The sequence below is a fragment of the Heptranchias perlo genome, chromosome 10 (genome assembly GCF_035084215.1).
Source record: "Heptranchias perlo isolate sHepPer1 chromosome 10, sHepPer1.hap1, whole genome shotgun sequence".
Lineage (NCBI taxonomy): Eukaryota > Metazoa > Chordata > Chondrichthyes > Hexanchiformes > Hexanchidae > Heptranchias > Heptranchias perlo.
In genome coordinates this window covers 31,889,742-32,096,538 of record NC_090334.1, presented here as the reverse complement: position 1 = coordinate 32,096,538, position 206,797 = coordinate 31,889,742, and the positions used below count along the sequence as shown (strand labels likewise).

Sequence of the window (206,797 nt, the reverse complement as noted above, 5' to 3'; positions counted from 1 at the left end):
ATAGGGTTGTAGAAGCTGGCGGATTTGGCAATGAGAGAGGCAAGTACACTGGTGATGGCTGGTGCACTGTAACCACATGCTGACCACATGGAGATGATTGCATAGGGGGACCAAGCCACAATGAAGGCTGTACAGATTACAAAGGACACCTGTAAAACAGGGCACAGCAATTGTTATAACAGTGGCCAAAACAGAGGATCATATTCCTATCTCAGTTTCTAAACCTTGTCGCTGCGGTGTGCACCACTTAATTCATTGGATTAACAGAGAGATGTTACCTAAATTGAATGGCGACTCGCAGTGTAAGTTGCTTTGTTATACTTTATATTTGACAGATAAATAAAATTGATAGTATTGATGATTTATCTTCAAATGTTTCATTTGTATTTACAGTTATCTGGCTCTTGGTTGGCTTTATTGTTAGGGGCTGTTCTGATCTGAAAGATTATCAATGTAAGAAATTTTAATGTAAAGCTCCTTCCCCGGTTCCTGTCAAACCACAATGCTTGATCTAAATATCAGAGTAACATGAAAGCTTTCGGACAAGTCAGACATTTAGTTAAATTTGCTTTTTAAAAAACAATTTATCATTCTTTGCACTGTTTCATATCTTTCCTGAATTGGTTGCAATCTTTTATCTCAAGATTTTCACTGTCAATGTACTGTAAGGAAACAAGTGGTTCCCACCACTATCTTTAATGATATTGGCAATGGTAGTGTTTGCAGATCAGACTATCCAAATTAAAGTTAGTGTGGTTCTGATGGATGGGGGGATCTTAACCTGGGAGAAAACATAGGGATAACAGTCAGAAAAATTAAATTACAAAACAAAAGTGGGCTTCTTTAACATGGATATGGGAAAAATAAAATTGGAAAGGCATTTCATATTTAAACAGAAATAATACAAGGAGCTAGATTCTGAGACAGAGCTGTCATTGTTTTTTAGTTACTATGATGGACTGGATTCTGCAATCTTCAATAATCAATGATTGAAATAATGAATGAACACTGATACTGGTGCTGAAATGTCTGCTCTTGAAGTAGTTTTGTGGCATAAAATGTCTCTACACTATAGGTTGGGAGATCCAGGCTGGAATCCCAGATTCAGCTGACATTTGCACTCAGTTCTCCACCAGACATTGATTGCTATGTCTTAGTCAAATTGCAAGAGGCAGCACTGAGCAGAGGAGACATATCTGGTTGACGGACAAATCAGCATAGATACCACTTCAGCTGCGCTCTCTAGATGGTTGAATGGTATCATAGTCTATGGTGTGTGACTAAAGTTATAAAGTGGAGAAAAATGCATTAAAATAAGGTTGTTGTCCACCAACGCCTCAGTGAGCAAAGACAGTGCATACAGATGAGAAGGTCCCAAATTTGATTCCAGGTCTGTGCTGAGTTGGCTGGTTTCAGCTGGGGCAAGGATTAGGGCACCAGGACACCTCAACACCCCTGGCCTGGGGTTTCCACTCCTGATTGCCCTTCAGTGACTCTTGCTGGAAAGTTCATATATGTCAACATTGGTCAAGGGTGAGATCAAGCTCAGCTATGATGCTCTCTGCCAACTCTGAGGTACTGGACAGCTGCTAATGAGTACGAATCTATACTCCAGCACAAATCAGTGTCTTCAGGAGAAAAGGGAAGAAATTAGCAATAAAAATAAAGTTCTTTTTCTATTAATGACTGGATTCTGCAAGAAAGTTTTTTGCTCCTATTAGGATCCAACATTTGAGTAACAAAAAATCAACTAGTCAAATGCAAATACCTTACCTTCAGTGATTCAAACCTTTGCCTCGGAGACCTGAACCAATTGCAAAAAACTAAGGCTTGGACTAGGAGTCAGTTTTATGGCATTTGAACTGTATCTGAGCCAATGTGATCTTTGGATGCCCAGTTCCAACTACAATTTCCTGCAAAGAAGCCATCGCTATTGAGGAGCTGTGTGTAAGCAGATGAAAACAGCAGCATTTTGTATATTGCACTGCATTTCAAGCTTGAATTCATCTTAAACTTGGACATGATAGCAAATGTGGTTTAACTCATAGACTTTGTTGTGTCTAGATTTAAAAAAAAATTAAAACATTTTCCAAACTGGCTTCTAAGGCAAATTTCATCCAGAATTATTAATTTCAAAATACATTTAAGATGTTGGGGGAGGGGGGAAGAAACAATGCACGGTTGATATATTATAATATTATTGCAAACATACAAAACTGGTACCACGCTATAGAAAGCAAGAAAGTCCCAGGTTCTTTTTGGCGTTGCTAGTTTTCTCACTTTCCCTTTCATCTGTGGAGGAGATTGATTCCTTGATGGAGTTTGGTTTAGTGGGTGCCAGTTAGCCTTTGGTACCTCACCCAATGGTCATTGTTGTTACCCTTTGGTACCTCACCCAATGGTCATTGTTCAGTTTCCCTTTGGTACCTCACCCAGTGGTCATTGTTCAGTTACTCTTTGGTACCTCACCCAGTGGTCATTGTTCAGTTTCCCTTTGGTACCTCACCCAGTGGTCATTGTTCAGTTACTCTTTGGTACCTCACCCAGTGGTAATTGTTCAGTTACCCTTCGGTACCTCACCCAGTGGTCATTGTTCAGTTACCCTTTGGTACCTCACCCAGTGGTCATTGTTCAGTGAATGTCAGCAGACTGCTCAAAGGTGGGGACATCACATTCAATCCTGATCATATGTATATTTGTCAGAAGTACACACGCACACGACCAGCAATCAGGAGCGGGAATCTTTCGGAACCAAAAACATGAAGGCCAATAGCAGCAACCACAGTGCAATCCTGGCTAAGATCAGCTAACTCATCACAGAAGAGTCATTGAATCAGGGTCCTTTCTGGTCTGCACAGCTCAGCTACTCACTGTATAAATTCACTGAGTCATTGGGTGATCCAGGTTTGAATCAACATCCATGCTGATTTCGAGGTGGCAATAGAGGTATTTACAATTGGCCTTAATGCCGCTGGACTGGGAAAGGAAATGAAATCAGCTAGGATTTTTGACCTAATCACGAGCTGGAAAATGTATATGTGTGACTATAATCTATTGGTAGCTTTTTTTGTCCTGATTACTCATGTTTGAGTATTAATGTTTTCATTACTGTTAATGTCACTCGAAATTAGCTGGTTGTTATTGTGATTTCCAAATTTTAGTTAAGTCATATACATGGCTGTGTATCCATTTTCACCTCATAGCCAAGCAACAATCTGATCTCCCATTGTTCAGTTTGTACCCTGGTAATTTTAACGCTAATATTCCATTATCCAGCTCTTACACCAGTTATATATACATCTCTAATCACTTGTTTTCATGACAGGAGTTCCAGTTCTTACCAGTGTTATTTCTCGTTCCACATGGTGTTGTCGTTTACTGATCTCTCCTCTTCTGGTACACTTGTGACTGGTTCTAATCGTTTTTATTATGGACACATATGAGAAAACAATGACTGAAACAGGGAGGAAGAAACAGTAGAGAAATACACCAATAACATAGGATTTGTAGGCAATAGAGAAGGTTGCCTGGATCCAGTCAATCTCACAAGTGCCGTACATGCGATCTGTAACAGTTGAAATGTACATAAGCAATACAGATAGAGGGTAGTGAATTTTTACTGCATAAATAGAAATCATTTGTCAGCAATATTAATAATTTCATTTTATTCACTTATGAAATTAAATTCAGTTATTGAAAGATCTCACTTTATAACAGAAATGACTCTTGAACATTCAGGAATGGTAGCTCAACATTCCTGGTTACAGCATTTTCAGACGAAATAGAGAGGGGGATAAAAAAGGGGGGGGGTCGCAATATTGGTTAAAGAAGTGAGGAGCTGAGAGGAGGGATGATATGGTAGAAGGATCATCGAATGAGGCCATATGGAATGAACTGAAGAACAAAAAAGGGGCAATCACACTGCTGGAAGTGTACTATAGACCCCCAGTCAGGGAGATAGAAGATCAAATATGTAGGCAAATTTCTGAGAAGTGCAAAAACAATAGGGCAGTAATAGGGGATTTCAACTACCCTAATATTAACTGGGATACAAACAGTGCAAAAGATATAGAGGAAGTAGAATTCTTAAATTGCATTCAGGAGAACTTTTTTAGCTAGTACGTAGCAAGCTCAACAAGAGAGGGGGCAGTTTTGGATTTAGTTTTAGGGAATGAAGCTGGGCAGGTGGAAGGAGTATCAGTGGGAGAGCATTTTGGTGGTAGTGATCATAATTCAGTTAGATTTAGTGTAGTTATGGAAAAGGACAAAGATAGACCAGGAGTACAAGTTCTCAATTGGGGAAAGGCCAATTTTACTAAGCTGAGATGTGATCTAGCAAAAGTGGACTGGAAACAACTACTTCAAGGCAAATCAGTGCCAGAGCAGTGGGAGGCATTTAAGGAGGAGATAGTAAGGGTCCAGAGCAAATATGTTCCCATAAAAAAGGGTGGGACACCCAAATCTAGAGCCCCCTAGATGTCAAGAAGCATACAGGGTAGGATAAGGCAAAAAAGGGAAGTTTATGTCGGATACCGAGAGCTCAATACTGCAGAAAGCCTAGAGGAGTATAGAAAGTGCAGGGGTGAAATTAAAAAGGAAATTAGGAAAGCAAAGAGAGGGCATGAAAAAATATTGGCAAGTAAAATCAAGGAAAACCCAAAGATGTTTTATAAATACATAAAGAGCAAGAGGGTAACTAAGGAAAGAGTAGGGCCTATTAGAGACCAAAAAGGTAACCTGTGTGTGGAGGTGGAAGATGTGGGTATGGTTCTTAATGAATATTTTGCATCTGTCTTCATAAAAGAGGGGGATGATGCAGTCATTGTAGTTAAGGAGGAGGGGTATGAAATATTGGATGGGATAAACATAGTGAGAGAGGAAATATTAAGGGGTTTAGCATCTTTGAAAGTAGATAAATTGCCAGGCCTGGATGAAATGTATCCTAGGCTGTTAAGAGAAGCAAGAGAGGAAATAACGGAGGCTCTGACCATCATTTTCCAATCCTCTCTGGCTACAGCCATGGTGTCGGAGGACTGGAGAACTGACAACATTGTATCGTTTAAAAAGGGAGAAAGGGAAAGACTGAGTCAGCCTAACCTCAGTGGTGGGCAAATTATTGGAAAAAATTCTGATGTACGGTATTAATCGTCATTTAGAAAGGCACGGATTAATGAAGGACAGTCAGCATAGATTTGTTAAGGGAAGGTCGTGTCTGACGAACTTGATTGAATTTTTTGAGTAGGTAACAAGGTTGATGAGGGTAGTGCATTTGATGTAATCTACATGGATTTTAGGAAGGCTTTTGACAAGGTCAAAAAAGTAAAAGCCCATGGGATCCAAGGGAATATGGCAAGTTGGATCCAAAATTGACTCAGTGGCAGGAAGCAAAGGGTAATGGTCGACGAGTGTTTTTGTGACTGGAAGGCTGTTTCCAGTGGGGTTCCACAGGGCTCAGTACTCGGTCCCTTGCTTTTTGTGGTATATATCAATGATTTAGATTTAAATGTAAGGGAGATGACTAAGAAGTTTGCAGATGATACAAAAATTGGCTGTGCGGTTGATAATGAGGAGGAAAGCTGCAGACTGCAGGAAGATATCAATGGACTGGTCAGGTGAGCAGAGAAGTGGCAAATGGAATTCAATTCGGAGAAGTGTGAGGTAATGCATTTGGGAAGGGCAAACAAGGTAAGGGAATACACAATAAATGGTAGTATACTGAGAAGTGTAGAGGAATAGAGGGACCTTGGAGTGCATGTCCACAGATCCCTGAAGGTTGCAGGACAGGTAGATAAGGTGGTTAAAAAGGCAGAAGGAATACTTTTCTTTATTAGCCGAGGCATAGACTATAAGAGCAGGGAGGTTATGCTGGAACTGTTTAAAACACATGGTTAGGCCACAGCTGGAGTGCTGTGTGCAGTTCTGGTCAACACATTACAGGAAGGATGTGATTTCACTAGAGAGGGTACAGAGGAGATTTACGAGGATGTTGCCAGGACTGAAGAATTTTAGCTATGAGGAAAGATTGGAAAGGATGGGGTTGTTTTCTTTGGAACAGAGGAGACTGAGGGGAGAATTAATTGAGGTGTATAAAATTATAAGGGGCCTAGATAGAGTGGATAGGAAGGACCTATTTCCCTTAGCAGAGAGGTCAATAACCAGGGGGCATAGATTTAAAGTAACTGGTAGAAGGATTAGAGGGGAGCTGAGGAGAAATTTTTTCACCCAGCGGGTTTTTTTTGTATTCTTTCATGGGATGTGGGCGTCGCTGGCAAGGCCAGCATTTATTGCCCATCCCTAATTGCCGTTGAGAAGATGGTGGTGAGCCGCCTTCTTGAACCGCTGCAGTCCATGTGGTGAAAGTTCTCCCACAGTGCTGTTAGGAAGGGAGTTACAGGATTTTGACCCAGCAATGATGAAGGAACGGCGATATATTTCCAAGTCGGGATGGTGTGTGACTTGGAGGGGAACGTGCAGGTGGTATTATTCCCATGTGCCTGCTGCCCTTGTCCTTCTGGGTGGTAGAGGTCGCAGGTTTGGGAGGTCCTGTCGAAGAAGCCTTGGCGAGTTGCTGCAGTGCATCCTGTGGATGGTACACACTGCAGCCACAGTGGTGAAGGGAGTGAATGTTTAGGGTGTTGGATGGAGTGCCAGTCAAGCGGGCTGCTTTGTCCTGGATGGTGTTGAGCTTCTTGAGTGTTGTTGGAGCTGCACTCATCCAGGCAAGTGGAGAGTATTCCAACACACTCCTGACTTGTGCCTTGTAGATGGTGGAAAGGCTTTGGGGAGTCAGGAGGTGAGTCACTCGCCGTAGAATACCTGACCTGCTCTTGTAGCCACAGTATTTATGTGGCTGGTCCAGTTAAGTTTCTGGTCAATGGTGACCCCCAGGATGTTGATGGTGGGGGATTCGGCGATGGTAATGCCGTTGAATGTCAAGGGGCGGTGGTTAGACTCTCTCTTGTTGGAGATGGTCATTGCCTAGCACTTGTCTGGCACGAATGTTACTTGCCACTTATCAGCCCAAGCCTGGATGTTGTCCTTGTCTTGCTGCATGCGGGCTCGGACTGCTTCATTATTTGAGGGATTGCGAATGGAACTGAACACTGTGCAATCATCAACGAACATCCCCAATTCTGACCTTATGATGGAGGGAAGGTCATTGATGAAGCAGCTGAAGATGGTTGGGCCTAAGAAACTGCCCTGAGGAACTCCTGCAGCAATGTCCTGGGGCTGAGATAATTGGCCTCCAACAACCACTACCATCTTCCTTTGTGCTAGGTATGACTCCAGCCACTGGAGAGTTTTCCCCCTGATTCCCATTGACTTCAATTTTACTAGGGCTCCTTGGTGCCACACTCAGTCAAATGCTGCCTTGATGTCAAGGGCAGTTACTCTCACCTCACCTCTGGAATTCAGCTCTTTTGTCCATGTTTGGACCAAGGCTGTAATGAGGTCTGGAGCCGAGTGGTCCTGGTGGAACCCAAACTGAGCATCGGTGAGCAGGTTATTGGTAAGTGCCACTTGATAGCACTGTCGATGACACCTTCCATCACTTTGCTAATGATTGAGAGTAGACTGATGGGGCGGTAATTGGCCGGATTGGATTTGTCCTGCTTTTTGTGGACAGGACATACCTGGGCAATTTTCCACATTGTCGGGTAGATGCCAATGTTGTAGCTGTACTGGGTGGTAGGGGTCTGGAACTCACTGCCTGAAAGGGTGGTAGAGGCAGAAACACTCATCACATTTAAAAACTACTTGGATATGCACTTGAAGTGCCGTAACCTACAAGGTTACAGACCAAGAGCTGGAAAGTGGGTTTAGGCTGTATTGCTCTTTTTCGACTGGCGCAGACACGATGGGCTGAACGGCCTCCTTCTGCGTCGTAAATTTCTATGATTCTATGATTCTATTGTAGGATTGTTGAGTGTTCTTTATTACTAACCGAACAAGTTCCCAATACGTGTGTGAGATTTTCCTTGTGTAATACGGAAAGGTTATCAAAAGCTCGGATACAGTGGACGAGCTCATGCTTTAGAGGCATTCGAATTGTTAAAATACAGACATTAACAGTTTAAATACACATTATTTCACTCTGTTGTGTACAATTAGTAAGATCTTCCCTCTTTTACTCTGCTAGAGAGGCAGAGGGAATATTGAAGTGGGCCAGATGGCTTGGAGGAGAATAAGCAATTGGGTGAGATAGCAATACGGGAGGGGAACATTTTAGGGACTGAGGGAGAGGGGGATGTTAAGAAGTAAAGGGGAGGGTTTTTAAAATATATTTGTTCCTGGAATGTGGTAAATGCTGGCAAGGCTGCATTTATTGCCCATGCTCTGAGGTGGTAGTGATGGTGGGCTATCTCCTTGAATCACTGCAGTGCTTGTAGTGATGGTGCTCCCAGAATGGTGTTAGATAAGAATTCTACGATTTAGTCCCAACAATGATGAAGGAACGGCAATATATGCCCAATGCAGTATGGTGTGTGACTTAGAGGGGAACTTCGAGGTAATGGTTTTCCCATAACATTATTGTTCTTGGTGGTAGATGTTGCAAGGGAGGGAAGTGTTGTTGAAGTAAGATTGGTAAATAGCTGCAGTGCGTTCTGTAGATCATAAATACTGCAGCCATAGTGCACTAGTGGTGGTGGAAGAGTTAGGGGTGTAAGGGCCAAAGGTGGATGTTAGGGAGGCAGAGGAGAATGTTAGGAGGTGTGGGGTAGAAAGAATATTGTGGGGTTTAGGGGATAAAGCGTCATGTTATGGAGGCACAGGCAGATGTTAGAGAGGTGGGGGGGGGCAAAGGGAAATGTTGGGGGAAGAGGTGATGAAAGGTGATGTTGGGAGAAGTAGCAATGGGGGAGAAAGAATGAAGTTGAGGGGGATGGTGAAGGGAATAGGATGCAACGGGAGAGTGATGGAGAGGGAAAATTACATGGGTGGGATGGGAGGGGATTACAGAGGAGACAAGAGGGGATAGAGGGACATGGGGCTCAGGAAGCAGACACAGAGCAAGGTGGTGAGAGCTCCGCCATCTTCACGTTGCTTTCCGGTACTACTGTAAAATGTGACTTGTTCCCTTGAGCAGATCCCTTCACAGTCACGCCATCCACCAGCTCACAACCAAAATAAAAGAGAAATAGACAGAAGCAGAAGATGACACAGAGACCAACAGAACAGACAGAAAGAAGCAGAAGGTGACATACACTTAAGCACATATATGCAAAGGTGCCCACATGAAGACAACAAGGACAGGTAAAAGAGGGGTTTTATGTTCTGACTTCTCATGAGCAACACCATGGGAGATCCACAAATATCGAAAGAAAGAAAGATTTGCATTTCTCTAGCACCTTTCACAACCTCAGGACACCTCAAAGCACTTTACTGCCAATGAAGTACGTTTGAAGTGCAGCCACTGTTGTAATATAGGAAAGGCAGCAGCCAATTTGTACACAGTAAGGACCCACAAACAGCAATTAGATAATGATCAGATAGTCTGTTTTTTTTTAGCGATGTTGGTTGAGGGATAAATATTGAACAGGACACCAGGGAGAACTCCCTTCCTCTTCTTCAAATAATGCCAAAGGATCTTTTACGTCCACCGGAGAGGACAGACGGGGCCTTGGGGTTTAACGTCTCATCCGAAAGATGGCACCTCTGACAGTGCAGAACTCCCACAGTACTGTACTGGAGTGTCAGCCTGGAATATATGCTCAAGTCGTTGGAGGACTTGAACCCACAACCTTCTGACTCAAAGGCAAGATGGCTACCATTGAGCCACGGCTGATATAAATTTTAATGGAAACTGTCTATGTAAACGTGTCAGGTTTAGTTACACCCTCTTTCCAGTGGTGGCGCTGTACCATCTCCGTTTTGGATCTCTTAGCTCCTTGTAATAGTATCACAATAGGTACAGGAGGAGGCCATTCGGCCCATCATGCCTGTGCCGGCTCTTTGAAAGCTATCCAATTAGTCCCATTCCCCTGCTTTTTCCCCATAGCTCTGTAAATGTTTTCCCTTCAAGTATTTATCCAATTCCCTTTTGAAAGTTACTCGTGAATCTGCTTCCACCATCCTTTCAGGCAGTACATTCCAGATCATTACAACTCACAGCAAAAAAAATGTTTCCTCATGTCGCCTCTGGCTCTTTCGCCGATCACCTTAAATCTGTGTCCTCTCATTTCCGACCCTTCTGCCACTGGAAAGAGTTTCTCCTTATTTACTCTATCAAAACCATTCATGGTTTTGAACACCTCTATCCAAATCTCTCCTTAACCTTCTCTGTTCTAAGGAGAACAACCCCAGCTTCTCCAGTCTCTCCACGTAACTGGAGTCCCTCATCTCTGGTACCATTCTAGTAAATCTCTTCTGCACCCTCTGTAAGGCCTTAACATCTTTTCTAAAGTGTGGTGCCCAGAATTGAACACAATACTCCAGCTGAGGCCTCACCAGTGTTTTATAAAGGTTTAGCTTAACTTCCTTGCTTTTGTACTCTATGCCTCTATTTATAAAGCCCAGGATCCCATTTGCTTTTTTAAAATCCTCCTCAACTTGTCCTGTCACCTTCAACATTTTTTTCCATACACCCCCAGGTCTCTCAGTTCCTGCACTCCCTTTAAAATTGTACCATTTAGTTTATATTGCCTCTTCTCATTCTTCCTACTAGTGTATCACTTCACACTTCTCTGCATTAAATTTCATCTATGATGTGTCTGCCCATTTCACCAGTCTATGTCCTACTGCAGTCTGTTACTATCCTTCAAATTGTTTACTACATTTCCAAGTTTTGTGTCATCTGCAAACTTTGAAATTATATCCTCTATACCCAAGTCCAGGTCATTAACATATATCAAAAAGAGCAGTGGTCCTAGTACAGACCCCTAGGGAACACCACTGTATACTTCCCTCCAGTCTGAAAAACAACCGTTCATCACCACTCTCTTTCTGTCTCTTTGCCAATTTTGTATCCATGCTGACACTGTCTCTTAAATCCAATGGGCTTTAATTTTGTTAACAAGTCTATTATGTGGCACTTTATCAAGTGCCTTTTGACAGTCCACATACACAATATCAACTGCACTAACCTCATCAACCCTCTCCGTTACTTCATCAGAGAACTCAATCAAGTTAGTCAAACACGATTTTCCTTTAACAAATCCATGCTGACTCTCAGTTGTTAGCCCATATCTTTCCAAGTGCCGGATTATTGTTTCTAAAAGTTCCCCCACCACCGACGTTAGGCTGACTGGCTTGTAATTGCTGAGTTTATCACTTTCCCCTTTTTTGAACAGGGGTGTAACATTTGCAATCCTCCAGTCCTCTGGCACATCCCCATATCTAAGGAGGATTGGAAGATCTGAAATTTCCACCCTTACTTCCCTCAGTAACCTCGGATGCATCCCATCTGGACTGGGTGACTGTTCTGCTTTGAGTACTGCCAATCTTTTAAGTACCTCCTCTTAATCTATTTTTATCCTATCCACTATCGCTACTACCTCCTCCTTTACTGCTACAACGGCAGCATCCGCTTCTCTAGTGAAGACCGATGCAAAGTATTCATTTAGTACCTCAGCCATACCCTCTGCCTCCACAAGAAAATCTCCTTTTTTGTCCCTAATTGGTTCCACCCTTCCTTTGACTACCCTTTTACTATTTATATGTTTATAAAAAGACTTTTGGGTTCCCTTTTACATTAGCCGCTAATCTATTCTCACCCTTTCTTTGCTCCTCTTATTTCCTTTCTTAGATCTCCTTTGTACTTTCTGTATTCAGCTTGGTTCTCTACTTTCTTTTTTATTCGTTCATGGGATGTGGGCGTCGCTGGCGAGGCCGGCATTTATTGCCCATCCCTAATTGCCCGTGAGAAGGTGGTGGTGAGCCGCTTTCTTGAACCGCTGCAGTCCGTATGGTGAAGGTTCTCCCACAGTGCTGTTAGAACGGGAGGTCCAGGATTTTGACCCAGCGACGATGAAGGAATGGTGTTATATTTCCAAGTCAGGATGGTGTGTGACTTGGAGGGGAACGTGCAGGTGATGTTGTTCCCATGTACCTGCTGCTCTTGTCCTTCTAGGTGGTAGAGGTCGTGGGTTTGGGAGGTGCTGTCGAAGAAGCCTTGGCGAGTTGCTGCAGTGCATCCTGTGGATGGTACACACTGCAGCCACTGTGCGCCGGTGGTGAAGGGAGTGAATGTTTCGGGTGGTGGATGGGGTGCCAATCAAGTGGGCTGCTTTGTCCTGGATGGAGTCGAGCTTCTTGAGTGTTGTTGGAGCTGCACTCTTCCAGGCAAGTGGAGAGTATTCCATCACACTCCTGACTTGTGCCTTGTAGATGGTGGAAAGGCTTTGGGGAGTCAGGAGGTGAGTCACTCGCCGCAGAATACCCAGCCTCTGACCTGCTCTTGTAGCCACAGTATTTATATGGCTGGTCCAGTTAAGTTTCTGGTCAATGGTGACCCCCAGGATGTTGATGGTGGGGGATTCAGCAATGGTAATGCCATTGAATGTCAAGGGGAGGTGGTTAGACTCTCTCTTGTTGGAGATGGTCATTGCCTGGCACTTGTCTGGCGCGAATGTTACTTGCCACTTATGAGCCCAAGCCTACTGTATTATAAACCTTACATTTGTCATAAGCCTCCTTTTTCTGTTTCATTTTAATCTCTATATCTTTACTCATCCAGGGAACTCTAGCTTTGGATGCCCTTCCTTTCCCCCTCGTAGGAATGTGTCTACTCTGTACCCAAACCATCTCCTCCTTGAAGGCCTCCCATTGTTCAATTACTGTTTTGCCTAACAGTTTCTGATTCCAACCTACCTGGGCAAGATACCCTTTTAACTCACTGAAATTAGCCCTCCTCCAGTTAAATATTTTCACATTTGATTGTTTCTTGTCCTTTTCCATAACTATTCTAAACCTAATGATAATTATGATCACTGTTCCCCAAATGCACCCCCACTGAAACATGCTCCATTTGCCCCACTTCATTCTCCAGAACTAGATCCAGGACTGCTTCTCTCCTCATTGGGCTGGAAACACTCTGTTCAAGAAAGTTCTCTTGTACACATATTGGGAATTCCTTCCCCTCTTTGCCCTTTGCACTGTTCCTGTCCCAGTCTATATTGGGATAATTGAAGTCCCCCATTATCACTACTCTATAGTTCTTGCATATTTCTGTAATTTGCCTGCTAATTTGCTCCTCTATCTCCTTCCCAGTATTTAGTATACACCCACTAGTGAATAGCTCCTCTATTGTTCCTTAATTCTAACCAACTAGATTTTGTCTTTGACCCCTCAACTACATCATCCCTTTCCAGTATTGTAATAGTTTCTTTGATCAATACTGCCACCCCTCCTTAACATGGAATGCAGAAAAATTCCAACAACTCGACTCCTGTTTCCCAAACTGGCATAAGTTTTGCTGTTTAGCTATAAATAATGATATAAAATTGAAATATTACATTACAATAATGACAGAATGCATGACTTTAAAAATGAATTATTCCAATTACATATATAGACTTTGCTTGTGGTATTCTTGCTGTTTTCAATCTTGGACTATGAAACCCACCTAGATTATGAAAACAATAATGACATCAGAATGGTGTCAGGTCTACTTTTTTTTCTTATTTCATAACAAGGGATGGTTGGACTGAATAAAGTACAGGTGTTGTCACTCATTTCACAAGACTAATCTGGAATTAACAGCAGGAAGCTCAGGGGAAACACATTACAGGAAATTTCAGGCATGCAGCCCTCGAGTTTCCGATTATTTGAACAGAAAGTCTCAGGCTGTGTGCCTGCGATTTCCCACCATGTGCTCCCTGACGAGGCACAGGATCATGGAATTGGCTCTCACAACTACACTTAAATGTGCTGGGGAAAGGATTTTTTTTGATGCTGGAAATATTATGAAAATTACAAACATTAATCCTTCCTATTACGTTAATCTGGCTTTTATACATTATAGATCCATGATTGGTGTATTATAGTAAAATAATAGCTGGCCCCAAATGATGGACAAGCTGCAGACTTTTAATATTTTATTCTGGAATCTATAGTAAACTGAAAGCAGAAACCAAGGGATTTGAAGAAGTGAAATTCTAGTCTAGAATCCAAGGCAGTTTAGTACCGACAAGCAAAACTGTTCTGTGTGACTGATTGCAGTGGATTTAGAACATCAGTTACACAACAGTAATTTGATCATTAGTGTTTTATCCTCTGTTAGCCTGGGCTTGTGTTCGATTTCCATTTTCTTTGGATCCCAGCAGTTCCTACTGTGCAAGGCAGAGAAAACCAGGCAGCGCAGTAGTGTTTATCTGGCAACATCAACCAATCCCCCCTACATGCTTGCTGCTAGAATTTGCTAGAATCAGATGACGGTTTGGCATCGGCAATCAGTTAGTTGGACAATGTCTGTTTGTACTGCAGGATAACCTCGGATGTCAAAAAGACAAGCACAACTGGAAAGAAAGGAAGAGCAAAGGGAATCAAAATTGTGATATGAGTAATTCTGGACTGGCACTCCCAATGGGAAGCCGCAATGAAAGGGGGTGTAGGTCAAAGGCAGGACTACAACAGTGTAAACCTGATTCTCCAATCCAGCTCCCTGGCCCTGCAAGTGCAGCTCCCTCTGGGAGCAGGGAATCATGGAATTTTTGTCATAGAAAAAACAGGAGAAATGTAAGAGGTTTTAAAGGTTACATTTTAAAATGAGATTCGTGCTCAACAAAGTAGAAAACAGAAGCAGAAAAACAGCAAAATGGGACAACATAAAAGAAAATGTTTAAATGCATGTCAGTCTCAGCACCTCTATATACGAGGAATAGCACAATCAGTACTAATGCTGGTTTGAAATTTGCTGTCATGGACAACTGCAATATTATTCTTCATTTTTGATTATTGAATATTGCAATAAGAAGCTACGTACAAGTACAGACTCCTCTTTTTGTTGTAATGAAGAAATACAAAATCTGAGTCTCACTGTATTTAAATTTAGCATCAAATCATCACTTCAGTTTACAACAGTTTAATTCAACAAATTCATTGTAATGAAAGTCCTTTGGACCATCTAAGAGTTGTAAGGACAGGTGCAGTGGGAAATTAATTCCTGCATTTTGCTATATTCTTCAGTTCTTTGTAGGCCAGTATTTTATGCCTGTCACTCTGTGAGGTTTGACTAAAATCATTTTGGTATTTTCTTTTATTTTCACGCTCATCAAAGTGAGAAAGCAGTGCTGGGGAATGGGACAATTTTTCTTTTCTGCACCAAATAGCTGCCTAAAGGAATGCCAAGTCATAGCAGGGTTTAGATCCAGCTCAGGGAGCTCACTAAACCAGACGGACTATGGCTCAGATTTTATAATGCAGCTCAGTCATGCTGATAGTCCTATTTGAGTGTCTTATGCTGCAGCAGGGTGTGGCACTGTGCAAATGCTCAGATGAAGCAACAATCTATCTTCCAGCACATGTTGGTGACGTGGCCATATCCTACAGTAGCACAATAAAGAATTAGCAGAGCACAGGGGTCATTCCAACAAAAACTTGCATTTAATATAACGCCTTTACTATAGAAAAATGTCCCAAAGCACTTCACAGAAAAGTAATCAAAATAAAGACAGAAAAATATCAAATAATCATAATTGTTTTACAGTACTTATTTTTTTTAAACTGGTCATTTAGGTCTTGTGCCATTAATTGTACCCAATATATTCCTTTTCAGAATCCTCTGAGGCAAGTTTGTTCCTTTGGAGGTAAACATGTTTTTAAAATCCATTTTTTGTGTGAGTATGCGATGGCTGCAAAGAGTTAAACACTAAGATGAAGCAAAATTCAGTGCAATTTGTCACAAACATCAGCAAAACCACTCCCTGCTAGAAAATGGCCATTCTTAGAGGTTCCTTGGAGCAAACTTCGCAATTAATGCTGAATTGTGGACAGTTTGGTGCAGTTGACTTACATCAAGTAGGAACTATATTCAGGCTAACTACATTGAATTCAATCCTTACAGCAGTAAGAGAGATTGAGAGAGGTAAGCAGAGAAAGAGGGAGTGGTGCTTTTGACCCCTATTGGACTGGATGCTAACTGAAGTGTAAGAAGTAAAAAAGACTGTTCAAATGCACTTAATCCCATGTAGCTGTACAATCACTTAGATTAATTTAACCAACTCACTGCTTCAACTTCCATTTGTCACTGATTACCATTGATGAAACTGTACTATTAGCCTGCCCTTCTCTGCTCTATGCACTTTACTTCTGGGGCATTGAAACTGACTCATGATTATCACATGATGATTCTGCAGCTTCTTTTACTTATCTAAACAGCTGTCCACTAACTTATTCAACATGAGCCAATTATTGATACAGTTTCCGATATTATTTTCTTGCCCTTATTATGACTGGTTTCTATTTCCCTTTCTACTCATATATCATCTGCCTAACTCAACAGGTGAACGGTCTGTCTTTGCTAAAAACTCTAGCAATCTTAGCTTCATCTCTTGCATACCTTGTGCTTGCAACGAGATTTTCAAAGTCAAATGTTGGCCAAAATCCAGGCTTCTGAACTGGATGCAGTCATCGATGGGCTGGTCCCACAGATTAATCAGACTTTTTTGGGACCATCCCTTGAGTAAGAACATCAGGCAACAATTCAATGTGGTGCACCACTGCAATCCCAACAAGTCTAATCTGGTATCCTTTTGGATGTAGAAATCATATTTGACCAGATGGAGTGCATATTCCTCCTTACAACACTCGAGAGAATGGCCTTTGGTGACACATTTGGAAAATGGGTTAAAATCCTGTACTCACCCATGGGCCCACAGTGTTGAGCACTGGCCTTTATTCCCCTGCATTCCACTCCATCAACAGACCAGCAGCCAAGGATGTCCTCTATCTGACCTCCTCTTGATCCTGGCCATAGAACTTTTGGTGACATGCATCAGAGTGAACCCAGGCATCCATAGAGTTTCGACCAGGAGGGACTGAACACAAAATATCCCTGTACATTGACAAAGTACTGCTATATGTAACCAACCTAATCACCTCAGTACTCAGAATCTTTCAAAGCACCAGAACATTTAGGATTCTCCAGTTATAAACTCAACTGCTCTAAAACAAAGAGTATTCGCAGGACATCACCATACAAATATTGAAGTCCAATCCTTCATGTGATCATGGCCCAGCTTGGTGTCCAATTCACAGCAGAGCATGCTATCCTGTACAAAAAGAGCCACAGTGCTGTTAGGAAGGGAGTTCCAGGATTTTGACCCAGCGACGATATAACTGGATTTTCAGAATAAGAAAGAAAAACACCAACAAACCTAATTGCTTATATCCCTGTGGGTTATTCTTTCAAGATTGGGTTCAAATGGGGTACGATCTCACATATTTGCCTTGTGGACTAGTATTAGGTTATCTTAACATAGCATAGTACTATGCCACTACCCTCACCTGTGTAACTGCCCCACCCTAGAAGAGGAGCTGCAGACCAGAAAAGAGCCGTCAGCCACACAACAGACAAGGCCAGTATAATATTGGGTTTGTCAACTCTGTGAGCTGCGGAGAGACAGGAAAACAATATCTCATCAGACAGGTCTGCAATAGTGAAACCTTGGTAAGCAGTTCAATTCTGGGACAATAGATTACATTTCTAGGTAATACTGCTGCTTTAAATTCATAGCAGTTAAAATGTTGAATGTTCTTGTTCTTAAAACAAGAATTCCTTGAAATGCTTTGTTTCAATCCTATATGATATTCCAATTACTTCAATGTACTGCCAACTAGAATTCACTCGTAACTTTTACTAAGTAACACTTATAGGAGTTTGCTCTCAAGCATCTTATTTTGCTGCGTTCCAATCCAAATACTACAACAGACATCTAGTTATTAAGGTTATAGTGTGGAGTAACTGTTTAGCAGAGGCGCTGGTGGTTTACCTTGGTGCGGCTTGCAGCCTTTGATGTACCTGATGATGCTGATGGCTGTCAAAGTGTTAATGCTGCCCAGACCAAACAGCAGAGTCAAAATCCCATCCACCTAAAAGACACAGAAACTTGTCAGTCCGCAACACACAATCCAAACACTTCCAGGAAATTTTGCAGCCACTAAATCCCAAAGTAACAGTTTGACAAATGCCAAAACTCTAAGTCAATTTCACAAATGAATACTTCATTCAAGCTTGCTTTCCATGATGCAAAATCTATGGCAGTGTAAACCATTTAAAATGGCCATGTAAAGCAACATGAGTACTTTTTCAATATGTCTACAGGCCATGTTTAACAAATCAAATAATTGCTGTAGAAGTGTGCCAATACATGAACAAGTTTGTCACGGGCGAAAATGTACTTTTATTCCTTTTAGTTTTCATTTAAATATAGGGCTGTAAAATTCCCAGCTCTAACAGCACTACTATTGTTCTGCAGTTTAGCAACGCAATGTGTATAAGCTATTTACTGGGTTGTTACATAGACCTACAGTGTTTCTAAACAAACTGTAGCAGCGGGTGACTACTCAATGAGCAAAAAATAATTAGTAATCTTTTTATTACAAAATCTAAAAGATGCTCAGATTTTAACTCTTGTCAAAACAATCCTCTTTCTGCTATCACTGGAATCTTTCTATTCTTTTTTGATGGTAGTGTCATCTCTAGCTGCCAATTAGGATGGACTTTAAATTCTCATTTCATGTAACATGCACACGAGGGACCTCTTGGTCTTTTCATAATTGGAAGCAAACGGGGGCGATTTTCAACATCTTTGCACTGGAAAAATAGACACAAGGCCTTTGAGTTTTGGGTGGGGATCTCGCTCACCCAATGTCTGCCATAAGGGCGCACCGTCCAAAACTGGGGGATGTCTAATACATATATGGAAATGAGGGTCTTGTAACTGCTTCAGGACCCTACTGCCAGTTTCAACTTCTTCAGCACTGGCTTCACCCATTCTAAAAGCTGCCCACAGATTTTGGATGGGAACTGTTGAGAGGGGCATGCTGCAAAAATTGTGGCAAGTTATTTTTTGGAGCTGGGAGAGAATTTCTGCACAGAGGCTTCTGCACAAACTTTCTTCTGGCAACGTTGGGTGTGCTGCTCGATCTCCCATTGTGGCTGGAGGACCAGGAGGTGGACGAGCAGCATGCAAGAGTGGAGAGACCTGCAGATGCAGGAAGAAGAGGGTGAATGAGGGTAGTCGTAGGAGGCCTTACAGGACATGGATTTACAGGACAAGAACATTGTACTTCCAGTTCATTGAGGAGCAGTGTGTCCGTTGACTCCACTTCACCAGGAAGCCTGTTACAAGCCATGTTACCTGCAATTGGAGCCCAGCACCAGGTCACACACTTCATTGCCTGTGCCTCTGAATGTGAATGTGGCCCTGAATTTCTACACTCAGGGTCATTCAAGGCTGCAGCGGATTATATAAGCAATCTTAGTCAATGTGCGGTGCTTGCCTGCATCAAGCAGGTCATGGATCCCCTCGTCACCAAAGCAAACAACTTCATCTCCTTCCCTATGGAGGTAGCAAAGCGGAATTAAAGGCCTACCCCAGGTGCAGAACATAATTGACTGTTCTCACATAGTCTTCTGTGCTTCATATCAAGACCCTGGCGAATACATGAACAGGAAGGCCTTACACTTGTTGAATGTGCATCACTGAGGTTTGTGTCTGATTTTCTGGTAGTTGTCATGATGCCGTCATCCTGCACTGGTCCTCAATTCCCCCTTTCTTCCACCCAGAGCACTGCGTGACAGGTTGGCTGCGAGGAGACAAGGGGTATTCCCTGAACGTGTGGCTCATGACACACATTAGGAACGCTATCACAGATGCTGAGGAGCAATACAATCAGAGTCACACCTCTACCAGAGCTCTGACTGAGCAAACCATCAGTATCCTGAAACAGAGGTTCCACTGCTTGGATCGGCCTAGAGGCGTCCTGCAATATAGCCCTGATTTTGTCACCAGATTTGCTGTAGTCTGCTGAAAGCTCCATAAGTTTTCTCTGCAAAGGGGGCAATCTTTGGAGCCACCTGTGGAGGATGGTGTGGAGGCACAGGAGCAGACAGAACAGCAGGGCCACCAATCTTGTCAGCTGTCAGGGCTTTACACCGGCAGATCATCGAGGGACACTTTGGGTCAATCATCCATCCTCCCCAAATCAACAGTCCCTCCAATCATCAGACCCAGTCCGTCCACCCACCAGATAAACGCCATCAACTTAAACACCAGCACGAGTATTTCTTTCACATCACATGACACCGTCAACAAATAGCAATCCAAAGAAACTCTGCACAAGAATTCGGTCAAAAAGAGTGAGCTTAAATTATCAGCAAACAGATACAAAAAGTAATAGTCACCCCGGTGCAAATCCCTGGTCCCTGTCTTAGGTGATCTTTTATCTAGTCTTGTGCTCCTATAAGGTGCTTCTCTGGTGGCTAAAACATGGGAGGTGGAAGGATGCTGCGCATCCAATGAGGGCACTTGAGTTGGTCGTTGTACGCGATCTCAAGGAGCTCGGGCCTGACTGCAGACTGCAGTATCTGGGCTATGGCCGGAGCAGTCTGGCCCAGCTGAATTTCTGACACCTGCATAGGCATTGGTTGAGGGGATGGCAGGGGAGCAGGCGAGCTGTAATCCTGAGAGTGGACAGCATGCGCCTCTCCTATGGCACCACGTCCACTCGCATGGGGCTGCGTCTCAGCACTCCCACTGCTCTGTGCAAGAAGAGTGTAGGAGTGATGTGACTGTTTGGAAGCCCCTATACATGGTTTCCTTCAAATTTAGAAAACTGGAGAAGATGGTGCAACCCAGAGCCTGAATGACATCGAAGCTATCAGAGCTGTCGTCACAGGCTCAATAACTGAGGGCCCTGCTGCATTGTGCCTAGAGCTAACCACATGCTCTATGGTTGACTGCAGTGCTTCGATGGCATGCGCAAGGACCCCACACAAGTTGGAGGTGAACGCTCCGCACTGCCTGATATCGTGTGCATGCTCGCTGGCAGGCAGTCCAATGCATTGAACAGTTGCTGGTGCACCGACATGAGCCTTCTTTTATACACTGGGCTCTGGAATTCTTCATCAGTGCCCTCGACAGCAGGGCTAGGATGCAAGCTCACTCTGTGGAGAGCTAGTTCCTGGGCCATCCCCATAGCTTTGCTCCAATGCTTGGTGAGTCTCCTAGTGCAGGCCTCCCTAATGATTCACTAAAGTACATGGGATGCCGATTCATGAGCCTTGCTTGCAAGATAAGAGTGAGTGATAGTGCATCTTCCAGAGGACTGTTCTCCTCTTCCTCTGCTCTGGTTGGGCCAGGGACCTGTGATGGACCTGGAAAAGGGAGAGAGGGTCAAGGGTTAGCAATTAATGGCAAGGGTAAGCAGTAGCAGATGAGTGGTAGCTCAATGCAGCACCACACTGTCATGCAGTGCATGAGGGAGAGAGTTCAGTGAGAAGAGGAAAGGGGGGTAGGATGGTCAGGCACCCTGCGGGGCATGCCCTCCCCCCTCTCCACCTGCCACACTTCTGGCCCACCCTCTGCCCACTACATCAATGGCAGATCTGTCCATTGACATCAGCATGCCGGCCATCCTCCTGTTCTCATCTGCTCCCTTTTATTGTGATGTGGAGATGCCGGTGATGGACTGGGGTTGACAATTGTAAACAATTTTACAACACCAAGTTATAGTCCAGCAATTTTATTTTAAATTCACAAGCTTTCGGAGGCTTCCTCCTTCGTCAGGTGAACGATGTGAAAATGAAATCCTCGAAATGAAATCGCATTTATAATTCACAGAACAATGCTTGGTGATTACAGACAGTTTTTTCAACTGCTCGTTGCCAAGGCAATCAGTGTGTAGACAGACAGGTGTTACCTGCCAGGTCTCAGAATATACAAATCACCAAAAAAAACAACAAACAAAAAAAACAGAGATAGAGAGGTAGAAACATAGAAAAGACAGCAACTGACCCGTTATATTAAAAACAGATAACATTTGTTCGCTGGTGGGGTAACGTGTAGCGTGACATGAACCCAAGATCCCGGTTGAGGCCGTCCTCATGGGTGCGGAACTTGGCTATCAATTTCTGCTCGACGATTTTGCGTTGTCGTGTGTCTCGAAGGCCGCCTTGGAGTACGCTTACCCGAAGGTCGGTGGATGAATGTCCATGACTGCTGAAGTGTTCCCCGACTGGGAGGGAACCCTCCTGTTTGGCGATTGTTGCGCGGTGTCCGTTCATCCGTTGTCGCAGCGTCTGCATGGTCTCGCCAATGTACCATGCTCTGGGGCATCCTTTCCTGCAACGTATGAGGTAGACAACGTTGGCCGAGTCACAGGAGTATGAACCATGCACCTGGTGGGTGGTGTCCTCTCGTGTGATGGTGGTATCTGTGTCGATGATCTGGCACGTCTTGCAGAGGTTACCGTGGCAGGGTTGTGTGGTGTCGTGGACGCTGTTCTCTTGAAAGCTAGGTAATTTGCTGCGAACGATGGTCTGTTTGAGGTTGGGTGGCTGTTTAAAGGCGAGTAGTGGAGGTGTGGGGATGGCCATAGCGAGGTGTTTGTCCTCATTGATGACATGTTGAAGGCTGCGGAGAACATGGCGTAGTTTCTCCGCTCCGGGGAAGTACTGGACGACAAAGGGTACTCTGTTGGTTGCGTCCCGTGTTAGTCTCCTGAGGAGGTCTATGCGATTTTATGCTGTGGCCCGTCGGAACTGTCGATCGATGAGTCGAGCGTCATATCCCGTTCTTACTAGGGCGTCTTTCAACGTCTGTAGGTGTCCATCGCGTTCCTCCTCGTCTGAGCAGACCCTGTGTATTCGCAGGGCCTGTCCATAGGGGATGGCCTCTTTGACGTGGTTAGGGTGGAAGCTGGAAAAGTGGAGCATTGTGAGATTGTCCGTGGGCTTGCGGTAGAGTGAGGTGCTGAGGTGCCCGTCTTTGATGGAGATTCGTGTGTCCAAGAAAGAAACTGATTCTGAGGAGTAGTCCATGGTGAGCTTGATGGTGGGATGGAACTTGTTGATGTTATCGTGTAGTCTCTTTAGTGATTCCTTGCCGTGGGTCCATAGAAAGAAAATGTCGTCGATTTTTCTGGTGTATAGTGTTGGTTGGAGGTCTTGTGCAGTGAAGAAGTCCTGCTCGAACTTGTGCATGAAAATGTTGGCGTATTGGGGTGCGAATTTGGTCCCCATGGCTGTTCCGTGTGTTTGGGTAAAGAACTGGTTATCGAAGGTGAAGACATTGTGATCCAGGATGAAGCGGATGAGTTGTAGGATGGCGTCCGGAGATTGGCTGTTGTTGGTGTTGAGTATTGATGCTGTCGCAGCGATGCCGTCATCGTGGGGGATACTGGTGTATAGTGCCGAGACGTCCATCGTGGTGAGAAGTGTTCCTGGTTCAACTGGTCCGTGGGTACTGAGTTTTTGTAGGAAGTCTGTAGTGTCGCGACAGAAGCTGGGGGTTCCCTGTACGATGGGTTTCCCTTTTATTGTGTGCAAGCTCGTCCTGCAAAAAGAAAGGGAATGTGTTAGTGCATGGCTTGTCGAAGGGTTGTGAGGATGTGCGTATCAAGGTAGAGTCATGCAGATGGGGAGTCATTGTGAGGACAGTAGCAGGTGCAGAGTGTGCAAATAGCAGCAGAAGGAGATGCAGTGCGGTGTGCTGCTGTGATTGGAGGAGTGTGGAGGGAAGCAGGGGAGGGTTGTCTTGTGAGTGCTGGAGCTACAGGTGGTGCAGGGCTAAGCAGAAAGTAAGAGAGATGTGAGTAGGAGTCTTATCTTAGCAGCTCTGGTCAAATCATTGATTTTTTTTCTGGCACTGCTGCCGGGTCCTCGGCATGATGTTATGCGTATTGGCTGCTTGGCCGCTGTTGCCGGGCTATTTGCCTTGGCACCCTTCTCCTGTCAAAATGAAACAGGGCCTCCTTTCTCTTGCTGGCCCCCTCTACAAGGCCCTCCAAGGGGCCCTTGCTGTATTCATTGTGGCTATCTTCTCCAAGTTTAAACTCACAAATATGCAGAACAGGAAAAGTGCACCTCTCCTTCAAGAGGTACAGGCTGTCTTTCAATGGATCACTCCCACCCAAATTCATATGGAAATGAGGCACAAAACTGAACATGGTTGGTGCCTCTCGCCCATCTCATCGAGCGGGCACTGTGGATGCCATGCTCACTTCGCGGCTGCTTTGGGCGTAAGTTGGAAGTTACCCCCATTGAGTTTCCAACAGGAGCCATCGAGTTGCTCTTCATTGTAAAATTCAGTTGTTTAATGGATTCTCAATGGTTGAACATTGATTATAGTCCCTGAAATTTTAAGGCTAAGTATTTTATTAGCTGGTCCTCAAAGGTGCTTAAATATCTCCAGTCATTTATCTTCTGTCATTTTTAGTGTGTGCCCATTCTCATGGTGGGTTGGAGTCTTTGTTGTATTGTTTCAATACACCACAGCACATTAGCATTGAAGAGTTAGCCAGAGGATCCACTTATAACTGATACAAAACTTGGCAACATAGTAAATAGTGAGCAGGATAGTAGCAGACTTCAGGAGGACATAGACTGGTGAAATGGGCAGACACATGGCAGATGCAATTTAAAGTGATAATGATGCACTTTGGGAAGAACAACATGGAGAGACAGTATAATCCAAATGGTACCATTTTGAGGGGGTGCAAGAGCCGAGGGACCAGAGGGTGCATATTCACAAATCTTTGAAGATGGCAGGGCAATTGATAAGGTGGTTAAGAAAGCGTATGGGATACTTGGCTTTGTAAATAGGGGCTTTGAACACAAAAACAAGGAAATCATACTAAGCCTTTACAAATCGCTGGCTAGGCCTCAGCTGGAGTATTGCGTACAATTCTGGGCACTACACTTTAGGAAGGCCTTGGAGAGGCTACAGAGGAGGTTTACCAGGATGATACCAAGGATGAGGGATTTCAGTTATGTGGAGAGATTGGAGAAGCTGGGATTGTTCTCCTTAGAGCAGGAAGTTTAAGGGGAGACCTAATAAGAGGTATTCAAAATTATGAGGGGTTTTGATAGAGCAAGTAGGGAGAAACTGTGTCATCTGGCAAGTGGGTCGTTAACCAGAGGTCACAGATTTAAAATAATTGACAAACGAACTAGAAGGGAAATGAGGAGAAATTTTTTCACACAGAGGGTTGTTAAGATCTAGAAAGCATTACCTGAAAGGGTGGTGGAAGCAGATTCTACAGGAACTTTCAAAAGGCAATTGGACATGTACTTGAAGAGGGCTAATTTGCAGGGTTATGGGGAAAAAGCTGGGGCGTGGGACTAAATTGACAAGCTTTTTCAAAGAGCCAGCACAGGCACGAAGGGCCGAATGGCCTACTTTTGACTTGTAAGATTCTATGATTCTATGATGCTTTGTTGAGCAGAAAACAGTGAGAAAAGTGTTCCTCTCTAGTCATTGAGCTACCAAAGTGATGGAAGAAAAACATGCTGCAAATACACAATAGGTCAACCAGCATCTTAAAAAGATAAGATAGGTTAATGTTTTGGGTATTGTTCCTTCATCACAAAACTTTACTCTGTCTTTTCTCTTTCGAGATGCTGATTGGCCTGCTGAATACTTCAGCGTCTTGGGGTTTCATTTCAGATTCCCAACACTTGCAGTTATTTCTTTTTATCCCTGCCAAAGCAATAGAGTTTAGATTATCATTGAAATTAAAATGAAGTTCAGTTTTTCAAATGTTCTCACATTCCTTGGGTTATATTTAGAAATACCCAACCATCCTTTCAAGGTTCTTAAATATTTTTAAGTTTTCTTGACTTATCTAGCCCATCATTCCCCCTTTAAGATTCTGTGTCCCGCAAATGTAGTTTCCAAATCACTTTTCAACACACCATATCACATACAATTTGCAGAAATGCAATTTTCCATATATTACATATATTTTCTCCTCTCCCCCCACCCCTCAGTCTGCTATAATCAGCTAAGTAGTTCTACTCTATTCACTTTCCACCCTTTAGATTAAAGCTAAACCTGACTGGTATATTTATACATTTAGGATTTGTGTGCTCTATCTTGATTTCTCCAAAAGCCTTCTACATGTCTCTTGGACATGGGTAAATTTCAATTTCTAACAATTTTTACCACATTTCAAGACAGACCCTACACATTTGATGCCTAGGATGTGGTCAATATTTACTTCTTGTGAAGGCATTTCCCTGGCAATTCACTCAAAACTGCAATCCGGTACCTTCTGGTACAGCCCTATTTACATAGCAACACATTAAGGGTGTCTTAGTAATAATGACATTAACAAAACAATCCATTAAGGAACGAGGTTACACATTCCACAATCTTTCAAATGAAGAAAGGCGGTTGTGACTTATGAGTAGCTGACAAGCGATGCTTGTGGCTGCAGATGGACCACTCTCTAATATATCGGGAATCAGACTGGTCTTGCTCTCTCTTTGCTTCTTGGCTATCTTTCCTGCACTTAGCTCCATCAGCGTCTCAATAACTTTCTCTCTTTTTGTAGCTGTACAGGTGGTAAGTAGAAGAACTGCTGTGTTATTTAAGCGATTGTACAACATTGTAAGGCTATATGGTTGTAAACTGCACTTGATTGTACGTGGCACAAGAAGACTTTAGTTGTATGGGTAAGGTCAACTCTGGTGCGTGAGGCAGAGTACAGATTGTGCTGTTTTACTTGTTGCTTAATTATGTTGTAACAAGTTTCTTTTCGCTCCATATTCAAAAAAAGGGCCATCAACAATTGATGGGAATTGCAATGATAAGACATATGTTTTAAAAACTGTTCCTCTGTTTTGATTAAGTACCTAGAACTGCATGTAAATAAATATCATGATTTTAAATGAAAGACTATGTTTTTCTATTTCCCTGTATTTTGAAGTACATTAAATGTAGCTGTACTATGGATATACTAAACTGTACTCCAAACCCAAAGTTTGCCCACCATCTTTGCAAGCAGGTGACTGACTTAATCTGGGACTTGAGCTATAATAGCTTATGAAAAGTACAAGTGCTATCTATTGACTGGTGGGAATCATCCAAGTTCTGCTCTCACTGATGCAGTAAATGTTTGGCTGAACTCTGATAGTCTAGTTGTGGAGTATGTATAGTTTTCAATGTGCATTCAAATGTGCCAGGTGTGCCTCCTTATAATATGCTTTAATAGGTTCTTCCACCTATTGTGCCATTTTTTTAAATTTAATGATTCCTGTATTTGTGTAAGCACAAAATGATTGTTGCATTTGCATTGGGGGAATAAAGAAACAAACTTACATCACTCTATATTTATCTCCAAGAATTTAAATTATTAACTCACTTCACAAGTCCATATGGACGTGATGACAAACCCATCATCTTTGAAAACATTGAAAATTTCAATTATGCCCCGTGAATAGCCAAAAATTGAAATGCTGGCATCCGATACAGCAAGATTAAAAGTAAGAAAATCTTGGGGCTCGAGGGCTAGTCTTTGTTTGTACATGGTGAAGATGACAATCCCATTCCCAATCCAGGACAGCCAGCCTGAAACAAAACCAGGGAATGATTAAACGTAATTTATTTAAATCTATGATCTAATACATTGCTTTTCCAAGAGAAAAAGAGGCTTAAATCTTTGTGTGTCAGATGTAATTACTTTCCTCACCAGGTTGTCATTTTTCATTTGTAAAAAGAACTTGCAATTTTACAGTAGACAGTTCACTCCATAAACAGGGCATTGTATCTGTGCCAAAACAACTAGAAATGACAGCAGCAATTAGATTCAGAGTCCTGCAGCACCTCAATGTATCCCAAATAAATTGTTCTAGGACATTATTAAATAAGACACATATTTACAAGTTTATAGAGTTTTTTTAAAAGAATTTGTACAATTCAACATTTGCAGAAGATGGTTCATTGGAGAAAAAAGAAAAAAGGCGTCTTAATATTGAAATACGAACTGCTTGTTTACATTAGTATTACTAACATTCCCTGCTTTGTCTGAATCTTTTCCTGATTGAAATCTTTTCTCAATTTTTGGTGTGTAAGTGATGGAAAAATGACAAGAATAAGATGGAACCAAGACTATAAAATAAACAGCAGCAATCTACAAATTCACTCATGTAGGTTTAAAAAAACTAACATAACCATTTCTAAATAGCACCAGTGGACCTCAATGAATTTAATTGTTCAGTTTTAATAATGTATTATTTTGTAAACCTCTTGTATATTAAATATACTTGTACAGGTTGCCCCAGTTAAACTTGAAAACTTGTTTACAACAAATTCCTGCCAAAAGGAAGTTAGCAGACACTGGACCTTACAATATAGTAAAGGAGACAAAGATATAATGCAGATCAACATAGTACAGTATTTAACAGTTCATATTTTTTAGACATCATTGATAAATGACAGCAGTATGATTTTTTTTAAAGGATAAGATGGATCACCCTTGATGTTGACCACACATTGACTAAGAGCAAACTGTGTGGTATCAGGCCTCTTTACATGAAAGAACCTTGGCCATGGTTGCTTCAGCTAAAGGGGACCATATACATCAAATCTATGTTACCTCTGTACAGTCGCTCTTACTGACTACAATGCTACTCTTTCATCATGCTTACCTTTGCCCTACACTGCTTAACTCTATAATACAAATACAAGATCTTTTCAAGTATCTACCTTTTAATACAAGAGGTTTCAAATACCTTATGGGCAGATTGTTAATTACACTTTAATAATAATTAATTGAGAGTTGAACAGAAGTCTGCTTGAATTGCACCGTATCATTTCAATGTATTTTTGCATCAGTAAGGTTTCTGTAAACTGGTGTTTAATTGCTACATTTAAAAGTATGCCTATCAATCTAATAGAAGTTGAAAAAGGTTTGGTTCACAAAACAAAATGAGACTAGCAATTGATATTACAATGTTATTCAAAAAACAAATCGAAAACAGCCAAGTTTCCTTTAACAAAAACATTACCAAAAATGACCATGTGGTGGCACTCTAAGTGATCTCAATTTGTTTTACAAAAAAATGGATTTGGTATTTTGTTCTGTTTTTACTCCTGTAAGATTCCTATTGTTGTTAACTGTTGACACCCTTTGGATGGTAACATGTTCTGAGTTCCAGACTTCTCGGCAACTATTGTCAAAGTCTGCGTGATTGCTAGAAGAAGGAACCCCTTTTTAAAATAAGATGACCCCTGTGAATGAAGCATATTTTGTGTAAAAGTTGGTATATAACAGAATTGAGAGGGTACAACTATCAGGAAAGATTGAGCAAGGTAGGGCTCTTTTCTCTGGAAAAGAGACTGAGGAGACCTGATAGAAGTCTTTAAAATTATGAAAGGGTTCGACAGGATGGATGTGGAGAAATTGTTTCCACTTGTGGGTGATTCCAAAACAAGGGGGCATAAATATAAGATAGCCACTAACAGATCAAACAAAGAATATATCAAGAATTTTTTTTACAGAGAGTGGTGAGAATGCGGAACTCGCTGCCACAAGGAGCATTTGAAGCAGATAGCCTTGATGCATTTAAGGGGAGTCCTGTTTCTGTGCTGTAAATTCTATGTAATTCTCCCACCTGAAATAGGCAGGCGATTTGGGCGTTCAGCGGTAGTGCCCTTTCAAAATGGCATCATCCGCACCACCATCGTTAACGGGGCAATAAGGCTACTGACCCCATTTTGATGCCATTACCATCATGTATGAAAACATATTTAGCCACATACTATGTCAATTAATTCTCAATATTATGAAAGATTATAGCGATACGTAAAGACCGAGGTGATTGAGAAAGTTTCCTGTACCACTGGGGCTGGGAAGAGGAAGAGACTTTGTGAAGGACAGCAGCCAAAGTTAAATAATGGAGATGGAGAAAGATCCTGGAACTTTGCTTATTTACCATTGGTGACTGAGAAGCATTTGTGCTGAACTTACCATCAAGAGGTTAAATGAGGTGGAATAAAGTTTACATTAGTGTAGGTTGTACATGGTTGTGGAAGAAGAGGCTTGATGGCATAAAAAGTCTTTCTCATTCATGCTTTCTTATATTTTAGGTTTTCCATTCTTTTGTCTAATTTACTTCATAACTTTGAAAATGGTCCACAGTATTTGTTTTATTAAAAAGACTGCAGCGTCTGTCGAAGTGCAGTGGAAAAACCTTTGGATCCTGGTTATACACTTATGGACACAACTGCACAATTCACTAAAACTGAAGAACACAAGTGAGGGTGAACCTTCTCAGGAGTATGCATGAACATTTTGAGAATGTTGCAGGGCTGGGGAGGGGAACTGATCTTGATCTGTTGTCAGTGTCCAGAGACAGGTACTCAATTATGACACAAGGACGGTTTGGTATAGCCTCCTACCACTGAAAAATGGCATTTCTATGAGAGCTCCCCCAGACAATTACTGACAATGCTATTGTCTCTATCTGGACTTATACACAGAAGACACTTACCAGATCAATGTGACAAGCAGAAAAGGCTCACAGAGTTTATTGAGAAGAGCCATTCTCTCAACGTGTCCATCATGCAACCTTCTTCCTGCTATGGAAGTGTGCCTTACAATGCTTTGCTGCCTCAGTATCTCAAGAGCAGCAATCATCTAAAACAACGATAAGTATTCTATAAGTTGTGCATAAATACCATGTGACTTCAACAGCTGTTTGATGTTTGTTCCTTCATTACAAACTTACCATGGAAACATCAGCTTTTAACATTTTTATACATTCTGTATTGTGACTTGGACTAATGAATGCTCCTTTTTTCTTGGGCATGGTTCTATGGCTGCCTACTGCCCTTTGGTACCTCATCCAAATGGTTGCTCTTTATGTGTCTAGACTGAGAGAGTGGGCATGTTATCTAACTGGGAGCAGAGCATCACAGCCAAGCCAGATCCTGTCCTCATCTGATGTATACACATATGTACTTTTTAGCAGCACTGACTGATGATCTGGAATAGGAACTCTGACTGATTTTCCCCCTCCCTAGTCCAGTGGCATTAAGGCCAACTGTAGCCAACGTAGTTGAGATCAAGTAATTCAGTCCAGGGGTTGAATCCATAACCTTCTTGGTCTATACCAGTTCCATATTGGACAGTTAACATACTAACAGCCATTGGGGAGCCATAAATACTAATGGAACTTTCCTTATGACAATTTTAGAGATATACTAAGTTGAAATAGTAAGGAGTATAATGTGAGGAGTAAGGAATAGAAACCCTATCATAGAACTTATTATTTTTATCCAAATAGAAAGCTTAAAGGAAATATCTAACAAGATACCCGTACTGTTTAAACTATTGACTAGAGAGCTAAGACGCTAACTTTCAATAAAATTAAATGGTGTGCAATTGTTTATGGCCCATCTTAAACATGACCTATACTATGTGGTTGCATTGCTTTGTGGATGAAGCTATCCAACCATTGCCAGCAATAGGTGTATTCTTTTGTGTGAAAAGCCACAAGTTCAAATAAAACAAATTCAAACAGGATATGTACACTGAATGAATGACTCGTCTGTGTTTGCACTTTCTTTCAGTAGACTTTTATTTGTTTGAAAATCTGGTATTTTGAAATGCTGGAGTACAAGAAGCTCTTTTTCATGTATTCCCCTCAGCCGATCAAGAGTGGAAGAATGCCAGGAGTATGATAAGACTGCATTTGAAATTTACTTGGGATGCCAACAAAACAGCCCAAATCTTAGTGGACATCATTCTTAGGTAAACATAGGCACCACAAAAATAAATACCTTTCAAAAATGTGTTTTGTGTCTGCTTTTCAGGGAAAGCAGGTACTGCAGACTACTAGCCCTCAATGAAACCAGCTATCTAAAGCTTCCTGCTCATGATGAATTTATTTTTTGCTATATTCTGTGTAAGCTGTTTAGCAGTTAAAACCTCTGAGAGTTGGAGTGAAGCCTTGGGTTAAATCAACATTAAACTAATATCTAAGTGCTATTACTCTTAAATGTTTTTGTACTTCCTTCCCCCAATTTCTCCCCTCCTCTCTTGAGGATGCTGCTGGCTCATGCTGCAATGCATTTCCATGCATGCTAGAATCCTTCCAAAGTGTTGGCAGACTATTTGACTCTGGAAGGCCAGTCTTGCCCTCATCTCAAATGTATATAAGCGCACTTTTTAGCACTGGCCTCTGGATAATGATTAGGGGCATTGTGGCCAAATTGTTGCTCCATTGTAGCCCCAACTAAGGTCAGCTAAATCAATGAAGACTAGGGATTAAACTTTGGACTCAATCCTTTTATTTGCAACCTAATTCATCCTCTATTTTGCCCTTGAGTGTTTCAAAACTATTTTCTTATTAAAACTAAGGATCTTCGAAGATTTCCACTGATTTTGCAATAAAAAACAAATCTTTTTTTTTAGATCCAATGGCTCATGATCCTACTGTTTTTTTAAAAACAGATACCTTATTTCCTAACAGACAAAAAGATGCAACACCACTGAAAAATGGAATTTTCCACTTTCATCACCAAACGATGATCATCAAACACTTCAAGACTCAGTTTTGATGAGTCAGTGCTATTTCTGCTTTAGCACAATGCCTCTCAACCCACCCTTGGGTACACCATGCAACTTTTGCTTCCCCCATACTTTCAGAAATTTGAATTGGGTGCTTAATACACAGCAATTGTAAGTTATGAGCATGTTTCAATCATCTTTAGCAGAGGAGTGTTAAGGCTAGGATTAATGTTTGAAAAGGACAGAATGCTTTATGCAAGATTTGCTGGTGGTAGAATCACTAATAATACAATTCTTGTGCTAATAATTTCCAAAATGCTAGGTGAATGTATGGATATATATATATATATATCCTGCTCATTTCAATAAAAAGTAGAATGATCCTGCCACTCCACTAGAGGCTACATGTTCATGAGTACAGGCTAAGGGAACTAAAGCTGCATGTTTTTGCCTCCAGCATGTCCTCCGAGCACTTAGGAAAGGCTCGCTATTCTGTCTGACGCTCACTTTACCATGAAGAATAAGACAGTACATGGAAAAGGCTAATCTGGAATATTACTTTAAATTAAACTGTGTAAGTAGGACAAGGGGATACAGGTTGAAACTAATATAAAGAAACTTTATGACTGATATCATGAAGTTCTTCTTCACGCAGAGAAAGATCAACACTTGGAATAGGCTTCCAGGCAGAGTGGTGGAAGTGAAAACCCTGGAATAATTTAAAAAACGAGACGCAGCAATGGGGGGAGTGAAGTGTTGTTTTGGATTGATGAATTAAGAGGGGCTGAATGGCCTTCCTCATCCATAATTATCTTGTGATCTTAAGAATATTGAAGCCAGGAGGATTGAGGACACATTTTTATTTTCCCTGGTTTTCTCCACTCCTCTCCCGAAGCTCTGTCTTTTAGATGTGACATTAAACTGAGGCCCCATCAGCTCTCTCAGGTGCACGTAAAAGATACCACGGCACTATTTCGAAGAAGAGCAGGGGAATTTATCCCCCAACTAACATCATTAAAACAAATTATCTGGTCATTATCATGTTGCTGTTTGTGGAGCCTTGCTATGCACAAGAGTAACCATAACTTCCTTTTAAAAAACATCAAATAGTTCGAAAGAATTATGGTTCCTTCTACAGGAATAATAAGACTGCAATGTTTTAAAAGTGTTTTATTTAAAAACATCAAACGTTGATGACATTATCAAGAACTGCCTTGAAGGACTTATTCAGCTTGACTGTGTGAGATCTGAAATAACATCCATAGAGAATCAGTAATTAGCTCTGAATATTTCAGCTTCAATTATACAAATTAGTTAAGCTTTCATACACTGTTTAGCTCAGTAATTCCTCCAAGACTGTTCTCCTGATGATGTCTATCTTAAAAAAACACACTCAAGACAGAATTAATGTTATTAAAGCTAACACTTTGATTTTTTCCAACTTGTTCCCCTTTTATTCCCCTCAAGGCATCGACTCACGCTGGAATACAGCTTCATGAACACTGACCCAGCCCCGAAACCTCATCCAAATAGTCATTCTTTATTATGTGTGAGCTTTCACAGTGAGTATTAGCAGGCTGTGCAACTGTGGAAGGCTCCCCAGCTCAGCCTGACTTGTTCTGACAACCACATATGAACTTTTTATATGAACCTGACTGATTTTTATTCTCTCTAGTCTATGGACACTGAAATCAACTGTATTGTTCCCAATTCCAGTCCAATGGAGACCATTTAACTCAGCACAGCGATCTTACTGGTTTGCATGGTTCTGCACTGCATGGTCCAGTTACCAAGTCAACCATCAAGTTGTTGCATTTTACTACAGTCGGGTGCATGTCTCGGTGGTTGCAACTCTAAATAATATGTTTTCACCATCAGGCTTCTCCATCCAGTATGGTTTCTTAACCAAAACTACGCACAGAAAGCTCAACATATCCCAGGTACAAATACAATCTTGCTACTATTTTTTTTACAAAAATACTTTCAGAAATCTCCTTATAAAACAAATCAAATAAATTCTGAGCAGTTGTTGGATAAATTGCTGCCAACAGTCATTAGTCATCTGAAAATTCATTCGGTTCTCAAAGAATCAACTGATCAAAATTTAGTGAAAGCCGGTTGAATGTTTTGGGGTACCAATATTCGTTTGTAAAATTCACGTACTGCAACTCAATCTTTGTAAGTTTCACTTCAGAAAGGCATCAACCTTAAAAATAGATGAAAGGACACTGCGTGATAATGAACATTTTTAATGTTCTGTTTTGTCTCTTATTTGTTTGCATTATAACGTTACATGTGACTAACATCCTGATTATTGCCTCCTCACTGGAACATCCAGCCCATCAGGTCATTTCTGCTGTATCGCATTTTGCCTCTGAATGACAGAAAACCAAAGGCTTGTGTTTACTATTTTTTTGTTCTGGAAAGTGTATTCTGATTATTGCTCCACACATACCAAAATAATCATTATTTAACAAGGGATCTCTCAATGGATGCCTTGTTTTGTAATTGAAATATGAATTAGGTTTTTCTGTTATTGATCCATTTTGTGTCATGTTCTAGCAAAATGCTTTGGCTCTAGAAAAAGTGTACACCCACCTAGAGTCAGTAGATAGATCCCAATGGCCGTTTTTCCATGTTCAGACACTGCTCTTAGCACTGAGCTGTTAGACCACAGCAGGTTGGTGTTCTGGATCACTCTCTCTTCCATTTCACTCCTCACTGATCCTACACAACAGCACAGCCAGAAACGGTGCTGAGGTTATTATACCTGCCGCACACAGCGCCTCGCCGACCCTAGACCTGTCTGTCAATCAGGGAGGGAGGGAGGGAGGCGACTTCAGAGAACGTGACACTGTGGCGACTTTGCTTCTCACAATATTCATTCTCTTCGATTGTCTGTGTGACCATCGCCCCGCAGGGATACGCCGCCCAGCACACCCCAAATTCGCATCAAAAGAGGACAGAAGGGACGGGGCAGCCAGATCCGACCCTGCACATTTGCTGTGCTCGTGTGATAGTCCAACAAAAGTCAACTCTTGCAATTATACTAATCTCATACTTTAGCAGAAATGTTAAACTCGGAACTTTATTGGATAACCTTAAAAATGTTACCCTAAGACAGTGTGGGTGGACGAATCAAAGTGAAGACTGACTGTATTCCTGGAGTTCATATACACGGGCTAACTTCACTTCTTACTTTAAGGTGTAAGATTTCGCTCTGCCAGAAATACTCGCTTCCCAAGGTGTCCACATGGACCGGTCTAAAAGACGCCCACGGGACAAAGATTGGGCAGAGCAGTCAGGGATTCTCTATGAGGGGGCTTATCGGCTGCCAGTTTTTAATAGTCTTTATTTCATTATAACACTGGTTTTAAGTTTTTTTTCAGAAATCGGCTGACCTCAAACTTTGCTCAGAAACCTCTTATTAATACATCTGCAAGCATGGCACATTTAGGACTTGATTCACATACCTTGCCAAACTAATCGACTGACTTCCACAACAGGGTCTTCAAGTTCAATTGGCCATTGCCTTACGTGGGGAAGTCACCAAGTTATGTAAAGCTGCTGCATTTTTAATGAGGACTATACCCAGGCTTTTGACAAGCTAAGACTGACATCCTCCATTAAACAGGACACGATTTCACTCCACTGAGGTTTAGAGGTAGCCGTCACATTTCTGAGTATCTATGAATTCTACACAGACTATAACTGTTTTTCTTCTGCTCATCAGCCTTGAGCATGTAACCCTGCACGGTGTATACATGCTTAGTGTTGACCCCATCCAGGTGCATAACATTACATTCATCTATATTAAATGACATCTGCCAGATGTGGGCCCATTCCCCACCGCATCTAGATGAGCCTGTCATCTATTTTTATAGACCTCATTTAAGGTCCTAACACCCTTTGTATCATCCACAACCTTGCTCAGATGCCTTTATCCAAATCATTGATAAAGATGGTGAAGAGCAACAGTCCTAACACAGATTCCTGTGGGACGCCATTAGTAACCAGTCTCCATACAGAAACACTAACGTTAATAACTACTTTCTTTCTACAAAAATTCAACCAATTCCTTATCCAACTCAAAATCTGCCTGCTAATCCCACTGGACTCAACCTTATTAAGTAGCCTATTGTGTGGCAGTTTGTCAAAGGCTTTTTGAAAATCAAGATATACAATGTTGACCAGGCTACCGACATCCACCAATTTAGTGACTGCCTCGAAACATTCAACCTGATTGTTGTAACATGACTTTCTTTTCCAGAAGCCATGTTGAGACACTCTAATAACCCCTTCCCTGTCAAGGTGGTCATACAGTGTATCTCTAATGATTCCTTCTAGCAACTTGCCTAAAACCGAAGTCCAGCTTACAGGGTCTGTAATTTCCTAGTTCTGACTTCATGCTCTTTTTTTAAATATTGGCACCACATGGGCTTCTCTCCAGTCCATGGGAACAATCCCAGACCTCATTGAGCTGTTAAATGTATGAGCCAGTGGCACATAGAGCACAGCCTTCATTTCTTTGAACACCCTCAGGTGAATGCTGTCAGATCCAGGAGCCTGAATTGTTTTGCGATCCCATTTCTAAACAGGACTACATTCGCAGCCACTTTGAAACTTTCAACGTTTGCATTAACCCTATGATGTATAACTGATAACTCAGCTTCATCTTCTGTAGTGAAGACTAATGCAATGTAGCCATTTAAAACTCTACCATATCTTGGGAATCCACCTGCATCTGCCTGAGGAATCCTTTAATGGCCCTCTGACTCCTCACATTGCTGAAAAAGACCTTGCTATTGCTACCACAAGTATCCATTATCTTCTTCTCCAATGTTCCTTTTGGCTGTTCCAATAGTAGCTTTCGTTGACTTCAGCTGAGATCGCTATCTATTCCTTTTCTCCAAGAAGCCATTTTTTAAGCTTGAAAAAATATTTCTGTTCAAGTCTGATTTGTCTTTGAATATGACCCGTTTGTCAATTTGGCTTTGTTTTGTCACGCGCCCTAATGCTAGGCACACAGACAGCTTCCTTTTATATCAGGATGATTTTGAAGGTATTCCATTTTTCTTTTGTGTTGTTAAAATCTCCACCTAGTAGGACTGCACATTCAATATGCTTCAAGCGGTTTGCCAACTTTGAAAATTTCACCCTCTTACAATCTGGTACCAGCATTAAATTTTCAGCAGCTCTGGATTGCCTCATCAAGTTAAATCTAGTAATATTGTGATCACTGTTGCCCAGGTGTTCCCCCACATGGAGGGTTGTTACAGCATCAGGGTCACCACTAAAAGCTAGGTCCAGTATCTGATTACTCCTAGTTTTCCCATTAACTTATTTATGGAAACAATCATTTATTATACCTACAAATCTTTCAGCTGTCCTACCCTTGAGATTGCTCTACTCTATACGTCGAATGATGGAATCCCCGATGAGGAGAGCGTGCTGACATACCTCCTTATTTGCCATTAGTCTTGGTAGTTGTAGCTTCTTAGTAGTTCTATGTTCCTTTTGGACTGTCGTCCCTTTCCTGGTTGGCAGGATGAGACTTCTTCAGTTCTGATTAGCTGCTGTTTTACTTTGAGCCAATCAACAAAGAGTGACAGGGAAAGTGTGATGGAAAAATTGTAATGTTACAGGAAGTAAGTGTCAAAAACTGGAAGTGTGATCTGATTTAATATGTTAATACGTTTTCCCTCAGAATGACTACAACATAAAATCTTCTATTTGAAAGGTAATAATTCTCAATCAACACACAGGCTCATACAAACCCAACTCCCAGACAGAAAAGACCAGCGTGGATGACATATTTAGCTAATCTGTGTCCAGCTGGGTTCCATTAAGCTGATTGGGGTTGGTAATCATCCTTGTCCCAAAAGTCACTCTGGCATTCAAAACAACGCAAAGACTCAGCACAGATCAGAGTTTTAGCCCTGCCAGGATTTGCAAATATTTTTATCAATGTGTACAAATGAGTTACTTCAATAGCACACTGCAAACTATTACAGGTTATGTGTGTATATCGCTGAAACTGGTCATTTTATCTGTTGGCCTCTTCCCCGCAACCTCTATTGGATAATCTTACATGGACATTCTTTGAATGTATGTGGAACAGCATTCCCCAGACCATAAAACCAAAAGAGATAGGAGCAGGAGTAGGCCATTTGGCCCCTCGAGCCTATTCCGCCATTTAATGAGATCATGGCTGATCTGATTTTTACCTCAACTCCACTTTCCTGCCCTTTCCCCATATCCTTTGACTCCCTTGCTGATCAAAAATTTGTCTAACTCAGCCTTGAATGCATTCAATGACTCAGCCTCCACAGCTTTTTGGGGTAAAGTATTCCAAAGATTCACGACCCTCTGGGAGAAGAAATTCCTCCTCATTTCTGTCTTAAAAGGGGAACCCCTTATTCTGAGACTATCCCCCCTAGTTCTAGATTCCCCCATGAGGGGTAACATCCTCTCAGCATCTACCCTATCGAGTCCTCTCAGAATCTTATATGTTTCAACAAGATCTCCTCTCATTCTTCTAAACTCCAATGAGTATAGACCCAACCTGTTCAATCTTTCCTCATAAGACAACCCTTTCATACCCGGAATCAACCTAGTGAATCTTCTCTGAACTGCCTCCATTGCAAGTATATCCTTCCTTAAATAAGGGCACCAGAACTGTATGCAGTATTCCAGATGTGGTCTCACCAGCACCCTGGACAGTTGTAGCATAACTTCCCTGCTTTTATACTCCATCCCCCTAGAAATAAAGGCCAATATTCCGTTTGCCTTCCGGATTACCTGCTGCACCTGTATGTTGACTTTTTGTGTTTCATGTACGAAGACACCCAGATCCCTCTGTACCGCAGCATTTTGTAGTATTTCTCCATTCAAATAATATTTTGCTTTTTTATTTTTCCTCCCAAAGTGGATGACTTCACATTTTCCCACATTATATTCCATCTGCCAAATTTTTGCCCATTTGCTTAACCTGTTAATACCCCTCAATCAGAAATTGGAAAATAGTCCTTGTATACCCCTTGTATACTGGTAAGCCATTGACCTCTGTGAACCACAGATCTCTGAAAGCTTAAATATTTGGAAAGTTTATAAATGTAGTTTTCAAAAGCTGTGTAACATCGATACATAAGTTTCAAACTATTTGAAATCTTACACACAAACAGTATTGCTATAGTTCAAAGACATTGCATTACAGGAGCACTAGTCTCATCCTTAAGTAGAATATTTAACATCGGTACTGGACAATTTTGTAATTATTGAAATACAAGAGTTAATTTCTCACCACTACTTCTGAAAAATACTACAAAGCGTTAGCCAATGTTTTACAAGGTAGAATGTAAAATCCCATGTCACGGGTAACATTCTGATCGTCCTTAATCCAATGAATTCATTTTCTGAGATTGGCTTACAATTAAATCTACATATGTAGGTATTTTTGTAAATTACTTTTTTTTACTGTTTTTCAAGGTAAGGAATGGAATACTTTCCATTTTGGGCACCTAGTGCCAGCAAAATGAACCCTCCAGGTCCGGTACAGCACAGCTGAATGCAGGGTAAAGCTTTATCTACTCTATCCCAACAACATGCCTCAGTTCAATTTCAGACGAGCATCCTTTACTATGTGAGTGTGAGATTATATCACAACCCATACCATTCACCCTCTTGCTTCTAATGAATCACATTGACAATGTAGTGTCAATTAGTATGAATTAGGAGTCTCTAGGCCTGTGCCTACTAGGCCAGGATTTCTAACTGAAGTGAGGCTCTATGAAAGCTTAGATGGACAAAATTGTAAGAGTCCACACACAAAACAATCAAAGCTACCTATATACAAAAATCCAAACCTCCCCCATCAAAATTGGCAAAGTGCCTGTACCTCACCATTTTGATTTTTACTTTCCAGCCAGGCTTGGTTTGGTCCATTGCCATCTGCTGTCTTCTTTTGCTGGTTTGGTCTGGCCCACTGCTGTCTTCTTTTGCCTGGTTTGGTCTGGCCTACTGCTGTCTTCTTTTGCCTGGTTCGGTCTGGCCATCCGCTGTCTTCTTTTGCCTGGTTCGGTCTGGCCCACTGCTGTCTTCTTTTGCCTGGTTCGGTCTGGCCCACTGCTGTCTTCTTTTGCCTGGTTTGGTCTGGCCCACTGCTGTCTTCTTTTGCCTGGTTTGGTCTGGCCATCCGCTGTCTTCTTTTGCCTGGTTCGGTCTGGCCCACTGCTGTCTTCTTTTGCCTGGTTCGGTCTGGCCCACTGCTGTCATCTTCTGCCTGGTTTGGTCTGGCCCACTGCTGTCTTCTTTTGTCTGGTTTGGTCTGGCCCACTGTTGTCTTCTTTTGCCTGGTTCGGTCTGGCCCACTGCTGTCTTCTTTTGCCAGGTTCGGTCTGGCCCACTGCTGTCTTCTTCTGCCTGGTTCGGTCTGGCCATCCGCTGTCTTCTTTTGCCTGGTTCGGTCTGGCCATCCGCTGTCTTAGAACATAAGAAATAGGAGCAGGAGTAGGCCAATCGGCCCTTCGAGCTTGCTCCGCCATTCAATAAGATCATGGCTGATCTGATCCTAACCTCAAATTAAAATTCATGTCCAATTTCCTGCCCGCTCCCCGTAACCCCTAATTCCCTTTACTTCTAGGAAACTGTCTATTTCTGTTTTAAATTTATTTAATGATCTAGCTTCCACAGCTTCCTGGGGCAGCAAATTCCACAGACCTACTACCCTCTGAGTGAAGAAGTTTCTCCTCATCTCAGTTTTGAAAGAGCAGCCCCTTATTCTAAGATTATGCCCCCTAGTTCTAGTTTCACCCATCCTTGGGAACATCCTTACCGCATCCACCCGATCAAGCCCCTTCACAATCTTATATGTTTCAATAAGATCGCCTCTCATTCTTCTGAACTCCAATGAGTAGAGTCCCAATCTACTCAACCTCTCCTCATATGTCCGCCCCCTCATCCCCGGGATTAACCGAGTGAACCTTCTTTGTACTGCCTCGAGAGCAAGTATGTCTTTTCTTAAGTATGGACACCAAAACTGTATGCAGTATTCCAGGTGCGGTCTCACCAATACCTTATATAACTGCAGCAATACCTCCCTGTTTTTATATTCTATCCCCCTTGCAATAAAAGCCAACATTCCGTTGGCCTTCTTGATCACCTGCTGCACCTGCATACTAACTTTTTGATTTTCTTGCACTAGGACCCCCAGATCCCTTTGTACTTCAGTACTTTCCAGTTTCTCGCCATTAAGATAATAACTTGCTCTCTGATTTTTCCTGCCAAAGTGCATAACCTCACATTCTCCAATATTGTATTGCATCTGCCAAATCTCCGCCCACTCACCCAGCCTGTCTATATCCCCTTATAGGTTTTTTAATGTCCTCCTCACTCTCCACTTTCCCTCCCATCTCTGTATCATCTGCAAACTTTGATATGTTACACTCGGTCCCCTCCTCCAAATCGTTAATATAGATTGTAAAGAGTTGGGGACCCAGCACCCACCCCTGCGGAACACCACTGATTACTGGCTACCAGTCCGAGAATGAACCATTTATCCCAACTCTCTGCTTCCTGTTAGATAACCAATTCTCCACCCATGCCAGAATATTACCCCCAATCCAGTGATTCTTTATCTTGAGCAATAATCTTTTATGTGGCACCTTGTCGAATGCCTTCTGGAAGTCTAAATACACTACGTCCACTGGTTCCCCTTTATCCACCCTGTACGTTATGTCCTCAAAGAACTCAAGCAAATTTGTCAGACATGACTTCCCCTTCGTAAAGCCATGCTGACTTTGTCCTATTAAATTATGTTTATGGAGTTCTGGAGTGGTGGAGTTCTGGAACTCACTGCCCGAGAGGGTGGTAGAGGCAGAAACCCTCAACTCATTTAAAAAATACCTGGATGTGCTACCTGAAGAGCCGTGACCTGCATGGCTCGGACCAAATGCGGGAAAGTGGGATTAGGCTGGGTGGCTCGTTTCTCAGGTGGTGTGGACACGATGTGCTGAATGGCCTACTTCTGTGCCATAAATTTGCTATGATTCTAAAAAAGTCATTTTAAGCATCATTGCTAGAATACCAAAAAACCAACAGTGGTGAAGGAATTCCCCGGAATAAGACCACATAACGGCTCCTGTGCGAGAATTCATGTGAAAAATACGGCTTGTGGTAATCATCATTTATTGTTTAAAACTAATTATGAAGGGACAGGTCACCCACCATTTTTCCCACTTTTCTAAGGTTTGTCATGGAAATAGCATATCTCCACTGAGCTTCAGCATTCCCTTCCACTTCTCCCCCATCCTTGCATTACTCATTGGGACGGATTTTGCTCTAAAAATAACGACGAGCCTAACAACGCTCACCATAATTTCAGTGCAAATTGGAAAGCAACTTCCGGCGACCACACATGCGCAGTTAAATGCGAAAATCGAGAAGTTGCTATAGCTTCACGGGAAGGCGATCTCGCCGGCTGACTCACCGTTGAAATGAATGCAATAGCGTGAAGTTCCTCTACTGCCCTGATGGAAACCAAGTAATCTCACCAGAAAAAGGTATGTCAAGTTTTTAAGCCTAAGCAAACTTTTAACAGCATGGTAAGTCTTAATGACTGCCAAACAACCTCTCTGGCACTGAAAATTAACTTCTATAAGCGTGGAGTCTCATTCCTTCGCATTTTAATTGTTGTTGGACATTTAAAAAAGATTTTTAAAAAAAATTTTCTTTGTTTCTTAATTCATTTTTTTCTTACCCTCTCTTTATTTTGCTTTCTGTAACTGATTTGACATTGAATTCACTAACTTACAATTCCTGGTTCTGACTCTACGCTGCTTATTAACATTTTTCAATCTGATTGCTATGTATCCCATAACCAGCTTGCCCCATTCATACAGGTCCCAGATGCCCAGGAGAGGGTGCTGCTTGAGGATCCAATAAAAGGAACTTGCAGTGCAAAAGCCCATGAAAAGTCTATGGGCAAGTCCAAGTCTAACTAGCAGCAGGCCCCATTTGTTCTTCTTTTGCCTGGTTCGGTCTGGCCATCCGCTGTCTTCTTCTGCCTGGTTCGGTCTGGCCATCCGATGTCTTCTTCTGCCTGGTTCGGTCTGGCCATCCGCTGTCTTCTTCTGCCTGGTTCGGTCTGGCCATCCGCTGTCTTCTTCTGCCTGGTTCGGTCTGGCCATCCGCTGTCTTCTTCTGCCTGGTTCGGTCTGGCCATCCGCTGTCTTCTTCTGCCTGGTTCGGTCTGGTCCACTGCTGTCTTCTGGTCTCTTCCGCTGCCTTTTCCTTAGACACTATTGTCTCCGTGTTTGAAATCTTGGAAATTTCCACCTCAACTCTTTAAACTTCCTGGATCTGGAGGACTGATTTGCTGCAAAAAGGCTGCTGCCTCATTGGTCTAAATCCATCAATCAGGGAACAACCTTTTCTAATTGTCTAGGTCCAGGAATTTTGAAGTGCTGAGGCTGAAAGTCAGCGCCGTGCCCAAGAGGGACTACAGAGCAAGAACTCGAGGTCTGCATTTTAAACTCCCTGGATCAGCAGCACCTTTTGCTCCGAGTTGGCAGAGTTTACATTTTTAAATGAAAACGAATGATTTGGCAGATCTAAGTTGCTGGTTTCAACTTGTGAATCAATCAACTCTATCCTAGGTTTTTGATAGCAATGATGGACACACAGTAGAAGAACAATACCAACTGAAAATAGAAGGTTTGGAATTAGAACTGATGAAAAATTGTTTGCTGAACAGTGAAAATAAGAATATACAATGAAATCCTAAATGCAATGTGACTATTTTTTGTGCATCATAAAAATGTTACATAAACCAAGACCACATAATTGCACACTAACTGAAATGCAGAGTGGAATATTTTATTCAAATTCCTAATGATGTTTTAAAAAGATTGGAAAGGGTAAGCAGCTACTGTGCTTAATGACTATTACTGGTGTATCTTCCTGAGAGATCGCTCACGGTGAGTGAGAAAATATGATGTTTTCTGAGAATAGCAGCATATAGTTGTGTTATCTGATGAAACTGAAAAATACTTTGCTTTAAACTTTTTTTCTCCAAAGGTCTTGTGGGGGAGGGGAGTAGAGAAGGGTTCCAAAATATGAAGTTCTGCATCGCCCTCTCTGTTTTCTATAAAGACCAGCACTTTCTATAATGCGAAAAGCAGGGCCTTTTGCCTCCTTCCCTCAGATCATTAACAATCCCTTAAACTCCTTTGGAAAAAAGACTATTACAAAACAGCAAGTTGTTGAAGGCATAGCTCCCGAACAGCAGTGGACAGTGCCTGTCTCACCACCAAGTGCCCGGTAATGTTTAGTTTAATGCACAGTGGCCTACTCCTATTCCTTTATTCATTCCCAGGCCTGGCTTACATACCACGTCCTTCAGGTGGACGGAAACTAGATTAACTGAATTTTAGGGGGATGGGTAATGAACAGTCAGATTGCCTAAAAGGCCGCCACATTGGCCAGTTATGCTTTTGTTTGGGAATCCTATGTCTTGTGTACCATTGTCGAGGAAGTTCTCTCACGTTGTGGATATGATCAATTGCAAAGCTGCCTTCTAATCAGATTGCCTTCTGCTTGATATCTCCCGTACAAGTTGGAATATTGCATTCAAACGTTCAAATGTTTTGTTTCATTCTCACCTTTCTTTCCAATTTGGTGAGAAATTAATGAATGAAATAATTGACATTTTACGTTCAAAACTAATACTACATTTAAGAACCAACTCTAGTTGTGTTAAAAACTGTCACTGAAGGTAAGTCTTTGGGAAGCTCCTGAGATTGATACTTCAGGTGGGCTCAAAACTCAGCAGTTGTGAGTGGCTATTATTTTTGGAATAAAAATTCTATCAACAGTTACAAGACATAACAAATCGAGAGCTTGAGCCTTATTATTGCTGTTGCTTTTCTATGCCAATGGTCTGAATTAGATGAAGGTACATGGAGGAAAGCATGTCTTTGCAGACTTCTCTAAAAGTTCTCTGACTCTGTACTTGGTGCTGTATTGGGGTGAGATGTGAGAACCCATTCTGAAGAGCTGGACATGTAAAGACTTATTCATGATATATGTATGCACCCAAGACTGAGTGGTATTTCAGATCTACTGCAACCCTAACAAATATGATTGATAGAGTTTTGAACTTAGATTTAGTTTTTTTTAAGGTTTGTGCTCATCAATGTAAAGGATGTCAGCATCAAGTATAGCATTACCAACTGTGTAGTGATATTTCCTTTACTCTGCCCCAATAAAGTTCTCCAGCTCCAACCTCAAAAGAGCATCCTTACTGGGCCATTGTGATTTGTTTTCATTTTCCACACCAGCCATCCTTATGGCCGCGGATTACCAATTTTATACCGATTAGAGCTGATTTAAGGATACTTAAGTAGGTTGAAACTGCCCAACTTCATTTCACTTCGACCCTTACAGCTAATCAGAGAGGAGACTTTCGTCCAAAAGGCTGGACTAGATTTCAACCAGGGCCCAGGGGTTAAAAGTCAATGTGCCCATCATGATGCAGTCTGCTGGATTTCATTTTAAAATTAGGCCATTTATATTACATGCCAGAAAATATTTTAACATCAGCACCTTTTATTACTGCTGCTCTAAAAATTCAGATTTAGGCCACTATTTAAAAAGCTCTAAACTGGAGTCATTAATCTCCGTTTGACAGATGCAATAAAAGTTAAGTTCTCTCTTCCTATTTATTTTCTTGCTAAGACTAAGAATCTTACAGTGTATTAAAAGCAACTGATAAGGTTATAGAGGAGCAAATGGGGTTTAAGTTGCAACCTACCTTGATTGTAATGCTATATCCATCTTTGAGAAAAAAAAGACAAGTATTAGTGAAGGCACACTACATAACTATATATTAGGTAAAAAATGTGCACAAAATCTATGCATTTACGAGCACTCCAATGTGGGTAAAGGCACGGTTCAGTTTAGCACTAAAGCCATATAGGCCAGGTTCTAGGTTGGTGCTGAGACTATGAACGTCTGAGCTGAGTTATTTGATCTCAGCCAGGGGCAGGAGCTGGTGTCCTACATTTGGCCTCAGCACCCCTGGGATAGGGAACTGAAAATAATCAGTCAGAAATCCTAATCCATTGACTCCTGTTGGAAAGTGTACACGTGGATGTCGGTTGGGAACACAAACAAAGTTGATCGTGATGCTCTTCATGATCGACTAGACTCACACATGAAGAATGGCACTTGGGCAACATACCGGATGGCTGCTAGTGTCTGTGGAGCCAATGCCAGCAAGAATGAATGTCTGAGCGGGGAAATCTTGGAAATAAAAACAAGATGTGGATATTGCAATCAACTAATAATTGCAGAATATTTATTGATATTTCAGCCTTTTGCAATGAATAGTTCTATTGTTCCAACTATAATTCAAGTCAATTTTTCATATATTTGCCATGATTCAAATCAATAGCTGGATTCAGCAAAAGCGGCAGAGTTTAGATCTGAATTGCATATATTTGGACTCTGGGTGAACCTTTCTGAAATATGAGCTAATAAGCTGTACCAGTGCCAGTCAGTGTGGGTACTACTACAACTTGCATTTATATAGTGCCTTTAATGTAGTAAAATGTCCCAAGGCACTTCACAGGAGTGATTTTCAAACAAAAATTGACACAAAGCCACATAAGGAGATATTAGGACAGGTGACCAAAAGCTTGGTCAAAGAGGTAGGTTTTAAGGAGCATCTTAAAGGAGGAGAGAGTGGTAAAGAGGCAGAGAGGTTTAGGGAAGGAATTCCAGAGCTTAGGGCCTAGGCAGCTGAAGGTACGGCTGTCAATGGTAGATCTATTAAAATTGGGGATGCGCAAGAGGCAAGAATTGGAGGAGCGCAGAGATCTTGGAGGATTATAGGGCTGGAGGAGGTTACAGAGATAGGGAGTGGAGGGATTTGAAAACAAGGATGAGAATTTTAAAATCGAGGTCTTCCCAGACCGGGAAGCCAACATCGGTCAGCGAGCACAGGGGTGATGGGTGAACGGCACTTGTTGCGAGTCAGGACACGGGCAGCAGAGTTTTAGATGAGCTCAAGTTTATGGAGGGTGGAAGATGGGAAGCCAGTCAGGAGAGCATTAGAACAGTCAAGTCTAGAGGTAACAAAGGCATGGATGTGGGTTTTAGCAGCAGATGAGCTGAAGCAGGGGTAGAGACGGGCAACGTTACGGAGGTGGAAGTAGGCGGTCTTGGTGATGAGTGGTTATGTGCTCAGAAGCTCATCTCAGGGTCCAATAGGACGCCAAGGTTGTGAATGGTCTGGTTCAGCCTCAGACAGTGGCCAAGGAGAGAGATGGAGTCAGTGGCTAGGGAACAGAGTTTGTGGCGGGAACCAAAGACAATGGCTTCAGTCTTCCCAATATATAGTTGGAGGAAATTTTTGCTTATCCAGCACTGGATGTCAGAAAAGCAGTGTGACAAATGAGACAAACACTATCAGGATAGCTGCAACAGTAGGAGTGTTCATACCTTCCAAGTTTGTGGGTTGTCTCATTTTTAGCAACCCATCTGCTGGTACACTTTGTAGAAAATATATTTTACATTATATATTATGTTTAATAGTGCGACCTGCATACTGTACAGAATGTGATCTAGGAACAAAATTGGTTTGGGACAAACTACTAATTAAGTCAGAAAGGAGCTAGAGGAGTTCAAAAAGCTTTATTGTTCAACACTTATCAATTCAACTTTGTGTTTTCTTGACTATACAATTCCTCGAGCAATTTTATCCTAGTGTTCATTCTAGCTGCGGCTAATTGTCACTTGTGGCCACTGCTGTCACTTCACCAAGTCTTCTGTATCTGTATACTTTATGTTCTCTGGGTTCTACTATCTTGTGGAATCTCTGGTATTGGAGTATATGATATAGTTTGGCAGTATCCCATACTAGGCTGTCTTAAAGAGCTGAAATGGCCTAACTGTGGTATGATATTACTTATGGACCTGGATGAGGTTCCCACTTCATAATATCTCTTATACCTGTTTTATTGATAACAACACTCCAGAAATGAGCGAGACTTTTGTAAAACAAAGGGACAATTGAAAAGATATGCACCTTGCACATAAGAAACTAAATACCACTGTTGTCATCACTTAAAATTGAACAGGGAAGAATGCAATCAATACAATATGTGGGTAATATCAATAATGTTTTGTCCAAACTTAAAATGTACAGAACCACTTAAAATCATATAGGCTATTGTCATAAAATATTATACAAGGAATTAGAATGGACGTAATATCCTTTAAGTATTTTGTTAAAACTATAAGGGAGATTTCTGCCTATTGATATATAAACAAATACAATTTTTATGGATACTCTCTTCAGCTTGCCTGCATTTAATGATGATTTGTAAGCCTCTCTTGAATTTTATCCCTTTTCATTTTTGGTGTTATCAGTATGTAAATATTTATCAAATCCAACTTTTAAAGGAAAGATTATCCACCAGCAAGTCCATAATATTTCTGCATTTAAAATATCGCTGGCAAATATGGGTACTTGAAAGGCAGGTTTCTGATTGAAACCATAATTATTTTATTTGACAAAAAGAGTTCAATTCAAGTTTGTAATCACCTAAATGTTTTGTTCTTGTGCAATCTGGGCATGGACTCTAAAAGTAACCAAGGCATTATGTAATGGTGACAATGATGGGTGTGTTTAGGTTTATGGATTGTTGTTAAAATTGTTTGCTTTGTAGATGTTGGAAAGGTCACAGGACTGAACTTATAATGGCAAGGAATTCAGCTAATCAGTGAGCCATGAAATATATATTAATTTCGTCCTTATTTAAACAGTTTGAAAGGAGAATCAATGTCCAATGTTTTTAGTTCACTAACCCGTCTTCCAGCTAGGATTGCTACTAGAAAGGCCGTCTTCCAGAATAAATATATATCAGTACAATGTGGCCGTATGCCCAGATGTAACAGTAGCTTGTTTAATACTAAATTCAGGTTCCCATGGAGAAGCCATAGATCTTATAGAAAATTCAAATAGAGCAAACCTTTCATTAACCTTGATATTAGACAACAAGCCACTGAATTTTATCCATTGCAGACAGGAAATAGTTTTTGGTGCCAGATACGCATTTGCCATTCTGATTTATAGTATTAAATCAAAAGATTTTCCTAAAGTTGATGCAAGGGCATTTATTGGGCAGTAAATGACTCTCATACTATGGCTAAATATGTCATTTTGACTTGTAATGTGCACACCATCAAACATATATAGCAGAATTTAGAAAGAGGCAGCTCTTACTCAGTTAAACATCCCTAAAGACGCAACAACTAGAACTGGTGTGACAATTTGCAAAATATCAAAACTACTTCTGTTTTTTGTTAATCAAGGTCAAGACCCATATTCATCCAGGTTCCTGGAGATTTAACCCAGGAAGTTAACCTTGTGTTATGAATAGTTAGATTTTCAGGAGACCAGCCCTGCTTAATTTTTTTTTCCAGACTAGCTCCTGGGGTATTGTGGAATTAGAAAAGAATATCCAATAGTGATTTTAAGTGCTAGCTTCAAGGCCCACTCCAAGACTCGAGCACACAATCTAGACTGACACTTTAATGCAGCACCGGGAGAGTGCTGCATTGTCGAAGAGTCATTAAATCAATGCCCTGTCTGTCCTCTCAGGTGGATGTAAAAGATTCCATGGCACTATTCGAAGAGCAGGCGAGTTCTCCCCAGTGTCCTGAACAATATTTATCCCTCAACCAACATCACTAAAACAGACCAGTTGGTCATTTATCTCATTGCTGTTAGTGGAACCTTGCAGTGCGCAAATTGGCTACTGCGTTTCCTACATTACAGCAGTGACTACACTTCAAATGTACTTCATTGGCTGTAAAGAGCTGAGATTGTGAATGGCTATAAATGCAAGTTCTTTTTTTATTAAATGGTGAGAAAAAAAAACTCAACAATCAGAAATATGGTCTTTAAATATTACTTTTCAAGTCTTCCCAATCCACTGGATAGCATCCCCCAACTATTGAAAAGTCTTGAACATCTTCAGAATTTCAAGTGCCAGGAAGAAATGATATCTGCACAACTACTAGCTTGTTCAGATCAATATGCTATGGCTAGGTTTTCAGTCTAGACCTTGAATTGCTCATCACTGAGATTAATGAAAGTACTTTTTTGTATTTCCTTATTACGGAAATGCTGAAAGATCAATTTTGTTGCGGCTTAATAAGATTTAGTATTCCTTGAAACCAGAACACCTAAGTGATTTCCAACAGGCACCTTGTAGAAAGGTATGTGCCAATCATAGGTGCAGTGCGAGAGGTGGCCATTCGGCCCATCGTGCCTGTGCTGGCACATAAGATCATAAGAAATAGGAGCAGGAGTAGGCCATACGGCCCCTCGTGCCTGCTCTGCCATTCAATATGATCATGGCTGACCTTCGACCTCAACTCCACTTTCCTGCCCAATCTCCATATCCCTTGATTCCTTTAGAGTCCAAAAATCTATCGATCTCAGTCTTGAATAAACTCAACTCACTTGAAGAAATTCCTCCTCATCTCACTCCTAAATGTCTAACCCTTATCCTGAGATTATGTTCCCTAGTTGTAGACTCTCCAGCCAGGGGGAACAGTCTCTCAGCATCTACCCTGTTTAGCCCTTTTAGAATCTTATATATTTCAATGAGATCACCTCTCATTCTTCTAAACTCCAGAGAGTATAGGCCCATTCTGCTCAATCTTTCCTCATAGGACAACCCTCTCATTCCAGGAATCAATCTAGTGAACCTTTGTTGCACCACCTCGAAGGCAAGTATATCCTTCCTTAGGTAAGGAGACCAAAACTGCACACAGCACTCTAGGTATGGACTCACCAGAGCCCTGTACAATTGCAGCAAGACTCCCTTACTCTTGTACTCCAACCCCCTTGCAATAAAGGCCAATGTACCGTTTGCCTTCCTAATTGCTTGCTGTACCTGCATGTTAACTTTGTGTTTCTTGTACAAGGACACCCAAATCCTCTGAACACCAACATTTAATAGTTTCTCACCATTTAAAAAATATTCTGGTTTTCTATTTTTCCTACCAAAGTGAATAACCTCACATTTCCCCACATTATATTCCATCTGTCACCTCCTTACCCACTCACCTTTGCAGCCCTCTCTCAGCTTACTTTCCCACCTAGCTTTGTATCGTCAGCAAACTTGGATACATTACACTCTGTCCCTTCATCTAAGTCATTAAAATAGATTATAAATAGCTGAGGCCCAAGCACTGATCCTTGCGCCACCTCACTAGTTATAGCCTGCCAACCTGAAAATGACCTGTTTATTCCTACTGTTTTCTGTCCATTAACCAATCCTCAATCCATGCTAATATATTCCCCCAATCCCATGAGTTCTAATCTTGTGCAACAACCTCTTGTGTGGCACCTTATTGAATGCCTTTTGAAAATCCAAATATACTCCATCCACTGGTTCCCCTTTACCTACCCTGCTAGTTACACTCTCAAAAAACTCTAAGAAATTTGTCAAACACAATTTCCCTTTCATAAAGCTGTGTTGATTCTGCCTGATCATATTATGATATTCTAAGTGCCATGTTACTACATCCTTAATAATAGATTCTAGCATTTTCCCCACTAACTGGCCTGTAGTTCCCAGTTTTCTCTCTCCCTCTTTTCTTGAATAGCGAGGTTACATTTTCTACCTTCCAATCCATGGGGACTGTTCTAGAATCTAAGGAATTTTGGAAGATCAAAACCAATGCATCCACTATCTCTGCAGCCAACTCTTTTAGAACCCTAGGATGTAGGCCATCAGGTCCAGGGGATTTGTCAACTTAATTACTTTAAGTTCCTCCCTCTCATTAGACCTTTGGTTCCCCAGTATTTCCAGTATATTTTTGTGTCATCTACTATGAAGACAGATATAAAATATTTGTTTAATGTCTCTGCCATTTCCTTATTCACCATTATAATTTTTCCTGTCTCTGCCTTTAAGGGACCCACGTTTACTTTTGCTAATCTCTTCCTTTTTATATACTTGTAGAAGCTCTTACAATCTGTTTTTATATTTCTTTCTAGTTTACTCTCATATTCAATTTTCTCCCTCTCTATCAATTTCTTGGTTATCATTTGCTGATTTCTAAAACCCTCCCAATCCTCAGGCTTACTACTCGTTTTGGCAGCATTGTAAGCATCTTCTTTTAATCTAATACAATCCTTAACTTCTCTAGTTAGCCATGTTTGGATCAATTTTCCTGTGGAGTTTTTATTCCTCAAGGGTATGTATATTCATTGTGAATTATGAATTATTTCTTTAAATGTTTGCCATTGCTTATCTACAGTCATATCTTTTAATCTTAATTTCCCAATCGATCTTAGACAACTCACCCCTCATACCTACATAATTGGCCTTGTTTAAATTTAAGACCCCGGTTTCGGACTTAACTACATCACTCTCAAACTCAATATGAAATTCTATCATATTATGACCCAGATGATCCTTTATTATAAGATTACTAATTAATCCTGTCACATTACACAATATTAGATCTAAAATAGCCTGTTTCCTAGTTGGTTCCTCAACATATTGTTCTAGAAAACAGTGTCGGATGCATTCCATGAACTCGTCCTCCAAACTATTTTTGCCATTTTGGTTTGCCCAGTCTATATGAAGGTTAAACTCCCCCATGATTATTGCATTGCTCTTGTTACATGTTCCTCTAATTTCCTGATTTATACTCTGTCCAACACTATAACTACTGTTAAAAGGCCTGTAAACTACTCCCACCAGTGTTTTCTGCCCCTTGTTATTTCTTAGCTCCACCCATACTGATTCTAGATCTTGATTTTTCTGAGCTAAGATCCTTTCTCACTACTGTCTTATCTCATCTTTTATCATCAGGGCTACTCCCCCTCCTTTTCCATTTTGCCTATCTTTTCTAAAAGTCAAGTACCCTGGAATATTTAGTTCCCAACCTTGGTCACCCTGCAACCCATTTATCTCTATTTGTAGCATTAATTCATCTATTTTGTTACGAATGCTTCGTGCATTCAGATACAGTGCTTTTAATTTTAACTTATTACTATTTTCCCCCTGATATGACCTAAGTCACTAAGGTCCTATTACCTTTGTTAAACTCCATCCCTTCCTTCACTCTTCAAAAGAGCTATCCAATTAGTCTCATTCCCCTGCTCTTTCCCCATAACCCTGTAAATCTTTTTCCTTCAAGTATTTATCTGACTCCCTTTTGAAAGTTACTATTGAATCTACTTTCACCACCCTTTCAAGCAGTGCACTTCAGCTCATTACAACTCGCTGCGTAAAAAAATGTTTCCTCATGTCACCGCTGGCTCTTTTGCCGATCGTCTTAAATCTGTGCCCTCTGGTTACCGACCCTTCTGCCACTGGAGCTCATTTACTCTATCAAAACCGTCCATGATTTTGAACACCTCCATCAATTCTCCGCTTAACCTTCTCTGTTCTAAGAAGGACAACCCCAGCTTCTCCAATCTTGCCACATAATTGAAGTCCCTCGTCCCTGGTACCATTCTAGTAAAGCTCTTCTGCACCCTCTCTAAGGCCTTCCTAAAATATGGTGCCCAGGATTGGACAATACTCCAGCTGAGGCCTTACCAGTGTATTATAAGGGTGTAGCATGGCTTCCTTTGTACTCTTGCCTCTATTTATAAAGCCCAGGATCCCATAAAATTGTACCATTCAGTTCATATTACCTCTCCTCATTCTTCCTACCAAAATGCATCACTTCACAGCGTTAAATTTCATCTGCCATATGTCTGCCCATTTCACCAGTCTGTCTATGTCCTCCTGAATTCTGTTACTATCCTCCACATTGTTTACTGCATTTCCGAGTTTTGAGTCATCTGCAAACTTTGAAATTATTCCCTCTATACCCAAGTCCAGGTCATTAATATATATCAAAAAGAGCAATGGTCTTAATACTGACCCTTGGGGATCACCACTGTATACTTCTCTCAAGTCTGAAAAACAGCCGTTCACCATTACTCTCTGTGTTCTGTCCCTTAGCCAATTTTGTACTCATGCTGCCACTGTCCTTTTAATCCCATGGGCTTTAATTTTGCTAAAATGTCTATTATGTGGTACTTTATCAAATGCCTTTTGAAAGTCCATATACACATCAACTGCACTACCCTCATCCATCCTCTCAGTTACTTCATAAAAGAATTTAATCAAGTTAGTCCTTTGTTATTATATATTTGGAGAACAGAAAAATGTTGACATTGGCAATTTCTTGAAAAAGACTTCATATTGCTCACTTCCCTGGGAACAAGTCAATCCAGATTTGAAACATCGTTATCTATAAACTGAAGTAGCATTAACAACATCCACTTGCATTTATATAGTGCCTTTTATATACAAAAATGTCAAGGAAGGAGATATTGGAAGGGGTGACTAAAAGCTTGATCAAAGAGGTGGATTTTAAGGAGGGTCTTAAAGGAGGAGAGAGGGGTAGAAAGGTTTAAGAGAGGGAATTCCAGAGTATGAGGCCTGAGCGGCTGAAGGCATGGCCGCCAAAGATGCGGCTTGCACAAAAGCCTGGAGTCAGAAGAATGGATAATTTGGGGGTGGGGTTTATGGGACGACAGGAATGGAGAGATAGGAAGGGACAAAGCCATGAAGGGATTTAAACACAAGAATGGAAATTTAAAATTTGAGGATTTGGGAGACCAAAAGTCAATGTAGGCACCAAGGACAGAAATGATGGATGGGTGGGTCTTGGTGCAGGATAGGATATGGGCAGGAATGTTTTGGATGAGCTGAAGTATACAGAGGGTGGAGGATGGGAAACTTGCCAGGAGAGCATTGGAATAGTTGAATCTGGAGGTGACAAAGCATGGATGAGGGTTTCAGCAAAAGAAGGTTCAGGGTAGGGACTGAGGTGGGCCTAATAGTTTGACATGGTAATTTTACCTGTTAAGGGATTTTATTTCCTGCAGTGCAAGAAAGCACAAATTGCTTTCTTAGCAAGATTATTACCACATGAAACTATTAGGAAATAGCATAACCAATATTCTGCATTTATTAATACATATCCAGTGTGCTCTCCATCACAAAGACTGTCCACTTCCACCTCTGTGACATGCATAACTCTGCTCCTACTACAGCCCATCTGCCGTGAAAATCCCCACCCATGGTTCCATCACCAGTAGACTCGACTGTTCTAATGCTCTCCTGGCAAGCCTCTCAACCTCCACCCTTTGCAAACTTCAGCTGATCCTCTGCTGCTCATATCCCATCATGCACCAAGTCCTGCTTGCCCATCACCTTTGCCCTTGGTGACCGACATTGGTTTCAGGTCCCCTAATGCCACAAATTTAAAATTCTCATGTTTAAATCCCTTCATAGTCATGTTTCTCTCTATCTTTGTAAGCTCTACCAACCCTATAACCAACTCCTCTACCAAACTCTCCATTTGTTTGACTTTGGCCTCTTGAGCAACTCCCTCTCTCTTTGTTCCACCATTGGCAGCCATGCCTTCTGCTGCCTAAGCCCCAAGTTCTGGAATTCCCGCTCTAAGTCCCTGTGCCACTCCACTCTCTTTCTCTCCTGAAAACCCATCTCTCCAATCAAACTTTTGGTCACCCCCCCCTAATATCTCCTTCTTTGGTTCTGCCTCTGTGAAGTGCTTTGGGATATTTTTCTATGTTAAAGACACTATATAAATGCAAGTTGTTGTTGTGCTAATATTGATGCTTCTTCCCAGCTGAGTCCTCTAATTTGAAGACAGCTGCTTCATGACAAATGAGCTGTGGCTCCGGAGAAAAAATAAACTGTTATATTTCCTGAAAAAGAACCCAGTAGAAACAGTTCGATAAAGCATAAATATTAGCAATAGCCAAAAAAAATTACAACTGTGATTTTCACAATTTTGGTAAATTAGAGAAGGTTCCCTGTTTAAGGTTGTGTTTGACTAAATGGTGTGGAGTCATTTTTTTTTATAACTTTCTAAGAAAAAAAACACCTGCATACTTCAATGTCATCTGTTCAGCATAAAATCTAACAACAATCCTGCTTGAATGATTGTTAGGACCTAGTTTGTGGAGATGAAGGTTTTATGTGCCCATGCCTACTGTACATTTACAGAACTGCATCCTTTATATGATTTCTTAGAGAAATATGTTATTGTCTTCTGCACTCTCAGGTGGACCAATTTTTTTAAGCACTTTAGCAGCTTTAGTTTTCAAGATTATTTTTGTATTGTGATGTTTCTGCTCTTTTATAAATCAGGGATGATTCACAGACTTTCTCAGTTTCCTGTTCCTTTATAAGAAACCTTTGAGAAGTTAATGCATTAAAACTACTTGTCTAGATATTGTAGATATGGTTTAAGGTTTAGCTATGACAACTGTAACATGGGAGTCATTATTTCTTAATACTAGTGGCAGTAAAAGTGAAAAATTGGAACATATCTTCAACATTACAACAGTGACTACACTTGGAGAAAAAGTACTTCATTGGCTGTAAAGCGCTTTGGGAAGTCCTGAGGTCACGAAAGGTGCTATATAAATGCACGTCTTTCTTTCTTTCAACTATAAACAATGATCATACTCTTGGCAAAAAGGTAGAGTTGGGAATTCAGAGAACCAATAGCAAAATAATTAGACATGGTCACTGATTCTTGAGACCCAGATGACTCAGCTGTTGAGATCTTCTGAAATTAGAGTCATTTGAAGTAGTACAGTAACAGGCCTATGTTTGTATAGAAGATGGCTTCTTAAAGTTGTAAAAATGACAATAGTTTTTACAATTCAATGAAAGTAGCATAACTCAAAATGAACAACCTTGTTAAGTCAGCAAAATACATTCTGTACTTACCTCATAGATACAGGCTAAACTCGCCACAAAAAGTTAGAGCTTGTCTATTCCAGTCTAAGCACCCTTTTAATGATGTTGTAAGTCTTAATTACTGCCAAACAACCCCTCTAGCACTGAAAATTAACTTTTACAAGTGTGGAGTCTCATTCCTTCAACTTTTAATTGTTGTTGGAGATTTAGAAAAATGTAAATAATTTTTAAAAAATTTTTTCCTTTCTGTCTTTTTTTCCTGTCTCGCTTAATCCAATATTTTTTTCCTTCTCTTTATCTCGCTTTTTGTACTGATTTGACATTGAATTCCCTATTCTAACGTACACTTCCTGGTTCAGGCTCTGCACTGCTCATTAATGATTCTTTACTCTGATTGGTTAAGGAGATACACAGTTGCTTTCCCTGTTCACACAGGTCCCAGTTGCCTTGTAGAGGGTGCTGCGATCTCTAACTTACAGTAACTTCTAGCGCAAAAGCTCATGGAGAATATATGGGCAAAGGCAAGTCTAACGAATGGCAGGTGCCGATCGTTCGCTGCTCACAGTAAATTCTGGCCCACTGAGTTTCTTTGGGTTAAAACTTGACAGAATTATCGTAAAGCCCATCGGACCTGAGAGATAAACTGAAGCAGTACCAGATTCTTCCACTAGGAAGAGCTAATTACATAGCTCACAGAGGGCCATGAAACCAAGAACTATACTGCAGTATTGCAATATTAAGTGGATTCCTGTAAATTACCCGAGTACCTGGATAATTTCATAGCCAAGTATTCAAGGCAAGATTTACACTACTTCTTTCCTGAAATCAATGGATTTTTTTTTTCTGTGTTACATATTTTGGCATTTAGAAAAAACATCCCCACCACCCAGTGGGTGAAAGCATTGTATGATGCGGTCCTGATCCACACAGATCAGGAAAGTTGTAGGCTCATTTGCTGGTCTTCGCAGATTTAGCCGATTTCAGCTGAAGGGGTGGGGCAAGAGTACGGCAATTCTTAGTTAGGGAGAGAGAAAAAAAAAATCAGCCAGTGAGCTGCATTCTAATTTGTTTTTTTATATGTCCTAATTGGAAAGATTTATTGCAAAATAAGAATAGTATATACAACACACTAATGTTAGAGTAAATAACTCAATTTAATACCACAAAGATTTCTATTTTCAGATTTATTTTAACTATTTGTACAGTTACATGATGTACAGGCTGGTGTTAAAAATGACAGAAATTACATTCAAGAATTATCAAATAAATGGAATTACAAGAATTATAATATTACAAGAATGCACATGGAGCAGTGTGTCAATAAAAGGTGGCACGGGGTATTAAAATATGCCGTCTGTATTCTCCCCACCTTGTAATGAAGATGTATTCAGAGAAACAATGGTGTGTCTTAGCTCTGAGATCCAAGTTGCGATAGCTGAAGGACAGAAAAAAGCACCAGTTACATATCAGTGTGGAAGAACATGGCAGGAGTAGCACCAGGCATACCTTAGAATGAGACACCATCCCAATGAAGGTATAACACAGGGCTATCGCCTACTAAACACCAAAAGCAGCAGGCTATAGACAGAGCTGTGGTCCCACAACCAACAGACAACCAAAATTCTGTAGCCCTACCACATCCAGTCGAGAGTGGTGGTGGGAAATCAGGCAACTAATGGGAGGACTGTCTATGGACATCCCCAGCCTCAATCATGGCAGAGCCCAGAACAAGTGCAAGGGACAAGGCTAAAGTGTTTGCAAGCGTCTTAGGCCAAAACTGATTTGTATGGTCCTCTTCAGCCTCCCGAGGACCCCACATGTTATATGCCAGTGTCCAGCCAATTCAGTTCAGTCCATGTGACATTAAGAACTAGACACAGCAAAGGCTATGGGCCCTGATAACATCACAGCTGTAGTGCTGAAGATCTGCACACCAGAACTAGTTAGCCCCCTAGCTATGCTATTCCACTGCAGCTATGACACTGGCATCTGCCTGATAATGTAGAAAAATTTCCCAGCCATGTCCTATCTGTATAAAGCATGACAAATCTAACCCATCCAATTACCACAATATCAGGGACCCCCTCAGTCATAAGTAAAGTGATGGAGTGAGTCATCAATAGTGCCAATTCCAGTTGGAGAGGCAAGGGTAGCTGCCTTTGACATCAAGGTAGCATTTGATCGAGTACAGCACCAAGAAGGCCTGGCAAAACCTGAGATCAATGGGAAAACCCTCCAGTGGTGGGACTCATTCCTGACACAGGAAGATGATCGTACTTGATGATGGCCAATAATCAGAGTCCCAGGACATCTCTGCCTGAGTTCCTCAGGAAGCAACCTTGGCCTAATCATCTCCAGCTGAGGACCTTCATCAATGACCAATCATAAAATTAAGAGTGGGGCTGTTTGCTGATAATTCTACAGCGTTAAGCTCTATTCACAACTTGTCCAATAATGAAGAGGCCCATGTCCGCCTATAGCAGAACCTGCACTACACCCAGGTTTGGGTTGACAAGTGGCAGATAACATTTGTGCGAAGTGCCAAGCAATGACCATCTCCAACAAGAGAAGACCCAACCACCTCCCCTTGACCTTCAACGGCACGTCATCTGAGCAGAAGCTTAACCTCCCAAATCCACGACTTCTACCACCTAGAAGGGCAAGGGAAGCAGGGACATGGGAACACCACCACCTGCACATGCCCCTCCAAGTCACACACCATCCCGACTTGGAAACATAGCACCGTTCCTTCATCGTCGCTGGATCAAAATCCTGGAACTCCCTACCTAACAGCACTGTGGGAGAACCTTCACCACACGACTGCAGCGGTTCAAGAAGGTGGCTCACCACCACCTTCTCAAGGGCAATTAGGGATGGGCAATAAATGCTGGCCTTGCCAGCGACGCACACATCCCAATGAATAAAAAAGGAAGAAATTAATTTAACCGAGTACATTTTATGTAGATACAATACTTCAATACTGATAGCATAAATAATTGACTGACATCTTTCTTTTTTTAAAGTGAACCTTAGAACCAATTATGTTTATATAAACCATGTGACTGTCTACTCTTTTAATCAATACCACATGCTACCACTTACCAAATAAATAAAATACAGTACCTGCTTCAGGAACTGACCAGCATTGAAGAGCTCACTACAGCCATATAACACATGTTTACCTGGTTTATTCTGAATAAAAACAGAAGAAATTAATTTACTCCTGAATATAATACATGGAATTACACCTGAAATGAGGCCATGCACCAAGTATCTCAAAAAACATCTAGCTAAAATTGTTGCTTGAACATGAGGTAAACATAAGATTTCACTAACAATAATACTTTTTCAATTATATTCTTTTGAAAAGCATTCAGAAAAGCCTTACATCTCTGAATATCTTACACACCAATATTGCACAGTCAAAAAATCCTTAATGCACTTTAATAGTCAGTTGCTGATGCCTCATGTGCTAAAACACACAGCTTAACACAATCCACCCTCCAAAATGAACCATAGTTTCCTGCAGACAGTACACTGTGGGTGGAATCTGGGGTCTGACAATGCTGGATTGTATGGGGCAAACTGGTGCTGAGTGCCTATGTGATACTGGAATGGGGGCACAGCAATTCTCTGTCCAGCCGGAGGCCAGCACCACCCGCTCCACTGCTGACAGATTCCATGAATCCCTCTAATATGCAGCCAGAGCCCAGGCACCTCTCTGTACTGCACCCAGATTCCAGGATCATCCACCCAGTGTTGCCATGAGACCATGCATGGTACCACCTATCTGCAAAGTCATGAGTATATAGGCATGAGCATGCCCAGCACATGGTTTCCTAAAAACCAATCAGGCTAGACAATACTTGTAATGATGTTTGGAGGATGTGGAATGAAAATATACACTATTATCTCAGGAATAAAGTTATTCCAATATCAGGAATAGTTTTCCTACAGTAATATTAACACAATAGAATTTTTTAAAAATATGTTTTAAACACTTTAATTCTGTTTGCCCTATTGTCTCTAGTTTCCCCTAATCTCTTTCTATTTGCTGTCCTATTTTAATTTTTAAAAAACTTTCATTTTATGTTTTTCTATCTAATTTCATCTATCCCCTGTATTCTAACCCTTTCTCCCTAAATTATTAATTTTCACATACTTTATCACCTTGCTTCTTCTTCCTTAGCTCCCACCATCCATTTTGGAGATGGGCAAATTTATTTTATGAAAAAGGTTTAAGGGCTATTTTTCTCAGTCAAGTGAAAAACCCAGACATTAAAGATGACATGGTTGCATAATGGAAATGATCAGATTAATCTTTAAATAGTTTTTATGTACCAAAACACAAGAGGCTTGTGAAATGAGAATATTCACGGGTGGACCCTGGATGAGTAAATTATCTTATCGGAGGCCCTGGAAGCGTTTATTAGTAGATTGCCTTTTAGAATATTTCAGATGGCTTCTCAAGACTTTTTCCTTTTAAAAAAAAACAATTTTTGAAACTATGCATCAAGGAACCAAATCAACCCATCACCAAAGACACAAGTTAATCACACGGCGCTCCTCGTACATATGCATCCATCTATGTGCCTCACAGAAGCAGATCAATGACATATCTAATTACAAAGCAACCTACACCAGCCATTACACAGTAATTCTGATAACTATAATTTTCTGAACTAAAGCAGTCTTAAGAGTGATATGAAAACTAATATGCTTATGTGAATGGTTTGTTCTAACAACCTACGTTATAAATGTTTTCTATGGAATGCTGCAATGGTATCAAGGTGTTACTTTTCCCAACCTATTCACAACAGATAATCCTCAGTTTTGTGTGTTCTCCAGCTGTAGTGTCGTAGGTCCTATTTAGTGCCCCTGGATTCCTGAGTTACTTTCAATAATACATCTTATTAAGCAATTTTGAGACAATAAGTATTTTTTTAAAACATTGCAACATTTGTAATTATATATGTACAGGAACAGGAGCAGAGCAGTTCTAAAAATGAATGCAGAGTATAATATATATTAAATAAATGTGCACAAACTATATAGGATGTGTGGTCTGGGTGAATAAGGACTTACCTTCTAAACATTAAAAGAATATTTACTAACAGGGTCAGATGTTGTGGTACAGTTCTGTGCTCTGGAATTTCTAATAAAACTTGAATTATTTGTGAACCTACAAGGATATGACCATAAGTTACATGTAGTTTCTGTACTGAAGCCTGTCACTTTTAATTAAGGTGGAAGAGAGATAGGCATGCCTGCTGGTTCTACATTTTAAAGGACAGTTGTTTGAAACTACTTAGCATTCAATTATTTTATTTATTTATATATATATATATATATATATATATATTATGTATATATAAAAAAGAAGTACTTTTGAAAAATAGCTACAAGATTTTCTGATTGGTGTTTGAAGGTTATTACTGCTTTCAGATATGAAACTGTTTAAGTTTGAAGTTTTGTTATTAAATGATCTCAATTTAAACTAAGTAGCTTCATGTCTGTTTTCAATTATTTTAAATCTACTCTTACATTGAAATAGGACATCAGAAACAGCTGAATACTGTGCCTGAACTCATCGTTATCACAGTATACCCTGATGCTTTAGATTACATTTGAAGGACATGGACAAGCATTACAATGTTTTATTTGTGCGTTATATGTAGGTTCATAAGAACACAAGATAACATGGAAACGGAAAAGATGATTTAGCAGATTGAACTTATTCCTTTCTCAGAACTAGTAGAATATGGCATATTATACATTCCACCCAACCCGTTCAGTCTCAGGGAGATGACTGGCTGCAGGTATAACTTTTCAGTTTGAGTTTCTCTGACCCACTAAAGTAATAGTAAATGTTCAGGATACCAATTAACATTAAAACCTACAGAATTGAATTGAATTCCAAGGACAGCACTTGACCAATGCAGGAACCATTGTTTTCTGTGATCATTTACATCTATACTAGTCCTTATAACCTTATCTCATGTTCTTAACCAGATATTTATGCAGCTTTTTGTTTTAAACAACATATTCTTTCAACATGACATTAACTGTTTTTGTTGCATCTATTACTGCAAAGGAAAACAAATCTTAAAATATTTAACTTTGCTTGAGGCTAGTTAATTTTGTACTGATATCCCCTTGTTCTGCAATAACAGTTTAAATGAAGTCATCTCCCGATATCTACATTAGCCAAGACTCAAACTTTTTAAACACCAGAACTATCTTTCCCCTCTATTTTTCTTGATAATTAAAACTAGTTCAGTTCTGTGGGTCTCCTGTCATAATTTCAATAGCCCTGAATTCATCCTAGACACACTTCTCTGTACTCGCTGCAATGCACTAATCTGCTTTTCGTTTCCCATACCACATATTATTTCATGAACAGAAGGGCAGGCAGATGACCTGTTCCGAGGTTTCTGCCAATGTCGCTGTATAATCAACATCAGGAGAAGCTTAGAGATGTCCCAAGCTAATTTTTTCTCCAAGTTTATTTGGGATGAGGCTGAGTTTATTTGGGAAGAGGCTGAGTTTATTTGGGAAGAGGCCGAGTTTATTTGGGATGAGGCCGAGTTTATTAACTCACTGTCTGCAGAACTGTAAATAGGAATAAAACCCTATTACTCTATAGTGCAGTCCATTCATCCAACTTCTCTACCTAGGTTCATTGCTACTGTTCTTTCTTGCAAATTCAGTTTGTCAGAGTGTTTCGATGTCAGTAGGATATAATGAGCTGGAAATTGCTTTTAAAATGACGGTGAGTCCAACAGCGGTCACCCCTATTAATGGTGAAATCGAAGAGCAAGTTCCGGTGACTGCACATGTGCAGTCGAACGTGGCAATCTGGAACTTGCTCTTCCTGATTTGCCAGTGATGTGAAAGCTTCGAATTAAGGGGACTTCGCCGGCAGCAATCAATGGACTAGCGCCAACTTGCTTTCCTGCCCAGCTAGAAACGAACTAATTGTTAATTGTATGTTTTGTATCAATTAGTGTTAATTGCATTCAGGTGGTGCCTATCAATTGGGGACTCTCTGGTGTCCATTAATATGAGAGCTTGTCTAGGGTGTGGAGCTGACAATACGGATCTCTGTGAATAAAGGCTTGAAGCAACTGAAGACCAGACTCTAGTATTCTATCCTTCACCACCTGGCTATCCAGTTTATAACACTAATCTCGCCACAAAACAGGTACGCTGAGTTTTTTTTTAGGTCCAAACTGAGTATTAACAGCATGGTAAGTATTAATGACCGCTAAGCAACCTCTCTGGCACTGAAAATTAAAATTTTAAAACATGGAGTCTCATTCATTGCGATTTTAATAATTGTTGGACATTTAAAAAAAAATATTTTTTTACTTTTTCTTTTTGTCTCTTATCTGTCATTTAATTCCATATTTCTGACCCTCTCTATTTCACTTTAACTGTTTTTACAATTGATTTTACTGTTGTAGCTTTCACTTCCTGGTTTTGACTCTTTGCAGCTGGTCAAGGATGCTGCAATCTGATTGGTTGAGGGGACAGATCGATCCTTTTTGCTTCTCACACAGGTCCTAGGTTCCTGGGAGTTAACACTGGACTGTTTCCATTCAAGGAAGTTGCCGCACAAAGTTTGTGCATGAGCATAAATGTATTGAGCGGTGAGCGCTGTTCATTCGCTGCTCAGAACAATTTACGGGCCTATTTTAGTTTTGCTCTTATCTTCACAACACTCATATAAGATGAAGTCAAAACTGCTAAGTGCCCTCAATACCTTCAGAAAAACAGAGTCCAGGAAGTTGATAGTGTAAACTGTTGCATCACTAACATGTTTGGGGCAGGGGGAAGGTGAGGGGGCGGAGTGTACTTTCTTTCCTCCTCCAATTTTCTCCTGAAGGCGATGGCTCGTTTGATTGTAGACAAACCAACCTTCACTTGATATGTACACACTTCCTGAAGGGGTTATTGGGATAACTATCAAGAGTAGAAACATGGACCAATTTTTCTCCTCTCTAATCCAGGGACACAAATTATTGTGGATCAGCTGGTTCAGCATGGACCAGAGATTGAACCTGGCAGTTTCTTGGGTCTTGGAATGGCAGTGGGGCTCTCCACTGAGCCATAGGGAGGAACATAAGTGAGAACATAGGATGATGGCTGATAGGGTGTGAAGAAATAGGGTATAAGGAGGCTCGTGTGCAGCATAAACACAGGCAGCGAACAGTTGGGCTGAATGGCCTGTTTACGTGCTGTAAATTCTATGGCACAGGTTACAAAAAGTAGATTTTTAAAAAATAATTCTCATTTTGGGAAGCAAAAAATAAAAAAGTCAATAAGATCCAGTAAGATGGTAAAGATGTCAAGCTTTATAAAAATAATTTGCCAAGTTGGATGTCACAGGTTGCAGGTTTGCATCCATGATCTTCCACTCACTGATTTATCTTGTGTCAGCTGTGCTGTTGAGAGGAGGTGCCAAGCAGAGGCCAAGCATTCCGACAATAGCACAACCAAGAAAAAGGAAGATAAGCACCATACGTTATTAAGAACTGATCTCTAAATTTATAAGTTTTCAGTTACTTGGTCATTCAGACTAAGCTGATCAGTGCCCGTCTATAACCAGGTCTGCTGCGCTGATGCAATACCATGTTGTTGATCTAACCTATTATAGGGTCCCTACTTTTCAACAAAAACTTCAATCTAATCACAGTGAATTTGACAATTCTTCCTGACACCTTCATGCAAAAATGCCAATTTCAATACCAGTTACAAGCAGATCTCTTGAATTTCTTAGTTGAGGTCTGATTACACACAAGCTAAAGCCTTAAGGTTATCTACAAATTCCTGGAGAACATCTCACAGATACAGCCCTCTTAAATTGATGTCAATCACAGCACGTTGTGAAATTTTATAAATTTCTCCAGTTCTGATGAGCTACACCTGAAATGTTAACTTATCCATTCTCTCCACAGATGGTGCCCGAGCTGATGAGTGCTTCCAGCATTTTCTGTGTTTGTGAAATGTTACTGTACCTATCTGTAGTACAACCTTTGACTTTTCACAATGTTACAAAGGTATAATCTTTTCAATAAGCACTCTCCAGCAATCTGTTACTAAACAACCATGGCCAGAATTTTGAAACCCTTTCATCTCCACTTTGCTGGAGAGCTGGCACTGTTGTAGATATGACCACAAAGAGAGCTTGAAGGCAACAGACAACAATTTGATATAACTTAAAACTGATTTGTTGTCACTGATTTAAAAAAAAGTTAGTGAGAATTTGCCACTTAATGTTTAACATCAAATTCACATACAAAATTCCTTTTTATGGTGCCACAAATAAATCAATTTACTTTCTTACGCCAATGGTAGTTTTGTCCTATTCTAATTGAAATAAAACTTTCAATATGTCAATTTGCAGATTCAGAAACTGTAACAGTTATATAAGTTTACAATATAGCTCTTAATGGATACTGTACCCAGTCCCAAGTAGATATGATTGAATTGACAGTATTATACCTTCCAGAAATCTAAGTACGGATGAGGAAGCCTATTTGGCTCCTGTAGCTCATCCATCCATTGACACATACAATTTCCATCACAGCATCTGATGATTCAGTTTTTTGTTGCACTACGCTACGCAGAAGACAGTTCCAGGCATTGATCAAGCGAAAAATTGCTTCAGACATAAGTTCTGAACATTTTTTTAAAAACCAATTTGCACCTAGGTCTTCTTGTCCTGTAGTCATGGTTTAACTTGAACTACTGGTCAGGATTAGCTTTTCATATTATATTTAATATCCTACATACCTTTATAAGGTCTTCTTTTATTCTGCTCCTTTCAAGGCCGAAATGTCTGATTTTCTTTAGCCTTTCCTCATAACGCAATCCTGACAATATGGATCTGCCTTGTTGTCCTCTGCATTGCATCTGTCATATTTTTGTCCATTTGCAAATATCGTCAAGGTTCTTGTATAATTCCCTATCTGCTTTATGAAACTCCATTGTGCCTCCTAGCTTAGTATCATCTGCAAATTTGATCAACTTACATTGTGTTCTGAATCCAGGTCAATTTGTAGATTAGAAACAGAAGGGGCCCCATCACTGAGGTAGTCCACTTAGTACATCTCCCCAGCCTGATATCACTCTTCTAACTAGTACCCACTGATGTCTCTCTTTTAGCCAATTCCTTAAACAGCTTTAAGTTTTAACTAGAAAAACCATTGTCTTTAGCTTGTCTAGCAGCTTTTCATGTGCAACGTTTCACGGGGCTTTCCAATGTTCACTTGGCATGTTAGTTCCTCAAAATAGTCAATGAAGTTGGTCAGGCGTGATCTGCAACTTCTGAAACCATGATGGCGGCCACTGACTAGATTATTTTCATTTAGGTACTCAACTTTGTTTCTAATGATTATTTTGCAAGTTACTAATGTAAGACTAATGGGTCTGTAGGTACCCAGGTTTGTTTTATTATCTTTCTTGAAAATAGATACTATGTTGGCTTGTTTCCAGTCCAGTGAGATCTTCGTTGTACACTGATTCTTTTCTGATGAATCATAGAAAATTTATGGCACAGAAGCAGGCCATTCGGCCCATCGTGTCCACGCTGGCTGAGAAACGAGACTGTCAGTATTTCATCAATTTTGCCCCTAATCTTACTTAGCACCTGTGAATATATTGTGACTATTCCAGTATTAACAAGCATCTTACCTTTGTGTAATCAACAAGGTTCTGATATTCAATATAATTTCCACCTCCAACAACAAAGACAATTGCCTGGAAAATGAACAAACACACTTCATAAACTATCTTTTGGACAACAGGACATTTCTTATTTAAATTTTAGTCTGTTTTGCTCTTTGAAATTTTAAATTGTCTGTTCCAGGTCAAGTAAAAAGGTGAATACAAAAATGGACAAGCTATTACATTTAAGCAATTGAAAATGAGATAATATTGTAACATGTGAATTAGATTTTGAAAGAATGCAACACAAGCATACAAGAATACAAGTCAGCACAGGCATGATGGGCCTCCTTCTGTGCTGTATAATTCTATGAACACAATTAGCAGCAAAAACTTATGTTCACTTGTCTTGTTTTAGTTATATGGATAATAAAACTCAATTATACAACCCCAGATAATTCTGACTGAATGTGGAACTAGATAGGATTAAGTTAATCACCAAGGTATTAGCAATAAAAGGGGCTGTACAATGTTAAATAATGTGCTCTGCTCTAAGAGCTATTAGTCTTAGCAGAAATTACTGCAACATTCTGCATGAGGGGTGTAATATTTTCTCTCTAGCTATTACAATTGAACTTAGTTCTATGAATATTTCACTGGCCGTTTCCGATTTTCATATCATCAGAATTTACTTAGTAAGGAACGGGTTCACTACATTTTAAATTAGAACATAATGGTAGGATGGAAATAGGATATTTATTTTACAATATTATCTAACGAGCCAGCATTCATCTCCTAATGAAGCCTACATTAACTTCTTCCCTCCAATTTTTCCCTTTCCTCTCCTGATTCTTGCTGAGTGCCCTGGTTGTTGGCAGTCTTCAGGTACCTTGCTCAAATGGTCATTCTTCAGGTATGACCGTAGGTAGTGAGTGTCAGCAGGCCGTTTGACCATGTAGACCAAACCAGATCTTGTTTTCACCCAACATTTATGTACATTCCAATGGGACAACTGGATTACAATCAACAGCAGGAACCATGGTGATTTGTTCCCTCCCTAACTCGGAGACATTAAGGCCAGCTGTAGAATTCGAAATGTTCTCCCAGTAGAGATCAGTTAACTCAGCACAGACTGAGACTTGAACCTGGGAGCTTCTGATTTGTCTAGCTTAGTGTTCTACCAAGCAGTGCCTTTACCCTCTAGGCCATCATGGAAGCTTTGGGGTTAACTTGAATGATTAGTTTGTTTTTAAAATAAAAAAGGATAAAATGTATGCTTGATGGGACTACTTTTAAAAAAATTATTCTCAGCCTTCCTTACTTTGACCTTGTTTTGTTTTGTTGCTGTATTGTGATTGCAAGAAAGGTCAGGGAAAACATCATTCTCAAATTAGTTTGCATTCAAATTAAATCAAGTTGATTGAACTGGAAATGAACTCAGAAAACACATTTAATCTCAGTTTGAACCAGTAATCTCAGATCAGACAATCCATGTAAAGGACTACTCAGTAAGCAACTTTAGACCACCTGTTCTATCTGCCAGGTTGTGTAATGCTACTTAAAGGATTTTTCCTCAAACTCAGAGCAAATGCTCTATTTCAGTTCATTTGAAGCAAGCTACAAAGCAGACTTCAAGAAACAAATTAAATACATTGTGTAAAACACCACAGTTATACTTCAGTAAGATCTGATTTTAAAGGGCTAAAACAAAAGCTTTTGCATGCCTGCAAAACAAAGCTGTAACACTATATTTTTACCGTTTTGAATTGCTGAAGCATTCCTGGAGCCCAATATAATGAGGTGTTATTTTTATGACTACAATTATAAAACGTTAGTTTAGAGTTTGGGTTATAAGACAAATGTATATATCTATAAACTTACTTTCATCTGTTTAATCAGGGTACAAAAAAGGACAAGGAATCAACTTTATAAGCTTGTAATAATCTATTCTAAGCTTATTATAGATATCATTTTGTGATTCCCCTGGCACACCAAAACTAAGACATCAGGCAAGCACTTCTAACGAGGTCATACAACAGTCACAAATTTATTTTTTGCAACATATTAACTTTCTTCCATTCCACAATTGTGATTTCCCTGTGACATGTGCCATCACTTGACTGGGAGAGGAGACAGAGAGCTGTTGGAAGATCTTCAAATCACCAAAAGGCCAGGGGTGCAAGAGTGGTCTGGGGTCAATCTCTTTCAGCTCCTATCTGTGTTTGATCTTTGCTCATCACGTTATAATGGCTCAAATGAGATTGGGAACTCAATACACTGGGAATCACTGGCATAACTGCACATCCTACTGCTCCCTGAAACAGCACATTGGAAGTCCAATGTACTGCACTACTGTGATAGCCCAAGGTTTGACTAGTATTCCATAAAAATTACATTTTAATAATCATCTAAAAACTATTTTTAAAACTTCACTCAAGTTAGAGGGGTGCAACTCAAGCCTGCTTGGCCCACAACAGGTCTCATCATCATGTGTCAGATTTGGCTTAACCATGTCAAGCTTTACTGTGACTCGGTCCCCTCAGCCACTTCTCATGGATTGTTTCCTTTCTAAGATTGAGATAATCAGAGCAGTTGACCATGCTATCCTACTCCACAGGATTGCCCGAACAGTCCCAATGCATCGAGTGCATCTCCAACAATGGCCAGTCGGTCCACCCCATTCTGTCATTTTCAGAGTTCCTCAAAGATCTATTCTTGGTCCACTCCTCTTCATCTATACATCATTCCATGATACAGTCACGCATCCATATGTATGTTGACAATCTCTAGCTCTACCTCTGCATCTGCATCATTTCCCTTCACTGCCTGTGTTGTCAGACTGCCTGTCTGACATTAAGTCATGGATGATCCAGAACTTCCAACTGAACATTAGGAATACCAAAGAATTTGTCTTCAACCCCTGCAAAAAACTCTCTTGCCTTGACACTGGACCTATCCTTGCATGCACAACCATAGCACTCTGCTTCACTTAGAGCTGAGCTTCAAATCTGATACCCTATTCATCACTAACACTTGGCAACATTGTGTGCATGTGTTTCCATTTCATTGCGACATCCACAAAACACATGTCCATGCCGTTGTCATCTCTAGAATCCATTTCTATAGTCTTCCTTGCTGGCCTCCCAACCACCATAAACTCCAACTCTGGAATTCCCCCTCTAGTTTTTTTGGACTCGAAGGGAATCAAGGGGTATGGGGATCGGGCGGGAAACTTGTATCTGTGACTAATTTTTCATTCATCTCTAATAATTTTGGCTTGGGTTGATTCAAAAAGTGAGTGAATTTCAAACTTAGTGTTGGATATTGTAAGTTGAGCTCCTTACAGCTCACATGGCTGTCCTGCATACCTCCACTGACCTAATATTACAGGCTGTATATAATCTAGTTCTATGAGATGTTTTTCTTTTTGTGTTCTGAAATGCAATTGATTTCTTTATGTGGAGCTTTGAGCCATCCACAACTCTCCATTTTCATAAGAGTATAAACAATATTGGGGATGGAGGTTAGATACTTCAAGCACAGGTTATGTAAAATTATAACTATAAAAGGCCCTACAATTGAATAAATACTAGAATTCAAAACTGGGACCTCAAAACAAAAAATATTGGAAAGAATTGAATAGGCATTGTGTTTTTAAGCACTGAAGCATGTAAAACCCAACAGGATTGTTGATATATGAACTAAAAGTGATTGAAGTTGTGGTCCACCACTGTGTAACTACAGTACGGAAATTATTTTTTGAGCTTCGGCCCATACTACAAATGATAAAACCTAATTTCCTTCCATAGGTAATTAATTGAATAGAAAGGTGGATTAGCTGAGCTGCTAGAATTATTTTCTCTAATCTGCTTATTCAGATCCTTAAAGTGCAATCTGCAAAGATTGCTTCAGAGAAGCACAGGAAGGGAACAGCTCAATTTATGGCTTCACTGCATATTAAAAATTTGCACTTCCATTCCACATTGGAGAAAGTGCAGTGGGTGGATTTAAAAACTTCGAGCAAATATTTAGACATAGGCCTGGAATTTCCTGGAACTTTTTGGTGTAACAATGGCATAAGAGTGGCATTGTGCCATCCCCCCCCACCCCCGAGGAAATGGGTGTGTATCTGATTTACAATGATTTTACACTATCATTGCTACGCACGAAGTTCCTCTATCGTTTGCGCCACTTCGGAGATACAGCTGCTGAAACACACTGTTCATTTACATAGCTCCATTTCCCCTCATGCAAAAGACTAGCTCACGTGAGTTTCCTGGATTTATGCAAATATTGCACTGGCATAGAATTACACCCAATAATTTAGGCACAATTTAAAAAAAAAATTTTCTTACCGAGACCTGCATGAAACCAAAAGTCTCAGTGTACCCCAAATTTTTCAGACTCCCCCCTCCACCCCCCAACCTGGTGCATTCAGAAGGACTAATCAGCTGGAGTAGCCTTCCCAATGTGCATACCCATGTTTTGTATAATAATGGAAGAGGAAAAGGAGCAGCAGAGGCAAGAGGCTCTGAGAGTGAGGTGCCACGTTAAAGACAGCAGCCCACTCAGCATTAACCCTACTGGTGGCGCTGCGTATGTACTTGTTCTATGCAGGTTTTTAAATTCCGGCGTAGGCAAATGAGCTCTGTAGGAAATTTGGGCATAAGTCCCCGTCAGCAATATTGTTCAGAAACCGGCGCAAATTTCAGCGTAATTTCTGCTTAATTGTGATCCAGTAAAAGCTGCTGATTATAGCTTTTTAAAATCCCAATTTCTTTGAGAACTTTCTACACTAATCAACTTCAAATCCCTCCCTTTATATTTTTTGTTCCTTCCTTAGGTCCCTTCCACTAATCAGTCCTTTCTGCTCAAAATGGAGAGCAGGCAATCTGATGCTAAATATCCCAATATCTCTTTGCAACTAGTTGCAAGAAGGTGCACTAGAGCTACTCTAGGTCAAACTTCTAGATGTCATAGTCACGATTACAAACCCAGCACAAACACAAACTTATCATGCAGTAAATCAATGCACTGCCTTACTACTGCATTATGCTCCTGTGCCACCTCTATCAACTATGGATGTTAGAATAAAACACTAATGGACTGCTGTATTTTGAAACATAAAGGTAGAATGAAATTTTGGCACATAGTGATATCAGGAAAAATTGGCTGCTGTTGTTTTCCATTATGCATATGAACAAATTCCAACTATATTTCCTTGCAGCTACAAAACAGTCGTTTCTTTTCATGAAATTTCTCATTAGATATGACTTCTCACTTGCCGATGGTAGCTTGCCAGTTGCAATTATCCTGATAGTTCTCCAATATCCCCAGTGCTTATGTCAGAACTCATTAAGACAATTTGCAAAGTCAGTCCAGTGTCTCCAAACTATTTGTAAACAATTTTACAACACCAAGTTATAGTCCAGCAATTTTATTTTAAATTCACAAGCTTTCGGAGGCTACCTCCTTCCTCAGGTGAACGATGTGGCTACCTCCTTCACCTGAGGAAGGAGGTAGCCTCCGAAAGCTTGTGAATTTAAAATAAAATTGCTGGACTATAACTTGGTGTTGTAAAATTGTTTACAATTGTCAACCCCAGTCCATCACCGGCATCTCCACATCCAAACTATTTGAGCAACCTACTTACCTCTTGGAATGGATTCTTGTTTCTTGGCACTGAGCTGGAAAATTAGGCAAACAAAATTATTGACAGCAATACAAACTCATCACTAGAAATTGCGTGGAATGAAAACATATTTTACAGGCAAACAAATAGAATACCGTAAAACTGAAATTTCCATCTATATTTTCCTCAGCTCTATTTAATTGATTTGTCTGATGGCATGCTGCTGCAAATTTCAACCCTTTGTAGCGTATTTGAGGTTACAGTTTGATGTGAGAAGTGTTCAAGAATTATGTTTCACCAGTACTTTACAAAAAATGTGATTTATAATAATATGTAACCTAGATCTTTGAACAGACAAGGCTTTTATCTCCATCTCTATGAAACAGCATATTTTTCCAAAGGATAGTTTGTTAAACCCTCATGTTTATGACACATTCAGAGCAAAGTTGCGCTTCCCTGAACCCAAAGTTTTTCTCTCCCTCTCCTGAAGGTGGTAATTCATGCTGGGGTTTGATCTCACTGATGTTAGCAAGTCTTTGGCACCTTTTTGAAATGGCCATTCCTCATATGGAAGTTGAGATGGTGGATGTCTGCAGGAACATCATGGCTGAGTCCCATCCTGTTGTCACTATGTCCACAAAGGCACACACTTTTGTATAGCTTCACTATATAGCGATCAGGAGTGGGAACCATGACTGATTTCTCCATTGTTATCACACAAATCCAAGAGACGTGGAGGCTAACTGTAGTTTCCTCACTGCTGTTTCATCCAAGGTTAAACTTGGAATCTGTCTCAATGGTATGGCTCAGAACTGTACCTTAGGTTCATTTATCCATTGGTTCATTGGGGGAGTTCAGTACTGAAGGGATTTTAATGTACATTAAGAAACAAACTAATCTTGTAATATTTTTGAATTTAATGCTAATCTATTAGCAAGATGGAGATTTACAGGAAGTATTGAACGTACTGCAAAGCAAAATTTTGAATGCTGCAGCAGCCTGGTGACACCACGGCAGGGGGTGAAATGAACAGTGGACGGCACCAAAATTCTAAAATGGTTTGTTGTTAATCAGTCAGACTGTTGGGAGAAGTACATCCCCACAAGTAAAGTGCTTTTTAAAATCCCAATTAACAGGAATTTAAGGATAAATATCAAAGGATATTAAAATTTATCATTGTTGTAACTGCTTTTTAAAATAAGTGCTTGTGACTGGAGTCCTCCTTTGAAATCATTATATGGAAAAAGTAAATATTGCAGAGACATATTAATAAATTGCTAATGAAAGTTACTTGTTTTACATAACCAGCTTTTTTTTTTAAAAACAATAATTATTTTTTCACTTCCATTGTGCAAATTCTCTTGACCTATAACATCCAGCTCATTCTATTAGATTTTGAACATGTTCTCTTTAGATTTAATATACATTTGTTATGTAGTAAATCATATTGAGCTTACCTCTCACTGCCACGAAGCATTTTTGGATCAAAATATCTGTAGTCATCGGTTTCCTATAGAAATTACATTGAGGATTTTAGCCCAGGAGGTAGAATTACACCTTGAAAGGAATAGTGTGGGCGGGAGCAAGCCCGATTAAAAAGAAATTCAGAAAAACTTTGCATTACCTTAAAGTGCAATTATTATTCTTCACCTCCACTGATGAAGAATGCAGTACATTGCACCTTCAAAATCAGACTGGCAATTTGAACTGTTGACATGTTCTTATCTACTTTGCTACAGAGTCATGGAAACTCTACGTTGCAGTTAACTGTTAAGATTTAAATTTTTGACCACCAGCTTCAACTTTGCACAAACCTAAACTTTCCAATATTTAAAGAACAGATTTTCTTCAAAATTAAAAATGAATTGATGCATGATATCAGCATGTAGAAAGAGAATTGATCATATCACTAGCGATAGAAACACAAAAGTTGGTGTTTGGATGTTTAATTCATTCCACAGATGGTAGGACCAGTAACCCATCCTTATCTATATTAGGTGCCAAGAATTGAAGCATTAATCAAAAGCCTGTTCCAATCTGTTGGCTAATTTAAAATATGCTTCACCCAACTAATTGCTAGATATATAGTAAATAAAATTAAACATATAAAATAATCACCATTAGCCAGTTGCTTATGTTTTTAAAAAGAAAGTTAATTTATTATGCTTCCTCCTATTTGGATTCCCCAGAACAAAGCATGACCGCAACCTGCCCAGAGCTCTGATAATGCAGATGCAAGGAAATAGTTCCAATTGTTCCCATCCCCCAGTAAGGCTATGGTGGCTTTTTCTGGGAGGCCAGCCAAGATTTGTAACTCACCATGTGGGAGATTGCAGAAGTGATTGCATTCTAACTCCCATGCAGAATGTGTTGACAGACTAGAGTATGACACTGCATCAGTTTGCACCATTAGGTTCAAAGACCAAAGTGACCAATTTAAATGCTTTGTTCACACTGTGATTTATTAGCACCTCTCTTTCTATTCATGCCCAATTCACACTATTTTCAGCATCAGTAGCAAAGGAGAAAAACATCAAGATGATTAACTACATGTTCTTCTGATGCTCCTTCAATCACCCAACAGTCATGCCTTTATATTACAGTATTTCACCTATTGCCTCAATCCAATATTTAATTGTAAGTCATGGCTCCAATATTTCCTCATATAGTAAGTTCCTGATCTCAGATCAATCATTGGGGCAAAGTATTGAACTTGGTGTTCCCAAAGAAAATGGGAGTGTTAAGCCTAGTGACGAGCTAAGAATGGCATTGACAGTCCCTCTTGATTGGTAAACATGATGTGGAGATTTCAAATAAAAATTTTTGGACTATAACTTGGTGTTGTAAAATTGTTTACAATTGATTGGTAAATGCTGCCTAGAGTAGAGACCTAAGGAGGGAACTAAAGGATAAAAACTCAAAATTACCAATAAAAAAAAATCAGGTTTAAACATAGTTTAAAAAATGAGATTCTGTAAAATGTCTGCTATAACCACATTTGATACTTTATTACTGATATTATTATTCAGCAGGTCTAAAAAAGGCTTGTAATTTTTCAATTCACATAGAATGTGAGGAACAACATACAATGTACAATGGAAGGGGAGAGGCGGGAGGGAGTGAAGGAAAAAGGGAGAGAAGGGGAAATAAGGGAGAGCAGGAAGAAGGGGAGGGAGGTGGGGAGGGAAGGGGAAAAGGGGAGGGAGGTGGGGAGGGAAGGGGAAAAGGGGAGGGAGGTGGGGAGGGAAGGGGAAAAGGGGAGGGAGGTGGGGAGGGAAGGGGAAAAGGGGAGGGAGGTGGAGAGCGAGGGAGGAGGGAAGGGCATGAGAAGGGGAGTGGAAGGAGCAAGAGGAAAGGAGGGATGAGAGGAGGGGAATGGATAGGGAAGAGAGCATGAGGGACAGCAGTGGGGCAAGAGGAGAGACACAGAGGAGGAGAGGAAGGGGAGAAGAGTGGGAGGAGGTAGGAGACAAAAATTAAAGAAAATATGGGGGTTGCAGAAAACAATCTCTGCAGCAGGTGGGGGCAGAGAAGGGAGCAATGGCAAAAGATCTAAATGGTGGGATAGCTGGTGAAACATCTCAGCTGGGGATGCATCTCAATTGGGCCACCACCCTGGAGCATCTCTGCAGGGGGGTGAGGTTGGGGAGTCTGAGGTTCACAATTTACCACAGACATTATGCAGTTCTGTTGCGTACAGCAAGAAATTGCCACAAAGTCATCGATGGTCAGGATGCGGAGATACCTGCAGACTCAATTCACCAATTCCCAGTAGGATGTATTGTTTTGGCAGCTAATATTAAGTGACATTTAACATTGAAAATACCCAGCACAGCACCAGCTACAGGCGTAACAGGTAATGCATGTAATTTAATACATAACTGATGTCCAAGATAAGTCAGTTCGTAGATGATCTGAAGTTTGTTTTCTTCTTCAAATGACATACACTATGTATTTTCAACATTAAAAATAAGATTAACCAACCGAGCAAATTAAAACTCACACTACTGGTTTGGACCTCTTGTTGGAAAAGTCCAGACAGTTTCATTTAACGTGCCTCTGGCCTTTGTACACACTTTTGTGCCAAGACACTAAGGATTTCATAATTAAATATCCGCTTAATTTTCTCTCCCATTCTCCTACACAAAGAAAACCATTGTTCTGCTCATTAATTCTGTTGACTAACTCTTTTGATCCACAAAAAATAAAACATAAAATGCACAATTTAAAAAAATTTTGGAAAGTACTTCAGAGTAAAAACTGAATTTTACAAATCATAAACATGACTTTCCATAATTCCCAGTACTGCATACAGATAAAGTCTTATTGCAAACAGCTGTTTAGTTGAAGTAACTGTTACACCAGGAAATTTCATTTAAGGGTTAAATATTCTAGTCCGCTATGGGCTCATACGAGTAATCTGTACCCATGAGTAGCAATTCTCCAGATATTTTTACTTCATCTGCAATCGTCCAAATAACAGTACTAAATATGCAATTTAAGTGAAGATGTACATGTGGAACTGGGTAGCACAGACCTCCTCAGCCTCTCCATATTGTTGATCATATGAGAATAGACTGGTGACCAACATAAAAGGGAACCCAAAAGTCTTCTATAGGCATGTAAACAGTAAACAGGTTGTAAGAGGAGGGGTGGAGCTGATTAGGGAGCAAAAAGGAGATCTAGTCACGGAGGCAGAGGGCATGGCTGAGGTACTAAATGAGTACTTTGCATCTTTCTTTACCAAGGAAGATGATGCTGCCAGAGTCTCAGTAAAGAAAGATATAGTTGAGATACTGGATGGGCTAAAAATTGATAAAGAGCAGGGACTAGAAAGGCTAGCTGTACTTACAGTAGATAAGTCACCCAGTCCAGATAGGATGCACCCAAGGTTGCTGAGGGAAGGGTGGAAATTGTAGAGGTACTGGCCATAATCTTCCAAACATCCGTAGATACGGGGGTGGTTCCAGAGGACTGGAGAATTGCAAATGTTACTCCCTCATTCAAAAAAGGTTGTAAGAATAAACCCAGCAACTACAGGCCAGTCAGTTTAACCTTGGTGGTGGGGAAACTTTTAGAAATGATAATCCGGGACAGAATTAGCAGTCACTTGGACGAGTGTGGATTGATTAGGGAAAGCCAGCACGGATTTGTTAAAGGCAAATCGTGTTTAACTAACTTGATAGAGTTTTTTGATGAGGTAACAGAGAGGGTAGATGGGGACAATGCAGTTAATGTGGTGTATATGGACTTTCAAAAGGTGTTTGATAAAGTGCCGCATAATAGGCTTGTCATCAAGATTGAAGACTACGGAATAAAAGGGGCAGTAGCAACATGGATACAGAATTGGCTAAGTGACAGGAAACAGAGAATAGTGGTGAACGGTTGTTATTCCAGACTAGAGGGAGGTGTACAGTGGTGTTCCCCAGGGGTCAGTACTAGGACCACTGCTTTTCTTGAAATATATTATTAATGACTTGAACTTGGGTGTACAGGGCACAATTTCAAAATCTGCAGATAACACAAAACTTGGAAGTGTAGTGAACAGTGAGGAGGATAGCGACAGACTTCAAGAGGATACAGACAGGCTGGTGGCATGGGCAGACACGTGGCAGATGAAATTTAACGCAGAAAAATGCGATGTGATACATTTCGATAGGAAGAATGAGGAGAGGCAATATAAACTAAAGGGTACAATTCTAAAAGGGGTACAGGAACAGAGAGATCTGGGAGTATGTGTACGCAAATCGTTGAAGAGGGCAGTGCAGGTTGAGAAAGCGGTTAAAAAAGCATGCGGGATCCTGGGCTTTATAAATAGAGCATAGAGTACAAAGCGTCATGAAAAACACTTTATAAAAAACGCTGGTTCGACCGCAACTAGAGTATTATGTCCAGTTCTGGGCACCACACTTTAGAAAAGATGTGAAGGTCTTAGAGAGGGTACAGAAGAGATTTACTAGAATGATTCCAGGGATGAGGGACTTTAGTTACGTGGATAGACTGGAGAAGCTGGGGTTGTTCTCCTTGGAATAGAGAAGATTGAGAGGAAATTTGATAGAGGTATTCAAAATCATGAAGGGTCTAGACAGAGTAGATAGAGAGAAACTGTTCCCATTGGCAGAACGGTCAAGAGCCAGAGGACATGGATTTAAGGTGACTGGCAAAAGAACCAAAGGTGACATGAGGTAAAACTTTTTTTTAAAAAACACAGCGAGTGGTTAGGGTCTGGAATGCACTGCCTGAGGGGGTGGTGGAGGTAGATTCAATCATGGCCTTCAAAAGGGAACTGGATAAGTACTTGAACGGAAAAAATTTGCAGGGCCACAGGGATAGGGTGAGGAGTGGGACCAGCTGTATTGCTCTTGCATAGAGCCGGCACAGACTGGATGGGCCGAATGGCCTCCTTCCGTGCTGTATCCTTTCTGTGATTCTATGACACCAGTCAACCACGTTATCATGCTCCATTACCTCTCCTCCACTGTTCAGCTCCACGGGATTCCCCTTTGTGTGGTTCTACTCCTCTCTATCCAAACCTAAACAATGCATCTCTAGCAATGGCTTCTCTTCCCACCACAAAAAAACTGAGCATCACCACCTCCAGAATCCCCCAAGCATCTATCCTTGGCATCCTACCTCTTTCTCATCTACATGCTGCCCTCAGTGACACTATCTATAGGCACAGGGTCAGCCTCTACATGTATGCCAATGACACCCCTCTGCTTCTCCAACACTGTTCCTCACTCTACAGCTACCTCTGGACTGTCAGTTTGCCTGCCCAAGATCAAATCCTGGATGAGTTACGACTTCCTCCAAATGAACATTGTGAAAATTTATGGTATTGTTTTTGACTCCTACCACAAGTTCTGTTCCTTTGCCACTGACTCCATACCCCTCCCAGCCACTCGGTCAGGTTGAACCATATGCATATGGTAGATAGTGTTTACTGCAGAAATGTCGTAACACAAGGGAGTTTTGCATTATCCTTTAACCATTATCAATTCCACCTATGTACTTCAGTACAGCAACACTCAATTCTTACAACACACCCCTTGATTGTGTGGATCATCAAACAGTGAAGGCGGTTTCACACAACAAATAGAGGAAATCTGAAACACTTTGCCCCCCTTTGGATGCTGAGTCAACTGAAATTTACCAAACTGAATTCGAATGATTTGGTGTTAGGTAAAGGGTATCAAGGGATATGGATTAAAGGCGGGGAAATGAATTTGAGGTACGGATTAGCCATGATCTAGTAGAATGGTGGAACAAGCTCGAGGGGCTAAATGGCCTACTCTTGTTCCAATGCATCTATGTTCCTCAGTGAAGTACAGATATTGGGGTAATCTCATAATTTAATCTTGTATTTCTGATCTTATAAGGTTAATACTGGCAATTTTACTCACAGGATTGGATTTCATCTCTATTAAGTTGTCCAAGACACGAGTCACTGGTAGATTCTGGAAAGGAGATAATCAGAAATTCATCAGTTATTGGCTATAAAGAATGGCAGTGAAATATTCACACAGGTTCCAGTATCTTTATAAGACTCCTTTGATTAAGCTTATTTCTTAACACTGGTATTTATATTATATGAACCAAGGTATTCTGACATTAAAAAGATTAAGACGAACATGTTAACTAACAATGATCACATTTCTTCAGTGTAGATGTCATCCCATATCAATGGTAGAGTGAATTGGCTGCTGACATCCAACATAACTCCCACTGCCAATCTTCCTGTCAGAAAAAAGAACTAAAGCAAGATAAAAGTCATGTGTCATGAATCTGACAATACGAATAGGGCAAGCGATTTGCTATTCTTTAGATCCAGTCAGAAACCGATTATTCACCATTTCTTGGACTTTTTATGCAAAATTGCATTATTTGCAAAGGAAAAAACTGACACCTAAATTTCTCACTGCAAGTGTATGTCCTGAGTATTAAATAGGGAACAACTCGGGGGGGGGGGGGGGGGGGGGGAAGAGGGAGATGAGGGGAAGAACAAAGTTATTTGAGCAAAATTAAAAAGTCACTTTAAATAAGAACTTGTGCCATTTTAGTTCAGAAAAAAATCCTTAATATGTGCTATTTTTGTTCATCTCAAGTTCTCCCAGAACTTCCACTTCACCTAACATTTCAGTGGCATGGCTGGTATAAAGGCTATGTTATGTGGTTATGGATAGAATTTCTTCCCTCCTCCAAAAAGCCCAGTTAATATGAACAAAAACATGTCAGACAGATGGATATTTACCTCTGATAAAACTAACCTCTGATGCACAGCCATAGATTTGAAGTTAAACCATATTTTTGTACCTGGACTGACTCAGGGTAATGCCAAATAAGGTCTGTCTGCACTGCACTGTTTACATAAGACGCCTCAGAATCAAGTTGAGTAGGATGCCTCACCCCCATAAGGGCAACAATTTATACTACTACGACATCAATAGATAACAAATTTTAACCCTGAAGTTGAATTCATACTGGAATCACTTCAGAATTACATTCCCAATATAACAGAGATTTAGTTAGTATTTCTGATTTATAAATATTGTACAGAAATTCAAATCCATTTGTTAAAGAACTAAATTAGTAGCTTTTCTGACAAGATTTTTAAAAAAGCTGATTAACTGTTTTCCTGCTGAATTTGTAATAAATATTTAACAAATAACGATCAAGGTATAAAATTTAGAACAGAAGGAAAAGTCAAGGATAAGGAAAGGCCACTCAGTCTATCAACTTGTCCCTCCAGTATTTCAACTCACCCAGCCTAGCATTCAACTGCATCTTGAACTCTCCTACAGTCTTCAATTCCACTACCTTATCTGGGAGATTATTTCAAACATGTAACACCCCAAAGCAAATAAGCGTTTTCTAAGATTGGTTTTAAATTTACTTCACATTAAAGTCCTCTTGTCCTACTAGCCTAACTGATCTCAAAGTAATATTCGAGATTCACCTTATCCACAGCATTTAATACTTTATATACTTCATCGAGGTCACCCCTTCTTGCTAGACTTTAGACCAGGAACTTCTCTAATCTTTCTACATAGCTCAATTCATTTATGTTTGCGAGCAGGAACAATAATTAGAATTTATATCGGTGCTGTGGAGGAGCAAAAGGGATTTAGATGTTCATGCACAAAAATCACTAAAAGCTAGTGCAAAGGTACAAAACTAATTGAATGTTAGCCTTTATCTCAAGTGGGTTGAAATTCAAAAGTGAAGGAGTGATGCTTCAGTTGTACAGAGCCTTAGTCAGACTCCATCTGGAATACAGTTTTGGGCTTCAAACCTCAAAGGTAAAAAGTTAAAAACAGTAGATGTCCAAAGGGACTTAGGGGTTCAGGTACATAGATCATTGAAGTGTCATGAACAGGTGCAGAAAATAATCAAGGAGGCTAATGGAATGCTGGCCTTTATATCGAGAGGACGAGAGTACAAGGGGGCAGAAGTTATGCTGCAGCTATACAAAACCCTGGTTAGACCGCACCTGGAGTACTGTGAGCAGTTCTGGGCACCGCACCTTCGAAAGGACATATTGGCCTTGGAGGGAGTGCAGCGTAGGTTTACTAGAATCATACCCGGACTTCAAGGGTTAAGTTACGAGGAGAGATTGCACAAATTGGGGTTGTATTCTCTGGAGTTTCGAAGGTTAAGGGGTGATCTGATCGAAGTTTATAAGATATTAAGGGGAACGGATAGGGTGGATAGAGAGAAACTATTTCCGCTGGTTGGGGATTTTAGGAGTAGGGGGCACAGTCTAAAAATTAGAGCCAGACTTTTCAGGAGCGAGATTAGAAAGCATTTCTACACACAAAGGGTGGTAGAAGTTTGGAACTCTCTTCCGCAAACGGCAATTGATACTAGCTCAATTGCTAAATTTAAATCTGAGATAGATAGCTTTTTGGCAACCAAAGGTATTAAGGGATATGGGCCAAAGGCAGGTATATGGAGTTAGATCACAGATCAGCCATGATCTTATAAAATGGCAGAGCAGGCACGAGGGGCTGAATGGCCTACTCCTGTTCCTATGTAAATACAATTGTAAACAATTTTACAACACCAAGTTATAGTCCAGCAATTTTATTTTAAATTCACAAGCTTTCGGAGACTTCCTCCTTCCTCAGGTAAATGTTCAGGAGCTCCTCGAAGCCTACGCATTTAATAGGCTCCTCGAAGCCTATGCGTAGGCTTCGAGGAGCTCCTGAACATTTACTTGAGGAAGGAGGAAGTCTCCGAAAGCTTGTGAATTTAAAATAAAATTGCTGGACTATAACTTGGTGTTGTAAAATTGTTTACAATTGTCAACCCCAGTCCATCACCGGCATCTCCACATCATGTAAATACAGGCATTGGAGGGGGTACAGTGCAGATTCACCAGAATGATACCAGGGCTTTAAAGGTTAAATTATGAGGACAGGTTGCATAAACTTGGTTTGTACTCCCTTGAGTTTAGATGGTTGAGGGGCAATCTATTTGAGGCCTGAGATTGATAGATTTTTGATAGGTAAGGGTATTGAGGGATATGGATCAAAGGCAGGTAAATGGAGTTGAGGTACAGATCAGCCATGATGTCACTGAAAGACGGAACAGGCTCAAGGGTCTAAATGGCCTATTCCTGTTTCTATGTTCCTATGTATACTCAAATATTACTTACTTACACATCTATTGCATTCTAAAATAAATATTCATTTACTTGAACAATGCTCAAGAATATGCACATTAATTACTGTTCTTTTGTGGTTTCCTTTAATACATTGCACAGCATTAGAGTCACTTTTGAAAAAAAAATATAAATGACTCCAACTTCAATGTTTCTCCTCCCTCACACCACAAAAAATAAAATAAACATTGGATAAGTTGCTAAGTTTAACATGGCTTTAATTCAAACAGATCTAGAAATGCTAAAAGGCTCCTTTGAATGTCACCAAAAAGATCCTATTCGCAAGCCAATTTGATGGAGTTAAATACCAATAAATGCAGACTCTCTTAAAGTCTTCTGTGCTTTAGATGCATGTGAGGTATGACTACAGCAAGAGTTCAAATTGTGTACTTAACCACAAAATTAACCTTCCTATTGCTGACCACCAGTTACAGTTGCTGGATGCTAATAGCATGCCTTTTCATCTTTAAAGCATACATAAATGGGCCACTTTGATCCTTGCAAACTATCCAAAAGTTTATCATTTGGCTGTTGATTCACAAATGGAAGGAGTCAAGTTAAGCAATTAGATTATTTTCAGGTTACATTTATTTACCTGTGGTTTGGAATGGAGCTTTTATTATAGACTGTGCTGTTTGTCCCTTTTATATATTTAAGGCATCGGATTCTGCAGTAAAATGTATGCATAAAAAAGGAAGCTGCTGTATGCATCGCTCACGTGGATTCCCTTATATAACTATCATAAAGAGGTGCTGTAGTAAACTACAAAGATATCAGTGTTTAATGCCTCTTTGGTTTTATACTGCCAGTAGTTATTTCACTAAAATTTTCCACAGACTTGCAGGACTGGCAGAAGACTACATATTTTAAGCCTAGTGAGACCATGTCGGCATTCATAATGCATGAAGTTAACAGTATAATTATATTATTTTACTTTGGGAAAACAACAGGTGCTTTTAATTGAAATCGTATGTTTCTTTTTTTTTGAGTAATTCATTAAATACTTGAGCCCTCTTTAAAATATTCATTGGTAAAATCACTTCTTCCCCCAGATCAGATTTTATGACAGATTAATGCAGAGTTCCCCAAAGCATTTTCCTCTCCATCTATCTATTTTCTCTGCCAAAACAAATTTAACTTTTAATTAATACCAATACAATTTAAAAAAATCAGTTGAACCACCTTAGAATCGTAAATTCTTTTTAGGCATCTTAATTTTTGAAGGAGGGAGCACAACAATTTCATTCTTGCAAATAGTAGCTTATTGATTTTCCCCACCCCGAAGCAAAGGATACAATGCTATTTTACACAGAGAACATAAATTCTATGTAGTAATTTGGCTTAGAGGTGCATTCTTGTACACAGCATGTATAGCTAGCCGAATAGCCACCCACTCCACTTCCTGTAAGACACAATATTCAATGTAATGGCTAAAACATTTTCCCAAGTTTCCAGTGTTCTGAATACAGATCTATCTTTAAGGGACTTGAGGAAGGTATGTACTATTGAAGTGAGTTGCAATTACTCGAAGTGGTCCTGTAAAATGGCCTCCAATTCAGTCTTCCTCAAAATATCCTAAACAGATGACTATTAAGAATTGCACTATGCCACAAACTGTTAGTGCACAGATCTGCACCTATTTTTCTTATGAATCCCTGACCTTGTCTGGAAGATACTAAATGTATCATTCAACCACCGACCTTCGGGTAAGCGTACTCCAAGGCGGCCTTCGAGACACACGACAACGCAAAATCGTCGAGCAGAAATTGATAGCCAAGTTCCGCACCCATGAGGACGGCCTCAACCGGGATCTTGGGTTCATGTCACGCTACACATAACCCCACCAGCGAACAAAAGTTATCTGTTTTTACTATAACGGGTCATTTGCTGTCTTTCTCTTCCGGATGTTTCTATGTTTCTGCCTCTCTCTCTCTCTCTCTCTCTCTTTTTTTTATGGTTGTTTGTATATTCGGTGGCCCTGTAGGTAACACCTCTCTGTCTGAACACTTTGATTGCCTCGGCAACGGGCAGTTGGAAAGACTATCTGTAATCACCAGGTATTGTTCTGTGATTTATAAATGCGAAAGGTTCGAGGATTTCATTTCCACATTCACCTGAGGAAGGAGGAAGCCTCCGAAAGCTTGTGATTTTCAAATAAAATTGTTAGACTATAACTTGGTGTTGTAAAATTGTTTACAATACTAAATGTAGACAGTTTTCATTCTTTCCATTCTACTAATGGTCAGCCCACCACCTGGGTTTAAACAATGTGGGAAGGTTGATTAGGTGTGAGCAATCAAACTAAAATGCCTGAGATACTGCTTGGAAACATCACCAGAAAGTTGCATTAATTGGGATTTGCACCACACCTTCAGGGTTGATGTAAGGTTTTTTTGAGATGTAACTTAATTTTCCTCAACCACCACCAATGCAAGGTGAGCAACCCAAGCCATGACCACTTGGCAAGTTTAAAGGAAAAATGGTAGAAGTATGGGCCTGGTCGAAGAAAACTTTGCTTACACTGCCTTGGTTACTCTTTTAAAAAGCATCCTGGAAAACCACATATGCAGGAAGTGCCGCCAAGTGCTCGAGCTCAGAGCTTCCGAGCTGGCTTCACCACAGGGCACACGGGAAGCTGAGAGTTTTGTGGATAGCACGTTTTAGGAGGTGGTCACCCCGCAGCTACAGAGAGTTCAGGATGAGAGGGAGTGAGTGATCACCAGGCAGACTAGGAGGAACAGGCTGGCAGTCCAGGAATCCCCTGGGAGTGTGGCACTCACAAATCAGTATTCAATGTTGAATACCAGTGAGGGTGATGAGACCTAGGGGGAGTGCAGTCAGAAGCAAATCCATGGTACCATGGGAGACTCAGCTGCACACGGGGGGTACAAGAAAGTGTAGAAATGCATTTGTTATAGGGGATTCAATAGTCAGGGGGTTAAGACAGGTGTTTCTGCAACTGCAAACGTGTGTCCCGAATGGTGTGCTGCTTCCCTGGTGCGAGGGTAAAGGATATCATTGAATGGGTGCAGGACATTCTGCGAGGGGAAGGGGAACAGCCAGAAGGCATGGCCCATGTTGGAACCAATGACATAGGTAGGAAAAGGGTTGAGGTCCATCAGGCAGAGTTTCAGGAGATGGGAAAAAGATTAAAGAACAGGATCTCAAAGGTGGTACTCTCTGGATTACTTCCAGCGCCATGTGCTAGTGAGTGTAAAAACAGGAAGACAGTGCAGGTGAATGCATGGCTGAAGAAGTGGTGCAGGAGGGAGGGTTCCAGATTCCTGGAGCATTGGGACCAATTCTGGGGCAGGAGGGACTTCTACAAGTTGGAGAGGGCTGGGGCCAATGTCCTCATGGGGAAGTTAACTAGTGCTGTGGGGGAGGGTTTAAACTAATTTGGCAGGGGGATGGACACCAGGATGCAGCAGCAAAGAGAAGACACAAGGTGCCTTTAAAACTAGGAGGGACAAATAGCAACAGAAAGAATAGTGTAGAAAGAGCAGGAATTAGATGGAGGAAACAGCAAAGCCGACGAGCATGCTGTTGGAACGCATGTATGTTAATGCGAGGAGTGCTACAAATAAGGTTGATGAGCTACAGGCGCAAGTTGCCACATGGGGTTATGATATAGTGGCTATAACAGAGAACATAGCCTTGAGAATCCCTACGTGGTCAGTTTTCGGTAAAATATTAAAATGCCTACGTGGCAAAGAAGCAGAATGTAAAATGGTTAGAAAGGGTTAATTAGTTAGTAACTGAGATTGGTACAGGTGGCCTAGTTTGCGTAGTCAGCAGGTTTGCATGGTCTTATCAATGTAGAGTCTTTGATGTGATTCAAGGACTGGTCTGAATGTCTCCATGTTTATGGCAGATCAATATAGGTAACGAGCTTAGCCAAAGTTGAAAGACATTCCAGGTTGGGAGATAAGGAACAGAAGGAACAGGGAAGAACATTCCAAGTTGGAAGGTGAGGAAGTATCCCCTTTGATGTCTAACAGCAACATGGTCAGCACATGGATTGTCTACGATTGGCCGGAAATAATGTAACCTCGCATGGCAACCTGTGCCCGGCTTATGATTGGTGTTGACCCTCGTTAAGTATGTTCCAACCCCTATTGATTTGTATAAAAACATGTGGATTTCTGTATGTTTCTTGTTCTTGCTCTGCCAGCATAGAGGGACTCTATCAGGAGTCCAAATCAATGCTGCAGACTAAGAACCCTGCTATTAAAGTTGTGATGAACTTTAAAATGTATTCGACGTCAGTTTTTACTGAACCAGACTGAGGGGAAAGAATCCGGATCGTCAGCCTGACATCAATAGTCAGGAAAATGCTGGAATCTATTATTAAGGATGTGGTAACGGGGCACTTAGAAAATCATAATATGATTAGGAAGAGTCAACATGGTTTAATGAAAGGGAAATAGTGTTTGACAAATCTATTGGAGTTTTTTTTGAGGCTGTAACTAGCAGGATAGATAAAGGGGAACCAGTGGATGTAGTATGTTTGGATTTTCAAAAGGCATTTGATAAGGTGCCACACAAAAGGTTGTTACACAAGATAAGGGCTCATGGGGTTGGGGGTAATATATTACCATGGATAGAGGATTAGTTAACAGACAGAAAACAGAGAGTAAGAATAAACGGGTCATTTTCAGGTTGGCAGGCTGTAACTAGTGGGGTGCCGCATGGATCAGTGCTTGGGTCTCAGCTATTTATAATCTACATTACTGACTTAGATGAAGGGACCGAGTGTAACGTATCCAAGTTTGCTGATGATACAAAGTTAGGTGGGAAAGTAAGTTGTGAGGAGGACACAGAGTCTGCAAAGGGATATAGACAGGTTAAGTGAGTGGGCAAGAAGGTGGCAGATGGAGTATAATGTGGGGAAATGTGAGGTTATTCACTTTGATAGGAAGAATAGAAAAACAGATTTTTTTTAAATGGTGAGAAACTATTAAATGTTGGTGTTCAGAGGGATTTGAGTGTCCTTGTACATGAAACACAGAAAGTTAACATGCAGATACAGCAAGCAATTAGGAAGGCAAATGGTATGTTGGCCTTTATTGCAAGGGGGTTGGAGTACAAGAGTAAGGAAGTCTTGCTGCAATTGTTTAGGGCTTTGGGGAGACCACACCTTGAGTACTGTGTACAGTTTTGGTCTCCTTACCTAAGGAAGGATATACTTGCCTTCGGCAGTGCAACAAAGGCTCACTAGATTGATTCCTGGGATGAGAGGATTGTCCTATGAGGAGAGAATGAGTAGAATGGGCCTATATTCTCTGGAGCTTAGAAGAATGAGAGGTGATCTCATTGAAACATAAAAGATTCTGAGGGGGCTTGACAGGACAGATGCTGAGATGGATCATCCAAAGTTAGAGCTCCTTGGATGACAAAGGAAATAGAGGTTAAAATAAAACAGAAAAAGGTTTATGACAGATGTCAGGTAGAGAATAGAGTCGAAATCCAGGCAGAATACAGAGAGTGCAGGGGGAAACTGAAAAAGGATATAAGAAAGGCAAAGAGAGTACATGAGAAAACTTTAGCAGGTAACATAAAAGGAAACCTAAAAATATTTTATAGACATATAAAAAGTAAAAGGATAGTTAAAGGAACGGTGGGGCTGATTAGGGACAAAAAAGGAAATCTTCTTGTGGAGGCAGAGGGCATGACTGAGGTACTGAATGAGTACTTTGCATCTGCCTTCACAAAAGAGGATGAAGTTAATGCCGCAGTAGAGGAGGGGGAAGTAGAGATATTGGATAGGATAAAGAGAGAAAGGAGATGCTAAATAGGTTGGCACCACTCAAAGTTAACAAGTCATCCTGTCCAGATGCATCCCAGATGACTGAGGACAGCTAGGCGGAGGATAACAGAAGCTCTGATCACAATCTTTCAATCCTCCTTGGATATGGTGGGAGTGGTGCCAGAGGACTGTAGGATTGCAAATGTTACACCCGTTCAAAAAAGGGGAAAGGGATAAACCTGGTAACTAACAGAGGCCACTGACAACGACAAAATTAATTCTCACTTGGAGAAGTATGGGTTAATAAGGGACAGCCAGCACGGATTTGTTAAAGGCAAATCATGTCTGACTAACCTGATTGAGTTCTTTGCTGAAATAGCAAAGAGAGTTGATAAAGGTAGTGCAGTAGATGTTGTATACATGGACTTTCAAAAGGCATCTGATAAAGTACCACATAACAGACTTATTCGGAAAATAGAATCACATGGTATTAAAAGGGATGGCGGAAACTTGGGTACGTAATTGTCTAAGGGATAGGAGGCAGAGAGTAGTGATGAACTGTTGTTTTTCTGACTGCAGAGAAGTATGTGGTGGGGTCCCCCAGGGGTTGGTATTAGGACCAATGCTTTTCTTGTTATACATAAATGACCTTGACTTGGGTATAGGGAGTACAATTTTGAAATCTGCGGATGATACAAAACTTGGCAATGTAGTAAACAGTGAGGAGGATATTAGCAGACTTCAGAATGTGGACAGACTGATGAAATGGGCACACATATGGCAGATGCAATTTAATGTGGCTAAGTGTGAAGTGATGCACTTTGGGAGGAACAACACGGAGAGGCAGTACAATCTAAATGGTATTTCCTCTACATTCAGGAGACCAAACCCAGACTGGGTGATCGCTTTGCTGAACACCTCCGCTCTGTCCGCAAGTGTGACCCTGACCTGCTGGTCGCTTGCCATTTTAATTCCTCTTCCCACTCCTACTCTGACCTCGGCCTCTTGCACTGTTCCAACGAAGCTCAACGTAAGCTCGAGGAACAGCACCTCATCTTTCGATTAGGCACTTTACAACCTTCCGGACTCAACACTGATTTCAATAACTTCAGATCATAACCACTGCTCCCATTTTTTCGGTCAGCTAGTGCTGGTAATGGTTCTGCTGCTGCCATTTGCAGCTACTTCTGACCAATCTTTTGTTTCTCAACCTGTCCCATTACCACCTTCCTTGCCTTGCACCATTACTCCTGCCCTCAACCCTATCAGAGACCTTCCCTTTTGTTCTTTCCTCCCCTCATCCCCTTTCCCTAGCTCTGTACTTGCTCAAAAACTTTAACTCTTTTAACATCTTCCCGTTCTGACGAAAGGTCTTTGACCTGAAACGTTAACTCTGTTTCTTTCTCCACAGATGCTGCTTGACTTGCTGAGCTTCTCCAGCATTTTCTGTTTTTATTTCAGATTTCCAGCATCCACAATATTTTGTTTTTGATAATCTAAATGGTATTCTTTTGAGGGGGGTGCAAGAGCAGAGTGACCTGGGGGTGCATATTTACAAATCTTTGAAGGTGGCAAGGCAAGTTGATAAGGCGGTTAAGAAAGCATATGGGATACTTGGCTTTGTAAATAGGAGCATTGAATACAAAAACAAGGAAGTCACGCTGAACCTTTCCAAAGCACTGGTTAGGCATCAGCTGGAGTATTGTGTACAATTCCGGGCATCACACTTTAGGAAGGATGTCACGTGAGATCAAGAAACTGCCAAGTGCACTGGATACAGCAAAGGCTATGGGCCCCAACAACATCCGGCTGTAGTGTTGAAGACTTGTGCTCCAGAGCTAGCCTCGAGCCAAGCTGTTCCAGTACAGCCACAACACTGGCATCTACCTGACAATGTGGAAAATTGTCCTGGTATGTCCTGTCCACAAAAAGCAGGACAAATCCAATCCGGCCACTTACCGCCCCATCAGTCTACTCTCAATCATCAGCAAAGTGATGGAAGGTGTCGTCGACAGTGCTATCAAGTGGCTCTTAGTCACCAATAACCTGCTCACCGATGCTCAGTTTGGGTTCCGCCAGGACCACTCGGCTCCAGACCTCATTACAGCCTTGGTCCAAACATGGACAAAAGAGCTGAATTCCAGAGGTGAGGTGAGAGTGACTGCCCTTGACATCAAGGCAGCATTTGACCGAGTGAGGCACTAAGGAGCCCTAGTAAAATTGAAGTCAATGGGAATCAGGGGGAAACCCTCCAGTGGCTGGAGTCATATCTAGCACAAAAGGAAGATGGTAACGGTTGTTGGAGGCCAATCATCTCATCCCCAGGACATTGCTGCAGGAGTTCCTCAGGGCAGTGTACTGGGCCCAACAATCTTCAGCTGCTTCATCAATGATCTTACCTCCATCATAAGATCAGAAATGGGGATGTTCGCTGATGATTGCAGTGTTCAGTTCCATTCGCAACCCCTTAGATAATGAAGCAATCCATGCCCGCATGCAGCAAGACCTGGACAACATCCAAGCTTGGGCTGATAAGTGGCAAGTAACATTTGCGCAACACAAGTGCCAGACAATGACTATCTCCAACAAGAGAAAGTCTAACCACCTCCCCATGACATTCAACGGCATTACCATCGCCGAATCCCCCACCACCAACATCCTGGGGGTCACCATTGACCAGAAACTTAACTGGACTAGCCACATAAATACTGTGGCTATAAGAGCAGGTCAGAGGCTGGGTATTCTGCAGCGAGTGACTCACCTCCTGACTCCCCAAAGCCTCTCCACCATCTACAAGGCACAAGTCAGGAGTGTGATGGAATACTCTCCACTTGCTTGGATGAGTGCAGCTCCAACAACAGTCAAGAAGCTTGACACCATCCAGGACAAAGTGACCCACTTGATTGGCACCCCATCCACCACCCTAAACATTCACTCCCTTCACCACCGGCGCACATTGGCTGCAGTGTGTACCATCCACAGGATGCACTGCAGCAACTCGCCAAGGCTTCTTTGACAGCACCTCCCAAACCTACGACCTCTACCACCTAGAAGGACAAGGGCAGCAGGCACATGGGAACACCACCTGCACGTTCCCCAAGTCACACACCATCCTCATTTGGAAATATATCGCCATTCCTTCATCGTCGCTGGGTCTAAATCCTGGAACTCCCTACCTAACAGTACTGTGGGAGAGCCTTCACCACATGGACTGCAGCGGTTCAAGGCAGCTCAACACCACCTTCTCAAGGGCAACTAATGATGGGCAATAAATGCTGGCCTTGCCAGCGATGCCCACATCCCATGAACGAATAAAAAAAGGCTGTGGAGAGGGTAATGGGATGATATCAGGGATGTGGGACTTCAGTTATCTGGAGAGATTGGAGAAGCTGGGGTTGTTCTCCTTCGAGCGGAGAATGTTAATGGGAAACCTAAAAGTGGTATTCAAAGTGGTAAGAGGGGTTTTAATAGAGCAAGTACGGAGAAACTGTTTCCTCTGGCAAGTGGGTCAGTAACTAGAGGTCCTAGATTTAAAATAATTGGCAAAAGAACTAGAGGGGAAATGAGGAGAAATTTTTTCACAGCAGATTGTTAAGATCTAGAACGCATTACCTAAAAGGGTGGTGGAATCAGATTCCATCGGAACTTTCAAAAGGCAACTGGACATGTACTTGAAGAGGACTAATTTGCAGGGTTATGGGGAAAAAGCTGGGGTGTGGGACTAAATTGGACAGCTCTTTCAAAGAGCCGGCACAGGCACGATGGGCGAAATGGTCTCCTTCTGTGCCATGAGATTCTATGATAATCAACTGCCAGGTCCAAAAAAAATGTCAGGATTATACCGGCCAATCATGAAAATAGCATTTTTTTTAGGAAAAGGCCATTACACTCAATAATCCTGTCTCTCATTCATTAAACTCACATAACCATCTTCTTGCTATATCCCTCTGCAGAAAACAGATCTAATTTTCTATTGAACTTATTTATATTTCTACTTCAGTAGCCTTTCCTGATAACTTACTCTGCAACAGTAATTTGGGGCAGACTTGATGGACCAGCTAGTCTTCTCCTTCCTGTCAAGGACCGGAATTTCCTTGATCCCATTTACACCAAAATTAATGCCAGTTCTTGCACTGATCTTGGCCAAATTTCCTGTGGAGCTCATCTGCTTACACTGGAATGTAAAAACCTGAGTAAAACATGCATGAATGCAGCACCACCAACAGAGGTAATAGTGAGTGGGCTGCCGTCTTCTGCCATGGTGCATCACACTCAGTCTCTTGCCCCTTCTTTTTCTATTATTATGCAGAACAGCGATATGCCCATTCCAGCTGCTTAGTCCTTCTGAACGCGTGTGTGTGTGGGGGGGGGGGGGGGGAGAGAAAGAGGGGGAAGGGGGTCATTGAGACTGACAGCACTTTGGTTAAGAATTTTTTTTAAAAAATTTGCACAGAAAATAGCTATCAAACTCCAGAAATCTCAATTTACAGCAATATCAAGTGACTTCAGAACATACTGTGCCTAAATATTTGGGTGTAAATCTACACCAGCACATTAATGATGTAAAGGCAGGAAACCATAGTGAGCTGGTCTTTTGCACGGTCATCGAGCTAAGTAAATAGGCGGCAGAAGATTTTGGCGGGCATATCTCGAAAGCGATGCGAACAATTGAGAAAATTCAAGCATACCGGTTTCAGTGTAAATCAGTTATGTGCTACGCCGCTTTTATACCCTGGTTATGCTGAAAATTTCCAGGAAACTTTTGGCCCTTTGTGCAAAAAAATTCCATCTGACTTCTCTTTTTACTCATACCGTCCTAATTTTTAAACTTGGTTGCGGGAAAAATGGACATGAATTTGTGAGGTGACAACACGTTCAAGGACTTGAGAGGGAAGGAAGATTGGAGATAGAGTGATAGTTTGCAAGGACAGAGGAGTCAAGGGTGGGTTTTTTGAGGAGGAGGGTGATGACGGCTGATTTGAAAGGGAAAAGGACAGTAACGGGGGCGAGGGAACAGTTTATCAGATCAGCTAGAATGGGGTTAGGAAGGGAAGTTGGGTGGTCTGCTGTTTAGCAGGAAGAGAGTCAAGGAAGCAGAATGTGGGTCTCATGTACAAGATAAGCTAAGAGAGTGCATGAGGGGGTAGTAGAGAAACTAGAGATAGGAGACAAAAATATGCATTAAATAAAAGAAGAGCATTTCCTTAGTGGAGGAGCTATCAAAAATATTTTTGTTCTGCATTCCTGTGAACTGTTTCCAGCAGCCGGACACTGATTAGGATCATATTTACACAGATGTGAACAATCTAGTTTTTCTACCAGTAAAATATTTAATATATATTGTAACTATCAAATGGATTTACAAGTAAATGAAATGCTTTCTGTTAGGAAATTTAACTTTGTTGCAGTTGTGAAAATGTACATATGAACAAAATGGCAGCCTTGGAAAAAAAACCAATGCATTTTGTTTTGGAACATTAGTATGCAAGTATAGTTACAAAGCTGAAAATTCAAAATTAGTTCTATGCTTTCAAGTTGAGCCAAATGTAGAGTAACGATGTCACAGTCATTTTTTGTGGTTTCTTGTTTTTTGTACAGCTGTTTATTAACTCAATTTTGATAGGTAATGCTCCATTAATTTTTTAAGTCTGCTCGGACCGAAGGGTTTAAATGGCATATTTCAGTAGTCTGATAATTCTAGTATAACAAATATCTGAAATGTGTCACTAGATGATGTTCTTTCCAAGAAAAAACACCCTACCCATAATCTTAATAATTCTTCATTCACAATGTATACAGTAAGGTTCTGTCTAACAAAGAAATTGGCCATAGAATTTGCAAACTAAAGATTGCAATTTCTCTCAGTAATATCTGCAGGGAAAATGTGCATGCATTATCTACTAAAATCAGAATAAATTAAACGCCAATCTTGATAAAGTAGAGGTAATCGAGCTGCTCTGAATGTTCAGCCAGCTTCGTTGAACCTTTAACAGCTAATGTATTTATTGCAGACTCTTTTATCTTAACACACTCCATAATTAGGGTTAGAATTTCAAAAACCATGAAACCACTAGATTCCTCTACTAAAATAGAGGAAGCACTCTTGTGGAACATCCACCCCATTTCTAAAGTTTTCTAGATTCTAATTCGGGACACTTAGAGCTTATATTCTGAACAAGGTTAGTGTTTGCACACAAGTGTTAAAATGACTTGCCCTCTGTCGAATAATGTAGATATTCACTAAAAGTTGGCTCCACAAAATAAAGCTTCAATACATTAGCAATTATCTTTGCATAACTTTTGTAAATGTGACAAAATATATAAAATTGTAGCTTTTTCTGTAACAGAAAGAGCACTTAATGAAAACCCCTAGAAAATTCTGCATGGATTTCACTTAAAATCATATTTTTTTTTGTGACTTATGGTAATTTGTTTTTCTGCTTTAATGATGCATTACAAAACATGAGCCAATTAGAGGAAAACAAGGTTTCCTGCTCTGAAAATCACATTTCAAATCAAGACTAGTCATAGCTGACCACAATCAGCTCCTGTGCTTCATTCAATGTTTATAGCAAGCTTGGTCTAATCATAGTAGGTAGGGCTTTCCAACTCCCCAAATTGTACAAGATAAACTAATGTTTTTCTTGCTACTTATATTCACTATTTAGTGAAGTTTCCATAGCATTTCAGAAACAATTGCAAAAATTTATTCTAATTTATAAATCTATTCTTGCAAAGTCACTGTGTTTTGATATTAATTCCAAAATCTGGAATTAGAACTGAAAATGGCTGTTAATTGTCTTTTATTGGGAACATTCCTGGAATGCTAGATTATAATAGTCTACCCGGATCATGCTTTTGGCCCAGATATCAACTTCCAAGTGTGCCTGATGCAGGAATCTGCCAGTTGATAGCAATTAATTTTGTCCATTCCCAGCTTCAATTCTAGGTGGAGAGCTTTCAAGTAGCAAAACATTTCACTCCAAGAGATGGAAAAATAAACTTTCCCTGTTTTGTCCCACAGCAAGCACAGTTTCCACAGGTGAATCACAAAATATTGGCTGCAGTTATGGCGAGGTCAGTGGCCTGGACAGGCCTATCCTTTAGGCTCTTGTATGGATGGTTTGCAAGAGGCACAACACATGAAAGGTTAAGGGTCAGAGGAGGGAGGGGCTGAGACAAAAAGAATGCTCACCTTTCACACTTATAATTTCACTTTCATCCTACCAAACTAGAAATAGATATATTTATCAATGCGTTTTTTAACTATCAGAATAAAAACTGATAAAGCTTCCAGTGTGGTGCAGATCTTTTTTTTAAAATCTGATTTGAAATGTGGTCTTCTGAACAGAAAACCTTGGTGTTTTCCTCTAATTAGCTCATGTTTTGTAATGCACCATTAAAGCAGAAAAACAAATGACCATAAGTCACCTAGAAAAATGATTTTAAGCATGTAAATAATGTGCTCCCAAAGCAATGAAGGTAGATAAATAAATATGTACCCCTCATATACTGCAGTTACATAAATAAATAAATGTATGCATGTTGGTTGATCTGTGCGCATAATGTGCTAGTTATATAAATAAATCTGTACATCGAAACTGATTTTGCAATTTGTTATACTACAATTAAAAAGAACTTGAATTTATATAGCACTTTTCACACCCCAGGACGTCTAAGAGTTTTAAGGGCAATTCATTTTTTGAAGTATAGTCACTTGTTATACAGGCAAACAACAACTAGTTTGCACACAAGGTCCAACAAACAGCAATTAGATGAATGATCAGTGATATGTTCTGGTGGTGTTGGTTGAGGGTTGAATGCTGACCAGCTTAATGAGATTCAAATAGAATACAGGAGTGTGAATAGTATACAACTTTTATAAATATACAATTTACTTAAAATGAGAAACATGTAATTGCATAAATACATGGAACTATTTTAAACTAAATTAGATCTCTTATGGTCGACCTCATGAGCAGTTTGTGACCTGGACTGTAAATTTTTTAAAAAGTCAAATCATTCATTCATGGGATGTGGGCGTCGCTGGCAAGGCCAATATTTATTGCCCAGCCCTAATTGCCTTGAGAAGGTGGTGGTGAGCCGCCTTCTTGAACCGCTGCAGTCCGTGTGGTGAAGGTACTCCCACAATACTGTTAGGACGGGAGTTCCAGGATTTTGACCCAGCGACAATGAAGGAACGGCGATATATTTCCAAGTCAGGATGGTGTGTGACTTGGAGGGAAACGTGCAGGTGGTGTTGTTCCCATGTGCCTGCAGCTCTTGTCCTTCCAGGTGATAGAGATCGCGGGTTTGGGAGGTGCTGTCGAAGAAGCCTTGGCGAGTTGCTGCAGTGCATCTTGTAGATGGTACACACTGCAGCCACGGTGTACTGGTGGTGAAGGGAGTGAATGTTTATGGTGGTGGATGGGGTGCCAATCAAGCGGGTTGCTTTGTCCTGGATGGTGTCGAGCTTCCTGAGTGTTGTTGAAGCTGCACTCATCCAGGCAAGTGGAGAGTATTCCATCACACTCCTGACTTGTGCCTTGTAGATGGTGAAAAGAATTTGGGGAGTCAGGAGTTGAGTCACTCGCTGCAGAATACCCAGCCTCTGACCTGCTCTTGTAATCACAGTATTTATGTGGCTGGTCCAGTTAAGTTTCTGGTCAATGGTGATCCCCAGGATGTTAATGATGGGGGCTTCGGTGATGGTAATGCCAATGAGTGTCAAGGGGAGGTAGTTAGACTCTCTCTTGTTGGAGATGGTCATTGCCTGGCACTTGTGTGGCACAAATGTTACTTGTCATTTATCAGCCCAAGCCTGGATGTTGTCCAGGTCTCGCTGCATGGGAGCATGGACTGCTTCATTATCCGAGGAATTGCAAATGGAACTGAACACTGTGCAGTCAACAGCAAACATCCCCACTTCTGACCTTATGATGGAGGGAAGGTCATTGATGAAGCAGCTGAAGATGGTTGGGCCTAGGACACTGCTCTGAGGAACTCCTGCAGCAATGTCCTGAGGCTGAGATGATTGGCCTCCAACAACCACTACCATCTTCCTTTGTGCTAGGTATGACTCCTGCCACTGGAGAGTTTTCCCCGATTCCCATTGACTTCAATTTTACTAGATTGATGCCACACTCTGTCAAATGTTGCCTTGATGTCAAGGGCAGTCACTCTCATCTCACCTCTGGAATTCAGCTCTTTTGTCCACGTTTGGACCAAGGCTGTAATGAGGTCTGGAGCCGAGTGGACCTGGCGGAACCCAAACTGAGCATCAGTTAGCAGGTTATTGATGAGTAAGTGCGGCTTGATAGCACTGTCGATGGCACCTTCCATCACTTTGCTGATGATTGAGAGTAGACTAATGGGGCGGTAATTGGCCGGATTGGATTTGTCCTGCTTTTTGTAGACAGGCATACCTGGGCAATTTTCCACATTGTGGGGTAGATGCCAGTGTTGTAGCTGTACTGGAACAGCTTGGTTAGTGGCGCAGCTAGTTCTGGAGCACAAGTCTTCAGCACTACAGCTGGATGTTGTCAGGGCTCATAGCCTTTGCTGTATCCAGTGCACTCAGCTGTTCCTTGATATCACGTGGAGGGAATCAAATTGGCTTAAGACTGGCTTCTGTGATGGTGGGGATCTCGGGAGGCGGCCGAGATGGATCATCCACTCGGCACTGCTGGCTGAAGATGGTTGCAAACACTTCAGCCTTGTCATTTGCACTCATGTGGCTGGACTCTGCCATCATTGAGGATGGGGATGTTCACGGAGCCTCCTTCTCCCGTTAGTTGTTTGATTGTCCACCACCATTCATGGCAGGGTGCCAGAGCCTTGATCTGCTCTGTTGGTTGTGGAATCGCTTAGCTGTGTCTATAGCATGTTGCTTCCGCTGTTTAGCATGCATGTAGTCCTGTGTTGTAGCTTCACCAGGTTGGCATCTCATTTTTAGGTACGCCTGGTGCTGCTCCTGGCATGCTCTTCTACACTCCTCATTGAACCAGGGTTGATCCCCTGGCTGGTTGGTAATGGTAGAGTGAGGGATATGCTGGGCCATGAGGTTACAGATTACGGTGGAGTACAATTCTGCTGTAGCCTAAAAGGGACAGTGTTCGCTTATCACTATTACGTAGCAAATTTACTGATCCAAATATCATGAGTAATGCAAAGTAAAAATATTACATATTTTGCTGATACTGAAATTGTAGATTTGGAAGTAGTGAGAGCCAATTGCTCGTTTTTCTGCTGGTTACTTGTTCAATGTTGGTACTCTTTTGCTGCTTCTGATTTGTTCATTTTAGTGAAATATTTGATTGAAAACATCAATTAAATGGATATTTGTGCAGTTTACAATATTTTTGCACTTTGGAGAGCAAAACTTTTGAGGTGTGATGCCATTGAAAGATGTGGTACAATGGACAGGCTAAATGTGAGACTTAATCATACAGATATATTTCTTGATTGTTCTATTCCAGTTCAAGTAATACAATAATGCCAATATATCTACACTGGATGAAATTGAACACAATTGAAATGTTATTTATATTAATTCGGCTTTTAATATCATAAAGGAGAAATCCTCACATTAACCAAACCAAGGAGAAAGTTTTTGTTATAAAGCTAGATATACTATACCACATTTCCAGAAGCATCAGTGCACAAACATTGAGAGACAGCAGGCCACATTCCTAAAATTAGTATTCAGGTGCATCGATGAACTGTATTAGAAGTCGGTCCAGATGCACAAACTATGCATCACTGTCATTTCACTTGAGGAGCAAAGCTGAACAAGTGCAAGGCAGTACAGTACAAACAGTCCCCCACATATCAAGACATATTAAGATAATTGAGATCTTTGTATTGCTTTACTTTAATTTTACGTGAAGTGTTCATTACTAACAAGAAGGGTGTAAAGTTGAAGTTATTTTAAGTAATGGCAATACTACAGCAGGTCAGAGGCTGGGTATTCTGCAGAGAATGGATCTCCCCGACTCCCAAAACCTCTCCACTATCGTCAAGGCACAAGACAGGAGTGTGATAGAATACTCTCCATTTGCCTGGATGAATACAGCTCCAACAACACTTAAGAAGCTCAACACCATCCATTTCAAAGCAGTCCGTTTGATCAGCATCCCATCCACCACCGGCGCACCATGGCTGCAGTGTGTACTATCTACAGGATGCACTGTAGCAACTCGCCAAGGTTTCTTCGACAGCACCTCCCAAACCCATGACCTCTACTACCTAGAAGGGCAAGGGCATGGGAACACCAAGACCTCCAAGTTCCCCTCCATGTCACAAACCATCCTGACTTGGACATATATCACCGTTCCTTCATAGTCGCTGGGTCAAAATTCTGGAAGTCCCTATCTAACAGCACTGTGGGAGAACCTTAATCACACAGACTTCAGCGGTTCAAGAAGGTGGCTCACCACCACCTTCTCAAGGGCAACAAAGGATGGGCAATAAATGCTGGCCTTGCTGGCGACGCCCATATCCCAAGAATGAATAAAAAAAAATAAATATCTTTGGTCTGATGTCAAACAAGTCACAAAGCCCAAAGCAAATTTTAAATTTTTTTAAGTAATTATACTCTTGTCGTTTGAACTGAATTATCATATTTAAATTACTTCTACTTGAAGTGTCAACAATCTATTACTGTTACATTTTAACCAAACTCTACTGGAAAATTAAATTGCACTGCTGCAACAAGTTCTGCCTACTTTTTTTTTGGTATCTCAATTTTCTGCCAAAACCAAACTTGACTCTTCACTGTTATTTAATCTTCCAAAAATTACATTTCTACCCCAGAGAAATATTTTCTGAGGATTGCCCCAATCTTATTTAGAATGACTAAACAACTTCTGGATTTAAAAAAATATACTTGTCGATACATTCATCACCAGGGCCTAAGCTTTCAGTAAATGATTCCTGGTGTCCTCAGTGCAAAGACGGGACTTTGTCTCCACGAGGATTGTGCGGTGGTCACTCCTACCAATACTGTCATAGACAGATGCATCTGCGACAGGTAGATTGGTGAGGACAAGGTCAAGTAGGTTTTCCCCCCATGTTGGTTCGCTCACCACCTGCCGCAGGCTCAGTCTGGCAGCTATATCCTTCAGGACTCGGCCAGCTCGGTCAGTAGTGATGCTACCGAGCCACTTTTGGTGATGGACATTGAAGTCCCCCACCCAGAGTACATTCTGTGCCCTTGCTACCCTCAGTGCTTCCTCCAAGTGGTGCTCAACATGGAGGAGGACTGATTCATCAGCTGAGGAAGGGCGGTAGGTGGTAATCAGCAGGTTTCCTTGCCAATGTTTGACCTGATGCCTTGAGATTTCATGGGGTCCGGAGTCAATGTTGAGGACTCCCAGGGCCACTACCTCCTGACTGTATATCACTGTACCCCCACCTCTGGTGGGTCGGTCCTGCCGGTGGGACAGGACATACCCAGGGATAGTGATGGAAGAGTCTGGGACATTGGCTGAAAGGTATGATTCTGAGAGTATGGCTATGTCAGGCTGTTGCTTGACTAGTCTGTGAGACAGCTCTCCCAATTTTGGCACAAGTCCCCAAATGTTAGTGAGGACTATGCAGGGTTGAACTGGGCTTGGTTTGCCTTTGTCATGTCCGGTGCCTAGTGGTCCGATGTTGGGTGGTCCGTCCGGTTTTATTCTTATTATGACTTTTCGCAGCGAGATTTTACAACTGAGTGGCTTGCTAGGCCATTTCAGAGGGCAATTAAGAATCAACCACATTGCTGTGGGTCTGGAGTCACATATCGGCCAGACCAGGTAAGGACGGCAGGTCTCCTTCCCTAAAGGACATTAGTGAACCAGATGGGTTTTTACGACAATCCGGGAGTTTCATGGCCACCATTACTGATGCTAGTTTTTTTAAAATTCCAGATTTTATTTAATTAATTGAATTTAAATTCCCCAGCTGCCGTGGCAGGATTTGAACTCATGACTCTGGATTATTAGTCCAGGCCTCTGGATTACTAGTCCAGTAACATAAACACTATGCTACCGTCCCCAGTCATAAACTCAACTACTTTAAAACAAAGGGAAGAGGGCATGTTTTTCATGTAGGATGTCTCCAGGGAAGTACAGGAACCACTCTGCACAGTGAGGAGTTAGGTGCCTTGGTGTATGTTGCCACGTTTTGAGATTTCTGACAATGCTGCCATGAGAGGACCATGGAATAATACATGTTAAAAATGCTACTATTGAGCTATACTTGGACAAGCATATCTGACAGCTGGGCTGGGAGATGTGGATTAAGTTTCAGATGGGGTATCTAAACCTGCATACTGAAGTTATTCCATTTAAGTCATGTAGGATGACCCACTGATGTAAGCATGCTCATGTTTCTGCATTATTGCCCAAACACAAGTGGTACAGATTAAAACAGACCAATCAAACTGTTGCGCTGTATGTTCACGTGCTGTGAAATAAAGCAGCTTAATGTTTTGTATCTGGACTCGCCTCAATAACTGTTGGTTAGTCCGCCCACAGAGAGCTTGAAGAAGTACACGTACAAAAGACATGAATATTCCATTCAGGTCACAAGGGGGTACTATTGTTACATCCCTAGGTTATATTATCAGACAAGCAAATAGCCAGTCAACTCCCACAAAAGTAAGACTACTCGAAGGTATCTTTAACAGACCAGAGTTTGTAACAACGTGCAACACCAAAATCATCCCGTTCAAATATAACACCCTTCTCTCCTAAATATATACAGCGACCTAACCAGATGGAATAACCTGTCCATATCAGTCCTGCGTAGGTTGAATAGAATGAAAATGAACATTCTCCCCCACCTCGTCTGCCTATTTCAAATGCTGCATGTCAAAATTCCATGACCTGGACAGTTGCATCACCAAGTTCCACTGGGTGGGCAAGAGGCCATGAATATACAGTTCCTTGTGGCAATGATGCTCCCATGATGGTGCTAGGTAGGGTATATCAGGATTTTGACGCAGCGATAATAAAGGAATGGCGGTATATGTTCAAGTTAGAATGATGTGCAACTTGGACAGAAACTTGAAAGTGATGGTGTTCCCATTACGTTGTTACTCTTGTCCTTCTTGGTGGTAGAGGTTGTAGGGCTGGCAGGTGCTCTCAAAGTAAGCTTGGCAAGTTGTTGCTATACATCCTTTGGATAGTACATAATGTGGCCACTGTACACTGGTGGAAGAGGGTGTAATATTGAATTCAGTGGCAGGGTGCCAATCAAGAGGACTGCTTTGTTCTGGATGGTGTTGAGCTACTTGAGGAAATTTGGCCAAATATTTTCTATACTCAAAGAAAGAGGCAAAGACAAGTATCCCTGAAATGACCATAAAAACCAGATAGGAATACTGCCTTGCAGCACAGTCCGGGCACCTTTGTTGCATGCCAATTGTTTGCTGAGCTGAAGTGACTTCAGTAAATGCATATCCATCTCTGTACTTTATATCAGACTAGTCCACTATCTGCTGAACACTGACTAAAATGGACACCTTTAAGAGCTGTCATTGTTTGCCCAATATTATTCAATTTTTTTGGGTAATTTCTTTATAGGTCAGGCTATTGTGACGCAACAAGCAGGCAACAAGACACAGACTACATCTGCATTCTAAAGCTGGGAGTGCGTCGTGGAGCCCGAGCACATTTTAAATCTAATCAAGTCTGGATTCATTATCTTGTGTTCCAAAATTACTTTGATTCTAGTGTGTAACTGTTTTGCACTTGGAATAATGAACCTAAGATAAATATACTTACCTGTTGCTTTAATACTAAATTCTTCACTCCTTCCATCACAAACTGTGATCCAGTATTCATTACACGTGAAAGCAGGCTGAAAAAAAACAGGGCATTATAATGTGCTCATTCTTTGCCAATCAAAACGTTTCTAGACTATCAAATACATTAGTTATTTGCAGCTTTTCGCAGAACAAAAGAGTACATTGAGATCTTCCACATTTGCAAATGTTATTGATATAATTTTTGTCAGCGTAGGAAAATTCTGAAACGTCCTAGTTTTTTTTTTCCTGTGAGTGATCAGCACAAAACAAAAGATCTGCTGTAATACAGGAGCTGCTTTCAATTATACAAACAAAAGTTATTTCTATAGAGCTCTCAGCGGTACAAACATTCCAACCACTGATATTTGTCTTGTTGCTTCACAGCTTGAAAGGCAGTCAGTCAGTGTGATGAGTTAAGTCTTCTGCTGCGTTGTATTGAAAGTAATATAACTTTACACTTCTATTGCACAAAAAACTACTCTTAAAATATACTTTTAACTAATGAAATTATTTTGTTAAAGAATTTTTTTTGTGTATCAGGTGAATTCAGTGATAAGACAGCTATTCTTCATACTCCCAATTCAAATACTGAAACAATTTTTGTGTATTGCTACTTGTACAAAATTCATAAGAAATTATGGAACACAAGAGCGTGTGCACTGTTATCATATCATAGTAGGTACAGCAAAGGAGGTGACCATTTGGCCCATTGTGCACATACCGGTTCTATGAACGAGCTATCCGATTAGTCCCATTCCCCTGCTCTTTCCCCCATAGCCTTGTAATTTTTTTCCCTTCAAGTATTTATCAAATTCCTTTTTGAAAGTTACTAGTGAATCTGCTTCCACCACCCTTTCAAGCAGTGCATTCCAGGTGTTTACAACTCGCTGCGTAAAAAAAAATGTTTCCTCATGTCACCTCCGGCTCTTTTGCCGATTACCTTAATTCTGTGTTCTCTGGTTACTGACCCTTCTGCCACAGGAAACAGTTTCTCCTTATTTACTCTATCAAAACCATTCATGATTTTGATCACCTCTATCAAATCTCCCCTTAACCTTCTCTGTTCTAAGGAGAACAACCCCAACTTCTCCAGTCTCTCCACATAACTGAAGTCCCTCATCCCTGGCACCATTCTAGTAAATCTCTTCTGCACCCTCTCTAAGGTCTTGACATCCTCCCTAATGTGTGGTGCCCAGAATTGAACATAATACTCCAACTGAGGCTTAACCAGTGTTTTATAAAAGTTTAGCACAACTTCCTTGCTTTTGTACTCTTGTGCCTCTAGTAATAAAGCCCAGGATCCGATATGCTTTTTTTTTAAAAAACAGCCTTCTCAACTTGTCCTGTCATCTTCAAAGATTTGTGTGTGTGTATCCTCAGGTCTCTCTGTTCCTGCACTCCCTCTAAAATTGTACTATTTAGTTTATATAGCCTCTCCTCATTCTTCCTACCAAAAAGCATCACTTCACACTTATCTGCGTTAAATTTCATCTGCTATGTGTCTGCCATTTCGCCAGTCTGTCTATGTCCTTCTGAAGTCTGTTACTATCCTCCACATTGTTTACCACATTTCCAAGTTTCGTGTCATCTGCAAACTTTGAAATTATTCCCTCTATATTCAAGTCCAGGTCATTAACATATATCAAAAAGAGCTGTGGTTCTAATATTGACCTCTGGGGTACACCACTGCATACTTCCCATCAGTCTGAAAAACAACCGGTCACCACTACTCTCTGCTTTCTGTCCCTTTGCCAATTTTGTATCCATGCTGCCATTGTCCCTTTAATCGCATGGGCTTTAATTTTGCTAACAAGTCTATTATGTGGTACTTTATCAAATGCCTTTTGAAAGTCCATATACACAACATCAACCCTTTCCGTTACTTCATCAAAGAACTCAATCAAGTTAGTCAAACACGATTTTCCTTTAACAAATCCATGCTGACTTTCATTTATTAGCCCATACTTTTCCAAGTGCCAATTAATTTTGTCCTGGATTATTGTCTCAAAGATTCCCTACCACCGACATTAGGTAATTGCTGGGTTTATCCTTCTCATTTTTGGACAGGAATGTAACATTTGCAATCCTCCAGTCCTCCGGCATCATCCCCATATCTAAGGAGGATTGGAAAATAGTGGCCAGAGCCTCTGCAATTTCCACCCTTACGTCCCTCAGTAACCTAGGATGCAACCCATCTGGACCGGGTGACTTTTCTACTTTGAGTACTGCCAATCTTTTAAGCACCTCCTCTTGATCTATTTTTTTCTTATCCAATATCGCTACTACCTCCTCCTTTACTGCTACAATGGCAGCATCCTCTTCTCTAGTGAAGATGGATGCGAAGTATACATTTAGTACCTCAGCCATGCCCTGTGCCTCCACAAGAAGATCTCCTTTTTTGTCCCTAATTGGTTCCATGCTTCCTTTGACTACCCTTTTACTATTTATATGTTTATAAGAGACTTTTGGGCTCCCTTTTGTTAGCCGCTAATCTATTCTCGTACTCTCTCTTTGCCCCTCTTATTCCCTTTTTTAGATCTCGTCTGTACTTTCTGGTTCTCTACTATTTTATAAACCTTACATTCATCATAAGCCTCCTTTTTCTGTTTCATTTTAATCTCTAGATCTTTAGTCATTCAGGGAGCTCTAGTTTTGGACACCCTTCCTTTCCCCTTTGTAGGGATGTGTCCACTCTGTACCTGAACCAACTCCTCCTTGAAGGCTTCCCATTGTTCAATCACTGTTTTGCCTACCAATTTTTGATTCCAATCCACCTGGGCAAGATCCCTTTTTAGCCCTCCTCCAGTTAAGTTTCACATTTGATTGTTCCTTGTCCTTTTCCATAACTATTCTAAACCTAATGGTATTATGATCACTGTTCCCCAAAAGCTCCCCCACTGAAACATGCTCCATCTGCCCCACTTCATTCCCCAGAACTAGATCCAGCACTGTTTCCTTCCTGGTTGGGCTGGAAACACACTGATCCAAAAAGTTCTCTTGCACATATTTCAGGAATTCCTCCCCCTCTTTGCCATTTACACTGTTACTGTCCCTGTCTATATTGAGATAATTGAAGTCCCCCATTATCACTACTCTATAGTTCTTGCATATTTCTGTAATTTGCTTGCAAATGTTCTCTTCTATCTCCTTCCCACTATTTAGCGGCCTGTAGTATACACCCAGTAGCGTACAAGCTCCTCTATTGTTCCTTAATTCTAACCAAATAGATTCTGTTTTTGACCCCTCAACTACATCATCCCTTTCCAGTGGTATAATCGTTTCTTTGATCAATATTGCTACCATCCCCCATCCTTTCTTTCTTTCCTTCCTTCCTTATCTTTCTTGAAAACCTTGTAGCCAGGACTATTAAGTACCCTTTGTTCCATAGTTTATGAATTTTGTACAAGTAGCAATACACATAAAAAAATTGTATTATATAATGTGTGCGTGTTTCTCCCTACATTACAACACTGACTACACTTCAACAGTACTCAATTGGCTAAGAAACACATTGGCATGTCCTGAGGTTGCAAAAGGCGCCATATAAGTGTAAGTTCTTTCTAATATATGTTCTGTTATCAATAGGCAAAAAAGTCACTATTTTGCGAGTTCCTCGCTGTTGCAAAATTGAACACAAAGGCTAGCTCACCATATTGCATGGCACAGAAAAATGATGTCTGTTTGGAGACTTTGTTAATGACCAGCACAAGCCTCATCAGACATACAAAAAAATATTTCAATTGATCCCACACTATTTCAGTGATTTTCTTGTTGAATCCTTACTCATCTGAAACGGGTGCAGCAGCATGTGGGTGGCCTGTAGCTGTTTCTTAAAGGTTGGTATAATTTGTTAACTGCTGATTGGAATGTTAGTTTTTAAAAAAATGTATTGCTTTATTTGCATTTTCATTTGGTGCATTAATTTTTGTTGCTGTTTAGGCCTGATTTGATTTGCATAACTTTTACTTCCTACTCCGTTTCTCTCAACCATTTGCACCACAACTGCTATTACACTTGTAGCAATCAAAATGGGCAGGGTGTGAATTCCCTTACGGGTTCCAATGACACTCCTAGACTTCGAGGTGGAAGAACAGTTCTTGAGGGGACAAGAAAGGCTGGTGTAACTGTACATTGCATGTTATATATGCATTCATTCTTACCCTATGATCGCATTTAATGACTCAGAGGGGTGAAGTTTTGGTGGTAGCGGATCAGCTGACCTTTTATCGTTTCCGTTGACTTCAATGGAAACGAAAATCAGGCGGGGTGTAAAACGGCCAGCCGATCTGCTACCGCCTGGCGGTAAAAGTGAAAATTCACCCCAGAAAGTTCTTCCTATAAATGCAAGAGGGGACTGGTCCTTGGTTTTGTATCTAGGGGCACAGAATATAAAAGCAACGAGGTAATGTTAAACTTGTATAAGTCTTTAGACCACAGCTGGAATGTTGTATGGGCATCTCATTATACGAAAGATATAAAGGCAATGGAATAGGTGCAGTGTAGCTTTACTAGTATGTTCCCAAAGTGAGGGTGACAGTTAAGAAAGAAATGAGAAGTTGGGTCTTTTTTCCAGAGTTGAGAAGGTTGAGAGATGACCAGATAGAGGCCTTCAAGATTATGAAGGGATATGATCAGGTAAGCACTGATAGAGTGTTCCATTGGTCAATGAGATGGCACAAACTCCAGGATTAAAAGGGGAGGTTAGAAAAAAATTCTTTACAGAGGGTGCTTAGAGTGTGGAATTCTTTACCCCACATACTTGTTGAGTGTTCATAAGTGCATTCAGAGTCCACAGAGTCCATAAGTGCCTTCAAAAGAGAATTAGATAGTTTCTTAAAAAAGAAGAAAATTTAAGGAAAGGAGAACTGATGAGAATAGTGGGATTAGACTAGATGGCTCATGGAGAAAAATATTAGTGGCGAATTAATAGGCAAAATGGCCCATTTCTATCCTGTAACATTCTATACGCTGTGCATTTACGCATTGAAATGGACATTTAAAAAAAATTCAGATGAACCTTCTGAACCCACTTTCATACCAAGTAAGACAGGTCTCATACATACATGACCCAAATCAAATCCAACATAGCAAATTACTTGGCACCATATTCACATCCAAGTGTCATCAAATTACTGGTCAGCTCTATTTCCTACTAGATCAAAATAGTTTTCCTGAATAGAATTTTCTACCACCCCATCTTCCCAATCCCATACTCAGATTGTACCAGAATGAATATGTTGTCACACCACATACCTTATTGGTTTTGGTCCACTCCCTCCAAAGTTAGCAGGAGCTAAAGCCATTTTGGTAAATGCTCTGTAAGTAAAGATAAGTTAAATGATTAAAGTGAATCTAGGGATGAGAAAACATTTTTACCCTTAATATCCTCAGAGCTGTAGATCTATGGAATGGAGTTCCTGCTGAAGTAGTTATACTGGTTAACTTCTTTAAAAAGCTGGACAAATATCTCAATAAGCAGCTATTGAAGGCTATGAGGTACAAACACAATTATATACTGTTGTTACAGCCCTGTTGGAACTATGAAATAATTAATCATATGTGCAGTACCCATCTAGTCAGGACTGAAGAACATAGAAAGTTAACTTGCTTACCTCATGGGTGAGGGAGAAACCAAACTTAAAAGCTTGATTAGGGACTTCTCACATTCCTTGTAATTTTTTTTAAAAAACTGTCCATGAACATGAAAAATTTTCTTTTGATTTTTGGGTGAAGCTAGCTAAAAGGAGCTAGATGTATTTTTTCTTGCTGCAGATTAGGTTCTTATACAAAAATGAAAAAACACATCTTTACAAATTCTTAAAAGCCAGATCATCATTCCTTTGCGTTTTCACCCAAATTAGAACTACAGAATGGTAGATTACTTAGAGTAGGTATATATATTTCATTCTTCAACTAATTTTCAACCTCCACATACAGAGGAAATCCCTCCGACTCATGGCTTGCGGGCAGATGGACGACAAGAGGAAAATCACTCTTGGGGACATGGCTCCTTCAAATTTTCAATCAATTCAGGTGATTTATTCTCCCCATTCTGCTGTCTCTCGGCTTCATCCTGAACAGAGCCTTAGTTTTTTTTTGTGTGTGTGTATTTCACACAAGATGCTGCCCTATAACGGAGGGAAAAAAAAGCAATTTTCTTGCTGCTTTTGCAATCCCAGAATGAGTCTTCAGGACTTTCTTGGGTAATCCTGTTCTTTACTACAGTTATTAACATTAGTTTCAGTTTTTGAAGTTTTTAAACTCAAGTGGCGCATGATCAGTAGTGGTCTTTTTTTCCCTTGGAGCCTGAACCTGACCTTGACGACTACTACTGGTGGAGATAGCAGAAGCTCTGACCACAATCTTTCAATCCTCCTTGGATTATGAGAGTGGTGTCAAAGGACTGGAGGATTGCAAGTGTTACATCCTTATTCAAAAAAGGAGAGGGTTAAACTTGGTAACTACAGGCCAATCAGTCTAACATCAGTGGTGGGAAAATTACTGGAGACTACTGTCAAGGATAAAATCAATTCTTACTTGGAGAAGCATGGGTTAAATAAGGGACAGCAGCACGGATTTGTTTAAGGCCAATCGTGTCTGCCTAACCTGAAAGAGTTCTTTGATGAAGTAACAGAGGGTTGATGAAGGTAATGCAGTAGATGTTGTATATATGGACTTTCAAAAGGCATTTGATAAAGTATCACATAAGAGACTTATTCAGAAAATAATAGCACATCGATTAAAGGGACGGTGGTAACTTGGGTACGTAATTTGGTAAGAGATAGGAGGCAGAGAGTAGAAGTGAACGGATGTTTTTCTGACTGGAGGGACATGTGCAATAGGGTCCCCCAGGGATCGATATTAGGACCATTGCTTTTCTTGTTATATATAAATGACCTGGACTTGGGTACAGGGAGTACAATTTCAAAGCTTGCAGATGATATAAAACTTGGCAATGTAGTAGTGAGGAGGATAGTAGCAGACCTCAGAAGGACATAGACAGACTGGTAAAATGGGCAGACACATGGCAGATGCAATTTAATGTGAATAAGTGTGAAGTGATGCACTTTGGGAGGAACAACATGGAGAGGCAGTATAATCTAAATGATACTCTTTTGAGGGGGTGCAAGAGCAGAGGGACCTGGTGGTACATATTCACAAATCTTTGAAGGTGGCAGGGCAAGTTGATAAGGTGGTTAAGAAAGCATATGGGATACTTGGCTTTATAAATAGGAGCATTGAATACAAAAACAAGGATGTCATGCTAAACCTTTACAAATCACTGGTTAGGCCTCAACTGGAGTATTGTGTATATTTCTGGGCAGCACACTTTAGGAAGGATGGCAAGACCTTGGAGAAGGTAGAGGTGGTTTACCAGGATATCATCAGGGATGAGGGGCTTCAATTATGTGGAGAGATTGAAGAAGCTGGGATTGTTCTCCTTAGAGCAGAGAAGATTAAGGCGAGACCTGATAGAGGTATTCAAAATAATGAAGGGTTTTGATAGAGCAAATAGGGAGAAACTGTTTCATCTGGCAAGTGGGTTGGTAACCAGATTTAAAATAATTGGCAAAAGAACTAGAGGGAAAATTAGGAGAATTTTTTTCTCCCAGAGGGTTAAGATCTGGAACGCACAACTTGAAAGGGTGGTGGAAGCAGCTTCCATAGGAACTTTCAAAAGGCAACTGGACATGTACTTGAAGAGGGCTAATTTGCAGGATTATGGGGGAAAAAGCTGGGGCGCGGGACTAAATTGGACAGCTCTTTCAAAGAGCCGGCACAGGCACGACGGGCCGAATGGCTTCCTTCTGCGCTGTATGAGTCTGCGATTCCCCCCAACCCACCACCCCCACCCAACTGAAAGATTCAGTCACTCATTCATTTTCATACCTGGTTTCAAAATAAGTCTCAATTCTGGCAACTTCAATCGGCCATTTTTCTTTTAATATAATGAATAAAAACTGGGTGAGCATACGTTCAAAACTGTAACAAACTTTTAGGACGTGGTTCATGTTTGAGTTTTGCTCTTGTGGTTTATACTCATGCGTGTTCTAGGAAACTGTTGTTCCCTTGATGATAAAACTATTCTCAGTGTTGTTCTTACTTACTTCCACCGTTTGATGTAATTCAAAGGAGCCAGATTGCATCCGGTGTCAGTCAGCGCTTTTTTATATTGTTCTAGATCAACCTGTTGGTATAAATAATTTTATTTAGAAGACAAAAAACATATAATGAACTCTGGAGATCCAAACTGCTTGATGATTTGCTTGGCCTTAGGAAAGAGAAAAGATATTACAGGGAATAAATTCTAAACTTTGCAGTCATGTTATTGCATTGGTTGACAAAAGCTTTATTACATTATGCTACAGAAGAATATCAAAGAGCAAAATGTAATTAAGAACCACAGGGAACACTACAATTTGTCTCAGAATCCCTGGACTATGTAGGAGAAAAGAGACACCCCCAGGGTTCCCACTGCTACAAAGTACTCATACTACCCCCTATGGTGAATAGCCTGCCAACACTCACTGCCTGAGCTTATACATTAAGAATATCTACTTGGGTGAAGCCTTGGAGGGCTGCTGGTGCCTGTGGAACTGTACCTAGCAGGATTCCACCTCTTTTAAGTTCACTTATAAAGTGTCTCCAAGCAAGTAGACACGGTTCGATATACTTTAACTACTGATAGAGAAAAAAATAATCCAAGCGCTATCAGCAATTGAACAAATGAATTAAAATATGCCGATAATGCATCAATACTACAGTCACAAAGATTACATCCATGGGCATATCTTTAGTACCAACATGACTAGTCTGTTGGATTCATACTAACTATACAAGACTCACTCTGATGAAACCTGTAGAATGAATGGAACTATACACACCATAGGGAAAATAACGTGATGGCCAGTGCCGCCCACTACACACCAGTTTTTCATATCATCAGACGCAGAAACCCGAGGCCAACTCCCCGTGTCCAATGCACCTATTGTGGCATACTGTGGTGGGCAGGTGCAGTGTACACTTGGAACCTGTGCACAGACGGTGTACAAAGCTCATTCATGCCTATATTTTTATTTAAACAAAGGGTTCTCCTCACAATGCGATTGTATGGCGGGCTCGGAGCCTATTTAGAACATGTGCTGCTAGAGAGACTTGTTCCCTTCAATTGGGTCCTTGTTGTTGAAAAGTACTTTGCTGCCCCTCTCAGCAAATAATTGTTTCTGTGGGATTTTGGTCTTGCTAGACAAGCATGTTTTTGCTACTTTGTGGAACTGGCTGACAGCTACTTCAAGCTGTACTGCACCTCTTCTTTCAGATTGTTAGCAGAGCTCATTAGACTCCACCAGTAGGTATTCCTTCAGGCATATCACTTCTTTTTCAGGTTCTAGAGGAAAAGGAGCAAAGCAGAACTAACAAATAGATATGCTTACATCTTTGAAACTCCGTTCAGTCTTGTGCTTATGCTGAGACTTGTGCGTACAAGGCCAGCATCTCTTATCTGAACCTGTCTGAAGAAATGTGTCAGCGACGAGCAGGATTTCTGAAGGAAGCAGTCATCGAACTCTGCACTCTGCCGCGGGCAGTTGGATCTGTCTAACCATAGTTTTGGCACTCACAAAGATAGCTATATCTATGCTCAGGGCCTGGATCAATGGATGTTGTGCTGCTTTGGGTCCTCGATTGGCCACATTCTCCATGATAGCCTACATCTTCGCCAAGTGGTCATGCAGCACTGCACAGATGTAGGTTGTGGATGCATCCATGGATGACCCCCCCACCGGCCCGCAAATTGCACAAGCTGTGTGGTACATTCTTAAATGACTGGAAGGTTTGAATCCCTAGGCTCAGCAGCTGAGAGGGGCCTTGAGCTGGCCCTCTTGCATATACGACTTCCTTAACAGTCTTCCTCCTGCAATTCAACCTGAGCTTTCCCCTTTTCACTTGTGCAAGTGTTCCCTCCTGCAACTAGTTAATAGACCACCCACCCGAGAGGATATATTCATGCTGGTGCTTGCCACTATATGAGTGGGTAACAAAGGGTGCTGTGAGGTGCTATGTTGAGGCTGAACAGTAGGCTCGATTGCCTCTTCCTCTTGGGCATGTGAATAATATACTTCGCAGTGCATGCAGTAAGAAAGCCCTTGAAACATAGCTGCGCATTGCAAGAGTTTGTACTATATTACACTGAACCGGTGCCTTTGTGTGAGGGAATAAAGGACTGATGAAGAATGAAAAGGAAAAGATACCAGCCATGTGACTGGGGGAGGCCTCCTACTTCATCCTCTCCCAGTTGCCTCCACATCCATTATCGGGATGGCTTTAGTCTCCCCCTTCTGCCTTAAGCACTGCCCCGTTACATGCAATCTTCTCTGGTAAGCAGATATAAAAGACATTTCTTGTTGGAAAGAAGATTCCAATAGAAGATGAGTCACATTTAAGCACTCAGGATATTATGTAAATTAGGGAACATTCAGAAATAAGGAACTTTGTCGTGGCATAGTGCTGGATACTTGTCTCATTTAAAGGGTCACACAGACCGCAGCGTGATATGGGAACGTGCCATATAATAGAAAGTAATGAGTCTGTCTATACGAGATCAGTAGTTAGTGATGTTTCCTGCATTCTTTGTCCATGATGGTGGATCGTTTAGAGAGAGAAGCAATAAAAAAGCTTGGCAAGAGAACCTATTATGATGTTGCCACGTTTTCCCCATAAGTCTTGGTAACCATGTGAAAATTTCTTCCTCAACTGCTCCCAGGGTCAGCACACAAAAAGATTGCACTGACATATTTCAGCATCTCCATCCATGCTGCTGTAGCTGTACTTTTAATTGCAGGTGACACTCTCCACCAAATCGAGCCATCTTTCACGAGACACCATCCTGCAGAACTCCAAAGCTTAATCACTGAATGGGGCTGTTCTGTCTCAATAATTTTTCATGTGAAAATCCAAGTAATTCTTTAAGGGCACAGAGCAGCACTTTAAAAGCTTCTGGCACAGGAAATCCCACCCCCAACTCCATCACACTCCCAAGCATATCATACACTACACAGCGACAGCAGCGATATGCCAGGACTAAATGCTTGATCCTCCCATGTGTTCTGAACTTCATTATGTCATAGCAAAACACAGCAAATGGAAAAATATATTAGGTTTACTTTTAAAAAAAAGTCTTATTTTCTTTACTGAATCTCAGGAAAATTCCAATGCAAACCAAACAGCTCATGCTGACCACTGCAAAGGAGTTCTTGATTTCTGAAGATTACAAAAGCTTTGGGATACTTTAATACAGCCCAGTTGTAGGAGAGATTTTTGTATTGATCAAACATGATGTTAGCGGTTTATCAATGGAAAAACTGCAGCATTGTAGCACTGACACAATAACTCAGGAGCGAAGTTATCAAGGTGGCAGCACACTGAACTTTGGCAAGCATGAGATACCACCCGGAGAAGGTAGTTTGGACTCTTTGGCTTTGCACTTGTATTGTAGATCTGCACCCCTTTAAGCAGGTGCTGATCTCAAACTGATTACTACAGTACAATAGTGCTAGTAATCAGAGAAGGAAAGGCTGTGAGAATGTTACCTTCTGTGCCAAGTATCCCCCCATCTCTTTGGGCGGGGGAGAACAAATAAGTACTAAATATCTTCATTATAACTGGTTATCCTTAGCCTGAGGACCTATCCCTTGCCAAGCTGCTCTAGTAATGTAGGTTACAAGGACATCCCACATGTTCCTGGAGTGGCTCCACTTACAACATGGACTGGCACTTCAGACCAGTCTATTGGCTATGTCTGCAGTAGTTCCCTGTGTAATATGATTTAAAAGAGGATGATGGAGGTGCCATTGAGTTGGGAGAACCTGGCACAAAAAGAACTACCCGTAACTTTTCTTTCTCCTTTAAAAGTGATTTCCTTCATAAACAATTCATTGAATTTCAAGTTACTTCAGTATATTTGAGATTTAGTGTAATAAAAGACTATTAATTGGTTAATGTATTATAATAGACAAGGTGTTCAAGAAGTCTGAATGATTGTTACATAAATATAGTCATAGAACTTGATTCAGGATTTTGCTATTCATTAATACAAGCTATACTTCAAGAGCAAAAGGACAGACATGTATTATTTGCAAGCATTGTTTTACAAAAGGACAGCAGAGCTTAGAGATTGAAAATGACGGACAAAAAAAATTAACAGATTAGAATTTACAATGAATACAAACAAAATGACAGTGTGAACCGAAACTAAAATCCACACAAATGAATGTTGGAAACAAATGAACGCACTTCAATTTATAAACCAGTTAGGAGGTATACAATTAAGTAGATCCGACTGAACAGAATCCATATGCTTTCAATTTAATTATTTTCCAATAAAAGCACACCACTCAGAGAAATAGTTGGGAGAAGTGATAGGCCAGCACTTGTTAGAATCACAGAATCATAGGATGGTTACAGCACAAAAGGAGGCCATTTAGCCCATCAAGCCCATGCCGGCTCTTTGTAAGAACAATCCAGTTAGACACATTCCCCTGCTCTTTCCCCGTATCCCTGCAAATTTTTTCCCTTCAAGTATTATCCAATTCCTTTTTGGATCTGCTTCCACCACCCTTTCAGGCAGCGCATTCCAGATCATAACTACTCGCTGCGTAAAAAAGTTTTTCCTCATGTCGCCTTTGGTTCTTTTGCCAATTAAATCTGTGTCCTCTGGTTCTCGACCCTTCTGCCAATGGAAACAGTTTCTCTGTAATTACTTTGTCATATATACACACACTGGAACTAATCTACCTGGAAACCTTTATATGCATTACTGTTACAAGGCCTGAATTCAAGATTAAATCCTTTCTGTGGGGTAGTTTATAATTCAATCCTAATTAGCTTTCCAGCAGATCTAAAATTATATAAAATGTATTTGGAGCAAGAAAATTGAACAGAAAAGGGATGAGAAATAAAATGACAAAATTGACAAATGTTAAGGAAAATTAAGTAAAAATAGGGGAAAAGGGATGTCAAAATGCTTTTCTGTATACTTCTGGTTTAATTTCTTATTTTTTCACTCAATAGTTCTCCCTTTCACTGTCATTCAGATTTTTGGTGATACTGTATTTTGATATACCACTTAAATTGACACTGTTCATAAATGTGTAATATTAGTATTAAAATGCAATATCTGACATCAGGCTACCAAAAGGGTAAGCATATTTGGTCCAGTAAAAATTGCAATTGGATTGAAAATCCTGTGAAAATAAAAATGTTGATGCAAGTGTTGGTTATGTGAAATGCAAAAGTTTATTTTATATATTTGCAGTGCACAAACGATGCCTGAATGTACTTCGCCAAATATACTTAACTGTTTTGATGTAGAAGTGTGTTACGTAGCAATTCAATTCATATTAAAATAGAGTAAGAAACTTTACTGTATATCTCACTGCAGTAGCAGATTGATAGCTCTGAGTATATAAGATATAACAAATCACTACAGAAACAGGTTAGTAGTTCATCTAAGAGGTCAAACTAACTGTCTCCTAATCGGCATGCGTGCACCAATAACCTTTTAACTTCATATTTTTGCATTCATATTGACTACCACGATAATTAGCAAGATAACAAAGTAATAACCAGGAACATAGATCATTCTGATGTTCCAGTTTTTTAAAATTAGAGTACGAGAATAGAAATACCTACATTTCAAGGCAAGTATCAAGAGGCAGGTTGAATTTTACAATTAAATTTAAACTGAAATATTTTTGTTATACATTTGAGGAAACAAAATAATTGGACAAAGGAATATTAGAATAACTTGTGCGAGTGAAACTAAGTTGTCTTAAGTTGGGTACAGTTAATTACAGTAGAAATACTGAACAAATGAAGTAGGCTGATTGAATTCCAGGTGGCTATTATAACACTGTGAATTGTGAGCATTCAGAATTTGAAGTTCTATGAAGTTCTGGTGTTACTTCCTCTGTGGAATCTGATTTGATACAACTGCAGACTGGAGGTTGAGTAATTTCTATACTGTGTCCAGCTGCACACATGGATCCTTTTGTTTTGTGTTTTTTATTTTGGAAAACCAAATTCACTTAATCTTATTGTTGATGGTTTTGTTTCCAAATTAAACTGCTAAATACACTCACAAATAATGCTCTAAAATTAAAATGATTGCATCTTTTGGGTGGCTGTGCACATTCTTGACATTAAATGAAGCTAATGTGAAAGAAACGTCGATTGTTGTTTTAATTAAGAATATAAGAAATAGGAGTAGGAGTAGGCCATACGGCCCCTCCAGCCTGCTCTGCCATTCAATCAGATCATGGTTGATCTTCAACTTCAACTCCACTTTCCTGCCCGATCCCTGTATCCCTTGATTCCCCGAGAGTCCAAAAATTGACCTATCTCAGCCTCAAATATTACTCAATGACTCAGCATCAACAGCCCTCTGGGGGAGAGAATTCCAAGATTCACGACCCTCTAAGTGAAGAAATTAAATGGCCGACCCCTTATCCTGCGACTATGCCCTCTGGTTCTAGACTCTCTAGCCAGGGGAAACAACCTCTCAAGCACCCTCAGAATCTTATATGCTTCAATGCGATCACCTCTCATTCTTTTAAACTCCAGAGAGCATAGGCCCATTCTACTCAGTTTTCTTGGCCCAAATGAAATTCTTGTTTAAATATTTTAGGAAGAAGTAATATTACTAAAACTAAGTTATTAAATAATTTGCTTGCATTCATGGACAAATGATTGACAAACATGTGAGTCCATGAACAAAGACCAGGCAGGACACCAATTTTCAAAAGGTGCACAAAGGCTTTTGAGGGGAAAGGTGGTCTTAACCATGACAAAAACTACAGGCTGGTCACTCCATCTCCTTCATCTGCATGTGTGGTTTGGATGGCAGAATTCTACAGAGGAAGCATCAATGGTCCTTCTGTAATCAGTTTTCAGGAGGAACAGTTCAAACAGAAAAAGGTTGATATTGCTGTTAACTGCAAGATGAACCATCTTACACTTATAAGAAGCTCTACTAATGGTCAGGGAAAGAAGAGATAATACTGATCCAAATAAGTTTAAATCACAGGCAACCCTAATACTTGTAAGTTCCAAATTCCCGGTTGGGACTCAAGTGCTAAACTGTTCTGAGTTACCAAGTCACCCTACCTGTTGATCTACATAAGCCTCCAAACAAAATGTACTAATAGCTCTAGTAAGATAGCTACAGCCCCAAATGCATTCTTATGATTTATAGACCAAAACGTAAAAAAGATGGTGGGCAACAAAGGAACAGACTTTCTTAACTCATCATCACTAAATTATTTTATTTGAAAAAATAAGAAACTTTAAAAATATTCAATTCTATCAGTAACATCACAGATAAATCAGTTCAGCTAAATTTCAATAATTTCACACAATTTTCAATGCATCATTTTAGAAACACACAAATAGAAAATTGAACAAAAAAAAACTATGCACTGAACCATCTCCAGCTCAGAACAGAGCTGATCTGCCAATTTAAAAAAAACTGGAATGATTAAACTGCAGATGCTGCTTTCAATTTAAATTATCTGGAACTTTGTCTGACTCAAAATACCTTAATTTAGCAACCATATATCGTACTTAGATATTACAATAAACGTGAACATATTTATTGGCAGAATTGAAGGTAAGGGGGATCAGTGCACACACCAGATATATAAAGTAATTTCTGTACAAAATAATTCAGTTGCTCTGTAATTTGACTTAATTTTGTGGTATTACCTTTATTTCACTGAGGTTTGCCTTTAAATGCCTGTGCATTATGCCATGTCATATTTATATAGCATTTTCAATTATATTACTGGTAGAATCAATGGTAGGTTCAAGGGAATATCTGGAGTACAACTAACTGATGCACTCTAGCACACACTGCAACTCATGAAAATAGATAAAACTGATGAAATTTAAGACTATATTTTAAAAAGAACTGGTACACAGAAAGGCCAAATGTTTTGAGATCCAAGTTTCAGCTTCATTTTTATCCAGTGAAACATGTATTTTGGCCAGTCAATTGATTGAAATGAAAATCAAGATTTTTATTTCAATGAAAAGATATGCAGTATTTTGTTTTTCAAAACAGCTTTGGAATATTGATATTTTTTTTTGTAGGCCTTGGGGTTAGAATTTCAACTCTGGACTAGGAAATCACCTCACAAACCTGAATTACAACGTACTTTTAGAGTTATTGGATAGAAAAATCTGCAACATTAAATGTAGGCAAGTTAAGTCAATGTGAAGTATTGTTATTTCTGGACCAGGGAAAGAGCTCTTGGAGAGATTATATACTTGTTCTCAAAAAGCAAACATATTTTATTATGTTTCAAAATACACAGCAAGTAGTCTCTGGGAAAGCATTTTGCAAGGTGTAGTCCATGGTGCAAATGTCTTTTCTTCCCTCTCCAAATCTATGGCGATGCATTACCTTCCCCTCATCAAAACGGCACTCCTTCAACTCTTAGATTTCCTTTCATTGTTACTCTTCTTGTTACTTGTCTATTTAATTTTTTCTTTGACAAGTAAGCTTCTTTCTGTAAATTTTCTTAAATCTAACTAGTTTCATCCCCTTTTCTGTCACAGCCTTTGTCTCTGAATCCACTTTGCAATCTCCAACTTAATCTTAAACCCTAACTTGCACCTATTTTTCTCTCTTGTTCATTCGCCAGGACAGAGTATGGCGGTATAGGAGGCTTTAACCTTTCTGGCAAAAAATGCATTATGCAGAATAGAATGAGCCACACTGAATGAAGACAAAATTTACATAATATCTCGTCAAGCCAGTTCTGGGCAAAATGTGGCATGGCCATAGCTTTGTCTGCTTCAGACACAAACTTTATAAAACATATTGCATGGCAAGGTTTCATGTGTGCAAAGCAAAATACACAAATAGGTGTAAAACTGATACCACTATTATTTTTAAATATACATTCTATATTAGCTATAGGTGGACATTTTTGGTGTTACATAAATTTGGCATTTTGCACAAACAAAATAGTGTGCAATCTGTTTGGGCCTGATGGAAGAAATGCAGTTAACTTTTGGTTATCCTTCAATGAAATCTAATTTACCAAAGTCAATTGCTAATGATTATAGGTGAATAGTATCTTTCAGGGGAGGTGAAGAAAATGGAGAGAGAAACTTAGTAAGTGACTTTCTTTCATGAATCGTTAACCACGGATGAAAGAAAGTCACTTACTAAGTTTCTGTCTCCATTTTCTCCACCTCTCCTCAAAGTAATGATAAATGCTAGGAGATGATAGCCCATTGGTACTTCACCCAAGTGAGTATTCTTTATGTCTAAACCTAGACAATGTCTGCAGGCTATTTGATCTTTGGGGACATTTTAATCAAACTAATCTTATCCAACACTAATGTGCATGTTCATGAAAGTAGCCATGGAATCATGAAAGGTACAGGAAATCACTTATTGAGCTTGGTGAGAATCCTCAAGATGGTTATTGCAGTTATACTCTGTTTCTCACAGATGCACAGATCCATGGATGACTCTTGGTGTGCCAATTTTCAGAAAAGTATTCCATGCCTGAAATTTGGCTGAACTTAGGCATTTTATTTAAATGTGGTGAAACATCTTATGCCTCCTTACAATGGTAGCACTCTCACCTCTGAGTCAGAAGGTTGTGGGTTCAAGTCCCCCTTCAGGACTTGAACAAATATAAGCTGATATTTCAATGCAGTACTGAGGGAGTGTTGCATTGTCTGAGGCATTGTCTTTCTCATGAGACGTTAAACCAAGGGCCTGTCTCCCTGTTCAGACGGATACGAAGACCTCATAGCAATATTCGAAGAAGTGCAAGGTGGCCAAAACTCATCCCTCAACCAACACCACCAAAAACAGATTAACTAGTTGCTCAACTAATTTACTATTTGTGGAGCCTTGTTTGCACAAATTGGCTGCCACGTTTCCCTACCATACCAACAGTGGCGGCATTTCAAAAGAAATTTATTGGTTGTGAAGCACTTTAGGGTGTCTGAGAATGTGAAAATGTACTAATTAAATGCAAGCTCGCTCTTCTTTCTTAAAATTACCATTAAATCTACTAGACTGAAAACAGTAAAGTTAGCAAGAGTGATGTAGCCATTTACCTGAGGAAGGAGGAAGTCTCCGAAAGCTTGTGAATTTAAAATAAAATTGCTGGACTATAACTTGGTGTTGTAAAATTGTTTACAGATGTAGCCAAAGGCATAGTAGTCACATTTCAAAGTCAAGAAGTGTGCACAAAAAATATTTTGCAAGCTTTTCACATCAGCCTCAAAAGAACGCAGAGAATGTTATACTATTTTCCTACTTTGAATACATTAGATCCTCAATTTTGTGAAAGTGAGTTTTATAAATTAGGGACTTGTCCAAAATATTGATCCTGTTGTTTTTAATTTTTTATCCAGTTATAGAAGAAAAATCAAACAGGCCCATGGTACAACAGTAATCAGTCTTTCTACATTATAATGTCAGCGAATTAAAGTTTTTTCAGTGACTGAATAATCAAGTACAACTCACCTCTGAAGGTGGCTGTGGTGAACTGATGTAGTAAATGATAAACAGCCTCATTTTATCTTCAGGGGTACCGCCTATAAAATGAAATCAAAACATTTTTCACCACAGTAGAACTACAGAAACTGTATTGGGACATTGTCAGAAATTCTTTTATATCGCACATATATGGATTTGCATCAGAAGTAATTGTTAAAATATTAAGTAAAGATTCAAATATTTAGGCAATTTTACTAGCTATTCATCATTTCTAAGTATATTTCTACCTTTCCCTGCAAGTTAATCAATTTTGAAGGTAAAAAATAATTTACTGCATTTCACAATCCCAAAGTAAACTCCCAGAACTATATTAGCAACTGCAGTATTTATTATTTAGTGCTTGAAAGGCACAGAGTGACATGCCATTTGACAGTCTCTTCTGTCCAGTGTCAGCTGGGCGGTGTGGTGGTGCTCTACGTTGTAAACCCAACATGTGCTGTTGTTGAATGGAAGGGTATAGTTGATTCCCTCACTCTATTGACCTCCTAATGTCAGCCATGCTGCTATAGGGAGGCAAAAGGAAGAATTTGATAGGTACATTCTACTCAGCAGCTCTATGCACCTTATGTAGGCACCTAGAGTAGGCTGCTTGCTCACCTTCTCAAAAGATGTGTATGTCCTGGAAGGACTGGGGACAGGGGGACCCCATAAGGGAATAAAATGGGGGGGGGGGGGTGGGGGAGAATAAAAAGGAGTATACCCTATACACACTCTCTCCGGAGTAAAATTTAAAATGTCCTTAATTATGTAACTAAAACATTTTACTGTTAATAATTTGGGAATATTTTCATTATTGAGATACAATATCAATTAAAATGTTACTAGAAATGCAGAGAATGAGTATTTACATCTGATATAAAGATCAGTTTTTAATTTTAAATTTAATCATTACCATCAGGATCAGAGATCATATCCAGTAGGGATTTATCCAGTGTGGACTTGCTCATCAATTTTTCTTCGTATTCAAAATAAACGTCTAGTTTTCGAGCCTATCGGGAAAAATATTAACATTACCATCTTTAGAATTTCTACAAGGCATATTTATTAGCTGGGTGAAAATAATTTCATATCAGATAAACTTAACACAAAAATTAGTTGCAACTTGGGTAATAATAATGCCAGTAGGGGGAGCTTTACAGATTAAGCGCAGAACCAGATGATAACATTTTCTCAAAAAATCGAAGACAGCATATGCATTTAATTAAATGCTTGGACTACAGAAAAAGGAAACATTAGAAAAAAAAAATCAGATGAGGAAACTGGAAGCAAAAGTGTAATATCCATCAAAAAGTTCAAAGCATCGATACATTTAGTATTGATGTGTGAAATGTTTTTATTCCTATCCAAAAGTTTTAGCCTGAAACTTAGTCGTTGCAGAAAATTAAACATCCTGTCTGAACTGAAACCTTCCTCACTTTCACCAGGAGTCTTTCAGACATAACTCAAGTGACATACAAAGTAAACTGCAGTTAGAATCCAACCTCTGTAATGCAACCCTAATTCCTCTACCTAGACATTTCATTTCCTAAACCAGCAAACTCGCTGGTCTCTGCTTGAGTCCGTCAAACTCTATGCAGTTTTGTACTGTGGGCACCAGCTTAATTAGAACTGGATTGTGTCCGTCCATACTCTTTACATTGGATACTTATAGCTGGCAAAGAAAGCAAGCTTTGATTCCATCAGACTGATCTAGATTCAAACAGGCATCAGCAGTGAAAGTACATAGTGTTCCAAACAAACCGCATCAGCCCATTCCTGTAGATTGAGCACTTAAATTTTTTGAGTTAACTGTTCATAGATAGATACCCCATAACATATCTACATACAGAGGGATTCAAATTTGAGCAGTGAAATTCAGAAAGGTGAAAAAGACTCAAACTACTCAGAAACAAAAGGGTAACATCAGAAAATTATAGATGCAAAGGGAAGTAATTGAGATATAGAAATGGTAGTGTCTTGCCAAAAGGCTAGGAATAGATCAACTTACATAAGTAAATAGGTGCTCATCAGGGAATGCAGGGAGATCATTGTGTTTAGCCTGGCCTGTACACAAGTCTTTAAACTATATCAGATGGAGTTGCAATTTTTTTTAGGGTCATGATGTAACAGATTTTCTTACAAACAACATTGTGCTGGACTGACTTGTTACCAAAGGCATCCCAGGACCCAAATGATTAAGAGGAGTTGAAGAAACAGTCAGAATAATTCCTCTCCCCAAGCTTCCTTCCCTCCTTTCCTACATAGTGACTCAGCTGGGCAAGCACTGGCAGCCCTTCGGTACCTCACACAAGGCCATTTGCAATTTGGAGCATGGACAGTGAGTGGCAACACAGTATTTCATTAACAGGTCGGTCCAATCCTCAACAGATAGGCAAACAGGAATACCTTGACGAGAGAAATGGGGTTGTTCTCCTTAGAGCAGAGAAGGTTATGGGGAGATTTGATGGAGGTGTTCAAAATCATGATGAGTTTTGATAGAGCAAATAAGGAGCAACTGTTTCCAGTGGCAGAAGGGTCAGTAACCAGAGGACACAGATTTAAGGTGATTGGCAAAAGAACCAGAGCTGACATGAGAAAAACAATTTTTATGCAGGGAGTTATGACATGAAATGCACTGCCTGAAAGGGTGGTGAAAGCAGATTCAATAATAACTTTCAAAAGGAAATTGGATAAATACTTGAAGGAGAAAAATTTGCAGGGATACGGGGAAAGAGCAGAGGAGTAGGACTAATTGGATAGCTCTTTCAAAGAGCCAGCACAGGCACAATGGGCCGAATGGCCTCCTTCTGTGCTGTATCATTCTATGATTTTGTAAGGATAAACTGGATAGTAATCAGGAGTGGGATCCCATGTTTATTTTCTCCCTCACAAGCCAAGGCATCTGAAGCCAATGGTAATGCTTCCACCATTGTCCTGGTTGAGATCAGCTAAATGCGCACAAACCAGGGATCCAACCTTGCACCCTCCCTGGTCTACGTGGTTCAATATCACACCAATAAGCCGTTGAGAAATCAGAAGAAGCATTTTGGAGTCTGGTTTTATCCCTTTTTCACTTATAGAACTCAAGTTATTTGTTTCAATTTTCTCCTCCTGTTCTTGCCCGCCCGCCCGCTCCCCCCCCCCCCACCTATTAAAAAAAACCTTCCTTTATCTACTCGCTACTTTTCTCAGTGGGAAGGGAGCACCATGCAGCCTATAAAGATTTCATGGACAAGGCAGATTCCTTTCTTTGTTAGATCCATGGAGAGACAACATTTCAACAAAACAGAATAAGAGATCCTTTCCTAGCCAATTTTTCTTTCCATTCACATCATAGTCCAACAGTTTACAAAGCAGGGTCTTCAAAGTAACAATTTATTGTGCTAACTGTTTAGAAGAATATCTTCAGAAATATGGGAAGTTTTGCCCAATATTTCCACACTGCAGGTTTTGATTTAAGTTCCACTGAAATACGTAACTTCAAAAAATCTTCCAGATTTCCAAATATGTTTCCAAACCCTTTGTCAAATTAGCTGTCAAGATCCTAACATGATTTATTTCTTGTTTTCTTTGACACAAAGTTCAGTAAATGGTCCAAGACAATGTGGAAAGCAGGTGCTGTTTGTGCTCCAAAGAGTGCAGTTGCATTAATCACTTTACAGAAATGACCCTGTAGCTCAATCGGGAAATGACTGTACTTTGCTCATATCAGCTGCTGAGTTTTACATAGAATTACATAGAACGTGCAGCGCAGAAACAGGCCATTCCACCCAATAGGTCCATGTCGTTGTTTATGCTCGACACAAGCCTCCTCTCGCTCTCTCTACTTCATCTAACTATCACCATACCCTCCTATTCCTTTCTCCCTCATGTGTTTATCTAGCTTCCCCTTAAATGCATCTATGCCAGTCACCTCAACTACTGGTAGCAAGTTCCACATTCTAACCATTCTCTGGGTAAAGAAGTTTCTCCTGAATTCCCTACTGGATTTATTAATGACTATCTTATATTTATGGCCTCTAGTTCTGGTCTCCCCCGCAAGTGGAAACATCATCTCTACGTCTACCAATCAAACCCTTTCATAATCTTAAAGACTTCGATCAGGTCACCCCTCAGTCTTTTCTTTTCTGAAGAGCCCCAGCCTGCTCAATCTTTCCCGATAGGTATAACCTCTCAGTTCTGGTATCATCCTAGTAAATCTTTTTTGCACCTTCTCCAGTGCCTCTATATCCTTTTTATAATATGGAGACCAGAATTGTTCACAGTACTCCAAGTGTGCTCTAACTACACTTTGCTAGATCTTAGCTTGCCTGTTAGAGTGTCATATGGAATTGACATGTACCATTGAATCAAAGGTCAGAGAAGAAAATGATAGAAACAAAGATTTTAGGTTTCCTTTCAGTGGATTACACAGGATCATGGCAGCAGCTTAGATTGAAGATTAGGCAGGTTGTTCAGTAGACGACAAGAGGGGAAAATAAAGAAATAAATCTAAAAGTATGAAGCTGTTTTAGTCATTCAGGAACCATACACCACTATGAAATAGTTTCAAAACAATTATGCCCAAGTTGATTAAATTTGTGTCTTGTATGACAAGCACAACATGAAAACAAAAATTTCCTTTTTCATTATTACCAGAATTCGAGGAATAACAAAAATTATGATGGCCATAACTAGACCAGCATCTTACAACACATACAATAATTATTTAGTTCATATCATCCAATTATGTATCAATTCTATTAGTTTTTTGTGGCAAAGATAGGGATATCAGCAAGAGAAATGGAGCATTTTCCACTTTTTGCTCCCAGTATCAGCATCAAGCAATCCAGTGTCAGTTACAGAACGAATTAGGTACGGATAAAGCTCCCTGTACTCTGGCCCAACAAAATGCCTTAACCTCAATTCGTTGCACCAATGTGGCATCCCAATTTCAGCCATTTACAGCCTCATGAAGTGAGGCTGACAATTCAGTTCTAAATTATGGGCCATTTGGTACCATAAATTTATACTCAAACAATTTTTTTTAAAGTTAGGAATGCCCAAGTTTATTTCACATACAACTTTGATGGCCATTAGAGAAGGAAGACTTCCATTCCAGTAGTCTGAACTGGATTCCAAACCAGGATCCAGCGTGAAAGGACAATGTTCTAATCCACTCTGGTGGTCAATTCTCCATAGCTCTGTGCTCTCAACTATAGATGTGCTAAGCAGAAACCGTTAAGTTTTTAAGTTGGAAAAGTGTCTAACATCTAAAGGAGTTTTTTTAAAGATTACATCATCTCTTATAGTAAAATAATTACAGAAAATCCACCCTTTCTTTCATTATATTGAAACCTTTCTCCTATTCTGATACAGAGGTCCAGAGATAGTAACCATTCTTGTTATGCAAACTACTGACTGATAAACATTTCAAGCAGGGACAGAATTAGAAATTTCATTATTCTATGTGAAAGGATTTGATGATGAAATTACTATAAAATGAATATTGCAATAAATACCATACCTTAATGTGCTCCAAAACAGCTGTTGCCACATTTGTATGAAGATCAATGAGTCTTTTTTTCTGCAGCAGTTCAGGGAGAGAGCTTTAAGGGAGATAGATATGAAATGATGAGCACATTTTACTTAAAAAAGACAAGCCTTGAATCTTAAAAAGTAGCTCCATAGCAATTCATAAATAATGCGTGTGTGAAATTTCAATCCCTCTTAGTGGAATTTAAACATAGTAGAAATGTTCTTAAGGGAGGTAAGATATGGTTTACATCATTTAAACAAGATATGTTAAGTTCTTATTAAAATACAAACAAAACAAAAAAAGCTGACCATAATCCACTCATGGCTTCGCTGCTCACAAGCTATGTGGTTATGTAGAAATGACAGCTATCATGTATCGCCAGTTGTCTATGAGAATTTATTTATTTCATGATAAGGAATGTACTGAGTTGTTGTAGACTGCAGATGAGGGGAGAGAGAGGGAAAAAGAGGGGAAGAAAAAAAGAAAGCCTTGCATTTATATACCTTATCACGTCTCAAATCGTGTCACACACACACTGAATTACTTTTTGCAGTGCAGTAACTGCTATGTAAACAAATTAATGAAGAGCTGGAATAGGTAATATGCTTAGAGACAAGCTGCAATGAATGTCTTTTTCTAAAATCCAGTATTAGGTATAGTCAACAGGAAGAACCACTACACTCTCAATGAGTGAGAAGCATGCAAGTGGATTACAGTTCCATGCTTTCCCAGAACTGTAACTGAATCATACACCCAGTATACGAACTAACAATTCAGCAATCACTGCTGTGAGACCAAGGAATAAATATAAAACAAGCCTGCTCCTACTAGTAGCTTGAAAGGGATGTTTTCCTGGGAGAATGCAAAATGGCCTGAAATTAAATTGGGTCAGTGACATTTTGTTCTTAGTGGATTGCACTATTTATAAGGTTAAGGGGAAGATGAGAGCTACACAAAGGGTAGAATTTATTTAGAAAGACAGATACAGGTTAATCTCTCTGAGTCAAGATCTAAGTGTAATCTTCAGGTGAAGGGTGGTTGGAGGATTAGAAATAAATACAGCAGGGTGCGCAAGGCATAATTCAGTTCCCATTTTAAAATTATACATCGTCTACTTTTATATAAATGTTGATTTTACATTATTTATAGCTAAATAGCAGAACTAGGCAATTTTGGAAGTAGAATTGGTTGGAGCATAGAAGTTTCTCTGTCGTGTCGGCTGAGGAGTTAGGAAATGCAAAGCTGAGGTGCTACACTTCCTGGTGGGAGGGTATTATTGCAACAAGGCCAGTATACATAAACAATTTCTATAATGAAAATAGACATAGAAATTTACAATGGAAAAGGCTGACAAAAGAAGGACAAACAAAATAAGGTTTTGTAGAGAGTAAGTGTGCGCAGATGTAAGATTTTTAATATATTACAGATATACAGGATAATCAAGTTTCTGGACCATTATGGCTGCTGATTAAGTTTTTTCTGCTCTGCATCCCCCCTATACTGTGGTGATTTTCACTAATATATTGATGTAACCTGGACATTTACATTATTATAATCTTGCAACTGCATTTTTAATATAGTCATTAAAAATTTCAGATATTAATCACTACAATTTATCTACATTCTGCTCCACCAAGAGGTGATGAGATTGCTGCCAAAAATTGTATCACATTCATTTCCAGGTCATTTCTTCACAATTGTGGTAAATAATGGGCTGGATTTCACTGACTTGCCCCTGCACCCTTCAGCTCAAAACATTTTTGCCCACTAAGTTGCTGAAAGTGTGAGCTGGCAACAGCGCAGGGAAACAGCATTTAGGACCTGAGTGAACAGGACAACCCATGGGATTTAAGGATTGGGAAATAAACAGTGGAAGGACTGAGGAAGGTGAATTGAATTCAATGTCAAATCAAGTATAGAAAGAGAAATAAAGAAAGGGAAAGTAAGATTGGATTAAGAGAGGGAGGAAAAAGAGTCAGAAAGGAAAGGTAAAAATTTTTTTTAAAAATGTAAAACAATTCACAACCTGAAGGAATGAGACTGCACACTTATAATAGTTAATTTTCGGTGCTAGAGGGGTTGATTGGCAGTCATTAACACTATCACATCGTTAAAGGGGTACTTATGCTTGTAATCACTAGCCCTAAATATCTGCAGCGGGTTTAATTCATATCTGCCGTGCAAATACAGCAACTTCATGACATTCAATACATGTCAATGGTGAGGCAGACAGCAAAACGGCGTTTTTGTGAAGCTAACGTCGGAGCTGCACAACTCAGACAGCAATTTTTGGATATTTGCATTTAACTGCGTATCTGACCCTCACCTGAAGTTGCTGTACCATTAATGCATGAATAATAGCGAGCACCATTAGCCTCACTGTTATTTTGACAGCAAAATCTGGCCCGTTGTATTTTAAAATTTCTGACTGGCAGGAGAATTAAGCAAACGAAGCCATGAAAAAATATCAAGAATTTTTAATTTGCTTCAAAACTGTCAATAGAAAACTATGCAGAAGAAATGTTTAGAATCATGGAATCAGAATGGTTACAGCACTGAAGGAGGCCATTCAGCCCATCGAGCCAGTGCCAGCTCTTTGTAAAAGCAATCCAGTTAGTGCCATTCCCTTGCTTTTTCCCTGTAGCCCTGCAATTTTTTTTTCCTTCAAGTATTTATCCAATTCCTTTTTGAAAGCCACGATTGAATCTGCTTCCACCACCCTTTCAGGCAGTGCATTCCAGATCATAACTACTCGCTGCATAAAAAAGTGCTTCCTCGTGGTCACCTTTGGTTCTTTTGCCAATCACCTTAAATCTGTGTCCACTGGTTCTCGACCCTTCCACCAATGGGAATAGTTTCTCTTTATTTACTTTATCCAAACCCTTCATGATTTTGAACACTTCTATCACATTTCCTCTTAACCTTCTCTGCTCTCAGGAGAACAACCCCAGCTTCTCCTGTCTATCCATGTAACTGAAGTCCCTCATCCCTGGAATCATTCTAGTAAATCTTTTCTGCACCCTCTCTAAGGCCTTCGCATCCTTCCTAAAGTGCAGTGCCCAGAATTGGACAATACCCCAGCTGTGGCTGAACCTGTGTTTTATAAAGGTTCAACATAACCTCCTTGCTTTTGTACTCTATGTCTCTATTTATAAAACCCAGGATCCTGTATGCTTTCTCAACCTGTCCTGCCACCTTCAAAGATTTGTGCACATATACCCCTTGGTCTCTCTGTTCCTGCACCCCCTTTAGAATTGTACCATTTAGTTTATATTGCCTCTCCTCGTTCTTCCTGCCAAAACGTATCACTTTGCACTTCACTGCATTAAATTTCATCTGCCATATATCCGCCCATTCCACCAGCCTGTCTATGTCCTCTTGAAGTCTATTACTATCCACCTCACTGCTTACCACACTTCCAAGTTTTGTGTCATCTGCAAATTTGGAAACTGTGCCCTGTACATCCAAGTCCAAATCATTAATACATAGGAAAAAAAAGTGGTCCTTGTACTGACTCCTGGAAAACACCACTGTATATCTTTCTCTAGCCACTACTCACTATTTCCTGTCACTTAGCCAATTTTGTATCCATGTTGCCACTGCCCCTTTTATTCCATGGGCTTCAATTTTGCTGACAAGCCTATTATGTGGCACTTTATGAAACGCCTTTTGAAAGTCCATATATACATCACCAACCGCATGGCCCTCATCAACCCTCTCTGTTACCTCTTTAACTTGATTGAGTTTTTTGAACATGATTTGCCTTTAACAAATCCGTGCTGACTTTCCTTTATTAATCCACACTTACTTTTGTCCTGGATTATTGTTTCTAAAAGCTTCCCCACCACTGAGGTTAAACGGACTGGCCGGACTGCTGGGTTTATCCTTACACCCTTTGGTGAACAAGGATGTAGCATTTGCAATTCTCCAGCTTGAAAACATACAATCTAATTATTGCTGCTGTCATCTCAGAGTAATTATGTGTGCCCCATCTACCATTCTTAGAACCAAAGTGTACTACGTAAAAAAATTCATGTTAAACAGCATCCCTCATTGTTCTGCCCACTCGCTTAATCTATTCACATCCTCGTGCAATTTTCTACTCTACTTGTTCATAATTCACAATTCCTTAGTATCATCTACATTCTTGATGTACCCTCTCTATTTCCAATCCAGGTCATATGTAGCCACGATAAAAAGAATGGTCCTAACACTAACTCCTTGTGGGAGGGGATCAGCATTTGTCACTGCCTACTAATTTGAGAAGGCCACTTTTGTATCAACTGTCGACCCTCTACCATCCACCTAATTTCTTATTCATGCCACAAGGTTGTTTCCAATTGTGTACAACTTAATTTTTGCTAGTAATCGGAGAGAAATTTATCAAATATCTTCTGAAAGTCCATGTATGTGACATTGACCAATCCGCTTCTATCTACCACCTCAGTTATTCTAATAAAGAATTTCATAGGACTAGTTAGACATGATCTATCTTCCAAATGATTACTTTTCCAAGTATTCATTTACTCTGGTCCTGATAATAGATAGATTCCAGTAAATTTCTCACTTCTGAATAGAATGTCGTGGATGAGAGTGCCACCCACAAAAAAACTATTTCATTGTGTAAAACTTAACTGATTATTCACTACACTTTTATCATTCTGATTCTAAAGCACATTTACCACACTCCATTCTACAGTCTGTAGCACATCGTACGAACATACATACGAATATACAAATTAAGAGCAGGAATAGGAGTAGGCCATTTGGCCCCATCATTGTTTGATGTGCACAATAAAACCTCAGTCTGCTCATTTATGCCTGAATATGATACTGAATTCAGTTTCTTGCTTTTGGTAGAGTTAGAAATGCAGCATTGAAATATCCATGCAACGCTAAAGAAGAAAGTACATTTGGGGCGGGACGGGGCAGGAGTATGTTTTGTTCAGAAGTGCTCAGCCATTTTACAGAAAAATAATGTAGTTTGTTGATATTTTTGCTAAAAGGAGAATTTTATTGCCAATATGGAGACTCTCAATTTGGGTCTCGCTCCCTGCTTGGTTGCTCTATTGACATGACCGAAGGGGAGTGTCCCCACCGTGCTCCATAGGAAACAGGGCTGCAACTTCGGACTGGCCACAGGATTCCAGGAGAACATGCTAGAGTCTGGTCCAAAATCATGGTCCCCATTATTTCTTATGGAGCTATTCTAAGACCAGAGAAGTTCCAAACATTACACATAACTGGTAAAAATGTATTTTTGCTTAATTTTAGTTTCTTTCATCTATCTTGGAATTGGATCAATGCGGTTAGAGTAGCACATTTAACAATAAACAATCTCCATACTATTTCAAAAAAAAAAATCTTGTCAACAAATAATAACTCTGCATTCACTGGTCTGTATTTTCCAATGTTTTTTTTAAATAAAAGTTAATACCTACCTGACTGCTGATGTAAGTTTGGCAGTATTATCGGAAAGCATGCTGATAGCGCCGTCATCCTCTCCCTCCAGCCCCTATGAAACAAAAGTTACAAACATGGTCAGCATTGAACTTCAGAATCACCTTTACTGGACTCCAGTAGTAATTTAGACCCATTAAAGTAGACAGAAGCTCAGGAAATGCCTTAGGGGACAGCCTCCAATGAGGAACCCTTACAATTAGATTTTTTTTCTGAACATATTTTCAAGAAAAAAAGTACAAGGAACACACCAGTGGAAATATTTGAATTACAGCATTTATTTCTCAAGCTACCTTCTTTATAAGCAAGGTAAAATTGAAATGTGCTGTTCCCCACCCCCCACATCCTTTATCTTAAGCGTACAAAGATAGTATACAAAATCCCTACCCACCACTGAAGACTGAGGTTTTGTGAAACCAGTAGAAGTCTCTCTCTGTCTCCACCCTCCCCCAACAAAAGTATACTAAAGTGCCAATCAAGCTTTAATCCTTAAATTTCCATGGAGGTTCTCATTGCTGTTCCATCTCTTAGTTTGTCAATATTTTTTTTCTAGTTTATCTTTCTTAGTTCCTTTCTCATTCCCTTAAAATTAGCTTTTTTCCAATCTATTATTTTGTTCTTTGTCTTATTTATCTGTTTCTCAATTATCTTAAACGTTATTATGTTGTGATCGCTATTGCCTAGATGTTCCCCTAAGCTTACTTCTCTTATCTGCTCTGATTCATTTCCCATTATTACATCCAGTAGTGATTCCTCTCTGGTTGGGTTTCTTACGTACTAGGTAAGAAAGGTGTCCTCTACACACTAAAAATGCCATTCCCTTTTCCAAATCTTGTCAGTTTATTTGGGGTAGTTGAAATCTCCCATGATTATTATTCTGTCTTTTACTCATTTCATAGATTTGCTTACATTTTTCTTCCTCCATTCCCTTCCACTATTAGGTGGTCTGTAGAATACCTTGATTAGCATGATCTATCCTTCCTTATCCTTTATCTCAATCCATATGGATTATGTTTCTAACGTCCCTTTTTTCTACTGCTATATTATCTCTAATTAGTACAGCTACCCCACCCACTCTTCTTCCTTTCCTATCCTTTCAAAATATGCTATAACCTGCAATATTTAACTGCCAGTCCTGTTCTTTATGTAGCCATGTTTCAGTTATCCCTACTACATCTAGTTCCTAGCTACGAATTATTGCCTCCAGTTCCCCTGTTTTGTTTCGGATGCTGAGCACATTGCTGTAAAGGCAATTCAATTTGTTTTTATTAATCATTTCTCTCACTTTATTTTTAAGCCATTTTATACTTATGTTCTATAACTGTATCTGTTCCCTGGCCGTTTGTTATCCCTCTTCCTTACTTTGTGGATAGGCGTGTTTATACTTAGGGAGATGTCTAGAGTGGCAGTGAATTCAGAGGAAAGCGGGCAAGGTGACCTGAGATAGAAATTGAAAATCACCCAGGACGAAGAGTTGCTTGATTCAGAGGCTGGGGTGGGGTGGGGTGGGAGGGGAGGGGGAGGAAAGGGGAGGAAAGAGAGAAAGCTATCTTGGGGAGAAACTCAGGGTGGAGCTTGAGAGGTCAGTAGACATGATTTTAAAGGAGAGGTGTGAGGGGTATAACAGAGTTAAGTACTCAAAGGAGAAGGTGCCAGAGGAGCAGGGGGAAGAGATCAAAGGTGTGTCTTGCTGATAAGGGGCATGCCACTTAGTGTCAAATCAAAGAAAGAGGCATATAAAGTTGCCAGAAAAAGCAGTAAGCCTGAGGATTGGGAACATTTTAGAATTCAGCAAAGGAGGACCAGGATTGATAAAGAAAGGGAAAATAGAGTGAGAGTAAACTAGAGAGAAACATGAAAATTGACTGTAAAAGCTTCGATAGGAAAGTAAAAAGGAAAAGACTGGCGAACACAAATGTGGGTCCCTTAAAGACAGAGATGGGAGAATTTATAATGGGGATTAAGGAAATGGCAGAGAAATTAAACAAATACTTTGTGTCTGTCTTCACGGAAGACACAAAAAACTTCCCAGAAATACTAGATTATCAAAGGTCTGGCGAGAATGAGGAACTGAAAGAAGTTAGTATTAGTAAAAAAAAAATAGTACTAGAGAAGTTAATGGGACTGAAAGTCGATAAATCCCAAGGACCTGATGATCTACATCCCAGGGTTTTGAAAGAGGTGGCTATAGAGATGGTGGACACATTGGTTGTTATCTTCCAAAATTCTATAGATTCTGGAATGGTTCCTGCAGATTGGAGGGTGGCAAATGTAACACCACTATTTAAGAAAGGAGGGAGAGAGAAAACAGGGAACTACAGACCCGTTAGCCTGACATCAGTAGTCTGGAAAATGCTAGAATCTATTATAAAGGATGTGACAACAGGACATTTAGAAAATAATAATAGGATTTGGCAGAGTCAACATGGATTTATGAAAGGGAAATCATGTTTGACAAACCTATTAGAGTTCTTTGAGGATGTAACTAGAAGAATAGATAAGGGGGAACCAGTGGATGTGATGTATTTGGATTTTCAGAAGGCTTTCGATAAGGTCCCACACAGGAGGTTGGTGAACAAAGTTAGAGCACAAGGAATTGGGGGTAATATACTGGCATGGATTGAGAATTAGTTAACTGACAGAAAACAGAGAGTAGGAATAAACGGGTCTTTTTCAGGTTGGCAGACTGTGACTAGTGGGGTACTGCAGGGATTGGTGCTTGGGCCCCAGCTATTCACAATCTATATCAATGATTTGGATGAGGGGACCAAATGTAATATTTCCAAGTTTGCTGATGACACAAAACTAGGTGGGAATGTGAGTTGTGAGGAGGATACAAAGAGGCTTCAAGGGGATATAGACAGGCTAAGTGAGTGGGCAAGAACATGGCAGATGGAATATAATGTGCAAAAATGTGAAGTTATCCACTTTGGTAGGAAAAACAGAAATGCAGAGTATTTTTTAAAATGGTGAGAGATTGGGAAATGTTGATGTTCAAAGGGACCTGGGTGTCCTTGTACATGAGTCACTGAAAGCTAACATGCAGGTGCAGCAAGCAATTAGGAAGGCAAATGGTATGATGGCCTTTATTACAAGAGGATTTGAGTACAGGAGTAAAGATGTCTTACTGCAATTATATAGGGCCTCGGTGAGACCGCACCTGAAGTATTGTGTACAATTTTGGTCTCCTTACCTAAGAAAGGATATACTTGCCATCGAGGGAGTGCAACGAAGATTCACCAGACTGATTCCTGGGATGGCAGGACTGTCGTATGAGGAGAGATTGAGTAGACTAGGCCTGTATTCTCTAGAGTTTAGAAGAATGAGAGGTGATCTCATTGAAACATTCAAAATTCTTTCAGGGCTCAACAGGGTAGATGCAAGGAGGATGTTTCCCCTGGCTGGGGAGTCTAGAACCAGCAATCACAGTCTCAGAATAAGGGGTAGGCCATTTAGGACAGAGGTGTGGAGAAATTTCTTCCCTCAGAGGGTGGGGAATCTTTGGAATTCTCTACCCCAGAGGGCTGTAGAGGCTCAGTCATTGAGTACGTTCAAAACAGAGATCGACAGATTTCTAGACGGACTGCAGCGGTTCAAGGTGGCTCACCACCACCTTCTCAAGGGCAATTAGGGATGGGCAATAAATGCTGGCCTTGCCAACGATGCCCACATCCCATGAACGAATAAAAAAAACTTAAAGGCATCAAGGGATATGGGGATGGTGCAGGAAAATGGTGGCTAGCCTACTCCTGCTCCTATTTCTTATGTTCTTATCTTAAGTAGATGATTATAGGCTTGAGTCCTGAGGATGCTGGACATTCAAATTGAATGGTAACAGTTGAGCTGAATTTCAGTCTAGTCTTCTGCTGGCTGATTATAGTTTTGCTGTGGTTTGAGGAATTTTCATGCTTGACTGCTTCATTTTCCTAGGTCGTTGAATGAAACAAGTATATTCACCTTGAAAGAACTACCTCCTTACCATGATGCTCTTCAAATGTTTGACCTCATCCTCTTGGGTCCTGTAAGAATCTAGTTCTTGTTGCACTGATTCAGCTACCTCTGGAAACGGACTGCATAACAAGAGATCAGAGATTCATAACAGCCATAGTCAAGAATATATGACAGATATGCAAGTTCACAGTTCAAGTGAAAAGTATGTTGATGAGCTAACAACTGCAATCTCAGGCTTACCATAAGACGGAAGTGTCAAATGCTCCCCAAAAAGGAGGGCAAACTCCAGAAACATTCCCAATGCGACCAAACCCAGGACCATCCCCAGTACCAAAGCACAGGACTTCACCCAAGTGTTACTAGACACCATTCCCCTGGCTATTACTACTAAAACCAGATATTTACCTCCAATTGATGGATCTTGCAACCATCTCATTGTGCACTGTCAGCTTTAAAAATGGTAACAGATAAAAATGGAGTACAAGGAAGATATAGAATCATAAAGTGGTTACAGCTCAGAAGGAGGCCATTCATCCCATGCTGGCTCTTTGTAAGAGCAATCCAGTTAGTCCCATTCCCCCACTCTTTCCCAGTAGCCCTGCAATTTTTTTCCCTTCAAGTATGTATCCAATTCCTTTTTGAAAGCCATGATTGAATCTGCTTCCACCACCCTTTCAGGCAGCACATTCCAAATCATAACTACTTGCTGTGTAAAAAAGTTTTTCCTCGTGGTCACCTTTGGTCTTTTGCCAATCACCTTAGATCTGTATCCTCTGATTCTCAACCCTTCCGTCAATGGGAACGGTTTCTCTTTATTTACTTTATCTAAACCCTTCATGATTTTGAACACTTCTATCAAATCTCCTCTTAACCTTCTCTGTTCTCAGGAGAACAACCCCAGCTTCTCCTGTCTATCCACGTAACTAAAGTCCCTCATCCCTGGAAGCGTTCTAGTAAACCTTTTCTGCACCCTCTCTAAGGCCCTCACATCCTTTCTAAAGTGCAGTGCCCAGAATTAGACACAATACTCCAGTTGTGGCCGAACCAGCGTTTTACAAAGGTTCAGCATAACTTCCATGCATTTGTACTCTATGCCTCTATTTGTAAAGCTCAGGATCCCGTATGCTTTTTTATACTGTATACTATATTACACTTCCAAGTTTTGTATACACTCATTTATAGTTTTCACAGAATAATGAACAGAGTTTTGGCATTGAATCACCAAAGTACTAGTAAAACTCTCAGAATACAGTTTTAAAAAAAAATGAAATTTGACTTGTTCAGCGACTATGAGCAATGCCACAGGAAATCTACTAGTATGAATTTATACATCACATATTTGTATTATACATTATGAGTCACACATATTATGAGTCACACATTATGCAGCATTTAAATATTTCTGCCGGTATTTCCTTATGAAAGCATTAATAAAATAAAATCCCAAAATGCATTACCTGCCTTTGTGTCTTTGCCAAAAATTATCAGCAGCTGTTAAGTCATAGGTTTTTTTGTTTTTTTTCTTTGGTCTAGCCCCTGCAGGAGAATTTTCCAGTCCTGGGGTTTCTTCCAGGTTCACTCTATTCAAATGGAAATCCTGTAAGAAAATACAAAATGTTAGATGATATGCTGACGATACTTATCATTCATTATCTTTGAAGTGATGTAACTGGCAACATTGACATTTCATCCAAGCACCTAATAGCAGAAGTAACAAATAATCCTTTTAAGCAATCAGGATGGCGCAGTACATTTTTTAACTGCAGGAAAGTCTGAAGTCAAGTCCTTGATTTGATGTATAGTTAAGTACCTAAAACAGGAGGCTCTAATGACAGCTTAGTGAGTAAATGCATTTCGTTTGCTGTACAGAGCCATGCAAGTCCAATTTGTTTGTGCTGAGTTTGCTGATCTCAGCCAGGTCATTAGCAGGGATATGTTGATTGTTCTTCTTGTCCCAGGGCTAGAGAGGAGAGAGAGAACTCAGTGGGGATTCTTGTTCCTTATCCATATTCAGTAACCCCTGCTGTAAAATGTTTGCTCAGGGCTGGATCAGAATCAGCAATGATACTCCCCAAAGACAATGAGGCTGCTGAGATATCATTTTGACTGGTAAATAAAGAATAGCTATTTGGGCACGAATGGAACTACACCTCAGCAATTATCTCCTTCTTCAGGAGAGAAGGGAAGAACAAAAAAAAATCTACAATTCAGGAATTGAAACAGGAAAGCAAAATCACTTCTATTTAAACCGGTGAAGGAAAGTCATGGGGAAGTACATTCTATTCAAAGTATTGCTATATTGTCTATCTGGAGGAAAGGGTAATATACATTTGTTACCACCAAAAAAAAAATCAAATTTCTTGCCTCAGAGACCCAACATTTCAGGTCATCTTCTCTCTCAGCTGCTCTGGAGAAGTTACAGGGATGGTGTTCCCATGTCCCAGAGGAACTCCGTTCATTGTGGATGGACAACCTGGGAGCTGATCTGTATCTGGCTGACCCTGAAAAACACTCTGTTGAGTGCTGTCCATACCCTCGGTTTGACAGACCAGTGCAGTGTCAGTGATGTGCCAAGGGATTTTGTGGAATATATAGACAATAAGCTCAATAATGAGCAAGACTCTCCGTCTTTAGAATATGGGTTTAAATCCAGCTCAGACCAATAGTACCAAAAGTGATTTATTCCGCCACAAACTCCCAAGTAAATTCTGCTTCAACAGGCTTAACCAAGTTCCCAGTCAGTAAACATCCATAGCATTAATTGGTAAAATGTGGCTTTGCATCCACAGTATGCTATGCCACCCAAGGGAAGTGCATCTTGTAGCAACTCTCTCACGAAGCCTGGGAACAGATCACCTATTTGCTCACTGAGCCACAGTCAGCTTCTGGTCCAAAGAGGCCTGAATAAGGACAGAGAAGTAGCAGAGATAGCTGCAGGACAATACTCCCTTTACTGTGCCAGAACTATATGCATCATAGGAGGCGGCCATTCGGCCCATCATGCCTGTGCCGGCTCTTTGGAAGAGCTATTCAATTAGTCCCATTCCCCCGCTTTTTCCCCGTAGCCCTGTAAATTTTTCCCTTCACGTATTTATCCAATTTCTTTTTGAAAGTTACTTTTGAATCTGCTTTCACCACCCTTTCAGGCAGTGCATTCCAGATCATTACAACTCGCTGCGTAAAAAAATGTTTCCTCATGCCCCCTCTGGCTCTTTTGCCGATCACCGTAAATCTGTGTCTTCTGGTTGCCAACCCTTCTGCCACTGGAAACAGTTTCTCCTTATTTACTCTAACAAAACCGTTCACGATTTTGAACTCCTCCATCAAATCTCCCCTTAACCTTCTCTGTTCTAAGGACAACAATCCCAGCTTCTCCAGTCTTTCCACATAACTGAAGTCCCTCATCCCTGGTACCTTTATAGTAAATTTCTTCTACCTTTCTAAGGCCTTGACATCCTTCCTAAATGGTGGTGTCCAGAATTGAATACAATACACCAGCTGTGGCCTAAACAGTGTTTTATAAAGGTTAAGCATAACTTCCTTGCTTTTGTACTCTATGCCTCTATTAATAAAGCCAAGGATCCCATATGCTTTTTTAAACAGCCTTCTCAACTTGTCCTGCCACCTTCAAAGGTTTGTGTACATACACTCCCAAAGTCTCTCTGTTCCTGCACTCCCTTTGAAATTGTACATTTAGTTTGTATTGCCTCTCCTTAGTCCTCCTACCAAAACGTATCCCTTCATACTTTTCTGCATTAAATTTCATCTGCCATGGTCTGCCCATTTCACCAGTCTGTCTATGTCCTCCTGAAGTCTGTTACTATCCTCCACACTGTTTACTACATTTCCGAGTTTCGTGTCATCTGCAAACTTTGAAATTATGCCCTCCATAATCAAGTCCAGGTCACTAATATATATCAAAAAGAGCAGTGGGCCTAATATCGACCAAGTCTTAATCCCGGACTCAGGACAGTATTCCTTGCAGCACCCATGCAAATTTTCCTCTTCCCACGTTAGCCATTTTCATTGCTTCTTTGAGCGAGATTGCTAGTTAGTACTGAATTAGGGGCAGTTTTATGTTGTGGCCTCACATCCAAAAGGAATGAAGTTGAGACCGTCCCATCCCATTTCATTTAGTCAGCAGAGAGGAGTCTTATCCCATCAGTCTTGAACCTCAGCTACAGAGCCACTGTGCTAATGTATTATGCCAGTGTAGAGCACATTTTAACAAAATTCAGCTTAAAGTTAAAAAAAATGATGTTTCATCAACGTTCTGGATAAAAAAATTAATATAAATGCGTACTTCTTTGAATGCATGTAACACAGACTTGGAGAGATCTATGGATTTATGCAGAGTAAAGCTCCCTACAATCCCATCATTGGGCATTAATCCGAATCGCAGAAGAAGTCCCTTGCTGGACCTGTGATTACTTCTACATTGTTCATATCAGCTATTATGGCCTTCTCTGATCAAGACTGCCAATTTAGTGCCAAATTAGGGGAATTTTTTTTTTGCTATGGGCCATGCCCACTGGGAACTATGTTCAGATCGATCAAATTCATTATACGCAGGGCATTTACATCTATCAGAAAGGAGACTTTCATTTCATTAGTCAGGGCATGGTAATGTTGTGGTTACTAAACATGGTACTAAACTAGCAACCCAGAGATCATGAGTTAAAAACACACCACGGCAAGATGTGAACTTAAATTTACTAAATCTGGTAATTTGTGGGCTAGCACTAGGAAAAAAATAGACTCGATTATCATAAAAAACCTCTCTGACAAGCCACTTAGTTGTAAAAACAATTACTATAGAAGGCACACCACCACCACCTTCTCAGGACAACTTGGGTACAACAATAAATGTGGCCTTGCCAGTACTACCCACATCCCGAGAACAAATAATAAAAATCAAATTAAAAAATCAGTCTGGCCTGGATTTAGATCCGGATCCCAGAGGCAAAAGAACAGTTACTCGAATTCAGGACAAATCACATTCCCTTAAATAGATTTACCTGCAACACCTGGCTTTCCAGCATTGTGCCAACCGTTGAAACATGCATAAGTATGAACTAAATTGCAGTGTGCAACCCTTCGTCAATATTACAACATACAGTAACTAACAAGTGAAAGTGAAAATGATGCCGAAGCATAACAGCCTTTATTATTAAGGGTGAGACTTTTGAAGCTGGTGTAAAATGTCCAAGGAAAATTGTGACCTCCAGATGTACACATCTGCAAAACCTCAAGTTAACACCAAAACGTAATCAAATTAGCTTCTTTATTTTACCTACATCTTAGGGTGCACTGACAGCATTTAATAAGACAAATGGCTGTGCATTATGGCCAACAGCTACATTTATTATTTTCCAAGGCACAGAATACTCTCTAGATGACAGACTTAAAGAAAATAAGTTGGCAGCATGATTGGGCTAATCCTGTCTTGCTCAATCAATACTTCTCTACTTTTCTTGTCATAATATTTGTAACTTTTCCAAGTTATATAAATTATCCTTTATAGACTGTAGTAGCACTTTTGTACTAAAATGGCAAATTACAATGTGCGGATCTGTGGGGAATATTAATTAATATTCAGCAATAACTAGTTCAAGGAAACCATTTTTATTAGTTATGATAGAAAGCAAATGTGTATTTTAAAACTTAAAACATTTCAGACTCAAAGGACTCAAGAAGGAGAAAATGTTATTAACTTTGGTAAGCTAAATTACTTCAAAATATTATGAATCCCAGAAATAACAAAAATGTATAATTTTTCTTGCATACCATTTTAGTATTCTCAGTTGCACATTTCTCCTTAATTTTGTTTCATTCAAGATGAAGTTCTTAAATGATTTATAATGAAGATTGTAGTACAATCAGCAGGGGCCTAACTATGAAAAGTCCATGAAATTCAGTAATGCATAAATGATAGTCATTAAATTTATGTTGTAGTAAATTTCTTCTTTGCAATCTTTCACAGATTAGGCACTTGTATGATTTTCTGATCGTGTGAGTGGAAATAAAGCTTGTATTTATATATTGTCTTTCAGATCCCAGATGTCCCAAACCATTTCACAGCCAATGAATTAATTTTGAAGTTTACTCACTGGCAAACACAGCACCTAATTTGTGCACAGCAAGGTCCCACAAAGAGTTATGGAGATAAATGACCAGTTAACCTGTTTTGGTGTTGATGATTGAGGGATAAATGCTGGCCAGGATACCAGGAAAATGCCCCTGCTCTTCTTTGAAAAGTGCCAAGGGAATCTTTTATGTCCACCTGAGTAATCAGACTCATTTAACGTCTCACCTAAAAGACAGCAACTTCCATAATGAAGCGCTCCCTCAGCACTGTACTGAAATGTCAGCCAGTGGGGCAGAGATAACTCGTAAAGTGCTGTGGCATAGTTTTTAAAGTTCAGAATTTAAGGAAGACGGTTCGAGTAGTGTGAATAGAGGACGGAAATGCTGATTATTCATTGAAATCACGAGCAGTTGATCACTACAAAAATTTTACAATCATTATGGCATGCACTGTAGTTGGGATGAAACCCTTTGTACGATTTATTACGTTAGGATATTGTTTTATAGTCGCTCAAATGGCTGTTATTTGAAGTGGGACAAACAAATAATCTTTCACAGCACAGTTGCAGTGCATCCTGTTACCTCGTACAAGCCTGCAGACAGTGATTTTTACTTGTTAGCATGTTAACTGAAACAGACCCTGCGTGTGCCAGTACATCCCTATCACAATCCGTAAACAATCACTATTAGAGAAAAAGTAAACTAATGGGTCTTAAAGCTGACAAGTCCCCTGGACCTGATGGCTTGCATCAGAGGGTCTTAAAGGAAGTGGCTACAGAGATAGTGGATGCATTGTTTGTAATCTTCCAGAATTCACTAGATTCTGGAAAGGTCCCAGCGGATTGGAAAACCACAAACGTAACACCCTTATTCAAGAAGGGAGTGAGACTGAGAGCAGGTAACTATACACCAGTTAGCCTAACATCAGTCATTGGGAAAATGCTAGAATCCATTATTAAGGAAGTAGTAGCAGGACATTTGGAGACTCATAATACATTCAAGGAGAGTCAACATGGTTTTATGAAGGGGAAATCGTGTCTGACAAATTTATTAGAGTTCTTTGAGGAAGTAACGAGCAGGGTGGATAAAGGGGAACCAATGGATGCAGTATATTTCGATTTCCAAAAGGCATTCGATAAGGTGCCACATAAAAGATTACTGCACAAGATAAGAGCTTTGGTGTTGGGGGTAATATACTGGCATGGATAGAGGATTGACTAACTAACAGAAAACAAAGAGTCGGGATAAAAGGGTCATTTTCAAAATGGCAATCTGTAACTAGTGGGGTGCCGCAAGCATCAGTGCTGGGGCCTCAACTATTTACAATATATATCAATGACTTGGATGAAGGAGCAGAGTGTCTTGTGGCCAAATTTGATGATGATACAAAGATAGGTGGAAAAGCAAGTTGCGATGAGGACACAAAGTGTCTGCAAAGGGATATTGACAGGTTAAGCGAATGGGCAAAAATTTGGCAGATGGAATAGAACGTGGGAAAATGTGAAGTCATCCACTTTGGGAGGAAAAACAAAAAAGCAAAATATTATTTGAATGGAGAAATACTACAAAATGCTACGGTAGAGGGATCTGGGTGTCCTCGTACACGAAACACAAAAAGTCAACATACAGGTGCAGCAGGTAATCCGGAAGGCAAACGGAATATTGGCCTTTACTTCTAGGGGGATGGAGTACAAAGGCAGGGAAGTTATGCTACAACTGTACAGGGTGCTGGTGAGACCACACCTGGAGTACTGCGTACAGTTCTGGTGCCCTTATTTAAGGAAGGTCATACTTGCATTGGAGGCAGTTCAGAGAAGGTTCACTAGGTTGATTCTGGGTATGGAAGGGTTGTCTTATGAGGAAAGATTGAACAGGTTGGGTCTATACTCATTGGAGCTAAGAATGAGAGGAGACCTTATTGAAACATATAAGATTCTGAGGGGACTTGATAGGGTAGATGCTGAGAGGATGTTACCCCTCATGGGGGAATCTAAAACTAGGGGGGGGGCATGGTCTCAGAATAAGGGGTCACCCGTTTAAGACGAAAATGAGGAGAAATTTCTTCTCCCAGAGGGTGGTGAATCTTTGGAATTCTTTACCCCAAAAAGCTGTGGAGGCTGAGTCATTGAATACATTCAAGGCTGAGTTAGACATATTTTTGATCAGCAAGGGAGTCAAAGGATATGGGGAAAGGGCAGGAAAGTGGAGATGAGGTTAAAAAAAATCAGCCATGATCTCATTGAATGGCGGAGCAGGCTCAAGGGGCCGAATGCCCTACTCCTGCTCCTATCTCTTATGTATCCCCAGAGACACACAAAACTGTCATATAATTATCTTTATAATCCTAACTTGGACCTGCAATTTTATTGATTTAACACTGTTAACTTGTTCACTCCAAATAAAATTAAATATTTCTGTTCACACTAAATTCAACAGAATGGGCTGGATTTTCCTGTGAAAATAACGGCGAGGCCAACAGGGCTCACCGTTATTTCTGTGCATTTAGTACAGCAACTTCCAGTAACTGCACATGCGCAATCAAACTCTGAAATCCAGAAGTTGCTGTACCAAATTCGACCCTCCCCTGTAAACTCCACGAGAATGACATCTCACCGGCTGGCTCGCCATCCAAATGAATGGAACGGCTTGAAGTTCGTGCACTGACCTGATGGAATAAACTAATTTCGCCAAAAAAAGGTACATCAAGTCATTTTAAGCCTAAGCAAACTTTTAGACGTGCCAAGTCTTAATTACTGCCAAACACCCTCTCTGGCACTGAAAATTAACTTTTACAAGTGTGGAGTCTCATTCCTTCAGATTTTAATTGTTGTTGGACATTTATCAAAAACGTAATTTTTAAAAAACTTTTTCTTTATCTCATCTCTGTCTTTTAATTCAGTCTTTCTTACTTTCTCTTTATTTTGCTTTCTGTACCTGATCTGACATTGAATTTACTATTCTAACTTACAGTTCCTGGTTCAGACTCTGCGCTGCTTATTAACATGCTTCAATCTGATTGGTTAAGGGGATACACGGCTGCTTGCCCTGTTCACACAGATCCCAGATACCCGGGAGAGGGTGCCGCATTGAACTGAGGCCCAAGAGAGGAACTTGCCATGCAAAAACCCATGAAAAGTCTATGGGCAAGTGCAAGTCTAACAGAAGGCGGGTACCGTTCGTTAGCCGCTCACAGGAAAATCCGGCCTATTAGAATGAATTATTTAACTGTTTTGCTCAAAGATTGTCAAACCTCATACTATGATGTATTATTCAAAAAATATCAATCCAATTAATGTTGCACAGAAAGAAAATATTACAAACTGAGATACAGTTAGTACATTTGTTGTTAACAAGTGTGTGCTGAATGATTGACAATCATAATACAGAGTGAAGACATAGACCAATCAATGGTAAGGAGGGAAGGATTAAAGTTTGAGAGTCAGGTTGTACTTTTGGTTGTTTCATTTTTTTTGTCCCAGAGTTTGGTGGAAGCGACGCACCTGCAGCGAGAGGGTCTGAGTCAGTCACTCTTGGTAAGGGGGAAGGGCTTGTTCTTGAACCGCAAGCAGCCAGTGCTTGAATCGAAGGAGGAGGACGAGCGCAAGAATGGAGTCTGCTACCTTATGATGTGACTCAGACTAAATTGCAAGCTTTTCTGAGCTGGGTCCACAAACTGCTGGGGATGGTTTAAGTCCCCAGAATAAACAAACATACAGAAGGATAAGTGAATAGTACCAACGGAGGATCAAAAAGTGAATTGCTCACATTCAAGGTGCGCGGCGTTGGCAACTATGATTACTGTTGGAATATAGTAAGGATATAATAACCTGGAATTGGCATACAGAAACTTGCACTGCAATTGGACTTTTGAGTTAATCTTTATCTGTACGCACAACAACCATTTGTACTAATAACACAGATCTATCATACACTTTCTTGGCAACATCTGGTTATTGAGCTTCCTTCAAAGAGGCACAAAATTGGAATATTAGCATGTTCATCCTTCTCATTAATTCTGATTCTCTTGGCCTAGGGAAGAGCAATACAGAAGTTTTGTCATGCAGGTCACACTGAATTTTACAGGCAATGTTTCTAACTGGAAAAATTGAATTCCATTCTAAGTTGGGTTGGATCTGAGATGAATCAAGATGACATCTTAAATATCAGAAATCCCACTTGGAACTTTGATTCAAAATAATCTGACATTTCATTATTGTCATACATTTACATAATGGTGGGAAGGTTCAGAATGTGTCAGTATGAAGACTACCTTTAGCTATTTTTGTTTAACTACTCAACACACAAGTTGTTTTAAAAAACTGAATTGGAAATATTCCACACAGTTATTTCTAATCTTACTGAACTCTTAGTGGAAACTGATCAGCTGCAAGAGAAAGAAACAGACCAGCACCACAGTAGTTGTACGAATTAGATCTTTCATTTTTAGGCAATAGTCCATGGAAATATTTGCTTCATGGCTTGTTGCTTTTGAAAATGTGCAACTTATTAAACCCAAACAAATCACCTGTTGTATCCTACTGCTCAATCACATGCACCACCCTGGATTCATTCAATAAGTATTGGATATAACAAGATTTACACTTTCCCAGTTTCAAAAATTTCTGATCACTCAACTCAAAAACACCATCACTTCAGTTTTGATGTCCTCTGCCATGATTTATCCAAAAAGTCATACCCAATCTCCAATCCACATGTGTGAGGAAAAACAAACATTTTGATTTATGGCCTTGTCAGAAGGTTCTAAAAATAGTGCTGGATCACTTTAGTTAGTGAGGAACCTCTCATCTAAGCCCAAACCACACAGTACTCTACAGCTGTCTACAAGAATGATTAACTTTCCAGTTTCACATATGGTGACTAACAAATGTGCTTTTTTTTTTAAAATATAGATGAACAGCATATGCACTTTGTGCCATTAGCTATTTGGGACTGGATATTTCTTAACATTCCAAACTGCAAAAAGCTACTGCGCTTCAAAGCTGCCACTCAAAAAAGCAACCATTATTCGTCACATCCATTAAGGTAGAAGGTTAGAATGTTTTCAAATAGTTTTACCCTTTCTTTTCTAACACTTGTCAATTTGGCTGATTTCAAAAAAATGAACATAGTGAGTTATTTGCTTGGGGGGGAAAAGTGCAAAGTGGTGTAACATATGTATAAATTTCTTGGCTAAAATAAAAGAGAGCCCATTATACTTGCTGGAATAATAGGAAATCCAGAAAATCACCTTAAAAATGACAGAATTAGTTCTCCCTTTTGTAAGATGGCCACTATATTAAATTGACACGTAAAGTGGCCACTATATTAAATTGGGAAACTTTTAGTAGGCTGACCGTTAATGAGAGTTCTGACTAAGCTGATCAAGTGGGTCTCGATCTTGAGGCCCATTGACCAAAATGATCAAGTGAGATTAGCACACAATTGACCATCTGGTTGCAGCCACGATAATTCAGGACCTAAATGAGGGTAGAAGAGATCGCGGTACTGCAGTAAAGAATGAGTCCTTGGTTTGGTCACCGAGTTGAGGCACCCAGGGCAAGGTAAGCCTGACCAGCACTTGAGTCTGGGTAGCATAAATGAGAACCTTTAAGGTATTTACTCTGTGTATGTTGTGCTAAAATTGTGTTTATCTAACTCGAGTTAGACAAATAGAAGTGTTAACGGTTAATCCGACATTGTATGTACATGTCTGTAATTCCCGGAGACATGAACATTGTAACGTAGGATAAAGGCATGTTACTTTTTGCCTACAGATTTGGCGACCGCGGCAGGACTCTAAGGTTAGACTATTATACAGAATGTCGGGCTTAAGCAGCAAGATGAAGAGGAAGGGGCCCACACCGGGCCATGAGCAAATGTACCAGTATTGTCTGGGAAGGGTAAATGCTAAGGAAGAATGGATGAAATCCATTTTGGTAGCACCTAGTCCGAAGGACCGAGCGCTCGGAAATTTCGGCCCAAAAAGAAAAATCCAAACAGACTTTTGGTCATGGATCGTGAAGTTACAAACAAGCAAGGGGAGAATACCCAACAAGATGGGGAGATCAAACGGTTGAAGGAACAGTTGAATAATCAGGAAGTAGTGGTAGAAAGGTTGATGAAAGAGCTACAAAAGGTGGGGGAGGAGAAGTTACAAATGCAGGAAGACTTTAAGTGTGAAAAGCAGTTTCTACGGTGTTCTCTGATTAATGCGAAGGAAAAATTGCAGAAAAGAACATAGGAAAGAGATGAGTGGAAGCAGAAATGTGAGACGATAGAACAGGGGTGTGAGGATATGAAGGCAGCTTATAGAGTTTTAGAAACATAGAAAACAGGAGCAAGAGTAGGCCATTCAGTCCTTCGGGCCTGCTTCACCATTCAAAAAGATCATGGCTGATCGTCTAACTCAGTACCCTGGTTCCTGCTTTTTCCCCCTATCCCTTGATCCCTTTAGCATTATGAAATATATCTATCTCCTTCTTGAATACATCTAATGACTTGGCCTCCATTGCCTTCTGTGGTAGAGAATTCCACAGGTTCACCACCCTCTGAGTGAAGAAATTTCTCCACGTCTCTGTTCTAAATGGCAGACCCCGTATCCTGAGACTGTGACCCCTGGTTCTGGACTCCCCAGCCATCGGGAACATCCTCCCTGCATCTAGTCTGTCTAGTCCTGTTAAAATTTTATATGTTTCGATGTGATCACCTCTCGTTCTTCTAAACTCTAGTGAATAAAGGCCTAGTCGACCCAATCTCTCCTCATAAGTCAGTCCTGCCAACCCAGGAATCAGTCTGGTAAACCTTCGTTGCACTCCCTCCGTGGCAAGGACATCCTTCCTCCCTCAGATAAGGAGACCAAAACTGCACACAATACTCCAGACTGCAGCAAGACATCCCTGCTCCTATACTCAAATCCTCTTGCAATGAAGGCCAACATACCAGTCGCCTTCCTAACTACTTGCTGCACCTGAATGCTCGCTTTCAGCGACTGGTGTACAAGGACACCCAGGTCTCGTTGCACCACCCCGTTTCCCAATCTATCACCATTCAGATAATAATCTGCCTTTCTGTTTTTACAACCAAAGTGGATAACCTCACATTTATCCACATTATACTGCATCTGCCATGTTCTTGCCCACTCACTCAACTTGTCTAAATCATATTGGAGTCTCTTTGCGGCCTCCTCACAGCTCACATTCCACCCCAGCTTTGTGTCGTCTGCAAACTTGGAGATGTTACATTTAGTTCCCTCATCCAAATTAGAGTCAGTTTTTATGTTCCCTGTTAGTTTACTCTCATTATTTTTCCCCTCAATCAATCTCTGTCCTCCTTTGTTGAATTCTGAATTGCTCCCAATCCTCAGGCTTGTCACTTTTTCTGGCAGTTTTATGTGTCTCCTCTTTGGATCTAATACTATCCCTAATTTCTTTTGTAAGCTACGGTTGAGCCACCTTTCCTGTTTTATTTTTGCACCAGACAGGAATGAATAATTGTTGCAATTCCTGCACGCGTTCTTTAAATATTAACCATTGCCTATCCACCGTCATCCCTTTTAGTAAAGTTCCCCGATGTATCATAGCCAACTTGCACCTCATACTTTCGTAATTTCTTTTATTTAGATTAAGGATCCTGGGCACTTAGTGCCCAACAAGGGCTTGTCTGTCTAATGACCCCGGCCATAGAGCGGATGAGACAGAGATACAAGGACCATTTGATGGGATCCAATGCGCAGAGAGTCACCCTCCTCCATTTAACCTCTGTGGCCCTCAGGCGAGCCCAATGTTGCCGATTGTGCAATGGAAATATACCCACGGACAGAAAGAGGGTGATGAACCAGTACTTACAAGTACCTTTCCGATTCCCCACACTACGGGCCAATTGCAGGAACTTGCTACGAAATTTGCTACGCAATTGCCACCTATCAGACACGGCCAATCGCCTGAAACCACCTTCTTTAATGGCCACGTAATTTGCCGGCATTCATGGCCTGGACGAGGAAGAAAATGGGAAATTGTTATTTACTCTCGATCCGGAGATATATGGGGGGCTGGGACAGAACCTGAAACTAGGTGGAGGGATTACTGCCAGCTTGAAGGTGGCGATCTTGAAAGTTGTTGGCATGTCAGAAGGGAACCCCTTCCTGGAATGTTCCCAGACCCGACAAAGCCAGGGGAACACCCGCAAGCTTTTGGCGATCGACTTTGGCCTTCCGGCTTACGAGGCCAGGGAGGGGTGGCGATGTACCACTAACTACAGGACAGCCCTCTAAACCACTGGCACCGGACATTAATCAGTCAGTGCCTTCCCTCGATCAAAGTCAAGGCACACGATTCGTTTGACCCAGACAATGAGGATAACACCGACTCACCCTCCTCCATAATACCGACAGAGCGCCAGAACCCAAGTCTGGCAAGCTGTTCGGGAATCACGCAGGAGGAGAGACTGATCAGTCTCAGTTTCAGACCCCAAATAAGCAATGGAGACAAGAGGGGAAATCTCCCTCCAAACCGCAGACATGGCTGCTTTATAATTGAAGGAGGAGAGGGCAGTTCGCAAAGGAATGCAGGAAACCACGGCGCCCGCGGGATTCTAAAGACTGGTCCTCAAACAAAGGTAAGCTGCAGGCCACGCGCGCACTGCAGAATCTCAAACCAAGCGATCCCGTACACGCCGCAACTGGAATGACAAGCGGACCCCCAAGGGTCTGCCCCGCAACGATGTGGCCGCGCCCAGACTGAGTGTCTGACCCTGATCACCTCTGACTGGTGGGGTTGCCCCTGGGTGAAATTAAAGGTCGCGGGCAGGGAGGGAGATTATTTGGTGGATACTGGGGCCTCCCGGACAGTTGTCCACGATAGCGACCCTCTTAACTCACCCCACTCATCAGGAGAACTTTATAGTCTCTCCGGATTCACGGGCTAGGAAAGGACTGGGGCGGTATCCAAACCTTTAACAGTTTCAATCGGTCCACTCCAAATGGATTGGGCCTGTATATTAATGAGATGGGAGCATGGGGGCAGTGGGGTACTTAGGTCTGACTGGATGCCTCAACATCAGATGATTATAGATTTGAAAAAATAATTGTGTTTGGGCAGGGGTAGGAGTCTGGATGCTGTCATGGTCATTCCCCCTAAATGGGGACCGATGTGCATGTTACACCCGTCCACTGTGTACGACCTAGAACAGCTGAGTGCCCCTGAGACATTGAAGGGAGTGTTTAAGCAACATCAGGACGCTTTTGCACGTCATAAGAATGACTGTGGGAGAATGATCTGGGGTAGAAGTTTGCATCGCTGGACAGCCAATGTCGAAGCCACAAAAGCTACCCCGCGGTGGCTAATGCCCACCTTGAGCGAACAGTTAATTCCCTGGTTGAACATGGGGTTTTGCGCCCCATCGCCACCGAGGTTAATTCCCCTATCTGGCCGGTGAGGAAACCAGATGACTCATGGCGCATGGCTATAGACTATCGCATTCTAAACCAGCATATCCAACATGCACGTCCAACGAGGCGGACCTTATTGCCAATATTGACCCAGCTGCCATCACTTTTGTCGTCTTGGATATCTCCAATGGGTTTTGGTCAGTTCCCGTTAGAAAGGAAGATCAGTATAAATTTGCTTTTACTTTCAAGGGACAACAGTACAATTGGACCTGTCTCCCACAGGAATTCCACAATCGTCCCTTTATTTTTCATCAGTGTATGGCGCAGGCCCTTGTGGGATTCTCTAAGCCCTCCTCGTTGGTACAATAAGACAACAACTTCCTACTATTCACCGAAGGTGGGGAAGATCATGGGCACCTGCTGGGGGAACCACTCCAGTTACTGCAGCAGGCGGGGTTAAAGGTCGATCCAAAGAAAGCCCAGATTGGACAGTCACAGGTCCAATTCCTGGGTCTTACCATAAAACAAGGTGAAAGGGGCACAGACCGGGCCAAACGGGATGCTGTTCAAGCTCTCCCTATTCCGGAAAATGTCTCTGCCCTCCGATCTCAAAGGTTACTACTGGGAGTTTATTGAGGCCTGTGCATCAACGGCAGTCCCTCTGTACTCCCTTTTAAGGAAAGATCAACAGTGGATCTGGGATCCCAGTTGCCAACGTGCTTTTGAGATCTTAAAGAACCAGGTTCAACTGGCCCTGGCTCTGGGCTCCATCCACCGGAATAGACCCTTTGTTCTCGAGGTAGCTGCCTCAGAATGAGGGCTCAGTGCTGTCCTGATGCAGCCATGCAGGGTAAAGGTCGGCCCGTAGCATATGCGTCGCTGTTACTGAGGTCGAGCTTGCATACTCGGCTTGCGAACACCACCTACTGGTGGTCTTTTGGGCGATCAAGCACTTCACGGTCTTTACAGGGGAGAGTCCCATTCGCTTGCTTACACACCATACCCCCACTAAGTTATTACCGACCAGACGACCGCAGGATGGCACTGTTAGCAGGGTTAGGCTGGCCCGCTGGACATTCCTACTGTCCAGTCCACAGATTACCGTGTAACAGTTAACGGAGCCCAAACTGGCCCAAAATATGGCTTATCCAGGGACCCCACGAGTGCCGCGTGGAACACAGTGGTTCTATCAACGGAGTCATGCTTACCAAGCTATGCCCAGATTGTTGGATGTATTTGTAGAAGGATCCAGTTAGGTCCATGAGGGGATGCGGGATATCGGATGAGGAGCGTAATGTGACGCTCGCCCTTAAATTGCCCACCCATTTTAGTGCACAACAGGCAGAATTGGCGGTGGTGGCATACGTTGTCACCAAATTCCCCACTCCCTTCGTTATATATTCTGATTCCATGTTCACCTGTAAATCTATGACAGAATACAGGAACATTTGGCAACGACGGGGTTTTAAGTCAGTGGACGGCAAACCTTTGTCTACGGCCCCTGTTCTGAGGACCATTTTTAACGCTATCCAACAGTCCACCACTAACTTCATCGTTCGAAAAGTCAAGGCACATAGCAAGGCAGAGCTGCGCTGGGAGGGCAACCAAAAGTCGAACACACTAGCTAAGCAGGGAACGATGGAAGGAGGGCCTCGGGATCAATAACAACCAGGGATGGTTCTAGCAAAGGTAGATGGCTCATCCAACACGAAGGCTTCCCCCTCCCCAGTCGACCTTTCAGTGGTGCAACTTGCGGATCCAGTTCTCAAAAACGTTATCCGGGCTAAACAAAATGATGAGATTCCAGGACCCTACCTTGACACAGTGTTAAGAAAGGGAATGCTCTACCATAATGACCAATGGGTTGAGCTGCACCATCATAGGGAAGAATTTATACAATTGGTCCACAGGGAACCAGGAGCACGTCACCCGAACGTGTCGTGACCACCAAACGAATAGAGGCCGTAGCGTGGTGGCCTAACCTCCAAGATGATGTCCGGAATTTCTGTGATAGATGCTTGGTGTGTGCAGCAAATAACCCCGACCCCCAGAAGAGAAAGGCACCCCTTGGTCACACACAGAGAGTGGAAGGGCAAGCTATACAAATTGATTATATTGGGCCCCTCCCCACTACATCCAGTGGGAATAAGTACTGTCTCGTTGTTGTCGATAATTTCTCTAAATGGGTGGAGGCCTTCCCGTGCAAAGCGCCGACAGCCCACGGCACGGCCAAAATTCAAGTAAAGGAGGTTCTCTCATGGTGGGGAATTCCAAGGATAGTGGAATCTGACCAAGGGAGCCATTTTATGGAGCAAGTAATGGCCAACACACTTAAACTCCTGGGCATACAGGGTAAATGGAATGTGGTATACAATCCCCAGTCTTCAGGGATCATGGAGCGAATGAATAGGGCTTTGAAGGAGAAGCTCCATAAGGAGATTAGTCCTAAACAATGTTGGTACTCATAGCTGTTCGGGCAACCCCCTCGCGGACGACCGGCTATTGACCACACGAGTTAATGACCAGCAGACCAATGCGTACCCCTACTCACCTCCCAGTCCCACAGCTGACAGAAAGGCAGATGGGAGAGGTAGGGAAGGACAAGTTTGTCCAAAATCTCCATCAGTATCTGTAGGAAGTCATGTTGCAGGCGACCAATAACAATCGGGAAAACTCACCGGCAGAATAAACTCTTGCTAGAACCTCATAAACCCCAAGAATGGGATATAGGGGACAGGGTATTGGTGTGTAACTATGCCCGAGTGGGAAGCTTTGAGCCTCTGTACCAGGGCTCGTAAAATATCATTGACAAAGTTAGCCCAAGGGTATACGCAGTACAGCTCCCACAGGGTTAAGTGGTTCCACATTAATCAATCGATGAGGTATTCAGGTGACAATCCGCCACAATCAAAGACCCAGATCTGCCTGACACAGAGGCAGACACACCCTACATTTCCCCCATGGATATGGGAAGAGGATGGGGGCGCGGCACCCGTCGCTCCGACACTGGGCCCAGACCCAGTAGCCCTTCAAGGCACCCCACCATGGCAAGGGGTATGGACCCCACATGGTATGGGGCAAATAAAAAAAGAGAAAGCCACTTCAGTTTTCACCTAATTAACTCACAAACCTCCTGAGGAATGAGCTAATCGGAAGAGTTAACCGTGTGTTCTCTTTTAGGTTGCCATGATGACTCCAAAGATTGGGATGTCCTGCAGAATGGTAATGCTAATGCTGGGATTTGTACTTATGTATTTACACTCCTGGGGTCAGAGTGATCACTGCTCTCCAAACAACTGACGAAAATGAAGAATGCAACTCAAATAGCACCCTATGCAACCACGGACAAGTCTGTTTAAATGCACAGAACCACTATCGATGTGTCTCAGTAAAAAGGGGGATATGAGATGCCCCAGAATTGGAGACCAATCTGTAATGATACTGTGGGATGGATGCAAGGCACGTGTAACATGTTTGTTTCATGCGATGATTGTGTTCACATGCCGGTTGATAACGGTACGTCAGAGATATTTAATATCACAAAAGGGTCAGGTGCGAAACTATGGTGTGTATGTTCGGCTACTCGAGGAGCTGGACATTGTACAGCTGACAGATCGCTCAGCAGACCCCCAGGGAAAGGAACCCATGGGCCGGGGGGGGGGGGGTGGGGGGGACGGACGTCAAGGGAGACTGGCCTTCTTGGACTTCGGCCGACAGCGTCGAGTGGCCAGCCACTGCTTTTACACATAACAGCACCACATGGTGCAGTGATGTAGGGACAGAACTCCAGGGATCACCTTTTGATAATATAGTGTTAAAATAGTAGTGGTACCTGGGAAAAGGACCCATTTTGACACCAATCATACAGGCACTTGCCTGGGTATTTGGCAAGGGCCTAGTAATGGGATGGTGGCATGCCACGCACAACATCTTGATCAATAACGTCGTATGGGAGAATGTGTCCGTGGTTTTTGAGATCTCAGCTCTAAACATTCCGGAACAGTGACGTGAGTAGAGGGATCGACGACTATTCCAGACACTGTCAGATCAAACAATTGAGAACTTTTATAAACACACTGCAGGAAGAGAGCGGGGAGATGAGTGGCCACCGGGAGAGGAAAAATGGGTAGAGGTGCCTGATCAGGAGAGGCAGAATAGCTCCAACAAGGGGAACATAACTGTATCAAAGAGGGGGATGCATAGAAAGAGGGAGCTTATGGAATGGATGGGGATAGGAGGAACCCTGGGAACCGCAGCTGTGAATTCTTGGGACAGAGGATTTTTGGGAGGGGCATCAGGCTACGTGCAAAGCGTTGCACGGCTTGCTGAAAGATATGAATGAGGAACAAAAACGGTCTCTAAGTGAGCACAGCATAACGCTCCAGTCAATTCTTGAGGTCATGACAGCACTCGGAAAAACTCAGGAAAAGGTTAGCGACATTATTTTGGAAAATGAGGAATCAGGTAGTCAAGCCGCAAAGGCGGTAGCGTGCACGGTGTACGGGAATTTCCTCCTGACACAAGTACAGGAGGGACTACAAGATCTAGAAAAGGGGAGGATTCCCTTCTGGGTGTCTGATGACCAACTCTGCAGGTGGGTCTCTCCAACGTACCCTGGAACTGACGCCCCTCCGCTGTGTAAGATCCATAGATATGGGAGGGCGATGGTGGCCCGAGGCCTAGTAGTAATCACACGGATAACAGTCCCGGACTCTTCATTGGGGCAGCCCACCGGTTTCTCAAATTGGAAAAGTCACACGAACGGGAACTATTTACTGTATCCTTGGTGGGAGTATTCGAGGGTGGAGTATATTAAACCGGCCCTAACCTGGATAAGGAGGCGTAACTTGGAAGGCACCTAACACTAAATGTTGCCACCAGATTGGAGGAGCACTAGTTTACTCCTGTGATGTAACCGAACCAGGGGATCCGGGATGCGGATTCACCTTAAACAAGGATGATCCCCGGTCTGTTACATGAGCGTTGAAAAACGGGGCCACCCGAATCATAGGGGGTTATAAGCCCCCAAAGGCACGATCTGTGGAGTAATCAATCGAAAAACATATAAACATGCACGTTCACAATCTCTCACTTCTGCTTCCACCCCACTGAGAAAACCAAAATTGGGGAGGATCAGTACTATTCAACACACTAACATAATTCCACCACCCTCCGAGTAAAAATCAAAGGAATCGCTGCAGCCATTGAGGCAGCGCACACTTCCGGGCACCCAATTCCTCCACTCTCTCTAAATCTGAAGCAAATCTTGCAACACACTGTGACCTCCCAGAAACATCTTGTAACCATGCAACAGAGAGTTAAGGGTAGAGCTGGTTAGATAAATGAGGAATTAGGAGCGGGACCCTGGAATGAGACAGCATACAACCTGTCCCAAAATCCCTGGCTACGTCTAACATCAGTGATATTATTTGTACAGTCTTGTTTTGTCCTTATAATGCTTATGTATTGCTGTTGTGTTCGGTGCCTGGTGAGGAGCCTGCGGGCTACCCAGGTCCGGATGGAAATGGTGCAATTACTATATTTTGAGAGAGAAAATAAATTGTAACCTGAGAGGGGGACTTTATTTGTGCTGCCCAGTTGCCAATGAACATGCCTTCTCTGACTTTCAGTCAGTAAAGGCATGTGAGGGGGGACATGTAAGATGGCCACTATATTAAATTGACACCTAAAATGGCCACTATATTAAATTGGGAAACTGTTGGTAGGCTGACTGTTAACGAGAGGATGGGCCTTGAGAGTTCTGACCAAACTGATCAAGTGAGATTAGCATACAATTGACCATCTGGTTGCAGCCACGATAATTCAGGACATAATTATGAGGGTAGTAGAGATCTCAGTACTGCAGTAAAGTACGAGTCCTTGGTTTGGTCACCAAGTTGAGGCACCCAGGGCAAGGTAAGCCTGACCAGCACTTGAGTAGCATAAATGAGAACCTTTAAGGTATTTACTCTGTGTATGTTGTGCTAAAATTGTGTTTATCTAACTCAAGTTAGACAAATAGAAGTGTCAACGGTTAATCCGGCATTGTATGTATGCGTCTGTAATTCCTGGAGTCATGAACATTCTAACGTAGGATAAAGGCACGTTCCTTTTTGCTACACTTTTCAATTAGGGCCCATAGGTACCAATTCATTGAGGCAATTTTTTTTTTGCAATCAAGAAGTATGCATAAATGCACCTACAATAATGTATGTGAGCTAGACAAATAGTACATTATAGCAAAATCTACAGTACAATTACTTATAAAATTGCTAGCAAGCATTTATACAAAGAGATAATCAGAGGTTTCTACTTTTTTGTGTGCAATGCTGTGCAGCCCAATGCCAAATTTGATAGTTTCATCACATTGGAATCCTGTCTATGCCTCTGGTGTAAATGTTGTTCTTGTAATAAGTTCCATAGGTCATTCAAATCATCCAGCTCATCCATCAGTCACCACCACAGTACTCAGGATATTAAATGGCATCATACCAACTTGGATCATCATATCAATCCTTCAAGTTGGGCTACTAATTATCTGTAAAAATAAGCATGTAAGCCTTCATTCTAAATGTTCAGCAAACAAAAATCCACTTTTAAAATTTGCTCCCACTTCCAACGAATGGAGGAAGCCAGGAGGAAGAGAACAAAATTACAAAGCTTAAACAATTTTATTACTGTAATATTAGTGTTTCAGCACCACAATATGTAGGTTGAAAATTGCAAAAACTTGCTTTGCCCTCGAGACGGATATTTCCCTGGGACTATTGGCAGTTTAAGGGTTAATGTAAAAATGAACACTCAAGATTGTGCAATTCCTTGGTAAAACAAAGTTAATAAGAAACATGTTTCAATTTATGTTTTCTTTCCACTTCTTTTAAAAAAGGTTATTCCAATGTCACGTTCAATTTTCTTATCTGTACTGATCCAATGCAAACAGACAGCAAGAGTATCGTTAGTTACAAAGTTCCAAATGGAATGGATTTGAACAGTAACGTTTTCAGAGTCTGTTGCTCTTTATAATAAAAACTGTCAGTGAATGGAACTTATGATTTTTATCTGCAATAAACTTTGTGAACTAAATCTTATTTTCTCCAACAAAAACAAGTTTAGCTGTGAGCCTTTCCTTATAATTTAATGCTCTAGCTGCTCTTCTCCGACCCACCTCCAATGCGCCAATGCCCTTTTGAAGGCAGGGTACCCAAAATGTATACATAATATTCTAATGTTGTCTCACCTGTAATGAAAATAAGGTAGGAATAACTTGTTTCAACTTGCTGTCAACTTATGCAGATCACTGCTTATTGGCCCCATACCCTTCCAATGGGCATTGATAGCAATGTACAATGATGTACAATGCTCTCGTATTGCACTTTGTTTTTCATTCTGTCCAAAACATGTTAAAAATGGGCACAAAGTACCATCTCAAATATTGTTACTGATTTGTCACTGTCAATACCACTTTTCCAAATCCTGATTTTGTACATATCGTAGTGAGTAAATGGACAATAAAATAAAAACGCATTGATACAAAACAAAATGTTAAAAATCTATTTTTTTAAAACCAGATAGCATCATCCCTGGGAAACAGCATTCCACAAGCAAGGAAAACCATCAAATTCCCAAAACACATAATTTAAGGATCAACCAGGCTGAATGGTTACAGCAATTCTCGCATTCCCCACTGTCCCCTGCTGGGACCCACATCAAGGCCCTCATTTTCCACACGCTGTTGCTATGCTCCCATTTCAATTGGGGAATTATTATTTTCAGCATTACTTTATTCCACACAACTTTTTAAAAATTGTGACACTGCAGTCATTAAGAAAAAGAATCTTGGTATTGTACAACAGAAATCAAGAGATATCCATCTAAGAGTTCAAAAGGCTTCTTTACAACTGTCAGTATCAAAACATAATTTAATCTACTCTGCCAGGTACACATTTATTGTGATTGAAGATCTTTAACTAGAATGTCATTTTAATAGATTTCAAGGCTCATTTCATCCACCAGGGAATAAAGTCACTGAGTGCTAAACATAAAGATGACAAAGAAAGCATTAGGACAGCTACAGCCTACACAAAACTCCCAAAGTATCAAGGATGCAAATAAGGAAGCAAGAGTTTTTGAAATAAAATTGTACAGTACAATTGCAATGGCTTTCTTCAAAGTCAAAACAGATTTTAAGAGCATCATAAAATGTAAACTACATTTGCACACTGTTCCATGGTTTTGTAATAAAATCAGGGCAAATTAAATAGAAATCAACACTACAGAACAGTAATGTTAAACAGTACTATCGCAATCTTCACAGGAACTTCTCAAAGCAGTATTTTGTATCACACAAACTTTAGCAGATTAATTTGGGGAAAAAATGTAACTTATTGCTCTACAAATAACATATACATGTATTATTTCCTGAACAAGTGAAAGAGATAGGAACTAAATATACACCTGAACCACAAGAAAAATAACTCTTCTTCTTTGTATTGTACCATTAGGTGACTTGGCATTATTCATCCCTAAACCTATGCTGGAAGGTATAACACCAGGCAACTCCTTAAGAAGTTGAAGGAGGGAATTAAGGATGTCGCTGGTTCTGCAGCATATAGTGGGTCAGGATTTTGAAACCCAGCTTTCTTTCAGGTTCAGATTGCATGTTCAGATACTGGTAGGAGATCACAGAAAAGCAATTCAAGACAGAGGGGATCACAGTTCTGAAAAAGCCTCTATATTTAACTATGCAATTTAGATTTCTTTTTACAATAATCACTAAAGGCAGCTTCGCAGCTGCACATTAATAATCAACAAATCCACAAATTATAATATTAGGGCCAAAAAGTGTAAACAAATTCAGCCCAACACTTCATCCAAAATTATTACTACAGTGTACTCGATATTCAAAGTTACTTAATTCAAATTACCTGGTAAATCATTTTATTAGCACCAAATTTCCACTTTGCGATGTTATTTATGCTGCTTAATTTGAATTATTGCACAATTCAATTTTTAGCATAAAAACAGCTTTGAGTGGACTGCACTGAATGGAAAAGAATGAAAAGATAGATTTCAGATACATTGCAAAATCTACTTCAAGGAAGTATCATACTTCTTGACATATGAAGCAGAGTGGCCATCTGTAGTAAACCAAGGCTGCACCTTTCAAAATATTTATAAAAATCATTATTGCCAAAACTGTGCTGGAGTCACTTGTCCATTGTTATTTTTGATATTTCTTGGCTGTCGTTGGTATATGCTGGAATTTCTGGCTTGCAAACCAAAAATTATTGACAATATCTCTTTAATTTGAGACACTATACCAGGGGTACACAAAATAAGTATGCCACTCTCCCAGTATTATGAAATGAATACATTTATTTAATTTCTTCTAAAGAATACTGAAGCAACAAAACATGGTTTTATATTACCTTCTGTACTACGACATTTATTTTTAAGATGTAATCCCAAAGAAATTATGACCCATTTTAGAAGCTATCAACACATTCAATAGCAATTTAGTCATGTGCTACTGGACCCATAATGTCCTACCATAAAGTGTGTTTTGGAAGCACTGAAACAATAACAAAATCAAATTCACATGGAGACCCATGCAAACTTCTACCATGCAACCACTTTTGCCAAAGATATTAAATGCATCTCATATGCAAGTGTTGTAACTAGAAAGTTCAAATGCATCTCCTGTCCCAGTAGAAGCAGAAGCTGGACTGCCTTCTGGTGAAAATCAGTTCGAGCAGACCAGGTGTTAAAATGAATATAAATGAACAGTCCAGCAACCAGACTTAATGGAACCTTATTTGAATTTAGCACAAACTATTCTTATGGCTCATACTAGCTAGTGGAGTGAGCAGCGTAAAATTGTGTGTAGGAGTAGCTTTGAAATCAATTCGAACAGTAGAAAAATATGCCACTATGGAAAATGTACAGGTTTTGATACTACTGGAAATTGGACAGGACAAGGTGAGTTGAGCTTAATTCGATGCACACATACAAAGTGGAATCCTTTTATATTCACAAAAAGTACAATGCTTCAATAATTCAAAACTGAACTTTCACTGAAAGTTTACTATCAAATATATATTTCTTCTCCCTTCCCCACCCAATTCTCTGGGTTATTAATCAGCAACACCACAAGTTGGTTTTTAAAAAGACAATTAAGAGACACTACTGAAAAGGGTAGTGATTTGGGGTGGTGGGGGTGAAGTAATGTTCCAAGGAGATTACAATGCAAATGCAGTACCTTTGTTGATAACGCAAAATACTGATTTTTGTGGGGGAAATTTTGTTATCATGGGTCAACAGCCCAGTGCAGAAATTTGTTTGAGGATGGAAGCAACGTGTGTTAAGCAAGAAAAGCATGATCCTTAGGGCTTCATAAATCATTGCCAGAATTTTAAAAGATAGCCTCTTTGGTGAAAATCTAACAAATGCTTTGATCTAACTATTCATTACAAAATGTGGAAACAGTATGTCTATTTCTAAAGAATTGCTAAATCTGGGAGAGAAAGTCATTAATTAAGGTTGCTGAAAAACAAAAGTTTTGAATGAATGAAGTTCCAGTCAACAATCACAGGTGCATGATAAGTTGGATGATATTACCCAGTCCATTTCCAAAAGGAAATGAGTATCTTATGATAGGAAGTCACATATCAAATCTCATAAGGTATCAAAGTTGCAGTGACGTCTTAGTGTTTACAGATACACTATTGAATGGATGTAGTGTTTCCAAGATCCTCATGTTCAAAAGGAACCTTGAATATCATTAAGGATTACAAGGGTGATAAGAATCTCTCGAAGCACAATGCGTTCACTGAAGCGAAACATCAGCTTTTCAAAAAAAAACATTTGGACAGACACGTAGATGGTTCACAGAATGAGAATTTCATAACAAGAGAACAGGAGAAAATAGTTTAGTCGCTGAGCCGACAAGCGAGCTAATGAAATGTTCACAATTTTTTTAAAAATCTAGTGTTTGATTGAAGGATGTCCCTTGTTCAGCTTTCTCTCCTCTCTCGTTGACTCTTGCAGGGGTACAGATTACAGACACTTGCTGACCTCTGGTACTACGTTCAAGGACCCAGTCTTCATGGGTTAGCATAGACATTTATGGAGGTGGGGAGGGGGTGGAGAGAAACAAGAGTGTTCCAGCTGAACCCAATCCTGTTGTTCCCCAACATTCACTAGATAGCAATTGCACACAGGAAGGCTGCCTGATTTCTGCCTCCTTAGCTCTGACACGTTGAAATCAAGTGCAGTGCCCCACTGCAGTAATCAGCTAACTTAGGAAGCACAGACCAGGGATCGGACTTCGGATTTCCCACTCTGTATGGCTCAGTTCCACACTGCAATTACCAACTGAGTTATGAGAGGGCCATGTCTTGAATTTGATGAACAATCACTGAGATCTTATCTATGATTTCTGTAGATGCTGTGATGGGGGATTGCAAGTTTCTTTGGTAGCATTTGCTGAATGGTCTCCCTTATCTGTACTTATTTTGTTAAGAAATATTAGCATGCACAAACATATGTCAAAGAGTCAAGCAGCACAAGTGATGAAGTTTACGTCTGCCTGCCAACAGGGCTATCTTCCAGGATTATTTGGGAAGGAGTTGCATCAGCTGATCAGGCTCAACATCACAGCGTTCAGTTTTAGGAGATGAGGAAAGAGTTGATGCCATTATCAGTTTCTTCTCATTGTCACCCTGCTCTCTGAAGTACCTGCTTTGGCTGCGAACTTAGCTGAAGTTGTTGCTTCATTCCCGAATGGACCACCTGGCATATAATGTGGATGAGAATTCCTGATCTGGCAAAAACTATCACAATATTAGGAATTCCCACATATGGCAGAGAGTCTATGACCAAAATGAGGTGATAGCTTTAGTGATGTAGGAGCCATCAAGGAATTGGGAACCTTGGTGAAGAGTCACTTGGGAGGCAGGAAACACTAGAGAGCCAGGAACCAGAACAGAAGCGCCTAGTGAGGTACAGCAGCAGTGACCATACCTCCCAAGAAGTGCTCATGATCCCAAAGGGTCATGACCCACAGCTTGAAAACCCTTGATGTAGACTGGTAACAGTCCAACATCCAGCCTGCAAGCTGAATTTGGCCCAATTCATGATTTCAAACACCCTTCCAAGTAGCTCCCAATTAAAGGAAGCTCACAAGCAGAAACTGTTGATCTTCTGGATGGGATGAGTAGTCTCTTCATTTGAATTTGTCAGCATAGTAGATTCCCGAGACGACAGCAATGCTACTGGGAGCAGGAAGTGTATGTCAACCCACTACACCACCAGAGTGAGAGCTAGCAGCACTGCCTGTCTGATACTTGTATGTCCTCATGTGTGGGGACATGAGCCCTTTAACATTTGAAGGAAGGGGTTAATTGTGCCCTTTTAAAACAAAGGCATTTGAAAATCTGCAAACGCAGTAACGTAGTAAACTGTGTTCTCGCAAATCCTGTTTTCCCTCAGTGACGCTAATGGCATTGGAGAAGTATGAGTTTCGGGATCGAAGACATTGTACTGCAGATCGATATCTACATTATTAAATAAATAAGCTTGATGGATAATATTGAGCTTAAAGGACTGTCAAGCTTTCAAAACACATAGGTTTTTGGAAACAATCTTTTCAACACAGCAGGGGGGAATGTAAGAGAAGGCAACAAGGACATACACCACAAGCTTCGGATCAGGAAAGCAATGGTAGTGCAAAAAGACATGGGCCTCTCATCCCTATCTGGTAATCTGTTCATAAAACTGGGATTTGTAAAACATCAAGTAGTAACGCATCCAATGTACGGGCAAATGGTATAAGAATGCTTCAGTAGTTTCAAATCCAATCAAAATTGGAGATGTCAGGATCATTAAGGATGTCGATGTATAGAAACGAAAGGGGCTATCTCTACATGAAAGGCTGTAAACAGATAGTAAAGAGGCCTTTTACATTCCATGGTTTGAGCACATGGGCTTTTCTACTTTCAAGGGTCTCCAGTCACATGATCAAAGCCTAAACTATCATTGAGGTATGTTCACGATTAAGGCATAGCAACACGGACAAAATGAATGACGCGCCCCAATCCTGCGTCCTATTGATAAAAATATAAAAGACTTTGACAGTCTCTTCACCACAGAGCAGTCACAAAGAACGCACACTGCAGTTCAACATCACGCAAGAGGAGGACTTTGTGGACTGAAGAGCTGATCAACCTTCAGGTCTCGATGAGCAAAATCCTTGGTTTAAAGGTTGAATATGTATTAATGATTTGCCTGATATGTGGATGAATTGTTATGTCATTACAAAGGGCATCTGAGTCTCATCATCCCAGGATTCTTGCCTACTTAACAGACTGAACCCCCACGGATTAGCTGTCATCCAGGACACTTTCAGACTGCAGTCTCTCCAGCATCCCTTCCTAATGAGTCCCAAATTCAGTGCTCACTGATGCTACTACTTCTTCCAATCCAATTACTCCAAGTCCCGAAGCTGCTGCCAATAATTTGCCAACCTGATACCTGATCCTGCTGCCCATGGTTACAGACACATATGATTGAGAGGCAAAAACAAAAGAGTAAGAAAAGGGGAATAGAGAAAAGTAAAGAGTGGAAGAGGGAAAAAATACAAAGGCACAGACATAACTGAGCAGAAGAGAGAGGCAGATGTCCAGGAGGGGAGGCAGAAAGAGAGACAGACGGGCAGAGATTGAAATGATGTGCTTCAATCACTCCAAAAAGCACAAAATTGATTTTAAACTGGACATAGTGGTTAATTAAGATGAAAACCATGGGTTTAGGGTTTTCATGGAAAAATGGGATAGAATTTTAAGGATATCCCTAAAACACCTGTAAAAATGCTGAATACCAATTAATAAAAACGAAGAGAGGAATTTGACTTTTTTTAAGCCACCATAAACCAGTAATCATGATTCTTCCCAACTCAAAAGCAAATTAATTGTATGTGGCCTACATAATATCCAGCTCACTGCTCCAAAAGGCTAGAAACCCCTGTTTTAGACCATTTAATTCTTTCATTTTCTTTTCTGTTGTCAATTTTTTCCTCTCCCTTCTTCTCCTGTCAATGTATACTCCCTTCTTAGGTTTCAATTCCACAGGTGCCAGTTACCCTCACTATCTTGCCGGGTAGCCATTATTCATGTGTGAGCCTTGCCAGTGAGTGACAGCAAGCTATCTGACCATGGGGAAAGGAGCCAACATAACCAATCTCAAACCTTTCACTACCGAATACCCACACAGGTGAACTTCTAGTTGGGGGTCACTGGATAATAGTCAGGAGTAGGGACCCTGGCCAATCTTTTGTTTCCTAAATCAGGAGGATGCTGTGGTCAAATGTACAGTCTCTACTGCTACCCTGCTTGAGATCAGGAAACTCATCACAGACCATGGGTTGAACGCGAGGCCTTCCTGGCCTTAACATTTCAGGTACTCACTGGATGAACTCCTTCAGTTGCTCGGAGAGCCTGCCAGAGGCTACTTCAATAGGTATAAATAATCACAGTATACATAGCAACTTCCCTGCTAAATATCCAGATCATTCAACACTTAATTAAGTGGGGTAAAAGTAGAAACCGTAAAAGAGACTAGTCAATCTCATTTTCCCTATATTTCAGACTCTAAATATATTTTACTATAATTTAGGGATTTTATGAAACAAATAAAAATACTTGTCACTAATAACTAAGAATTTAAAATCAAAACATTGCACTGTAAAAAAAAAATCTAAATTTTAAGCATACACCTTCTAAACCTACAAATCTTTAGCTCACAAACATAATTACAGATGAGAGGGGTCATTTGGCCCATGTAAATCATTCTTCCTTAGAAATCTAGTCCCCTCCTATTAACTGTCACAGAATGACTCCAGAGTTTTAATCACTGCTACCCTTTTCAAAAGACCATTTCAGGTTCTAATCACAAAGGTGTGCTCCTTGACATCAGTCCTGAACTTGCTTTTTTAAAAAAAAAATCAGTTTGTACTGATGTTCCCTGGTCCTAAAGTCATGGTTTAACTTCAAATAGTATTCTGAATAACTTTTTCCATGAAGTTTTTCTAATCTTTCCTCATAACTTAGCTCTTTTACACTAAGAATTAATCTCATGGCCTTTCTCAGCACTGCTTCCAGGGCTAGGGACAATAAACCAGTTTCTTGGTTTTTTTTTGGTCTCATCTCACTAAAGTGTTAAAATCAGTCTGCCTTTTGTAAGACAGTTAAAATGCACAAGGAGGCAGCGAGAGATTACAGTATCCAGTTCATTTAACATTGGGCTTTATTGTTACAGCCGATGATGGCTTATGATGAGGGATTGGGCAGTAACGGTAAACTCCTCACCGTAAGAGACGCTGATCAGCTTACAGAAGCGGCCGGTGACGCTGCACCTGAGAGAATATCTACAGCAGACCTGAAATTTGTAATATTACCATATCCAGAAATGGCCAGGCCAAGTATTGATCACTGTGTGTGTGTGCAGGAGTGTTTGCTGACTTCAGTCTTGAACTTTCCTTTACATGTATCCCATGCCCTAATGTCATGGTTTTTAAAAAAAATTCGTTCATGGGATGTGGGCATCGCTGGCGAGGCCGGCATTTATTGCCCATCCCTAATTGCCCTTGAGAAGGTGGTGGTGAGCCGCCGCCTTGAACCGCTGCAGTCCGTGTGGTGAAGGTTCTCCCACAGTGCTGTTAGGAAGGGAGTTCCAGAATTTTGACCCAGCGACGATGAAAGAACGGCGATATATTTCCAAGTCGGGATGGTGTGTGACTTGGAGGGGAACGTGCAGGTGGTGTTGTTCCCATGTGCCTGCTGCTCTTGTCCTTCTAGGTGGTAGAGGTCGTGGGTTTGGGAGGTGCTGTCGAAGAAGCCTTGGCGAGTTGCTGCAGTGCATCCTGTGGATGGTACACACTGCAGCCACTGTGTGCCGGTGGTGAAGGGAGTGAATGTTTAGGGTGGTGGATGGGGTGCCAATCAAGCGGGCTGCTTTGTCCTGGATGGTGTAGAGCTTCTTGAGTGTTGTTGGAGCTGCACTCATCGAGGCAAGTGGAGAGTATTCTATCACACTCCTGACTTGTGCCTTGTAGACGGTGGAAAGGCTTTGGGGAGTCAGGAGATGAGGCACTCGCCGCAGAATACCCAGCCTCTGATCTGAATTGTCATCTTCCTTCTTCTTTTGTCCCCTAGTCCAGCCACTCCTATCTACATAGCCTAACAACACTCATAAGGGGAAGTAGATTGTAGGTGCAAACCCATGTCCCAACACAGTGCAAGGTTCCATCCTGCTGCACCTCTTACTCATAATTTAAACTGATCTAAATGGTGGTGAAATGACACGTGTCAAATGATTAGACACATGATCTAACTTAATGCACTGGTGTGATACTATGGAAGTTCACACCACTGATTTCCACACAGTGAATTCCAGATGGCAGCTATCCCATCAACTAAGGACATGCTAGTTGATTCTTCACAAGGGAGAAAGCAGTAAAGTTTGCTACCATGTAACTTATAACTTCCCAAATAGCATGTTGCAGTGAGAGTTTGCTGTTGAAACTACACTGCTCCCATAACTTGGGAAGGTAAAAACAAGTACTTAATAAGAGAGAGAGGAAAGGCGCATCTTAGTATTGGGATTAATCATGACTAGAAACCTGAATAGGCCAGTTTCTCATGATCTGGCCAAGGCGAGCACAATCTGTGAATGTAATCTAGTGTCTCTTTGGCATCTGACCTAGTCCGTAAGGTTTTGGCGGGACCAGCCAGAAACTGGTACTTTCCCAAATTAGGTTCTGATGGCATCATGTCAGTTTGGACTTTATTGGCAAGTCTTACATAGTTGTCAAAATTAAAATTGTCAGATTTTCTTCTGTTTGTACAGTTACTATGGCTATAAATGCATACTGCCAAAACTAAACAGAAAAAAAAGTGTACGTTTTTCTCTTCACTGAAATAAATCAAATATTCCAGATTTAAAAACATCTCAATTGGAGATATTATCTTGTTCAGATCATCAGTGAAATCCAGTGAGAAACCAGATTACACACCTGGGGCATCACAACATACAAAATATCAGAGTGCAACAAAAGACAAAAACGGTTATCAAAAGTTGTGAACTGCAATCTCACTGCATCAGAATTTACGAAGTGTGAATCAGTTATTGTGAAAATGTTTTCCTCTTTGGAATTTAGCATTGTTGAAATATCTGGAACGGCAACTGCGATGAAAACTATATATTTTTTGTTTTGTTTTGATGGTTGTCCCTTTAAATCCAGTCATAATACATAAGCAGTTTAAAGGCTAATGTTAAATTCCACATCCCAACCTAGGTCAACACAAATATCGAGAGGACGCTTCAAACTGATTTCCTTACTATAGGCTCGAGGAGAAGGAGCCAAGCCACATTCAAATAAACACACGATGTACGATTTCGTAGAATCGTAGAATTTTACAGCGCAGGAGGAGGATATTTGGCCCATTGCGCCCCGGCTATCCATTAGACCTATTTTCCTGCTTTTTCTCCACACCCTTTAAAAAAAAATTCAAATGTTTCTCTGCTTCTCTTTCAAAAGAGATTATGGATCTACTTCCACCACTAATTTTGTTACAGGATACCTTGTTCTAACAACCTTCCGCATAAAAAAATCTCCAAATCTCTCCCTTCATACTGCTTGCAGTCGTCTTCACAGTTAATCATACTCCACATTTTTGAGGTGTCCACAAATTTTTGATAATGTGGCCCCTTTGACCAAGTCCAGATCATTTATGTATATTGAGAGAAAAAATTATCCCAACACTGGCCTCTGGGGGACACTATTCCAATCAAAAAAACATCTATTAACCAGTCATCTGTTTTCTGTTCTTCAACCGATTTCCTATTCACGCTGCCAAGTTCCCTTTAACATCATGTGCCCAAATTTTAAACTGTAAACCGCCAATGCAGCACCTTTTAAATACCAAAAACCCAACATCCACCGCATTGTTAATTTATCTATGTCTCTCTAGGTGAGTATTGATCTAGGAACTGTGCCAGTACAGGGTGCTGCAGTTGTGTTACCTACCTTTTATGTCTTGTACCAAGATAGGGTACCATAACTGACTTTGTACTAACTGATGGATTTTGGGGTAGAACCAATGTATCAGATGTAGAAGCATCGGCTGATCCTAACAGCCATTAGCATTGGAAGTGAGAGCTGTGGGGATTTTACATTTTTTTCCTGAACGCTGAGCTTTCAGCAGAGTCGGTGTTCACTGCAGCCTTTGTGGTTGTCAAGTTTAGAGATCAGCCGCAGGCTTTGTGTGGAGGTAGTAGGGGTTGGGCGAGTGAAGCAGGTTCTTTTGGATTACGGCACGGAGTTTGTGAAGGGTATTTCCTACCTTTTCAATTGTTTATCTGGGAGGCATATTGTAGGGGAGCTGTGCGTTTGTTCCTGGCCTGGGTTCAGAACGGCAATTTTGGGGAGAAATAGTCATCTGGGTACAAAAATCTCACTCAAGGCAGTCTGCTTGGCCAAGACATCAGAAGTGGACATACACTTTTAACTGCGGTTGCTGAATAGTGATCAGAAATGGAAACTCTGCCAACTTTCTGCTCCCTACCCCAGGAGTGCTGAGGCCAACTGTGATGCCAATACTTCTCCGCTGGCTGAGATCAGTTAACAGAGGACAAGCTAGACATCAAACTTGGGATCTATCTGACATAACCATCGAAGGAGTTCTAAAATCATTTGAAGAGGTAACTTGAATCTTACTCTATGTCTTGCAAATTACTGGAAATACCAGTGAACCACAACTTTTTCCAAGCACCTTAACTTGTATGTTCAGAGTTAGTGATGTAGTTAGGGAGGATTAGAGATATTAACGCCGCTTGATTTTTCAGGGGAGATAGTGGAAGTAATAATTTAATGTCCTTAAAGTAGAAGGTCAACTAATGGTGTGGGAAATAAGTCCAAAGATAGATTAGTCATACATGAGCTCTGTATGGACTTAGCATGAAGGGCCATGAGGGCTTTTTCTCACGCTAGATTTTCTTGCGCATTAGAGGTCAAAATTGATGAAATTGAGTATCTTCTAATGCTTGTGTCGACTACACTTTGGTCGGTGAGATGGTTAATATAACATTTGGCAGCATTTTCATCGGAGTCAGATGGTTGTGGATTCAAACCACCTTCTAGGACTTGAGTGCATAATATTGGTGGACACTTCATTGCAGCACTATTGGCAATGTCGTCTTTTGGATGAGATGTTAAACTGAGGCCTTATATGTCCTCTTGGGTGGACATAAAAGATACCAAGGCATTATTTGAAGAGCAGTGAAGTTCTCCTGCTGTCCTGGCCAACATCTATCCCTCAATTAATACCAAAAACAGATTAACTGGTCATTTCTCTCATTGCTGTTTGTGGTATTGAGTTGTGCACTTACTTATAAAATAACTGACTACACTTCAAAAGTACTTCATTAGCTGTAAAGCACTTTGGGACGTCCTGAGGACATGAAAGGTGCTACCTAAATGCAAGCTTTTTCCTTCTAATTTCTTAGTTTTATATAAGCGCTTGGTTTGCATTACATAAGAATTTTTAAGAATTGAGAACAACTTTACAGCCAGTGCCAATCCATTTTTGATAGACCATGTCTATGCCTCACCTTCATATGCCTCAATTCCTTTTCTTGAATCATTTATACTTTCCACTTCAATGACCAATGATTTGCAAAACAAGAATACAAACTCTTCTGATTTGCACTGTCTTTGCCAATGCAATCAAGTGCCTTATTGCATTTTCTACTGCAGCCAAGCACTAGTTATCTGCGATAATTTCCAAATGACTTTCCTGATCAGCAAGCTTCAGTGCTGAAACTAAAACAGAAAATGTTCGTTGTGCATCTTTCATTTTTCAGTTCATTCTCTCCATGTCTGCTGACAGACCTGCTGCATGTTTCCAGTATTTGCAATTTTTTTGTTTTTTATTCATGATTCAGGACTGCGCCACTCAACACATAAGCCCTCTTTTTGTTCTATGTTCCCATGCTAATTATTTTACAATTCTTCACATTGAACTGCATCTTCTCCATTAGGGTAGTTATATATTAAAAAAAATCTACATCCTCCTGAATCTTGGTATTGTTTCTCATTATTTGCCCTATATTTGTAAACTTGGAGTTTTACTTACAAAACTGGTGACAAATGAAATGGAGTACTTTGCCCAGTTTTTAAAATACTGCACCCAAGATGTAAGTTATGCATTCATTAAAAAGTAAAGATATTGGCTTAAGATACAAGATGTGTGCAGTAACCCTCCAAAAGGGGGAATCCTTAATGTGATAATATTTTAATACAAAGCTGTTAACTGTCAACATCCCATTAGAACACTTCCTGATTATTCAGATAGGCTGTAAAACATTAGCTCGGTGCCTTGTTAGATTGTCTTGGTACATAGAGTATCATAGAGAATGCTTTAGGTTAAAAAGAAATCTTCAGCAGAAACATTTTTGTAGAACCAAGTTTTAGTTAGTTTGCTTCTGTCCTTGTAAATATTGCATCCAGTCGGTGCACCAGGTAACCAGACTATTATCTGTCCCTTTGAAATAGTTTTATACTGGGTTCTGCAAGGTTGTTCTCAAAAAGGTCCTGGTCTGGTAGTTTGTCTACTTAATCTGGATCCAGACCTCTGGCTTTTGGACTGCCTTCAATATCTTGCAGTTATGGTTTGCTTCACTATCCATGAATAAAACTATTTGATGGTTTAGTCAGTTAAGATTGTGCCCCTTGTGGCCGATATTAAGAGTTTTCTGAAGTGATGCAAGATGTAGTGCAAGTCCTACTTGTTATTCATTACTGATGAGGGACACATTATCCCAGATTACTTCATGTATAAGGTCACATTTCAGTTCATAGGGAGCAAGGGCTTGCCCATAGAAGTGGAGTTTTTTTTTTGCAATGGGCACAAGAAAAGCATCTGGAGTGAGCCTGAATCATAACACATCCTTATCCAAGTCATTACATATATTATCCATTATACATATACAGCGTGACTGTCATACCAACAAGATTTGCTCTGAGGTGTCAGCCTTGGTTCAGTGGGCTGAGTCAAAAGGTCATGGTTTCAAGTCCCATTCCAGAGACTAAAGTACATAATCCAGACTGACACTTAAATGCAGAACTGAGGGAGTACTGCACTGTTGGAGGTGCTGTCTTTTGGATGAGATGCCCTGTCCAGTGGATATAAAAAAAAATCCCATGGCACTATTCGAAAAAGAGCAGGGAGTTCTCCCGGTGTCCTGATCAATATTTATCCCTGAACCAACATCACCAAAAACACAAATGATCTCATTGGAGTTTGTAGGTCCTTACTGCATGCAAATTGGCTGCTGCGTTTCCTACATTACAACAATGACTGCACTTCAAAAGCACTTCATTGGCTGAAAGTGCTTTGGGACGTCCTGAAAGACTCTATATAAATGCAAGTTTTTTTTCTTTAAACACCTCAATGTGCTGCATATAAAAGAGCGAGAAAAATGAGACAATTTTCTAAAATGGTGCAGTCTTCATTTTCAAGTTAGTTTTACGTGATAATTTTCCACTCAATGCTTATTATGTTGCAATACTCTTAGCCAAACCTGGTAGCAAATAGAAATCCAACAAATTTTATGATGGAATTGAGAAATGAGAACTAATTTGTAAGCCTTGTGTTTTAGCCAGCCTACAGTTCCTTATCTCAACAAACATATGCTGGATTGTTTATGTTAGTAGGCAATGGTTATTTTAGAAATGTCAGGTTTTAAGCCACATGCTAATGCTATCTCAACCACCCACTTTGTTTAACCTACTAATTAAAACATTTCACAAGTAAGCTCCAAGATCATTTCTATAATTCAAATATGTACTTTATACAACCGTAAGTAGTACTGCTACCAACAAATTACCTCACAGTCAGTTAAAAATGCCTCAAAGTGTGTCTTTACATACTTACAGTTGTGTAGAAGGAAATAAAATCTCTGTAGCGACATTGCACCATCTACTGGTGAGCGTAGGTTAATACTGAATTAATGTGCATGCATTTGAGAAAATATAGGCCCAGATTTTGCTGGAGCGGAGCATCGCACAGTGTGCCCTGTTGGTTAGACGTGTTCGTGCACATTTAGGTTTTAAAATCTTTTGCCCACAAAGTTGCTGAAAATGCGAGCTGATAACAAGGGCAATAGGGCATCTGGGGCGTTGGTGAACGTGACAAACAGGGTATATCTCCATAACCAATGAGATTAAAGGATTGAGAAATAAATAGGGGAAGGACTGAGAAGGAGGGTGAATTAGAGTGGGTGAATTCAATGTCAAATCAGGTACAGAAAGGGAAATAAGAGGGAAAGAAAGACTGGATTAAGAGAGGAGAAAAAAAAAGGAGACACAAAGGAAAAGCAAGAAAAAAATTAAATAATTTAAAATTTGACATTTTTAAAATCTCCTAAAATATTCCACAACCTAAAGGAATGAGACTCCACACTTAGAATTGTTCACCTTCAGGGTAAGAGAGGTTGATTGGCGGTCATTAACAATTATCATGTTGTACTTACGCTGTTAATGACGACTTAATTTTCTGTGACGAGTTTAACGGGCAATTAATGTGCAAATGCAGCAACTTCATGAAAATCACAGGGAGTTTAAGGGCAAGATGCCGTTTTCACAAAGCTAATGGCGGAGTGATGCAAATCGGCCAGGAACTCGTGGAGATTCGCAATTCACGGGGTATCTCTTCCTCGCCACAAGTTGCTGGCCGATTTACGCATTAATAATAGCGTGCATCGTTCAGACGCCGTTATTTTTCAGCAAAATTTGGACTGTAGTTTATCATTTCAGGTTAAACTTTTGTAATTTTATTGTAACGTAGTTCAGTAACTTTGTATGTAATTGCCATAAAATTAATGATATGATCAGGGTCAAAATAAAGTGTTAGCCATCTTTAAACCACAAAGGACACAGTTGATTTCTTACCAGAACATCATGAACCAGGGCTTGGTATGTCCATGTATGATGTAATGGGGTCGCCAAATCTATATTTCTGTCCACAAGGACTAATAACGGTCTTTGGAAACTGCCAAGAAAAAGCAAACACATGGAGAAAAAACTACGAAGCATACAAATATCATAAAACAAGTAAAGTGAATGTTTTCTAGACTAAAATAAAAAGCAATTCACTTGCCAACAAACTTAAACAAAAAGTCCACAGCATGCCGTAGTATTTCTTTGAGAAGCAGCATTTCTTGTACAATGTTTTCCAAACAAAAATTTTAATCATGGGAGCTTTGAATTACAGATAGTCTATTATAAAATGTAATACAACTTTATATAATTACAGTTTTAGTTATTTCATTTGAATGGAAGAAATCACATTCTAATATTCACATTAATGAACAGCTCACCATTCTAACCTTCAAAATAAAAACAAAGTATAGTTGTCTGAACAACCAGCATGAAAACTTTATAGCACGAAGTTGAAGTTACGAAATGTAGTAGACTGAACTAGAATTTCATAAGAATTGCTAGTTTAATGAACCACTGAAGTTTTTTTGTTCTCCCTCATTTCAAGAATATGACAGCATCTTCAGTTTCATTTACATTAGACCACTTTCTGCTAATCTTTATTAAAAGCACAATTATATTTATCTAATTAAACCAAAATAATTCACTTCACTAACACCAATAACTGCCTTATCACTGCAGAACCAATATTATTAGTCAGCACCCATCAGCTAAGAGTTTCCAAAAGTTTGAGTCACACAGCAATATTATAACTACACTTATTAGGTTTGCAAGAGTAACATCCACATTAGGGCACATGATTTAGCTTTTGATGTCATTTATAATGCTTAGGCTCCCAAACAGTAAACAAACTATATAAATGAGACCTTCACTAAAGAGAAATGGAGGATTGTTGACCTTTCAGTTTGCCTGGGTCAGAATCCAAAGAAACTAGTAGACATTACAATATAATTGCCCCCCAACTCAAAATTTCCGTCAAAAGCTCATTTTCACGTTCAGTGGGCTACCAGTTATACAATAACTTCTACAAGCAAATGCTTTTACATAGCTTGCTTAAACATTGCTCGACTTCAAAGATGCATTTTCTTACAGCCCTGGAGTGATTCCTGAACACAGATGAGTTACAGTATTGTACCTGAATTGCCCTCCACCAAGACTATCTCCAGTGAAGAGACTGTTTCTGGCATCTCGCAGGTTTTCTCGTAGTTTCTTATCCAATTTCTAAGAAAATAAATTGGAGTGATTTTGAATTGCAGAAACATCCATAAATATATAGCAGAAAGTAAGAAAGTCATTGCAAAACTACTCTGACACTCCAACTCAGACAGTACTGACTAGTACAGTTTGTGTATAGAAATAAGGATGTAAACTTCAAATTATACATTGGATCATGTGAAGTATGTAGTTGCACAATAAGCTCCAATATTTGATTTCACAAACAACTTGTTATTACATTGACAAATTGACAGACAAATCGAAACTTCCCACCATAATACCACTCCCTCAATAGTGCACTGGAGTCTCAGTTTAGATTAGTTGGGCTTGAACCCTAACCCTTCAGACTCAGGTGAAAATACTACCAACTGAACCAACATGAAGTTAAGTTGATTTGCTTTACTGACTGATTGGAAACAAGACTTTCTAATACCAGCCGATGTCACTTTTTATAAATGATTGAACCTTTTGGATAGTACATCATGGCTAGCTTTTAAGAACCACCATAAATTTTCTATCATGTAAATTGAAGGAAATTAAAATGCATCCCCTACCATTGCTACCATGTCAGCTGCATTTCCTCGAGGGCATCTTATAATAGGAACAGCACCTAATGTAAAGAATACAATTATACTACAAGATTTAAAAATTGCAAAATTTATTTACTCATTTTTAAATATGAGGCTGACATTTCTTGTTTTCATTATTTTTCTTCCTGTGCTTCACACCGCTCACCATGAACTCAGGCTTTCCCCAATGCCACTCTGAACTGGACAGTAGAAAGTGTACAAGTGCAGTCTAACAGCTCCCTCTGTGGAGAACCACCTTGCCTCTACTTGGCTTCTCTCCACAATGGTGTCCATGAGATTTGAAACTCAATGGATGGAGACTGTGGAGGTGCAATCATACATCACATCCGACCCCTCTGTGACGTAGAACACTGATGTCCCAACTGGGCAACCAAAATTACACTGTCTTTAGAGATACACTTTTGTTGCATTTTGTACATTCAGCACACTCAACTAGTCTCTACTAACCCAGTGAAAGATTTACTTCTCTTCCAGTTTTTGAAATACTAGCTCCTGCATATAATAGTCAACAAAAATGCTAACAATTTTTTTGGTATCTTTCTTATTACCTCGTTTTATAAAGTAATATTTAAGAAATGCATAAAAGCAGGGAATTTTCCTTAAACCATTTGACATGTTACTCCAGTCTTAATAGGGCTCATTGTAACATATGCAGGGTTTACTGCAATGCACTTACCGATCGTAACAAAAAAGCAGAAGAGGCTGTCCACCAGGGTGTCCATAATGATTTCCATTTCGGTATCAGTGATGTCAGGTCTATTGATTGCTGAAACAAGATGTACAGATATACTAAGTAATCTTAAAATAAAAGTTGAAGCATTGCAAAGTTTAAAATATCTGGGGAGGCAGAGGGCAAGAGCAGGAAGGGAAAAGCAGGACAGGGAAGCTGATTGGCAATGGAGGGGGCAACGAGGGATGAGGATTGTGGAGGATCGGGGTACCTGTCTGAAAAGACATGGCGGATGGATGCTGGGTTGCAGAGCCTCAAAATACGCGCTCAGCAGGAGGGAGGAGCCGGCCAAGGATCAAACTGCATGGCCTCTAAAAACACACTTGGTGAGGATGCAGACAGTTCAGGATTCAGACCGGGGGACGGGGGTGGGGGGTGGTTCTTGAGGTGGCAGTTAGAGCTGGGGAGGGTTGCCTTAATGGCCCAGAGGCACAATCTCAGATCATTTATTAATGAAAGTGTAAAAAATAGAAAATGGTCAGAGAAGGTTAAAAGCAAGTTAAAATATACAGATACAATTCTGCAGAACAGAGGTGGAATGAGAGCAGGGAAGGTTCTGGAAGTCCAGCAGCAAGTAGGAGTTGGGGATGGTGCACAGATTGGGCCCCTGATCTTGAAATATTAAGTAATTAGAAACTCGGAAAAAATGATTAAAAATAGATTGGAGTGCAGAAAGGAAAGAGTTAAAAAAAATTAAAGACATGCTCAAAGAGGCCAAACAGGCACCAGGGAGGGTTCTGGAGGTGCAACTTTAGGAGCTGACTGGGCGAGCCATAGCGAGACCCGAGAACGTGTCAATAACTGGACAATGGAGTGCTATTGGTCTGGCTGCTTTGGGAAGTGTTTGATTTTACTCTCAAGCAGAGGCAAGGTCTAATTCTTTCCAGATATATTTAGATTAAAGATTGTTTCAGGAGTACCAAAATGATTTTCTTTCATCATTAATGAATTCTGATAAAGGCCAAGAGATTCCTATTCTGCCATTGCCTTTGTAGTGCAATTGCACGCTGTCACGGCCAACATATAGTACCAGTTACGGGTTATGCAGTTAACGTTATATGACAGATCTTTTAATATTGTAAAGACCTATTACGACACTACCTACAGGCATAAATGAATCGAAATGTTGACACTTTTAAAATGGATTTTGACATAGACAGCACCTGACATAGGAGTTTTCAATGCATTTTGAGCTGGAATGTTGCAACCCATTCATTGTTTTTAATATATAACAGATGTGCATCCTAATAGCAAAAATATCTTCAGTTTTTGGCTAGTTAATTTATTTGGCTACCTGGAAAAGCATCTTACAATACCTTTTTTAGGGATAGATAGCTACAACATTTTTAAATGTAAACCTTCCGCTGACCAACTCCAACACGTCATTGGTTCAGTTTACAGACAAGTTCTGGGTCTGGACCAGCCCATTCTCAAAACTGAAGGAAATAACACCATTTTTCATTTTTTCTACAGCTATATATTACTCCAAGAATGATTTATGTAGCTTGTGAGTTTGTTATTTTGAACTACTAACCAAAACTGGCTTTAGCCTAAATGAGCCACTTTTCCAAAAATACATTTTTGATCATCAATTATAGAAAGAAGAGATTAGAGCTAATACCATGATATGAGATAAGCTCCTTGTTCTGGTTGCACAAGACAAACATGTCATCTTCCAAAGTGATAAAGTTTAGATACTGATCAAATACCTGCAAAAATAAGCAGAACAAAATTGGAAGCAAGATCAGAAAAGGGTTTCAACTCTGCATAATGTAATGTAGATGCAAAATTCCGTAATGAATCACTGGCATCAGCAAAATCAATGTGTTGTAACTGAAACTTTAGATTGCTACATTCACTTTTAATCTGGATGTTTTAGTCACATTATCCCAACAATTCTTAGTCTGGGATTTTGGTTTCAAGATATTTTTAGGTCTTACAACAAAATTGCATTTCCAGTGTAGAGCATAACCAGATTCTGAAACTGCACATTTCCATCTTTGGGCATCACACAACAGAAGATACCGTCAATGTCTTAAATGCATACAAGATAAATGAGTAAAAGTGTATAATTAGAAAAATCTAGGAAATGTACGTTTAATTAATTTTCATTTGGAATGGTATCACATTTAACTTGCAAGAATATTTTTACTTTGAAAAATCATGAGGAGTCTGTTCCAAGCATAAATGTTCTAAACCTACATCACACTATAGCATCTTAATTAGTAGTTTCAACTGCAATGGAACCAAGCCACAAAAGGAACGCTATGCACCAGTACACCTTTTTTAAACCTCTCTTCCCAGCTAACAGATCAAATTCATTTTTAATATACAGTTTAAGCAAAGTACATTATAAAGACTTGTGATGCAACTTCTATTCTTCTCTAGTGCTGGCCATATTTCACTTGCAACTTTATCGCTCGTGTTAGCCCTCTTATCAGATATAAATCATATTCTTTCATCAGTCACTTAATCATATGGTATGAGCTTGACCACAGTACCAACCGTTAAATATTCTCAAGTAATTCTGTTTTAATAAAAGAATGGTGCTGTTTGTTAATTTTTGGCCGCATATTTCATCAAATTGTATGTTCCGTTTAAAACTTTTTTTTCCCATTAACCAAAGCCCTCAGGTGCTAAATTTTAAATGGAATATGCAAAAATCAAATTTCCAGACTCATGAAACAGTCTGATTTCAGTCTTCTACATTCCTTGTGGCATTTCCAGATTGCTTCACTTCAGAACACGTGAACTCCCCCACGCCAAAGCAGATTTCAGAATTTACTTCTCCTTGCTAGGCATCCCATTGTGTGTCAGCATTTAATCAATAGATAGCAGAACTGATCAACAATGGTGCATATAGTTCAGAAAGGAACCATGCTTCTCTACTGATGCCATTTTGATGCAGATACATATCACAAGAGAAAATGAGAAATAAAAAGGAAATGAGTAGCAAGCTTCAAAGCGCAAAAGAAAAATTAAAAAGCAGAAGGAAGGAGATGGCGGGTATTCTACAATTAGAACCCCTTTACAAACATTTGAACAACTATAAAGAACAAAAGTGAAACGAAAAGTAGCATAAAAACACAAAATAGTAAAACTCAATGCTATTACAGGAGCACAATCTGTAAACTGGCAATTAACCCAGTTCCCAGACAGTATGTCCATAAATCTATATTAATTAAGCCATCTTGCACTGATTGAGGTGCATGCTTCCTTTCTTTTTTCTGAGGAAATATCCAACATCTAATCAGGCATTCACATATCACAAAATGATTAGGCAGCCAACATGGTTTTATGAAAGGGAAATAGTGTTTGACAAATCTATTAGAGTTTTTTGAGAATGTAACTAGCAGGGGTAGATAATGGGGAACCAGTGGATGTTGTATACGTGGATTTTCAAAAGGCACTCGATAAGGTGCCACATAAGAGGTTGTTACACAAGGGCTCATGGGTTGGGGGGTAATATATTAGCATGGATAGAGGATTGGTTAATGGACAGAAAACAGAGCAGGGATAATGGGTTATTTTCAGGTTGGCAGGCTGTAACTAGTGGGGTGCCGCAAGGATCGGTGCTTGGGCCTCAGCTATTTACAATCTATATTAATGACTCAGATTAAGGGACCGAGTGTAATGTATCCAAGTTTGCTGTCGATACAAAGTTAGGTGGGAAAGTAAGCTGTGAGGAGGACACAAGGAGACTGCAAAGGATTATAGACAGGTTAAATGAGTGGGCAAGAAGGTGGCAGATGGAGTATAATGTGGGGAAATGTGAGGATATTCACTTTGGTAGGAAGAATAGAAAAACAGATGATTTTTTTTAAATGGTGAGAAACTATTAAATGTTGGTATTCAGAGAGATTTGGGTGGCCTTGTCCACGAAACACAAAGTTAACAGGTGGGTACAGCAAGAAATTAGGAAGGCAAATGGTGTGTTGGCCCTTATTGTAAGGAGGTTGGAGTACAAGAGTAAGGAAGTCATGCTACAATTGTACAGGGCTTTGGTGAGACCACATCCGGAGTACTGTGTACAGTTTTGGTCTCCTTACCTAAGGAAGGATATACTTCCCCTGGAGGCAGTGCAACAAAGTTTCACTAGATTGATTCCTGGGATGAGAGGGTTGTCCTATGAGGAGAAATTGAGAAGAATGGGCCTATATTCTCTGGAGTTGAGAAGAATGAGAGGTGTTCTCATTGAAACGTATAAAATTCTTAGGGGCTTGACAGAGTAGATGTAGAGAGGCTGTTTCCCCTGGCTAGAGAGTCTAGAACTAGGGGGCATAGTCTCAGGATAAGGGGTGGGCGATTTAGGACTGAGATGAGGAGGAATTTCTTCACTCAGAGGTTGGTGAATCTTTGAAATTCTCTACCCAGGGGGCTGTGGACGTTCAGTCATTGAGTACATTCAAGACTGAGATCAATAGATTTTTGGACTCCAGGGGAATCATGGGATATGATGATCGGGCGGGAAAGTGGAGTTGAGAATGAAGATCAGCCATGAAATATTATATGGCGGAGCAGGCTCAAGGCTGTTTGGCCTACTCCTGCTCCTATTTCTTATGTTATTCTTGATGCCATTAGGCGTGCTATCACAGCTTCCTTTGGAAGAGAAGTCACCATCTGTAATAATTATCAGCCTAAGTGAAGTTTGGCCACTTTTGCCCACAGATGTGGGTCTGCAGTTACCAGTGGGTGGGTACCAAGCATCTATGGCAGCCTGGCCTAACTGGTATTCCTCCATATGTCCTCCTCCTCTTCTAAACATTGTAAACAATTTTACAACACCAAGTTATAGTCCAACGATTTTATTTTTAATCCCACAAGCTTTCGGGGGCTTTCCCCTTCCTCAGGCAGTGTCTCCACCGGCATCTCCACATCATCTTCTAAACATATAATAGAGGATACTCGTTGGCACCCATTAGGATGCAAGGAACAAAAGAATAATTTACAATTGGCACAACAGTTAATGAGAACTTAAGTGCCAGTAGGGGTGGGGGCAAAAAAAGAAAAAACATTAACAAATGGCCAAACTACACTTACCTTATTATTGTGTCCATTCCATGATGTCCAGTACACGTACCGCTACCTAGATGCCCATAATTTACGTTTGATATCGTGTGCCAGAACAGTGCCAAATGGGTAGAGTTCCTGGGGGTGTACCTCCCACCCATTTTCCACTCCTGAAAGCCTGTTTTATGTCGCAACAAAGGGCGACAGAGTGGAAAATGTTCTTTGTCCCAGCAAATTAATATTTTTTGTTGCTACAAAGAGCAATCTTACCTTGGCAACTTGGGCTACTGCATTAGTACTCAAAGCTGCATTAGCAATGTCTTCCAGTTTACTTACAAATGCTATATTTCAGCCCACATAAACAGAATATCGTCCACAATGAAATCATACAGTAGAAACAGCTGTGTGTGATATCAAAGTGACTAATTTGCACAAATAGCTTATATAATTAAATTAAAAACCTAAACTGGCTCCATATTAAACATATTTCATCATCTGTTTCAGTTAATATATTTTAATCCTAGTTATACGGCCATTAAATACTCCTAAAAATTGTATTTGCCTGGAGTTAAGTGACCATAAACTGATTCAATTGCCATGGAGACACAACCACATATGTAGTTTATGTGTATAAAAGAAACAGTTCTTATCATTTTGATTGGCAACACATGCTTGGAGCCACTTAAGCAAATTTTAACATATCAGGACAAGAAAAGAGTAACAATGCTGCAAGGATGCACTTAAGACTTACGATTTATAGCTAAACATTTAGCAAACAGCTTCCAAATGGCAGTTTTAAAAAGGCAAATTTAAATACTGACATCATGAAATGAAACATCTCTGGATTAAACTATTATGTATTGTTACTTCTTTAGACCCAGGATAAAAACAAAAGAAATGAAAAGATCAGAATAAAGCATCAGTTCCTGAGCTAATAAGACAATCTTACCTTGGCAACTTGGGCTACTGCATTAGTACTCAAAGCTGCACTAGCAATGTCTTCCAGTTTACTTCTTGAAATTGCTGAGATGAAGTTTAAGTAATAGGACTCATAAAGCTGGTTCCGAAGATCCTTCAAAATATTTAAATTTCATACAATTTAATATCCATGTTCAATCATACTAAGAACTAAACTGAAAAATATACATACAGTATTTATTAAGGTAAAATTCTCAACATCAAATAATGCTTTACATGTCAGATACAAAAAAATGCCACATTTATGATCTAAAAATCTGTTAATTACCTGGCATATCCGGTCAACATTTTCTTCTGTTGGCATTACAAAATATATTGCTGGGACATCTGGAATAGGATCTCGGTCAGAGTGCAATAGCCTGAAAAATTCAATTGCAATTTACAATCAAACTAAATACTGCACTATATATACACTAAATATATAAGTACACATAAATGCATAGTTTCTTAAAATACAAGCACTAATTAAAATTTGATTTTGCACAAAACACATTATAGAAATATATTTTCAAAACAATATTTATGGTTTATTTTCTGACAACTCACTATCATACACGTGACAACAAATATTAAAAAAACTGGCTTTTTACGACAATTGTTCTAGACACTATTGTACTTGTCAAATGTGACAACGGTATGTAGCAACTGTACAGAGTTAGTGTACAGCACTGTGACTCAAAAATTCAATCTCAAGATCAGAAAAATGCCATATGCAGTTTTAATACTGGTGTTGCATCTTGTTGACAAAACTAGAAACTCAAAACAACTTCATTTACAACTATTTTCTGACTGATGTGCATCAATTTAAAGGGAATCTTCTATTATTTTTAACGTTACAATCCTGTGTTCCAAAGCAATTTAAAACTTGAAATGCGAATGACCAAAACCACAGTTTGATATAAACAGATTTTTTATATTCTTAACCTCTAAACACACAGAATTATACAACCATTTTAAAAAGTTTATTTTTAAATTGTTTAGCTGAATGGAATTATTAATTCTGTTAGTTAAACAAATTGGTATAACAACAAGGACATTTCATGCAGTGAAGGTTTATTTAAAAAGTTCCCAAAAAGTAAAAAAAAAGTAATTTATAAAACATATTTTACTCTATTATTGGACCACATGTCCATCATGTTCTATGTTACACTTTAGAAGTTCAAGATTAAATTCATCTTACAGGTGCAAAGTGATGCCCATGTCTCTCAACTCTTTCACAGACAGCAAAGGTGAAATAATGTCCTGACCAAATCGGTCATAAATCAGAATCTGCACAAGGAACAATTATATTAGAAAAAGTAGAATTGTTGCTTATATACAAATTATAGAGTGCTTACACAGTACTTCATTAAAGTTAGCAATCCTTTCCTAAAAGTGTTAAAAGCTTGAAACACAAACAATTGAGAGTTTTTGACCCAGTAGTCAATAAATACACTACAAATACATAATAAAAACCCCCAAACTTAATTTTAATTCTACTAATATAAAGAGTGTATTTTTGCAAACTTAACTAAGTTTAATACGGAAAAGGGGTTTTGGATTTTTAATGAGAACTAATTATTGCACATAATGCAGTTTCCTTTATGCCTCTGTAAAAATCACATTATTTGTAGTAATCAGCAACCTTTTCTCCAACCCAAACACAGATGTGACATTAACAATGATCTGTTGCTTTTGAATAGTTGATTGTCTTGTAACCATCTTAAGCCTTGTATGGCGAGAACATTGTATATTCTGATAGAGATCTATAGTGATGCATGCAATTTTAAAATTACGCAGAAATATAAAAAGTTGTACAAGTATAGTCCATTTTAATTAGAAATGGCGATTATATGCAACATTGCCTTTCACTGCTGATGTTTTGCATCTTCTATTTTTGTCTATCAGACGATGACACGACTGGAGTTTCAAGATGCAACATTTTTTTTAAAATTAGTTTAGAGCATTAGCGGGGAGAGGTTAATTTTTGATTGGAGTACATTTGCTGGCAATCTAGTTACACAGAATATCTCCTCACCTTCCATACTGGTTCTGTGGTGCTATTTTTAACAGGAATGATATTGAAGTTTAACATCCGTTTTAAAGCAGCTGTGAAATAAAGGAAAAAATGCACATTGAATTTTAAATTCCACCACTAAATCTCAAAGAATTTCAATCTCTTACATTTCTACGTTATTTTTAATTGACCTAATGCAGTATTTTGAATGATTTATTACATTACATTTAAAACTCTAATAAGAACATACATGCCAGCGGGAATAATCTGCTGATAATTTCGGTCTAGGCTCACACGTGAAAAGTACGATACCATAGAATATCCGGTGTCTATAGAGCTGTACCCCAGTAAGGACATAACAGCTTCAGGGAAATCAGGAGAAGTGGGAGGGAGTGGAAGGAAATCACAAAACTGCTTTGTGCTCACTGATTTTTCATACTTGCGGCAAAAAACTGATGCATTCCTCACGTAGACAAACATTTTATGCCAGCAATAAAACAATCCTCTGCCCTCATCTAGCACTTTCATAAAAATATATTTTAAAGCATCTATGTAGTTTTTTTTAAATGTAGAGTTGTTGGAGCATGAAATGCTTTGCCACAGGGAATAGCGGAAGCAGAGATCACTGCAACTTTTAAGGAAAAAGTGGATATATGTTTGAAGAGGAAGGTAATACAGGGCTGTAGGGAGAGAAAAGGGCAGTGGGGTAAGTTTTGAATTGTTCTATCAGAGAGCTGGCAGAGAGACAAAAAGGCTGAATGGCCTCCTTCGATGCTGTAAACTTCGATGGCTCTCTGATTCAAAAACAGAGCTCAGGAAGAAAGTACTATTTCAACTTCTGGACCTTGTCCATGTTAAAATAACTATTCAAAGATCACAATTCCTACTTTTCACAATTGCCAGAAGTACTAAACAGAACTGCCTGTTCTGTATTTAGGCTTTATTGCAGATATTTATATTGTGCTCAGCGCCAAAGACCACGCCCATAAAAATGAAAGAACTTGCATTTAAATAGCATCTTTCACAACCTCAGGACATCCCAAAAGATGAAAGAGCAGAATCTGTTTTTGGCAGAGGGAAGAAAATTGGCCAAGACATAGAGAGTGCCCGCTTCGAAGTGAGATGGATCTTTTATTCCCAACTGAACAGATAAAGTCTCAGTTTAACCATTTGAAAGAAGGCAATTCTGACAGTTTTTAAAAAAATTCGTTCATGGGATGTGGGCATCACTGGCGAGGCCAGCATTTATTGCCCATCCCTAATTGCCCTTGAGAAGGTGGTGATGAGCCGCCTTCTTGAACCGCTGCAGTCCGTGTGGTGAAGGTTCTCCCACAGTGCTGTTAGGAAGGGAGTTCCAGGATTTTGACCCAGTGACGATGAAGGAACTACTAGGGCTCCTTGGTGCCACACTCGGTCAAATGCTGCCTTGATGTCAAGGGCAGTCACTCTCTCCTCACCTCTGGAATTCAGCTCTTTTGTCCATGTTTGGACCAAGGCTGTAATGAGGAGCCGAGTGGTCCTGGGGGAACCAAACTGAGCATCGGTGAGCAGGTTATTGGTGAGCAAGTGCCGCTTAATAGCACTGTTGACGACACCTTCCATCACTTTGCTGATGATTGAGAGTAGGCTGATGGGGCAGTAATTGGCCGGATTGGATTTGTCCTGCTTTTTGTGGACAGGACATACCTGGGCAATTTTCCACATTGTCGGGTAGATGCCAGTGTATTAGCTGTACTGAAACAGTTTGGCTAGAGGCACGGCTAGTTCTGGAGCACAAGTCTTCAGCACTACAGCCGGGATGCTGTCGGGGCCCATAGCCTTAGCTGTATCCAGTGCACTCAGCTGTTCCTTGATATCATGTGGAGTGAATCGAATTGGCTGAAGACTGGCTTCTGTGATGGTGGGGATATCGGGAGGAGGCCGAGATGGATCATCCACTCGGCACTTCTGGCTGAAGACGGTTGCAAACATTTCAGCCTTGTCTTCTGCACTCACGTGCTGGACTCCAGTAGTACTTCCTCAGCACAGCACTGAAGTATCAGCCTCGATCATGTGCTCAAGTCCTGGAGTGCAGCTTGAATCCACAATTTTCTAAACCAGAGGCAAAAGTACTGCTATTAAGCCAAGCTGACATACAAGTAAGCATCTTGCTCAATACAAACTAAAGGGTGATTTTGTATATACAATATGTAGCCTGCCCAAGAGGAGGGAAAAAAAATCCCCATTTCTATAATACCATACTAAATTCATACGAGTCCTCTTGTATTATTTTTAACTTGGGATAGCAGAAGAATAAGCATTTTATCAGGCAATGGTTTAAACTATAAATTACAGAACAGGTTTATAAAAGTAGCAGATAAGCATAGGCCAGAATAAATACAGCAGTTTCCACTATTTTTAACAGATCTTCCATCTGACTCTTTGCTGAGGCACAGAAATAGCAAAGGACTCGACTTTGCTAACTACTCATAACACCACACCAGGACCAGCATCTGTACTATAATTCTTATACATGAGGAGTCATAATAGCTTATGTGTTCCATGAACTCTTTCCAGCAGAAGGCTGGGTCAACTGAAATTTTCAAGGCTGAAGTCAAAAGATTTTTGTTAAGCAAAAGTATCAAGGAATATAAAGCAAAGGCAAATAAATGGAGTCAAGGTACAGGTCAGCAATGGTCTAAGTGAATGGTGGAACAGGTTTGAGGGACTGAAATGCTTATTCCTGTTCCTATGAGACCAACTCCACATAAGTTGCAGTAGTGACACAAAAAACATGAATCCTTTCAGCTCCCTTCATTCTCAGAAAATCAGAGGTTGGTTGAAAGATAACCATCATACATGTGAGCAGTGCTATCCAAAAGGAAAGGTTTCCTAAATTACCTAACCATAGCTAAGCAGGTTATTAGAAAGCACTTTGATCAACTAAAATACACTAATTTATTACGGTTACAGAGTCCTCTCGTTCCATTGACCATTTACAAACAAGTAAACAAGGTTGCAATTAGCACATCAAAAATAAAAAGCATCTCATCACATCACAGGCAGTTTATGGATTTCCTGGTGACCTTGTATATCCAGCTAGACTAGCAGTGTCAAATTTCAAGTATCCAGCCCCTCGCATAAATAGTGAAAGAAAATATAGACTATCATTTGAAATGAGATGAGATGCCTGTTTCATTACACAGCCATCAGTATCATCCTTAGGTACTGTAACAAATCAGTACTTGGCTACCAAAGCATTATCTGGCAAGTACCTCTCCTACACTTTCAATTTACCACACTATCATACACACGTAAATCATCCATCTTTGCATCAAAGTATCAAACCACACAATCCCCATTACATAGTATGCTACCTTTAGTTAAGTGACCACCTCCTTACTACCCAACACAGTATTTCTGGTTTTCCACTTCATTTTCCACTTCTGTTGAAGAATAAATAAAGTGGTCAGTTCTGAGTAAACCCAGCAAAGGAGAGTGCACTACCTACCACTACGTCATCATTTAACTACTTTCATCCACAACAACTAGAATATTTTAGTACCCTCTGGTCGAAATGCAAGGTGGTGGAATCCGTTATTACAGTAGTGTCTATAACATCACTACAACCTATGCAGCTCACTGCTCAAACTTCTGTATGATCAACAAATATCTTTTGTAAATGATTTTGTAAATTTTTATTTGGTAACGCAAGATGTGAATAACTCCATTGGGAAGACATAGGGACTTTAGATGATGTATAAAGCACAAGTATTTAGTAGAGGTGTAAACAGTATCGGAATAATCAGAATTATGGAACAATCTTACTCTTAATGACTGCTAACAATCTCATCCTCCGTTGTATAAGGTAGTGAGGATTGTAATACTCAGCCAGTATTGGCTTACGGTACAAAGTAGGGCTGCAGAATGACGGATACAAATGACAAAAAAATTGCCAAACTCCATTGTACCCTGAAGACATGGTCCTCATATGGATCCAGCACTTGTGTCAGTGACCCACACCCACTGACATAAAAAGTCAGACAATGAATATGAAGCAGCTGTTTAATACAGAATATTTGTTCATAACCAGGAACTTAGAGGAAAACAGAGGCTGTGGGAGGCATACTATAAAGGGGCAAATATTTTACAGCAAAACCCCTTAAATATCAGTTAACATTTGTGAAGAGAACAGTAACTATCTGCTCCTTATGGTGATCCTCCCTAAATTTGGACCAATGGCACTAAGTTTTAAAAAAAGCTCAAGAGCATTCTTGCATGCCAAACAGTACAAAATGTTAAGATCACAAATGTCACTAAATCCAAGTTTGATTGTAGTGCTATAGCCAAATACCACAAACTAAACAATCCATGCCAACTAGGTAATATTTTTTCAGTTCAAATAAAGAAAACAGTACTCAGATCATTACCCATGAAGATCTGGTCTGTTTCCCTCAGTTGCACTTAAGCATAAGATTGATAGTTCAGTGTTGTGTTCAAGTCAACTTGTTGAGAATGAGCATTTTTTTCATGAGAAACTAGCACATTAATTTCTCTCTTCCACAGATCAAAGAATTCTTTGTTTTACACCCCACATATATTACAGTACTATCTCCAGGATCTGCATTAGATTAGTGGGATAGTAAAAGAAAAAGTTGGCATTTATATAGCACCTTTCACGACCTCAGGAAATCCCAAAGTGCTTTATAGCAAATGAAGTACTTTTGAAGTGTAGTCACTGTTGTAATGTAGGAAATACAGTAGCCAATTTGTGCACAGCAAGGTCCCACAAACAGCAATGTGATAATGACCAGATAATCTGTTTTTAAGTGATGTTGGTTGAGGGATAAATATTGGCCAGGACACCGGGAGATCTCCCCAGCTCTCCTTCAAATAGTGCCATGGGATCAGGTGGGGGACGTACCTCACCTAAACTTCCTCAGTAAAACTTGTGGTCAGATAATGAAGTTTTACCCAGAACCTCCATAATAATGTTGGCATTATTCTAGAGACAGAAAATAGGAAATAAACAGAAAAAAGGAGAGAATTATAAATTCAAACTTCACAATAAGTAGTGGCTGTTTCCACTCCCTATTGCAGAATTTGATCACTAACAGTTATTTTCCCTTTCAATTACATGATACTAGGGGACTGCTTATTTGGCACAAACTGTAACAACAGTGCTGCAAAATGAACAGGTGATCTAAACATTACTAATAAGATTTTTTTTCTACTACTTTATGAAGTGACATCCATCATTTGATGCACAGCTACTCTAGGTTTCTGAGTTATTTAAATTTAATATGTATAATAATTTTTATTTTTAAGTGGTATAAACACAAATATATCAGGGATAAATCTAATAGGAAGACCAAATATCATAGCATAACTGACATGCATCCCACATAAGAGGACCAAAACACCACAAACATATCAAAAGAAACATAAAACAAAGGAATTTGATCTTTAAACGAATTCATTTTCTCCTACATTCGTGAAAAAGATACATTTTGTGTCTGTAGACAGAACACTGATGTTTTGAACACTGAACAGAATTGTCCCCCAACAATCATGAATTACAGAAGAAAAATTCTGCATCAGTGACATGCCTTAACAAAGTTAGCCAGCTTCTAGCATACAGATAAACTGAAAAAAATACTCCTCACAAACTTAAATATTCAAAGTCTCCATTTGTAAAAAACACACAAATTAATAATCTTTGTTATTTTGTGCACACTAACTTTCTTCCCTTGAATTAGCTTTTAACACAGAATAATGAATACCTAACACTGACTACAAGCAGGTTAACTGCAGATTTCACATGAAGCCAGCTTTTCATGTTCCTGGACATATTGGATTGCTTGGGCTCACCATATAGGAGACAATCAAAGAGGCTCCCTTACAGGTATGTCCCACTCCCATCTAATTTACTTCTATGCGATTCACCCAGACAATACAATGTGCCCAAATGCAGCAATAGGAAAATCTGTTCCGTGACATCACTAGCCACTTCATTTCAAGCATCATCTGAAGCCCATGGTTATCCACAAAACAAAACCATTCGTTTCCACACCATGTGCTGTAGTACAAGTAAACATTAATTACTAGTTTAATAACCATTCAAAGCCTTCTATGTGAGAGTTTAAGACAGTTAAAATATATGCAGTGAAACCTGTCTTTTAAGACTCCTTCAATGAAAGGCTACCTGGAATATGCAACCGCAGTATTCCGACTAAAAAGTCTCTCGCTTCATGCAATGTGCCTCCAATAAGGGGCCACTTGTTTTTAAGAGACAACTTTTCCTTGGTATGACAGGTGGGCCTGAGTGTGTGGTGTGGTGTAGTGTAGGCATGCATATTTGCAAATGTGAATGTAAGACAGAAAGATGGGATTAGGCTTCCACTTTTACAATGGGAACTAAATCAGTCTTATATGCCATATGTTATGGCATGTTCTATATAATTGAAGTGTGGTATTAGTAAACATATTCAACACTTATGAATAAATAATTGGCAATTACCAGGTATAGTATAGATATAAAGTACGGAAACACATTTCACACGGATAAACTACGTGAAGCAATTTTGTTTTTCCCGTTGACACATTCCATGGAAGACGGAAAAATTGAAGAACTGCCTGAAGAACTACTGCCTTCAAATACGACAGAGCAATAAACAAACGATAACAAACGTCCGGGGCTGGGGGAAGGGGACGATATTGCTCATTCAAAAAACATTAAGATGTTTAGCAACGATCAGCAATTCCGCCACCGGTAACTCCACCTATACTACTGGTTTCACATCCAGATAATGAATCCCAAGTCGTGTCACAGCTGAAGGGGCGTCTCTCTCACTCTTAGGCCGGACACAAACCCAGAAGAGTAAGTGGCACCCGGTGAGACTCGGGGCAGGAGCCAGCGGTACACCACCAGTCTATTATTCTCCTCTCATTCTCCCACACATTGACTCTGTAAATGATCTCTCAGTGCGGCCGGGGTTATCAATCGCTCCTCCAGACTGTATAGCGGCCGTTAAAGATTGTTGTTCAGCGGTTACTCACCAATCTGCTTCTCTCTCACGGACGCCGCCATCTTTACTTGGGGTCTCTGTGTGACGCGCCCCAGGATGACGTGGCAGCTGCAGTTCGGAGCCCTTCACAGCACCGTAATGAACCTAATAGCCCGCCCACTAAACGACTTGTACGCAGTACGTGTATTTGTGCACCTGCTGGAATGAAAAGAAGACTGTTACTTATCCAACTGAAATATGAATTAAATTACATACTAACAGTAAGTCACCAGACCGGGATAGTGTACATCCCAGAATACTGGGGAGAGATCATGAAAGTACTACCCATAATTTTCCAAAAATCTTTCCCAACAAGAATTGTGCCAAAGGACTGGAGAATGGCAAATGTTCAAGAAAGGTGAAAACAATAAGCGAAGAAATTATAGGACATTCATACGTACCTCAGTTGTGTGAGTCAATAATATGTGATGAAATTAATGAACATTTAGACATGGATTTGTAAAAGGTAGGTCATGTTTGTCTAATGAATTCTTTGAAGAAATCACAGATAAAGGGAAGGCAGTAGATGTATATGAATTTTCAGGAGGTATTTGATAAGGTGCTAGATACGAGGCTTGGTATTATAGGGAATGTAGCTGCATGGATAAAGAGATATCTAAAAGTCAGAGTACAGAGTGGAAGTGAATGGATGTTCTTCAAATTAGCAAGATACGGTTAGTGGTATAACCCCAGGGATCTGCATTATGATCTCCTTGGTTTTCCAGTTATATCAATAATTTGTACGTAAGCACAATAGTAATATCAAAGTTTCCTGATGATACCAAATTAGAACACATGACCACTGTGGAAAAATGCAGGAGACTGCAAAAGGACATTGTCATTTTAGCAGAGAAGGCAAATAGGTGACAGATAAGAACATAAGAACATAAGAAATTGGAGCAGGAGTAGGCCAATCGGCCCCTCGAGCCTGCTCCGCCATTCAATAAGATCATGGCTGATCTGATCCCAACCACAAATCTAAAGATCACAAGAAGTCGGAGCAGGACCCGGCCACATAGCCCCTGGGCCCTCTCCGCCACCCACAGGGCATTGACCGATCCGAACTCAGCTTCATGTCCAATTTCCTGCCCGCTCCCCATAACCCCTAATTCCCTTTACTTCTAGGAAACTGTCTATTTCTGTTTTAAATTTATCTAATGATGTAGCTTCCACAGCTTCCTGGGGCAGCAAATTCCACAGACCTACCACCCTCTGAGTGAAGAAGTTTCTCCTCATCTCAGTTTTGAAAGAGCAGCCCCTTATTCTAAGATTATGCCCCCTAGTTCTAGTTTCACCCATCTTTGGGAACATCCTTACTGCATCCACCCGATCAAGACCCTTCACAATCTTATATGTTTCAATAAGATCGCCTCTCATTCTTCTGAACTCCAATGAGTAGAGTCCCAATCTACTCAACCTCTCCTCATATGTCCGCCCCCTCATCCCCGGGATTAACCGAGTGAACCTTCTTTGTACTGCCTCGAGAGCAAGTATGTCTTTTCTTAAGTATGGAGACCAAAACTGTATGCAGTATTCCAGGTGCGGTCTCACCAATACCTTATATAACTGCAGCAATACCTCCTTGTTTTTATATTCTATCCCCCTAGCAATAAAAGCCAACATTCCGTTGGCTTTCTTGATCACCTGCTGCACCTGCATACCAACTTTTTGATTTTCTTGCACTAGGACCCCCAGATCCCTTTGTACTGCAGTACTTTCCAGTCTCTCGCCATTAAGAAAATAACTTGCTCTCTGATTTTTCCTGCCAAAGTGCATAACCTCACATTTTCCAATATTATATTGCATCTGCCAAATCTCCGCCCACTCACCCAGCCTGTCTATATCCCCTTGCAGGTTTTTTATGTCCTCCTCACTCTCTACTTTCCCTCCCATCTTTGTATCATCTGCAAATTTTGATATGTTGCACTCGGTCCCCTCCTCCAAATCGTTAATATAGATTGTAAAGAGTTGGGGACCCAGCACCGACCCCTGTGGAACACCACTGGTTACTGGTTGCCAGTCCGAAAATGAACCATTTATCCCAACTCTCTGCTTCCTGTTCGATAACCAATCCTCCACCCATGCCAGAATATTACCCCCAATCCCGTGATTTTTTATCTTAAGTAATAATCTTTTATGTGGCACCTTGTCGAATGCCTTCTGGAAGTCTAAATACACTACGTCCACTGGTTCCCCTTTATCCACCCTATACGTTATATCCTCGAAGAACTCAAGCAAATTTGTCAGACATGACTTCCCCTTCATAAAGCCATGCTGACTTTGTCCTATTAAATTATGCTTATCTAAATGTTCTGTTACTGTCTCCTTAATAATAGACTCCAAAATTTTACCCACCACAGATGTTAAGCTAACTGGCCTATAATTTCCAGCCTTCTGCCTACTACCCTTTTTAAATAACGGTGTTACATTAGCAGTTTTCCAATCTGCCGGGACCTCTCCTGAGTCCAGGGAATTTTGGAAAACTATCACCAAAGCATCCACAATCCCTACTGCCACTTCCCTCAAGACCCTAGGATGGAAGCCATCAGGTCCAGGGGATTTATCCGCCTTGAGTCCCATTATTTTACTGAGTACCATCTCCTGAGTGATTTTAATCGTATTTAGCTCCTCCCCCCCGAGAGTCCCCTGTTTGTCCAGTGTTGGGATATTCTTAGTGTCCTCTACTGTAAAGACTGAAACAAAATATTTGTTCAGCATTTTTGCCATCTCCATGTTTCCCACCATTAATTTCCCGGTCTCATCCTCTAAGGGACCTATGTTTGCCTTAGCCACCCTTTTTCTTTTTATATAACTATAGAAACTCTTGCTATCTGTTTTTATATTTTTTGCTAATTTCTTTTCATAATCTAACTTCCCTTTCTTAATCAATCCTTTAGTTACTTTTTGCTGTCTTTTGAAGAATTCCCAATCTTCTATCCTCCCACTAAGTTTGGCTACCTTATATGTCCTTGTTTTTAGTTGGATACTATCCTTGATTTCTTTACTTAGCCACGGATGGCTGTCATTTCTTTTACACCCTTTTTTCCTCAGTGGAATATATTTATTTTGAAAGTTGTAAAATAACTCCCTAAATGAACACCACTGCTCATGTACCGTCTTACCCTTTAATCTATTTTCCCAGTCCACTTTAATCAATTCCGCTCTCATACCATCATAGTCTCCTTTATTCAAGCTCAGTACGCTTGTTTGAGAATCAACCTTCTCACCCTCTAATTGGATATGGAATTCAACCATGTTGTGGTCGCTCGTTCCAAGGGGATCCTTAACTAGGACATTATTAATTAATCCTGACCTCAATATCCAGAAGGCAAAATGGTGAAAGGAATTATACCGTAAATTGTGATATTCTTAGTGTGGAGGAAGAGAGAGGTCTGGGGGTCAGATACATAGATATTTAAAGGTAAGAGTACAGGTAGGAAAGGTCTTAAAAAGAGGCAAATGGAATTCTGGGTTTTATGCACGGGGCAGTAAATATACAGGCAAGGAAGTGATGTTGAATTTATACAAGATATTGGTTTGGCCTCTGTTGGGAGTATTATGTATAATTTTGGGAATCCTGTTATAAGAAGGATATTGGAACCATGGAAACAAATGAAGATTCACTAGAATGATACCAGGAATGAGAAATCATAATTATGAATTATGAATTAAGAATTGGGATAGAGAAGGTTGGGGGAATCTAGGAACAAAGGAACAGGAGAAGGCCATTCAGCCTCTCCAGCCTGTTCCATCATTCAGTTAGATCATGGCTCTTGACTGCATCTTGACTCCATTTACCTGCCATGGTTCCATATCCCTTGCCTAATGTAAATCTATCAATCTGTTTCGAAATTTTTAATTTACTTCGCCTCAATAGCTCTTTTTGGTGAGGGGGTGGGGGAAGAGTTCCAGATTTCCACTTCCCTTTGTGTGAAGAAGTGCTTCCTGACACCACCCTGAATGGCCGAGCTCTAATTTTAAGGTTATGTCCCCTTGTTCTGCACTCCCCCACCAGAGGAAATAGTTTCTCTCTATCTCCCCTATCAGATCCTTTAATCATCTTAAACACCTCAATTAGATCACCCCTTAATTTTCTATACTCAAGGGACTATAAGGCTAGTCTATGCAACATGTCCTCATGATTTAACCCTTTTATCCCCAGTATCAATTCTGGTGAATCTGCCCTGCACCCTCTTCCTAAGGTGCGGTGCTTAGAACTAAACATCCCCATGACATTTAATGGCATTACCATTGTGGAATCCACCATCAAGATCCTGGGGGTCACCATTGACCAGAAACTCAATTGGACAAGCCACATAAATGCTGTGGCTATTAGAACAAGTCAGAGGCTGAGTATTCTGTGGTGAGTGGCTCACCTCCTGACTCCCCAAAGCCTTTCCACCATCTACAAGGCACAAGTCAGGAGTGTGATGGAATACTCTCCACTTGCCTGGATGGATGCAGCTCCAACAACACTCAAGAAGCTCAACACCATCCAGGACAAAGTAATCTGCTTGATCGGCAGCCTATCCACCCTTAGCGCACCATGATTGAAATGTGTACTCTCTATAGGATGCACTGCAGCAACTTGCTAAGGCTTCTTCGACAGCACCTTCCAAACATGCGACCTCCATCACCTAGAAGGGCAAGGGCAGCAGATGCATGGGAACACCATCACCTCCAAGTTCCCCATCAAGTCACACATCATCCTTTTCAAAAGATACCACATTGTAAACTCATGACTAAGGTCGGAGCATGTGGAGTCAGGGGACTGGTAGCATAATGGATAGCAATCTGGCTACAAAACAGATAACTGAGAGTAGGGGTTAAGGATAGCTACTCAGACAGGCAATAGGTGGGAAGTGGTGTTCCACAGTGATCGGTGCTGGGACCACTGCTGTTCACCATTTACATTAATGATTTGGACTAGGGAATCGGAAGTACAATTTCAAAATTTGTGGATGACACCAAATTGGGGCATGTAGTTAATACAAAGGAAGAATGCGTTAAAATGCAAGAAGACATTAATTGACTTGTCGAATGGGCGTGTAATTGGCAAATGAATTTCAACATAGATAAGTGTGAGGTGGTGCATTTTGGTATGAGGAATAATGAGGCCATATTCTGCATGGATAATCAGACCCTAAATGGGGTAGAGGAACAAAGGGTTCTCGGATTACAGATAAATCACTAGAAGTAGCGACGCAGGTTAATAAGGCCATAAAAAAGGCAATCCAAGCACTGGGGCTCATTTCTAGAGGGATCGAATTGAAAAGCAGAGAAGGTATGTTAAACTTGTATAGAACCTTGTTTAACCTTACACTTAAAGTACTGTGAACAGTTCTGGTCTCCATATTATAAAAAGGATATAGAGGCATTGGAAAAGGTGCAAAAAAGATTCACAAGGATGATACCAAAACTGAAAGGATAAACTTATAAGGAAAGACTCATCAGGCGGGGGCTCTTTTTTCTAGAAAAGAGAAGGCTGAGGGATGACGTGATAGAGATCTTTAAGATAATGAAAGGGTTTGATAGGGTGGACATAGAGAAAATGTTTCCACTTGTGGGGGAGTCCAAAACTAAAGGTCATAAATATAAGATTAGTCACTAATAAATCCAATAGGAAATTCAGGAGAATCTTCTTTACCCAAAGAGTGGTAAGAATATGGAACACACTACCTCAAGAGTAGTTGAGGCAAATAGCATAGATGCATTAAAAGGGAAGCTAGATAAACACATGAGGGAGAAAGGAATAGAATGGTGTGCTGATAGGGTTAGATGAAGTAGGGAGGGAGGAGGCTTGTGTGGCATAGACCAGTTGGGCCGAATGGCCTATTCCTGTGCCTGTTTCTCGACTTGATGGGCATGATTTTTACTTGGAACCAAGAAGAGAGGGGGTGGGTAGATTTTCATGTGAGAAACCCAGAAGTGAAGTGAGCGTGTCGGAATTGTGCGATTGCAACTCAATTGAAGGCAATAAATTTCACTTTCGGGTTTCACACCCGGCAGCCAGCCTGACTGATAGGCTGACTGCCTGTCTGGTGAGAAATCAGTCGGGGAGAGATCAGAGTCCTTGGGGCTTGATGGGGGCAGGAGGCAATTGCCGGTGTGGGGGGCGGGGGAGGGGTGGGAAGGAGGGAGGAGGCAAGAACTCGGTGATCGAGGGGAGGTGGTGAGAACTTGGCGATCGCTGGGGGTGGTGTGGGGGGGGTGGGGAAGTAAGAACTCAGTGATTGTGGGGTGGGGAGGAAGATGAGAACTCAGCGATTGTGATGGGGGGTGGTGGAGGTGTGCACCCATTTAACAATGGAGACCAATAATCACCTATCAACTATAATCCTTTCAAAACTGAAAGATAGGAACAGGAGTAGGCCATTCAGCCCCTCAAGTCTGTTCCGCCATTCAATTAGATCATGGCTGATCTGTATCTTGACTCCATCCATCCATCTTGGTTCTGTAACCCTTAATACCCTTGCCTAACGAAAATCTATCAATTTCAGTTTTGAAATTTTCAATTGACCCAGCATCCACAACCTTTTGAGGAGAGAGAATTCGACATTTCCTTTACCCTTTGTGTGAAAAACTGCTTCCTGATTTCAATCCTGAAAGGCTTAGCTCTAATTTTAAGATTGTGCCCCCTTGTTCTGGATTCTATCACCAGAGGAAATAGCTTTTCTGTATCTATTCTATCAAAATTCTATTATCATTTTAAGCACCTCAATTAGATCACCCCTAAACCTTCTAAACTCACGACAATACAAGCCAAATTTATACAACCTGTCTTCATAATTTAACCCTTTAAGCCCTGGTATCAGTCTGATGAATCTGCGCTGTACCTCCAACAAGGCCAATACAGTATATATGTCCTGAGGTGCAGTTTCCAAAACTGAATGCAGTACTTCAGATGAGGTCTGATCAAAGCGCTGTACAACTGAAGCATAACTTCTTCCTCTTTGTATTCCAGCGCCCTTGAGATAAAGGCCTACATTCCATTAGCCTTTTTGATTACTTTTTGTACTTCTCCACAGTTCTTGCCATTAAGAAAATATTCCAATTTGTCTTTCATGGATCCAAAGTGGATGACCTCACACATCCTCACATTGAACATTACAAAACCCTGGTTAGACTGCACCTGGAGTACTGTGAGCAGTTCTGGGCACCGCACCTTCGGAAGGACATATTGGCCTTGGAGGGAGTGCAGCGTAGGTTTACTAGAATCATACCCGGACTTCAAGGGTTAAGTTACGAGGAGAGATTACACAAATTGGGGTTGTATTCTCCAGAGTTTCGAAGGTTAAGGGGTGATCTGATCGAAGTTTATAAGATATTAAGGGGAAGAGATAGGGTGGATAGAGAGAAACTATTTCCGCTGGTTAGGGATTTTTAGGAGTAGGGGGCACAGTCTAAAAATTAGAGCTAGACCTTTCAGGAGTGAGATTAGAAAACATTTCTACACACAAAAAGTGGTAGAAGTTTGGAACTCTCTTCTGCAAACGGCAATTGATACTAGCTCAATTGCTAAATTTAAATCTGAGATAGATAGCTTTTTGGCAACCAAAGGTATTAAGGGATATGGGCCAAAGGCAGGTCTTTGGAGTTAGATCACAGATCAGCCATGATCTTGCAAATGGCGGAGCAGGCACGAGGGGCTGAATGGCCTACTCCTGCTCCTATGAACTCCATCTGCCAGTTTTGCCCACTCACGTAATCTATCTAATCTAAGTCCCGTCTTCGCACTGAGGACACCATCCAACGTGTTGTGTGGCACTACCACCGTGCTAAATAGGATGGATTCAGAACAGATCTATCAAAACTGGGCATCCATGAGGCGCTGTGGGCCATCAGCAGCAGCAGAATTGTATTCCAGCACAATCTGTAACCTCATGGCCTGGCATATTCCTCATTCTACCATTACCAACAAGCCAGGGGATCAACCCTGGTTCAATGAGGAGTGTAGAAGAGCATGCCAGGAGCAGCACCAGGCGTACCTAAAAATGAGGTGCCAACCTGGTGAAGCTATAACCCAGAACTACATGCATGCTAAACAGCGGAAGCAATATGCTATAGACCGAGCTAAGCGATTCCACAACCAACGGATCAGATCAAAGCTCTGCAGTCCTGCCACATCCAGTTGTGAATAGTGGTGGACAATTAAACAACTAACAGGAGGAGGAGGCTTTGTAAACATCCCCATCCTCAACGATGGAGGAGTCCAGCACGTGAGCGCAAAAGACAAGGCTGAAGCGTTTGCAACCATCTTCAGCCAGAAGTGCCGAGTGGATGATCCATCTCGGCTGCCTCCCGATATCCCCATCACAGAAGCCGGTCTTCAGCCAATTCGATTCACTCCACGTGATATCAAGAAACGACTGAGTGCACTGGACACAGCAAAGTCTATGGGCCCCGACAACATCCCGGCTGTAGTGCTGAAGGCTTGTGCTCCAGAACTAGCTGCGCCTCTAGCCAAGCTGTTCCAGTACAGCTACAACACTGGCATCTACCCGACAACGTGGAAAATTGCCCAGGTATGTCCTGTCCACAAAAAGCAGGAAAAATCCAATCCGGCCAATTACCACCCCACCAGTCTACTCTCGATCATCAGCAAAGTGATGGAAGGTGTCGTCGACAGTGCTATCAAGCGGCACTTACTCATCAATAACCTGCTCACTGATGCTCAGTTTGGGTTCCGCCAGGACCACTCGGCTCCAGACCTCATTACAGCCTTGGTCCAAATATGGACAAAAGAGCTGAATTCCAGAGGTGAGGAGAGAGTGACTGCCCTTGACATCAAGGCAGCATTTGACCGAGTGTGCCACCAAGGAGCCATAGTAAAATTGAAGTCAATGGGAATCAGGGGGAAAACTCTCCAGTGGCTGGAGTCATACCTAGCACAAAGGAAGATGGTAGTGGTTGTTGGTGGCCAATCATCTCAGCCCCAGGGCATTGCTGCAGGAGTTCCTCAAGGCAGTGTCCAAAGCCCAACCATCTTCAGCTGCTTCATCAATGACCTTCCCTCCATCATAAGGTCAGAAATGCGGACGTTCGCTGATGATTGCACAGTGTTCAGTTCCATTCGCAACCCCTCAGATAATGAAGCAGTCTGAGCCCGCATGCAGCAAGACCTGGATAACATCCAGGCTTGGGCTCCTAAGTGGCAAGTAACATTCACGCCAGACAAGTGCCAGGCAATGACCATCTCCAACAAGAGAGAGTCTAACCACCTCCCCTTGACATTCAACGGCATTACCATCGCCGAATACCCCACCATCAACATCCTGGGGGTTACCATTGACCAGAAACTTAACTGGACCAGCCAAATAAATACTGTGGCTACAAGAGCAGGCCAGAGGCTGGGTATTCTGCGGTGAGTGACTCACCTCCTGACTCCCCAAAGCCTTTCCACCATCTTCAAGGCAGAAGTCAGGAGTGTGATGGAATACTCTCCACTTGCCTGGATGAGTGCAACTCTAACAACACTCAAGAAGCTCAACACCATCCAGGACAAAGCAGCCCGCTTGTTTGGCACCCCATCCACCACCTTCACTCCCTTCACCACCGGCGCACAGTGGCTGCAGTGTGTACCATCCACAGGATGCACTGCAGCAACTCGCCAAGGCTTCTTCGACAGCACCTCCCAAACCCACGACCTCTACCACCTAGAAGGACAAGAGCAGCAGGTACATGGGAACAACACCACCTGCACGTTCCCCTCCAAGTCACACACCATCCCGACTTGGAAATATATCGCCGTTCCTTCATTGTCGCTGGGTCAAAATCCTGGATCTCCCTTCCTAACAGCACTGTGGGAGAACCGTCACCAGATGGACTGCAGCGGTTCAAGGCGGCGGCTCACCACCACCTTCTCAAGGGCAATTAGGGATGGACAATAAATGCCGGCCTCAGCAGCAACGCCCACATCCCATGAACGAATAAAAAAAAAATGTCCCTTTGCAACTTCCTGCTCCCATCTACACAACTGTGTCTCCTAACTTTGTGTCATCTGCAAACTTGGATATACAACTTTCTATTTGTTAATCCAAATCATTAATATATACATATATATATATAAATGAACGAGGGGCTGTCCACACATGCATCAATCACTTGCTTGATACATGAGTGAGCATGATTAGCACTTGAATCTCCTCTTCCTTGAAATAGTAGCAGCAGGTTCACGAGGATGCTGCACTGCAGAGTTCCCAAAGCATAAGAGGTAATTAGATGTCTGCATTGTAGCTATCTGGCCATCACTTTCCTGCTCCTAGCAAAGAAAATCAGCATGGATTTGTGAAGGGTCATGTCTGGCTAATCTAGTTCAATTTTCTGAGGAGATCACTAACATGGGGGACAGGGGAGTGTTTATGGATGTTGTCTATGGACTTCCACAAGGCATTTGATAAGGTTCCACACAAGAGAATTTTAGCAAAAATAAAAGTGCATGGAATTGGAGGTAACCTTGTGACATTGGTTGGTAATTGGTTGGGAGGTAGAAGACAGGGTAGGCATAAAGGGACTGTACTCTCATTGGAAAATGTGACAAGTGGTGTTCCCCAGGGATCTAGACCCAGCTTTCCTATATCACACCTTTAAATGTACTTTATAGGCTATAAAACACTTTGGGACATCCTGAGATCATGAAAGGCACGATATAAATGCAAGTTCTTTTATTTATATATATGTTGATTTAAAAAAAACACATTTATATAGCACATCATCACGTCCTCAGCATTTCACAAAGCATCTCCTAGCCAACGAATTACTTTTGAAGTGCAGTCACTGTTGTGGTGCAGGCAAACATGGCTGTCAATTTCTGCACAGCCCAGTCTCTCAAACAGCAAATGAGATGAATGATCAGTTTATCTGTTGTTTTTGGTGGTGGTATGGTTGAGGGAGTAATGTTGACCATGACACTGGGCCAACTGCTCTTCAAGTAGTGCCATGGGAATTTTTCCATCCAGCATAACAGGCTGACAGGACCTTGGTCCAAAAGATGATCACCTCCAACAACACCCTAAGTACAAGACTGAAGTGCCAAACTAGATTATGTACTCAAGTCTTGGAGGGGAATTTGAACCCACAATCTTCTGATTCAGATGAGAATGCAGATACTGCAGCCTTCCCTATTCTAGCCTGGAAGGGAAGCAGAAGCAAAGAAGGAAGGAAGTTTCAAGCTGGTGGTGAACTTGTCTGCCAGTGACAGTGCTGTCCTTAGGGTGCAGGTTGGCTTTTGGTCTGCACTGGCTCCTTGCTAACTGGAGTCTGCAGAGGTAATTGCCCTCAGGAATTGCCGGGTAAGTGTGCGAGGGTCTGCTACTACAGTTGATAGCATAATAACAGGTGTAGGCAGTTTATCATTAGTGCTACTATTCTCCATGGCATGCCTTTCACAATATACCACTTCAACCACAAAAAACAATTTTAAAACCAATGCACATCACTAATTTTAACCACATGACATGAAAGTTTATTCTTCCACTCCTGAAGTCTTGCAAATGCTTCAATTAGTCAGCTTTTTGGTGATTCTGCATTCACATACATTTAGCTACTTTTATTTCCAATATAAAACAAAAATCCACAATGACATTATACATGTTAAGCCAAGAGAATATGGTCACTCTCTGATGTCTTCATCTTACTGTTTCTCTTCTGCTACTTCGCTTAACGTTTTAACTTTTTTCCTGAGTCCACCTCTGCTTCTCTGTCTTTCTTTTAGGTGGTGGGTGGTATTGCATAGCATGGTGGGGAAAGGGGCCGCCAACAGCTGCAGGCTGAATTTGGGGTGGAGCTGCAGGGGAAACGTGGCCCGCTGTGGCTCCCTTCCCATACCTTAATTCTTTCTTCCCCCACATCGTATAACGCTTCACCTTCCGATTGATTCCTAACTCACATTGATACCCTTACCTCTTCCCGTGAACTACTCACTCAACTCCTATATCTCCCTCTCCGCCTTACTCCACTGTCACTCACCTCACCCGTAGTCTTCCATTTACTCCCAAGGGTGTGCAGCAAGAGGCCAGAGGCTCCCCCACCGTTTCCCTCAAAGAGGCTTTGTTTGCTTTCAAAATTTAACTTGCGTAAAAAAAATCAAATTAGAATGAAGACTGTGTATGCCCTTCTCTATCTCATAGGTGTTAGAAATTAGAATGTGTCTCACAGGCACAAGGAATTAGCTAAATGTCAGCAAAACAAAGATGTAGGGCCCCAATTGCAAATCTCAGGTACAAATGGGTGGAGAGTGCGGTGTGCACAGGCATTAAGCGGCTTAACCTGCAGTCTATAAAGGGCCCAGGAAATTTTTATTTTTGTGGGCCGTAAGTGCTCTTCCAGGGCCCACAAAAAAACTCCACTGCCAGCCTGTTTGAGGCCCCTTGACTGGGATCGCCACCCTCCTGCCTGCCAACTGGCTCAGCATGGGAGTCAACC

The 206,797-nt window shown here is 40.7% G+C and overlaps 1 protein-coding gene across 2 annotated transcripts; it reads right to left on the bottom strand.

The window, feature by feature from the left end:
* Positions 1 to 58,453: 58,453 nt before the first annotated feature.
* Positions 58,454 to 194,469, bottom strand: scfd1 (sec1 family domain containing 1). 2 transcript variants are annotated; one of them, XM_067991389.1, is made up of 25 exons: positions 194,367 to 194,469; positions 187,350 to 187,420; positions 186,513 to 186,601; positions 185,601 to 185,691; positions 185,304 to 185,426; positions 180,966 to 181,053; positions 179,291 to 179,380; positions 178,579 to 178,634; positions 177,945 to 178,030; positions 176,762 to 176,861; positions 139,742 to 139,881; positions 138,313 to 138,403; positions 134,315 to 134,388; positions 128,862 to 128,943; positions 124,269 to 124,365; positions 123,344 to 123,414; positions 112,902 to 112,981; positions 110,047 to 110,109; positions 104,771 to 104,846; positions 80,991 to 81,044; positions 75,045 to 75,097; positions 73,609 to 73,642; positions 67,983 to 68,048; positions 60,408 to 60,476; positions 58,454 to 58,719 (listed from the first exon to the last, which is right to left on the bottom strand). In XM_067991389.1, the coding sequence occupies exons 1-25, from the start codon at positions 194,395 to 194,397 to the stop codon at positions 58,693 to 58,695; spliced, it is 1,902 nt and encodes a 633-aa protein (XP_067847490.1). In that variant the 5' UTR covers positions 194,398 to 194,469; the 3' UTR covers positions 58,454 to 58,692. The 2 variants fall into 2 exon arrangements, with proteins under 2 accessions (XP_067847490.1, XP_067847491.1); XM_067991390.1 differs by lacking the exons at positions 185,304 to 185,426; positions 185,601 to 185,691; positions 186,513 to 186,601; positions 187,350 to 187,420; positions 194,367 to 194,469 and adding an exon at positions 184,625 to 184,683.
* Positions 194,470 to 206,797: the final 12,328 nt, after the last annotated feature.

Bases quoted from the DNA above. Each gene is read 5' to 3' on its own strand.
- scfd1 (XM_067991389.1), bottom strand. From the start codon at position 194,397: ATGGCGGCGTCCGTGAGAGAGAAGCAGATTG. The intron at 81,045-104,770 runs GTAAGTATATTT...TCTCCTTTCCAG, and splicing joins ATTTAGTATTAAAGCAACAG to AATCTACCAGTGACTCGTGT. The intron at 68,049-73,608 runs GTAAGTAGGTTG...TTCATTTTCCAG, and splicing joins ACAAGAATCCATTCCAAGAG to GCAATTGTCTTTGTTGTTGG.